General features: G+C 37.9%; 1 protein-coding gene across 5 annotated transcripts; it reads right to left on the bottom strand.

The window, feature by feature from the left end:
- Positions 1 to 33285: 33285 nt before the first annotated feature.
- On the bottom strand, positions 33286 to 231808 carry CSRNP3 (cysteine and serine rich nuclear protein 3). 5 transcript variants are annotated; one of them, XM_041723371.1, is made up of 6 exons: positions 231766 to 231808; positions 187395 to 187483; positions 113719 to 113889; positions 62180 to 62439; positions 46211 to 46507; positions 33286 to 43975 (listed from the first exon to the last, which is right to left on the bottom strand). In XM_041723371.1, the coding sequence occupies exons 2-6, from the start codon at positions 187405 to 187407 to the stop codon at positions 42884 to 42886; spliced, it is 1833 nt and encodes a 610-aa protein (XP_041579305.1). In that variant the 5' UTR covers positions 187408 to 187483; positions 231766 to 231808; the 3' UTR covers positions 33286 to 42883. The 5 variants fall into 5 exon arrangements, with proteins under 5 accessions (XP_041579305.1, XP_041579303.1, XP_041579304.1 ...); XM_041723369.1 differs by lacking the exon at positions 187395 to 187483 and adding an exon at positions 214783 to 214953 and having other exon boundaries at positions 231766 to 231803; XM_041723370.1 differs by lacking the exon at positions 231766 to 231808 and adding an exon at positions 214783 to 214866.
- Positions 231809 to 237712: the final 5904 nt, after the last annotated feature.

The raw sequence follows: 237712 nt of genomic DNA, 5'->3' as shown, positions 1-237712 counted from the left end.
TCATGATCTCCAATTGTGAGGCTGAGCCCAGCGTTGAGCTCCAGCATCAGCCTTCACACTCTGTGCAGAGTCTGCTGAAGATTCTTTGCCCTCCCTCTCTTTTCCTCTCTGCTCTTCCCCAACTCACATGCACCACCCCCTTCTCTCAAATAAATAAATGAAATCTTAAAAAAAAAAAAGACCTGCATTCTTTATTACAATGCCAACATTTATTTCAATACAACTAACATTTATTATATGTCTGGCTTATGCCAAAGTTATGATAGGCAGGATAAGTCTTATATTGCCTCTGGGCTTAGGTCTTATGGAACAGAAAGACAAATAGTTTTGAAATAGTGTAGGAACATCTGGGTGGTTCGGTCAATTAAGCAGCTGCTGTAGGCTCAGATCATGATCTCAGGGTCCTGGGATCGAGTCCTGCATTGGGCTTCCTGTTCAGTGGGGAGTCTGCTACTTCCTTTCCCTCTGTCTGTCCCCCCATCATGGGGTCTCTCTCTCTCTCTCAAATAAATAAAAATAAAATCTCTAAAAGTTTTCTTTTGAAATAGCATAGTGAATGACATTATGATTTATATTTCACGATATGACAGCCTCTTCATATTTGATATTTCTTTACTAAGATATTTTTATTACTATAACTAAATACTAATATGTATTGTGAAATATGCACTGATGCCCACTTACATGCACAATTTCTGTTTCTCAAGTTGTTACTCTAAACATCCAGGAGCAAATGCTGCTCTTAGAGTTCACTATATCTAACAAAACAAATCCTCAAAGATATTTGGTAATGAAAATGTATAAAAGCATATTTTAAAAAAATTCAGAGTGCCTCTGTGTATTAGTCATGTGTTGTCATGTCAAGACTCAACCCAAACCTGTTTAGATTAGTTGGTTTTATTATGGCTGTATTAAATGCATCAAAGGTAGAGGCCTTCTTACCTGATTTGGGAGCCTCAGGCCTGTTCAAGTGTCACAGAACTGACTTCATTAGGGACTTACCCTTCAGGGTAGAGGTAGTATCTTTTGAAAGTCTGAGTTTTGAAACAATGCTCACAGGAATCTATGAAGTCTGGTTGCCACCTACCTGAGAGATTTGAATACACGTAAGTGTGAAATTGTGGAGCTCTTGCTCAATTTCAAGCGACCATGGCAAATAGTCTAATTGCTTCACAAGACCCGGCATGTTGCTTTCATTCCAGAGGACTGAGTCCCCAGAGCTCTAGATTAGTAAGCTAGCTACACTGCCAAACCCGCTAGGGTTAACCTGATGGCTGGGTTTACTTAAAGCCACATGTGACTAGTCACAAGAGAAAATAAGCAATATACTAAAATTGTTTATTACTATAACCAATGATGATAAACTTTGAAGTCCATATATTGCCAGATAATTGGCTTTACTGTTGTTAGACAATGGTTGTTTATTTTTAAATTTTTTAAATTTTTTTATTTATTCATGAGAGACACACAGAGAGGGGCAGAGACACAGAGGGAGAAGCAGGCTCCACGCAGGGAGCCCGACATGGGACTCAATCCTGGGTCTCCAGGATCACGCCCAGGGCTGACGACTGCGCCAAACCGCTGAGCCACTCGGGCTGCCTGTTTTGTTTTGTTTTGTTTTGTTATTTAGGAGATATCATTCAGGCATAATGATACACAAAATGGCCCTCATCTTAAAGAACTCCACAGTCCAGCAATGAGGTATTGTAACGATATTTTGGAGAGAAACAGTCCATGAGGAGTCAACACCTTCAGCCTTCAGTGAGTCCATTGCCAGGAGCAAGAGGAGAAAAAACAGTGCCTTGTATTTTAGGGGTAAGTAGGTAGAGTCATGCTTCTCAGACTTTATTGTGCACACCTGGAGATCTTATTAAAATGCAGATTCTGATTCATTGCGTCTGAGTAGAACCTAGGATTCTGTATTTCTTTTTCTTTTTCTGTATTTCTCATAAAGCTCATAGATGAGGCCAAGGCTTCTGGTCCTGGAACCACACTTCGAGTAGAAAGACTACTCCCTGGACCAATGTCTAGGATTCTTTGACACTATCACAAGACTTCCATTATGTTTTACATCCCTGGTTCCTTCAGGCATCACCATACAACAGTGCTCTCTGTTGTTCTTTGCTGCCATTATGGTTCTCTGGCGATTCCCACATCTTTTGTATATCCCTAGCTTGGCCAACTCCTCCACCCATCACCTACTCTGTCCATCGCCTTCTACTCCGGTTCTTTGATCAGAAAACTCCCTTGTGTCAACAACCTGAAAAACAACAAATTCTATTCTTTGTCTTACCTTAACTTAAGCTGGACATCTATGGACACTTCTTATTCCTATCTAAGGGCTGTTGTTTTTTGTTTTCTATCATTTTTCTTGTGCTTCAAACTGAGGATTTGAAGTAGGTGCATCCTTTCTTCAAAAATGTCCCATGAAGACCATGCCATGTGGATATATTATCCGCCCTTTCTAGCTGTCGTCAGTTATAAATCTATAGATCATTTCTCTTGATTCATTCTTTTCATTCATTACTTTAGAACTTTTTTGACTTTCTTTCTTTCTTTTCTTTTCTTTTCTTTTCTTTTCTTTTCTTTTCTTTTCTTTTCTTTTCTTTTTTTCTTTCTCTTTCTTCTTTTTACTTCTTTATACCCCTACTTCTGTCATGTTCATGGGTGACTTCAATATCCATGCAAACAACTCCAGCATCTGTGCTCTAATTACTTGACCACCATATTTCTTCCCTTCAGCCACCCTGTCAGCATCACTAATAACCATTTTTTTCTCTGATAGTTTGATCATTCATAAACTCTCTCACTACCACTTCTTGTCCTTCTGATTCATTCATGCTAGTCCTTCCTCTTAAAGAATGTCCCCTATGTCTTTGAGACCTCCAAACCATTGATCTTGTTATTCACTATCAACAACTTAGTCCACACCTAACTGCTGATCCAGAATGGTTTGTTTTTCATCATTATAATAGTCATAATGAGAATTGCCACTCTCAATTCACATGTTCTTTTTTTTTTTTTTTTAAGATTTTATGTATTCATGAGACATACAGAGAGAGTGGCAGAGACACAGGCAAAGGAGAAGCAGGCTTCCTGCAGGGGGCCCAGTGTGATACTGGGTCCTGGGTCTCTGGGATCACACCCTGAGCCAAAGGCAGATGCTCAACCACTGAGCCACTCAGGCATCCCTCAATTCACATGTTCTTTTCTCCATCATTCTTACTTGAAAAACTCCAAACCCTGGATAAATCCAAGTATTTACAAAATATTTGCATCCTTTACCCTTGTATCCTAGCAGTTGGCATCCTGGGATAACACCCTTATTACCATCAATCTGGGAATACTCCTCTCTTTTTCTCTTGTGTGGATTTTATGCCTTCCTTCTTTTTGGTTCGCTTCCTCATTTGGGAGTACACCATTTGGCAATTTTTTGTGGAAGGGTTCAGGATGCATACCTTTTTTGAGAGCTTTATACCCGAAAATACCTTCATTCTACCCTTAGATTTAATATATTCTCTGAGTATAGATTTCTTGGTTAAAAATCATTTCTTTAATTGATATTTTGAATTTTCTTCTAAATTCCCATACTGAAAAATCCAATGCATATTTTATTTTTTGATCCTTTGTTAGTGATCTTATTTTTTTTCCTCTCTGAAAATTTATGGGTCGTCTTTTTACCCTAATGTTCTGAAACTTCATAATGAATGTTATGTCGCTTTACATTTTTCTGTGCTCCTTAAATACTCATGCCTTTAAATTCTGAGAAATTTTCTAAATATTTCTTAATTTTATCTTTTATATTCCTAGTTTCTTTCTGGAAATCTTATTACATCAGACATCTAATATATTGACCTTCTAATATATTTGGAAGGGACTTTTGCTCGCTTTATCCCATGTCTTTGCGTATGCTATTTTCTAGGAGATATTCTGAATGTATTGTTCTAAGCCTTCTATTGAGTTTTTAAATTTCTATCGCAATTCCCATGAGCACATTCTTGTTCTCTGAATGCTTTTTGTATAAGATTTTGTTATATTATGTGAATGCAATTTTTTCCCCTTTATCTTGTAGGACTATTCATGGTAGTTTTTTTTTTTTTTAAGTTTTTATCTATTTGCATGGACTGTTTCCTCTGACCCGCAGTATTTTTCCTATTTTTTTTTTTTTTTTACTCTCTTCATTTCATAATAAATAGTTTCCTCAAATGTCTGGTGATACTTGCCTGTTTAACAGAGGAGTATTGAATGCTTATTAGAAATGTTTGTAGTGTGGGGAGGACTTGTTGACTGTTGTCTATCTTGTAGGGTGACCTGATGGTGCCCTTATACTGGAAAACAAAATGACTAGTTAGATCCACAGAGAAGAATCTTCCAATTGCTTTTCTGGAGAATGTAAACCTAACTGCCATTGGAAGAAGAAGGCTTTAGTATGAGACTCCTGTCCTAAACTGTGCTGGATGTTCCCTGTTCTAGAGACATTTTGGTTTTACACTTTCCAGTGGATGACTCTCACTTTCCAGTGGATGACTCTCTAGGTTTCTTCTTGGGTATCAGAGAGGATCTTGGGATCAGACTGGTAGAGTTGTAGCTAGTCTTCCTCTCCCAACTCCATTTTCTCCTCACTTCCAGAGTCACCTGGTACCACCAGCTCTTGAACCTTTTAGTGGTCTTGCAATGCAAAATGGATTGATTACTGCCCTGCTTCCTCCACTACTAGCTTTGGATGAATCTTTCTTCATTCTGTTGACATTCACTACTAATTGATTTGTTTTTCAAATTCAGAAATTTGTCCTTGAAACTCCCTTGCTCTTTCTCCCTATGGATTTGTGATTTTTCATTTTATCTTTATTGTCATTTTCATGGAACTTTGGAAGGGACCAGAAGAAAATAAGGGTTGAATCTGGCATTCTGAATAAAACAAAAAACAAACAAAAAAACCCCTCCATTCATTCTTCAGTGACCTCCAATCTATCTTCTGTCACTAACAACTTCCAAGTTGCCAAATCCAATATTTCTTTTCCTGTCCTCAAATATCTAAGCTCTGCAGCATTTGAAATGATTGACTACAGTTTCACTTTTGAAGTTTTTGAAACTCCCTCCTCTCTGGGCTTCTATGGCACCACAAGCTTCTATCTCCAGTCCTACTGCTCTTCTCCAAACCCTCATATCTCACATGGACCAGGATGATCTCTTAACTAATTCCCCTGCTTTTTTCTCATTCCATTAGCTGATTTTTTTTCACAGCAACTAAAGTTTGTTCTTTAAATAAAAAAACACATTGCTCCCTTGCCACTGTAATCTTCCAAGGCTTTCTAAGCTGTTCTTAGAATGAAAATTGTGCTCCTTGCTTCAGCCTGCAAGACCCTAGATCACCCAGTCCTTGCCTATTTCTCCTGCTTCATCTATGAGCACTTCTTCTCTGGCTCATTGTGCTCCAGACACGGCAATTGTCTCTTCTATTTGTCTCATAGTTCAAGTTTTTTCTTCTGTAGAGCCTATGTTTTCTTTGCCTGGATGCTCTTCATAACAGTATTTTTATGTTTCAGGTCTCAGCTCAATGATATTCTTAGAAGAAACCACCCTTCATAGGGTAACTCAATCACTACTCCACTACCCTGTGTATTTCCTTTGTTAAATTTGCCACAACCTGAAATTATTGTCTTAATTTATGTGTAAACTTGTCTTTTATCTCCACTAAAATGGGCTTCATGAGGGCAACATAAGGAGCAATGAAACTCATGTCACATTAAAATGTAGGTAATTCAGTATACTTATATATGAAACAACTCTATTTTTCAAGGATAGTTATATTAAACACAGTATGTGTACCAATGAGGAAAGGCTGTAAACAAAGGAATGGAAGATGAAGAGGAAAAATGGATTAAAAAAGGGGGGATAGGATTTTGCTTGGACTGATAAAGATAGATCCAAGTTTTTAAAAATCTTAATGGAAAAACTTCTCTGAATTTATATATTATTTCTTCAAAACATGTGTTACAGAGTCATAGATTTATTTATAAAATCCTATAGTATAAGAATAATGGAGCCAAAAAAATAAAAGTACTAATTCACATAGGAAAGAGTAAGTCCATGAAATCCTTTACCTAAAGAGTTTATGTAGGTGGAAAGTTTGAGTAGATATAAAGTAGACTCAGCAAATTGGTGGCTGATAAATTCACAATTGATAAGGACAGGTAGGATGCTTAGCATGTCCCAAAGCTCTTAGAGTGACACAAAAGACAACAACATCTTCCCAAACATATCTCCTGAGCATGACAGCACATATTCTATACTCCCTGGAATATTAGCAGTGTATGTGTTTCTATTTAAGAATTTTTTTTTAATTTTAAGATTTTCCTTTAGAATCTCAGTCATCCACTGTGTAAATTATTATGGGAGAAGTTTAATTTTTTGCCAGTGGATATTTTGAAAATGTCTTCTTTTTAAAAACATCACATTAATTGTGAAAGATACTTTGAAAGCATGAACTGAAATGACTGATTCCGGTGAAAAAAGGAATTTTTTGAAAGGGTATTGAGTAGTTATAGAATCATTTGGAACACTGGAAAAAAGGCTAGAAAAATGGGCAGGATAAAGCAGAGCACACAGCTTTGAAGTGAACATTAAGCTGTAGAACTCATCTGGTGAGTGAGGATACAGCTCCCACTGTCACCAAAAACCAGATGAATGGTTTGCTCCTCATCTCCCTTGGCGTTGGCATTGCCCACTGCAGACGCTGGCTGCTGGATGACCCCCTGCTCTGTAGCTGGACTGTATCCTCGAGGCTACTGCCCCTGCTGCTGCTAGAGTGGTTTCCCACAGTCAGCTTCTTTTCTCAACAGCTCCCAAATTCATATCCAGGGGAATGCAGACTGAGCCTGTTCACGTGCCCTCTCCTCAAAAGCATGGAGCCTCTGAAATCCAGTATCTGGCTTTGGGGCTTCTGCAGCAGAGGGCAGACATTTCTCAAACTTAGGAAAGGAATTCAGATGCCAGGAAGCTTTAAAAAAATGCAAATGACTTTAGTACAAATCCTAGGCTTTGTAAACTATAACATGATTTGCATTCCTTCCTTACTATCTTTCCCTTTAAAATGTAAAGCAAACACATTTAAATGGCTATGCCTGTAGTATATGTGAACATGCTTCTGTTAAGCCATCATATTGTGATCATTCTCACTGTTTTTTGCCTTTCAATTAGGTCAAAATATTTTTAATTTCTGTATTGCACTTAGTTGGCTATCATATTCATGTTTTCCTGTAGCAACAAGTTTTGGCTTGTTTTAGAAAATTACCTTTTTATCAAGATGTAATTTTATATACAATAAATTATGCAAATCTTAAGGGTTTATTTTGATGAGTTTTGACTTCTACATATCCTTGTAACCACCACCCAAAATTGGATATAGAATATTCCCATCACAACAGAAAGTGCTCTTGTGTCCCCTTCTACTCAAACTTTCAACCCAGGAAACGACCAATTTCTGATCTCTATCTGCATGAATTAATTTTGATTTTTTCCCATTTTATATAAATGGGATCATACATTATATATCCTTTTGTGTCTGTTTTTTGTTGTTCATCATGATATTTTTGAGCTAGTCCATAAAGTTTTGTGTGTCTTTTAATCACTGAGTAATGTTCCATGCATGGATACAGCACAATTTTTTAATTCATCTTTCACTGATGTATATTTGAGTTCCAAGTTTTGGGCTACTTTGAACAAGAGTGCTATAAACAGTCAATGTAAGTCTTTCTGTAAAGATGTGGTTTTAATGTTCTTAAATAGACACCTAGGAATGGGTTCTTAGAATTGATGAGTGTTTGAAAGATACTGCCCAATGTAGTTTTTCTTTCTTTCTTTTTTTTAATCATTTTGATATTTTGTATTTCCACCAGCAGCACATGAGAGTTCCCAGTGGCTCTGCAACCTCACCATTTGGTATTTTCAGTCTATGATTTTAGGCATTCTAGTGAGTGTGGAATGGCATCTTATGGTGATTTTTATTCTTATTTCTCTGATGAGTAATGAACATCTTTTCATGTTCATATTGGACAGGCATATATCTTTTTTCTTCCAATCTGAAGTTTATTTTTTTAATGATGTGTTTTAATGTATAGAACTCCTTATTTTTGATGAAATGTAATTTATTACATTTTATTTTATGTTTAATGCTGTCTACATATTGAGAAATCTTTGCCTGCTCCAAGGATGTGAAGCTATATTTCCATATTTTTTTCTTAACTTTACTGTTCTTGATTTTATTTTAGGTGAACCTTGAAATAATTCTTACCTTGAAATGATTTTGGAGTGACATGGAGGTTGAGATTTATTTAATTTTCCATAAAGTTATCTAGTTCTTCCAATATAATTTGTGAACTTTCCCAAAAGACGTGCACTGGTGTCCTCATTGAAAATTAATGGACTCTGTGTGTATGTGTCTATTTCTAGACTCTATTTTATTGGCACATCTTTCTTGGCAATACAATGCTGTCTGGATTATTATAGTTCTATAGCAGGTTTTGAAATCCTGTGGAATAAATTGCTCAACTTAATTATTCTTTTTCAAGATTGTTTTGACTATTCTAGATTCTTTGCATTTTGATCTTGTACCCTGTATTTGCATTGGCATTTACATTGTATCCTGCACACTTGCTGGATTTTTTTCTTTGTTTTCTTTGAAAGATTTAACTGGCCAATATTTTGTTAGGGATTTTGTATCTGTGTTCAGGAAAGCTATTGGTTTGGAATTTTTTTGTAATGACTTTGTTAGATTTTGTTATCTGGACTATGCTGGTCTCATGAAACTGGGAAGTTGTTTTCTCTTCCTTTATTTTCTGAAAGACATATTAAGGACCCATTGCATTTAGTTTTCATATTTCTTTAGTCTCCTTTAGACTGAAGCAGCTCCATAGTCTTTCCCTGACTGCCATGTAGTTCACAGTTTTAGAGTATTAAGAATGTCAATCAACCCGAGACCTTCTGGTATTTCCAAATGGCCAGACTCAAGCCATTCTTTCTTATCAGGAATAGCACAAAGATGGTATTACCCTTACAGGATTTCATCAAGAGTCCTTCAATGTTGATCCTTCCTACCACTGGAAACGTTAACCTTGATAACCCATTCAAGTTGGTAACTGCCAGATTCCTAAACCATAAGGCCATCATTTCCCCCTTCGTGGGTGGTCTTTGTTGAGATATTCCAAGACTATGCAAACCTATAATTCTTCATGAAGCTACTACCCACTGGCTTTAGCATCTACTGATGACTGCACTGTGACAAATGACATCATCCCTTCTCCATTAATTTGTTGGCATTGTACTGAAAGAAAAAGCTTTCCTTTCTTATTCATTCCTTTATTCTGGCCTGATGGATTTATGCTTCATTCAATGAGTTATAATCTGATTACTGTCATTATTTATTTTGATGCTCTGATTGTCCCAGATTTGGCCATTGAAGCCTCTTCAAGCTAACTACAGTGATTTTTTTCAGCATGTTCCCATCATTCTTTGAGCACTTCTGTGCTTTCTGACTCATTTTGTACTTTTTGTCCCACCCTTGGAATTGACCATTTCTCCATGGAACTTGATTCCTTTTGGTGAATGCTCATTACCGGTAGGGTATTATGACTTCTTGCCCTCTTGGCAGACAGAGGTATGTTTATATATCTATGTTATTTAACTATCTGTACACACATCTTTATCTCTTACCATGTATCTCTCTCTCTCTCAGTTGCAGTCCAATACCTTAGCCTTCTCCAGTTCCATTTTTGTAAATTCTTTCTATGACCATAAGAAACCTGGCTCCCATTATCTTCAGTGTATTTACTTATTAGCTCAGTCTCCCTGAAAGCAAGCAGCCTCCTGACTATGCCATCACCCTTCTCAGCTGCCACTCCCACCATCATCTCGTCAGCCCTAGCAATGCTATTTCCTCCTTTCAACCTCCTCAGCCCCCAGCCACCTCCATGAGAAGGAAAAGGAACAAGGGAGGAGGGAAACAAGAGGAAACAATCTCTTGTTTCTCAAAATAGAAAAAAAAAATATATTTGAAGCCAAACTAGACAATTTGTGGGTTGTTGTTGTTGTTGTTTTTTTTTAAGATTTTATTTATTTATTTGTGAGAGACACAGAGAGAGAGGCAGAGACAGGGCAGAGGGAGAAGCAGGCTTCCTTCAGGGAGCCCGATGCGGGACTTGATCCTGGGACCCCAGGGCCACGACCTGAACCAAAGACAGACAGTCAACCACTGAGCCAGCAGGTGCCCCTACTACTTGTGTTTTTGATCAAATTTTGTCTGTTTCACTGTAGTGGAGAATAGGAAAAATACAGTGAATGCATTTTAAAAAGCACAGTTTGATAGCTTTGTAGATTCTGTGTACAAAAAATTGGAAAAACATTTGCAACATCTGTAGCTGTTTCCTGTTGCTGCTATAACAAATTACCACACATTTGGTGGTTTAAAACAACACAGACTTATTACCTTACAGTTCAAGAAATCAGAAATCTGAAATGGGTCTCACTAGGCAAAAATCAAGCTGTTGGCTGGGCTGTGTTTCTTCTGGAAGCTCTGGGAAAAGAATCTATTTCCTTGCCTTCTCCAGCCTCTAGAGGCCACCCACATTCTTTGGTTCGTGGCTCTATCCCTTCGTCATCAAAGGCAGCAGTGTGGCATCTTCAAATCTAACTCTGACTCTGATCCCGCCTTTGTCTCTCTCTTCCACTTTTACGATGCCTTATGATTACATTATGAGTCCACTGGATAATCCAGGATAATCTCCCTGTTTTAAGGGCAGTTGATTAGCAAACTTAGTTCTACCCATAACCTTAATTCCTTTTTTGACACAACATATTCAGAGGTTCTAGGATACCAGGAGGTGAACATTTTGGGGAGGCTATTATTCTGTCAACCACAATATAAGATGGACAAAATGTTGACATTTTTATATAAGTAACTTTTAGAAATCAATTAGAATAACAATGTTCTACCAGAAAAAGTCAGCAAAAAATATTCACAAGTAATTAATACAGGAAAAAGTAGAAATGACTCCAAACTTATCAAATGCTTACACCAGTAATTAAAGAAATGCAAATTAAAAAAAATTTAGAAGACAAATTTTCACTCATCAAATTGGCAGAGATTTTGGTTTTTGTTTTTTGTTTTCATGATTATGGTCAGTATCAGTGAGGACAGAGAGAGAGAAAGACATTCACACACTGCTGGTGAGGATTCAAACTGGCAAAACCAAAAAAAAAAAAACAAAACCCAAAAAACCCAAAACAAACAAACAAAAAAACTGGCAAAACCTTTTTGGATGGCAGTTCCGCAATATATATTAATGGCCTTGAGATTTTGCAAACCATTTGACTCAGCAATTTTATTTCAAGGAATGTGTCCTAAGATAACTATAAAGGTATTTGTCATATGCTTTAGCATAAGAATATTCATCAGTTTTGTTTAGTGAAAGATTGGAGAAGTGTAAATGCTTACTGGAAGGAGGTTGCTCGAATGAATTTTGATGCATCTAATTATAAAATAGTCTATTTGTGTATGTTTTAGAAATAATATATATGGTATAAAAATAATGAAAAATATTCATGTCTTTAAAATCATGGTTAGTATCTTCTCCAATCCAATAGTCTTTCAATAAACATACCCACTTTTCTGAATTTTGTGCTTATTTTCCCTTGTCTTTTATTATCATTTTACTGCACATGTACAGATTCATATACAGACATTAAATATTATTGCTTTAGAAGTGCATTTAGTGAGATGAGAAGAAACCCAGGGTATATTGAACAAAAAAGACCAGGTTAAAAAACAGCATATTCAGGATGATCTAAGTTTTTTGTGAAAAAAAGATACTAAATATGGAAGGATATATAGCAATGTAACATGGTTAACTCTAGGTCGTAGGAAATACCTGATAATTTGGATATATTCATTTCTACTAATCTTTTATTTTATTTATTTATTTTTTTAAACGGATGAGCCACCCAGGGATCTCCCGCCCTAAGTGACTCTTTTTTTTTTTAAATTTTTATTTATTTATGATAGTCACACAGTGAGAGAAAGAGAGGCAGAGACACAGGCAGAGGGAGAAGCAGGCTCCATGCACCGGGAGCCCGACGTGGGATTCGATCCCGGGTCTCCAGGATCGCACCCTGGGCCAAAGGCAGGCGCCAAACTGCTGCGCCACCCAGGGATCCCCTCTACTAATCTTTTATAGCTTAGTTAATATTTTTTAGCTTTTTTTTAGCTTAGTTAATATTGTAAGGTGCTTATCATCATAGAAAACTATAGTTAGAAAAGATTATTTAAAAGGTAGTAGCGTTCTTAATATTTTGATCACCCACTGTTCGCCACTTAATTATGGAAGTAAAACACCTTTTAGCTGTGCTATAAAAAGTAGAAGGAAATGAAAACTCCTATTTTAACCTATTTAGTATTCAATACACATGTGTTTGGTTTTAGGGGTAAATGAAGGTGAAAATGTTTTTTACCATCTTTATTTCACATGCATCACTGTGGAAAGGTCTCCTTACCTGTGCTAATGATGCAGTAACTGAAGTATCTGCCTAGAATGTGACATGCTGGAAGTCAGGAGGAGTCAAGGAGAATTCACGGTGGGGATGTCAAGGAAGCTTTATTGGAAGGCAAGACCGTGAGCTGTGCTTGGAAGGACAACTTCGGGGACACCTGGATGGCTCAGTGGTTGAGCGTCTGCCTTTGGCTCAGGTCGGTCATGATCCCGGAGTCCCGGGATCAAGTCTTGCATCGGGCTCCCTGGGAGGAGCCTGCTTCTCCCTCTGCCTGTGTCTTTGCCTCTCTCTCTGTGTCTCTCATGTATAAATAATAGTGAAAGGGAATATAAAGGAAGGGAGAAGAAATGTTGGGAAATATCAGGAAGGGAGACAGAACATAAAGACTCGTAACTCGGGGAAACGAACTAGGGGTGGTGGAAGGGGGGAGGAGGGCGGGTGTTGGAGGGGAATGGGTGACGGGCACTGAGGTGGACACTTGATGGGATGAGCACTGGGTGTTTTTCTGTATGTTGGTAAATTGAACACCAATAAAAATTAATTAAAAAAAAAAAGGACAACTTAGACATAACCAGGTTGACTGCCCTTTAGCTTCCCACCAGTAATCTGGAGTTTACTCTTTGGATGGGGTAAAAGAGGGTGATCTTTCATCTACTCTTGAGAGCAGGAAGTGGGATGGTAAACTTAGAAGCAGAGAAAGCAGAGCTGGCCACTGTCCTGTCCTATCACTGCCAGACCTCCAACACCAGACTCACACTCCAGATGCCTTAAGTTTGGCAGGCCCACTTTCCCGTCTATTTGCCTCTGCTTCCCTATTAATGACTTTGTAAACTCCCCGTTACCAAACCTCAGTCTTGTAAACTAAAGCCATGCTATGATGGAAAGGTCTTGGTCAGCTTATTTTCTTCCAGGAAAGGTCTTCTCTCAGTGGCAATATTGATTTTTTTTTTTTTCTTACACATATGGGCTTGTGATTGCTACTGAGTTTTTTTTTTTTTTTTAAGATTTTATTTATTTATTCATGAGAGACACAGAGAGAGAGAGGCAGAGATATAAGCATAGGAGAAACAGGTTCCCCAGGTGGGGCCTGATGTGGGGCTAGGTCCCAGGACCCCGAGATCACGACCTGAGCCAAAGGCAGACGCTCAACCACTGAGCCACCTAGACATCCCTGCTACTGAATTTTTGAAAGCTAAATGATGTATTGTTAGAGAGAAAGAAGAGCAGAAGTCTGGGTTAATGCAGAAGTCAGTGATTAACACGAAAGTTGGGATTGTGGTTACTTTGGAATGTGGAAGAACAGGGGTGTGGTTGGGAAGGGACACACAAGGAATGTCTAGACACATTCTGTTTCTTAAGGGGGTGCACGGGTGTTTATTTTATTATTATTCTTGAAAATGAAGATTCATGTTTTATGTGGCCTTATGTGTATATAAAGCATTTCATAATTAATAGAAAAAAGCTTAGGTGAAATAAGCAGGAGCTTAAAGATGGTGAGGAAGTAGGGGGTGTGGAAGGAGGCATACCCATCACTTACAAGGGTGGTTGGCTTTGCTGACCATTAGTTTATTCTCATTTTCTCTAAAATGGCCTTGTCTCTAATTTATCATCAAGCATTCATTAAAAATATTTGTTTATCTGTATAAGAGATTTCACTAAGTAAAATGCTCTAAGAATTAGATGTGGAGGGCAGCCTGGTGGCTCAGTGGCCTACCTGCAGCCCACGGCATGACCCTGGAGACCCAGGATTGAGTCCCGCATCGGGCTCCCTGCATGGAGCCTGCTTCTCCTTCTGCCCATGACTCTGCCTCTCTCTCTCTCTCCCTCTCTCTCTCTCTCTGTGTGTGTGTCTCTCATGAATAAATAAAATTAAATATTTAAAAAAAAAAAAGAATTAGATGTGGAACTTCCAATGCTGTAGAAGAGCCTGCCCACTATGACGGCTGAAAAGCCAAAGCAATGGGCACTGAACAAATGCAGCATAAAAGCATCTGCATCATGTTGCAACCAGAGGGCAAGTGCATTTAATGGGGCTGTGAGGGAACCATGGGAATCGGGTGTTTATCCAGAGTTCAAAGGGAGTTTTCACCGTTTCAGTTAGGGAAGGCATTGTGGAGGGGGCAGGATTGCTGGAGCCATTTGATAGAAGCAGGAGAGGTTGAACAGGAGGGAAGAAAATGTCTCAGGCTTTGAATTATTTGTGGTCCTGTTGCTATTTTGACTCCTCTGGAGCAGGCGCTGCCTGCATGGTGATCACCCCGGGCCCACAGCAGACTGTCCAGGAATGCTCCATGCGGCCTCCACCTCCTCTCTGGCGCTCCTCTTCGCCAACCACAAAACCCAAATGAATGTGTTTTTCTTCTAAATGGGCATGGCTTTGAATATGAAACCAAAATTTCTGGTTTGAGAAGAGTCAACATTTTGATGGCATTTAGATTTCTGGTCTTTATATTTCAAGCATAGCAGCAAAGATGAACTCTCTCCCTCCATCTGTGCTTGCGGCTTTTTATGGTTAACTGAAAAGTGGGCACCACGGTGCTTATCATGTTTGTCACCCATCCGTGTCCGTTTGTTCCTTATTTTTAGATCTGTGTCCCTCAACAATGGAAGTGTGCCTGCCCCCTTGGCATTTGAGTTCACTTTGTGACGGGAGAAGAGAAAACGTTAGGGAAGGCCTTGGGAGTCAAGGTCCGGAAAACAACGATTCCAGCGTCCTCTCCCCAGCTCTGTTTTCTGCTCTTCCCTCTTTTCGTTGTCCTTCATCCCCCCCAATCTCCCCCCTTGTCCCAAGTTCCTCTTGTCCTTCCACCCTCACCCTGGCCAAGGTTCCACATTTGGAAAGACGCTGCTAAGTTCCTCACCCCCACCCTGTTACTTATTACGCACCAGTTTTGCCTGCACCATCCACAGGATGAAGGACACAGTTATAAAGAGAAGTTTAAGCCATTGCTTAAAATTGGCTGCAATAAAGGAGCCAACTTAATTATTTTATTTATTTTTGATAGAAATTTTATCCAATCATGGTAGAGGTAAGAGGGAATTATTATTATTTTTTAAAAGATATTTATTTATTTGTTTATTTATTTATGAGAGGGAGAGAGGGGACGTGGCAGGGGAGCAGAGGGGGAGAGAGAGGGAGGGGGAAAGAACCTCAAGCTAGCTAACCCCCCCCCCCCCCCCACTGAGCATGGAGCCAGAGTCATGGGCCTCCACCTCACAACCCCCTAGACCATGACCTGAGCTAAAACCAAGAGCCAGTCACTTAACCGACTGAGCCACTTGGGCGCCCCAAGAGGTAATTATTTTTATATTCTCCATGGAGAAAATGACATTACAAAATCATATGAACAGAGCATGTAGCCGAAAATTGCAAGGGAAGTATTATAAGGCCGTGTTAATCAACATACTTAGTAGGTTATTTCTTTTGATTTTGTGATATTTATGATATTTGTCAGCCCCTCAAAATTTGCTTATTTGCTGAGATTTAAATTCTCTTTATAGATATACTTACGTTGGGACTCTATGTTCATAACTTTATGTTTTAGTTTCATAACGAGAAACCCCTAAATTGTAAAAGTGTCAGCATCCACAACATTTAGACCTGCCCTTGGTGCTCCAGAAAATGAGCAATTGCACATCTGAAAGACAAATGATAAATGAAGGAAGATTATTCCCTTATCAACGCAGGAAGAGACGTAGCTTCTCCTATGCTGTACTTCTGCTGTTTCTGGTTCTGCTTTTTAACCTAGCTCTTTCTATTTCCTGCCTTTGTGCAGAACCATTTTTCCAAATAGTCAAGTGCATGTTACACTTACTCTTCTCAGAGCGTCAGCCACTCTCCTAATTCAGAACTGTGCTTTTGGATTTACTGGAAACCTGCCCAGTGGGCATTGCCTCTGTGTACCCATTTGATATAGTGCTTCCACGAACTGATGTTTAGTAAATATTTAATAGGGTGTGTTCAGCAGAATTAGGTCAGCAGCTAAGGTGGGAGGGGAACAGTATTTTTTTTTAAATACTGGAGCAGCTCTGGATGTCGAAAAGCATTAGAAAGCAGAGGCCCTGAGAGGAAAGACAATAGTTACTGCTCTTTTTTTTTTTTTTCATGAGACTCCAGAAGCTGCTCCAAATTTCTGAGGAGATGTTCCAGTCAATAGAAGCTTGGGTCTAATATTGATCGGAAAGCCTTGGGAGAGAGGCATTATCACCCCCCAGCCTGTGTGCCTCGGAGGGCCCACCCAGCAAGCAGAGTGGATCCAAATCACTGTAAAATGTTGAAGGATTTAGTGAGACATCATTTCTGCAACTTACGCTCAGATTTTTGGGGGCCGTGGGATGGGGAATGTTTGAGAGATACAGCAAAGACTGTAAAATTGAACATTTGGGGGATCTGGGCAAAGGGAATATGGAAATTTTTTGTAGCACTCTTGAAACTTTTCTATACATGTGAAATTATGGACAAATTAAAACTACTACAATGTTCTAAAAGGAGAACGAAATGAAAAAATAACAGTGAATCTCCATTTTGATTCTACTTTTCTTCTTAGCATGATGAAAACACTGACACAAACAATTTAAGTAAAAGATTATCTCTGCATCTCTTTGCCTGGTGTATTATGAAAAGCTGGGTGGGGTGCCTGGATGGCTCGGTCAGTTAAGAGCCAGACTCTTGCTTTCCACTCAGGTCGTGATTTCATCATGGTGGATTGAGGTCCACATGGGCTCCACGCTCAGTGGGAGTCTGCTTGCGATTCTCTCCCCCTGCCCCTCCCTCTTCTCACTTGCTCATGCTCTAAAATAAATAAAATAAATATAATTTATATATTTATATAAAGAAAAGCTGAATATTACTGAGATTTTGGTAACTTAATTTCAAGCACTGCCTATTTAAGAGAATTGGGACTATCCATGAATGAGAGAAATTTGAGGCTTTGAAGACTCCATAGACAATTTTCACATTTCCAACAGCACAGATACTGCAATAAACAGTACCCTTCATGGTTTTGTTTGTTTGTTTGTTTGTTTTAATACTAGGTTAAAACTAGAGGCCTTTGTGTTCCTGCCACTAGTTTACCTTCATTGTTGTTATTATCATTGTCCCTCACTGCTTCGTGTTCCTGGATATTCCTTAAGTTCTATATATGATGTATATCTTGGAGGACAGCCTCCATAAAACACTGTAGGTTCCATAGAGATGATAAAAAGGTTAGGTATGAGATCAAGGTTTTCCTGCTGAACCTGGAGAGATTTTTGCACTTACTGGAGGTACAAGGCATGTGTGCACTAAGTAGAGGAGAACCTTGCTTGGGTTAGGGTTGGCCCTCCTGTGGTTTAACTCTGAGGACACTGCACACCAGTGGAGGCAGGTGCCAAAAAGGCAACGAAAGAGGAAAAAACATTTTCGTTATGGTAAATCCCACATTCAGACAAGAAGAAGAGACATGCTTTCCCTTCATTTGCCCTTTTCTCACCTCTTTGTGTTTGCTTCATTCTCTCCATGACCTTCTATTTCCAGAACTTAAAATAGGTCTCTTCGAACTGTTCTTCTATTGTGTTATTTCAAATAGATATTTAATATGCTGCAAAAATCTAAAAGTAAATAAACCATTTGCACCATTTACTATAGCTTTGAAAAGATATTTATGTGCTTCTAAGCAACTAATTTAGAGCTAACTTGGGAACAAAGACTATAAACTAAGAAATGTATTATGCATTTTTACTTTTGAATTAAAACAACTTTCAGTTTTGCACATATTCCATTAGATGCAGCTACAGAAGAGGAAAACTGATCTTGGCTGGGAATCGGGAGTCTTGAGTTTCATGGCCCATAGGCACCAGCACGTGACTGACGTGTCTCCAGCAAATCTTCGCCTTCCCTGTGCTGGGTACAATAGGTCTTTAGCAGCCCATTCTTACAGTCCTAACAAAAGTTTCTAATAATTTATTTATCATCATTTCTATCCCAATAATTAAGCCAACTGCACTCTGGCTATCTTTAATGTTCAACTTTGAGCTTTATTAGTTATTCAGGGAAAGAAATAAAAGATACAGCATCCACTTCCTATATTTTTAAAAGATTTATTTATTATCTGAGAGGCAGAGAGAGAGAGAGCATAAGCATGGGGGGGAAGAGGCAGAGAAAGGAGAGGGAGAGGATTTCAAGCAGATTCCCCGCTGAGCTTGGAGCCCAAGCTAGGGTTCAATCTCAGGACCCTCAGATCAGGACCTGAGCTGAAACCAAGAGTTGGATGCTTACCCAACTGTGCCACCCAGGCACTCCCAATATTCTATCTTAGCCAATCACCAAGATCCTTGAGGAACTTGTTAAGACACAGATCACTGGGTTCCTACCTGAAGGTCTGGAGTGGACCTTCATTAGCTGGTATCTAAAGACATAATGAGCCTTATCTTGTTTTCCCTAGTGTCCTTTCTTTTTATTATATTACTTTTACCTAATTTCTCTCTCTCTCCCACCCACCATAACAAAGTTGTAGATAAAACAAACATTTAAAGAAAGGAAAGCAGCTAACATTTACAGATCACCTATTATAAGAAATGCAATACTAGATACAATATTGTTTTCAATCCTCAAAACTCTTCTATAATATTGTACTATTATCCTCATTTTCCTTAAAAAAAAAAAAAGGGGAGAGGGCCTCAGATAAGTTCACCATCTTGGACAAGTTTCTACTGATGGTGAGTGGCAGAACTAGGATTTGAATTTAGATGTATGTGACTACTGGTAAGTGCTGCTATAATGCTGTTTTCTGGGGAGTGATGTACTTTCACACCTTCTTTTCTGTCTCTGGTAGCAATAAAACAAATGCATATGATAAGCTTAAAATTATGCAAGAACTGAACATGGATTATTCACTATGCTTTATTTACCGGAGTGGGAAGAATGAAGGCATCTTAGTTTTTTTTTTTTTTTTTTTTCTGATTAACTTTAAACTAGCTCACCACATTCATTGAGTTAAATTAGTTTCTAGAATGCAGAATTACTTCTGATAATTGCTATTGAATATGAGTACACTTGTGGTTTGCCAGATTTTCTTAAAAACAGAAAATAGAATAGAATAAAATAAAAAATAAAATAAATAAAATAAAATAAAATAAAGAGGTTATTTAGGAGCTCTGCTTCTAGATGACCTAACAATCCCTCTGGAAAGTTCTTAGGTAGTTCTTTTCATATTTCACAAAAAGTATGAAACAAAGTAATGTAACTAGAAAGTGAGTGCTGTGGGTTGGATGGTCAAAGACTTTGAGAGATCTGAGTTGCAAGGAGAGAGCCATGCAATCATCCCTCCGAACTTCTTTGGAGCTTGAAGGGTGGTTTCTCCCCTCATTTCCTGGTCCTGAGTTTGATTGCTGTGGGAGAGGGGATGCTTAGTGGGGCTGGTGCCCTGAAACACACAAATGAATCTATGAAAAGGAGAAGGATGCCGACTAATTCCTGGCAGGTGTACTCCAAATTCGGGACTCTTACATTAATCTAAGAGACTGTGTGATCTTTACAATAAAGAAGATAAATAACTAAAAACAGGCAAAACATTTGAGAGACATTTCTCTAAAGATATATAAATGGTCAGTAAAGCATAAGAAAAGACGTTTCTGCATCATTATCTATTAGGGAAGGGAAATGTGAATAAAAACCACAGTGAGATACTATTGCATGCCCAATAGAAAGGCTATAATTAAAATAAAAAAGGAAAATAACAAGTGTTGGCAAAGATATGGAGAAATTGTAATCTTTATATATTGCTGGTGAGAATAGAAAAGGTGTAGTCACAAAAACGGTGGGAAACAGTTTAGTAATAAGTCAAAAAGTGATATGTAGGTTTTCATATGATCTAACAATTCTACTGCTAGGTATATACCAAATATATTTGAAAACATATTTTCACACACCGAAAAAAAAAAAAGCCTGATGCACAGATGTTTATAGCATTATTCATATCACCTAATAAGTGGAAACTACCCAAATATCTGTCAACTGATGAATGGATTTTTAAAAATGTGGTATATCCATACAGGAGACTATTATTCAATCATGACAAGAAATGGGATTCTGTTACTTATGGTTGAACCTTAAAAACATGAAGCTTAGTAAAACAAGCCAGCCGCAAAGACCTCTTATTGGATGATTTAATTTACATGGGCCAGGAAAATCCATAGAGAGAGAAAACTGATTAGTGGTTGTCAGGGGCTAGGGCATGGCTGGGAAGAAGGGAGAAATAATGGTTAAAGGATTTTTTGGGGAGAGAGAGTAGTGAAAAGCATCCTGGAATGAGTGGTGATGGTTGCACAACTCTGTAAATGTATTAAAAACAACTTTAAATGGTGAAGTTTATGGTTGTGAATTATGTCTCAATAAGGAATATGCTTTAAAAAGCCTGTGTTACTCTACTGAGATGTAAATATTGAGGTTGCCATCTATAAATCAAGTAACCGAGAAGAAGTGTTTTTTGTTTTTTTGTTTTTTTTTATTTGGGTTTTTCTAGAGAGGAAGAGTGTGGGGAGAGAGGCAGAGAGCGAAGAAGAGAGAGGATCCCAGGCAGGCTCTACGCCCAGAGCAGAGCCCAACATGGGGCTCAATCTCACAACCCTGAGATCATGACCTGAGCCAAAACCAAGAGTCAGATGCTTAATGGACTGAGCACCCTAAGCACCCCAAGAATTTAATTGTTAAACAAGGAAGGTATCTATCTACACTAACAAAGCAGGTCATTCACATTTATTATTTATTACTTAAAAGTTGTTGAAATAAATTAAAGGAAATTCATAAGGAGTTAGCACTTGAAACTCGAGGCACCTGACTTGGATTACAGGTCTTTAGTCATCTATTCCTGCCTTGCTATTACTTTAGGGAGTATCAGCAAGCCCCGGGCTAATCAGATGGTCACACTGAGGAATAAATAGATGAACTGGGGATTCTTCATTCGATCTCTAAGGAGCAGTTGTATTGACACCCGAGAGGCCAGAGGTCAGTGCTCCTCTGATGGTGGCAAGCTCAGGGAGAGGCAGGCCTGAGCCTGAAGGAACCCCAGTGTCCAAGAATACAAGGACTTAGGGGAAGTATATATACTAAGGCAGTGAAACGCAAATTATATGGCTTATTCGGGGCGGGGCGGGGGAGGGAAATGTGTCTACTAGTTTGCTTTGTCCATAGGAGTAGGATAGAGGAACAGGCGGGGGAGGCTGGCCTAGATGGAGAAGGATACCTTGAACGTCAGGATAAAGTAGAAAGAACCAAACTAAGAGAGAATGCCACTTTTATCCTGGGCTTTCCCCAAGTCTGAATGAAGTTGGATAGTGTACTTCACTCTCCCTGTTCTAGGTTCCTTGTCATTACAGCTTAGAGAGGCACTGACGTCGAGTTCTATACAAAATCCTCTTTAGGTTACTGCTGTATTTCAGGGATCACTGTATTCGTTTACTATTTCTGCTCTAACAGATGACCACGAACTTAGCGGCTTAAAGCAACATACATTTATTCTTTTACAGTTCTAGAGACCAGAAGTCTAATCAGAGCAGCATTTCTTCTGGAGGCTTCAGGAGACAATCTGAGACTCTGTTTCCTTGCCCTTTGCAGCTTCTAGAGAGTCTATATTCTTTGGCTCATGGCTCCTTCCTCCATCGTCAAAGCACATCACTGCAACCGCTGGTCCCAATGTCACATCTTCTGTTTTTTGCTTTTTTTTTTTTCCTTTGATCCTCCTGTCTCCCTCTGATTAGGGCCCTTGCTCAATGGGCCCCCAGAGATAGCCAGGATCACCTCATCTCAAGGCCTTTAACCCCATCATGTCTGCAAGGATCCTTTTGTCATTTAAGCTAATGTATTCACAGGTTACAAGAGGGACATCTTCAGAGGCCCATTATTGAGCCCATCACAGGCAGCTACTACAGTTTACTGGACTCCCTAAAATACACAGATTTCGAATGAGTCCCTTTCCAGATCTCCAGGAGTAGGGTCCAGAATATGCATTTTAAACAAGACTGTCCAAGTTTTCAGATCTCTGCTGCTGAGACAGGCATGTTGCTTAAGATTTTTGAGGATGAGTAGAGGAGTTAAATTAGTAAAACAGTATTTTAACATAAATTTGGAACTCTTTAAAATCATGTGAGAGTACAGGGGCACCTGGGTGGCTCAGTGGTTGAGCATCTATCTGCCTTTGGCTCAGGGTGTGATCCTGGGGTCCTGGGATCGAGTCCCGTGTCGGGCTCCCTGCAGGGAGTCTGCTTCTCCCTCTGCCTATGTCTCTGCCTCTCTCTGTGTGTCTCTCATGAATAAATAAATAAAATCTTAAAAGATAAAATAAAGTAAAATAAAAATAAAAATGTGAGAGTTAAGCTGTGTTGAGGGCTCTTGAATGTTTGGTGTAGGGTTGCTTTGTGTGTGTGTGTGTGGTAAAGGATCGTTCTGCTTAGAACTCAGATCAAAGAAAGACAAAAGGTATTGGTTTAGATGTGACAGTATGAGCAAGCCTGCTTTTTTAGTCTATGAACCACCTTAGTTATTAAACTCCTTTGCTCCTTGGGAGAACCCTGCTTCAGAATGCCTGTATTCCTATGGTGTTACCTGCCAGCTGGGAAGCCTTTTTTAAAAAATTTATTATTTAAATTCAATTAGCCAACATACAGTACATCCTTAGTTTCAGATGTAGCATTCAATAATACTTAGACGTGGATGGAACTGGCGGGTATCATGCTAAGGGAAATAAGTCAAACAGAGAAAGACGATTATCATATGGTTTCACTCATATGTGGAATATAAGAAATAGCAGAGAGCATCACAGGGGAAGAGAGGGGAAAATTGAAGAGGAAGTCACCAGAGAAGGAGAAAACCCATGAGAGACTCATATAATAATACATAACTACAGGAAACAAACTGAGGGTTGGTGGAGGGGAGGTGGGAAAGGGGAAGGGGGAATTGGGTGATGGGCACTAAAGGCACAAAATGTGATGAGCACTAAGTGTTTTTGCATAACTGATGAGAAGCCTTTTAAGCCCTGTAGCAACCTGAACGCAGACACGCTTTACTACAGCACCCATGCACACGAAAAGGAATTCAGAACAAAGCTGGCATGTCCTTCCTTCTCCCGTCAGATAATTAATCTCTGCACTATGTTCCTTCTGGTTTTGCATGTGACAGGCTTCTGGGCCTTGAGGCTTAGAATGAAAAATTCTTCGTTTCATGGTTAGTCAAGGGTCAGAAGAAGCTTGTTTACGTGAGATGGTTTTCCCATCTTAACTTGATAGATTCCTCCAGCATGAGTCCACAGAATGAAACATATCCACCAAGATACCAAAGGGCTTTCTCCTGGAGGCAAATCCATGAAGACCTAGCAGGTGGCCCAAGAGAGCCAAGTTTCTGCCACTTACTTCCACATCTGACACATCGATTCTCAGCTCCACCCATACATTGGAATCACTTGAGGATCTGAAGTTATCCTTGGGATCTATTCCTCCTGGAGATTCTGATTTAACTGGTTTGAGAAGGATCTCTGGCGTCAGGATTGTTAATAACTCTCCAAGTAATTAAAAAAAAAAAAAAGAATTGGGAGTGATGTTAGACCTATTCTAAACGAGATTCTGGAAGCAGAGCTTGGGCTTTGGAGATAGACAGACTTGAGGTTGAATGACTTGGTTCTTCCAGTTACTAGCTAGGAAGTGTTGACCTCTTACCTCTCCTGAGCTTCAACTTCCTTCTCTGTGGAATGTCTGTAATAATCCCTCCTTTATTAATTTGTTAAAAGGAATAAATGAGATTCAAATAAAGCCTCCGGCATATTAGTAAACACACAGTGACTATTATTGTCTCCCTTTTCATACAGAAAAGGATTTTTAGGCCAAAACCCCCTCTGCTGTGTGTCTTTTCCAAGTAACACAGTTAACTAGCATAAAATCTGGAACTAGAACTGATGACTTCTAGTTAGGGGCTGGTTCTTTGGCAGAACCACAGTAACGTGGCTAATGTATTATTTAGAAACAGTAGCATCTTACCCCTTAAGGGTTGCTTCTAGATGATTATTACCTGTAATGGCCCAAATCATCACGTCTCCTTTCCCTCCTCTTTCTTTAGCTGCATAATTAAATTTACGAGAGGCGGTTAGTGCAGGCCAAGGCGTACCTTATGTGGCAATAACAATAATATGCTCTAGAGCAGATAATAAACATGCGATTCCAAATGAGAGCAAGCTGCTGAGGGTGATTCCTCCCTGACTAGCCATAGGCGGCACAAGTGACCGGGCTTGAATATGATTCTGCCCTGTTCAGTACAATAGTCCTAGCCACATGCAGCTATTTCAGTTAAAATTAAAAGGAATTAAATTAAAGAAATCTAAAACTTTATTACTCGGTTGGACTGTCTACGCTTAACGTGCTGAGTAGCCGTATATGTCCAGTGGCTGCTGCATTGAACAGTTCGGATCTGGAACATTTCTACCATCGCAGAAAGCTCCATCCGTCAATGCTGTGCGAAGGGGCCCTACTTGTTTCTTTGGATTTGTCATTGCATCGAAGTTTGTGAGTCGCTCTATGAATGACTGTTACCTCCACAGCAATCACGTGAGAAAAAAAAATGTTGGGGGCGTGATATGAAAGTAAGGTGGGAGGGAGAGTGCAGGAAGGAAGAGAAAACAGTTTGGCTTTCGAAATGGACATCTGGCGAGTGACAGACAGTTCAAGCGAGAATGAACTGTCCCCCGGGTGAGTCAGCAGAAAGGCCCTGGCGGAGGGGCTCAGGAGGTGATTCGGCAAGGCTGGGGGTGGGACACCGGGTGACTCAGGCTCTGGCCGCCAGGGTGCCCAAGGGGCTCCAGGCCGGCTCCCGGCGGCTGTCGCCATGGCAACGCCCAAGCCAGGCGGGGGCCCCCGCAGCCGCCCCGGGCGCCCTCGGCGCGGCCTCACTGACCCCTGCGCCCCCCCCCCCCCCCCCCGCTCCGTTGAAGCACCATTTATTGCAATAAAAATAGGAAGACGCGGAAGGGAAACCGGCCACAAACCTGAGAGCGAATAACGATGCGAGGCCTCGTCCGCGAAACAAACGAAAATCGGTGCATTTTAACTCTGCCGCCGTCCTGGGGCTGTACTTGAAGCTCGGCTGAGACGCCCTGTCCCCTAACTCCGCATCGAGGTAAAGGGGGGCCGCCCCCCCCCCCACCAGCGCCTGGTCCTCAAGCTCGTAGCAGGAGGCCCCTCCCGTTTTGCAATAATGCAAGTACCTTTGTTGGCAATCAGGTCGGACGGTAGGAAGTAAAATGCCCCCCTCTTTGTCCGTGCGATTGGTTTTGACCAATGCAGTGGCAGTGGGAGTGTCGTGTGTCACCTGCAGCTGGAGGTGGGAAGGGAGCCCGCCCGCAGGGGTTCGGACGGTGGAGGCCCCCCGCTAGATGGACCTGCGCCTTAGGATGGTGTCCTATCCTACCCCTGCAGGAGAGACCAAGGTGTAGACCGCTGAGATTTATTTATTTTTATTTTTATTTATTATTTATTTATTTATTTATTTATTTATTTATTTATTTATTTATTTTAATTTTTATTTATTTATGATAGTCACAGAGAGAGAGAGAGAGGCAGAGACATAGGCAGAGGGAGAAGCAGGCTCCATGCACCGGGAGCCTGATGTGGGATTCGATCCCGGGTCTCCAGGATCGCGCCCTGGGCCAAAGGCAAGCGCCAAACCACTGCGCCACCCAGGGATCCCTATTTTTATTTTTAAAAGATTTTATTTATTCACTCATGTGAGATAGAGAGAGAGACAGGCAGAGGCAGGCCCCACGCAGGGAGCCCGACATGGGACTCGATCCCGGGTCTCCAGGATCACGCCCTGGGCCGAAGGCGGTGCTAAACCACTGGGGCTGCCCGACCACTGAGATTCAGAGGCTTGTTTGTAAACACAGCATCATCTAGAGTCTTTTAACTCATACACTGGCTATGCTCAAGTAAAAGTGAATGAAAATCAAACGGAAAGAGTGGGAAATGTGGGGACAATGAACAATTCAATGTAAACTGGATTTCAAGAATATCTTGTCTATCGGAGGATCAGCTTAAATAAAATAATTAGTTTAAGGTGTTATTATTATTATTTTTTTCTATGCCGGTATTTTTATCTCGCAAGCAAGATTTATTGGTCAAAGCAAAAAATTAGCCCTGTACTACTGACTGAATTAGTCTTCTCAGACTTCTTGAGGACAAAATGTACATAAAAATATTAGAATAGGGGGTCTCTGGGTGGCTCAGTGGTTTGGCACCCTCCTTCAGCCCAGGGCATGATCCTGGAGTCCTGGGATCGAGTCCCACCGCAGGCTCCCTGCATGGAGCCTGCTTCTCCCTGGGCCTGGGTCTCTGCCTCTCTCTCTCTCTCTCTCTCTGTCTATCATAAATGAATAAATAAAATCTTTAAAAAAATTTGATGATGCCCACATGTAAAATTGTTTTTAAGAATTTTAATAAAAGGGACGCCTGGATGGCATGGTTGAGTGTCTGCCTTTGGTTGGGGCTGACCTGGAGTCTTGGGAGTGGAGTCCCATGTGGGACTCCGTGCAGGGACCCTGCTTCTCCCTTTGACTCTGTCTCTGCCTCTCTCTCTCTGTGTCTCTCATGAATAAATAAATAAAATTAAAAATGTTTTAAATAAAATATTCCAGTTCTTATATTCAAATATATAGCCACATACAAAATCTGTTAAAAGATGAATGGATATATACTTAGTATGTTATCTGATATTTTTAATATAATTTGGGGGGGAGTCCTGGGGAACAATTTAGAAGACATATATTTTATTTTTATTATTTTATTTTATTTAAGTAGGTTCCACACCCAGCATGGAGCCTAACATGGGGCTTGAACTCATGACCCTGAGATTCAGACCCGAGCTGAAATCACAAGTCAGATGCATAACTGACTGAGCCACCTAGGTGCACCTACTTTTATTATTTTAGATAAATAGTTCAACTTTACTAGTTCATCAGGGTTTCAACATAACGGATTCTGAATGACACGGATATTTTAAAAAGCCAAATAGATTGTTAAGGTAGTAAGATTTGTCATAATTAAAGCTGTATTCCAATTCTTAAAAGTGAAATCCAAGATAGCTTCGAGCAATGGCAGCCTCTCTACTGTCTCCTCAAAAAAAGCAGCTTATTTAGATATATCGGTCCTGATGTGGGTGCGTGTGTGCGTGTGTCTGTGTGCTCGGTTTTAAAACTTAGATGTGGTATAAAATATTAAAAAATTAAAAAGCATAAAGCAATCCTGTTATTTGGTAATCACAAATCCTAACACCAAATCCTTTAAACATCCCCTAAAGACAAATAAATATAGAAATCAGAAAATAATTTCTGCTGGATTTTAGAAATTCCGTGGCTGAGATTTCCCTTCGGTTACCTTGATACTCAGCAAATAAAATCTACTTTAGCAACTTTATTTTTTTTCCTTTTTAAATGCAGGCAACTTAGAAGTGAAGTAGGATGTCTCAGGGCATGTCTTCCCACCCATCTTCAGGATCTAAGACGATCTGCCAGTTGGCCAGTAAGGGGAGCCATCGCAAAGTAATTGCAGACACATGCCACCCATTTCTCCTAGATTTCAAGTTTGTGAGGGTTTTTCTAATGTGTACCTCGTTCTTCAGTGAATTTTCTAGGTCATTGCTGACCATGCTGCCGAAACGGCAGGCCACCAGTAGTAAATGCTGCAGAGAAGCTCAGATGCTGTGCTGTTTCTTTGGAATCTCTCCCCGTGTCCCATGCTGTTAGAAAAAGCTTCTATTACACAGGATCCAGGCCAAAGGCTGTGATCTGAGTCCTGCTGCTGCTCTAATGTCTGCCCCTACTCAGGTCTCTTTATTAACTCCTCTCACCCTTCCAATAATACATGGAAATTACATGTTTCTTTCAAGTCCACCTACCCACTCCTTTCAGGAAAAGCCATTTGTTCCCAAGCACCTGGAGCTAATTCTCACTTCCTGCATCTTATCCACTGAGCCAACCCCCTGCCCTGCCACCTCCTCCCAGACCCCCCTAGATGCCATTTTCCCCCTTCTGGAGGTCTGAGCTGGTGTGTTTTGGGACTTGCCCAAAATGAAAGAATTCAAGCGTTGAGTTTTTCCAGGTATGGTATTATTGTGTATTGTTTCATGAGGGCAAGCGTTTGAGTGTGGCAACTAGCCAAGCATAGTTATTTCAAGAAAAGTCAATAATGCATATTACAAACATGTTTTGGTGACCAAACACAGCCTCCAAGCTATAGGTCTCCCCTAGAAAAGTGAGGCAATTATCTCAATCAGTCAAGTGAAAAGGTCTATTTATGCTTCAATTCTCTGGCTAATTCAGGCAAAAGTAAAATTTTCATCTGAATGATCTCAGTAATTGGCTTGCTGCTTTGCTTTACCAGTGAAAACTTGACAAAGAAGCACAGGCTGTTCCATACCGACAGGGTGGTGGTAATCATAGGGAACATGTGCATGGAAAACATCTATGAAGAAGTACATTAGTGGAGGTGTGGTTGAGAGATTCCAGCAAAGATAGCTCCTTAACCATAGTGCTGGTAAATACATGTATTCATTTTTTAAAATCTAAGTCCAAAACTTTACGTTGATCTCTTTTACTGTCACGTGTCTTTTCTTCTTTTTTTCATGTGATGGATATGGAGATCTACCAGCCAAATTCATATCAGGGCAAACTTATCTCGCTTTTGGGAATGACCTCAGCTGCAGAGAGATGTCTTGCTCAAAAGCATGACCTACCTGGGATACTCACATCCAATGACTGCTCATGGCAGGGACATAAAGATCTGACATTTCTGGCTCACTAGGGGACATCTCCAGTGGGCCATATCGACTTGTGAGTTGGCCTGAGGCCTTGTTAGATCCGCGTCACAGTTGAACCTGTCCCTGTGTTCAAATGCTTTTTCTCCTTGCTTCCACAGGTGTTGGTACCTAATAAATATCCTACTCTAAAAATTCCATTTTAGAGTCTGCCTCTAGAAAACCCAATCTGATATTTGGTACGAGGGATGGCCCAAAATATCAGTTGATAGCATGGAGTTTTGGAGCTGTACTTACCACTTGCCTAGTAATGTGGATTCTCTTACTGATGGTATATGGAGCATAGACATTCCCTGACCCAAAGTAGTAGGCCAACGGGGACGATAGAACAATAGAGGACAGGTGGGGACACATCAGTACTAAAAACAAGGAGGATGCAGTTATAATGAGCAGCAGAGTTAGAGTGGCAGCCAAGGCGTCTTGACCCACAGAAAGTTATGGAAACAGTTAATAGAAACTGGTATATCTAGAGATAAAGTAGATGGGCAGCCAACCTGGGTACTTTTCAGTTATTACCAAGGTATAGCTTCCTTCCATGGGGGAAAAGCAGAAGTGGACTCATTTAACATGACCCGCTGGGGAAAACTGTGCTTGCTACCCCACAACTCCACCGGATTAAAGGTCCTGGTTCTCAGGGCAACTCTATCAGGGGGCTAAAGATTCCCATAGAACTTCAGCTCCTGCTGCTGCCTGGGCATTTGGGGCAGGGAGAAGAGAGTCACCGTCCCGGTAGAAATACTTGACCTTGATCATCAGGACGAGATAGAGCTGATATTATACGATGGGAGCAGGAAGGAATAACTACCTCGATGCCTCTTAGGTCTGGGTCATACCACCAAGTAGGCCACCGAGACTAGCAGGGGTGGCTGCTGAAGCTGCAGAGATTATAGAATTTATAGTGAAAGAGAGAGATGATGAGTATCAGTTGTGGTTCAAGACCAGCTGGAGTGGCAGGGGCTGTAATTTATTCTACTAACCAAAACCTTCTAAGTTTTCCAGAATCCTGCAAGGCCTGCTCCCTGAAATTTAAATGAAGAAGTGGGTCCCAGGGATGGAATGTGGAACACACGGGGCTGTGCCAGCTTCAATGGTTTCTCTTCATGGAGGATTTTCCCAGCTCCTGAGAGTGTTCCTCTACTACTGAGTGCCACGGCACCCCCGGGGACTCCCTTCCTGAGGTGGACTACACCCAGAGGCTGGTGGTGGCCGGCTAGAAAGGCCCATTTTCAGCCCGCCAAGGTCAGAGGAGCCATTTATGTTCTGGGCACCCCCGTGGGGGTGGCCCAGCTGGGGCTTTGTGGGGTCTGCATCAGAGCTTGCTTCTTCCCTCTACCTGATATGCTTCCTCCCCCAGCTCCCACAAGGACTGAGCCCTAATGGAAACACGGCTTGCTCAACTCCATCTCAGCATCCGCTTCTGGGGAACACAGCCTGCAAGGCCAGCCTCGCAAGTGCTCAGTGCTCCCCATCCTACTCCTCTTTTTCGCTCTGTCCAGGTTTTTCCCACTCTCTGAAAGTTCCTTAATGTCAGGCCACCTGGTTTTGTGAAAGGCCTAGCGTATCTGTTTTCGATAACAAAAGAACTCTGCAGAGGATATTCGATTTTGTGGAATGGTAATTGCTTCTTCACCCTCTGCCATTCTGGCTTATGAAAGGTTTCACGGGAACGCTCTACTTTCAGGTAGTAGGGGAACCTGTGTTCCCTCTGAGAGAACACTCCACCCCAGTCTTACATCTACATCGAAGTTTGAGACTCCGGTTTCCTTCCATCGTTTGTTATTTTCCTGAAGTATTCCAGCATCAAGTCAATGTCCAAAATGAACACATCTTCCTTCTAACCTGCTAACGTCTGATAATGACATATGTATTCCCTTAAATCCTTTCCCACCTACAGTATTTTAAGCTCATAATCTTGCTGTTACTCTTAATCTCTCACACCTCTGTAGGGCTTCAAATAGCTGACCGTTTTTTTGCCATAATCCCTCAGGCCCCTACCCTCACTTGTCTGGAGGGAGCCTGCCTGTCTTGTGCACGGCTGCCCCCTCATCCTCCAGCACATGCTCTAAACAGAGTAGGCCCTCAGCAATTGTTTTTTGGAAAGGATAGTGATTGCAAGAGCTCCAGAGCAGAGTTTTATGCTGGCATTCTCGTCTTCCCAAACTGTCTGTTTGCGGCGACCACTCTGATTCCGTGATGTCTTGGGGATTTCCCTATTTCCCTAAGGATAAGAGTCAGATTCCTTGGATGGGGTCCAAGCTTCTCAGAGCTTTGCAGTATCTGAATTGATTCTCCCCTGATTGCTCATTTGTTCCAAAGGCAAATCATCTGCTCTTAGCAGCGTCCCTCTGCTCAGTACAGAAAGGGGTGACTTGGTCCTGACTCAGACTCTCCTCAAGCTGACCCATAAAGTCCCCCTACCAGCTGAAACTCTTCCTCCCCTTGAATCTGACTCCTCCTCCTCTCTTTCAGCCAGCCACCTTTTCCCCATCTGAACTCCTGTAAATGCACCCTTCATTATCATATCGCAAATATATCAGCAAACATTTTCAGTGTCTACTATGTTCCAGGCACTAAGCTGGATACCAAGGATATGGAAAAGAGACACATTTTTCTGTTCTCAGGGAGTCCTGTAGAGGGAGTAGGTGCATAAATGAGGGCAGTGGAACTTGAAGGGAAATATCTGCACCGGGTATAAAACAGGTAATCCAGTTTCAGGAGAATCAGAAAGACAATGCAAAGGAAGAGACATTTGAGTTTTCTCTTGAAAAAACAAGCAGATGGTCATTAGAATTGTGCTGGTAGGACAGGGTTGTGGGGTGTGTGTTCTGGACAGAAGGGGCATGCTCCATAGAGGCGGTGAAAAATGGAGTAGCAGACTGTCCTGTGGGCGAAGGAGGACATGAAAAGCAGAGTCCGATGAGCAAAAAGGTTGGAAATGTTTGTTGCGCCCAGATCTTGGGCGATCTCGTGGGGCATTCCAAAGAATCTGGATTTTATCTTGTGGGCAGTGAGGAAGGACTATCACAGAAGATATTTTAAGTAAGCGAGCAACATGATCGAATCTGAGTTGTAGGATGTTCACACAATAGCATATTAGGATTTCACTTTCAAAAATATAAATCTAGGGGCACCTGGGTGGTTCAGCGGTTGAGCGACTGCCTTGGGCTCAGTGCATGATCTCGGGGTCCTGGGACCAAGTTCACCTTGCGCTCTCTGCAGGGAGCCTGCTTCTCCCTCTGCCTGTGGCTCTGCCTCTATCTCCACGTCTCTCATGAATAAATAAATAAATTCTTAAAAAAAAAAAAATCTAGGGTCCAGAAGTGAGAAAACCAGTTGTTTGAGGACAGCGACTTGCATATAATAGGGGATGAAAAAGGATTTGTTTTCTGTTTGTTCTATTGCCAGTAAAAGGTTGCCTTAATTCAGCATTATCAGACAGGTAAGCATGTATCTGCTCTATGTGTACACAAATATTCTAAACAGCAAATCACACAGAGTCTGCTTTAAGCAAAGCAAAACAAAAATACTACTAATCAGGTGTACTACAGGATACTACTTGCAAGAGATTGGATTTGTCTTTGTCAAAACATCCTCCCAAATTTCATTTGAATAGGGAGTTCCTCTCTGGCCCTCATATTTGTTTACATATCATTTTTTGATGAAGGAGTTGAATAGTTGAAGAAGAAAAATGTTAGCAGCGGCTCCACTTAGGGATCAAGCATAATAAAGTTAACACATCTTTGAGATGATAATGTAAGAAGCCGTTCACAGGAACTGGTTTCACAGAGTTTCGGGACTCTGTTACACAGAGGGAGGGAGGTATTCCTGCATGTTTTGTGACAGCTCAGTATATAAGAACAAAGGATTTACACAAAATGCGAAAGAATGCAACAGTAAATACAACTTAGAAACCGGTTTTACTCTGCTGCAAACAAATGGACAAGATATTGTACAATATATAATAAAAAGTACAGCATAATACAAGTGCCACTAATAAAAGAAACTTAAGGATAAGACTTAAAAATGCTTATTTGTGATATATATATATATACACACTGCAATAAAAAGCCACAATAAATACACGAATTTCCATGTCATTCATAATAAATACTGAAAATATAAATACAGAAGACTACATCTAATATGAATAAATTATTACAACATAAGGTCCAGGTTAAGTTCTGTTGAATATTATTGTAGCTTATTTTATATACCCTTTGGCATCTTTGATGTTATAACTTATACACAAGAGAAATCAATCTAGAAACTGTGTGACACACAATATGACGTTTTAGTGTAAAGTGATTGTATGTATGAACTGTTGTTTGATTTTCTTCCCTTTCAACCTTTCTGAGTGATTAAATTGAACATAACAGTAAGAAAATGTCTACTGAAATACTGTTGAAATTGAGTAAAAGTAATAACAGAGCTAAAAGATAAAACCAATCACAATGTCAAAAAAATGTTAGTGAGTTTATATCACTAAGGTTTTAAATTACTTTTTTTTTTTTTTGCCAGCAAAAAGGCAAACAAAAAACCAAACCAAACTAAACAAAAAACACTCTCAAAAGACTTCCCTTGTGTAAAGACCATTCCCAATGTCTGAATGGTTCAACATAGACTGAACGATAACACTCAAGTCCTTTGGATTATTTGATCTACCATTACATTCAGCTCACTCGATTTCACCAGAATTTGCAAATGCTCCAAATTTCTATGGCAGCTGGAAAGTGGAGACACAGTTGACATCTAAGACTATGATCAAGATAAAGATACTGCGAAAGGTGCCATTTGTCTATGCAACCGATTATACATATATATTTTAAATGGGGAAAATGCATTTTTGACCAATGTCAAATGACCTTTTCCTATCAAATTGATATACCCTGTGACATTGAGGGAAACACATTGAAATAACAAAGTGCCATTTTCTGCATTAACAGGCATTAACCAGTACATATGTATTAATAGTTCTATCTTAAGAGGCTATTACACCAGAAATGCAATAAACTAAAATGAAAGCAGATCAACTTTACTAAGACACAATAAAGGCTGAGGTTCTTAGGAACAGAGTTGTAATCTACAGGTTTTAAAAATTTTTTAACTATGTCTGTACTGTAAATGTCTAGCATTTATTTTACATCAAACACTTTTGAAACATGTTTCACAAACTACGCCTCAGACTTATTTCCATAGAGGTGTCTAGAGTCAATTAAAACATGGGCCAAATTATTCAACATTCTTTACATAAACATTCTATAGTTTTTTTTTTCTTAAAGCAAAAAGGGTTACTTCCCCTCGTGTTGTTTGTGGGAGACAACCACACTGAGGTGGCTGTCATTTCACAAGAGCATCCGAGTTGGGGAGATAAGCAGCCATATTGAGATTGAAAAAAATCCCATAGAGAAAGGAAACATTGATTTCAGGAGTGCTCCTCATCTTCCAGTTACTTCTGACTCTGAGTTGGAAGCAACTCTGAGCAAACAGAAAATGCTCTGAAAGCTGCAGGGGGTGCTTGGGTCAAGTGATATACTCAGAAAAAAAAAAAAAAAAAAAGTCACCATCCTCCCAGACTCCTCCCTTCGATTTCAGGCCTTGTCAAGATGACAAATTTTTAAATCATTCTGCTGATCCCTGAGAAGGCAGGCAGCCATTGTTTAAATAACATGGGGACAAAGACTGGGATCAAATGGTGGCTGAGTAATTCTCTGGAGTCATTTTGTTCCACAGCAGACTCTCCAAAGCTAGTCACATCTTCCCCCAGCAGGAGTGGAAAAGCTTGAGATTCTCATTTTTCATTTTAGAGTAAAGAAAGATTAATGAGAAGGTACTTATTTAGAAGGAAGAAGATAGAAAATGCTCACTTTATGTAATTATAACTTCTCAGAAAACTGAGCAAATCAAGTCACTTGATCCTAACTCTGATGTCTTTCACTGGGGATCTGCAACAGTCACTTCTCTTGACATTAACTCCTGACATTACAGCAGCAGTGAACACAAACAAAAAAAATAAAAATGAAAACGAAAACGAAAACCACCGTCATATTTATTGAAAGCAGGTTATGTTATTGAGCATGATCTCAATACTCACACCTTTCTACAAAGTCTGATTTCTTAGGAGACTTATGGAGTCATCAGATACAATAAGCATCAAAGAAAGGGGAAACCCAATGTCCTTTGAGTCTGCCAGGACAATGGTCCAAATCACCATAACTGTTGCCAGGTGCCTGGCCCACAAAGACTGGCCAAGATATTTTCTTATTGTGAGAAAAACCTAAGAGAGCTGGATTGTGTTGCCAAGGAAACCTCTTTCCCTAGAGATGTTAAGAATAGATGGGTATCTATCCTGTTGGGCATGCCTGAATGACAGTCCTCCCTGGAGATAGATGGATGAGCCAGATGACCTCTGGAGATCTCTTCTAGTCTCAGGACTATAAAATTTGAAGAATACACAAGAATCTCAAACTTTTCATTATTCACACACAGTTGGCCATTGTGAGTATCCTTGAAAAGATTAAACTAGTCTAAGATATCCGTTTGGCATGACTAGCGTCTAATGAATCAAGATTCAGAGCATAACCTTTGGCAGAGGACCCTATTTGATTGTGGTACAAAGGAAATAACTGTGCCAACTACTAAAATTTAAAGTCTATCAAGTTCAGATATTATTTGGGTATCGTTAAAGCATCCAAGGACCAACACTTAATTAAAAAAACCCAATAGCCTCAGGCAAATTATTTCTTAAGCTTAGATATTTAGGCTTCTCCTTTTTAGGAGAATTCAGGTTTTGATTTTATTTCCTTCCTTCCTTTTCTTTTATATTTAAATAAAATTTCAAAAAATAAATAAATTTCAAATTCCTTTGAATTTGTTTTAAAGATGGGTGGCTTTCTTTAGGGCTAAGGGGAAAAGCCTACTGACAAACATAAAAAAACTGGATAAACAAAACTGGATAAATTATGTTACAAAGTTTAACATTTTTATCTAATTTTAATAGGTTTCCTATGTAGAGACAACAACAAAACCATATTTGTAGGACACATCCCTGACAATGGGGTTTCTGGTCTTACACAGCCTGGCAGTAACACTTTATAAAGATCTCTGGTGATAGAAGCTCCTAGATAATTTTTAAAGAGATATTTTCTAAATCAATTTCCTTCCAAATACTTATTTTTAAATAACTTTTAAGATATCCCCAAGCAGATAAAGATATTAGGAGAAAGCCAAAGTAGAAGAAAAGGCAAACCTTATAAAACAGATATTCTAAAATTGCAATTAAAACCATTCAATCAGGCCACATAAATCACGTAGACAAAGGCAAGGCTAATTTCTACCATAAATTTATCTTCTCCTAAATCCTTCAAATCAATATACATTATCTTAAAATATTGAAATGGCCTCATACATGTCACTAAAATGAAAGTTATTGAACTGACTTGATTATCACCATGGTAATGAGTAACAAGAAGAAAGGAATGTCATCATTAGCACATGAAATGCAAATATTGCCCAAAATAAATTCTTTCATATTCTCTTGACTTGAAACTTTAGTTCTGCCAACAACTTATGAGATAAAATAAAATGACACACTAAAGTTGGCTTTTCTTGACTTATAAGCAAGTGTAAAGTAGCCAATAAGAAACAATTACCCTGTATAGTGATATATTTATCACAAGTGAAAGAAAGCAGTCAACAACATGACTTAAATCTTTGAAATTACTTCATTTTCCATGAACGTAACATGTACCTGCGTTTACTCAAATCCTAGGCTATGTGTTAATTAGGTTACAATAATTGCCTATAAAGGATGAACTGGTTTAGGCTTTGAATCTGGTTGTATTCATTCGCCTTCCTGCTTCCAATAATCCTATCTGAATCACTACTGTCAGAGATCAATACCCAAGGCATTCCATTTATTCTCCAGACAGCGCAGGGTTGGACTAACTGCAGGACAACTCACCAGGTAAAACCCAGGACATATCAAGCTTTTGAGTTTGAATTTCTGATAAGAAAGAAAATAAACCAAAACCCCCCCCCACCTGCACTGGTTGGTCGGAAGGGGGTCTCATAGTCTAGTTTGAAAGCTGAAAGGAGTTGAAGTAAAACTTAGAAGTGACTATTTTAAAAAGTCACATTAAATATGCAGATTTGACAGGTAAAATATTAAAGAGCTCTTTTATTTCCATATTCATCACTTTTGACAATAGTCTGTCAGTCACTTTAATATAAAATGTGTCTAAATCTTAAAAATAGTTTCTTTAACATGTTGTAGCTCAGTGTTTTTTTATTTCTTAAAGCAAGCATCAAATGATTTTTAGAGAGTTAGACATAATCGATGTGGATAGTGGGCAGCAGATGTGAACACCAACTGGACTCTGAGTTTCCACATTGTCACCGCCCCTTCTAGGTTTCAGGCTGCCATTTGTGAATCTGGTTTTCCTGGTGAAAATTCTAGTCGTTCAGCTCGGCTGAAACTTTATGGTTCCCAGGAGACACTACCACTTATTACGCTTATATTCCATCCTCACTCCACCCTGACACTTCCATAATTTTAGTGGGCTCTTAAATTGCTGATATTCAGTTAAATTAAGTCAATTAGATTCTTTAATGCTACAGAAAACATCTGTTGAGCTGTGCTATTTGTGCAAAGCTGTGGTATTTGGCTTAGGCATTTAAGTTACTCGAGCACAAGTTAGCAGATCTCAGAAAGAATAATGTAATCAGAAGTTGCAAATTTGTGTTAGAACTGAGAGTGATTAAGGCTTTAAACTTTCCAAGTCCATTGTGGTAAGAATACACAGATAGTCGTGGTTTTCAAGTGACACTCAAGCCTTGCCAAAGCAAGAAGGTACTTTCCACTTAAGGTTGGTATTTTATATACTGACAACAGTAATAACAGTCTAAACTCTCTGAAAGAGAATAAGGAGCAGATGTCATTTTTAATGAGAAAGGTGAAGTCATTTTTGGAGAAATAGAAGGCTTCCTGGCACCTTTTAAAAAAGCAGTCTCTATCTGACTTCTGAGAATGTCCATCTTCCACCTGCTAATTTGGTGGCTTTGTGACCCCATCGAAAAGTGAGGTGGCCAGAATGACCTCTGTTTTCTATAGGCTACAAGGCGATGCCTTTGGAACTTGGAACTATGGTTTTGCTGATTTTTTTTAGGCTGTTTATAAATAGAAGTAAGAGTGATTATGTTGCACATCATTGTTTTAAAGTTTTCCTGAAATGTTTCCTGGTTTATATATGAGTCAACCAGCTTTTGAAACTATCTGGTAGGAGTTTGCTAGTATAAATTTAGCATCACTTATATAGATCTAATGCTGCAGAAGCAAGTAGCTGAAAATCTCTTTTTCATTCGATTCAGTTCCTCTAGCTGAGTCTAGATTTAATTCAGAGATTTTGGATAGGGGGAGAGGGAAAAAAGAGCATCCAGTTAATCCCATTGATTTGGGAAAAGGAAGTATCTTTTTAGTTATAGTTTGCATACAATTAGAAATAATTATATCACTTTTTCTAATATCATGTTACAAAATCGCCAGTTAAAAGAATTAGAGTGAGGCTTGATTATTTCATGCTGCTCCTCTACATCATCACAATCCCTTAGAATATATAGTGTTTTATCTCTTTCTATCGCTTAGACCACTTCCTCTAATAGAGTAGGTGTTTCATAAATATTTGTTGATAGAGTTGATACTTCGTAAATTCTTAATATCAAGACCAAAGAAATATAAACTTGTGCAATATCAGAGGTTCAATCAAAGAAACAATGAGATATCAATTTATAGGCAATAAATCATGATGTATTTCCCTATTTAATGATAACCAAACCAGAATTTTGCCTAAATGACAGCTACTAGAATGTAAAAATATAAAGAACATAATCACTTACAATCTCTTTGCTTCTTGATTATTTTGTGGCCAAGGTTTCTGTATTCCATAGAGGTTTTTAAAGGAGGGGCCATATATCATTGTGAAGATCTTCCGACTCTAATAATATTAATTTCACATTTTATATGTGGCTGGCACACTGAGGAAAATAGTTTTATCACAAAGAAAAGGTTGACTTTTCAAAAGTAACCATATTATTCAGTTAACAAAAGACATGAGTTGAACACATTTTACTAATGTCTTAATAACCAATGATTAAATGATGGGGGGGGGGGGACTTAAGTAAATCTCTTTTGTTTTTCTTTCTCCCAAAGGAAACCTAGAATGACAAAGGAAATGCAAGCTGCCCCAGCCTCTTTAATTGCAAATCAATCTGGCCTAGATTATAACTGGGAATCGAGTCCCAATAAAAAGTATAGGGTTGGTGCTAAAACAACAGAGACCAGGGCATGAAGCTTTGCCATTGACAGTGAATGATGAAAAAGCTGTGTGTCAGAAAAAGACAATAATTTGGTTAGATATACTGTGGGGGCAATACAACAGCTACAGGTCAGGTGTCACTGTGTCTCAGTATAAAGATCTTAAGTATCCCAACTGGCTGCATCTAGCTTGATCCCCATTTCAAAAAGCTCAGAAAAACTGTAGAGCTCTCCTGGCATGTGGGCAGTTTCTGTTGAATAGAAGGGCTATTAATGGGGGGAAAAAAAAGTCAGATGGAACACTGTGCTCTCTTAGCTTTTCTGGGAAAGGAAGTAACAATGAAATGAATCCATCATTAATATTATTTGCAACTTTGACCCAACATTTTTAAACTATAGCTTTACAAGTTATCATCTCCTTTTCTCAACCTGATTTTTTGATCATAAAACCCAGTCAAATCCTAGGGTGGGGAAAAAACACAGTGTTCATTATTGGCCACTGCCTAAAATCTGTCATCCTCCAGTGTGTGACATGCATCGTGTTTGTGTGTGTGTGTGTGTGTGTGTGTGTGTGTGTGTGTGTTACAGTGGTGTTTTAATAGGTAATTTGTGCATATAGTTTGTGGGAGATGCTAGGGGTTAGGTTATCTATACGAAAATTTGGTCTGGAATTCATGCTTGGCAGGTTAATCCTTCTGTGCACAGTGACTTTCAACCCCAATTGCACAAATAGTGGAAAAAGCTCTGATCTTTCTGTTTGCCTGTTTCTAGGCGCAGCATCCTTTTGGAAATGAAGCTACAAAACAGAGACCTTGCCAAACAAAGAAGTAGGCGCCAACCTCCTTGTGAATGTAAAGCTGAACCAAATTAAATATCTCTCCTTTCAGAAACTGGACTGACATTCTATCCTTCAACGTCGCCCCAGCCAGAGTCGCCTCTTCCCCACTCTGCCACAGTCCGTGTTCCGAGAATATGCTGACCGCTTCACAAGTGAATACGTCGAGGGCTTGTAATGGTCCAGCCAATATGGCACATGTGATCTTTTCACATGCCTACATGGAGGAACAGAAGCCTCTTGTCATTTTTCTTTGGGCCTCTGCTCTTTAGATTGTATTGGTAAGGGAAACAATTTTGGAAATCCAGCACTAAAAAGTGTAACTTAGTAAACAATATGAGCTACACTACCTAGATCTGAGCAAAACCCCAATTGGGTTAACCCAAAGGGCTTATCATTCAAAAGTAACATCCCTGCCCTCATCACTGGGACTTCCATAAGGACAAACCCAAAGCTCCTTTAATGTTAATATTCACGGTTAGAAATTTGGCCCCGGGGAGCGGGGTAGAGACAGGGCAGGAACCAACTGCACAGTGGAAGAGCTGCCGAGTGAACATGTTTTCCCCAAATCAAGTTTTAGTAGAAACTTTTCCACTGGAGGACTTTCTCTAGATCAAACATTTTTTAGTTCAATTAAATAAAATAGTATTTTTTTAAGGAATCGAGATCTACAATATATTTATATCCATATTTCTAAACAATCTAAGTCTAAAAGACATAAAAATTAGCGATGCAGTCACTGAATAGCAAGGCATGTCCACATTTCAAAGAGGCATAAAGTGTGAAATGATATAACAACGGAAGGTCAAAAATATGAAACGGACTCAGCGTAGTCATATCGCGTGGGTGGGGGGAGGGGGAAGAAGATAGAACATACCATTGAGTCACCTAAATTAATTTACAGGAAAACGGGATCTTAGAAGTCCTCCGAGGAACCAAGTACAGATAATCTAAAGGTGGGGAGTGCATGTTTTATTTCTATCTGTCCCCTTTGACAAGAGAACATGAGGTAATTCGAAAAGTATTCAATGCATTCTGGACTGTTCTGCTAATTGTCCCAGGCAAGAGAAATCAAAATGCTTCAGAAAAGTAAGGCCTAGTTGAGTATTTGGGTAGAGGCCCCCCCTTCAATCAATCAGCTAGTCACTAAAAGGAAATCTCCTTCTATACTCGTTTTGTAGAGATGGATTGATCACGCTGTAGAAAAGGCTGGTAGCTGAGGATGTGTCTCTTCCACGTTTCCTCTGCCTCTGCTTTTACCGAGTTAGGTCTTCAGAGTGGCGAAGGAAAAAAAAAAAAGGTCATTTTTCCTTCATAAAGTATCATTGGATGATTCCTCTATAGTAATTATATGAACCTTATAATAGTTACAGATTTAAAAAATTTTTTTCTTTTCTTTTTTTTTTTTTTTTTTAAATTTTTCATCTCAAAGAGTTCTCAGTCCCCACCCCTCACAAGGTACCACGAAGGGGCACTAAAGTGCATTTGGATGTAGGGGAGTAGAGTTTAAAGGTGCTGTCCGAGCTAAGAACCAAGATGATGCTGTTTAAAAAAGAAAGGCAATTCCTTCTACCTCCATCTCTGGAGTCAACTGAGGGAGGGCAGTGACTGGACCCTCACCGGAGGATTGTCCTAACTCTTAACTTTAGAGAAAACTGTGTAAGGACCTGCACATATAGACTCATTTATTTGTCCAAAATAGCAAAAATAGGCCTATTTCACCCTTAAGAAAGTATTTGCAAATCTGATCAGTCATGATCATAAAAACGTGAATGGATTCCAGAGGCAATCCATGTGGGCATGCTCGGTGGTACTAACTATGCATCTTCAGCTTAAAAGAACATGCTGCTGTTCATTTTCATCAAAACGTGACTTCTAACTACCATAAATAAAATACACATGGAACGATTAAATCTTTTTTTTTTCTTACAATAGGTACTTTTACATTTAAAAAGTCACCATCATCTTCAGATTTATCGAAAATTAGGACTCTACATCTTATTATTTCCCAGTCTTAAGTTAACAATCTTGCACAGGCCCGATAATCCAAAACTTGGAGCTCTGATCTACACAGCTTGGCAGGTTTCACACAGTTTGACAGGTAGGCAACTGTGAGATAGGCTTTTTTTTTTTTTTAAATTAGCATTTTTCTATCAAAAGGGTCTGAAATCTTTTAAAATCCTCATAGAGACTGTATTTGTGCAAAGCCACCGACACGTAGCTAGAAAGGAGAGAACAAAATACAGTCTGGAAGATTCGCCGCGGTCCGGGGGCTTCTTGGTCCTCAGCTTGCAGAACCGCGGGCCCAGGAGATGCAAGGGGGTGGGGCGCCTCGCAGGAGGGCTGGGGGGGGGGGCGGGGTCGGGGCCGCCTACACCGGGACCGTCTCCACCACGGGGGACGTGATGCACTCGTCGTGCAGTCTGCTCTTGTCGGCCAGACTCAAAGGCTTCTCCGCGGGGTGCTCGGGGAGGTGGCCGTCCCCGTGCAGCGGGGACACGAACCCTTCCGGGGGGGGCCCCTTCAAGTACGAGTGGAATTCCACCTGCGGGTGGCTGGGCCTGCGGTCGGGGTACAGGCTGGTGCAGGGCACGCCGCCGTCGTCGGCCGACGAGCAGCACACGATGACCGAGGGGCTGGCGGCCGGGTAGTGCGGGGGCCCGTAGGCCTCCTCGGCCTGCCGGGCGTAGTCGGCGAACTGCTCGGGCGTCATGCTGTAAGGCACCAGCGAGAGGGCCCCGGCCTTCCCGGGCTCCCGGGCGGAGTAGCCGTCGGCGGCCGGGCCGGGCGGCCCCGGGACGTGGCTGTCTATTTGGTAGTAGAGGGTGGAGGAGCTGGCGTAGAAGGACGCGCCCTTGGCCGGGCCCTCGTGCACCGCGCCGCCGTCGGAGTAGCACAGGACCGACGGCAGAGGCACGACCTCGGCGTGCGCGCCCAAGCCGTCCACGAAGCTGTCCCCCTTGTCGTCGTCGTCCTCGTCCTCCTCCTCCTCCTCGTCCTCGTCCTCCTCCTCCTCCTCCTCCTCCGACTCACTGGGCGCCAGGCTCTGGGTGCTCGAGTCGGTGACTCCGCTGCAGAAGCTGCTGCCGTCCTCCTCCTCCTCCTCCTCCTCTTCCTCCTCCTCCTCTTCCTCCTCGTCCTCCTCCTCTCCTTGGCAGTCCAGCTCCTCGGCGGACTGCAGGTGCAGCACGGCGGCCTGCGGCTCGGCTTCGATCTCGAAATTGTCCGCGATGGAATACTCCACCGAGTGCGCCACGGGGCCCACGGCGCTGCCGTGCGTGCTCACCTCCGCGTGGCAGCCGTTCAGCGCCGGGATCTGCTGCTCCCGGCTCTTCTCCAGTTCAAGTTTCATTATCGTGTGCAAAAAGTGAGTCCGGACACGGATAGGATTAAATTCAATTCTACCTGCTGTGTTACTGCATCCTTCTTTAGTGCAGCCGCACGGGAAAGACATTCGGTCCACCTTGGAGGGAAGAACACAGTTAGCCCCGTGCCACGCCCCCCGGCCGACCCGGCCCGCACCGCCCCCCGCGCCCCGGATCCTGGGCTCGCCGGACCCCAGCTGCGCCACAACCAGCGACAGTCACCCGGCAAAGGAGCCCGGACGGGAAGGGGAGCCTGCCAGCCCGAGAGTCAACCTGGCTGTAAAATCTGTACTCAGAAGAAAGAGGAGCTAGGGCTGTGGGCGTGGCGTTCGAGTTCAGGGACCTCCTCCCCCGCTTTCTTCTTTCTGCGTCCCCCCCCCCCCCCATCCTGGTACTTTCCCTCCCGCCTTTTGAAAGCGTCTCCATTCCCCAAGCCCGGCTCACTTCTGCTGCACGCCAGCTCACACGCGCAGGTTTTTTTTTTTAGATTCTTTATTTATTCATGAGAGACACACACAGAGAGAGAGAGAGGCAGAGACACAGGCAGAGGGACAAGCAGGCTCCGTGCAGGAGCCCCATGTGGGTCTGGATCCCAGGACCCCGGGATCACGCCCTGAGCTGAAGACAGACACTCAACCATGAGTCACCCAGGCGTCCCTCATGCCCAATTTTAAACTACACACACTTACTGCCCCCATCCCTACCTACTATTTTTAATCAAAGTTATTTGACATTTTGCCTACCAGACACACCCCCCGCTTCTTGGCTTACTCTAACATGAATTTTTCTGCCTGACGTGTCCAGATGGACACCGCTTAAGATCATGCGGCCTGACAATTCGTCCTCGTTGTGTTTTCTTCTCATTTGTTTGGATCCTTGATCCGGGGCGCCTGTGGGTGTCCTGCAGGACTGTGACGGTTGCGCACATTTATGACTCTGACCAATGGACCCATGCATTTGGGGGGCCTGGCTCTCCCTTGCCCTTCTCCACTCCAGTAGGCCATAGGCTTCTTGAGGGAAAGGGATGTTCCCTTAATCAGTCTCCCAGAATCAGAGCGACTGGGCTCTGCTGACAGAGTGTCTGGGTTCACCAAGTGTCATGGGACTGAACTGGTCACTCAGGTGATAGGTGGTATTCCCAGCCATCCAAGGGCACCCCTTAGACATTTGCTAATTGCTGACTGCTACCGATTACCCTGCATGCACACCAGAGCACAGGCACCCACAAAGAGCCGCTTGCCACCTTATCCAGGCGCAGGGAATTTCCTCTGCTCCAGAGAAGACGGCAGACTCCAGCAGTCATCCTGGTTTCAGGAAAAAGCAGGGACAAGGGGCAGAACCAGAATCTATAGCTGTTTTCTTACTCATGGATCCCTTTTCTAGAACTGTCCTCTCTTTCTGCCTGCCCGAGGGGCTGTCCTTGTCAAAAAAGGGCAAGTTTCCTCATAAAATAATAACACCTAACTAATCATGGAGTGTAAATCATAGAGATGTACGGGGGCTTGAGAATCACCTAGTCTGGGGGTTGGTAAACTCTCTTTCTCTTTTTTCTTTTTCTTCTTCCCTTTTCCTTTTCCTTCTTTTTCTTGGTAAAGGGCCAGAGAATAAATATTTTAGGCTTTGTGGGCCATACAGTGTCTCTGGCAACTATTCATTGCTGTTGTAAAAGCATGAAAGCAGTCATGGGCAACACCAAACACCACAACAGGCAAACAAAGAGACACAAAGTGGCTGGGCCTCACTAACGTGTTACTTACGGAAACAGGTGGCAGGCCAGGTTTGTCCTGTGAGCTATAGCTTGCCAACCTCTGATCTAGTCCAGCCCTTTCATTTTTGGGATAAGCACACCGTGCCCAGAAAGTTGACCTGACTTGCCTATTTCACGTACCTGGCGGAAAGCAGAGCCAGGGGTCGAACTCCATTTTCTGAAGTCCCAGTCGCGTAATTTTTCCACCAGTAGTGCCACCTCTAACCTCTCACCATCGTGTCCCCCACGGATGGACCAGAAGACACAATCTCACACGTCAGGGATGTCATCATCCCTCTGAGTGCTTGTAAAAACCCACCAGAAGCGAGCACAATAAAGCAATCCAAGGGGAAATCCTTCTGATGGCTTAGCTGCAGCTTGGGCTGCCTCTCACATCATATCGTGTGTGTGTCAGCCTGTGAGGCACACCCGCAAACGTCCTCGACTTACTATTTCTCCCTGCTGGAACCACAGGCCTGGCCTTGCTCCAGAGTGCCTTCCTGTGTGTGAGAAGCTTCTGTATCTGCCGCAGGCGGGGTGCTGTAGGAGGTCCCACCTCCGGAGTCCTCGACATGCAAAACCTTACCTGACACTTGATGCCCGCCAGGCTGCAGGTACACGTTTCTGGATCACAGAACACTCGGCAGTCGCAGCCACAGTCCTCCCTCGACAGGCGGATGGCGCGCAGCTCATGCTTTTCTTCCACGTCAATCTTCTTCACCCCAGAGGCCCGCAGCAGCGCTCTCCTTTTCTTCGTGGGCAGGGGTTGCAGGAAGAAGTACTCGTCTACCTCGGTGTTGTCTAAATCAATATCATCATCCGAAATGTCATCCACGGTAAGGGTGCTAGCTTCTTCAGATTCCACTGTGCCATTCTTGGTCATCTGGAAACACAAAGCGGCCAACAGACTTAGCGTCGGCGGGGCCCTCAAATCCCTACCCTTACCCTTGGCAGAACAAAACGGAGTCATACAACACCACGTCCCCATAATCCATAGGGTTTGTGGGTCACTTTATTTCCTTTTCTTTTTCTCTTTGGAGAAGTCATGAGAAAGGGGGATCCCTGGGTGGCTCAGCGGTTTAGCGCCCGCCTTTGGCCCAGGGTGTGATCCTGGAGTCCCGGGATCGAGTCCCACGCTGGGCTCCTGGCATGGAGCCTGCCTCTCCCACTGCCTCTCTCTCTCTCTCTCTATCATAAATAAATAAAATATTAAAAAAAAAAGTCACCAGAAAGAAAAAGGAAGACATCGAAATGAGAGGCTTTTAAATGTAATTGGGACTCTTAACCTCCTAATGTAAGGAGCCAGAGTCGTTAGAGTTGGTAGCCAGCACGATGTGAGAAAAGGCCAAAGGTTACAGCTGCCCATCAGTGAAAGCTATCTTTAGACTCAGTTCGCCATGGGCGGCTCTGATGGTGGAGTCGACGTGTCCTTGTTCCGAGGCGACAGCATCCTAGCAGAAGCCACTGCCACCTAAATCAGCAAACGTGTCCTTGAAATAACCACTCTGTCTCTTGGGCGCCAGCAAAGCCATGAACGAGGAAATAACATCGTGCTGCGCTGTGCTTTGGGGTCACAAACCTGGTTACCCTGCAGAACATTCCAAGAACGAGGCCTTGATGTGGAGTAACCCGTCAGGTCAGGGTGCTATCAGAAAGGCAAGGAGGAGAGGGCAGGGCCGGCAGGCTCTTGCCAACCGGCAACCCAAACAATAAACTCAGCCCCCAAAGGACTCACGTGAACCTGTGCCCAAAGCACCGGCTCCTGCGTCATAGCTCATGTGGCTCGTCCATGGCTATGGCTCGTCTACTCCTAACTATTCTGCATCTACTGATATTTCTTTTCTAAATTAATTTCATCCATCAGTAAACCCTGAATCAGTATTTTACTTCTGTTGTACCAGCACTTTATTATGCTTCCTGCATAGAAAAGCACTTGGAAAAGAGACATTTTCTCTATCAGCGAGAAATGTATCTGGAGAAGCAGCACACGAATAAATGCAGAAACTCCGTGCGGGCTTACTCCAAATACAGAAGCTATTTTGATTCTTTAATTTTAAATGTGTTACTTCACAAACTTTATTAATTGTAATTATTACCATGCGATTTTTTAAAATTTACTTATTTGAGAGGGAAAGAGAGAGAGTCCATGGGCGAAAGTAAGAGTAGGGAAGCAGATTCCCGTTTTGCAGGAGCCCGATGCCGGCCTGGATCCCTGAGATCGTGACCTGAGCTGAAGGCACACACTTAAGTGACTGAGCCACCCAGGTGCCCCCATGCTGTTTTTCATCTTAATACCAGTTCAGTTATTACACAGTTAAAATACTCTGATGACATCAGACACCATTCTTTTATCTTAGGAGAAGAAAGTCCAGTATATAGACAAAAATACTTTATATTGACCAAACCCCACAAACTCTGAATATGTTGGAAAACAAATAGATCACTGGTCCTTACCCTCAAGAAGAGGAAACAACACAGTAGCAAGTGTATATTTAAATATTTTACAGATGGGCTCTGAACTTCATGTTCAAAAGCTACTAAATTATATATTTTTTTTAATATTTCAGAGCTTAGATCTGTGTTCAGGCAACAATGGGCCTTCCCCTTTATTGGGTTTTGCTTCTCAGTGTGATCTGCAGCGCATTTTCCTTGTTGGCATTTCTTTATGCTGTATTGGCTAAGCTGCTACCATGTTTCTGTGATGTACAACTACTAGGATGTTACTTTGATTGCTTGCTGTTATCATTTTTGTTAAGAATTAATTTGCTGATAGAAGCATCTATCCGTGAAGATCTGATTTCCTAAGAAATTCAAGTGTGCGATTGCCTAGCACATACTCAATCCTCCTTGATGGGTAAAGCTGCATTAACAAATAGGAGGCATTACCTTTCCCAGCTTGTCACTTCTGTGGCATTTAGATTGGTTTTCATTAATTCCTGGCCTGTCTATGTGAACCTTGTCTGACTCCACAGCTCACGTAGAACACCTAGGACTTGGTGAGCACGATTCATTTTAGTATTTCCCTTCCTACTTAATCTCCATGTTCTATACTTATGCTCCTTCATGTAACTGGTAACATCACAAAACGACGAAAAGCCCTCCATTTTATATCAATAGGGTTTGATTTTTTAAAAAAAAAAGACTGCTGTCTAACATATCAGTGCAAATTGTTAGGGGAATATGAATTACCAGTTGGCATCTAAAAATTTTAAAAGAAGCTTTCTCAAATAAGTTAACAGAGATGATGCTTATTCCAAATATAAGCGCTCTTAAAAATACAATCTTAGTCTCTTATTCCCACATATTTAAATTACAACAAACAATTTCATTTCAAGATAAAAATTCAATTGAGAATCTAAAAGCTCTTCACTCAGAGCTACATACTGTTTTCACTCTTGTTTAGGAACCTGCAGGGGCCCTAATCTAGATTTCAAAATCTCACGTTAACATTGAAGAGATCTGGCAAGGTTTTCTCCTCACCTCTCCACTATAATCCTTGCCATTTTTTTTAAAAAAAGTTTTATTTATTTATTTTACTTGAGAGAGAGAGAGAGTATGTGCATAAGCAGTGGAGGTGGGCAGGCAGAGGCAGAGGGAGAGAGACTCTCAAGCAGATACCCTGCTGAGCACCCCACTTGGGGCTCGATCTCATGACCCTGAGATCATGAAACCAAGAGTCAGATGCTTAGTGGACCGAGCCACCCAGGAGCTCCTTATCTCTGCCATTTTTAATGAAGATTAGAAATATTTGAGTTCATCCTGGTCAGTTGCCTTTTCTTCCCTTCCTCAGTTTCTGGTGTGGTAAGCAGCCATTGAGAGATACTCTCTGCCTCCCCAGGCCCTCCTGTGGTCTGTGCCCATTTGCTTCTTTAAAACCAAGTCACATACTATATGTTGGCAAATCGAACTCCAATAAAAAAATATACAAAAAAAAAAAAAAAAAACAACCCAGGCCAAACCTACTGAGTTTAAATGCTCTCTAAAATCGCTGCATTACAGGAACACCTGGGTGGCTCAGATGGTTGCATGCCTGCCTTTGCCTCAGGTCCTGGGATAGAGCCCCATGTCACGTCGGGCTCCCTGCTCAGTGGGGCGTCTGCCTCTCTCTCTCCCTCTGTCTCTTCCCCCCTTGCTCATGTGTACGCTCTCTTTCCCTCAAATGAATAAATACAATCTTTAAAATAAAATAAAAATGATGAATTGCATAGATTATTTTCAAAAGCATCTTCTCATATTAGAGCAATAGGGAACAAAGTCAGTGAGCTCCCTATTTCGGGGCACAACTCCTGTCCATCATGCTCTCAAGACCTGGTGCGGAGAAGCCAGGGAGTCTTCAAGATTGCCTCGCCTACTTTTCCGGACCTATCACCCAGCTTCACAGGGGTATTCACTTTGTACATTTCTTTCCCCCCCAACCCCAACATTATTGAGACATAATTGACATATGACATTGTGTAAGCTTAAGAGGTGTGTTTTGATTTAATGCCCTTGGATATTGCATCATGATTACCACTGTAGCGTTAGCTGACATCTCCGTCATAGCACATAATTCCCACTTTTTTTTGTGTGTGTGTGATGGGAACATTTCAGATGGACTCTCTTGGCAACGGCCAAGTGTGAAACACAGAATTGTGAGCCACAATCACCGTGCTGTACATTAGATCTCCAGAACTTATTCATTTTACAACTGGAAATTTATAACCTTTGACCAACGTCTCCCCATTTCCCTTATTTTCCAGCTCCTGGCAACCACTGTTCTACTCTCTATTTCTGTGAGTTCTGCTCTTTTAGGTTCCACACAGAAGTGCTATCATACCGCATTCATCTTTATCTGTCTGACTTACTCCACTTAGCGTAATGCCCTCACGGTCCATCCATTTGTCGCAAACGGCAGGATATCCTTCCTTCTCACGGCTGGAGACGATTCCATTGCATATATAGAACATTTCTCTCTGTCAACAGGAGTGTTACCTTTAAATGTCTTTTCTCTATCTCAAAATAGATCCATCGAATTTTCAGGCTTTAGTTTATCGGATGCAGCCTCCTTATTTTATGCAGTAATGAGGCCCAGATTAACTGTGACCTCTCCAAAACACACTTCTAGAACCTAATTCCCTGACCCCTATGCTTTTCCCTGTATCTCAAAGTTCCAGGTTTCTGATGGCAGGCAATGTCATGCTGGAATCCTTCTGTGGAATTAAACACGATGTATCTAAAAACCTCTTCTGTTTATTAAAAAAAATGCATACAGAGTAATGAGCACGTTCAAAGGAATGCTTCTTTTTGAGACAGAGACAAGACAATCTGTGACATGGACCATTTCTAGTTCTGCGCTCTTTCCCCAATGTAATGTTGCCTTCCCAAGAGCTAAGAAAAAACTTGCCAAAATGTGGCTTAATTACACTGTGGTAAACTACCGAATAATGCTGGCCCTGACCCCTGCTTTTGTTTCGGTGCACGTATGTGTGTAAAGAGAGAGATTGGAGGTGAGGATGAAAGAGAAGTGGGAGAGAAGTGAGAGGAGATTAACAATACGAATAAGAGCAATTTTTGCTCGGTGTCCAGTGCTACTCTAAGCACTTTACCTACATTAACTCATTAAGCATCACAAAAATCTCATTAGGTAGATATTAGCATTATACTCATTTAACTGATGATGAAACAGAGGCACTGGGTGGTAAATAACTTGTCCAAGATCACAAGCAGTAAGGGTGGGCACCAAGTCACGGCCTTAGATATCTGACTCTGCAGCCTGTGCTCTTAATTGCCATGATATTACATATATATATATATATGGCTTTTATATATTAAAATATGTTGAATAGCCTTTGTGTTTACTTTGTATACAAGTATTAGGTATGTCAGTGCACAAGATACAGGTGCTGATCTCAATGGATTAAAGAGGTGAGGAATCTAGTCATTTTAATTCAGTTCAAAGGGCTTTCCAAGCTGAGAATGAGCACAGGGCACCTAGAGGGGATGCTGGTGGTGGGGTGATGAAGAAGACTTCCACATGTAAACTTAACTCTGAAGACTGAGTAGCAGTGAGATGAACAAGTGCAGACAGAAGGATTTCACACTCAGCAACAATACAATTTCAAAGGTCTGACATGGAACAGAGCCTGGTGCTTTTACTGGCCTACAATTTATTCAGAGGACTGGACTTGTGCAGGATCCCTTCCTGTCTTGGTCCATAAGCAAGGAACAAAAAGTAAATAAATAGTAGACCTCTAGGGAGTAACTCCTCTGTTCCTCTGCCTTAGTCACCTTAGAGGTGATAAGTAATGACCTAACTCATGATTTGATTAAATAATCTTTATCTTATTTTAGATTTATCCCAAATTTGTGTACATTGGTTTATATTATATTGGAAGGGTCTCAAGGTCAAGGACTCTAGAGTGTGTGTGTGTGTGTGTGTTTGCATGTGTGTGCACATGTACATGTATTTGCTAGCTTTGTTCCAAGAATAATTAAGATGAGACTTAGTTCTTAAGTCACTGGGTAAGCTTGTCTAGACTCATTCTACAATTGAAAGGATTTTAACTTTCTTTAGGTAGACAGAATTCAAACATCTTAATTTTGCAAATCTGTCTGATTCGTGCTAAGTATGAACAAATAGTTCCCAAGCCCAATTTACCCATCTAAATACACTTGAAGGATAGGATACATTAGAGGAATGATTCTCAGACTGCTCTAGGTCAAGTCTTAAGCAAGGGGGGTTCAAATGAAAGTCAGCATTCAATCCCCTGCCTTTTTTTTTTCGCCATGTCATGTGGGGATGAATTCCAAACAGATGAAATTTTGGGTGAATTAAGTACCTGAAAGGACTATTTCAATGCCAAGTGATTATAGAGAGGGAAACACGACTGAAAATGTAGATTCAAAGTGCCAAAAGACAAGACAAAAACCCACAAAAACAAAAACACTCCCATTTGGGAGTTAAAAGGTACTCTTAGTAATAATGTCTCCTGGTTATTACCAAGTTATTAGCATATGTAAAAATAATAATGGAAAGAAATAAGGATGTGAATAATCCAATTCCACAAACAATGATTACTGCCTATTGCAGTGATGATAATGACGTTAAGAAAGACCCAAGCTACCGTATATTGAAAACAAGTCAGTGGGCTCCATACTTTGTATAAATTATCCCATCTAATTTGTACAATAGTCTTATGAAGTATGTTTTAATAGTTGAGAAAATTGGAGCCTTGAGAAGATAATTTACCAAAGTCTAGCTAGTGTTTGTACTGAGAATCAAACTCAGGTCTATTTGACCTCAAAGCTAAAGCCAGGTTCTTGAGACCAGTTTAGAGTAAGAATTCTTAGAGGAACCCTGTACATAAGAAAAAAAGGATATGGTTGCAGCCACATTCCAAGAGCTGATCTCAGTGCTATAGGGTAGCAGACAAAAGAGCAGTACAAGCTTCCTTAGACTTAGCTCATTCAGAAATGAAAAATATGATTCAGACACAGAGAACAAAAGCTCAGAAAAGAAGAAAAGAGGAAGCAAGCTAAAGATACAGGACATTTCTTTGGAACCTAATCTGTGAGCGTGTGGTGGCGGACTTTCTAATGGAGATGCCAGTAGAAGAAGCTAGTCTAAGCGATAGCTACCACTGTTAAACTTTCTCAGATGACTTTTGACTCATTTACCCTGGCCTGCAGTTAATTAGCAGACTATGCTGCCTAAGTTTGTGATAATATATTAGTTTTGGAGATTAGCTTCATGTATATTTCCCCCAACATAATGTGCACACACTGAGAAGGAGACCAAGTCAGGCTTGTTCACCACTTTATCCCCAGGCACTTTGTTAATTGCAGTCTGACAGCAATTGCTTAATAAATATTTTTGAATAAATGAATGAGTAAATGAATGAATGAATGAATGCTTAAGCACTATGCTATACTGCCAGCCATTGTACTAGGTGTCAGGATTTACAGATGTATAACAATTCATCATCTAAAGAGCTTCCAGCCTGGTGGAGAGATGATCACGCAATAAATATGATACAATGCAGTAAGGGAACAAAATATACATGCAAGTTATAGAAGTGGCAGGGAAGAGGAAATGATAGGCCAGTGAAATGGAAGGACAGATACCAAGACACAGAGAAGGATTATTTAGTTCCTATTCTGATTCTACAGTCTCTCTGAAGGAGAAAACCTTCAAACCAGAAATGGGAGAATGGATATGTTAGTAAGGATTTTTAAAAATTAATTAATTTATTTATTCATGAGAAACACACACACACACACACACACACAGAGAGGCAGGCAGAGACACAGGCAAGCTCCACGCAAGGAGCCCGACGTGGGACTCGATCCCGGTCTCCAGGATCACACCCTGGGCTGCAGGCGGCGCTAAACCGCTGCGCCACCGGGGCCGCCCTGCTAGTAAGGATTTAACACACAACAAAAGGTGGGGAAAGAGTGAGATAGTACTCAGCTGCTTCATGTGAGAATCTCCAGGTCCAGGCCATTCATGCTCTCGAGCAAAGACAAAGTGTGAAGCTACAGTTGTTCAGTCTAACATGTGTGAAGCACTATGGGGAAAGGAATCAAAAGATGATCAACATGGGAGTGAATTGTTGAAAAAGGAAAACTAATTGTAGGTAATATTCTAGAAAAGATGATTTAAACAAATGGTCTTTGTACATTTGAAGAAAGAGAGTAGTGACTACTGGAGTTATCGCTTGAGTTCACTAAAGAGAGAATGTCCACTTTTCATATTGAACCCTGTGCAGAACCTCAAGCTATAAAATAGATACAAGTGGAAGTAAGGTATAGAGAGCTCCGACCCCATGGAACACAACTAGAAAACCACTATAGTCCTAAGATGCTCAGACAAAATTTTGTATGTTCTTTCCATGGAAGGGCAAAATGCAAGCTCATTAATAAGAGTATGGTTGGATATGTGGATTTTTAGTTATTTGAACAGTTGAAAATGTCTCTAATAACAGTGATACTCAGCTCTTTTGCACACCAGTGAGCCTGGGAAGAGGGGTGTGGCACAAATACCAACAAGTATCAGCAGAGGTCATGGTGGGATGGTAAAGAGGAAAGTCCCCCTGTCCCCCTGAGGATCACTACTCTGAGAGGATATCCTGAACTTGATCCTGTCTTGTTAAATATAGTTTTTAAATCAAAGCATGGATGAAGACTGAGAGGTGGGATTATCACATTGGAGGATGACAAGATCAGGTTTATTTAAATTAAAGAACAAACTTTATTGATTGCTCTGTATGTCATGTCCCACACTAAAGAGGATTCGCCTAGAGATGTACAAAGTTTTGATGATGCTGACCTGACTTACTGGGCTTTGTTTGTTTGCCTGCTTTTTGTTGTTTCTCTTTTACTTACTTAATATGAACAAACAAACTCATCAAGATCCAAAAAGCTCCCGTACCTTTAGTATGCACTCAGGGATAGAGCATCTGCAACTTAAGGCAGGGGGGGTGAGGAGGATAACGTAACATATTCCTGTATACCGTGGATACATCCCCTCTAGAGTACAACGTCCAGATCAAATACCATGTTTCGAGGTAGACATTAACAAACAGCATTGTATCCAGGGAATGTAACTGGAGTGAAAATGTCCGAAAACCACACCCTGGGAGGATTAGTGGGAAGAACTAAGGATGTCTAATCCCATAGAACAGCAACACATGTGGACAGCCACATGCAGAAGAATGAAACTAGACCACTCTCTTTCACCATACACAAAGATAAACTCAAAATGGGTGAAAGATCTAAATGTGAGACAAGAATCCATCAAAATCCTAGAGGAGAACACAGGCAACACCCTTTTTGAACATGGCCACAGCCACTTCTTGCGAGATACATCTATGAAGGCAGGGGAAACAAAAGCAAAAATGAATTATTGGGACTTAAGATAAAAAGCTTCTGCACAGCAAAAGAAACAGTCAACAAAACCAAAAGACAACCTACAGAATGGGAGAAGATATTTGCAAATGACCTATCAGATAAAGGGCTAGTATCCAAGATCCATAAAGAACTTATGAAACTCAACAGCAAAGAAACACACAATCCAATCATGAAATGGGCAAAGGACATGAAGAGAAACCTCACAGAGGAAGACATGGACATGGCCAACATGCACATGAGAAAATGCTCCACATCACTGGCCATCAGGGAAATACAATCAAAACCACAATGAGATCCCACCTCACACCAGTGAGAATGGGGAAAATTAACAAGACGGGAAACAACAAATGTTGGAGAGGATGTGGAGAAAGGGAACCCTCCTGCACTGTTGGTGGGAATGTGAACTGGTGCAGCCACTCTGGGAAACTGTGTGGAGGTTCCTCAAAGAGTTAAAAATAGACCTGCCCTATGACCCAGCAATTGCACTGCTGGGGATTTACCCCAAAGATTCAGATGCAATGAAACGCCGGGACACCTGCACCCCAATGTTTCTAGCAGCAATGTCCACAGTGGCCAAACTGTGGAAGGAGCCTCAGTGTCCATCGACAGATGAATGGATAAAGAGGCTGTGGGCTATGTATACAATGGAATATTCCTCAGCCATTAGAAATGACAAATACCCACCATTTGCTTCAACGTGGAGGGAACTGGAGGGTATTATGCTCAGTGAAGTAAGTCAATTGGAGAAGGACAAACATTATATGGTCTCATTCATTTGGGGAATATAAAAAATAGTGAAAAGGATTAAAGGGGAAAGGAGGGAAAATGAGTGGGAAATATCAGTGAAGGAGACAGAACATGAGAGACACCTAACTCTGGGAAAGGAACAAGGGAAAGTGGAAGGGGAGGTGGGCAGGGGGATGGGATGACTGGGTGATGGGCACTGAGGGGGGCACTTGACGGGATGAGCACTGGGTGTTATGCTATATGTTGGCAAATCAAACTCCAATAAAAAATAATTTTAAAAAAAGAACAGCAACACATGGAGCCCACATAACCCGCTTGTCAAATATTGGCATATCCATCACCATTGCTTTCAAACACTTGGAGTTTGGAGAACAGGAGCAGGATTTATTCTGTTTGCCTCGAAGGCAGGACTAGGGTCAAAAGATATAAAGGACAAAAAGATACAAGGAACAGGGCTAGAGGTTAAGGTGGAGAATTATGTCGTATGGGTGAGTCACTAAGCGAATAAAGCACAACCATAAGGGTAAGATTTCAGGTGAAGAAAATTTAGGTAGAGATTTTTAAAGGGTTGATCATTAAAGGAAGAGTTACCACCTGGCAATTTTTTTTTTTTTTAATAAAGAGAGAGTGCAAACAACCAAGCATTACTCAAGGAACATGTGACTGAAGGATTGAGAAAACTAATTCTGGGAAGTAATTGGAAGTGGTACCAGAGTGCAGACAGTCCTTTGATCTCAGAAAGGAGAAAAAGAACAATCAAGATTGAAAAAACATTGAGAAGGAAAGCCAGTCAAAGCTGTGAAAGCTAAATTAAATTTCTTAGAACAAGGTAGTAGAATCCAGTAAGATACAACCCAGAGGCAATTGGAATGCCAAGGCTCTTTGAAACATAAATGGCTGCCTAATGCGTTTTACAGATACATGAGAAATGGGAATAAAGGCTAATGTAATTGTTCAACAATGTGGTGCAGATGATGAAATCTAAGCACTTAATTTGGAAAAGAGTACAGTATTAAGATGACCGCCTTGATTACTGTGAAGAGTATGACATGTTTGAATGGGCTTGACAGGCAAAACGGATACTCTCTGTAATTCAGAAATCTAAAGCTAGTTATTTCTTCTAGGAACAAGCATTTTATTCATTTAGCTTTCTCTATTGATTGTTTTTTGACATTGTTTGGAGCACCAACACCATCAACAAAAAAGACACCTGAGTGCCCAAATAGAATTGGATTTTTTTTTTCCTACACCTCTAATCGGATATATTATTTCCCAATGTGGCTAGCTCATAATTTGATTAAGAGATGGATTTCAAAATAAGAAGCTATTTTACAGTGAAAAACTAAATTCCTATTCTTACTTGTTTCCAAAGTGTGTAGTGTGTGTGTAGTTTGATTCAAGAAGTGTGTGGTGTATGTTTCTGTCTACAAATCTTTCCCGAAAGGCAGCATCAGAAGGGGTGCCATTACAGAGGCAGGTTCTCTATTTGGAACCTAGTGAAATGCCCTGGGAAGACTTGGAGGCACAGTGGAAAGAGGAACTTCTCCTTACTGTTCTGGGCTGTTGGTTCTCAAATAAGGAAAAGGGAAATGACTCGGTTCCACATCCAGTGGGTTTCCTGTGGTGTTGCGGCTGGTCTCCATGGGGAGGGCTTTGGAAAGTGTTTGTCTTGTCAGAAGTTGTCTTCTCTCTCTTACTCCATAGCAAGCTCACTGCCACTCAGGGAGGACCACCTCCAGCCAAAGCCAAAGTGGAGAAGTTTGTACAATCCTTGCTTTCCTCTTTTGAGCCTGTTCTGTGCCAGCAAACCTCCTGCTGCCCCAGTCAAAATAATGGAATCAATTTAGCTACATTTATTTTATTACTTACTCCAGAGGTATTAGTATTTCAAGACAAATGTTACATTAAAAGTCAAATTTTTAAGTATCAGAGTGATATTTTTGGATAGCGAATGTTTTTGGAAGCTAATTTTAGATTTTGGATAACTAAACCCTAGATAAGTATAGTCAATGATATTTTAAAAATCATAAAAGTTAATATACTAGAGGAATTATAATTAAAATATACAACTGTTGGGGATCCCCCTGGGTGGCTCAGCAGTTTAGCGCCTGCCTTTGGCCCAGGGTGTGATCCTGGAGTCCCGGGATCAAGTCCCACGTTGGGGTCCTGGCATGGAGCCTGCTTCTCCCTCTGCCTGTGTCTCTGCCCCCCCCCCCCCCCCCCCCCGTCTATCATGAATATGTAAATTTTAAAAAATCTTTTAAAAAATATACAACTGTTTCTTCATTTGGTCTTCTCAGATTTTTTTTAAAGCAAACTGGTCCGCATTGCTATGATCTTTTATTAGGTTTGTGTGACATGTTTCTGAGTTTCTAAATATTTTCAACACAGAGAGGCTAAAATCAGACACCTTAGAATCCCATTATCTTTTTGCTTGGTATTCATTTGAAAGGAGCAATGATATCCAAATGTCTTCTGTTTACATCTTCACCAAAAAGGGAAGTTGCGTGTTTTCACTTATCAATGACAAACCGAGCCATGACTGCCTCTCCAACTTCCAATACTAAGTACGATTAAAAATAAAAGAAGAATCAATAGGAGAATGCTTGCTTTCTTTTTTTCTTTCTTTCTTTCTTTCTTTCTTTCTTTCTTTCTTTCTTTCTTATTTCTTTCTTTCTGGTTCTTCTTTTCTTCTTCAGCTTATTAAAGAAAAAGCATAAAAGTCGCTGAATACAAATTACAGTATCAGAATATATTACTGCCTGTTATGGAAGGTTCCTGTAGGTGTGTGGCTCTCCCAACATTCATCACATGTATAATGTGCCTCAAAGTTCGCCACAATAAATCTTTTGGTTCTCAGATAGAATTATAGTCTCCCAGCTGCTAAAAACCACTGTATACACAGTCCAAACCCCAGAAAGGTATGACTCCCTATAGGTACAGAGATTGGCTTTCCCAATGCCTAGGGGGGATAATCAATTAATTTTAGAATAAGAAGTAACAGGATAATATAACCAGTTTTCTATTGAGTGAGTCAGTGTTTAACATCATTGAGTTCTTTTTCTTCAGCACACATGGTCCAATAATTTACTTATCCCACTGGGTCTTTGTTAAGATTAAATTGAATGATGTTTACCGAATGCCTGGCAAATAAAAATCACTTAATGAATGGCAGCCATTACTATTGTTTTGCTAATATTTGATTGGGAATGACTTTGTTCTTTGAGTAGGGCATAGAGTTGGTTTACAGTGGTTTAGAAAGGTAGAGGGCAGATTTCAAAAGCAAATCTAAGAGTTATTATTAAAATAAGCTATATGCAAAGCAATCAGGAAAAACAATAATAACAGTGGGCTGCTACCAAAAAAATCTTAAGAGACTTCCAATGAAATTTGTCAAAAATATCACCAAAGGAAATATGAGATAAGCTCTAGGCTAGATTGTGCCTCGCTTAATTTAAGCAATGGCCTTCTTATACAATTGGGAGCAAGGCAGATACATAAATTGCAAAATACATAAAAACAAGGTATTGTAAAACACACGGCACACCTCTGCTGTCTGACTTTGTACTGGGAACTAGAGTTACACGTAACACAGGTGTGCTCATTGGTGCTTCAGCGATTTAATAAGAGGCTCTTTATGTTAAGTATCCTGGATTACCTAAAAAACATTTCCTTTGTCCCATAATAGTGGGAGAGCATTCCTATATTTTGATAGGCTGATGGATCAGTACATGTTTAAAGATTGTCTTTGGTTGATGAAAGATGTTTTCTGAGCTGTGTTTCTCTCCACTTAATCTCTAATATGGCCTGGACACATCTCTGACATCTCTTTACTAATTCAAAAGCCTCTCCAAAATCAGTATGTTCAAAAATAATCTCATTATCTATCCCTTCCCTTCCGATCCCAGGCCCAACCTACTCCTCTTCCTGGATTCCTTGCTATATCCTCATAGAGAAAGCTACTATTACCCACAACCTGTTCATTTGTGTAAGCCAGAAATCCAGGAATCATTCTTGACTCCTCCTTTTTTTTTCCCTCTAAGTATCACAATGTTCATTGATAGATACAAGTAAATAAGATCAGGGCAAGAACATGATTTGATAAATTATGTAGACTTAACTCCAATACTATAATAAGAGGGACCAATTCAAATCATTACCATTTGTTTCACACCCACAAAACCACGTCAAGGGCAGGAATGGTCTCTCAAAATTGATCAGTTTGTGCAAGTAAACCATGTTTCTTTTAAAAAGACTTATGTGCTAGCCCAGGTTCAAGGATATTAAAATCTAGCACATAAATCCTATTACGGGAGGTAGAAATACAGACAATATACTACTACAGCAACAAGTAACCACAGTTAAGAATTTTTCTGTAACAACCAAATGGATAATCAAATATTGCAACAACACAATATTACTGAGAAAAGTGCATTTCTACAGTATCCAGTATTGCTGTTCAATCTTCTAACTTCGAAAAGCCTACAGTAACCAGCAGCAAAGACGGTCCTTGCCTGCTGAAAGATTTAGGATGTAATTATCACATGCTACTAAAATACTATCTAAACATTAAAGATACTCCTAAAGTATTTGATGGTAGACTATGATTAAGACATTACACTACAAAAAAATCCTTATGCGAAGGGAAACACTAACTGATGTGCTTCTGCTTTAAATATTGTGAAAACATTACAGCGGAATGACTTTTTGCAGTGGTTAGGTCAAATGCAGTTTGGTCATAGCAACGGTATGTTTTGCACAATTCGAGGCTTTGGCTGGTTCTTTAGTCAGCTTCTTCCTCAGACACTTCTTCTTCAGCAGTTTCTAGCCAGGTTAGCCACTGATTCACCTGGAATGAAGCCTTGCCTTTCCCGGCAATCTCTTGAGTTGTATCTTTCCAAGCCCAGCCCTCTTTTCCTTTCAAAACCAGCCTGTCACCAAGAGCTGTTGACTTTACTCTCGAAACTTCTTCCTCTGTCTATTTCTCTTCATCTCTCGTATCATCAGTCTATCTAACTCACCATCATCCTTCTCCTGGACTACTGCGATAGCCTCTTAACTGGTTAATCCTGTAAGCTCCCCCACCCTTAAGCATGGCAGCCCTTACCCCAAAACTATTCTCACAGCATAGGATGAACCCGATCATATTATTCTACTACCCTGACCCCAATGCCCAAAACTCTCAGATGACTTTTGGTGGTCTTAGATGAAGAGAAAAAAAGGTGCCCTAACATGATCTACAAAGTCTCGTCCTGCCTCCTCCATGTATAGTCTACTTCACGAAGTAGACTCTGTTCCAGCCACACTAGTACTCACTATGCTTCCTCCTCCAGCACAAGGCAGTTCTGGCTCTTCCTGTTGCCTGAACCACTCTTGCCAACCCTTTGGTCTAGTTAGTTGTTCGGATTTCCATTCAGTCGTCACTTCCTTGAAGATGCCTTCCTTGGCCTCTGGACCACACCAATGCCCTGTTACATACTTTCACAGCCTTTGCAAATCTCCTTTATAGCACTTAATGAAGCTATGATTCTATTTTGTCTACATGATTGATATTTTTCTTTCCTATTAATATAAAAGTTCCAGAAGAGAATGGACCACATATATTTTTGATAGCAGTTGGCCCCAGCCCATGCATAGGCTCTATGACCTGGTGGTACTCAATAACAAATATTTATTGAATGAATAACTAAATGATGTCAGATAGGCTTTCCACATAGCTTTCCGTGAAGACACTACTGTTTTCGCTTAAAAGAAAAAAAAAGCCTCAGCAGGCAGGTAGTCTGTTGTGTAAAATGTCCAGCTTGGTCCACGAAGTATGAAAAGTATGAAAGTATGTAACAAGTATGAAAACGGATAATTCAACCAAATCAAGGTAAGGATACAAGGTTTTGCAAAAAGTGAGTTCCTAATGCTTTTTTACCTTTAGTTTTAAAGAGTTCAGTTTTTCCTCCCTGAGGTGTTCTCTCAACATCTCCCGGTGGAGCCTCTCTTGCTCTCTTGCAAATTCACCAAGAGTGTACTGGCGCACGCTGTTATGGCGGCTGGACATGCCCAGGGTGCTGCCCCCTTGACTGGGCACGCTCGTGAAGCCTTGCCTCCTGGTGAAGTAGTACACGGTGACACAACTGAAATGCACATTCTTTGTCCTTAGCCGCTTCTCTCTTTTGAGGATGGAGGAGGCTGGAAGAGAAAGAAACCATTCAGTGAACACCTAGGGCAGCAGGTTTCAGATGAGGTGAAGAATTAGAAAGTGCCATTTGATGATATTGAATCTACAGTCAACCCTTTTTGGCTAGGAGACACTAAAAATGTTGTATATGAGAGCTGGCATAGATTTCTATTTCCTTTCTTGAATTTTCTTCTAACTGTAGTAGAGTAGACTTTTAAGCCCTCTGTAATGGTAGTCTAAGCAAACTTTCAGGAAAGTTGCCAACAGTCTATGAGTCAGTGGCAGGATTTAATTTTATTTTCCCTAACGTCTTAAGTTTTGGTTTTATGGTTTTCACGAGAGTGGCATCATAGTCTAATCAGAAAAGACACACTACACTACAAACTCTTATATTCTGGATCTTATTTTGATATCAGGGGCATTTGGCATAGAAAAATGTCTATTTACAAATTTTAGAAAATTTCACGAAGCAATAAAAACTCACATAAAAAGGCTCAGTGGCACTATTTAGACAGTTTTACAACCTAGATCTAACAAAGCTTTGATTTGATAAGAACCCCACTAAAGCATTGCAGACAGTGGGATTTTAATACAAGTATATACTGAGATGATTGACAATGGTCATGAAATACATCAGAACCTTTATTATTAGTTACAAGGCCACCAAGATGCATTGAACATCGTGTAAGTTTGAGATACACGCTGTGGTTGAGAAAGAGAGCCACACATTATAAACATGACCTTTTGGAGATGGAAGACATGCTAGACACCATCTAACCCGGTCCTTCTATTTTATAAAGTAGCCCAGACTTGCAGAATTTGAGTATTTTCAATGAAGGTAGTTAGTGGCAAGGCTACACTCAAACTTAAAAGCTCCCACTCTGGTGCCATATTATAGACCCTTCTCCAATGGGGAAGGAAGTACACTGAATTGAGGAGGAAAATATAGAATCATGCTCATATGGGTCATTTCCTTCCCACTGCTACCAATTTGTTGAGGTTCTAGCCCTCGATACCCCAGGATGTAAGTTTATTTGGGAACGAGGTCCTTATACAGGTGATCAAGTTGAGGTGAGATCATCAGGGTGGGTGCTAATCCAGTACAAATGGTGTCCATATAAAAAGGGAAAATATAAACTCACATGCAGAGAGGGATGATGTAAAGAGACAAAGGGAGAAATCTGTGTGAAGATGGGTAACAGAGATTAGGAGTATGCTGCAGAAAGCTAAGGGATGCCTAGGGCTACCAGGAGCTGGAAATGCAAGGAAAGCCACTGCTTTCATAGAAAGCACCGTTCTGCTAACATGTTGACTTCAATCTTGTCTCCAGAACTGTTGAGACAAGAAATTTTCGTTGTTCTAAGTCACTGAGTTAGTAGTACTTTGTTTCTAGACTAATATGCACATTCAAGTAGAAAAATAGGCAGAAACAATAAATGAGGCAAAAATCCTTGGATAGCAACGAGTAATATAAGCTAACGTTTATGGAGCTTATGGAGTACTTCCCAAGTGCTGGACCATGCAAAGAATTTTACATGAATTATCTCATTTTATCCTTACATCTCCTTGGGTTGATATTACCCATGTCTCCATTTGAGGAAACCAAGTCACTAAAGGTTAAATAACATTGCTAAAGTCATATAACCAGTAGTGAAGCTGGGGTTCATTATTTCAAGGTCCAGGCTCTTAACCGCCATTTCACAGAGAGAACTGAAGCCACCCTGAGGGAACCGAACAAGGCTGAAACTTGCTGTCATACTACTTCTGGTAGATGTCAACTGCTGCTGCCTTCAGAGATGATTTTGATTTGGAAGGCTACACAATGAGAGAAAAGGGACTACACTATCACTTCAAATTTATATAAGAATCTTCTAACAAGGGGGTTCAAGTTCCTTAGTCTCCTATGTCTTCCACCTCATAAAGCATTCAACCCAAATACAGAGAGGCTGTTATGATTAATCTCATTTCATGAATTGGTTTATTCAGTAAATATAAATCAAGGGCCTGCCATGTGCCAGGCACTTTCTGGATGATTGGATATATTGGTGAAAAAACCAGATGGTGATTCCTGCCCACATGGAACTTCCATTTCCAGCGATGAGAAACTCAGGCAGAATGAACAGACTCAAAAGTTTACGGAGTAAGAGAAATATGACATTTGGGCAAGGATTTCATTTTCCCAACTTCTTTTTTCTACTGTTTTACCTCTCCAGAGGAGATTGCCAGAAAGCAAAGGCTTTCAAACGTGCACATAATTTCCCCATTTATTTATGTACATGTTCACTACACATACTTGTACTCCTGGCAGCAGAGACAGTTTTCAACTTTGATTTAAAAGCTCTGATCTGCTTCATAACGGTATGTTTAAATCATCTCAAAACAGGGAAGAATTTGTCAAAATGTGAAAGATTACCGTAGAAAGAAAAATTCAACAACCTGCCTACGAATCTGCCACCCTGACAGCCTCATCTGTCACCGTCTTACAGCAGGCGAGAGCTTCTGGTTTTGGGGTGATAACCTTCAACCTTTTTCACTCTTATTATCATAAAATGATGCCCTTCAGACATCATCTTTCAAGGCCATGAATTTATAAATTAAAAAAATATTTTAATGAACCGATTTAAGATAATTCTTATAAACATCTCTGATGATTTTATTACTTATTTTTTAGACAATTCATGGTAGTAGTCTAGACAAATTTTCTTTCTTTTCTTTTAAGATTTTATTTATTTTTTTTTTCACGAGAGACACAGAGAGACAGAGAGAGGCAGAGACACAGGCAGAGGGAGAAGCAGGCTCCATGCAGGAAGCCCGACGTGGGACTCGATCCCGGGTCTCCAGGATCACGCCCTGGGCCAAAGGCAGGCGCCAAACCACTGAGCCACCCAGGGATCCCAACAGATTTTCTTTTTAACACTTATTTAGACTTGTACCTGCACTTTTAGATTATAAAAATTCTTAAATATTCTGGATAAATCTATTGTGATATGAATCTACTATTTCCTAAAAAGTCAGATTATATTTTCCCCAAAAGATAGAGTTTAGAGACAATTTTCTAAGGCTTTGAGGATAACGATAGTGGCAGACTATAGAGTCCCTTCAGCTGGACTCTTGGCATTGCTAACATGGTCAAAGTGTGTTAGGATTGGATTGGTGTCAGTTCCTATCCACAGGGGTTTATAATTCAAACCTGTGCTTATCCTTGTCCTAGAATTTGCATATTATAAATAGCACCGTAAAAACAAAGTTCGAAATGCCTATGGAATATGTTTAAAAGGAAGGCTTTGAAATACTATAAGATCAGCCTTATGGGAGATACTTTAAATGTGGCTTTCCTGAATATAGGAGCCACCCACGTCTCTCTTCTGATGATTGAATTGGAGCGCTAGAATGGGCCTTTATGGGCTATCTCCTGCCTCCAGGCCCCAATTTGACTAACATCACAAAATGAAGCCATAAAAAAGAGTCTGTGTTCTTCAAGCCTGGGAAAAACAGGCCAAATTCACTCAGCACAGCTGCCTTAGGGAATCGGAAACCTCCCTCATATGCCTACCTACTAATTTGTGCCATTTGCAGAGGGATTGAACTCTACTTTGTGCCTCTATAGAGTTCAGAATTCATTTCACCACTGTGAGGTCAAGAGCAAGTAAAAAAAAGGGTGGAGGTGTCTTTCATTACCGCTTTGAAAATAATTAGTCTGTTTTCATACATGATACAAATTTTTTTGTGTGTCTTTCAACCCGTTTTCTTTGATCTCATTCATAGTTACCACCCGGAGGTGGAAGTGCGTAAATGCGACAGTACTTTGTACACTGCCCAGGACAGCTCTGGAGAACACCATTATGGCTCCCATCAGGGTACACTGCTGTTACTGTCAAATGATCACATTTTATGGAGATAGTATTGATCTTTGTAAACTACAGGAATAAATAGCACAGAGCAACTGATGTTAGTTGTCTGCAGAATATAGCTTTCTTAAAATAATGCTTAAAAAGTGAATGAAGAAGACAATTGAGAAATTGTCTAGTTCACAATGCCAGGGTAAGAATATAAGTAGACAAAATAATCCGTGCCATAAATTATATAGAGTTCATGCACAGAGTGGATTAAAAATGGAAGCCAAAACTAAGAACTGGACAGTGTGTTTCCGAGACCATCCAGGGAAGCCAATGCTGTGATGACATGAATATTTGATCCAACAGAGGAGATGAATATATCAAAGTATCACAGTTGAATCAAATTAAACTCTAAGAAAATGCTTCTGACTTGGCTCCACTTCCACACTCCTAAACCAACCTGTTCATACAAATTGGAATACATCTTCAGATCAACAAGACTATCTACTTGATACATTAATTTTTTTCTTTTGCTGAAAATAATCAAATCTGTTTCAGATGTTTAAGTTATTTCTGAATATGCATACTATGTGTCATTACACTGGAGATTGTCTTGTCTGCATGCAAAAGACCATGATGTGTCTGGGCCTATAAAATTGAAGACCAGATCTTAGACCATTGGCTCCACCACAGTACAGCCACTCTGGAGCTAACTATGCTTGAGCAGCACGCTAGTTACCCTCTCAAGGCGCTTGTTCTTTTTAATGTCAACAATCATCAGCAAAGCACCGTGAAAGCCAGAAAGGCAGAAAGCAGTAAGAGCTATGTTTTTTGGCACTAAATTTGGCACATGCAGGTTGAGAGTTTGTGGTCCAGTCTGATGTTAAACAAGAGGGAAATTATGGAAAATATTAATTCTACCATTTGGGTCTAAAGTCAATGATACACTTCTCTCTCCTATGCACTATGCTCAAAAGGAAAATACCAGATGATTTTTTTTTCAAAGATTTGATTTCTTAATTCATGAGAGAGAGAGAGAGAGAGAGAGAGAGAGAGGCAGAGAGAGAAGCAGGCAGGGAGCCCCATGTAGGACTCGATCCTGGAACTCCAGGATCATGTCCTGGGCCAAAGGCAGGTGCCAAACCACTGAGCCACCCAGGCATTCCAATACCACATGATTTGTAAGTCTATATTTTGAGTTTATTTTTCATTTATTTGGGGGGAAGTTAGTCTAAGCAAAATGAGATTACTGAAATTAACTTATCTGGTAAATCTTGGGCAATAAAAACTCTTATTTTTTTTAAAACATACACCCCGAATTAATCAGGGGCTCTCAAAGCGTGCATGTTCTTCTTTGAAAAACAAATGAAGATCAAATCAGTTATGAAGTCATGAAGCCTACCTAGCTTATAAACAAAAAAATCTGGTTTCATCAGAAAATATTTTGTATAAAAACTAGCCTAATAATAGCTCAGATATTAAGTCGATTTCCAATGGTTAAAGTTATTCAGATAAAAAAAAAGTCCCTAATCTTTACAAGTGACTTCTGTAAATGTCCAGTGATCATATTTTTATGTGTCCTCCAGCTTGCCATGGCAGTCCAGGTTGGCCCCTCTTGATTAGGTGTCAACTTCATGGTCTCAAATCCTAACCACCGAGTGAAAATGGATCCAGCAACCAAGAAATATAGGAGTAGTTTCTTTGAAAATGAAGTCTAGTTTGCTACTAAAAGCAATCCTTCCCCCCTTTCCTTGTTCTAGTTTTCCCCTTTTATTCTTTTAAGTTACATCCTCAAGCTTCCTGAAGATACTTGCCCCAGTCACGCCATTTATTATTTTGCTCAAGTGAGGTATTTAGGACACGAGTGAATCATTCAGGTGGGAGAAACTCCACAGGATTGATAATAAGGAAATGTCTGGGACATGAGTGAATGAGAGGCAAGACAAAAATAAGAACTAATTGAGGATGTTTTCTTTCCGACCCATGAACAAAATCCAAATTATCTTAAATGTGGGATGTAAAGTGATCTATCATCTATGGCTAAATCCATGTTACGTTGTTGTGTACTCAGTATGTTGTTTTATACTTGGTTATGAAGGGTAGAAAAACACATACAGACAGTCACAAACAAAAGAAAAAGAATCTCCCAAACAATTGGACGGGCACTACTGGGGTATACTCAATGTTTTGGAATTGAAGTGCTTTGCATTTCCAAAAAAGTAATCAGAACTAAGACAGAACCAGGAAATGTAAGAAAATGTCAGAATCCTCCAAATAGTAAGTCAGGATTTTTTCCCCTTTGTATTACTGCCCTTTTACTACGAAATAGCATTCAAAAACAAAAATCAAAGAAAAATAGCTCCCACTTACAGGGATGCCTGAGATGTCAAACCCAAGTTTGTATTTGGCTCCCTACAGTGTGAATGATAGCTCCAAATGCTTTTAAAATTGTAGCACATCTCTCTCCCGAGGCTCTAAATGTCACTCTTCCCCATCTCAAACCAACCAAACAACTCGTGTGCTAGTAAAGGGGCAAGCAGACTTGCACCACATAAAATATGATAAACATACATAAGAACCAGTCATCATTGTGATTTCAGTCCTTCTGTAGGGGAGGAATAGTTTTATAATTCTCAGGCAAGATGAGGTAGTTTAATCATTTAGCTACACGTTATTTTCCATTCTAATACTAAGTTGAAAATATTCACAATGGATTTCCCTCAAGACTAATAATGTCTTTTGTGAATTGCAGCTTCTAAGTGAAAAAAATTCAAGATGACACCCTTTTGTTTAAGTCACCAGTTTGCAAAAACAAAACCAAACAAAAACCTTCTCATACAAGACTGTGTGAAGTCAGTTTTCCATCAAGATACGTCCACATGCTGCACATGCAATTCAACAATGACAACAACAAACCAGCAAAAATAGAAATAATATAAAAAGATGACCCTTGAGTCTGGATGACTAAAGCTTTGTTTTGGATCATGAACATGCATGTCACGTCGTCATCCATTCAGTCTGTCGGCTACGTCCATACAAGCAAGCGAGAGAACCGCACAGAGGGGACAGGCTCTCTCCTGAGTCTCTCCAGACAGCTACAGCCCATGCTGCTCAGATGCTGCAAGCTGGTTTTGACATTATCGGGGTGCTTTCACAGCATAATCGTCTATTTGCAGTTCTCAGCTTAAAAAAATAAGATTTACCACCCAAGATTTTGATGTAAATTCAGAAAGCTGCATATAAAAAATTATGTCTAAGTGTAAACTTGGACCTCCCTCCCAGCTTTGATGTCATAAATAATTAAAATGACTAACTCACAAACAGTGATAATTTTTCAGAACTAGCTATTTTTTATCCACACATTTCTATTTTATTCAAGATGTCCCCTGCACTCTCCCCCTAATTCTTATGAATAAAAAAAAAGGGAAGGAATCACTTGCTCTCATATGTGTTAAGACAGAAGGGATACATATTATATTTTAAAGTTATAAAATTGAAATTGAAAAATTGAAGCATCAAAAATTTTAGAAAGAAATCATGTTCTCCTTTATAGATAATTGACTTAACACTAACCTTGAGCCCCTTTGCATTAATTTGACGTTCTACTGCAAGTGTGCTCTGACCGCAGAGTGCCCTAGCCATCAATAGAAAATGCGATTGATATTGGGGATGGTGAATTGCCAAACTAAAATAAATTCAGATCAAACTATAGATTAAATAATACCACTCACTGAGTGATCTACTCATTTTCATTCTAATTTTCATTTCTTATCAATCCATCCATCAAATTTACAGGGACTCGTATCATCAATTTTGTTGTTCCAATTCTATGTGACGTGCAGTCTTCCTTCCGATTCAGTTTTGTCTTTTTGTAATACATTACTTAAGTGAAATTTATAAATTCAAATCCTTGCATAAAATATTTGAAACACAATGTTATGTGAAATGGTTTTGCTAAATCTGCTCAGTTTTGCCCAAAGTAGACTGGAAATTGGGAATTTTCTCCATCTGGTCCACGTACTCCTCTAACCACCTGACATTGTTACTGGTAGGAGCTATTTTTATAGGATTTTGATCAAGTCAATTCTTTTCTCTTTTCACACTATATACATCTCTTTAGATAACACTAAACTTTTCCAAGGAATCTGGAGGATTCAATGTTAACATTTACACATGGAACATATGGCACATACATTGTTATGGAGGTGTTTATTTGTCTTCTTATTCGTAAAGGACATTTCTTTATTGTAAGCATGTAATATTACTAATGAATTAGAGAAAACATGATCCTGTCCTGGGACCCAGAAAATAATAAATTGTTAAATAATGTAATCAATCAAAACTCTGAATTCTAATAATTGCTACGATCCATTGTACAAATTACTTTCATGAGCATCCGCATGTCTCAGTTCCTCCATTAATATTTTCAGAATTATGTTTATCTACCTCATAGGAATATTACCAGGAATAATTACCTTTGTAAAAAGCCTTAAGAATCACAGATGGAAAGCATTACATATACAGAGTATATGTATCTTGGTGATGCTGTTAAAACCAAATAAAAAGTACTCCTCTATTATCAGTGAGAAAATAAGGACCACCTACTTCCCAGTTTATTTCCTTAATTTCTCATACGTGCAATTAAGCCCTAAAACCTCCTGCTTAAGAAACACATTTCGCTACTACTAGAGAAACAGCCATTTGCAAAATATATAAATTTATACTCTTATTTTATTAGAATCTCAACATGGATACCATCTTAAGACCATACTGTTTCTTACTGGGGGAAAAAGGTGGTTGTTACTACACATAAATAATCGTAGCTCTGGCTGCAGTCCAAGATGTAAGCACTTTCCTGTGCTGTCTCAGCAATTCTCCTGATGTCAAAGACACATTAAAATAAATGGGAACCATATGGCTCCGCAGCAGAGTACCCGCACTCTTACAACCGAGAGGGCAATGCGATTCATTACCACCATCGGAGAAATATTTTGGGGACATGGAATATCTCTCAATGCAAAATAAAGCTGCGTGAGGCAGGCCATTTGATTAAAATCTGCACACAATGACAGAGGAGACATCTGCTGTTCTCCGGCTCTACTAACCTGTTCTGCTGCTTTTTACATTTTCTCCATACCACCGTGAGCCTCTCCTGCTAGAAGAATTAAACAGCACTTTCCACCTGCTCGATGACTTTCCCACACAGTATTTCATCTGGTCCCACAATACAGCCCCATCAAGCCTAATATATCATGATAATCCAGGTCAGAACATCACTTAACAATAACCACGACCAAACCAAATCCAAAGCTTCAAAAACAAGAGCAACAAGACGTTTCTAAGATCCAGCCATTCTGGAGAGCAACACAGAGTCAAAGATTATATGTTGAACTTTGACCTTTGCCAGGAAGGATGAAATCTGGAAGCATTTTTTTTAAATATGAAAGCCTAAAAGGCCTTTACTATATTTATCCCAAATAGAAATCCAAATCATTGAGAAACATAAAAGGAAGAAATTCATCAATGCTGTATTACTGGCTCCATATGTCAGAAATCTAGGTTTAAAAAAGAGACACGGCTGCAGAGTTGGGATGAAAGATGAGGCTGGGAAGGCAGCCAGCGGGAGGGGGCGGCTGGGGTTACTGAGGTGCTGTCAGTGAGTGATTTGGGAGGACTGTAAACATCAAAAGCAAAAAGAAAAACTTTTAACTATGACTTTTTCTCTAATGCACATATTTTTTGATTGAGCATATGCTTCAATTTTTAATATTGCCCTGATTGTCTGTTTTAATGTTTTTTTTTTAAGACTATGAATCGCTTCAGCACCATGTCTGGCATAATAGCATTATCACCCAACATCTACTAGAAAAGTAAAATCAAGACTCATCCCAAACGTCAACTCCAGAAAGCCTTTCATAGACTGCCTAAGAATGAGGTGAGCGCTCTTTTTACGATTTTCTGGATCATCCTTGCCTTGGCACTGATAATCTGAGTGTGCGTTTCTTTTCTTTTCTTTTTTAAGATTTTATTTATTTATTCATGAGGGACACAGAGAGAGAGAGGCAGAGACATAGGCAGAGGGAGAAGCAGACTCCCTGCGGGGTGCCTGATGCAGGACTTGACCCCAGGACCTGGGCCAAAGGCAGATGCTCAACCACTGAGCCACCCAGGCGTCCCTGAGTGTACGTTTCTACTCTACTATGAGCTTCGGACCTCAGGCACAAGGACCCTATCTTACCCTCTGGGGAAACTCTCGGCATAGGATTCCTTGATTAGTGTCTGTTTAACTAAATTAGATGAATGAATAACTGAACTCTGGGCTAAGCACATATTTACATTTCCTAAATATGTTTTCCCTAATCTTAAATGGTAAGGTGACATTTAACAGCTTTTCCCTGAAGCTTCAGGCTCAACACGTCTTCCTTCCTCCCTTCCTTGCTGTTAGTCATTTTATTTCCCCGCCGGGGTCCTTTTCAGTGAAAAATAAAAATGTATGTATTGGAGAGAGGACACATCGCCCTCATGCCTTGAGGGTACACGTAACATTTGTATTAGGAACCATTTGAAATATGCTATATTTTACATATCAGAAGATCTAACATAGCAAGCCAACTCTGGCATCATAAGAGACCTCTAAACCATCCATCAGTAATGAGCTTGTAAATCCAACTCTAAAAAGCAAGTAGCAGGGAGGAGGAAGAGTTACCTGAGAATTACAAAATAATTTTGAAAGAGAAATCCCGCTGACAAAATATCACTAATTAGTGTTGACCTCCAGCAAAAAACATGACTGAAATTCCTGCCTTCAGCGGTCCATTAGTGATAGATCTACAAAATGATTCTCTCTCTTAGTATTGAAATTGTCATCTTTGCCTCAGAGCAGGAACTGTCCTGTGAAAATAAAAATCATATTGCTCAAGATTTATTAATTTCCCATGAAACTTTATCATATATTGTCATGTTATAGGACAATGTTTATCTTTTTGGTGGTAGTGGCAAAGAGACACAAGTAAAAGGCCCAGATGACATCCTGAGACAAGGAGCAGAAATAAGCCAGGAGAATTCTAAATTTTTGTTAAAATATAAAAGCAGGACAGAACCGAAACAATATGGGCTAGAATAGAAGTGGAATGAGGGCAGAAACCTGTCATGCATGGGACTGGTTTTACCCTAAAGCTACAGAGTCATCCTGTGGATGTTTCACAGATGGAGGCAAAAGGCATGCGACTCTTGAGTCCAAATAAAACTTTACTGTTCGTGGCACAGCAAAAGGCACGGGCATCCTATTTCTGTTGTATTTTTTGTCCTCCAAACTGTCCACGGCGGCAGAGAAATGCTACACATGGCAGGTCTGCATTGTACCAAAGGCCTAACGAGCTTGAGAACCCAGGGGTTCTCAAAAAGAATCGCAAAAAGAATCCCATTCTGTGTCCCCAGAGGAGACATAACCTCATCCCTCAAGGTTGCTTCCTACCAACCCAACACTGCATTCTTGACATCCTCAGAAAGACACGTAGGAATGCAAAAATCCATGGAAGTTTTTTAATTTATTTATTTTGTTCATTCATATATCCCAAGCACCTGGAATAGGGTCTGGCATAATATTCAGTACATCACTGTTTAATGAACGAGTGGGATTTATTGATGGGCTTCTACTCTTATTAAATCTTGTAATTCTTGTGAAATTATCATTTCACAGGCATGTTTAATGTAACTATCCCTTAGTACGGGAAAGCAATATTCATAACACACGAAGAAACAACGTTTCCTGCAAAATGTCTATGAACTAAAGAGTTTCTTGAAGAATGTTTAGTGAGGTATTTTTATTCCTATGAAGTAAATCATTTTTTTTCTCTAGGTCTCTTCATAGTTCATGGATACTTCCTATCTTGTCAAAGGAGACAATCAGTCCACAGATCTGTAGCACAATTTTGGCAGCTCCCAAGACTGGTGTCAGCTACTATCACATCTAACGATGCGTAGGAAAAAAAAAAAATATATATATATATATATATATTTAAGAATATATATTATAGGTATCTCCTGGATGCAGAGCAATCCCAAAGGATCCATGTTTGCCCTTTTCTATGCTATTATGACATGTGGGTTATTTGCTACAAGAAAGGTTTGTTTTTTTTTTTTTCCCCCAAAGCCAAATGTAATCTCAGGTTTGGACTATATAAGGAAGAAGGGAAAAAATAAAGAGGTTTCTTTTTCTTCTACATTGTAAGTGTTTGTATTTCTTGGGATGGAAATAAAAACTGAGCAGAGTAATGAGTATACTGCATTTTATAAAAGCAGGATTCATCCTCTCCTACCTTTAAAGAGCATCACTCTTCAATGACTTCTGATTGTTTTGTCATCTGGAGCAAACTCAAATTCCAAAACCTGGTTCTCAGCATTCCTTACTAATCACTTCCTCTGACTTTGTTCTCACATGCCTATGGTCTTCAATGCCTTTGAGTCTAGTTTTTAAGTGATTTACACTAGCATAATATTCATCACTAACCCTGCTAGAGAACCATGGCACTCACCAAACAGGCTCTTGGAGTTTGAAGTTGGAGAAGGAAAAAGTAAGAAGTAGAATCAATTTAAGGCCGACCCTACCTTGGCCCCCAGACTTCTAGTCTTTGGTGAAGGATTCAGTAAGGATAACACAGGATGTTTTTTTTGTTTTTGTTTTTGTTTTTGTTTTGTTTTTTTGGTTTTTTTTTGAGTGTGTGAATAATCTTGGAAGAGCTGAGGGACTACGATGACTACTATTATTCCCAGATGGTAGTGGATATAATTACTTTCCTTCAACAGCTACCCCTTTTTCTTTAGTAAGTCATTGGAATTGAGAAGGACTGGAGGAGGCCATAGGCAGCTTTGAACAAAGAATTCTTTGGGGAAGAGAGGCGCAACAATCCAGGGGTGCCCCAGGACAGCTTGAGGGTATTGGGGCAAGATGAATGAGGACCTGGTGAGCCTGTGGTCTAGCTTAAAATTTCATGAAATCCATTACTACAGCAATGTAATTTCCATCATTTATACATAAAATAAGGATATACATGTCAATTGCACCAACAGAGGTGTGTGATCACAACAATGTGGGAAACTACTAGTACACGAGACGTGACACTGTCTAAAAGACAAACTGGGCTACTTTCAAAGTATTGCATCTATCAGTGAAATTTTATTCGTGTGTTTACCAAGTGCCAAAGACCTTTCTCAGTGCTTTATAGGTATTAATTCACTGAATCCTCGAGTCAGTGCAATCATGGTTTGAATGGGTAAAACTGTACCGATTTTATAAATGAAAGTGAGGTCCAGAGAGGTGAGGCAATTTACCAAAACTTCACAGCTGGTAGCAGAGCAGCCTGATTTGAATGCAGACAGTGTCAGTCCATAGCTCAAGCTGTTATCTTGACAACATACTGCCTTCCTTTCTTAGTTCTAGAATGGGCTAAAACTCTTTCTTATATTCCATGAACACCTGCTCCCACAACCCACAGAATCCAAAATCATGGCAATGATAATCTAGCTGCATTATTAAGAAAACAGGAAGAGAGAAAGCAAGTTGCCTGTGCCTTGGAAGCAGTTAGAAGCAGCATTAGCAGCAAATCATTGTGAACCTCTGTTGTTTTATTACCAGACCACTAGTAGCCTGGAGCCATAAATCCTAAAGACACAGGCTTTGGAATCAGACGCACCAGTGGGTTCATTGCCACCTTGGGTCAGTTGCTTAACTCCTGTTTCCTTGTTTGGAACCTCCGGCTACAGTGAAGAAGCAGAGGTTATAAACATGAACTCTGCAGCCACAGCACTTAGTTCAGATCCTGGGTCTGCCATTTACTTGTTATGTGACCTTGGGCAAGTTACTTACTCTTTCTACGCCTTATGTTATAAAATGCTTTTAATAATAATACCTACTGCATAGTGTTGTTACAAGGATCATAAATTAATATTTATAAAGGGTTAAACAATGCCTGGTGCATAGTACTGTATAAGTGTTTGTTAAATAAAAATAAAGAAATCAATAAATCATTCATATAATTTGGATTCACATAAATCATTTATATAAAGCAGTAGAGTGTCTAAATAGAACGATCAATAAGTGTAAACTATTTATTGGCAGGGATTGGTCCCACATGACAAGGGCTTTACAATAAAAATGTTTTATTCTGTACAAAATAAGTGTTTTATTGTTGTACTTTAAACGTACAACATTCTGTACTTTAAAAACGTTTTGGGAGGTTTCTTGCATTCATTTTGTTACATTTTGGACATTGAGTATCTGGCATATCTGACAGAGAATTGATATATGTGTGTGTATGTGTGTATATATATGTCTATACATATATACTGCAAATATATACTGCTATATATATATATATTTGGAATTTTGCAAAATCCTAGGATTGTATCTGTGACTAAGAGAGAAAATGTACCCTTAGGAGACATTTAGTCTAAGGGGGATATGTTAATATTGATTTTGTGGAGAAGAAAAATAGAGGCTCCAAGTGGTTTTCACCAAGGTCACAAGCTGGGAAATGAGGCTCACATTCGTCTCTGTCTGCCTTCATGTGGGAGCCCTTTGCATCTCCCCGTGGGGTGTTTCCCCTCAGGTGTCAACATATTGATTTTGCCAGTCTCAGCTTCGCACTTTCCTTGCTGTGGGTATGGTACTTCCTGTCTGTATTTCAAAATTACAGGATTTAAAGGGCACTGATTTTTACTCATTCCCTTTAAAATGATTTGTATTTATCTGTCCATTCATTCAGTTCTTTACTTACCTACATTTTTCACCATTCAACTGTGGCCAGGCTACTAAAATATGAAGATAGAGTAGGGGCACCTGAGTGGCTCAGTGGTTGGGCATCTGCCTGTGGCTCAAGGTATGATCCCGGGGTCCTGGGATCGAGTCCCACACCACGCTCCCTGCAGAGCACCTGCTTCTCTCTCTGCCTATGTCTCTGCCTCTCTCTCTCTGTGTGTCTCTCATGAATAAATTAATAAAATCTTTAAAAAAATAAAATAAAATATGAAGATAGAGTCAATCCTTGTTATTCATGGATTTTATATTTGTAAATTTCCCTACTCACTAAACCTTATATGTAACCCCCAAATCAATATTCGTGGCACTTTCATGGTCATTCACAGGCCCAGAGCAGTGAAAAATTTAAGTAGCCTTACATTCCCAGCTGAGGCCAAACATGGTAACTGTCCACCTTCTTGTTTTCACTTTAGGTCATATGTTTAGAGCCACATCATTTGCACTTTTGGGCTCTTCTTTGGTCATTTTGCTGTTTAAAATGGCCCCACCATGTAGTGCTGAAGAGCTGCCTTGTGTTCCCAAGTGTGAGAAGGCAGTGATGTGTCTTCTTGAGAAAATAGATGTGTTGGAGGAGCTTGGTTCAAGCGTGAGTCACAGTGCTGTAGGCCACGAGTATAATGTTAATCAAGCAACAATATATACTCAGTAAGTTGTCTTCAAGATAGAAATACACTAAACAAAGTATGTATTGATCAGTGGATGAAAACATTATGACCGGAAGCTCCCAGAAACCTGACCCTCTGTTTCCCCTACGAGCAGGGGTTCAGTATCTGCTAATTTAGTATTCGCTGTAACCTGACAGAACATAACCACCTTGATAATGAGAATCAGCTGTATGTACTTTTCTTCTCTGTGGGCCATTTTCCCAACAACTGATTGATGAGTGAAGCTAATAAATAGAAAGGTGACATAAAACGATATTCAAATGTTTAGCATATATAAAGTGTTCAACCTCACTAATAAATAAAAATAAAAACAATAATAAAGATCAAGCTTCTCTCATCCACTTAGTAAATAATACAAAATTATAATAATCCTAAATTGTGGCAATAGTACGAAGAGATGAATACTTTTCCATACCATTATACAACATTTTCAAAACGCAATTTCTCAATATATACCAAGAGCCTTAGAAAAATCTTCATCTTTTTTGAATAAAAATAATTCTGAATCTAGGACTAAGCCTTCAGGATATAATCAGAGCTTTAGAAAATTATTTATATCCAAGCATGCCCATCGTTAAGTTATGCGTAATAATGACAAATCAAAAACCACCTAAATGCTCGACACTATAGAAAAGGTTAAGTAAGATGAGGTTCTATCTGTATGAAGAGATATTCTTATAGCTAGTAAAATTAATAAGATCTTGCAGATGGTTTTTAACAATACTAGATAACAATACTAGATAACAATACTAGATAAGTCTGTTATAATGTCCAGTGAAAAAAATAGTAGATTAGAAAAAAATTGCTAAACAATATATAGCAACTATAATAATATACAAAGGAAATATTAGGACAGTACACTAAAATGCAAATATTGTTATTCAGAATGATAGGATTATATATGTATTTTTTATGTCTGTTTTATACTGTTTTGAATTTTCCAACTTTTATACAATTAACATCACAAAGAGTTAAAAGTTTTCAGACTTTAAACTCTCCCTTTTGCATTTTAAGAAACACTTCTCGGGTGGCCCAGGTGGCTCAGCTGTTTAGCGCCGCCTTCAGCCCAGGGCGTGATCCTGGAGACCCAGGATCGAGTCCCACGTCGGGCTCCCTGCATGGAGCCTGCTTCTCCCTCTGCCTGTGTCTCTGCCTCTCTTTTTCTGTGTGTCTCTCATGAATAAATAAATAAAATCTTTTTTTTTTTTTAAGAAACCCTTCTCTATAGCTTTCTGAACATAAGACAATAAAATTGTTTAATATATTCATGAAGTGGCATTACTCTAAATGAGTCATCTTATACCCTAGCACTTATGACCATATGTTTCCCATTTTCAAAATTCCGTTAAACATAGGTACAAGTACCAATATATAGAATTCCATAAAGTATATTCAAGAGCCTAAACCAGTCTATAATGGCTATGAATGTATCATTCCTTGACTGTCCTATCACGACCAACTGTAAGTACTAACTCTGAGCCAATGCGAATGGGCCTGGAAATGCATTAATAGCTCCGTCTCCATTGCCATGCCAGGTACACACTTAGTCTGTCCTTTTTCTCAGGGCATACTCATATGCACTGGATAGTAGCATTCCTGCCAAATCGGTATATAAAGACCCAGATAGTTCGAAGAGGGTAAGAGCTCTAGTCTCTATTACCCCTTTTGTCCTACTCAGGATTTGGTCTTTGTTCCTTTAATTGCAAGCTATTTTACGAGTTCCTGCTATAGCTTTGTCAAATCATCCTAAAAGCATAGCATTGTGACCTGCCTATTTCTCTGATCCAGCCATACTTCTTTCCACCATATCAGACATTTTACCTAAAAATAAAAAACAAAACCTAGAAAATTGGCCTAGATTAGAACTGAGTATTCCATAACACCTGCAGCATTGTGACTAGGACTGCTGGTTGTCTCACACAGGGGTAAAACATACTGTCCAGTGACTGCCCTCAGTCCCGATCCACCGAAATCTCTGGGCTCTGCTCCAGCACTGATAAAAGCCCCCAAAGCCTTCTTTGGCCCCAAAGGCTAATAAATAGCTAATGCTTAATACTCTAAAAAAAAAAAAAAAAAAGAAAAATAGTATTAGCCTGATGGAATTTTGGAATGGGTGGGAATGTATCCATAAAGTCTAAGCTTTCTAGAATTTAAATATGCACATGACTTATATATACAGATAACACATATTTATGTTTTACAGTCATATATCCATTTATGATAAGTATATCTGATTGATTTGCTAATTTGGTTCTTGTGAAGCCAAGGTTATACATGGTGATAGTGGTCACATGCCACATGTTTTGCACATCAATGCTATTAGTTACGAGAACTTAATGGGAGAGAAGTATGTGAATAACACAAAAACATCAACATTACTGGGAAAACACCTCAAGACACGTGTCTTACTGGTGGAATTAGAAAAATTTCCTCATACACAGATCTCTAAAAACACACCAATTATCTTCCTATGTTATTCACTCTTTCAAATAGCTCCTCACCTACGCACTCCTAATTTATGCATCCAATTATGAGCGCATACATTGATATTTATTCATTCACTGAATAAATATCTATTAAGTACCTATAACCCATGCAATTTCTAAGTGGGTTCTGCATAAATTGTCATTTTGCCTATATATGAGTTTGTCATTGGCCATAGCTGATGAGAACAAGGAAGTTCATTCGATCCAACAGAAGACATTGTTGCTCTCAATGTTAATGGGAATTCTATTGAAACAATGATAAGAACAAGAAAGTTCATTTGATCCAACAGAAGACATTGTTGCTTTTAATGTTAATGGGAATTCTATTAAAACAATGTCATGTGTTTACACAGATTCGGGAAACAGAGGAACAACAAAAACCAGTTATTTTTTTACCCCTAAGTCAGCTACTCCCCATGTTGTGTTTGGATATGTGAGTTAGGGAGCAGAAGCTAGAGGGATCAAAGGGCTTTGCATGATGGAAGGAAGTGAGTTGCAGCTCTCAGGGCAGCACTTTGGGAGGGAAAAGAGAATGAGTGTGGAGTGAGGAACAGTAGAGTCACAGAGATGAAGGAAGGTTGCATGTTTTACCAAGCAATGATTACCCATGACTCTGAAGTCAATTTTCAGTTCTTTTTTTTTTTTTTTTCCAATTTTCAGTTCTACAGAATCATGTAATTCTGGCTCGCAATCCTGGTGAATTGCACTGGGCCATGACCAGAACAACTAGATGACTACTATCATCTAACACAAAACCTAGACCAGCCTAGACTAGTCTTACCACTAGGTAAGATACTGTATGTAACCAAGATAATATTGTCTCACATGTAAATAATATATGAATAAGACTAGGGATTTAAAATAGCCTTTGTCCTGTGTATACGAACATTCTATGATGCCATGTTCTTACTGGAGTGCAAATTACTCACTTGCCCTTTGTCACTCGCTGTTTCTTTCTGCCTCACCAAACACCAGGCCCTTTCTCAAAGCAGCTGATTATCCCAGAGAGTCAAGTCTCAAATGTGCCTCTGAAAATGAGTTTCTGAAGACTTTGGAATTTACAGTTTCCACTTAAAATCTCCTCTTTTCCTGGGGGGGGAATAGAGGCAGATTTTTGTCAACCAAGATGAATTAAAATGTCTTCTGTGGCACTGGGGTACATTTTTAATATATATGGAGGCAAAAGAATGAGTTTCTCCAGGTTCTGCCCTCTGATCTCCACTATGATCACAGTAAGCTTTTCAAACAGAAGAGGATGACCTCATGGGCACCCCGGGGGCCCCGCCTGGCTGCACTGCTTTGGCAGCTCTCCCACTGATCAGATGTGCTGCCACAGGGCTTCTCAGTGTGTACAGTAATTCACAGGGGGAGAGCATTCAGCTCCCTCTGCTGAGAACACCAAGACAGGAGGTCCAGGTGCCTCCTCCCCCAGCTCCAGCTTAAGTGCTGGGAAGGCTCTCCTCAGGATGCAGGGGCTGAATCCACAGCCTGCTGGGTCTAGAGCACATGGGGACTGTAAGCACTCCGGGGCCTAGCAAGATGAACAGCACACGGCTCCAGACGAGATTACAATATAGACCACAGAAGCACATAAAATAGCAAGGCCGGCTTTCCTCCCCAGGTCGGGTTAGCATTCTGAAGTGTAATCACCATCACCTAACAGGTAGGTCTCTTCACGACATTGTGAGCAAGGGACATGCTTCACCAGTCTCTATATTCTTGTCACCTAGCACAAGACCTAGCATACTTCCTCGTGAAATCTATGTCTTTATTCACAGAGGCCATCTCTAAGCTCCCTGCGTGGGAGAGCCACCTGCCCATCTTTCCCTCCATTCCTTGCCCTCTTCTATTTTTTGTCAGAGTCTGTATCCCCTGCCTGATGTTACGTATCAGTCTACTACGCACCTTGACCATCAACACATATGCTTTGTTAAGAACGGGGCCTTTGTCAATCTTACTCACCATTGTATCTTTGGTGGGTGCTGACAGGGGAGGGTCTGTTTATACTTCACTTACTAGCTCAATGCACCCATATGTACTGAGCACCTACTATGTGTCAGACACTGTTCTCAGCACCGAGGAAATGAACAAAGGCATAAGACACAAGACCTGGTATTCAGCAGGAAAGAGGTAACAGGCTATTTTAACAGTTTGGTTTTATGTTTAAATCTTGCAATCAGGAGGCTGGATTTTTATTCTGTACTCAGTGGGAAGTCTTGGGAAGCTAGTGAGCTGGGGGATTGAAGTTATTATGTGGAAAACAAAGAAAGGCATTAGAAAGTTGAATAAAGCAAGACTGAGGATGCTGCGAATCTCAGAAGGGATTGCTTTCTTTTTTTTTTAATTAAAAAATATCTGAACATTTCCCATGCAGGTTCATAAGAAATCCTGGAAAAAATAACAAGATCAAAATGTTATTAATGGCAGCACTGGAGGCTCCGTGATAGGCTGGTACGTTCTTTCTTAAAGATAGAGACTCAAAACCTGCTGGCTGCAGGAGGTTAACGCTCCTATTCCAACACAGTTATGGGTGATTTAAATGATAGAAAGAAACAATAAAGGACAGTCCTGGCTGCCTTCCTTTGAACAATACAATTGCATTGTCAGTCCTCCGGAGCAGGGCGTCCCTAAGTTTAAATCACTTGATGGTATTATCTAGTAATGACTGGGATGAATGCTTAAGAGACGTTAAATAAGCTTAACCCCATAATCAATGTCTGGCTCACTCAGGTGGTCCTTTTCCTAAGTTTAAAGTGACAGGAACATTTGCATTAAATATGATATAAAAATGTTCAAAAATTCCAGAATATATCAAAAAAGGGAAGGTAACTAACATTTCTCACATGTTTACCACAGTGCAAAGCATGTCTCATGTTTTATCTCATTAATTCTCAGCACGGCCCTACAGATGAGATAAAGGAGCTCTATTTTGCAGGTATGAAGTGAAAATTGACAGCTGGTTAGTCGCTTAGTTTAGCTGTTGTTCAACCCACCTCTAGAGTGCAAAGTTCTGATAACAACAGTAGCAAAATAAAGATGTGGGTGAACCATGGGGCACAGCATAATTATACTTGTTGGAAATATCCCATGAAAAAAATAATCATTTAATTCAAGATTTTTCTTTATGAATCAAAATGAGATATTCTGATGAGAAATTTGTTAAAATTTAAATGATTTAAATTTGTTGATTTTTAGATACAGATTTTTTAAATGTAGATGTAAGGCTCTAACGTCCCATTGCAAGGACAATGAAGAGAGAAACAACAACATTTGGTTTATTTCACTTTTTTTTTCTTAAAAGGATGACACATTTGTCACAGTGACAATAAAAAAGAACATTTCCTCACTAAATTCAGAATTAATATCTAGGCTGTATTCTAAGCACTCGTGAGATATTTGATGGTTTTCTATTATCATTAGTGTGATGACGGTCATATCTCATTTTGTTTCTAGGCCGGGCCATGCAAGCAAGTCTTGAGGCGGTGCTTTAAATGCCAATAGTATTTGAGCCCATTCTTTTGAAACAGGTTCATACATATTTTATTGAAGGGGTCAACAAACTCTTTTCTATAAAGGGCCAGATGGTAAGCATTTTGGTTTTGTGGGCCATTCGGTCTCTTGCAACTATTCGACTCTGCTATTATAGTGCAAGAGCAGCCACAGACCATATGTGCAATATGTAAATGAACGAGAGTAGCTGCATTCTAATAAAACTTTACTTACAAAATAGGATGACAGGACGGGTTTGGCCTACAAGGGTTGTAGTCTTGCTGAAATCTATAAAATAGATTATCGCTATAAAAATATAATGCAAATACAATGACATATTCTGGTGCCTAATTGCTAATTTGTGTCATTTGTCTGCTTCCTCCTCTGCTAGACCGTGGTCTTTGGGAGGGTGGAGTGCATTTTGCTTTTCTTTAATATCTCTAACCCATTCAGAGCAGGATATCTGGGCAGTGGCAAAGAGCTTCTGTAGGGGCATCCATCATGGGTTATAGAAATATCACTGGAATAAATAAAAGATATGTGCCAGGAAGACTGGATTTCCACAGAAAACTGGCAACTTATAAATTGGTCTTGTTCCCACCAGAGTCAACAGCTCCCATGAGTGAGAATATAAAAAGACTTCACTGGCATCACTAATCTCTGTTGAGGATACACATGGCGTGCACACCATGCTGCTCCTTGCAACGACAGGCAGAAGCACCACGTTCCTGCACATATGCTGCCCCCAGCCCGAGTCAGCTGCCTGAAGGCGCAGTCACTGGGAGCTGAGATTCTGATAGTGCACGATGCATAACTGCTGTTTACTGGGAACATGTGATTTATTTTATCATTTAAATTTAAAACCCTCTTATATGCCTCCTCAGAAGTTATCTGGTTCAGAAAATTGCAATAGCAAGGCAATTACAATTAAGTTATAATGTTACATAATGTTTAGTGCAGGTAATAAATCTCTCATTTTGAACATAATGAAAAAGGTACACAAATAATTGAAAACCCTGGCCCTAATAAGAAAACGTTGAACAAATAATTAGCTTCCCTGGGGCATTCACATGTCCTGGTATGTCCCTGGGTAGGCTTTTAATAAACGTTTGTTGAGTGAATGAGTGCAATAGGCCTATGCTCCACAAGCTCCGAAGAACTGAAGGGCTGGCTTGGAACATGTTGAATGTAAGCAATTTTATGATATGAGACATAAAAGAATTTCTGATAAAATCCCCACTAGGAGAGCTGTCCAAGGTCGGTATTTCCTCAAATGGTATTAAAGTTTACAACAAGTGAGAGATACTTTCATGTACAGAGTAAACATGAAGTGCCTATTTTATATCTGGGAGAGGAGGAGATACAATGAGAGGCCCTGGAGTCCCAAGCTGGAGAGCTGTTGGTGTCCAGCTGAAAAAGCAAAGTTCCAGGACATGCTGCCATGGGCACCCAAAATGTGTCCACCACTCACTGGAGTTAATGCCCTGTGGAGGCCAGAGGGGCAGGGAACAGTCAGGAAAAAAAATATGGTGGATTTCAAAGTGATTAAGGAGAGGGCAGGAAAGTCAATAAAGCAGGGTGAATAAACAGTTGGAGGAAGGGAGTCAGGTTTCGGTGCAGAAGAAATCAGAATGGCAATTATAAATGCTGTCTTAGATGAAAAGACCAATTCAAAATATATATGCATGCTTTTCGGATTAATACTTTGTTCACTAAGAATACTAGAATTTAATTTTTTCCGGCAGAAGAGGAGACAAAAAGGAGCTTTTATATTTCTTCAAAAATCAAAGAACAGGCACCCTTGGGTGGTGTGCCCTGGGTCTTATTTTAGTCTGCACACAGAAACGATGATTAAGCTTTTGTAGAGTCTGGTGAGATTCTTTGAAAGCAAGCTTGTTTTAAACAATCAAATTCACCTGACTACAAAAGGAAAAGCTGCAACCTTTCTTTCAAGTGGCTGAGAACTGAGCCACAGGAAATCAGCTTGGGGTCCTCTAGATCTGAGAGAGGGAATGGCTTGCTGAATGCTGCAGGCAGGGCATCCAGGGATAAAAGAGGAAATCAATGAAAGGTAGAATGCAAAATGAAGATAAATAAAGGCGAAACTTTTAAAGGGAAGAAAAGAGGGTGATCGAATAGGATTAATGCTGGGCCACCGCTTCAGGTTTTCACAAGCAGTAATTTGATGGTCCTGGAATTTAATGTTTACTAATCGGAAACGAACATGTCTGGAGATATCTTCATTTGTCACATGGTTGAATATTTTATGAGCGACGCTGAAGGGAGAAGATGACACTCTGACATTCTGGCCTGTCTCCTGACTTGACAAGTAACCGAGTGACCTTGGACAAGTCACGTATCTGCGGGTGCTTCAGCAGCTCTCCAGACATGGGGAGATAATACGTGCACTCTGGAAGTCATAGCATTTTGAAGAAAAATCACAGGAGCTCTCGTTATCTTTGTGAATGAGCTGCAAGAGCCAGGAGCTGGTAAGTATAGAAAGAAATTGGTACATGGTGGCACGTTGATAAAGCCAAGAGGACGAGAGAAATGGAATAGGGGGTAAAGGATATAAAATGGTGTCTCAAGAATACAGGAGACCAGAAAGTAGAGTATGTTTGTGGTTCGGGGTAGGGACATACCTGGAGCACGTCCCCCAGGGCTGATTGGTGATGTGAGAAGAGGAGTAACCACACGGAAATCTAAGGGTAAGGCTGACTAATAAAGTGATACCAGAGTAGAGTAGCAGGAAACGTTTTGAGACGATTCCATGGAACAGGCTGAGACTAAGAACTATCCATTCTCTTTAGGAACCCAACAATGGCTCCAAGAGAATCTGTTAATTGGTTTTAGCAAGTGTTGTAAGGCATCAACAGCTCCGGTGCAGTTTGCTGGGGCAAGTGTAAGAGGGTGCTGGAGGGGGAGGGTCTACAGAAGACAGGGTCCAAGTGGCAGCTCTTTATTGGCTGTGAACTTGGGGGGCAGGGAGTAGGACTGCATAACCTCTCAGATCACAGGTTTTCTTTTTTTTTTAATCTAAGATTTTATTTATTTGTTCATGAGAGACACACAAAGAGAGGCAGAGACAGAGGCAGAGGGGGGAGAACGCTCCCCATGAGGAGCCTGATGTAGGACTTGATCCCAGGACGCCAGGGACGGCGACTTGAGCCAAAGGCAGACACTCAACCACCCAGGTGCCCCCAGATGACAGTTTTTTATCCATGGAAGAACGAGTGTCCTACCCTGACCCTGTCCCTGGGTGGCGAAGATAAAAATAAAATAAATGCAATTGACTCAATTGCATTTACCCGTGGTCGGGACAATATTTGTGAAAACTAAGGTCATGTGACAAGAGGAAGAAAGGGTTACTTACTGGAAAGTTTTCTTTTTAGGTAGAAGTGCTTAGAACTAAACCAGGAGGGCACAAAAACATGGTTTGCATGTGGCTCAAGTCATCATTGCGATGTGAAGGAGAAGTGGGGTTTCCAAGGAGAGAGGATGTCAGTGCACTCTTTAACAAAAAAAAAAAGGCAGAAAAAGCTATTTCAAACAGAGTGGCACAAATCACTTCACATTAAAGCTAGGCTATGCCTCCTCCTTCGAGGGGCAGCCTGAAAGAGAGCAGAACTCAGGAAGCTACCTGTGGCCTGGTGCAAAGGGCAGCTAGTGCAAAGGGCAGCTAGTGCAGTGGGGCTTTGGGGGGGGGGGGCGGCGGCAAAGGACTTCGGGTGGCGGGAGGAAAAACAAACTAGCTCAGAGCACACAACGGGGAAATCAAGGGAATGAAAGGAAGATGATCACACCCGCGGAAGAGAGGCGATTGTGGGCTGGTGTCAGAGGGAAAGGCGTGGAAGGAGACTGTGGAGGGGGGCCCAGGGAAGTGGGTCCCCCAAGATCTCAGGGTGGCCCAGCCCTGGGCAGGCGAAGGCCCAGTAGCAGAAGCCCTGGGGTGACCAGCAGGGCTGGCAGGGCACAGAGGGATGGGAGGCCCTGGAGAAACCACCTTCTCTAAAGTGCACGAAAGCCCAAAGCCACAAAAAGCCACAGGTATGGCAGGAGGACGAAGGAGGCTGGCGACAGGCCTGCGCGATGGTGAAGGAAGTGCAGCTAGAGAAGGGAAAGGAAGCGGCCACTGTGTTGGTGGGGTGTGGAGTGGGCCTTTTCTCCAGTTTGAGACTAACAGAGGTAACCCTGGGCCAACCAGCAAGGGAGAAGCAAGTGCTTTCCCCCGTGGGGGAGGTTGGTTGACACTGCGGTGAAGCCACTTGGTCACTGGTACAGAGGAGAGAGGGGATGGGAGGCAGTGGGACATGGGTGGCAGCAGCGGCCCTGAGCCCACCCGCAGGAGGGCGGGAAGATGCCCAGCGGGTCACAGCAATGAGCCAAGACAGTAGGTTTTTTATTTTTTTTAAGATAGATTTTTTATTTATTTATTTATTATTTATTTATTTATTTATGATAGACATAGAGAGAGAGAGAGGCAGCGGAGACACAGGAGGAGGGAGAAGCAGGCTCCATGCCAGGAGCCCGACTTGGGACTCGATCCCGGGTCTCCAGGATCGCACTCTGGGCCAAAGGCAGGCGCTAAATGGCTGAGCCACCCAGGGATCCCCAAGACAGTAGGTTTTTAAATGTGGTCAGCTCTCAAAAATGCTTTGAGCAAGGACACAGTGTTAGCAACACACGGAAAATTTGAAGAAAGAAGGAAGACATTACTGTGGCTGGAAGAGACCAATTATACGGCCTGTAAACATTAACTTAATTATTACAAGCTTTTGAGCTAGTTCTTATTAAATGCAGCCTTTAGGTTTTTGCACTTTTCCTTTTGCCTAGAATATTCTTATCCCAGATGTCCATGTGGCTCCTCCCTTACTTACTTTGCATCTCTGCTTAAGTTTCACCTTCTTGGAAAAGCCTTTTCTTCCCCTTTCTTTCCTTATTTTTCTTTCGAGCACCTACAACTACACAGTATATATATATATATATACCTACTATCTGTCTTCCCACTAACACCTTGGTTCTTCGAGAACAGAAGCATCGGTCTTACTCACTGCCATACTCTAAATGCCTACGACAGTGGCTGGCACGAAAGAGGTGCTCCATAAATGTTTACTGAAGGAAAGAATGGATCACTGGCCCCATTTTGCTGGTGAGGAACTCAGAAGTGTAGTGATTTGCCTAGGATCACAACCCAAATGGCGGAGTCAGGATTTGAAATCGGATCTTTTGGACTGTCACATTGTTTCAATTATTCTGCATGACCTCTCTGAAAACGTGACGTGACAAATGTGTCTGAAGGGCAGTGTGACACGGTGTTGGCCCCAGGGTCACAGTGGGATTTCAATCCTGGCTCAGCCACTATTTCGTTTCCCACCTTCCTGAGACTTCGTAACCTCTCTAGGCCGATTTCCTCTTTGTAAAATGAGAATATCTCCCCCACCGGGTCGTGGAGATTAACAAGTATAACATCTGGCACCTACGAGAATCCTAGTGAATGGGAGGTGACACCACTGGAGTGGACAAAATAAATAATAGAATGAGGTGTTAGGAAAAAGAAGGGGAGAGGCAGGGGAAGGAAAGGTGAGAACTCTGGCTTTCCAAAGTGTATTTGGCCTTCCTTGAGGGGTGTAGGGGAACAGAAGGCTTCTTAGTTAGGAGAAGAAAACCCAGGCAGCTTTTGTGAAGAGAAAGGTCCTCTAAGGGAAAATTTATGAGGTGCCAGCTTAACAATGGATGGGGGCAGCTGGCCCGCAAGGGACTCTGCAGGTACCATGGTACCTCAAAGTGGACGAACCCTTAAAAGTTGTAGTCATACAGGATGAATAAGTCTAGGGAGCTAATACAACCTGACGACTCTAATAATACTCTAACACTAATAATAATACTGTATCATTAACTGGAACTTTACTAAGAGAGTAGATTTCAGGTGCTCTCACCACTACCCTCCCCCAACACACACACACACACACACACACACACACACACACACAATCACAAATGGTAACGATATGGAGTTGGGTGTTAATCAGCTTGACTATAGTAATCATTATACACCTTAAATATATACATTTTTGTTAAAAAACAATGATGAAACATGTATCTTGATCCTTCATGATATATGACAGAAATCAAGGTTAATTTAAAAAAGTATATCCTTTGAAATATATGTATATTGAAAGCTGGACATTTTTTGCAATGTGAATTTTATGTGCATTTTGCCTCAAAGACAAAAATTCAAGGAGAAAAAAAAATGGGTGAAACCACAGAACACTTGTAGTAATTTGAATCCCCGAAAGTGAGGAAATTGTAAGCTTACATCAAAGAGAAAAAAAAAAAAAAGACTGACTTTGGAGAAGGTTTTAGGAAGAAAAAAGGACCAGTCTGACGGAAGCTCTCCGTGGCTATTCTATAGAGAGGGCACTGGAGCTTTTCTTTCTTCCTTCCCCCAGGAGGCTCCATGGAACCAGGCTAGGGCGTACATATTCAGGATCCAAACCTGGGCCTGTGTTTTGATAAAGATTATTTTACCCTTTAGCTTCTGAATACATATGGAAGAGCTCAAGAGAGATAAAAATAATAAAATTCCTTTATTAAAAATTCAAAATTAGGTAAATTAAGGGCTAATTGCCTCCTCTCCCCCCCAAAATTCCAGGATAGTTTTCCTGAATCTTCTTTATGGTCCAGGATGAAAGCAGACACAAGGTAACTGAGCGGTACAGGGTAGCTGGGACTCTTGTTACTGCATGTATGGATCGGGGGTGGCAAGAGGAAAACCCAGAGACAAATGGAAAATTGAAGCTGACAGATGTCTCGTGCTGCAGGGACAAGGAGCCAATTGCCTTTGTTGGAAATGAGGAGACATACAAGAGTCATCCCACTTGAGGTTGCTCGAAAAAGGGAAGAGAAGAGCATTAGGAAAGTGATGGAAGGGGAGGAAAAGCTTCCAAGATAGCCACCTAGAAGTAGAAACCAAGTCACAAAAGCGGGAATTTAGGGGTAAGGGAAAGAGCCCATTCATGACTGCGCATCCTCAACATACTGGAGGGCCGAGGACTCTGCTGCACAGGGACATGAGAGAACCAAGAAATGGAAACGTAGTACAAAAGCCTATTCTATCAGAAGGCAGGAAGACTCTTCAGAGAGGCGGAGTACCAATGGCTTTAAAGACAGGAGGTTAGAGTTGGAGAAGAAAGTAGAATGCATGAGTGTCCACTGGCATAGAGACCGGTGGTCCTTTCTCCAATATCTTGACTTCTTCTCTAGTCATGCTATTGTAAGCTAATCACCCCGCCTCCCTGGCACTTCAGTGGGGTCATGAAATGACTAGATTCTGATCAGTATGTATGAGTAAGAACAGCATGTGCAACTTCTGGATCTTGTTTTTAAGGGAAATGTCTTTTCCCTCATTTTTTTTCCCCCTTACCCTCTACTCACTGGCAGGAATGTGAACATGGTGGCGGGGGACCAAACAGCAGCCTTGAACACAAGACGGAAGCTGTGCATGGAGCATGGTAGCTCAATAGGACAGACGTAACCTGAGTTCCCCAACCCAGGGAGCCGCTACATCATACGGCAGTGGGCTGTTCGTGATCAGACCCTTATGTTTAGAGAGAAGTGAACTTCCATTTTGTTTAAGCTAATAATAACCTTGAGCATCAGCTATATTCTACGACGCCACTAAAACTACTATTATTCTGTTACAGCAGCCAAACTAATACATAAAAAGCTATTTAGACATATGCCTCTCTTTAACATATTATTTTTTTTTAAGTACTTATTTTGACTCACAAAAAAGTGCAGCCCCAGAACTAATCCGTCAAGGGATCTATAAAGCCAGATGCGAATTCGGGAGGCTTTGCTGCACAGTAACGTAGTGGAAAAATACACATAGGAAAAAGGGAAATGGGCTGCTGGACTTGCAAATATTTATTTGTAAGGAAGAGCTTTTTTTTTTTTTTTTTTTTTTTTTTTTTTTTTTTTTTTAAGAAGAGCTTTTTAAGTTCGATTTGAGACATTCTCTTTTCTGACTGCCACAGTAACTTCAGAAGTCATTTCTTTTTTTCTTTTTTTTTTTAAAGATTTTACTTATTTATTCATGAGAGACAGAGAGAGAGAGAGAGAGAGGCAGAGACTCAGGCAGAGGGAGAAGCAGGCTCCATGCAGGGAGCCCGACATGGGACTCGATCCCAGGACCCCAGGATCATGCCCTGGACCAAAGGCAGGTGCTAAACCGCTGAGCCACCCAGAGATCCCCAGAAGTCATTTTCTTAATGTGGAAAACCAGGGCAGAAAGACAGTAAGAATGGGGACACTTCCAAGTAGAAAGGAAAGACCCACACAAAGAGGGAAGCCCTGCCTGCCTTTGAGGGTGGTAAGAGAAGGGGAACATGTTAAATGACCCGTAGAAAATTCTCTAAGTAGTAAAGCTGAAGGCTCTGAAGGATAAAGTAAACATTCTCATCTGTAGAAACATTCACTATCACACATGAGTAGGAATATCAAGTGGGAAGGCAAGGAACAAATGAGGCCAAAATAGGGAAGCAAGACAAAGTGTGCGTGAGGTGTCTTTGGAGACTCTTTAAAACAGATTGATTTTTTTTTCCAATGCTGCAAACTGTATTAAGACCAAGAAAAAGGGCACCTGGGTGGCTCAGTGGTTGAGCTTCTGCCTTTGGCTCAGGTCATGATCGCAGGGTCCTGGGATCGAGTCCCTCATCGGGCTCCCTGCTCAGCGGGGAGTCGGCTTCTCTCTGCCTGTGTCTCTGCCTCTTGCTCTCAAAGACCAAGAAAAGGCAGAGAGGCGCAATGAGGAGGCCTTCACTCTAAATCCACTTGAACGCAGAAATGATAGGATTTGCAATTAAATAATGCCAGAAAGTTCCAACACCCCCTCCTCTGGAAGACCTTCTCGGTCCCCATCCCTTTACACAGTAACACATCCTGCTTCTGTGCTGCTCCACAGATTTTCCCTCATCTTCACTGACTCATTTTTGTGCTCTGCTGAAAACTGTTCGCGTCTTCTTTTCCCCTCAGTGACACTAGGAGTTCCTAAAAGGCCTGGCCATGTTTTATTTCTTCGTGTCTTCCATTCTTAGCCTAATCGGATAGAAGAATACTTGAGGGAACTTGTGTCTGCTGGAAGGAAAGTGAGATGAAAAGCCAGGACAGAAAGCCAGAGTTGGCGTCAATGGTATTTCAAAAAGAAGGATCGAAGGAGGTGGGCCAAACACAAATGATAATACTTTGGTAGGGCGCTGGCAGTCAGAGCTGCCAGGAGCAGCTGTGGTGGGACAGGACTCAGCATAACACCCAGGACTGCAAGGACCCAAGGCTGCTTCCCAAGAACTGCTATTTCTTTAGTTGGGCTTCTGGTTTCCAATGGAAGAGGTAGCACACGGTGGTGGTAGCTTTATGATCATTTTCAATGAGGAAAGAAATTAAAATAAGGTAAGAAGGGGGGTTAATGTGGTGGTCATTCCTCTTATAAAGCATAAAGGTGATGGGGCACCTGGGTGGCTCAGTGTTGAGCGTCTGCCTTCAGCCCAGGATGTAATCCTGGAGTCCTGGGATCGAGGCCCACATCGGGCTCCCTGCTTGGAGCCTGCTTCTCCCTCTGCCTGTGTCTCTGCCTCTCTCTGTGTGTCTCTCATGAATAAAGAAATAAATTCTTTAAAAAAAAAAGTGTAAAAGTGAAGAAAAGCAGGCTAGAAGAAGGTCAGTTAAAGAACTGATCATTATAGGGGCCCCTGGGTGGCCCCGTGGTTGAGCATCTGCCTTCAGCTGAGGATGTGATCCCTGGGCTTGGAGATCGAGTCCCACACTGGGCTCCCTATATGGAGCCTGCTTCTCCCTCTGCCTGTGTCTCTGCCTCTCTCTCTCTCTCTCTCTGTCTCTCATGAATAAATAAATACAATCTTTAAAAGAAAAGAACTGATTATATATGTTATAATATATGTTTATTATATTATGCATATTTACCATAATAAATAATGCCTTTATTATATATTATCATATCTCATGTACACACAAGGAAGGGGTAAAATTGGGGGATAGTAAACAAAATTTGAGGCCATTTAATCCATAGGTAACATTGACATTTCGGTTGTGGAAAGGGAACTATAGTGTAATATCCTTCAGGTAAATTCCTCCTATGTATGTATGTGAGCATCCATTGAATGAGGAAGACCTTATAAAACCAAATATAAGATTTCAGTCACTGGAATTATGCCTACCTACTACCCACTACGGGCTTATTTTACAGAATATAATAGAAAAGCAGTCACAATCTATCAAGGGCCTGCTTAAAATATTTTACAAATCCTATAGTAATATTTAAAAACTTTTCTGCTTTATTAACCTGCACAATTCTTAAAGGAAGCTTTTATGTAGTGTTAATTTGAACAAAGTAATCTTCTAGGATGTGATAGAGACATCCGCGACAAACTAGTAAATGCTGAATGGTCTACCTGGTGGACCACATTGGACATAACCTTATTTCTGAATAAATCATATTTTAATATCTAGAACAATGGTTTTTCAATGTTTTCAAGGCTGGGGTTCCCTTTTACTATCAAAGTTACCATTCCCCACATTATCTTTTAATTGATAAATACATGAAAAGAGAAGCCACTTTGGACTTGTAATTATTTTAACTGAATATAACAGCATCTGCATAGACTTCCAAAACAAAAAAGAAAATTCAAAATATTTATTCACTTTGCAGATGATGTTTCATTTCTTTTCTTTTCTTTTTTTTTTTTTTTTTTGAACAGCAGATGATCAGACATCTTAAATAATTGTTGGGAGGTTTATTCAGGCATGAACTCTGGCTGGATCAAATTGATCAAAAAAGAAAAACCGTAAAGATTTAAATTGTTTATATGCTTTATCGTGTAACATTTCTAGAAAGCCATGTTATCAGTAAGGATTAACTCCAAAGCTGCTGTTAATTCAACTTTTTAAAAGCTTTTGCAATAAAATATTCTTGCTTATGTTATTTACAGTTGACCTTTAAACAACACAGTTTTGAAGAGCACAGATCCACTTACACATGGATTTTTCTTATAAATACAGTACATACTGTAAATGTATTTTCTCTTCCTTATAATTTTAATAACTTCTCCATTTTATTGTAATACAGTACATAATGCATCTAACAAAAAATATGTGCTAATCAACTGTGTTATCAGTAAAGCTTCTGGTCAATAGTAGGCTATTAGTAATTAAGTTTTTGAGGAGTCAACAGCTTTATGTGGAGCTTTGACTGACAGAGGGGTCAGCACCCCTAACTAATCTTCATATTGTTCGAGGGTCCACCGAATAAAATCTCAAGAAATAAGAAAAAAGGTTGCATTTCCTTTGAATGCCCACTTCAGATATATGCCCTTCATTTGAGAATTTTTCTTTGATTTCTAATCCTTACTCTTAGGAAGAAGCTATTCCTCCAGCCAGAGTAATAAGTTTAGCCTAATTAATAATTAAATGAATGACTTCACTATTAAGTTTGAAAGAACTCTTTAAACTCTTTATCTATGGAATTTCTAAGTCCTCCTGACTTCAGTGGTTGCATAGCAATGCAATATCTTTATCAGATTGAGCTAGAAGGGAAATTCCCAAGGTAAAAATGACCTATAGTAGGATCTGTCAGCAAATAAATTCTAGGATACAAGGCAAGAATTTCTGAACCTCCAACTCTTTTCTTTTTGCTAGTGCTTTGCATGTTGTGTGTGCAGAACTTTATAATTGACTTAAAAAGGCATGTTCTCTCTCTGTCTCTCTATCTCTCTCTGACATGTTCTCTCTTGATATTTCTGTCACTTTCTTGATTTTGCCAGCAGCCATGAGGTACAATATGGGTGTATGGGTGGAGGCGATCACACGTGGCTGTCAACAATCCAACTCACCAAGAAGCATTGTTTGCTTCCTAGGCTCACTATTAAACTGTAATGAAATTATTGTGGTACCAAAAAGAGTCAATGTGATTCCATCCCTATAATCTGCAGATTACGATTTGAGTAAAAAAAAAAAAAAATTAGATAAGAAAAAAATACCTTGTGATTTTTAATTTCACAACTCAACACATAGAAAATTAGGATATAGGAGAGAGGATTTTTGTATAATAAATCTCATCTACTCTGTATTCTCGTAGGAACAATTTCAGGTAAAATTATGAATTAGAAGACATTTGACTTTAGTTCTCTTTTTTTGTTGTTCTTTTTCTTGATTTTATTGTAATTCTTCTATTATTCCGATACACAGAACACTACTGGGACCCCATAAACCCTCTATTAGAAACAAAGTCACTCATACTACCTTGGGTGTGCTTGATAGTTTTGTGACTTTAGAGTCCTAATACTGAGGCACTTGGGTGAGTCAGAGGCTGAGCGTCTACCTTCAGCTCAGGTCGTGTTCCTGGGTCCTGGCCTGGAATCAAGTCCCGCATTAGGCTTCCTGTTGCAAGCCTGCTTCTCCCTCCACCTATGTCTCTGCCTCTCTCTCTGTCTCTCATGAATAAATAAATTAAATATTAAAAAAATAAAGTCCTAATATTACAATCCCAAAAGAATGAAAAAAGTGAGTCTAAATGAAAAGGAATGTGTTCTTAACATGTTATAGCATTTTTGAATAGCCTCCCAAACTCACATCATATAAATAATAATATTCATAATGATAATCTAGCATAATCCCTAGCAAAAAACTTCTTTTTCTAACTTCTAATACATTACCACATAATTCTTTAAGCTGAACTCAAAACTTGGTTCTCCTAATAAACCCTTTATTAAGAAAAAAAAAAAAGCAACAACAACAACAACAAAACAAAACTTCAGAGGATTTCCCATCACTATGATGGATGTTATCTCTAGCACTCCATAATCCTTCCACATATATAATTTGCTCTGTTTGGGCTGTGGATGGAGGGAAGAGGTGAATGAATAGCAAAGATTTCTTATTTTTGTTGTGTTTAAGATTTTATTTATTTATTTATTCACGAGAGACATGGAGAGAGAGAGGCAGAGACACAGGCAGAGGGAGAAGCAGGCTCCATGCAGGGAGCCCGAGGTGGGACTCGATCCCGGGACTCCAGGATCATTCCCTGAGCTAAAGGCAGACGCTCAACCGCTGAGCCACTCAGGCGTCCCAATAGCAAAGATTTCTTAATGCCAGTTAAGAAATTATATATAATATATAAAATATAAATGGTATAATCTGTGTAAATGGCAAGTTGTTTAGTTCTTGGTTCATACTGTCTCCCTGTTACTATTGCTCCTCGATAGCAAGGTTGTCTAACTTTGTGAATTTTATAGAGTCCAATTAAATAACAGTACCATTTGAGTGTTAATGTTAGTTAATGCTAATGACAATGACCGCTATGTTAATAAGATAACACTTCAATTTCCAAGAGGGGGAAAAATACTCATAGTTTTTCAAGCAACTGCTTGAAGATGACACAGTAAAAACACCTGCCTCAACTGTGTGACATTAAAACATCACAGATGGAATATTTTTGTTGATCCTTTGGGACTATGGTCTGTATACAAAGATCATGGAGCATCACACATTTTGAATTGTGTTTTTCTGGTACCATGATGCATTTTCACTTACTTATTTATCTTCTAGCCCGTTTCTATAGTATTGAAGATAGATATCAGAGCTATCTGATCAAAATTAGGGTTAACCTATATCAGTGGAAGAAAATGAAGCTGAGCTAGCAGTCAGTCTGGGATTAAGTTTGATATTAACATTCAAATTCTAACTAGCTGAGATAACTATCATAAATCAGCAAAAGAGGACCAGAAATAGTTGAGAAACATAAAAGCAAAGCTGGATTTTTTTGAATACTAAAATGAAAAATACCTACAAATTATCACCCGAATTCTCTTTTTTCATTTCATTGTAATGAATGGCATGTAATACTCCCCCCCCCCAAATTCTTATAGTTTTAAGATTTTGTGATGAGTTAGTATTTACAAAAGTTGACAAAATATTTTGTCAGTTAAAAAAACACTAAAATTTTACACCCAGGGCATTGAAAAGAATAAAAGAGAAGTGCAGAAAAACATAAAAAAACTGGTGAGTTTAAATATAATTATAGAGTGAACCCAGTGGTGTTCTGGTAGATGTTTAACAGCTGGCTCCTCACAAAAAATGCATATATTTATTACAAATTTTACTTATATAAAGAAGCGTAGCCCATGATTTACAAATAATAATAAAATATAAATTCTCTTTATTGTAATTCCATTTAATCAATTGGTTCTCATGGAATCAACTGTCAATTGATTTTTGCTTAATTTATGTATCCATCACCAACCTCTAGTTGCAACCGACAGATAAAGGTTGTTTAGATATAAATACTGGTTGACATTTTCATTTAAGTAAATGAGACAATAAAGCATTGAAGACATGTTGAGACAACTCATTCATTGATGACATGAATGACTTCTTTGTTAGGTAGGATAATTTTTGACTATTAAAAGACTTTTCATCTTTATATGCTAAGTACAATGCAAAAGCTACAGAAATTACATAATTTTAATTTGTATTCACATTTTCTCATTGCTTTCTTAAGTCTACACAATCTATAAAACAATAAATTCATGATTCTGATATGTGTTGTCTGCCAATCTCCATGATGCAAATACCCACACCATAGCTGAAAAATTCAGTTAATATAATTTTATGTTAATATAATTTTTTGTGGGAATGATTCAAAGTACAAAATAAGCATAAAGACAAAAACTAAAGAGCTATTTGATCAGAAAAACAATCTTTTTGGAATTTCACTGTTTTGATGGTTATAACTGATATTCTTACTCATATATCCTTAAAACTTTGAAAACAATGAATCCAAGTCATATAGTATTCCCACTCTCCTTTACATATGCATAGTTCTATTATTCAGCAATTCTAAGGTAATTAATTATGCTGCTGTATACAAAATATAATTGTGAATATTGGAGAACAAATTGATTGCCAAGAAAAACAATAAAAATAATGTTTGTAAGAAGTGCAAATGGCATTTAACACTTTGGCAAGCATCTTGTGGTTTTATAAACATTTCCTAGACAATGTGAAGGTGAGCATTATAAAAAAAGAGTTAAAGGCAAGAGCAAATATATTGAATTATAGATGTCTTTACTTTTTAGGCAATACAAATCAAAGCTGCATAACAAAGACTTTTTAAATGAAGTCATTTGACAGTGATTTCGTTTTCTACGTAGAAAGTAGAAAGATTTCTACAAAGCCTAGACTAAGCCTAGACTAAGAACTGCATATCAAAGATAAAGAGAAGTTTTCATTGAGCAGGTCCTTTGAGGCTTCCATAAGGCGTACATTGAAGAGGTCAAACACCACAGTGAGGCTGGCCAGGGCTTGAATCTGGTTCTACCCCTTACTAACAGTAGGACTCTGGAAAAGTCACTAACCTTCTCTGAACTCCCGTTTTATCATCTGTATGATTAGGATTAAAAGTAATACGCTATTCCTAGGATTTCTGTAACAACTGCATGTGTTAATGCATGTAAAGTGTAGTAGCAAATATTTTTTAAAACCTCACATTTTTTTTTTTTTACCATTTCAAAAGAAGCCCACCTTTCTCAGGAGGTAGCAATAGATTTTGTCTCGTAACTGGAAACTTTGAGAGATGCTAACTGGAACAGTAACAACTGGTATTATAATGCATATGTTTATTTACCACCCATGTGTTTGCTAAGTGTGCCAGGTGCTTGAGCAAGCACAGCCCTCCATCCTGCAATGGTTTTCCTGTTCACATGCCTTTCTCTTCCCTAATCCCATATTCTGAGTATATAAGTACACATCTTCAGTCCAATCGACCACATTATCTTCCCTCCCCGCTCTGTCTCCCTCCCTCCTTTCTTCCCTCTGCTTGACTTTTAAGTCTCAAGTTACTATCCATTTGTTCTAGTAAATTGTCCTTGATAACTGTTATAGAAAAATTTCCAGAAATACCTGCGCCAACACTTATTTCTCTCCTGATATTTACACAAAAGTCATGCTTTATTGATGTCCTGATGGTGCCTAGAGTTTAGGAGCCTAAGTCCAAAAGACATCGAACACTTGCTGTGACTGTTTCCCATAAATCCTATCTTGGAGTACACTCATAAAAGCTCTCACGTGTTTCCATTAAGATGGTCTACAGAAGAGCTCCACAAATGGCTGATGCTAATGAACTCATAGATGTTTTTAAAGCCTGATGTGGTCAATCAAAGGGGGGGGGGGGCAGCTGCCAAAATGCCCCCTCTCTGCAGCTCTGAAACACTTCCCACAGGGAAGGGGGCCTGGCTGGGAGGTCCCAGAATGCCCAGACTTACCCTCTCAGTCATAACAATGTCAGCATCTCTTCCTCCCTGCGTTTTTTTCTTGGGAAAGAAAACACTGCTCAGAAAGAGACAAATTCAGCCTCAAAAAATTCTAACAGGGCCAAGTTCTATCAACCACAGCATTTGAATACAAAGGTTTATGATATCAGTGCAAAAAGTTGTATGTGTGCAAGAATTAGCAAGCAAATGGAGCTTTGAACTCAATCCATGCACTCTTTATCGAGCTTCTCTCATTTTTTTTTAAAGGTTTTTTATTTCTTTATTCGTGATAGACAGAGAGAGGCAGAGACACAGGCAGAGGGAGAAGCAGGCTCCATGCCCGGGAGCCCGATGTGGGATTCGATCCCGGGTCTCCAGGATCGCGCCCTGGGCCAAAGGCAGGCGCTAAACCGCTGCGCCACCCAGGGATCCCGAGCTTCTCTCATTTAAAATGGAATCTGTGTGCAATTGGAGTAATTAGCAGTAGACTTTACTATATTTTCTAAATTGGAAACTGTCAGGAGATGTTTTCAGAAGTTTGAAAAGTGATGCCAGCATGAGAAAGATTGATAATGCTGTTTTCAACATTAATTACAGAAAGCAATAGTATAAAAAAAAGAAAACAATAGTATAACATACAGGATTCAGAGTCAGAATGATGCAAAGATCACAAGCTTATTAGCTTTGTGATTCTGGGCACCTACTTAAAATCAGCATCAGATGCTTCATACGTTGAGCTAATTAAGTAAGAGACCAATGTGAGTGCAGTTCCTAGCACTGAACATTTAATGAAAATTCAATAAATGCTAGTTATTACTGCTATGATTATTATTCTTAATCCTTAGAATTTTTTAGGACTAATGCTGGCAAGAATGATAAGTATATGCTGGAAAGTCTTCCTTCTGCAGCAGCCAGGATTGAATATTGTGATGTCTTCTAAGTAATGCTCCACTGCCTAGACTAGGAATAGCAAACAGGTAAGATAGTAAACTGAAAATAGCTTTAAGAAGAATTTCCCTGGATTAGATAGGTTTATCATTATTATTACTATTTTTAAATATAAAGCCTTTAGGAAGATATAGTCTAGGGCCACCATGCCCTCTTGTCATACACCTGGCTGCTTTCTCACAGTTATATCACTTCCTTGGATCTGAAGATCCAGGATTTACATCTGTTACCTAGATCTTTCCAGACTTCTCTCCCACTCTATCAAAAACATAACTGAAATATGTCTCTTTCCTTTGGTGACGTACTGTCCACATAGGCTGTTTTCTAGGATAACTATTAATAAAATTTGAGTTGTCCCTCATTGGAATCACCATCAGCACAGCTAATACTGTTTGGACCTTACTAAATAGCAAGTACAGTATAAAGCAATTTGCCTTTATTCACTCATTTAAGCTACCATCAAACTTACAACGTAGGTAGTATTTTTTTTCTATCGGCATTCAAAGGTGAGGAAGCCAAATATTAGAGATATTACATTATTTGCCTCTGAGTTGAAAATCTTTGATGAGAATCTAGGCGATTTCAGTCCAGACATCGTATTTTAGAATACTAGATAGGCCACGTATATGTAGATTTTAATAGTCATCCCAAAGGGATTACATTCATGATGAAACTTTCAGTCATGTGGTAGAAGATATTTCAGGACAGAAATGCCTCTTAAAATATACTGTCTAACCGCCTGCACAATCTGTTCACAAGCAGGGTTGACCTCACCGATATTAAAACACAATTAGCACATAGATGAGACGAACGCAGAAATTCAGTTATAAATAACATTTTATGATATCAAATGACCATGAACTTAAAAAATGGACCAGATAAAAAATTTCTGCAATTCTTTCATTCTTTTGTGACTTTCTTTAGAAATTTTCAGTTAGAATATTCCTTTGTGGTAATGAGATGTTCCAGAGTGTTTACTTACACATTTTAGCTAAGGATAGCCTTGAAAATAATTTTTAAAAATCATTTAAGTATCTGAATATTCTACTTATTTCTCCAATAGTTCTCTGCCAACAGACCAACATATATCATCATTTATTTTTACTCAGTCCTATATTATTAAACTGTCTTTTTTTATAGTTCTAATATACTATGTTTTGAGTATTTTATCTACTTAATCAAGACATCCTAAAGCAAATCAATTAAAATAATTCACGTGATTTTCACTTATTTATGTGGAAATCACAAGGTAAAATCACCAAATGGAATAATCTGTTGGACTTGTATATAGATATTCCAACTGTACACAAGCATAAACATTGAAAGATATCCTCAAATACGATATAAATAACTCAAGCATAAAGGGTTTTCAGTAGCATATTATATTCAGAGGGAAGAAGGATTACCTGAAACTCATGCAAATTACCATACCTTGAAAACCAATCTATTCTTGCATTTTCCAAATGAAGAAGCAGGTTAAATGATTTAACTACAGTCAGAGCTGCTTGTAACAGAACTAAGACTATATTGGGGATCTTGTGGCTCCTTGGTTGTGGATTTTCCAATTATAACAAACTGAAGAAATTTGCAATAGAGTCTCATTTTCACAAATTCAACTGATGCATGAGGGAAAGAAAAATCACAGCAAACCTAAACATTTTTCTCTCACAATGGCTCCCAAACACAAGCAACTCCTTCGCTGAAGATCAACTAAAGAAACAATATCCTACCTTAACATCACAGGAGGGGAAAGGTCATGTGGGACTAGCTGTATATATAGTGTAACAGTGGATAGTGCACTATATAAGCACAAGAAGCAATTTCTAACGATAATTTTTCTAAATGTCACTGTACATCCTAGAGCCTAACACCTGGGGAGGATACAGCTCTCTACATTTTAGGATTTAGGCAATGAATGTGTGTGAAGGGATTTCAGGGAAACATTTGGCAATATCACTTGGCTATCACTGTGGACAGGATGAAGACTCTCAATGAATATATTAAATTTAGTTCTACTTACTGACCTCATTTGGCCTGGAAGTTTCTAATGTGCTACAGGGCTCTTCAGCCTTTTCCTATTAGGAATACAATGCTAAGCAAAACAGGCACACAAATATAAACAAATATATAAAAATATACAAGTATAAACAAATATACTTAGGCACCTGCGTGGTTCAGTTGGTTGAGCATCTGACTCCTGATTTTGGCTCAGGTCATGATCTCAGGATCACAAGATTTGAGCTTCTTGCTGAGCATGGAGCCTGCTTGGGATTCTCTTTTCCTCTGCACCCTCACCCCCTACTTGTGCTTGCTTGCGCGTGCTCTCACGTGAATGTGTGAGCGCTCTCTCTCTCTCTCCTTGACTCTCAAAGAACCAAACCAAAACAAATACCCTATAAAATAGTTCAAATTGTGCTATGTACTGTGAAGGGAAAAAAAAAGGATGCTGAGAAAGTGAATGGTGGGATAATCTATAGACTTTGATCTCTAGCAAAAGTTATGTAGAACTTGCTAAAAATGATAAAATATCCAAACTTCCAGAAATAATATGTACTTACTATCCATATTTTTTAAAAAAGATTTTATTTATGTATTCATGAGAAACACAGAGAGAGAGGCAGAGATATAGTCAGAGGGAGAAGCAGGCCCCATGCAAGGAGCCTGATAATGGGATTCGATTCTGGAACCGTGGGATCATGCCCTGAGCCCAAGGCTGATTCCCAACTGCTGGGCCACCAGGCATCCCTTACTATCCATATTTAACGGATGTTAGTATTTTACCATATTTACTTCAGGTTGCTAATTTAAAATATAAACAAAATGAGGAAGTACAGGTAAGCACCTACCACCCATTCTTACACTCTTCATCTCACAGGTACTGATCCTTACATTGCTGTGTATCATTCATTCCTATACATATTTTTACTTCTATAAAATATAGTATTGTTCTGTGTGTTTTCATTACTTAAGTGTATCACATAGAGTTTTGCAACTTGCATATGTCACTTAGCAGTACATACATGTAAACTTGACTATTCAGTTCAATATGTTATTCGATTTATGATTATATGAGCAAACTACAGTTATCCAATCCTATACTGATGCACAGTTAATCTTTCTTTTAACTTTCATTATGGGGTTTGCTAGGTGATTGAACCATCTGACACTCACACTGGCATTGTGGGAGTTCCCGCATCCGCACATGCTTGTCAATATGTGATATTGTGAAACATTAAAATCTGATGATTTGATACATGTAATATGGTGTCTTCTTTCAATTTTAATTTCCCTTATTATTAACCGAACTGAACATCTGTTCAGAATTGTATTAGTTCTTTTTTTTTGTGTCTTATCTATTCATGTTCTCTTTTTTTTATTGCATTGGCTCTTCTTTATTTTTGTAGGAGTTCCTTTTATATTCAAATACTAATTTCTTATCAGTTAGTGAATTGCAAATATTTTTCCAGTCTGCAGCTCATCTTTTTCTACAGTGTTCATAGTATAGTTTGTTTTTTTACTTTTAGGTTTTTAGTTCATTGGGGATTAATTTTCATGTATGGTATGAGGTAGGGATCTAATTTTATCTTTTTCTTTTAGAGAGAGAGAGAGAGAGCACATGTGCTCAAGAGCTCGGGGGGAAAAAAGACAGAGGGGGAGGGAGAGAGAGAATCTTCAGCAAGCTCCCCTCTGAGCACAGAGCCTGAAGAGGGGCTGGATCTCACAACTCTGAGATCATGACCTGAGCCAAAATCAAGAGTCAGATGCTCGACAGACTGAGCCACCCAGACAGACGCCCCACTAATTTTATCTTTTTTAATGTGACTGGCCAGTTGTTAAAAGGTCATTTATTAGAACAATCTCTCCTTTTCCAACTCATCTTCAGTGTCCTCCGTCACATACCAAACTGCCATTTAAATGTGGTTTTGTTTCTAAGCTCTCTATTTATTCCATGTGCAGTCTGAGCTAATTTTATGTGCTTTAACTATTGTAGCATTTGAGGTATTGAAATCTCTAAAGGTTAGCATGCTTTCCTTTTTCCTTATTCTTTTTCAAAATTTTACTTGGTCATTTTTTAAGCCCTTGACCCTTTCACAGGAATTTAAGGATAAGTTGGACCTACATGCTTTTAAAATGTATTATGTAAAATGTTAATTATATAAAAATATAGAGTAATATATATATATATATTCAATCTCATTTTCTCTCTCTCACTCTTCTTTTTTTTTTTTCTGGGTTATTTAAAAGTAAGTCCAAGATAGCATTTTTCACTGTAAAATTTAATCTCTAAGAGATGAAATATACATCTCTAAGAGATGAGAACTTTGGGCCTGCCTTCCTTGGATGGGTGATCAGGGACAGCTCCAGGAAAGAGCTGATATTTAAGCTGAACCTGAAGTATAAAGCGACAGTCATGCAAAGACTGTCCCAGGCAGGACCTTAGGGCAAGAAGAGTTTGTTAGGTTACACTTAAAACTAATATTACACTGTATGTTAACTAATTAGAATCTAAATAAAAACATTAAAAAACAAACTGACTCGGGACTCTTGGGTGGCTCAGCGGTTGAGCGTCTGCCTTCAGCTCAGGGCGTGATCCTGGGATCCCGGATCGAATCCCACATCGGGCTTCCTGTGGGCCCTGCTTCTCTCTCTCTCTCTCTCTCTCTCTTTCTCTCTCTCTCTCATGTCTCTCATGAATAAATGGATAAATCTTTTAAAAAAATAACCTGACTCATGATCAGTGTGACTGAATTTTAGAGATGAAGGGAAGACTGAGAAGGGAGGTTGGGGAGGAATGCATGGGCTCAATCATGGGGCTGGATAGGGTTTTGGAGGCCTCAGTAATGAGAACATCCGAAAGCAACTTAAGGATTTAAGTAGGGAAGTGATGAGAGCCAATGTACTCCTGCAGAGAGATAACACTGAAGCTCCCACATGAGAGGAAGCAGAAAACAGCTGGAAAGCTCCTACAGGAGTCCAGGAGAGAGACAAAAGTCAGATGTCCTTGGGTGGCAACACAAATGGAGGTAAGTGGACAGATCAGAGGCATATTTATAGAACACATGACTGGGGGAGGAAAAGCAAAGAAGGAAACAATAACAGAATTTCTGATCATCTGGAATAAAGAGCTAAGTCTGACGTTACCATTTATTAAGGCTAAATCTGAGGTCTTGATGCTGAATTTAAACCAAATCAAACAACAACTAAAGGAACTGTATTTATATAATGTTAGGATCTGACTTGGTAATGCCTTTTTTTTTCTTAGCCGAATCAAAGGATGGTGAAGGTGAAAGCAACTCGGACTCCCTCAAGTGTGTTATACAGCTACTGCATAAAGAGCTGCACGGCATCCAATTAAACAGTGATGTTTCTGCCTGGGAAAGCTATATATAAGCAAATGAAACCAGAAAGGTACATGTTAGGAATACATAATTACAGTCAGACCCTATTTAAAACACGGTTCACCATTACATGTATTTGGATATAATAACTGCTAAATCAAGATCCTGATATATCACAATGACACCCATCAAAATCATAAATTACAGAGTTAGCTTGTAAATTGGTATTTATTTCCACTAATGCCCATGCCCTTATAAAGTCCTACAATAAATGCATTATTTTTTTTCCTCTGTATGGTTTAGTTGTACTGAAAAAAAAAAAAAAAGACCACTCTTTAGCTAACTGTTATTTATCAAGCCTTTAACAGTAATTGAACTTGCACCAGTCAGCACTGAGAAGAACACAAGCGTAAGCTCTGTAAATCTCCAGAAAAGATAAGGTGTGTGCACCAATAACTACCTTGTGAAACAGAATTCGGGCAGTGGTGGATACGTGCTTTAGTGCTATTAGGCTGTGAGTTTCTACGGAAGCTGAATCATGTCTCATTGACTTTTATATTTCTAGCTCCTACTACTTGTGAAGTGAATGGCAAACAGCACATGTTTAATAAGCATCCATTCATTCACCCATTTATGGAAATATTTATTAAGTGTTTACTAGAAGCTGGGCATACAAAGACCTATTTCCTGCCTTTGATGAGCTTATACTCATTCCTTCAAAACTCATTTTGAGTGCCCTGCTTAAAGGGAGAAGGACAATTATTGAAGGCAGGGTCTACAATGATGAGAAGGAAAGGTCTGCTGCGGATGAGGTAGCAGGTGGAGTGACACGAGTCTGACACACTCTGCGCTGTGAAGTGGGAGAGAAAGCCGACTGGGGGCACCTAGCAGGATGGCAGTGAGGCAGTCCTGAGCAGCTGAGTCTGAAATGCACAGTGTTTTTTTTTTTGTTTTTTTTTTTTGCCATTTTCTTTAAAACTTCTTTCAAGTTTTCAGATATTTGAATAAAAAGGGAATATGGAATGAAGAATATAGGAAGAAAATGATTAAAACCTCTGGCCTCCAAATTAAAAAACAAAACCCCCAAAAAACCCAGAAATAATGGAGCACATGGTAAAAGGTAGGAAGATAGGTAAAAACAAGAGGTGGGGAAAATAAGATGAGGTAAAAAAAAAAAAGTGGTCAGGGAGGAAGCACATGGAAGGAAAAGGAGTTGTGGTCTGAGTTCAGAATACTGGAATGTGATATTTTGGTGGTAGAGCTGTTGCAGTTTGTAACAATATGCTGGGTAAGGCTGTGCACACGGGCAATTGAATGGAGTGGAGGTAAAGGACATAAATAGGATAGAAATAAAGACTTCAGAATAGAGGTGGTCAGGGAAACATGAGGCTAATGGTTCAGTGAGCCCTCACGTGGCTACTGACATGATGGTTTGGGGGGAAATCCTGGGATGGAAAGAAGACACAAAAGCACAGTCAAAATTTGTGAATGTTGGCAAAATACCAAAAGATTCAGGTAAAGAGCAGAGTAAAATGAGAGACTTGGTAAAGTTTTTATGGAGAAAAAAATATTTGATGTGAATCTTAAAGCAGATACAGAACTTCATAGACACTGGGAGGCAGACAAGACATTTCAACCCGAAGGATGGTCTCAATAAGGCCAGAGGAGGCAGCAATGGTTAACCATCTCTGATTCATCATACGGGCTCTCTCAGATCTCTCAGATGAAATGATCTGAAAACAATTCCATTGCATTGGAATTGGACTTTATGGTGCAGTCAAATGAGTATTTTCTAAATGGACCACTGACTCATATCTATCATCCTCCACTCCAAATTATATCCCATATTCCCATTTCCCCAACCAACTAAATACCTGAAGATTCAACTGGCCATGTCTGGTGTTCAGATAGGGACACTGACCTAGTATAAGTACATCTGCAACCGGTTCCAGGTCTGATCTGACAAGGGCCATCCTAACTGGTCTTCAACGCAGGGGATGCAGACGATCTGGAAATTTCTTAATAGTACATTTTCTTGACTTACGCTGCTTACCTCTTCTTACTTGGTCTCAGATCTAACTTAAAATACTTTTTGATCCTCATTCTTAGAATCATATTATCACAGAACTGAAAAGAGATTTTGAGGGTCATGTGACCCCACCTCCTGCTTAATCAAAGACTTCCCTTAAAACTCCTGTGTTGGGTTCCTGCTTGAACATTCCTCCATGGTTTGAAAAATCAAAGGTTCAGAGGTAGATTGCTACGTTTATCTTTGGCATAGGAAGTTCCCAAAGTAAACCACAGTGCTGGGTAGACATGACCTGCCCCCGCATATTTAAGTTGTATTTACCACTTGTATTCTATCATTTTGTCACATCTGAAAGCACCGACCTCAGAACCTGGAATATAAGATACACTCTATTCATTGGAACTGAATCTAAATCTTCAGTGCATTTTAACTGCTTGCGTAAGAGAATAGGTATGTTTTAGTCAAACTTCCAGTACAAAGTTTCGTGGCAAAATCTGTTTTCTGTGGATTCTTGATCTCTAATCCCATTAAGAAATGTGCAGTCAGTGGGAGGGAAATGACATTGGAGAAACAGTCTGACTCGGTTGCACATGGTAGCATATTTTTGCCCTGTGTGGGCTCAGAGAGGAAAGGGAGGGAAATAAAGAAAAGAAAGAGGAGGGAGGGGAAACACAATCTTAGCCTTCAGGTAAATTAAGAATACATCTCTGAATGGTAATTTCTACTTTTAAAAAATGGTTACAATAATAGCTTCTAGTCACACAACAATTTTGGGATATCAAATGAACCCAAGAATGTGAAAGTGATTTGTCCATTAGAAAATAGTATCCCTCTCTATAAAAGACATCTACTACCTGCTTCCACGTGCAGTTTAGAACTATCCTTTTACTTCTTGATATTTTTACTTCCTGAATTCTCTACACTTATTTGTAGAAACAGTGTTTCAGGAAAAATAATGTGTTGCTTTTGGGGCGATGTTTCATCACACAGCTTCTCATTACTTGTGCGAAGCGCCAAGAACCTTGAGAGGGCAGGAAAAAAATCCTTCCTCTCTAGCTTCACTGCAGCTTTCCTTTCGACAGTGCTCCAGTACAGGCTGATTGGCTATAGAACCACAGGGATTTGATGAAACAAAGCGTTCCACAGCAATACAGAATCCAGATGCTTCTATCTCAAGGGAAGTACAAGATATGACCTTGGTTGATCGTTGGTAAGCATGCTAGTTGCCTACCAAAACTCAGAAGTCCGTGGAAAAAAGGCATAATTCCCTTATTGATTTATATTTTGAAGCTTTCACAATGTGATGCGCTGCAAGTGGAGTATCCTTACAGAAAGCTTAGAATAGCATGGAATTTTTTACTACCACAGCTGCTGACACGTACCAAACAATCTTATCAATGCCTGTATCTGTAATGACAACAAAATGTTATGCTACACAATATGTCTATGCCTATAAAGCACTGAGGACGTGGGATATTTTTAATTTGAAAGATGAGCTCATGATGGGTGAGATTTAAATAACCATGTTTAAAAAAATCTCAATGTGAAACTAAATTTGGTTTCCTAATGCTACACAAATTTGATAAGTCATCAAAAATCCTTTACTCTAAGACAGTTTTTTTTTGAAAGTAGAGATAAATGCTAAAGAAACAGAATTCACCAATAATAACATTCCTAAAAATTTATATCCATAGATTCACATGCAGATAAGACCACTGCGGCTAAGTACATACTTTAATTGAGATGAAAACAACCCCAAACATTTTCTAAAAACCTGTACATAAATTTTTGGACAAGTGAATAATCTGAAATGCATTTCTAGAAACAAGAAACCCTTTCAACTACTCTTCTCACATCAGTTAACATCCTCAGGTCTTTCACACAAAAAAATATTCTAGGTAGAATTTTTATCTCTTGATTCTGTGCTTTTCCCTCCTATTTTTTCTCCCTCTCCATAACATGAATACAGTGAACTAAGCAGACTATTTATTGAAAAAGGTACTTTTAAATTAACAATTTAATTATCTCTAAAAATTATGAAAAATCTGTCAGATTTCACTTAATACAGTTAAATCAGCAATTTAGTAAACTAACACACTGCCAACTACCACTGATAATAAGTGATGAGCTGAAAGATTTTGAGAACTTTTTTTTAATACGTATTTTAATTTTTTTAAGATTTTATTTTTAAGCAATCTCTATACCCAGTGTGGGGCTTAAACTCATAACCCGAGATCAAGAGTCAGGCACTCACATTTTGATGACTTGTTGAACATCATAAAATATGTCTACTTTCTTTAATAAGAAAAATCATTCTGTTAGACATAACTTATAAAAGTTTTTACTAGTTAGCTGCAGTATTGCATGATTTAGCTGATTATGCCATTTCAAACTGCTGTCCACATACATAAACACAATTTGAACCAAAGTCATCATTTTAGTTTAAATTTAAAGCTTTTTTTGTTGTGGGAGACATAAAATATCAATAGAGATGAAAATTAATAAGTATTGAAATTCATCTATCTTTTTTTTTAATACCTCAGAAAAATCAAATCATTATCAGTGCTTAGGCGGTTATACCATTCCTCGCTTTTACACATACATCAGTTTTCCCTGATGGTATAGGTGAAATTTTATATTCGTTTTCCTTAACATTATCTTATGAACATTTTACATAATTGTCATAAGGTCTTCAGAACTATCATGAAAATCAATTGTGTAAGTCACTATAACTTAATGGAGCATTTCCCTGCTCCTAAACATCTTATCTTTCTCTTCCCCACCTCCAACCCCCATTTTTTACTATCATTAATCACCAACATTTTCACTTCTGCAGTTTTTTTCTTGTTTTCGATGTTTCATCCTTTAGGTAAACTATCTAAAGTACAGATTTATGAATAATATTGTGGCTCTTGTATTAACCAAGTGCTTTGTAAATTTCACTGTCATTAGTTACAACGTACGTACATGTGATTTATACTGTGACTTTCACTGACACTCAGGTCTTAGTAGTTTTTATTGGAGAGAAGAGCTCTAATTTCAGAGATGAAATTTCTGTGACTTCATACTAATGGAAGCCCATTAGTATTGTTTTAATCTGCATTGTTATTATTATTGTTAAATGCTTTAAAATGTTTGCTAATCATATTTCCTATTGTGTGGATCGTCTTTGGGGGTTATCTAAAAATTCATGTGTTTTTTTATTAAATTAAATATAATAAATAGTACATTTAATATATCATAAATATTTTGCAATGTGACTTTGTTACTTCAAAGCTCAGATAATGATCCTACCAAAGACAAATAAGCGATATCCCCATAATTTGATTTAAAAAATTATTTAATCCATCTGGAGTGTATTTTGGCTTATGTTGTGAGATGTGTATCTAAATTACTTCTTTCTCAAACTCCAACACCACAACCATTTATTAAATATTTTTTCCTTTGTCATTGCTCTGTAGTGCTCTATTCTTATATATTAAACATATATTAAACATGTTGAGATTTTTCTATATTTTCCTAGATCTAACACAGTATCAAAAAAGATAAATTATTTCATTTTCTATTATGATTTGAGGTCTGGAATGACTTTTCAACCTTTATAGCTTCTTTTAAAAATAAACCTACATTCTCATTAGCTTATTTTCCCAAATAGATTTTTGTCATTCTATTGCCTTCTAAGAAAACGCAGCTGAGAACTTTATTGACATTATGCTTATATGTATAGATTAATGTGGAAAGCTTTAATAATGATTTTTATATCCAGAAACATAACTTATCTCTTTACTAATTCATCTAATTCTTTTATAATTCACATTAAACATTTTAGAGATATGTCCAATATTACACACGTAAGGAGCAGCATGAGGTAATGGAAAAAAGCAAAGACTATGAAGTGAAACACACACACATATATATATGTATCTAGGCTCAAATCGTGTGTGATCTTGGGCAAGGTGCTTAGCCTCTCTGAGCCTCGGGTATTTCCTCTTAAACTGAAGGTAATGGTACCTCCAGAACTGATAAAAAGAGTAGGGATAATGAATATAAAGCTTTTGGAGCATTTATGTATCCAATAAATGTTAGCTATGATCATAATTTTCAATATAACATGTTCTTAGTACTTAGCATTTTACAAAGTTGTTTCATGTATATTATCTCATTTGCTCTGTTGATTCTCATGAAACTCCATGTTGTTGCTATTATCACTCTTCATATAAGACCAAATAGGTACACATGTATCTTCTTTTAAATCAAAAACACAAGCTCACCTCATATCATCATTACATATATAAATGTATTTGTAGATCTCCCACATTACACAATAACCATGTCCCTGAATATTTTATGTTTTGTTTTATCTGCTATGATCATTGTAATTGCCCTTTCATTATATTTTCTATTAGTTTTGCCTGTTTAAAGGAATGCTTCTGGTTTTAGTATGTTTGTTTCATACTCATCAGTTTTATTGAGATCCTTATTACCCTTTAAAACTATTGCTAATTCTTTTGGTTTTCTGGGTGGTCACATTTCCAAAATCAATCCTATGTTACAGAATCATATATTAATAAAATCAGCCACTTAATTGAAAAATGGAGAAACGAAGACTCGTTATCTACTATGGTATCAAGATATAGTAAAATCTTCTTGTGGGAAACATAAATTTAAGAAGATCTTTTAGCTATTACTAATCTACTCCTTTTAGCTTGTGGATTGTATTACTTTAAGAATTTTTCTCATCAGTCCTGCAAAACTCATAATACCTTTCTTGACAGGAAAGGCTACCATTAGAGTGTGGCAGAAAAAGGAATCAATGAGAAGGCATACATCTCTTTTTTATCTTTGTGGGCTTTAAATATTATTCTTGAGGATAAAGGATAAAAGAATGAGCAGAAAGAAGTATCAACTGCATGCACTTGCATACTTGGAAGAGTTTCGCAGCTTCCTCGTCTCTTCATGCATGGTTGGCAAGCTCTTTCTCATCATAACCTTGACCTTCCACTCCCAAATACATCCATTTTCTTCCTCTTCCCCCCCAATATGTTTTCAGCTATGAGGGGATACATTTTTGTGCCTAGACTTGTCTATCCCCATCTACTCTCAGTAGGATTCTTCCTTTAAAAATTATTAATAATAAAATACTATTTTTTCATTGAGTCAGTCGGTTAACACCATCAAATAATCCATTGCCAAAAGCAGTCCAAATAAATCTACTGATGCCTCTTAATCATGTTTTGTTTTTATATCAATTACAAAAACAAAACAGAACTAGTAATAAAGGTTTAAAAAAATGATCAAGATGACATTTATTTTCACTGCCGCATTAGATGACAACCAGCTTCTGGTATGGTTTCAGTACTCACGGGGAAAATGATTAGAAGTGGATGGATTGACACTGTCCCCACTGTCAGCACTTTCACTGCTGGAAACTTCATCATCTGATTCCCGCACAGAGGAGCAGGGTGAGGAGCCGTCAACTTCTTCAAACTTCCTCTTTAAAATTCCACTCATAGCTGCGGCGCTGTCACATGTACCTGTAACAGGAACGGGAGCAACGAAGCATTGAAATATTTGACCGCTAGATGTGTAGCCAAGGTCTCCAGAGTCGTTTTTGTGTGTGTGTGTGTGTGTGTGTGTGTGTGTGTGTGTGTGTTTAATATATGAGCTGAACCTTTCCTTGAAAAGATCACTAAGCAGTTTTTTGAAAAATATTTTCAAATTAACAAAAACTAAATTAAATTAAATACGAGCAACTATTTGGTTACCAAAATGTGCTTTTTAAAAAGATGAAGTTCATTTTAGTGTAATGTCTCTATTCTTTTTTTTGTTGGCAAATTGAGAAAATCCACCTGAACCCATGAAATTCTGTAACGAAAAAAATGCCAATATTTCCTCAAAGTCCTAAATGTTTCTTGCCTTATACAAAATTCCTCTGAAAGAAACACAGATAAGTATGCAAAAACTTCATAGTCTGAGTTTTAAAATGCAAGAACCTAATTAGCTGAACACAACAAAGCCTATGAAATCAGTTCTAAATTTTAGGGTGTTTCCATTTCAGTACTGCAATAAGATGAGATGTGTTCCCAGGACATCTGGTTACTGAAGCCCTTGCCACGGTTTCAGAAACTTCCTAAGGCTATTTACCTGAGAGATGGTGTTGAGTGGGAAGAGGGATGGGTGGGAGTGGTTTCTCCTAAATGCTTTCTCTAGGATGAATGGGCTTTCCTCTCTCCTTGGGCTGCCCTTTCTTCACCTTCCCCATTTACCTTGACGTATGCATAGTCAGCTAAAGAGCATAAACTTTCCTTGCAGTGTAAGGATATTTCAGGGAATTACCTATATATAAATTAGCTTAAATATATATATATATGTATATATATATGCACATGCTCTTACATTGCTAAATTAGGTTAACTTCCATCTCATTTATGTCAGCTGATTTTAACTCTCATTTGAGTTCGTGAAACCATTCTCTCGTTTTCCTGCCAGAGTGTAGCCATCAGTCTTGTTGATTGAGAGGAAGCAAGACTTAAAACTATTCTAGATACTGCCCTCAGACGTCTCTGAAATCGCCCCACCCTCCTCTGTGCAGATCACACAGCAAGCAGTCTGCCCCGGTCCTTCAGCTGAGCCAGCTCTCCAAGGTCTAATTCTGTAGTTTTTAAGTGGGCTACTTGGATTAGCAGCATCAGCATCACCTGGGGGGGGGGGGGGGGATTGTGAGAAACGCAAATTCTTGGGCCCCACTTCAGATCTACTGAATCAGAAACTCCCAGGAGGCAGTGCCTAGCACTCTGCATACTCAAATTGGAGGACCACTTGTCTCGTTTCCAGTCTGCTCTTCAGCAGCTCCCTTCCTGGGCTCTTCCTTCCTTTGGGGTGTCCGCATACCAGCCCTAGAGTGACAGAACTCAGTACTGAAAACCTGGCCAAAATCTCTTCTTTTGCCATCCCCTGTGTGATTTCTCATAAAATTAAGTAGAGTACCAGATGCCTCATAAGTATTTATCATTAATTTCAATCTACTCATCTAAGTACATGTTGAGTAAGTGGTATGTATATGCTTGACTCCTTGAGTGGAGTAGATGATACAAAAGGGAGTAGAACACGTTACCTGCCCTCAAGGAGCAAATATCCACTACGCTGTTTCATCCCACTGAGAGTACTCCCAAATTCATGTTCTACTGCCTTGTGTTACAAATCCACATCTTTTGCATGACTTATATTAACAATGCAGGTAACTGATAGCCATATGAAGATATTGCAATGTCCACTCTCTGAGAATAAAATCTCTATTCTGACTCTGATTTTTACCACTATTCAAATTAGCATATTATTTTCTCTATCTTAAAGAGTGTGAAATGCATAAAATGTTCATGCATATCTGAGCAGGGTAAGAGAAAAAAAAGATATTTTAAGTAAAGTTCTTGAAATAAAAGTAGGACAGGATATAAATTTTAAAATGGTTCACTTCAAACAAGATGCAAAGTAATTCATGAGGGAGAGACTCCAAGACACAAAGTAATACAAGATGGAAACCCATGTTTAAAAAGTACATTTTTATAATAAGACATTGCAACGAGGACAGTTAAAAACCATACCGTTAAGCTCTATTTCCCCATTCCATCACTCCCAGCATCTTTAGGAAAGGCAGATTTCTCAAGAACCAAGGACATTCAATTGGACCACAGAGAACCATGTTCCAATATTGTAAAAAGTGGTACTCAGTACTCTTCTTCTCAGGAATAAGAAGGGAAAGTTTTGGAGGGATGATAAGGAAAGTGAAAAATCTCTCTTTCTTTTTGTTATCACATTTGGGACTGGGAAGCAAGGAAGTTGCAGGTTAGATACAATTTCTGTCTTCATCTTTGAGATTGAAAGAGCCTGAGCTAGACACAGCTCTAAAGAAAGAAGGGACATCTGACCACTTAGTTTGGGATTAGTATGTAAGCTGGAAATCAAAAATTCAAATCATTACAGAGGGGCATAGCCTTAACATATACCCATGATATTGGTTAAGTGCTGAATTTAACCAGTATTATTAAATGCAGCAAGGAAACATAGCACTTGTTTAGTTCCATTGACTTTAAAAAGTACTTATGTGAGTGCAACAAGATGTCACAACAGATTATGAGAGTCAAACGACCCATTGTTTATAGGAATATAACCACTCATCTAAATCCAAAGGTGGAGTGGTAAAATGAGCATGTGGTTTTCTTCTACATCATCTACACTATCTCACTAGGGAGGAAAGAATACAAGAACTCAGGGGGAAGGCCCTGTTAAGAAAGGAGTTGTATATACCTGGTTTGTTTGCATCATGTATTGGTTTTCCTAGAATTTCAGGATGACAGTATGTGGCTAGTTAGGTACAGATGCAAGTGAGTAGAATGAATCCCTGTCTTATGGCTGCCACAGCTCCTTAAATATACACTTACCATATTTTTGTTCCTAAAGATGAGACATAATGAAACTTCTTGGATATGAAGCCAATGAAAAAGTGGTCAACATTTCAAATTGGCTTTATATAGCATCAAAGCCCAGAGAACAGAAGATAAATCTGGACAGGCATTAATTTGTTCTAAATATGAGAAGCCGAAAGTCTAAGCCTCAATAACAGCCATTTTAACACAGCTACTGTTTTCCAATTCATGAAACATATGCTAGTCAAGAGCGTCACCATTTCTCATTTGGACTAGGACAAGAGCTTCCTAATTATTCTCTCCTATCTACTACTGTTTGCTTTCGATGTGTTTTCCAGGTTGCAAGCAGAATGATAAATCTAAAATGCAAATCTTATCATGTCAGTCTACAGCTTAAAACTCTTAAGTGGCTTTGGATTGTCTTAGGATGAGTTCAAAATCCTTAAAATGGCTTATAAAGTCCTTAGCAATCTACTTTGGCTAACCTTTTCAGCGTCGTTTTGAGCCATTGCCTTGTCGTCACTATTTTAGCTCTCATAATCTTTCAGTTTCTCCAACCTGCCATTTCTCCCTGGCCTACAGGCCTTTTGATATACATTCCTTCCAATCTCCTTTTTAATTTATTTTCCCATAGCACTTACCACCTTCCAAATCCATGTTACTTATTTATATATTTGATGTTTATTGCTGACCATTTTCATCCCTCGCTAAGAGATACAAGGGCAAGGATCTTTGTCTTATTTACTATTGTACCAATGGTCTAGAAACAGTACCTTATATATTATAGGTGTTCAATAAATATCTGTTGATGAATGAATGAAACCCTTCTATACTTTAATTACTTTATCAATCTTTTTTACTCTGCTAGACTGAAACTCCACAAAACAAAAAGCATGCTAATCTCATTGACCATTCTATCCCTCCTAACAAAATATCTGGCATTTTTGATTGAATGAGAATCAAAAGGAAAGATGAAATTGACCTCGAAACGTCATACAATTTTTTTTTTTTTTTGCTTGCAAGTAACCCAAAAGCAAATTCTAGCTAACTTAAGCACACAGACATCTGTTGGAAAAATACTGAACTAGTTCATGCCATCTAAGATCGAGCTGAAATCCAAAATTAAAGAAAGGCAGGAATAAGGATAGCTTCTAGGATTATGACTGTAGATATTCCTTGATCTTTCCTCTAGAGCACCACCATCACCATCAGCAAGTTTGAGCCCAGCAACTTCTGTGTCTCACAGTTTAAAGTTTCAAGGGGTAAGAAACATTTTAGCCCATCTTGGGTCAGGGGTCAGCTCTTTGATCACTCAGCTGCATGGCCAGAAGGCAAAGAGCCACTCAATTAGGTACTACTCCAGAGAATCTCACTTGGAGGCCTGAATAAGTTCAGTTGCATTTCAAAGCCAATGTTCTCTCCTTGTCTAAGAGACACTGATTTATCTTCTTTTTTCATTTATTAGTATAGTCTATGAATTCTCCACTTGGACAGCTTCCCCTTTCCCTGCACCCTCATGCCCTTTCTGTTGCAAAATTTAATTAATAACCACTTCATTATAAAACTCCAACAAGCATCTTGTGATCTTGGATAGCCACTATTCTTGACTAACATATACTATCGTTCTTAAATTTTTATTAGATGTAACCATTGCTCAGAAGCCTCTGAGCACATTTAATGAAAAAGTAATAGAAAAGTAATGTTTTCAAATCTCTACACACACAAAAAAAATACCAATGAACTACACTAGATGTTTTACGGTTATAAGTGCGTTTCTTTTGTTTCGTGTATTTCTGGAAAAAATTATCAGAAGCCAGAAGGATGCAGACTGAAGTAACTGGGAGAGCTTCGCTAAGAATGCCAAAACAAGAAGCTGGATAGAAATGTACATTTTAATGCATTTGGAAGAATGACTGAAACTAACTTTGGGTATTTGTTGGGATCTTCTGACAGTGTAAAAATCTCATAGATTTCATAGGTGGCTCATTGAGTTCTTGTCACCCCACTTATATTCATCTAATGTTTAACCCCATTTTCTTCTTTTACTCTGTCCTTATTTAATAATTCTTTGCTCTGTATTGTAAGGAAATTATCACAGAAATATGCCTTAAGAATATCATCAATCCCCAAATTCTGAGGAGTGAGTTATCTGATTTGTAGAACCACTCTATGGCTACCAGGTTTAGCAAATAAAAATACAGAGCACCCAGTTAAATTAGAATTTTAGATTAAAAAAATCACCTTCAAGATATATTTGTACTTACTATTTTTTGTTTATCTGAAATTCAAATGTAACTAGGCATCCTGCAATTCTGCTGACAACCCTAAGGGGAGCACTTGCCTCTTGAGAAGAAAGAAGAATGACTATGAAATGAACAAAACCATCCAAATAAGAAATGCCACTTATCAACTGGAGCTACCAAACATGAATATTTCTGGGCTTTACCAATCAGATGAAACTCAGCAAGTAAAACTTGAAAGGTTATTAGGATGAATCATGAGTTTATCAAACAAATGAAAAAAGGTGGGGAGGTGGTAGTGGTTAATAGGTTAAGAACAGGCTTGGCCTATCACTGGTCAGGAAGAAGTGAATTTAAAAGGAAGTAATTCTGGCATGGCAAGAATTTCCTTCTATGAGAACGAGGAGGTCTTTTAGTGAGATGCTGTCTCTTCTCTGGCCAGGTGGAAATAAAAAAAAAAAAAAAAGAGTGGTGAGCTCTGAGTTCCCAGTTCATCTGACCTGGTAGGCCCTTATTCCATGGAAGCTGCTGAGACCATAAGCCTTACATGGTACTCTCTGAGGTAAAAAAGGGTTGCATCTGGAATCCCAACGTTCACTTTCTCCCTGGGGCCTGGGTTTATCCTTCGCATTACTTCCCTGCTAGTTTTGTAGTTAACAGAAGTGAGGCTCATCTTTAACTGCAAGGGTCATTCACAGGGACATGTGGTGTCTTGGTGATGTGCCATACATCAAGGGGCACGTTACCTTGTATTACAACATGACAGGGAGGACATTTCTTCATGATTAATCAAAGAACTAAATCACTTATTTTATGATCTCATCAAATTCTTCCAACAGGCACTCAAAGCTAAAAAACTATGATAAAATTCTACTGCAAAGACTTCGATAAGATAAGCTTGCTTGCTTCAAACAGTGATGGGCCTGGGGCCCAGGAAACACCAATGTTAGGATTAAATTGCATAGAAAAAACAAACCTACTTTTCTTTACTTTCTCTCAGAATGGAAAGCAGTTTTGATGTTTCTTGTGGTTGCCTCACCAGATTAATGATGAGCTGAGCAGCACTGCAAACAGGTTGACGAAAATACCGGTGTGTGGCTCATCTGTGATAGCAGGTGGGAAAAGCCTAGCTGGCAAAAGCAAGATTATTCACAATGTCACACTTCATCAGCCAGATTGTTACTGGGCCAGATAGAGGATGAAGAGGACAGTTGCTCAATTAATGGTGTATAGGTTTTATTCCAATATTTAAGAAAGCAGAGATTAGCTAAGAAAAATCATACTGTGTTATTTTGAATTCTTTGGCCTGATACCTTTAGTTATCCAGATGTGTTCCTACCGGGATATGATCTTAATCATATTAAATGTATTAAATCCTTTTCACCCCCAATTTTTTTTTAAGCCGTGAGTTTGAGTAATCTGTGATTTTCTGCCCTAATACTGACATTACTACTGCCTTGACACTAACTAGTCTGTTAATCAAACACTGATTGTGGACTAAAGTCTCTGCGAAATAAGAAAAGTCATTACTTTAAGAAGCTGGCATCAGATGCTATGCCTTGAACACTTATCACTCAACATGTTCTCAGAACTGTGCAGCTCTTTTATTAAAAAAAAAAGAGGGGATATCTTCTTCCACAATATTAGGACCATTTCTGATTTAACCCATTTGGCAAGACATGCACATATCTGCTGCCAAGAGGATAGGGATTTGGCAGCCATCTCACAAGGTAGCATCCTGCAAGGTGTTTCCATGGGGCACCTCCAATGTGAAAAATGCTGCTGGTGGCTTGCCAACAGGAGAAGCGCAAGTTGGCCAAATACACCTCTCTTGCCCAGGTGCCTGCTTTGGCCAAGAACCCCAGGGGCACGCCTGTCTAATGAATATTTTTGTTGGAGGAATGATTGCAGGGTTCCCCAATTATGTATGAATTCCTTGTGCCAGAGTTGCCCGTGACCTTGAGTTAAAGGTCTGAGTCACTTTATGTGCTTGGGATCTCAACATTTTTGCAGCTTGCAGATTTGCAGCTTGAGAATTTGATGAAAGAAATGAATGCTTTCCATAGGGGAAAAATAGGGCACATAAGCACAACTGCATGCCATCCATCTGTGGACTCCGTGGTTAAGAACCTCTGCTCTGGTGATTTACACCATTCCCCTAGCTTTGGTTGATCTCCAGAAACTGGAGAAGTGATTCATTGTGAATATTAGTTAAACGTATCAAAGAAGTTTGAGAGTCTGTTGCCTCCTATTCCTTTTACCAACAGGGCCATCCACTTCCTAGGGCAAGGGTCCTTCCAGCTCTCGGTTCCTTCTGCTGTCGCACCAAGGGCCCTCCTTGGCCTAATCTCAAGGGCCCAAAGGCCTAATCTCAAGGCAGACATTCCATACCAATTTTAGGACTTGCTTTCTTCATTCTTCTCTTGGCTGCCACCTACTTCTCTAAGACAACCACTGTAAACTGACCTCCTCTGGAACTTTGTGGCTTGGTAAATGGTTCTAGGTTGCAGTATAATCTCCTCAAAATAGCATCTGTCTTGGGGAAATTGTAGTTAAGATTGCCTTGTTCCATTTATATAAGACCAGTCAGCTTTTAGTGAGCACCTACTATGGGCTAGATCCTTTGTGCCTATTCTCTGTATGCAATTGTTTTCCAAATTTTGCAAGGCAATCTTAACAAGGGAAACTAAGATTTCAGGAATCTAGATAATTTTCCCAAGATGTCTGACCCAACCTTTCTCTGAAAAGTATTCCATGACCAGCACCACAGTGTAGGTTAAGGGACCTCTCTGCACTGACAGCATGTGGTACTTATCAAACTCTACCATAATTGCTTGCTTACCTGCCATTCTCTCACACTTGACTGTATGGTTCCTCATGGACTGAATATGTACTGCAGTGCTTGCTCAGTAAATGAATGGTCATCAATTTGGAGTCTAATCCTGGATCAGCTACTAACAAATGGTCTAATTTTAAGTAAGAGGATTACCTCCTTGGGTCTCGATTTCTACTTGTATCAAAATAAGGGGCAGACATAACTGGTAAGAATAGGCTCTGATGCAATATATTCCCCATACCTGGTAGTGAATGATAAAAGCCATGGCCTCCATCAAAGGCAGGTGCCTCTTAATTCTCCATACCCTCTTCCCTCACTATATGCAAATGACAAGGGCCTAAATTGACTCAGGCCCTGCTGATAAAGGCCTTGCTGATCAATGGCTCATCTACCTACTAGTGGTAAAAGTGCTCTTTATGACTCTCTGGCTGGGGGACCCCAAGAAGCTTCCCACGTTACCTGCCTTTAAGATTAGTACCAATGTAAGAAAGACAGAACTTGATTTTTAATGCCTCTTCACCCTAAACATTGATCACTAGTTAGTATTTGACAAGATGGCACCAGAATACATGTGAACTAGAAGCCAAAGTCCTCTCCTAAAGTTCACCTCCAGGTTAACTCTTTTACTTAGCAGGAAGAGAGAAAACAAACCAAGAAAATGATAAAGCTTTTAAAACTGTTGAAAATTGATCAAGTGCCCATTGTAAGCCTATTTTTCCTACTCTAAGAAAAGTGCCAATGAAAAATTTATTTTATGTGCTTGCTATTAAGACTAAAGAACAGTACTTAGCCTGATTTCTTGGGCGAATAGCAAGACTTACTGCGTTAAGGAGAAAAAAAAAGACCTCACATACGTAGAGGAATTTACAATTATTACTGCAAGACTAAAAGACAACATCTTTTTTTTTCTCCTTAGCACTTAAGAAGTTTCTCTTCAGTCTTTTAGAAAGCTTCTGATTAAATAATAAAGTAGACAAGCCAGTGTAGATCAAATGGTATTTAAGGGGTAGGGATGTGATACCCTTTTCCACAAAAGAATCAGCAGAACAGTCTGAAGGGAAAAGAACTTTGAAAACATTTTCTTCATAAAGTAGTCTAAAGTGGACATCAGGGTAATATATGGCCATGCTTTAAGACTATACCCATCCAAGCACTGGGATCCTGCCAGAGATACTGTGCAAAAAATAAAGGAGATTTTAAAAATTATAATAAATTGAAAAAAGTACTTTGAACATTCTTTAAAATGAATCCCCACCTTAGGCAAGATATAGATTTTTACTACCTCAGGCACAGAACAAATTTTTCAACTATGCAGCTAACATTGCATTAAGGAGCAATTAGTTCAAATGATATAGAGTATAAGATTAAATATCTGGGTTCTAAAATCTGGTGAAGGTTTGACTGGCACTGATTAAAACTGGCTCATAACAGAAGTCCCATCAAACTCCTGCAATCTTCTAAAAGTTGGAAACTCACTACTTAGAGATGTTCCACCAAGTCTTACAAAAGCAGAGAGCTGTGACCCTCCTCCCCTTCAATTTATTCAACATTTGTTACCCATGTATATTTATCAAAAAGCACTTCTAGGAATGCTACTGAATTTCTTTTGGAAAACCTTATGACTACATCAGTTGATACAATATTTCTAAACATCATTCTGGTCTACAGGAACTTTAAAACAGCAAACCTGTGACAGAGAGATTGTTTCATGAATCAGAGAAATTAGCACTTTTAACTCATTAGTTAGAATCAGACTCTTTATGCTGCATAACACCATTGGATCAGCAAACATTTCTTGGGTATCTAATATGCGCCAGGTGCTCTCCGTAATTGAAAAGTCCATAGTCTATGGATGAGACAGAAATTCTGGATGGAGCTGAGGTGAATGACTAATATCTCAGTTGTAGGCAACATGGAAATTTGGAAAAGAAAAGTAGAGCAAAGGCACATAGATGAACATTTTTAAAGCAATAAAGGATATAAAATGAGAGCTCATAAAAGTACATATTGCCACAACATATGTGAGGATTTTTGTGGAGACTGTGCTTCCAGTTGGAAAGATTCAAGGTATCTATGAAGCCACATATAGCTTGAACTTTGATGACTGGTGCCTGCCTTCTCTACTTGCTGCATCTGAATAGAAAACGGTACTAGGGGGGTATAATCTCTGATAAACTGCTCATGGATTTCTGTTTTTGGAAAACAAGTCTCTTCCTCATCTGCTGAAATCGAAGATGTTTCATCAGGAGTCTTTGTAACTACAGGCTTAAGCTGAACTTGCCTTATCAGCAGCACCAGGGGATCAACTCCTATGATTGATAGGAATATCATTTATAAGGTTCTTATTATGTGCCGGGCATGCATCATGTCATTTCATTTTCATAAAAGAACATAGAGATGATGTACCCCACTGTGCAGATGACGATGAGGCTTACAGATTTCAAGTATCATGTCTAAGGCCACATGGATTTGAGGGGCAGACCATGTCTTGGAAGTGACACAGGGTTGGAATTTAAACCTTAGCTCCTAAGCACTATCCTCTTCAGTTTCTTCACACTCTTCAAACTTTGAACTCACCTACCCAAGAAACTACATAATAAAGACATTTACCCATCAAGAAAACAACACACTATTTTCCTGGTTGTTTAGTTGTTCATGAATTCCCTTAATTTATAAATCACTATTGGATTGAACAAAATTACCCAGGTTTGTTGAAGTAGTTCTCAGGCTCTTTAAAATGCTAATGGGAAAAAGAAGACCAGAATAGGAAGCTTCTCCCACCCTCTACACCCCACCTCAGTACTTTGGACTAGCTCTCATTCTTACAGAGCATCTTTGACACTAAGTTCATGGAATCAACATTCCTTCACATCTTCAGAGTATATGAGAAGACCTATTCACCTAGTGGAAATGGGAAGGATGACAGTAACTCCAAAGTGTCTGAGAACAGTTAACATTAAAAAAAATCTTGTTTCATATGCACCAAAAGATGGACCATATAAAAATATAAAGCCTCTTGTCATCAATGGCTGTGACCCCTTTAGAGTGAACCAATGCATTGCATGCTAAAGTGGCACTGTTGGTCAAGGAACCAGTTTCTGGCAGAGCACTACTTGTAGTTACTTTTGCTTTCTCTGAGAGACTGCAGATAATTAGATGTAAACACGAACACCTCATGAATGCACTTGAACTTCCATTTAGCTATAGCTTTACTCAGCATGACTATCGATAAAGATGGCAATGAACAGTTATTGGGGCTTAATGAACGTTTTAAACAATAGTCCCCTTTACTTGTGAGTTTTAAAATCATCTGTGTTTTAAAATCATTGTTATTTTCAGGGATACCATTTACTTTAATTGTATGATTTTTTTTGTCCCTATTGGACAAAACAGGTTCAAATTCCTGCTGATGGTATAATATTCCAGATTCTCATTGTAGTAACAAGAACTGGAGTTCAAACATGATTTTCAATATCCTGAATATAAGACAAACTAAGATTTTTTTAAATGTTTCTGTGCTTACTATACCATGTATGTGCACGTGTTGTAAGTTCAGTATATAGGAAAAGTATGGAGGGATGTTTATCTCCCTCCCTTTGCCTGAGAAAGCCTAAAAGACTTAGAATTTAATGTAAAACACAGTGTATACACTTCATTTTTAAATTGCTCTCAGATGAAGAGCAATTACTATTAAAAAATAATAAGTAGAAATATGAGAAAACAGTAAAATTATAAAAAGTGTATAAATATGTAAAAAGCCTGTACAATTGTATACCAAAAACATCCAATAGCAACACCATTTGATGTTGGGGAACATTTGGGAAGCAGTTTTATCTTTTCCAATAAGTCCAACGTAATGGTGGGAATAATGATTCTTATGCCATGAAGAAAAGCCTAAACTGATTTCCACTTGCTCAATGAAGCAGAATGATAGTTCTATATTTTGCTTCCATGAAAGTAATTAAGATTTTAAAAAGCTGGCCATTAAAGTTACAAACTTCACCTATTTGGAAAATTGGTTTATTTAGTGCAGATTCTTTCCCAACTGTCCTAGACAAAGTATTACTATAGCACTGCCACATGTCTAATAATATGGAATAAACGTAAGTCTTTAAAAAACTATAATCTTATTGTACTTTTCGATAAAAATAATACAATTCTATTTAAATTCTAGAATAGGTGACTAAAAATGCAACCATTTATTTTGATTGTTTCCTAAGAAATGCCAGGTTAAAAGAAAGAAAGAATGCGATTGTTTTGAATACTCAATTATTTTGAGCATTTTCCTTTTATACATTATAAGTCATTTTGCTCTCATTTTTATTTTATAGGCACCAGAAGCTCAGGAGAATGACATATATAGTGATAATACAACGTAAAACCTACACATGTGATTTTAAGATAACAACAGTTATTTGTAGGTTTTAGACGATGTTCCATACTGCTAGACTGAGTAAAACATATTTGCCCTAAAATCCTTTCCAAGCTTACAATATGGTCTCTAGTTTTGAGTGATGACAAAGACAGACTGGTAATCAGAAAGCAGGAAATTAATTTTTGAAAAATCATTAAAGATTCCTTTGAAATCTGATATAACACTCTTTCTTCAAGTACACTAACTGCATATCCTTCAATGATTTGTTTTTATATTACTCTTTTACTTTACAAATTTGATTAGAACTGCACTTACACAAATACATTTTTCTATATACATTTAAATATCCAGCCTGTGAACCTACTATGTACATGGCTGCTGAGATTTGTATGGAAGTAGTGTGGCTCAAGCTAATGCAAAAAAGACTTCAAAGTTTTGACTGAATTTGCATAGAGACATAAATTATCCAGGATATTCAAAGCCATAAATTTGCTGCAGGACATATATAGCTCTCTTGTGGCTTACGGAAGCACAATTCTCTTTATTTCACATTTGTCTATTACCAAGTTTTCTCCAAGAACCTTCACAGAGTCTCCTTTTTGGCCTGTAGTGTTTTTATTTCTATATTCAGAATGTGCTAAGTGGTAGTGATTGCATTTAAAAGTTAACAGTATTGGATTGCCTAAATGAATTTTAAATTGGGCTCTTTCCTCATCACTGCGCTCTGCTTAGAAAACACACAGAGGTTAGTAGACCCAAACTATGGGCATGACCTGAGGTAGAAGTAAAATAAAAAATTTCTGTGTTTCAAAATTGTTCAATTAAAAATTATTGACCACAAGAAAGATTTTATTTGGTTGCATATGTATATAATATATATCATATATATTGTAATATTAACATATGTAAAATGTATCTATACATATTTATACACACACATATACACATACACACACATTTATATATACGTAAAACAAAAGTCTACAAATATGGTGTTTGGACCAAAAGACAGCATATTCCATTCAACACACACAAGAAGGAAATTATTTAAAATATACCCCTTTAGCTGCAGTCATTATTGGAAGTTTCAAAAGAGAGTTTAGAAGAAAAGGGCAGTTTTTGCATTTTTAAAAAATTCACACAAGACATGAATTCCTTTTCCCAAATTGATCTCAGGATCCGGGATAAATGTCATAATGTCCCCACGAAGTGATAAAGGTTAAGAATCTGGCCCTAAATGACTACCACAAAGGGATTTCATAAATATTTGAAATAACTGTCCTTCACTGTTTTAAACGGCTAGACTCTTGTTTTGCTCCATCCTCTACCCACCCCACCTCCCCATTTTTAAATAAAAGATATTGTTGCCAAACTACCAAGTCTTAATCATTATAATAAAATTAATGCCCTCTTTTCAGTGCAAAGAAAGTAATTAAGTTTATCTAAATATGTATTAGCTCTTTGTATGTAAGCTTCATAGAATTCATTTTAAGATCTTATGCAAATAAAAAAGCATAAAGCAGTAATTTCATGACTAAACATTATTTTGTCTCTTCATCTTTCCAACATAAATTTTCATACACATACAACCTGTAATATAGACAGATGCACACTTGATGCAAATTAGACAACATTTTTCCCCATCAACATTTTAACTGCTGAATTGATATATTTAAAATTTTTAATGATATGGATAAACGTAGTCTGATCATGCTGCTTTAATTAAGTTTATTTAAAAATATGTTTTGGAAATAAAGCAATATGAACAATAAAAGTGAGTACACGTTTGTTTGGTACAGGTCAGACTTTACTATGATGTAATCACACATTTTACCAAAGTGTGATATTTTGTGCATGGAAAAGGAAGACTTTCTGCCCTGCCTGTGACATTTATGAGAATCACTTTACAATCCAGACTTAACTGAAGGGAAAAGTCATAGGAAGTTGAACATGTGGAGTTCAAAATGGCATTGTCTAAAAAAAATCCCAAAGAAAATTAGTAACAACTGGAAAAATTAAAGAAGCATTTAAAAAAATCTAACCCCCAAATAATAAACCCTTTCTTTGATACAGTGCTTAGCAATAAAATATAGAATGAACACTATCAAAACCGAAACCCTCTCTTAAAATGAAATGAAAATACAACTTATTACAACTGTCCTTATGAGGTCTTGTGGGATATGAACAAAAGAATTCCATTATTTTATTCCAGATACCTCACAAGAGTCTTAGGCTGTGAACCCAGTTCTAATTTAAAATACAGTTCTTAGAAATGTGGAAAATCCTGTAAAAGTTGCAAGTCTTGATATTTATTTATCTAGATGTCTCAACCCAGGCTTCTCTGTGCCATGAGAAACTTTCCAAAAAAATAGGATGATTTAGAGGCCCCCCAATTTCAATTTCGTCCTAACATGAAATTATGCCATTGGAACAAAACACCCATGTTTCAAACTGAAAACAAAACAAAACAATAAGAAGCTTTAATAAACTAGTTAAGGGAAACTGAGAGCTGAGAACACCCTGCCCATTTCCACAATGAATTAAAATAGCCAGTCCTCCTCCAGGCCTTTCCCAGGGACAGAGTCAGCGCATCATGAGATCTGTCACCGTACCTGCGTGCACTTTCAACCACTATGGCCCACACGCTGTAAAATCTTCACTCTGAGAAATAAAGCACACTTCATTTAACTGCTGCAAAAACACTGCTGCAGAGAAGCTCAGTGCATTTTTTTTTTCCAGGCAACTGCTCCAGCCTTCCACCAGCCCTGTGACCTTTGAACTCCCTTCTTGCCCCCCTCAACCCCCCTCGCTTCTGCAGTCAAAGCTTCAGGAGCTGGTCTCATTTGCATAAGGTTCAGGCAGCCCTCCAGCAGCTGAAACGGAATGCTGGGTAAGGGAGCCTGGAACTGCAGTCGGGCCCCAATACCTGAATCACCCGAGGGGGGCAGCAGGCCATGGGGAGTGGGCACCGGCTTCCCTGGGCTGCCAGCAGCCAGAGCCCGGGTCTATTAACGGATAAGTGTTTTTAACTCTTTGTTTTAGAGTCCTGCATCAGCCCGCCCCCCCCCCCCCCCCACCTCCCCACCAAAAGAAGCTGTCAGCAGCAACTCTGGTAACCAAGGAAACCCAAATAGTCAAATACTTCATTTAAATACATGTGGAAAACCAATTTAAAAATTTCATTAACTTCCCTTGTTTTTGAGACCTAGCTATTTTCTTTCCCACTGGCGTACATATTGCATGCATAATCAGGGACAGAGGGTATTTTGTGTTGTCGTGGTGGTGGTTTAAAGAGCATTTTACAAGCATAGATGTGTTTTAGTTACTATGCAAATATAGGAAGTCACGATAGTAATTCTATAAAATGTTAAATGTGCCCTCGTGTTTTAAAGACGAACGTCTCCTAAATGGTGTCCAAGACATTAATTGTTAAGAATTTAGGTCCCAAGATGCCTTTCAAACAATACAGCAGTAAAAATGTAGAGCAAAGTTAAACTGTGCATTGAAATTTAAAGATCCATGTAGCAGTAATGCTTGTCTGTCTTTGGCAAAGATGTTCAGTGTTGTGCTATTATTTGCTAGAGTTATTTCTTCCCTTGTCTTCCTACACACAGCAATCTCTCTATTTAAAACATAAACTTCTCTATTGCTCATAAACCTAAGAAGTGGTTATTTTCTAGATACAGAAGGTCATGTGTGTACATATTTTTCTACATAGACATGAAGGCACACATTCTTTTCTAAATGGTGAGTCGATGGAAATATGCATCATCACAAAATTAATCCATTCTTCTTTTGAAAATTAAGCTAATTTGTTTTTCTCCATTAGTGAGGGAATGATGTCTATAAAATAAAAGGTTTTAGGAAGTATTTATTTTCCACCTATCAAATGAAACATAAGATGAAAAATAAAAGGCACACAACAAATTAATATAGGTATATATTACGGTAGTTAAATATAAAATGCATTGTTCTAATAGTAGCATTATTAACGTTTCAAAATTTTCTTACTTAGAAATTTTTCATTTAAATCATTAAATATGCCAAACCTTCCTCTTGCTGTGTACGGAAAGACATCAATAAAATCTGAATGATACATCATCAATTTATAGGACATGTAAACTATTGCAATACAGGATTTTTTAACACTGGAAAAATAAATCTGGAGCTTTTTATTTGAGCTATTTATTAGTAGTATTCTGACTTCTATTATTTCTGCATATAGAGAAGCTTAGAAATCACCGGATGAATTTTTTCTTACCCATAAATTTTTAAATAGGATAAATAACTTTTCAGTTTACTAGATTCAAACAAACATTTCTCTATCACATCTGACTACAGCAACAATTTAATCACATTGGGTCAATTCAAGTGCATCCTTCATATTACACACTGCGAATATCTTGCAAAGTTTTTGTTTAAGGGAAAACACATATTAGCCCATCCTCATTTAAATCCAATCAAACACAAGGAAGTGTTGGAGTAATTTATAAAATCACTGACCTGTTCAAATAGCTGTAGTCTTAGTCCTTGCACTCTTTATTCATTAGAATCCAAAATAAATTGATTATCATTTTATAATATGTGTCAGCATCACCGAAGGCACTGTTCTTCCTGGTTCAGCGGAATCTTCTTAAATTTGCCAGCCCTGTGTTTTATTGCTGGTACCGTATGCTTTATTGTTCAGCGACAAGAGCTTCACTCTGCACAAAGACTCATTACCTACTGCTTGCTGCACGGCATCAGCCTCACTGAGGCTGCCTATATGTGATCACATGGGAGTTTTGTCTGAGAAAGCCAGGCATGCCACTGACTTCACTGTGTCTATGGATATTTTTATCAGCTGAGGTCTGCTAGGAGGAAGGAATAACAGATTATGAAGCTGCTCTAAGTCATTAATGCAGCCCGACTTATGGAAATCCTTTCACAAGATTTTTTTTATTATTATTATTATGGAAAACGTTTGAACAGGCATTCAAAAGAAGTTAACTAGATTTTATTTTAATAAGAGGCTGAATAATAATTTAAGGAAAGGGAACTAGCAAAAAGCGGTTTTCTACCTTCTGCTTTCTGCAAGTACTTTTGTACAAATGTTATTAAAGAGCCTTGCTCAACTGAATGATTTGACGGTATGTTTTTAACCTTTAGATTGCTGGTGTTTCTTTTTCTTAGAGGAGGTTATTCTCTAAAAGGACAAGTGGCTGTTTCTCTGAAAATCTCCTCAATGAAAATTTCAATCACTGAGAGATACTACATATGAATAAAAATAGAGTTATTCTAATTACTTTTGATAAAGTAGATAAGAGGGCGAGTCTCTTATTGATGTATATAAATGAGGTAGGTGATTAATTTATCTTCTCAAAAGATGACACATTCCTAGAACAGCTGACTTAAAAGAACAATGAAGATTTCAATTTAAAGATCTAAAGGACATGTGGTTCATATTAATTCTTAAAATCGCAGTAACTTATTCTAGACAGCTAACCTCAATAAAGCATATGGTTTACCTTATCTGATTTCAGTGTTAACAAGTAGTTTCAGAGCTGACTACTTAACATTCACAGGAATTTTCTGCTCTATAGATATTGAATTAATATATACACACATATGTGCATATGTACATGTGTGTATGTACACACATGCATACGTATGTACATACACATGTATAGGCAGATTATCTAAAAAATTTTTTTTAATAATTAAGTAATTGCTTAAAATTATTTCCTCCCATTCAAAAATGGATTGTGGATTTCCAAATGAAAAAGCTATTTAGTTATCGGAAGTTGATGAAAAAATCAATTTCTTATCTCTTTAATAATCTACGTACATTGAATTGGTAATTGAAAGCTTGTTGCTTGCTAATCTCAGTTGAAATTTTATGACAGATACATGCAAAGTGCAACAAAGAGCACAGAAGGAAAGGATGGAAGCACCATAAATGAAGACCAGAAAATAAATTTTCTGTATAGTTAGACGTACAGTGCATTTTAATAGTGTTTGTAAATAATACAGTAATCTTAAAATGAGTAAACGTATATACCTGCTTAAGCCTTCCATTAATAAATTATTTTCTGGAACCAACTCCCACTTAAAATTTTTGTTGTCAACTGAAATTTTTTAAAAATAATTTTAAGCCAGACTAGGCAAGTGTAGCTAAATAGCCTAGTCCCTGTACAATGACCTAACATCGTTCTAACAATATTTGTTTGTTGGGTTAACACTGATTTAGAATGTTTTGTGACGTAAGTAAATGCCTTTTGGTGGGCCTTTCTTAACATTGAAAACTATTTAGCTATGTTTTAAGTGCCACCATTTTAATGTATTTGTTCCAAAATGCTCATGTTCATTTTTTCCTCTGCACACAAGAGCTACGCTAAAGCCACAAAACCTTGGGGCATTAAAAGAAAAAGGGAAACGGTGCTCTTATATTATGATGTGCTTCTAGGTTTTTAAAGATATGTACATTCTAGCTAATATCTTTGATGATGTCATCATGTTAATGTACAAGGAAATAAACAAAAGGCAGCCATTTTTCCTTTACTGCATCACTTCAAAAACAGTGAAATAAAATGGTTGCCAAATGGAAGGAAAGAATCAGCAGAAAACTAAATTACTTCCAAATTCTTAGGAGAGGGAGGGCACGGGGTGTGAAATTGGAAATAAAAACTACATGTATGTGAAGTTTGAATGAATGCATGTGAATAAATAATTTACAATAAGGAGAATAAATAATCAAACACAAAGAATATAGAAATAACTAGCAATTAAAACAAATGCCGGCAAAATAATAAGTCTCCCATGGAAAGACCATAGTCTATAAACTTAACATATTAAATGTAAAAGCCTATTTAGTCCAATAATATTTTATAAAAGGTATTTAAAGGTGGACAACAGAACTAGAAAGATCTAGAAAAGGACAGAATGATCATGAAATAGTAGTAATCTTTCCAGGTCTGCTATTGTCTTAAATGACCTTGGTCATTTGGTGAATTATTCTAGCATCTCGTGCTTTAATTTTTAAGTCTGCAAACAGGAACAGAACGGTCTTTGGGAAGCATGTCATGTTAATACATAGCAATATTTTTATAGTTTAGTTCTCTAAATTGGCCTTAACCAAGCATTGTCAACGAATATTAGTAAAATAAGAAAAGATGATGTAAAATCCTAATGATTGTTGAAAAGAATTTTTAAACACATTATCCTACTAGCAGAGACAAACAGAAGCAAGAGGTGATTTTATTCTATTACATGCAGAAAAAAATAGAAATAAAGTAGTAACTAATTTGAGAACAACTCATTAAATTATCTTAGGATTAAAACAAATTACAAAATATACCCATCTTTCCAAAAAAAAAGATAAATAAATTCTGGAACTCTCTGTCAGTGACATGACAAGAGAATTACAGCAGAGCATCTGATTCTCACATTACACAATGAACAATGGTGCCTCTGCTTATATAACAGTTTCATCAGCCAAGAATTCTTAAAATTTGAAATTAACAGAGAAACACAAGATCACAACTTAAAGGAGCAAATTCCATCCCAGATTAAAAGGATGTTTTAATTTACTTTGTTACACTAAAAACTGTGAATTGAAAAAAGATATTTGATTCTTACAATTGACTCTTATTGACTTGGTTTTTCTCTAATGAGAAAGAAGCATCATAGAATCATTTCATTTGCCCCCTCCCTTTTCTACAAAATAACCAAAGCTTATTGTATAACTCAAATGTGACCCAAAATGTGTGCTATTGAGCTCATGCAGTAATTTGGGCAGAGATATGCTAAATGAATGATCTTTTGAACATTCAATTGCATGAAGGAAGATGGAGGAGAGGTACTTATACCATCACTTGTGTTTCCTGGAACTGTATTAATTGGCATATATACCAGCACCTCCTGTTGGATTTACTCTTGACCAGGCAGGATTTTCTTGATACATTTCATCCTCCTTTACAACAAATTCAGAGAAGTCAATAAGTTGCCCATGTCAGCATCAAAATCCAGGGCTAATTCAATTCAATTCAACAAACCCCTATTGAGAGGTTACCATGTACCAAGCTCTGAAACAGTTGCTAGGGATATAAAAAATGAAATATACATTGTTCCTAGGAAGATTTTAATTTCTCTAGCAAATAAATAGAAAGAAAGAAAGAAAGAAAGAAAGAAAGAAAGAAAGAAAGAAAGAAAGAAGTTGCTGAACATGTTATAGGAGGGTAGTAAAGTATGGACATGTTTTTTCAAGTTTGAATATATTATTGACTTAACATGCATTTTATGTACAATCAATACAATTTCTACATTTTAAGTATTGTTTACTAAAATCAGAAAATCATTACGGTAATTAAGAATCGTTTATCAAATACACACACACATATGATAGCTGCAAATTCTGTGCTATATTTCTCATCAAGAGGTTGAATCTAATTTCCCCCACCTTTATTCTAAGGTAGTCTTAATGATTTGCTTAACCAACAGAGGCTGCGAAGTTGATGTCTTGGAAATTTCAGTGCAGTGCTAAGAAATGTTGCCATTTATACTTGAACCTCTTGGAACACTCTTCAGGAGCCTGACTGCCACAGAAAAGATCTGACTACCCTAAGACTGCCAGGGTGAAGCCACATATAAACTCTCTGGTCAACAATTGCAACTGAGCCCAACATCTTAGCCATTCCTGATGCTTGACACATGTATAAAGTGCTATCTTGGCCCCTCAAAACCTACCCATCCACCGAATAGACACCAAAAAATGATTCTAGTTGCCACTATGTGGAAAAGAATCACCTAGCTCAATCACCTAGCTTGAGACAAATTCTTGTCTGTTGGAATTCGTAAGATATAATAAAATGGTTGCTACTTTAAGCCACTAAGCCTTGTGGTAGTTACTCGGCAATGACTAACTGGAACATATGACAGAGACAATATAATAAACCTAAAGTACACAAAACTACAATCTGATACACATATTCAGTGAAGTCCAGGAATTTCATTCGATAAAATGAAGGCACTGAATGGGTGTATTAAAAAGGAACTACAACTTGGAAGCTTGAAAAAAAGAGAAGCAAAAATATCCAAGGAGGGTTCAAAATAAGAAGCACTGAGTTATCTGAGAAGATTGTACTGCAGGAAGGGGGTTTCTGAACGAATAGAAAAGAAACTGCATAAGTAGCTGAGAGACAAAGTAACTCCCATTTGCAAAATGGTGCTTTGGGAAAAGCCCAGAACCAATGTAAGAGCTTTATTATGAGAGGAACTCTGAGGAAATTGGGATGACAGGCAAGTGATGGGAGGATGAAAGGGAAAAGAGAAATCTGATGATCTTTCTAGGAGTGCTCTGAAGCTTGAGATGAGGAGATTTTTGCAACATTGATGTTGAAAAGTCACCAACACATAAGCAAAGAGGTGTGGTCAAAGTAGTAAAGAAGGCAGCTCTGACACTTAGGAAGTGGCTAGACCATGGGGAGCTGAGGCAGCAGCAGGGAGGCTGATGAAGAGGAGATAGGAAGAAATGATGAGCATCTGAACTAAAGATACTGAGTGAGGAATGAGAAGAAAAGAATTAGTCATGAAGAAAGAAGGTTGGACGAGCCAGTCTCTGATCTTTTACAGCTTTAAAAGTCAATGGTTCTATGAGTCAGTTACCAAAGATATGACAAGCAGAGAGCATTAAGCTGGTTTTGTTAGACAGATTTAGTCATGTCACCAGTATTTTCATTCGTATTGGCCTCAGTTTGTCAACATTCAGGTATTGTGAAAAATTGTCCCTATCAGATATGCTGTGTTTGGGAGGCTGCGAAAGACAAAAGCAACAGGACCTTCCCTAAATAACGTACGTTGGGGAGAGTACTTATATTTCTTCCTGTTGACTGATTCCTAAGTTAGGAAAACATGTAGGGAAATGACAAATATGCCCTCGTTCTGTAAAGATAAAAAAAATAGGTAATTTTGAATAACACGAAGTGAAACAACACACACACATACACACCTTTACCTACCAAAGTAAACAAGCCTGTTGGGATTTTTATCCTTTTGCATCTTCTTTCTATCTGGATATGAGGCTACCAAGGTAGCAGATGTTAAGTGGCCAGTGAATGGCCACTCAGAATGATGCAGGTTAAATGGTAGGAAGAGCTCTATAATTGCTGTACTGCACATACAATTATGTACATAAATCATGGGAACATGGCTGTAAGAAGTCTTTATGCAAAGTGACCCAGAGAAGAAAGTATCCAGATTTCCCCGCTACCCTTCAGTCTCTTTATCACCACAAAGGCATTAGAAAACAGCATTTATCAAGAGAATAGAGTAAATGAAGCAAACCTCCTCCCTGAGAACACAAAGAATACATTTATTTCTCAGTAACCATCAAAGTTAATTACAATGATTTCTTCTTATGCTGAATTAGATGTCTAACCTGGGACAAAAAATACGGAGTCAAACAGCATATCAGCAAAAATCAAACATAAACTGAGCAGGTAAAAAAAAAAAAAAGAATAATTTAATAGGATTGGTGGCTTTTCCTTGTCAATGGGAAGGTTGCACCATAACTAAAGGGGTGCTATTGGGGTAAGGCACGCACAAAAGTTTCCTATATTTTATCTCATCCATGTAAGTCTGTAAATACTTGGCTGACAGGCTGAGTCTACTTTGGCTTATATAATAGAATTATACAGAAACAGCTTTGGCATATTATTTACCTGAGTTCATTCATTTGTTCATTCATTCATTCATTCATACATTTTTTCATTTCACACTCACTGAGTACTATATGCTCAGAACCTGGTTCAGTGCTCTGATAGTTTATCTATTTATTTTTAAAGATTTTATTTATTTATTCATGATAGACCTAGAGAGAGAGACAGAGACAGAGACACAGGCAAGGGAGAAGCAGGCTCCATGCCGGGAGCCTGACACGGGACTCGATCCCAGGACTCCAGGATCATGCCCTGGGCCAAAGGCAGGCGCCAAACTGCTGAGCCACCCAGGGATCCCCATTGCTCTGATAGCTTAAAGTGATGAATAAATCACAGTCTACAAACTAAGTGGCTGTCCATCTAGAGGTAGAAACAGATATAAAGAGTTACAGCATAATGGGGTAGGTTTTATAATTGAAGAGTATATAAGAACATCAGGACAGGAGTGAATAATACTATATAAAAATAGCTAATAGTTATCAAGCACTTACTAAGACTGAAGTGCTTTACTCTATATGTATGAATTAACTCATGTAACCATTGCAAAAGCCTATGAAATAGCTACTTTCACCATCTCTACTTCATGGATAAGATGATTGAGGCCCAGATTGGTTAAGTGACTTGCCAATGTGACAATCAGTATCCAAACCCAGGCAGTATGGCTTTAATGCAGTGCGGCTCTACTAGGAGCATGTAACCTAAAGCAGTCATGTCAGTCTTTACAGAAGGGGTGACATGGGAAATAAATCTCAAGGGACGAGTAGGAGTTCTTTTCTGGAAAAGAAGAAGTGTATTCTAGGCAGAGGGCTGGAATATATAGATTCCGAGGCATGACTAATATATGTGTGAAGGAAACTAAAAATTTCACTGTGAGAATGGTAGGGTTATTTGATCTTCATGGGATGGTGCATTTGGGATGCTGGGATGTTTGGAACTCACCTTGGCATCAGTTTGTACCCCTAGGGGTATTTAAGTGGCTTCTTGTGATTTATTAGGTAACTCTGGAGAATGAATTGGATAGGGTCTAGAAGAAGGGATACCAAATGGGACTGTTGAAATATCCCAGAAAATTTACAAAGCTCTGAACGAAGACAGTGGCACCCCAGGGAACTGAGAGGAAACATATTGAGAGAGTAAATCAACAGATATTTAGTCTGGAAGTGAACAAAACCCCTGAATCCAAGAATTTTAATTTGGGAGACAGCAAGGATGAGGACACCACTAGCCATGGTTAGAAACAGCGAAAGAAGCTTAGATGTAGAGCCATTCAGTAGTAAACACGGAAGGCCCACCATGTATCAGGCAAGAGTATAAGGTCTTAAGGATACAAAGATGCCATCTGGGCCCCTTGTGTGCTCAATGCCTGCCAGAGGAGCTCACAGACAGAACCTATTACCCAGATAGGCAATTCCCTCCATCACAGATAACTTGTAAGAGTATAGGATTTCTCTCAGTGGCCTGATTAAAGGTTAAAAAAGAACAAAGGTGACTTGTCCATAATAAAACTTCAAATCTGGAATACCGTCAATTGAACTTAATTGTGGTGGTCATATATATATATATAAATATATATAATATATATATTATATATAAGTGTTCTGTGCAGATTAAAATCATGATCCAGATCATAAAATCCACATCCATGCTTTCTAATAATCATACAAATGAAGAAATACAAGAAATAAATTAGATTTCTCCTTTAGGCAAATATTTTAATGAGCTTAATCCTGTGGCTTGCTATTAATGCTAGTGACTGGCTTCTTTGAAATGAGGCATGCATTTTCTTTCTTGTTCATATAGTCAGCTTCCTATTTAGTATTCATTATTCATGTCTATTTTTATCAAAGAGCACGATTACATGAAACCATGATCCAAGCATGTTTGGCTCTAATTTTTATCTGTAGAGAGAAGAAAATTATACACCCTTACTATACTGGAATATGATTGTTCTGTACATGTGTGATCATAGTATATACGTGTCCCCTTCATATTAGAATGTGGTGCTATTTAGTTTGGGTGGTCAGGCTAAAGGATAGATAGTCTTTTCATACCTGTTTTAGTTTAGAATTAAAACTGTGCCATTGAAATAAAAAGCCATTAGCCTCATAAATAAACTAGTGAAAACAAGTTTTGATCATAGTCTCAATAAAATCTATCTGGATATCCTGAGAATTTCTTGTGTCAATAGCAAACCATGTGGGATTAAGAATAGAGAAAAGTGTAAACACGTTTTATTTGAGTATTATGATCTCAGATAACTTTAGTTGACAACCATGGATACTGCAGCAATTGCCACTCTTCGGAGGCCAGAGCATAACTGGGATCTTTGATACTGATAGTCATCTGTGGAACATGCAATTATGAAGGCTGAGAAAAAAATTGAGCATCATATTGTTACTGTTTTCCATTCCATTCACAGTGGAGTGACTTTCACCTTGTCTGTATATGTTTGTTACGTTGTATTTACATAGTGTTCCTCTGACCCAGGAAGCTGATGGGGACATCGCCCCACTTGTAGCATACTCTAACTTACTATGTTCTGTGGCCACTACAGAACCAGGTACCAGCAATAAATTTATGATTTCATGGACTACAGAAAGAAAAAGGCTTTTAAATACAAAGATATTTCAAGAAACCACACTTAGAATAATTAAAACTTGAAATCATCTAAATATACTTACTACATGTTTATTAATGTAGTTCAATATGAGACAGCCATTAGAATCAGAATCATTCTGACTATATAAAAAAAAAAAAAGTTTGCAAAATTAGTGAAAAAATTCACCAGAAATACTAACAAATACTATTATGATTAAGATGCATGGAAAAAGATTAGAGAGGAACTAAAGGCCTTACGGGAGTATGTGAGTCTATAAAGCAATATGCACACGTTGATCTCAATATTTTAAATATATAAAAGCATAAAATGATTGGAAAAATAGCATAAAAATCATAAAAATAATTATCTCCTGGATATTTGGTAATAGGTGATTTTGATTTTCAATTTTAGCTTTTTATGTATTTCACAGGTGTTCTTTTTCCTGTTACTAATAACACAATGTAAAATTTAATGATATTTGAATTGTTAGGTTGAAATTAACTATGCTAGAATTAGTTTAATAATAAGAAAAGCATTTCAAAATAAGAATATTGTTCAAATGATTTCACCTGCTGTAAGTTTAAGCTTTTAGATGTCAGGGAAATTGAACTCTGTCTCCATATTCTATCCTCAGGCTGGATTTGGTGCTTGATGCCATCCTGTCTACAAGGCTCCCTTAAGACATGATTGCTTTTGATTGATGAACAGAAATCTTTCCAACGCTTTCTTCAGGAAACCATACACTATGTTGTTTCCCTAAATTCACTACTGAGGCACTACAAGGAGGTTCATTTATCTACTCCCACCCCCTGTCTCAGTGGCAATGGACCCAAATGGGTGATTGCAGGTGACACAGTAAGGTGTGAGTGAGGAACCTTCCTTCTTACCCCCACATTGTAGTGAATTATTTCACTTGCCCGGAGGAAAGAGATTGTATTATAACAAAACTAGTTAGGACACTAGAGGGACATGTTACATGTTTAAAATGGAGAAAGAGCTTGAGAATTAAAAAAAAAAAAATCTGTAGCTGGGCTAATGTAGTTCCAGTAGAAATTTAACAACAGAAAAAGTGGAAGGCCTGGAGTGAAATGCTGAATTGGGAAAATATTAGTGTCTTCATACTAAGTCTCCCTTATGCTTGGAGAGTGCTTGCCATACAAAAGTCCAGCAACTGAACTCTTGCTTTCTTGCTCTCCCAGACAGGCATGATGTTGAGACATCCAAACCCAAACACACTGTCAGTGAATTTGGGTACAGATATTAATTGTACATAGGTAAGAACCAACCATAATAGAGTTTGAAAGTGTTTCCCAGGCAACAAAGTGAGGGGCAACGTTTAATCTGCATTGACCAATAAATCTTTGGCTGTAAGTGGGAGAGTTTGGAATAGAAGCCCACTCACAGTCCGTAGCACAGTGTGAATTGTAAGATGCCCCTCTGATTTCTTATCAGGTGAACTCTGAGTCCCTTTAAAGACTCGGCTCAAAAGTGCTGTCCCTTTAAAGCCTATCTCCATATCCTCTGCACATGGGAAGAAAGAAACCATTCCTTTCTCTCTCTTTCATCTTTATTACTTGACTATACATTTTACAACATCATACTGTATTAATGTGTTTGCATTCTAGAAAGATAACAATAAACTGGGATCTCAAAGATAAAGGCTCTGTCATGTGCATATTTATATCCTTAGAGCCTACCTCAAGGCTTTCACATTAGAGATGCTCACTGCTGTTGAACAAGTTCTTGTGAGTGTGTTTTTAGAACATAAAGTATACACGGGCCTTTAGAAAGCTGTCCTTAGAATGTTTGATGATGCTGGTAACCTGCAGGCTGTTATTCAGAGGACAGAATTACTGTTTCACACCAGTTTCCAGTTTGTGTTTTTGGAGCTTGTCTTAAAAAAAAAAAAAAAGACATAAAAAGCTGGAGATCTTGCATACCCTTCCCCTCCACGTCCCCCACAATAGTTAGGAAAATTGGATCAGATAGGATATCTTGCAATTTACCTCCTCTTATAGCCATTCCACAGTTGGCAACACATTTACACCTTTGTTGAAAATTTCTCCTACTGATAAAATTTTTAAGCCTGTTTCTCAAATATGAATCATTATTACTACACCTCTTGCCAATAATTTTTTCCCTTCCCTTCTTTTCCTTCAAATGCAGAAAAGATGTGCTTCACAGTTACTTTGCACACATTTATTTACCTAACACAGGCTCTCTGAAGTCATAGGTAGAGTTCTTTGAAAATACAGACACTTGCACAGCAAGAGGTATCAAGGCTTTGCTAATGAGCCTTTACAAACATTTTCATATTTTGGATCAACACATCTGCCAATAAGTAAGACATTTTAAGAGGACTATTTCTGTCCATAGAGGCTCTCTGTCAACTCATATTGTCAAAACTTTATAAGGTAGACAAAAATGTCCATGTGTTGATATTAGATGTAGAGGAGCTTTTCATTTGTATTCATTTAGCATTAATTTCACTGGACTTCAATAGTCATTAACATAAGAAATACTTCTTCAGACATTGATTGATAATGAGAAACCCCTATCCCCCATCAAACCTACAACAGATGGACCAGAAAGAAAAAGGGTTTACAAAGTAGAAATTCCTTCCTAAGTTTTTGTTATCACGACTGCCTATTTCCTCTTCAGGAAAGGGGCATACTGTGCTGTGGAAAATAGTAAAATTTCAATTTCGTAATGAAGAATTTCACAGGACCAACGAGCTTTTAATGTGGCCTATATTGCACCAATTTTATAAACATTGGCATCAAATTTGTAGAAGAGAGAGTAAATGTAATTTTATAATATTTGCAGAGAAAATAAAATTCAAATGAACAGTCCATTTTGGGATTCAGTGACTATATTGCCAAAATTGCAATGACTTTTTGTACAATATCAAAAGAACACAGAACAAACAGAAGAATTATTACTGAATAGAAAAAGTAAGAAATTATTCTTGGAGAGGAAGAAAAAAGATCTCAACCATTCTGTCTTTATAAGTCCAAATTCACGTGGCTTTTTAGGGAGTTTGTGCTGCCAAACTTGAATTTGTTCAACCTTTGGAAGGACTTGAATTTTCTCCTGAGATGTTTTAGACAATTTTTTCCCTCATAAGTTACCATGCAAAGTAGAAAGATCACTTGTAACTTTATCCTGTTTTACCGACAGGAAAAGTAAGGCATAAATACTTCAAGGATTTTTTTTTTTCACTCAAGTACTCTGGCTTTTTATTATTTAACTGCAGGAATATATTTGACAAGCGGTAGTCCTTAGTAACTAATATAAGGAATTAAAGTATTTCCTTTTATATGTTAGATGAATGGATAGGGTTTAAAAGGATGTTTCTTGGCCTTAAACACACAAAGTGGACAGCTAACTAAATATAAAAATAATAGCATTTTTTGGTCTCTTGAATGTTTAGGCTTCAGTGAACCAAACCACATCATACACACTAATGAAAAAAATGGTTTAGAGATTAAAGACAGATCACTAAAAAACTAGATCGACAAGCCCAGTACATAAAGGGACAACATCTGGTTTCCCATACGGACCTGCATTTCGTATCGGATTGAGTAGTTCACCAAATTATACATAAATATTTTGAGCTTTGCTTTTAGGTAATACTTTATCACCTGATTACCACAGTGATTTCTTTACTGTGAAAAACAGAATGATTTGAGTAACTCGAGCTCAGTTTGGTAGCAAATGCGACAATATAGCAGCCAGACTTCTGGTGGTTTGGTGGACACTCAGAGAAGATGGGAAAGCTTTGGAGCAGTCAGAAACATTCATCAAGAACCACGAGGAAAAAGATAGCATACGTCTCAGGCTGGCTATAGAGTAACATGACAGAAGAGGATGCAGGAAAAGAGATAGATAAACATCGTCCACAGTTGGTTATGGAAAGTGTGGTCGAGGGGAGTGCTAACAAAGGGTGGAAACCATTGGTCATCTTCAAAATGGCTTTACAAAAAAAAATGGCTTTACAGAGAAGTCACTGAACAATTTCCTTTGCCTCTAGAAGGAGTATATCTATACTATTTAAGTTTGATATTCCCATTCAAAAAAATATTTTAGAAAAAATTCTATTCCCTCCATCATTTAAAAAGGAAGAGACTTCCAGGTAAAACAATTAAAGGGTTTTTGAGCTTCCTAACTGTAACCGCTGGTCCTTGGACTAAGGATAAATAAAAAAGTCTGTGCATTTTTTAAAAGTCTGATATAGAGAGTAATTCCATAATATAGAACAAATAGGATTGTAGAAAGATGACTTAAAAACACAAATTTAATATTTTTCCTATTCATTCTTACAGATCTCTTAATTTAGTTATATTCCCTTAAATTCTAATGTGTCAAAGCTAAATGGTGGCAACAGAACCTGATTTTTCTCATTAGTACAACTATTAGTTCCATTTTATATCCCTTTTCTTTACTTCATGAATGACTCTGGGACACCTTCCAATGAACAGTCTGCTAATAAGTTATGTTTAGTTCATTTTTTTTATTAAAGTCAGCTTTCCAACATTTATCTTGGTCTAATGCGTTTAAAGTTGTTCAGTTAGAAAGCCTAAATAAGACATTTGGAAAAAAGCATGTACAACTGATGGATGAGCATATCCTGTTTTCCCTAGCCTTTATTTATGAGGAGTTTAATACCACTTAGAACAAGAAATCTTAGTGGTACACCTTTATTGGTAGAAATCAACAGTTGACAGACCATATTTTTATTGCTGTTTCTCTCACCTTCACAGACCAAACACTGCTTTTTTTTTTTCTGGTATCAGCGTTATTTATTGAAGAAAGTAGCAAAGAAATAACATTTTGTATATGTTGAAAATAATGCAATCAGAAAGAAGAAACTATATTCCTATATTCCAATTCCCATATGAATTAACAGGCAGCCTATTGTGTTTCCTTTTTCTTTCCACATCTTCTTCATTCTCTCTCACTTAACAGTTTCTGACACATCACTTTCCTAGAAGTTGGTACTATACTACAGAAGAGTTAGTCTGTAGATTAGAGGCTATGGTATGAGAGTATGAAAATGTGCTCGTGACTATGAGGTTGCACGCGTAGATACATTCTGTGTCCAAGCACTACAGTTCTATCAGTCACTTTAGAGTATTCTTTTCAGCAATCTCTGTCTTACTAGATAGAAGATTAGTGATAAGGACGATCATGGCAAGATGAATAGCATTATAGGTCATCACATGTTTAACTCCCTTTGGAGATGTGAAGATTTATTGAAGAGACTAAAGAACATTAGATAACTGAATGCCTGAAAAATTAATTTTTCCATTCATAATAGATTAGTAGGTAAAATCACAGAGACTTTCACATAGATGCTGTTATTGTTTTAATTTGGTGTTTATTAATTTATTGACATGTAATTGACATATAACATTGTGTAAGTTGAAGGTGTATAATCGTGTTGATATATCTACATATTGCAATATGATTACCACTATCATGCTGCTACTTCTTAGGTAAACAAGAGAGATCTGGTGATTTGGGTGATTGGGGTGAACATAAATGTGTGTGTGTGTGTGTGTGTGTGTGTAGGTTATAATAAAATTAAACTCAAGCTGGTCATCTGGACTGTTCTTATGCTTTCAGATAACTCTTCATTAGCAAATTTAAGCACTTCTCAGGTCCAGGCTGGCAGTATATTTGTATGAGCAGGTGTGAGACTGTGAATTGTGAGTGAGTACTATATAGCCAAGGGTGTTAAAATTCAAACTCTTAAAAGCTGGCTAAATAAAATAAGTAAGGGTTGCCATATATTGTACTCTGTAATAATTTTTCCCCCTTAACTTTCTCAACTATCCGGCGGTTTTTTTTTTGTTTTGTTTTTTTACATTGTTAGTAGCTTAATAAATGCTATTTGTATAGTTTTAGTCGCAGAACCCATTAGTGTTTTATGGAACTATTCAGGCTGAAAAAGGGGGAAAACAGGTCAATTTGAATAAGAATATTAACTCTCTGCTATATTGCCTCCATTTAGTGAACTGGAAATTAACTAAATAGGAAGCCAGCTTCCATGCTTTTCACACCTCTAAACATAACATCAAACTTTAATAAATGTGAGCCCAGATAGTAAGAGAATTAAATGCAAGGCCCTAAGGGCAGAGGTTTCTAGGAATGTGCTTATAATAGAGTTTCACCTGGGATTCAATTAAATATTTAGTGAGAGTGGCTGAAAGGAAAGCACTGTGCTGAACACTGTGGGGGAGACAGATGAACACGACACAGTTTTTGTCCTCCAGAATGTCATGGTCGATGGCAGCCAGCGCATTTAACTGAGAGCATGGGGTGGATGTGATGCAGGGCTCCGAACTCTTTCTCCTCTAGCTACAAACTTGTTTGTATTTGCACAATCCGCTCACCCTTTCCCAACTTCATAGGATCAAGTATCCATTTTCCCGTTCAAGGCCAATACCCCTTTCTGTACCTTGATCCCATCTTCCTTTATCTTCTTGGAAATTGTACTATAAATCAGTAGTCAACAAGTCTTCTCTGTAATAGACCAGATAGTAAATATTTTAGATTTTTGCAAGACATATGGTGGCTGTCACAACTACTCAACTCTGTTGCTCTAATGCAAGAGCAGCTGTAGACAATACAGAAACATATGGATGTGTCCATGTTCTAATAAAACTTTATATATGGACACCAAAATTTGAATTTCATAAAATTGTTATGTGCTGTGAAATGTTCCTTTTATTTTTGTTTTTTTTTTTTTCAATCACCTAAGAGCCCTTCTTTGTTTGAGGGACTCTAAAAAGACGTAGTGGTCAAATTTGGCCCTCAGCCTTAGTTTGCTGACCTCTGCTATAAAAGATTGCCATTCCTCTTCTCTGCTTTCTTCCCCTCAGCATATAATTGAGAGAATATCAAAAATATTTAAAAAGAGAATGTTAAAGATATTTAGCAGGGACTCTGGGCATTAACTAATGACTCTGAGTTCTGACCATTCAGAATAGATAAAACAGCCAACCAGATTGGTACCAGCCATAAAAAACTAGTAGGTAGGGGCACCTGGGTGCTGCAGTTGCTCAATCATCCAACTCTTGGTTTTGGCTCAGGTTGTGATCTCAGGGTTGTGGGATAGAGCCTCGCAATGGGCTCCATGCTCAGCACAGAGTCTGCTTGGATTCTCTCTCCCTTTCCCTCTGTCCCTTCCTGCCATCCCCCCACCCTCAGCATTCCCTCTCCCCCCCCCCCCTTAGACAGATAGATAGATAGATCTTTAAGGAAAAAATAGAGGGTAATCTTGCTGTAACTAATAGCCTAGATCACGGTTTTCTTATCTCACCCAAAGAACAAAACAAAACTCTTCTTGTACTGCCATCTTGATATTGCCCCCTTCTCTCCTCTTTATTGCCAGTATTTTTGAGAATTGTCCTAATTCTTCATCCGTTCTTTAATAAGGTATGTGCTCCCACCATTCCTTTAAAACTGAACTTTCCAGAAGAAACTTTCCCCTTACCTTTTCCCCTTTTGAAAATATTCTAATACCATTACTTGCATTAAATTCCTCTAGTTATCTTCTACCTCTCTGACTTTTGATTCTTGACTTCCATGGCAGTTCCTCTCCAGCCAACGCTCTTTTCTGCAACCCTTCCCACTAGGTATTCCCCAGCATTCCTGACCCCCCGTTTTGTGTACCCTGTCCTTGCCTTGCCCGTCTGATCTATTCTTAGGGTTTGCCTTTTCACTTCTACGCAGGTGCCCTTCCTGTCTGTGTCTCTGATCTTCACATCTCACTAGACAGTCAGACTCATTCACCACTTGGATTTCCCTGAGGTGTCTCAAAGTCAGTGTGTCCAACAATGAACCTCTACTGTTACCACCAGACATTTTTCTCTGACATCCTGTGTCTTAGTCCAGCAACACCACCCTGCTGCTACAGTCAAGAAACTTGGAATCACCCTCAATGCTTCCCTGCTGTCACTCCTGGTTCTACTTAGGTACTAACAATAACTGGCTTTCCTTCCAAAAGTTTCTTTCTTCTGCCTCTTCAGCAGCATCCTGACTGCCACAGTCCAAGGCCAGGGCTTCTTTGCTGAACTGGACTATGGCATCAAGTCTAGTTACTGGTTTCTCGTTCATGCTGCCACCAGGTGGGCAATTTAAAACAGCTGTAATCAAGAAACTTCTCTAATGAACACCTGAGTGACTCACTGTCAGTATTCTTAGCTTGGCACCAAGACTCTTCACCACTTGGACTCTGCTTCCTGCCTCAGTCTTATGTTCTATCAAATCCCGTGTGTGTGTGTATGTGTGTGTGTGTGTGTGTGTGTTCATTATTATTATCTCCCAGGAATAGGGAACTGAACATATAATGCAACTACATACCTTACGTCTTTGTAGACGCTATTCCTATCACTTAAAATATCTCCTCTTTTCTTCATCTAGCTAATGCCTACTCATCTATTAAGATTCAGCCTCTGAAATTGTAAAACTAGTCAAAAGGCTTTCCTCATTGTTTCCATTTGATTTGCCAAATTGTATTGAAAGTACAACTTCTGTCTTCCGTAACTGTCTCAGCTTCACCATTATTGAGTAATCAAGGTATGACTTATTGCCTCTCCAGCTCCTCCTTCAGTACCTGGTAATCAGGCCTGGGTGAAGAACACTTGGCAAGCCACGAGAGTCAGACTGCCTGGGTTCCAATCCTAGCAGCAAGCAAATTTGCTCTATGGTTTTGGGCTTATACGTTCTAAGCTTCATCTTTAAACTGGAAATGAAATTCATTCTTGAAAAAAATACTTATTAAGCATATACTATGTTTCAGGTATTCTTCTAGACACAAACTTTTTCTCACCTTCAAGGAACGTTCATTCCAGTGGAAGTAGGTGATGAAAGAGACAAAATAAGTAGGTAAAAAGAAAACAACTACATAAAATATACAGTGTGTTATATAGTGGTAAGTGCACAAGGGATGGAGAGTAAAGTGAAACATGGGAAGTGGTTGGCAAATTTTAAATAAAGTGATTAGAATAGGCCTCGCTCGGAAGTGATATTTGAGCGCAGACCTGAAGGAAGTGAGGAAATGAGCCATAAGAATAGCTGGGTGAAGAAAATTCCAGAAAGAGATAGTAAGTACAAAGGCTCTGGCATGTTCCAGGAATAACATGGAAGCAAAATATTGGAGAATAGTAAGCAAGGGAGGGAGGAAGAGGAGATAAGACCAGAGATTTGGGCAAGGTGGTCAGGGAGTAAGAAGAGCTGGAGATAGTGCTATCACTTGTAGCCTATGCTAAGGACTTTGATTTTTATTCCATGTGAAATAAAGAGTCACTGGAGGACCTTGAGCAGAGGAATGAATGATCTGATTAAGGTCAAAGATGATTTTGGCTGGGGTGTTGAAAATACACTGTAGCAGAGCAGGGGTTCAAAGAAGGACAAGTTAGGAGGCTGCTACTCTAATCTGGATGAAAGATGATGGTGTTTTGGATCAGGTGAAGATGGTCAAACAATGGTTTGTTATGAATATATTTTAGAGTAGAATCAAAATCAAATTGCTGGATATTGAGTGAGAGAAAAGAGGAGACAACCCGACTCCAAGGATTCTCACTTGTGCAGTTTCAAGGCGGGTGTTAGCACTTTGTGCTGGGAAAGCCTGCAAAAGTTTTCCAAAGGATGGGTAAGAACAGGAGTTCAGGTTCAGCCAAATTAACTTTGAGATGACTACTATATATTCAGGTGGAGAAGTCAAATAGGTAGCTCTATCTAACTATTCATATGAGATGAAGTCCATAGAAGGATTCTAGCTAAAGATAAAAATTTTCCATTGAGCAAATATTTAAAGCCTCCAGACCATAAACAGAGAAGAGAGGCAGTCTGAGGACTAAGCCCTGTGCACGCCAATGTGTAGTGACTGAGGAAATGAGGAAGAACCAGCAAAGGAAACTGCGAAGAGACAGCAAACCAGGTAAGAGGAAACCAGGAAAGTGTGATTTTTCTGACAGCAAAGTAAAGAAGGTTTTAAAAACGTGGGGAGTTAGGTGAAGGAGGGAGTGATCCTTTCTCTCAAAAGCTGCTGATAGGTCAAGTAAGTGGAAGACTGTGGATTTACAATTAGATTTAGAAACGTGGAAAACAATGTGACCTTGACAAGCAGTTTTGATAAAGCAGGAGGGGCATTGCCTGACCAGAGAATGCAAACAGCTCTTTCAAGATGTTTTACTAAGTGAGTGGATAGAAATGAGGAAGTTAGTGGAAGCTAATGTAGGAGAAAAGATACTTTTCACTTTTAAGGAAAAAATATACTCATATGCTGATAGAGACGATATAGAAGAGGGAGATACTGATAATATATAGAGTAGAGAGGGTATCTAGTGGAGAAATATATTTGAGTAAGCGGCAAGGAATGAGATCCAGTACACAAGCTGAGCATCTGGTCTTAAATAGAAACATCAACAGTTCATCCATAATGACAAATAGGAAGTAGAGATATGGGTAGGCCAGGAGAGAACCTAAGAAAATTCTCTTCTTTTTCCAGTGAAAGAGAAAATAAGATCATAAGCTGATCTTGAAGATGGTGGGGATAGTGTTAAAGTTTTGCTGTAAGAAGAGAGACTCTGGAAAGAACTGGGTGGATCTGGAAAATAAGATAGGATTGGTGACTACCAACACAGCTCAGTCGAATTGGCAGTTATTAATTTAAATATTTTAATAAATAGTTGCACATTTTTTCCCAGCCATGTTCAGCTAGAAATAGGTATGAAATAGGCAGAGTATGAACCTAGACTGGGATCATGCCAGCAAAAGAGGTAGGGAGTCAGGGGTAAATTAAAGAAAGCAATTACAATCATGGACCACGGAATCTCATTTATTTCAGGAAGATATGAATGGAAAGGTGGTGGGATCAATGCATGGTAGGTCCTAATGAGGCTGAAGAATTTTAAGAATCAGATTACTAGAGCGGCCCAGGTGGCTCAGAGGTTTAGTGCCGCCTTCAGCCTAGGGTGTGATCCTGGAGACCTGGGATCGAGTCCCGTGTTGGGCTCCCTGCATGGAGCCTGCTTCTCCCTCTGCTTGTGTCTCTGTCTCTTTCTCTGTGTGTATCTCTCATGGATAAATAAACAAAAAAAAAAGTGTTTTTTTTTTTTTTAAAGAATCAGATTACTAGAGGGAAGGAGCTAGAAAGATAGGAATTAGTGGTTGGAGAATGGGCTCCTTAAGATTGAGATCATGAAAGGACTGCAATTATTGATTATAAAAAGTTGTATGGTTTGTACACAGAAGGAAAGTAAAAGATAACACTATTGGAGAAGGTAATCATAAAGCTACTACTGGATATCATCTACACGGATATTCATCTGATCCAAGAATTACGAAGGTGTGGTGTTAGGGATAGTATTGGTGAGACAAGCGCTGCAATCTTCAGGGAAGGAGGGAGTGATATGGGGCCTGTAAATAACTGTATAGGAAGGTAATGATAGTCTGTACCTTTCAGGTTGCTGCAGATTACAGGAGATATGAATATTAAGCAATTGACCGAGTAACTAATCCATGTGAACTCAATAAATACCGCCTTGTATTATCCCATCTTGTCCATAGCTGACAACTATGTTGTCAACACCAAAGCATGACTCACCTTAATACTGTCAGGATGAGCTTTGTGTTGCAACTACTGTTTGGTTTCCTAACCAGATTACTGATCTAGATGGCTGCAGGGGTCTGTAGTAGGGGTGGGCTTGAAGAGCACCAAGAAGCAGAGCACCAAGAAGTGGAATTCCTGTGATGAGGCTATTACAGTATATCATCTTATATTAACAAGGAATTCCATGTAATTACGGTTTCCCTATTTAGACAAACTAATAGCCTTTTTTTCTTTTAATTAAATTTTCCTTGAGTGATCCCGCTCGACATGCTTATAAATGAAAGTGATCAGAGATTTTACATGAGAACACTAGCCTTCCCAGTAGAGTGAACTTTCCATACTTTGGAGGCCAGTATTCTTTATAAAGTCTTCATAAACCGAGGATGGAGGCCCCCTTATTGATTTATCATCATGTCATGAGAATTAATAAGCTAGACTCTTCACTGGAAATAAACATGATTGCTTTTTCACATTTTTTTTTTGTATTTATCGAATTTCTGTGACTGTTAAAATACTCTTGAAGATTTCCTTCGCTGTATCTGGCTCATTTGAAGACAGGTTGACATTATAGCTTAAACTTGTAGGGAGTTCTGAGCTAATCTTTTTGGAATTATCTACATTTTCCTGTTTTACTAGTGGATCCAAAGAGGTAACCCAGGATTTTATGATATAGTCATAGTTTATAAACCAGCACTTTAGTAAGCATAATTTCTACTTTGTTACAAAGTGCTACCAGTTATATTCCTCTGGAAATATGACTTTGTTCTGCTCCTGGCTTTCTATTTTAACAACGAACAGCTAGAATTAGAAAGAAATAGTTATTATCAAGATCTGCAGGGGCTTTTGAAACTGACTTCTGCCATTGCTGGGTACACAGGAGAGTTTTTAATGTGTAATTTCCCCATCTCCTCTTGTGATTTAGCACTTAGGGACAACAGAGAAGGAGAAAGATGAGGGGCAAACAGAGAGACAGCAGGAGTTCCCACTATCCTCTTGGGTATTGGAGGAGACTAAAAGATTTGGGGAGGAATAAACAAGGCACTCTGGAAATAAGGTGTGAAGGATACTTCATTTTCTCTTGGTGGGATCTTTCAAAATGTCTGTTTCAATATTCTTTTATAGAGTTTGTACTGGGTGGGGACAGCGCGTAACAGTATGTCTATCCTAGATCTCGGAGTGGAGCTGAACTGACTCCACTTTTTCCCAATTCCAGGGGTATTAGCTTGATCCAATAAGTGTGAAACAAGAGCTTTAACACTCCCTGTGGGAATGACCTTGGGTTTATGTTTAGTCTCAGGCAGATCTGGAATCACAGAGTGGTAGCCCAGGAAGGGACTGTAAAAGCTATCTAGCTCTGAAAACAGATGATGGAGAATGTCAAGAGGAAGTAGACCTGAAAGAGTGACCTTAGAGGTAAAGGAAAATAAGTCTTCAGGAGGTGAGATGGAACAAGTAAGATGATGTGATCACAGTAAAAATGCAAAAAAACAAAAACAAAAACAAAAAAACTTGTGTTTGAAGAAAAGCTGACCTCCACTGTTTTTATCGAACAGTTGCTCTTGTCAGAGCCCTGAACCCAGTGCAGAACAAGTGATGAAAAAACCTTATTTACCTACAAAGTGATGGTGGCCTCCTAAGACAGCCCGCCAGGGAACAAGTGCTGGAGGAAGAAAGTAGGACAGGTAGGAATGGGGGGAGATTCAGAATAGACTGGGCCAAATTTCTCCCATCCAAAATGCATCTATATTAATCTAAGTGCAGAAACATAAAAGAACTTGTGCCTTGACAGTGAGCTAGGAAACAAGGGTGGATGAGTCTTCATTTCTACTTGGCAGAAGAAGGCTTTTTTTTTTTTTTTTTTTTTTTTGGTTTGTTCTGTTATCAACAGTACAATGTAAGCACATTTTAGTTCACATTTATGTGAAACATAAAACAAGTTATATCAGCTAGAATTTATCTGTCCCAGGAAGACAATGACTCTTAGCTAATTCTAAACTGCTGGCACTTAATTGAGCTGTTAATACCATCCCTACTCTACTCAAAATAAATTGTCCACTCTGTTCCCCTTGATTTTCCTTCCCCCACAGGACCACATCATAATTCATCCACAGGCTCACTGATATAGTAAATTGCTCTAAAACAGGGTCTTATTTACAGTAGCATTCTACAATATCAGAATAACATTTTGCCTTCTTTCAGTTGGCCTGCATTTCTTCCTTTCTCTTTTCTGTTTTTGTTCATGCATTTCCAGTGACACTTGAAAATTTGGTAGTTTTTTTTTTATTAATGTCCTTGTTTTTGCCCTCAAATCATTAACAAGGATCAGCATAGTCTGGGAAAAATGTTTATATCTTACTACATGTAGAATTCTTTGCTAAGGCTAAGGTTATTTGGCCAGATCTTAGAATACTCACCGTCTTACACATGTAATAACAATTTTATTGTTAAATATTTGATTATGTTTCCCACTCTAAAATGTTAGAATACTTCAGTGAGGAGCCACAGAGTATATAGGAAAACCATGGGCTGGGCTGATTTTTTTTTTTCCTCTGCTCATTTCCAAGGTCATTTTGATGATTATCTCTAGACATCAATACAAATGTGGAAAGACACATCATCTGTACCATATGGACTACAGAAAAACTGAAAGCTCCTTCAGGCGGCCATAACAATGAATCTTCATTGTACTCTAGAGCCTGTGTGGCCTTGTAGGGGGTTTTAATGGATAGAGAAAAATAGGGTCTCTATCTAGCATTGTCACGCTAGACCGTATCATATTCCCCACCCCTTCGATTCTTCCCAAATTGAGTGCTAGTAAAGAGATGGGTCTTTGAGAAATTTTGTGAAGATTTACACGGAATAACACAGAAGAAAAATGTAACAGCTCATCGAGAACAATAATGTTTATGTAACTGAGAGGACCACAGTTAAGCTTAAATTAAGGTTGAGTAAGTAACTAGGGTATATTTCTTAAGTAAATAATTGACTGAACCCCAGCACTACCAATGTTAGAGAGGCCAAGTTCTCTATTAGCCTAGTTTCATAAGCAGCAATTGCTGTTACCTTAGGTTAGTAGATGTAGATATAAACTTTCAAATTGGTCACACAAGTATAAATTCACATTTACTACCTTGACTTCCAACTCTCCCAATTAAAGGAAACAATATCATATTTTCACGCTGAAAAAAATGACAACCATGTCTCGTCCTTACCAGATTTAGTAGGGTTCTGAGACGGAGACTTCATAACAATGCAGTCTCTATTAGCGCAGATTATAAATAGAAACATCTTCACAATAGGAAACACCAGCTCAAAATTATTCCTTCAAGGCCTTTCAGGCAACCTCAATATAACTAAGATTAGATTAAGTAGCTAGATTCAAAAAAATCCAGAATGCAAAAGTGTTTCCCTTAAGTAAGCCATAAAAGTCATTTTACAACTTACCAAAAAAAAAAAAATCATAGACATTACCTCAGTAAAACAATTTTTAAAAAGTTAAAAGGATAGGAAAGTAAGTAGTGGGAAAATATTTTTAAAAGCTAATTCTCATTTTATTTAGACTGGAACAGAAATTCCTAAAGGAGTAGTTCTGAAAAATGCCAGATATGGATTATATTAATTGTTGACATCATTCTGGCTAAACCATTTATTTAGAGACTACTCCTGTCCACAATAGATTCTTCACAGAAATATTAAGATATCATGATTTAATATATCACTCTCATGTCAATAAAAACAAGATCAACAAAACCAGGGACTACTTGTAGGTTTTATGTGCTTGTTCATATTTATGTATCTCTTAATTTTGAGGACGTAAATGATTTCAAACAGTTTAGACTCCCTTTGCTTGAAAATAATAAATGTTATGACCTGGTGAAGCTCTTAAGTTTTATGACACAGTACTTAAAAAGAAATCTTCTCTGCCATCTTTGTGATAAGACAGACTTTGGGTTATGAATAAATGAGGTGAAAATAACATCATTTCCTGTAAAAATCTAGTTATAAGATAAATACAGTTATATAGAGTAGTTTGGATAATTCAAAGTCAAATCAAATTTATTGGGCACTTTCCCATGTGTCAGGCAGTATTGTCATTTAATTCACAGAATATCTTGGAGAAGTATGTGTTACTAATCTCATTTTACAACCAAGAAGGAATGAAGCAGTTTTTAATGTTTTAAATGGCAGAAATGGGACTCCGATCATGTCTTCAAACCCCAAGGCTATGTATGCCACTTCAGGGAAAGCAAAATTCTGGATTAGTTATTGTCAGTGCATATTTTGAGGGAATTTCTACCTCACTCTTATTTAAGTAGGCTTCCCATATGGGTCTGAACGCCAAAATAATAAGGCAGGTTTTAAGGAAGTAATTTAATAAACCAAAAAATTAACCAGGGCAGGGTGCCGCAGAAACTTCTTAGTTCCACAGCACACTTCTCTGTGTATTTGCATGCTTTACCATGAGTGTGCATTATTTTCACAATAAAAGCAAAATAAGTTAAAATTTAAAATAATACTGCAGGTTTCAAAATGTGTAATCTTTTGTCACTTTTGTAAAATGGTGTATTACAAAACCACATTAACCACATATATATCTTAACCCAAATGTTACTAGTGGCTACCCCTGTTGTTATTGTATGTGGTTTTAACATTTTTCTTAATGGTTTCTTAATAGTTTTTTTAAATAGTTTTCTACACACCTGGATCTTCTGCAACTTACTTTTATAGTCAAGAAAAGATTCCACGAAAATAAATACTTTGTATTTTGAAAATAACGACCTGGACATAAACACTATTATTTTCTGGGTGAAATTCAGGTACCCTCTGGAATATTTCAGTAAAAACTAAAAGGAGAAATCTTTGAGAAGCTGAGCATATTTTGAATTCTATTCAGGTACCTCACAGAGAAAAGAAATACCAACTGCCAATACATATATGAAAGGATGCTCATCTTCTCCAATAATCAGAAAACTGCAAATTAAAATCCAGACACCCAAAACAGCAACAACAAACCTCAGACACCAATAAAACACACATGCACGTGCGCGCGCACGCACACACACCCCAGATTGGCAGATTTTAAGACTGATAATATCCAGTGTTGGCAAAGGGCTTTGATAGCAGGCTTCTGCCTACATTGTTGAGGACACAGTTCTTTTGTTCCGCAATTTGGCATAATTTGTCAAAAATTTCAAATGGCCAAAACTTTCGATTAGTAATTTTATGTCTAGGAACATATTCTTTGGAAATACATAGATGCTTGTTGCAGCACTATCCGTACTAGTGAAACTCTGAAGAGACTCTCAAATGTCCTTCCGTATAGAAATAGTTGCATGAGTAATGACACATTCGCAGTATGAAATACTCTGCAAGTGTTAACATGAATGTGGGTCATCGGTAGATTCCAGAGAAGAAAACACTAAGATAGTGGGTTTTTTTACTGTATACAGAAAAAGGCTTCAGAGGACACCTGGCCAGTGTGGACTGTGCTTATCAGTTATGAGGGGGGTAAATCAGAGGGAGATACGGAGGAAGCGTTCACCTTTTGCTTAGTAGATTTCATGTTGTTTGAAATGATTTTTTACACCGCTTACTAATGCACCACAAGTTCTTAAAAGATCCGAACAAAGCTAACGTTGACTTAAGTTCTCTACTTTTCCCTCAGTCAGTTGGCATTCCACTTTTGAAAAAAGCACAAGTAATTCACTTTCTGCTTTGTAGTTTTCTAGGGTCCCAGATTAGGATGGCTTTCAATATGGGAAGGGGCGTCTCTCCCCCCACCACCCCTTGGGTACTAGATAGGTATCTACCATCAAACACATCCTGGCTGTACATTATGTTGTTGGGGGACAATCTGACCTCATTCAAATGTGCTTCTAGAGATCCTAAGAGGCTAATAGATGACAGTTCTGAATTTTTGTGGTGAAGAAACTGCTCAGAAGGAGTCTGATTCGAAGAAAGCTTTGCACCGGGCATTTGGGTAAGATTTTTGTGCAGGGTGCTGGCATTGCAATAGACAGCTTTGTGAAAGGAGCGGAGAGTCAGACGGATCCAGAATGGGTCCAGGTCTTTCACTTCTCATTGTGGTTTCAGACAAGTTACCTAATATCTGTGAGCCTCAGTTTTAAAACTGTAAATGGAGCTGATTTTCATATTTTACTAGATAAATGTGAAGCCTTACCAAATTATTGGCATCCAGTGCACATTATTTTAGTTCACAGGGACGCCTGGGTGGCTCAGCAGTTGAGCATCTGCCTTCAGACCAGGGCGTGATCCTGGGGTCCTGGGATTGAGTCCCACATTGGGCTCCCTGCAGGGGGCCTGCTTCTCCCTCTGCCTGTGTCTCTGCCTCTCTCTCTCTCTGTGTCCCTCATGAATAAATAAATTCTTTAATTTTGGTTCAAAATTACACAGTATTTAGCAATCACCCAAGGTAGACTGTTTCAAATGTTGCACTTCACTTGAAATCATCAATCATAGATTCCTGAATCCAGGAATCTCTTTAAGATTAATAATGTTCATTCTTGGGGCATCTGGGTGGCTCAGTGGTTGAGAGCCTGCCTTCAGCCCACGGCGTGATCCTAGAGGCCCCTGATAGAGTCCCACGTCGGGCTCCCTGCATGGAGCCTGCTTCTTCCTCTGCCTGGGTCTCTGCTTTTCTCTCTGTGTCTCTCATGAATAAATAAATAACGTCTTTTACAAAAAAAAAGATTAATAATGTTCATTCTTTAATTTAAAAAGCAATAAATGTTAAGTTAATTTTAAGAAATACAGGTAAAGGAGAAGAAAATAAAATATCTCCTTCATCTAATCAGCCAATTGGAAAATATTTATTAAATACCTATTTAATGTGCCAGGATCCATGTGAGGCACCAGACACACAGAGTAGATCAAATATATTTGGCTGCTATCCTCATGGCCACTGTTTAAGAGCTAAAAAATGAATAACATGGAAAAAAAGTGACAACAACCCCAGACACCTATCAATGCGCTCCCAACCTCCACTCTGAATCTTGGACTCCTTGAACTATTTTTAAAATGACCCCTTGACATTATACAGGGTCAAAGTATATTTAAAAATCTCTCCACTATCTTCCTTTTCTCTATGCACTAGATCCCATCCCATCTTGCTTGGTCAAGGACACTGAAGAAGTAATTCTTTCCTTCTCCCATGTCATTAATCCCTCACTCTCCATTGGATTATTTTCCTATAAATCTGCTATTATCTCTTTGATTAAAAAAATAACAACCTTCTCCTGATGCCATCTCCCCTCTGGTTACTGTTGCTTTCTTTGCTCCCTTTTGTGGAGAAACTCCTTGAAATAATTATCTATGCACACTAAATCTTCTTCATCCATTCTCTCTTAAACCTCCCTAAATCAGATTTTAATCTCACCAGCACACTAAATAAAACTGCTCTCAAGGCCATCAGTGGTCTCCATGATGTTAAACGCAATGGCTAATTCTCAATCTGCCTTTTGCTTGACCCATCAGAAGCAACTGACAGAACCAATCATTCCCTTCTCATTGATGCACATTCTTCACTGTGACCCATGGAGCCACATCTTTGGGGTACAATCCTACTTTACTGGTTAGTCTTTCTCAGTTTCCTCTGGTGGTACTGCTCTCCTCTCCCAAATATTAATTAAATTGGAGAGGGTCAGATTTCAAGACTTGGCTCTTGTTTTAATTTATATTTACTGCCTTTGTGATCTTGTGCTGCCTCATGGTTTTACCTATCATCTATAGTCTGAAGACTCCCAAACCTGTATGTTCTATAAAGATCTTTCTTTTTTTAAACTTTTAAAAAAAAGATTTTATTTATTTATTCATGAGAGACACAGAGAGAGAGACAGAGACACAGGCAGAGGTAGAAGCAGGCTGTATGCAGGGAGGCCGACGTGGGACTCAATTCCAGGACCCCAGGATCATGGCCTGAGCCAAAGGCAGATGCCCAACTGCTGAACCACTTGGTGTCCTTGTCAAGACTGTTCTGAACTCCATGCCTGATATTTAGCTGCCCCTCTCAATATCTCCACTTCAATGTATAACTTATTTATTTATTTATTTATTTATTTATTTATTTATTTATAGACCAGTGGGAGAGGCAGAAGGAGAAGGAGAGAAAATCCCAAGCAGGCTCCACATCCAGTGCGTGGCCCTGAAATCATGGCCTGAGTCAAAATCAAGAGTCTAACATTTAACTCTCTGAACCACCCTGGCACCCTGGACGCCAATAATTTTAAACTTACTATGTTCTCACCTGAACTTCTGATTTTCTGCTCAATCCTGCTGTCACCTTCTCTATGTCTACTGATCATATTTGACTCCCAGTTGCTCCATTATTTTGGTTTCTTTTTCTATTCTAGCACATGAAAACTGTCAATAGACCCCATTGGAACTGTCTTCAAAACAGAACCAGAATTTAGACCCTATTTTTTTGAGTGTCTCCACAGCTTTCACCCAGCCTAACCAAGCCTCCTGAAAGGTCTCCATGTTTTGCCTTTTTTTCTCTTGGACAGTAAATTTTTTAACATGGCAGCCTAGTGGATCCTTTCAAATCTCTGAGTCAGATGATGCCACATTCTTCTCAAAACCCTTCAAGGGCTCTCTCATTTACTCAGAGTAATAAAGTCTTTTATTAGCCAAAAGGCCTCTATAAACAAAGCCCTTCCACTCCTCTGACTCTCCCACCTACAAGTCTTCCTTTACTCAGTCTTCATCACCTGAGCCACTTATAGCCTCCCTGCTGTACTGTGGTCATGAGAGCTTCCTCCAACCAAGGGCTTTCATTCCGGCTGTCCCCTCTGCCTGGAACACTAACGTCCCAGGTAAGCCTGGGCCACCTCCGCCACTTCCTTCCATTTTTCCCCTTTCGGTAAACCCTAAACTCACAATCTGCTTCCTACTTTGTATTTCAGATCCCATTTCCCCAGTTCTATTTTTCTTTTTTTCATATCACTTTCTAACATGCTACATGTTTTTATATAATATGTGTACATGATATTTTATATAATATGTATACACGATATGTATACATAATATAGAAATATAACATAATATTGTATTAGTTTCTAATTTCTGTCCTCTTTCACTGGAAAATAAACTCCTGGAAGGCAGTATTTCGATCTCTTTCGAAATGAGATCAACATTCATTGATGTGTTCAAGGCCCTAGAATAAGACTTCATGAGTATTTATTGAATGTATTTATTGAATGTATTTATTTATTGAATGTATTTATTGAATGTATGATTTAAAATCACTGATGTTATTGCAAGTTTAAAATAAGGTAAATCCTACTATTTTGATCAACTTCTACCTTCAGTAGAAGAATCAACACAATCCTGAATAGAATGAAAATAACTGATTTCCATGACTGAGAAATCTGTCCTTCCTCAGGGTAGATCAGATTTTTTTTTTAATTAACAGAAAATAATATACTTAACCTTTTTAATCTAGAACTAGATGATACTGAAAATGTGGTAATAATTGCATATGCAGGGGTGACTGGCTGGTTCAGTTGAGAGAACACGTGACCTTGATCTTGGGGTCATGAGTTCAAGCCTCACACTGGGTGTAGAGTTTACTAAAAATAATAATAATAATAATAATAATTGCACATCCAGTTTCACATTCTGTTTAAAATATAATTTAAGGGGATCCCTGGGTGGCTCAGCGGTTTAGTGCCTGCCTTCGGCCCAGGTTGTGGTCCCGGAGTCCTGGGATCAAGTCCCACATCGGGCTCCCTACGTGAAGCGTGCTTCTTTCTTTCTCTGCCTGTGTCTCTGCGCCTCTCTCTCTCTCTCTCTCTCTCTCTCTGTGTCTCTCAGGAATTAAAAAAAAAAAATCTTAAAAAAATATATAATTTAAATGTTCACAAGATTTTAGGTAAATCATCTCAACTAATTTTTATTTCTATCTTTACTAGCTAAGTATAATTTAAGTTGCAGGCTTCTTGTGACAAGCGTTTTATTCTATTAATTAAAAAAACTGACCAATTAGATATACATTTCATTAACGAAAGGTTAACAAATATAAGAATCTAGAAAGAACTTAGGGGGATGCCTGGGTGGCTCAGTGGTTTAGCACCTGCCTTCAGCCCAGGGCGTGATCCTAGAGTCCTGAGATCAAATCCCATGTCAGGCTCCCTGCCTGGAGCCTGCTTCTCCCTCTGCCTGTGTCTCTGCCTCTCTCTCTGTGTCTCTCATGAATAAATAAATAAAATCTTAAAAAAAAAAAATAGAAAGAACTTAGGGACAAGAGCCACCGGAGCTTTGCAGTCCAGGTAGATGTCTGGCATAGTTAGGGAAGATCGATGAGATAGCCTGGTCTGGTTCAGGTAGAAAAAAATCCCAAGGCCTCAAATTAAATGTGAGTCAGCTGATGTTTCAGCCATTCCAAGAAGCCAGATATCTGTCCCCTCAGCCTATTCAGGAAAGGACACAGCCACACAGCATATCTCAACTACTAATAAGAGCCCACTGGTTGTTCAATCTGATTCGGCAGAGTTTGAGAGTCCACCGCTACATATTAAAGCACAGATTCCTGATAAATTCAGAAAACTATCATTCAGATTTACTTTTGAATACTCCATAAAAACTTATCATCAGAGATCTTAATAGGTATGACTATTCTAAATAATCATGTCTATTCCAACATAATAGTCTATTACTAAGAGAGGTTATCACGATCATTTGCAATTAGAACTATGTAAGATAAATGTCTATTGATTTGATATTGCTTATCAAAAGTCTTAAAATTCATTTCTAGGAATTTATGCACAGAAAACAATCATATATGTATTCAAAGATTTAACTCTAAGGTTCATTAGGAAGAGTGGGAAACTATAAACAACCTCATTGTTTAGAACATAGTATATGTCTTAGCATAGTATAATATGATATACCCATACAGGGTGATATAACTCAGCATTAAAATTGTGAGATCATTGAATATTTGCTGATATGAAAAAAGGTTCATAATATACTGACAACTGAAAAAAGCAACTAATGTTACACTATAAATTGAGTCTTTTGGTTTAAATATTAGATGTTTATATACATACACATGTCTATCGTGTATCACTATATTTATTTCATAGCATGTATCATATTTTTTTTTCACAAATGCTGACAGCATCAGTACCAAGTAGTAATAATGAGTTTTAAGAATTTCATGAGTTCTAGGAATCATATATAAACATTTTGGGGTATGGGGTTTTGTTGTTGTTGTTATTGTTAAGAAAGTTCATCTGATTCTCAAAGGCCTGGTTTTCAACACGTCTAGTTTTTTCATGCCATTCATTCACACAGAATAATCCCATCAGGGATACTCTGAAATAAGCAAACTAATTTTCCAAAGGAGGAAGTAGAATGTCAGAAGTGTTAGGGTGAAGTATTAAAAGTTCTAGAAGGGAATGAGCAATTTGAAAAATAGTCTTTGACAATTTTAACCACTGCTCCAAGGCTGTGATAGCTATATTTCAAAACTGCCTGCAAGGACACTACAGTAGTAAACAGATTTCCAGGTTCTAGACCTGGCCAAGACTTTGGACAAATCACTTGACCCCACATAGTCTGAGTTTCCTCAGTGGTAAGAAGACAGTTTTGCCCTGTACCTATGTGACCTTGATTTTCTGATACTATATAAACATCTTGAAAAAAAAATAAAATCTGTGGAAGGAATTAATTGACTGTCTACCCCACTAGTTTGGCAAATGTGAGCATTTACCCTAAACCTGAGGTTTATGGAGATTTGTCCCTGCATGGAGTACACAATGGAGGAATGGAAACAATAGCTTAGGTTATGACTTATGTACTTAGAGTAGAAAGAGGGGCATGACATTTGTCACGGCCATGTGTGAGCTCAGTAGCTATTGTGTCCATATCCATGGTTTCTGTAGGCATAGATGACCTAATTCATCTTTGTATCTCATGGTATGTGTCAGTGGGGCTGGATGCCCTGCAGTGCTCTAGATGTGTGAGAAGAATCTGTGCTATAAAATGAGCAGAAAAAAAAAAAAAGAAAAGAAATGAGCAGAAAATTTCAGAGGAAGGTACCACCCATTATATGGTAGGCAGACCTCCAATTTTAAAGTTAGGTTGAAGACACTAAAGACAAAGGAGAGAGGCCTTAGGACAATCTCTATAATGCTCATCAGTCACGAGAGCCCAATTTCTAGAAGCTATGTGAAAAGCCATTGGGTAGAGAACAAAGCAAAAGGATTTTTCCTTCATAAACTACAGTCTCCAATAGTGAGTAACACAATAAATAAAAGAACCCCACAGTCCTTTCTCACTGTCTAAAAAATCCAAGTGATAGAAAGCATTTGATTACCTACCAGGCCATGGGGTAGAGAGAGGCCAGAAGCTCCAGATTACGGATTGGACTAGAATTTGAACTCTGAACAGCAACTGACTGTTCAGCTGGTATTCAAGCAAAAGAAGTTGATCGATGGAATATTAAATACTCCAAATTCAAGAAGTCAGGGCAATATGTGATGTTGTTATCTGACAGTTTTTTTTTTTTTTGGAAAGGTGCACTTTCAGTGAAAACCCTGCCATATAAAAATATTTGGCCTTTTAAAATATATGCAAAATGTTCCTGGGATGCTATTTCTAGATGCATAAATTACACAAATATCTGGAAACCATGTTAAAGAAAAATACAGAAGGACTATTAAACTACCGCGCCCAGAAAATGGACTGTCTCTTCTAGTCAGAACCGGACAGCTAAGTTCTCCCTCTGAGTTGCAGAACTCAGAGTTCAGGTTTAGAGACTTAGACTAATGAGGTAATTCAGAATATAGCAAGAATCCTGTAGGTACAAGCCAGCAGGGATTCCTGTGGAAAACAAAGAACTGGTACAATAAAACTGGAAAGATCAATGAGGTGTCTTGTGAAATAGAGGGGGACATCTGTATGTCTCTAGAGCTTAGTGAGTAAAGAACAGTAGGGAGAAACTGACTTCACCATTAAGCATTCAAAGGAGATAAGGAAGAGAATGTCTTGCCTAGCAGCAGAGCAGAGGATAAAATTATAGGTATTAATTATGGTTCCCATAAAATTAAGATACTTTTAAATGCAAAAAATAAAGGCTTTCTACATATTGAGTAAAAGACTTCCAAATAGAGGACCAGATAAAATTTATGAACTTCTATCTCAGAGAGAATATTAACTTATCCAATATTGTTTACGCTAGTGGAAACGTTAAACACTAGGCTACAAACTAAAATTAAAACACTACCAGAACACTGAATTTAACAATAAAGACAGGGAGCAATTTGCCAAGGCAAGCCACTGAAGCAAATAATATAAACAAGTTCAACAGCCTAGTCAATGCATTTTAGAGCAAAAAGAGAAGGAGCTCTGGTTGCCTGCCGACACCTTGCCTCAGTGAAACAGTGCACTCTTCTCTCCAGGAATAGTAATAGGTTAGAGGTTTGGGCTGCAGAAGATTGTAATTTCATGTTGTTTTATTGGGGATGGACTATAGGTCAATTACTTCTGGCATTTCATCTTTTGGGTTTATTGGCATATTACCAACAACTCTGGAGATCTCTCTAGTTCAAGGATGAGGCTTCACCTGCAGATTTATTCTGATCTCTAGCACCTTTTGTTTTAAGTCAAGAGAGTATTTTTATAATTTGTCCCAAAAATAGTCACTAACAGACGTCCTCAGCCAAGAACTAGTCTCAAATAAAAATAAAATCTCTTATACATTAATTTTAAAAACGTATGCCATTTTGATATCAACAATTGCTGCTGTTATTGCCTAACTTCTTTCTTATTGTTAACCATGTCTCTGACACGGAACCACCTGCAGTGCAATATAAATCCACATTAGTTCAAGCGAGAAGGTTATATAAAGAAAGCTGTGGAAAATAAATTTTAAAATCATCATCAAGATGCCTTTATTAAACATCCTGTTACACATTAGCTGTGCAGGTCACAATGTAAATTATAGAAAAGAACAAAGCATTTGTCCCCTTGGAGTTCTTAATCAAAGACATCTAGAAACAGCTATAAAAAATGCTCAAAATATATAAGTATTGGGAAAAATAATTACATATTGGACAAATAGGTGAGGCTTTTATATAATGTCAGGTGAAATGTCAGTTTACTTAAGAGTGAGGGAAAAAGTACATGACTGGAAGAAAATCAAGTAGGTTAGCTACAAAAATTCTATCCTAGTTGAGCAGGATGAAGGAAAAAGCAAATTCTTGTCTTTCGCTGCCTATCAAGTGAGGCAAGTTGGACATAATATGAAACCACAGAGTAAAAACAGGGCATATTGATCTTTTGGTTTTACTGAAAACATTTTGGAGAAAATGCCTTAAGCAATCAAAACATCCCATTCTTTTATAATACATGTAAGTATGCCATGAAGCTGAATACAGAGAGTTGCATGAATTTTAAAGAAAAAGAATAAGACTCAAAGAAAACTTAAGCCTATCATGGTTGCTTAAATAGCATTTTACTTTCTCAACCTGCTACCCTATGATAGCTCATGTTTGCTATAGTCCATCATGAAGAATAGTTCTTTAACAAATGTGGGGGAAATCCTAAATATATTTGGGGTGATTTTAAAGTAAGAGGTGTTAGAAATGTTACCCATAGCAGGTTTTGCTATTTGAGAATTTGCTAAGGCAGGTACTTAGCAATGGTGACAGATGCTAGATCCTTCATAAATGAGGAGTATATCCCTAAAATAGTATTCACAAATGTATTGTCACATTCCAGAAAATATGTCAAGACTCAGAGTAAAGAGAAGCCATTTCATTATTATTTAATTAAGGGGAAAGGGACACTTCAACTGAAGCAAAGGAATAGAATATCTGTTTCTATTCCTGGAGACTATTATGAAAAGCACAGAAGAAATGTTAAGCCAAGATGCTAAGGAGGAATGCCATTGAAAAAGGCAATGATCCATTTCAAAAGCAATTCCAGAAAAATGGTTCTTAAAGTTACCTGGAAATAATGAAAGACTGGACATATTCCTCCTTTCTTAGAGTTATAGAGAAACAGGTGGAATGGAAGTGTGGCCAGTGAGTAAGTGGTAGAGAACACAAGGATAATGACTTTATGAAGAATATGGAAAAGTAGAGGGAGCTAATATGATCTCCAAAGAAGAGAGAATGCTAGTGAGTGGGAAAAGGTATCACTGGAAATTGGAATCCCAGAGTCTCAAAATGGCCTGCCCCACTTTTCTCCTACTGGTTGGGGGGAAATAGCACAATTAGAGGCAAAGTGGTATATAATAATAATAATAATAATAATAATAATAAAATAAATTAAACAATGCACCATGGGAATCCCAAATAGGGAGAGATTAACTAGATTTCTCTTAGGGGTATTTGTATTTATAGACACTGCTATAGCATCAAGTGGAAGATTTTGCCCCTTTGAGGAACTGTAGCCACTGCTGAACTACTGGGGTTACTGCTGGCGTGGTGGTCCTCGCTAGGAATACTAAAGATCAAGGCTGACTCTGTCTTCTTCCTCTATCCTCAAGCGTTCTAGTTTTGCTTTTCTCACCCCTCCTTAGGAGCCAAAGGGAAAAAAGCTCCCTAGTTTCCTATTTCTTCTTCACTTACGATGCTCAGTGCTTGCACACATGGTAGATAATAAATGCTTTCTGAATTGAACGAATCAAAAAGAAAAATGGAAGGCAAGCAGCAGCTCTGGGTCGTACATGTAATCAAGGCAGAGGGAAGGAAACTCAAAGATCAATAAGAGAAGAAAATGGAAAGGGGGGAGGGGAAGGTGGGGAAAAGGAAGAGCAAGAGGGCACAGAGAAGGAAATTCCGAGTAAGAAGTATAATGATGCTCCTTTGAGGTACCAGAAATGAGATGTAAAAATATATATATTTATATATATAATTATATAAATATATATTTATATTTATGAATATATATTTATATTTTATAAATATATTTATATTTATGAATATATATTTATATTTTTATAAATATTTATATTATATTATATTATATTATATTATATTATATTATAATATTATATTATATTAAATATTTATATTTATAAATATATTTATATATGAGCTTTGTTGAGAGGCTGTGTTACATTCTGTGTAATTGCTAATAATCCATATGAAGTGAGGCTGAAGTTAGTAATAACTTTTCCCCTTTTATACACAATATTGACAGAAGATAGGGATGGCAAAAACTCTTTCAGGTACTCATAATACAACACTGATATAAGAGAGCAGATAAATATGATTCATCATATATCTAGGAGCCAAAGATAATCCCTTTTGCAAAATTCAAGGCAAAGTTTCTGGCATTAGGGGTCTTTGGGTGCCCTGTTGTTCAGTGTCTGAATGTCTTTACTGGATGGCCAACAAATTGCTGAGGCTCAGTATTCACCAAGTCAGAATCTGTAAAACACTGGCACTCAGCAAGTGGTTACTCCCACCCCCCCACCCCCCCACCCCCAGTGCTTTGTCCCTTTGCCACAAATACAAAAAAAGCAGCATGGAGTTGAATGTGTCAGTAATAGTCAAGTTGGTTATCCACTGTCCTTCTTTCCTGACATTTGAAGGAGCTGATTTATCTTCTGTGCTGGGCAGCAGAGACAATAGAGCGATGCGAAAATAGATGTACGAACTGCAGTGGGTAGTTCTTTTGGAAGGTCCACTGAGACGGGAGAGGGAAGGCAGTTTCCTGTTCAATTGTTCACTTTAAGTGTCCTGTTTTCAGTGTCCCTTTGGGGACTGCCATACACACAATATGGAGACAATAGCTGTACCCAGGGCAACGACATACAGTCTTGCAGCAGATCTTAATTAATACATATCAATGAATATGAATGCATATTACTTATTCATCTGTATAATCGAAAACATAATTTAAACTCTTGTTCTCCTGTAACACCTAATGTGTCCAATAACTAACAAATGTGAAAGAAGTACTTATAGCGGATCACGATTAAATATCACTTTTGGAAGGATGAGCAGATTTTGCCAGAATCTGTTTGTATCAGCATCTCTGTGGCAGAGTCAGAGCTCAAACAATCTTTTTTTTTTTTTTTTTTAAAGATCTCATTTATTTGAGAGAGAGCGAGAGAACACATGCGTGAGTAGGAGCTGGATGAGCAGCAGAGGGAAGGGGAGAAGCAGACTCCCCGTTGAGTAGGGAGCCTGAGGCGGGGCTTGATCTCAGGACCCCAGGATCGTGACCAGAGCCTAAGGCAGCCACTTAACCGACTGAGCCACCCGGGAGCCCCAGAGTTCAAACAATCTTATACACATTCCTGATAGCTATATTGATTTGTAGGGCTTGACATATATTTGATGTTACATACTCCAGAAATTTTAAGAGTAATTTCATAAAGGTGAGGTCGATAAACACCTAGAAAAATACCTACGTCTTAAAGACAGTTGTTATCTATTTGTCACTTGACGGAACCAATACTTTCAATGATAAAGTATAGTTTTCCTGTGGTCATGGGATATTGGCATGTTCTTTAATGAGTAGAATTGTGGGAAAAGTATATTCAGCTTTAATTTATGGCGACACTGTAGAAACTTTAGTCATCGACTCTTAGGAAAGGAGTAAAAAGCATACCAGATGCACTTTGAAGCAACCCATTTCAGCATGATTAATAATAAATAGATAAGAGTTATTTGAGGTCAAATCAATCTGCATTTTAAGCCTAGAGGCTGCGTATTCCGAACTAACATTAAGGCAGCAACAACAACAACAATCATTTGACAAGCAACTAGGATATATGACATTTTCTATTTAAACTGACGAATGTTCAGAAAGGTTGTGTTGACATATTTGGTCAATATTTAATTAAAATAAATTTTGAAAGCTTATTATTGGCACACAAATGTACATACACCCTGGTTTTCAAATCCAGATTGTCTTTTCCATCTCTAGTGTTAACCTAAAAAGCTCATTTTAAAGTAAAGCCAGGGATATATGGAGGAACAAACTTCCAATTTTACATGCAAACTTCTGTGTGCATTTTTCGCCAGAGAGGAGACTTGGTGTCATGGAGACAGAAATGTTCAAATGTTACCAATTCTGATGATGTCCACAATAACTAAATACACTAGTAAATCAACTGTGTAAATATATATCATTCTGTCAGCTTCTCATGTGGGTTTTATAACATCAGGCTCACCACCCTTAATTCAGTGCCTTTCATCTGGTGGGTTCTCGGTATATGTTTGCTATTGATAATGATGACAATAGTCCAAGCCATGATCTCATTTTCCAGAGTGTGATCCCCTCTTTATTTTAAGGCTTCTCTCTAGGCCAGGAAGGTTTTAATTCTCTCTCATCATGGCAATAAACCTGTCACTGAGATCAGGTCAGACATAAAATTTTCCAAGGCTAGCACACAAATTCCTTCTCCTGCATGCAAGCTTGCCTCACTCTTGATCCTATCCTTGATGACAGGAAGGTCATACTGTAAATCATCTGTCCATTTGTAGACCAAGTGGTTTACAAGGACAGGGCATCTAAATTTTGCCCAGTTTACTTTGTAACTTACTGCCTAGTTCATGATTAAGTCAGAGATGACAAATTTTTCTTCTCAACAGTAGGAGGATTACACTTTTTCTTTCCTTTCCTTCCAAAACAGGTTATTACAGAATTTTTAAAAAGTGTGAGTCAGAAGAAGAGATATCTAAAGCGTTTGGAATAGACCTGATCCTCAGCATAACACTATTCATGAAGCTCCAAACATGTTCTTCTTCTTATGTCTATGAAAAAGATATTCCTAAATATTTAAGTGTTCTTCTATCAAAGAATGAGTTAGAATTTGACAATTTTCTTATATATCTAAAAATGCATTTTATTCATTTAAATAGGAAAACAAAAAAGTAACAAAAGGCTAGTAAACATAACCCAAGGATTGTTTATAATTTGAACCATATTATATACCATTATTCTTACTGTCAATAGCCATTTTCTTAAATATAGGAAAATGTATTTTTTATCTGATTTTTTAATAGAAAGTTTTGGTGTTTTAGATTTTATAGCTTAGATTTTTATTATGTGTCATATATGCTTGTCTACCAATTTAAATATTACAGGAATATGGGTTTAGAATACAAGAAATATGTCATAATTCCACCCACCCCATCAGAGATAGCTACTAATACCAGTTTATATTTGGTTTATATTAGCAATATACTATTGTATTATTATATTAATGAAATATTTTTTCACAGAAACATGAAATTTCCACTTTCTTTTTTTACTTAATATTTCTTTTTTCATGTCAGTGTTTATTAGAATTACCTTATTCTTTTATTAAAGAGCTATATAATATTTCATTATATGGATTGACTATAATTTATTAAATTAATACCTTATTGACAAGTATTTGGAAGGTTTCCATTTTTTAATTGCATCAATGTATCACTGAACAACCTTTATGTGCCTGTATGAGTGTTTCTGTAGAATAACTTCCAAAAGATAGAAGAGTTGAAGGAATTAATGTTTTGGTAAATATTGCCAAATACTCTCAAAAACATTGTAAAGAATTTACATATCTACCGATAATATGTAAGAGGATCTGTTCTACACACTTGTCAATGTTTTTGAAAACATGCAATTACTTTTTAAAGCTGAGGTTACAAATTCAGGCGACTTCAGGGCCAGACAGACCAAAAAAAAAAATATGTGAAACAGCAGAAGGTAAGAAATGGGGAAGTAGTGGAAATTCAGCAATTTGACTGGTGGGGGGTAGTCTATGATGGCTGCACAAAATAAAACTTTAGTTCTCAGACTGCCAGTTTTTTCAGCCCTCATCTTACTGGAATACACCACATTTTGATTCTTAATTTAATTTTCCTTTAAAGATTGTATTTATTTATTCATGACACACAGAGAGAAGCAGAGAGACATAAACAGAGGGAGAAGCGGACTCCCTTCAGGGAGCCCCATGTGGGACTCGATCCCCAGACCTGGGTTCATGCCCTGATCCAAAGGCAGACGCTCAACAGCTGAGCCATCCAGGCGTGATCCTGATTCTTTAATTTTAAAGCAAGATCTTCCTTTACTAGAGAAAGTAGCATAATCTTTGATGAATTAATTTCAGTACACACATTTTATTTTAGCCTTATTTTCTTTCTTTATATTTTTTCTCAAATTTTATTCTTATGGGAAGAATTCATTCTTTTCTAGATTTCGGATTTATTATATGTTGTATTGATTTTATCAACACAAACTTTTTATGGTATGTTGGAAACCATAAAAAATTATATTTTGTTCTTGCATACACAAAATTTTCTAACTTTTGTCAAGTAGTGTAAAACCTTTAAATTTAAATATAAGATCATTTTAATACTCATATTATTCACATATCAGTAATAGAGGAAAAGAAATGGAAACACACTGCTTGTTCCAAATATAAGCCATATCCTGCTAAGATTGATATTTAACCTAGTAAAACATCCTTGAGAAGAAAAAAGAAATCCCATTATTTTAGCTTGACAAAAAACAGAAGAGGAAAATTCTAGTTTCCTTTTGATAACAGCGGTTATCTTGTGGTCTATGAGAAAGGGTGAAGGCCATGGAGAAAATTGGTTCTGTTCTCATTTTTCTAGTCCCACTGCATCAATAAACCTCTGGAAGTTTCAACACAGAGCACACAATGTGAGCATGAGGCAGCTTGGCCTCTTTTAGCAGTTTGTTATGCCCTTTACCCTTATGAGATTGTCGAGTTGAGAGAGCCCAGTAAAGGATTCCCATTGCAATAGGATGCATCAAAAAATGGATTTCAAAGCAGGACAGTTCCTCAATCAGTCTGAGATGAGGGTGATGATAATTAAGGAGAGTTTGGGAATGAGTCAGTGTATAATTCTAAATGCACTTTTGTATTTTGGGCTGTTACTTAGGCCATATTTCTTTCTTTAGACCTGAAAAAGAAAATACCTCGAGATAAAATAATGCACAAAAATTACAGCCATTTTCCCCCCAACACTTCCATTTTTTTATTGAAGAAAATGGTAAAGCTGCCACCTCTGCTGGGTGTAAAAGAAATAGTTATATGGTACTGACAACTGGAAATCATACCTGTGTTGAAAACAATTCCTTAACTGATTGTGCTCAAACTATATCATATTATTCTGTTTTGAAAAACCATTTTGGAAAACAAAAGAACTTTAATACTAAGGGATTTTTTTTTTAGGTGTTCTGAAATAGGTTCCGTCTGTTGGTTTTATTTTTTTTCTAATATATGAGGCCATATGAGAACTATCTCATACTGTGTATTCATTTCTTTTGATTCTTAAAGGTAATCATGAGTGGTATAAAAATAACATTGTTTCAGAAAATGTATGCCTTAGAATAGAACAAAATTTTCAAAGGGTAATACTAAGTTTTAGATGCTTATTTTGGGCTTGATGTTAAAAACTTAAAAACAATTATATTAGAACCAGCTCTGCTTAAAATAAAGGAGAGAGCAGGAAAAACATAGAGCTATAATATTGTGTAGAAAACGAAAATCCAAAAGGATCTCCAAATTCATCATGTTCAGAAAATGTTTCTTAAAAACTAATTAGATGAGAAAAATTCCTCTCCAATATCTGATGTTATATTTAGATATATACTTTCAACTTTACCCTGAAAACAAAATTAAAACATGGCTTGTAAATATTTTATTCATTCACTTATGTCTCTATGGCCTTATATAAAAGTTGACTTTTTTTTTTTTTTACATTTTTCCTATGCTTATTGCCTGGAATTATACAAAATTGGAACTATAATTTTACTAAAATTAAGAAAGTCATTTCCTGTAAGATAAACTTACTTGAACCGAACTCTCTGTGGTTTAGATTTCTAGTTCTTCTATGAGATTAGTATTGGAATTGATTGGCAGATAATCCCCCATGAGCATGTCAATACTGCATAAATTGGACAGCTCCTTGTAAAATTGTAAAGGACTTTTGAATTCTGACCTTGTAGAGTTGGGATCAACAAACATAGGCTATCCTCAAAATTTCATTTGCTTTAAAAATGTATACTCTTATAAATCTCTATAGAGCTAGTCTATAACACTGTTTATTTTAGCTACCTTTGAAAAACTATAAGCATGCATCTGTTAAAACTTTATATTCCTAAAAAAAAAACTTTTATATTCCTTGCAATTTAAAAACATTTGCAATCATGAAAATTACTCTAGCATGGACTTTTTCCTTTGTTGTTTTCTATTTTTCTCTTTTAAGTTCCCTCTAACTCTCATACACATTAGGTTTAGTAAATGAGACAGAGAATTTACCACCTTAATCCAAATTTTTAATGACTTCATTGCTAACTTCATAAATGTGGATAGTAGTTTGCTAAAATTTTAATTTCAGTAAAGTTCACATAGAATCTGTAAGTGCCCAACACTTTGCTGTATGATGTTCTGGATAAATAAAGTATATTCCTTGCTCTTGAGAAGCTTCAGAGCAATGGTCTTCAAGCATTTTAAATCATATATCCCCACCAGTAAAAAAAAGTTTCTGGATGTACTTCACTTATATATATATATATATATATATATATATATATATATATATATATATATATGATAGAATATATAACTACAAATATATTATCTAAATTATACGAATATTTAGATATAGAAGTTAGAAATGCTAAAAATCATAAATACAGATATTATTTTTTGATCAATTTGGTTGATTTCCTTATTTTTCAACAATTTTTTAGCATAATATTCATGTGAAAAATAAAAATAATAGGAATAACACAACTTCTCTTTTTTTTCAAATTTTCATTTAAATTCTAGATAGATGCTATTTTTCCTTTGCTTCTCAAAAGATCTTGCTCACCCCCACAGGTTATATGCATTAGACTTTAGAGCTCACTGGTCTTGAGGGGAGGGTAACATGTACATAGATAATTTGAATAAGGTGGCCAATTATCTGATAGACATAAATAAAAAGGTGCTAGGACACAGAGAGACTTTCTGGAAAAGTCATTAGATATAATAAACCTCTCTGTATAAAGAGGAGAGTGATGGGGCACCCGGCTGGCTCAGTGGTAGAGTTTGGATCCTGTCACTGTATGGGAAATCTTTGAAGAAATTTATGAGGGTGACTGAAGGTCATGGTCAGATGTTTGTTTCAGGTTGAGTCTCTGGGTAGCTGTACTGAGACTGGATGTGAAGAGACACAAATGGAATCTGTACTACTCATCAGAGGCTCTCACATTATCCAGGTGAGAGATGAAAAGCAACAGAATTAAAGCTGTGACAACGCAGCACTCAGGAGGAGATGAAAAGTAGCATGAGGAAGAAACTCCATAGAATTCAGTCATGATTTTCTGGAAGTGTCCAGTGAGTAAGAAGGAATAATCTTAGTTACTTTGTAGCTTTCTAACTTAGATGACTGGCTACTTTTTTTTTTTTTTTTAAGATTTTATTTATGTATTTGAGAGAGAGAGAAAGTATGTGTGAGCTGAAGGGAGAGAGAGAGAGAATCTGAAGCAGACTCCACACTGAGCACAGAGCCCGACATGGGGCTCATTCTCATGGGATCAGGCCCTGAGCTGAAACCAAGAGTTGATCCCTTACCTGACTGAGCCACCCAGGTGTCCCAATGATCAGCTACTTTTAACTGAGATAGTAAACACATTAGCAGGAAAAGATTTGGGCCAGAGAGGAGATAAGCAGATTCTTTTTGAAATTAAGATTTATATAACAATTATAAACATTTATGGGGTGCCTGAGTGGCTCAGTGGTTGAGCATCTGCCTTCAGCTCAGGTCGTGATCCCAGGATTCTGGGATCGAGTCCTACATCAGGCTCCCCTGGGAGCTTACGTCTCCCTCTGCCTATGTCTCTGCCTCTCTGTGTCCTTCATGAATAAATAAATTCTTTAAAAAAAAATTATAAACATTTATAAATGAATAAAAAAGACAAATCACTTGTCATTCTACTTTTGAAAGGAAAGTTCTGTATTTCAGACACTATTTATAATATTTACATTATTATAAACTATTGGCCAATCATTTGATTTAATTTCTCCCAGTCCTTTATTCACTTTAATGGTCCTTTGTGTATATATAATTTATATTATCTCCACTCTTTTTATGTCTATTTTTCTCACCTAACATAGTCTAATAAATTTCATATGAAATGACATTTCATGTCTTTGAAATTTCTTGTAAATGAAATTTTAGCAGCTATGTAATATTTTATCTTCTGGAGGTACCACAATATGTAAAACAATTCGCCTAATACAGGACAAGTGTGTTATTTTCAATATTTCAAACAAGGATAAAGAGCATTATAGACATAATATTATGATATATTTCCTTTTGTCTGGGAATCTACTGCTTGTTTAAGTTTAGAAAACATAAGCATATGAAAGTTTGACATATTTTGCTAATAACATATTTCCCTCAAGAGTATAGGACAGTGAAACATATTTGCAATAAAAAATCTTGTTCAGGGCAGCCCAGGTGGCTCAGGGGTTTAGCGTCACCTTCAGCCCAGGGCGTGATCCTGGAGTTCCGGGATCAAGTCCCACGTCAGGCTCCCTGCATGGAGCCTGCTCCTCCCTCTGCCTGTGTTTCTACCTCTCTCTCTCTCTCTCTCTCTCTCTGTGTGTGTGTGTCTCTCATGAATAAATAAATAAAATCTTAAAAAAAAATCTTATTCATTTGGTAGCCATAAAATTATAGCATTTTATTGCCATTTGAGTACTGTTGAAGATGAATTTTTCATTTGTTAATTAGCTATTTATATTTCTTTTTTATGTAAGTTGTTCTTTCATTTCTTTTACGCCATTTTTTAATGGAGTCTTATTGATGTTCTTATTAATTTGTGGATGTCCTTAAATAATAAGGATAATCACCCTTCGCTGTCACCTAAGAAATAATGTTTTAAGTAGTTGGCTATTTATCTTTTTATAGTTGATAGCAGTTTATGATTTTCTGTTCTTTCATATTTTATATTTTAAGTTATCTTTTCTTATAATAATAAGATGTATTTTGAGAAAATTTGGAGACTACTGAAAAACACCAAGACAATAAATTAAATGTATACTTAACTATGCAAATATAATCAGTTTTATTACATGTATATGTGTATGCATGCATATATGCATTTATGTAATGTATATATGCATGTAATATGCATTTATATAATCACCCTTTCTTTCGTGCATTACACATCATTTGAGAGCATTAATGGCATCATACGGTGAGTGCAGTTTTATAGCCTCCTTTTTTACTTATTAGTATATTTCAGAGAGGTGTCCAATAATAAAATATGTTGTGGAAAAAACTTATTTTAACTACCTCAGAATACTGCTTTGAGTGGATATTTAATAATTTATTCAATTAATTCGTTATTTCCAGACACGCAGAGGTTTCTAGTTTTCATTAATTTCAATATTATCTCAGTAAATATATTTGTACACATAGCTCTTTGTTCACAACTGACTATTCATTAAGGCTTTTAAAAATTTGGAATCCTGGGCGACACTTGGGTGGCTCAGCAGCTAAGCGCCTGCCTTCAGCCCAGGGTGTGATCCTGGAGACCCAGGATCGAGTCCCACTTCGGGCTCCCTGCATGGAGCCTGCTTCTCCCTCTGCCTGTCTCTCTCTCTCTCGCTCTCTCTGTGTCTCTCATGAATAAATAAATAAAATCTTTAAAAAAGAAGAATAAAGAAAAATTTGGAATCCCGGGGTGCCTGGATTGCCATTGGGCATTTGCTTTCAGCTCAGGGCCTGATCCCGGGTCAAGGATCAAGTCCCTTATCAGGATCCCTGCGAGGAGCCTGCTTCTCCCTTTCCCTAGGTCTCTGCCTCTCTCTCTGTCTCTCATGAATAAATAAAATCTTTAAAAAAAAAATTTGGAATCCCTCGGTCAAAGAGTATACAAAGAGTAAGATCATTTATATATAATGACAAATTGCTTTCTAGAAAAGTTGAATCAATTTACCTGTCCATCCCTATAGTGTGACATGGTTCATTTCTCCACATCTTCACCAATATTTGATATACTTACGATGATAATATATATGTGTGTTTACAATGCGCCAGATTCTATTATTATTTTACTGGTAAATTGTCTGAACATCAGAAAGTTTAAAGTTTGCCTAACTCCTGGAGCACCCGGGTGGTTCAGTCAGTCAAGCTTCTAACTCTTGATTTTGGCTTGTCAGGATAACTTGGGTTCAAGTCTTGCATCAGGCTCCACACTCAGGATGGAGACTGCTTTGGAATCTCTCTCTCTTCTTCCTTTGCCCTCCTCCTGCTCATGCATTCTCCCTTTCTCTCTCTCTCTAAAATAAATAAACAAATAAAATCTTAAAAAAAAAAAGTTTTCCTAAAACCTCATAGACAAGTAGAAAATGGACTCAAAGTTCAGTCTGACCTTAAAAATTATGCACTTTATCAGTATGCTACACTATTTCCCAAAGTTTTATATGTTTATGTGAGCATTATTTATCAAGTGTCTTTGATTACTGGCTATGTTGAACATTTTCTTTTTCAAGTTTAGAGGTCACCAGAACTTCTTTTGTAATAAAGTTTCCTCAAGGCCTTGCCAGTTACCCTAATGAAGTTTGGATTTTCTCAGTGGTTATGTTGAACATTTTCTTTTTCAAGTTTAGAGGTCACCAGAACTTCTTTTGTAAAAAAGTTTCCTCATGGCCTTGCCGGTTACCCTAATGAAGTTTGGATTTTCTCGGTGATATCTAACAACTCTCTGTATTTTAATAATATTGACCATTTGTGAGTACATATGCTGTGAATATTTTTTCTAGTGTCTTTTCTTATGTAAGTTGTATTTGGAGCATTTTCTAATATACATCAAGGGATTTTCCAATCAAAATCCCAGCAGGATTTTTTGCAGATATCAACAAGCTGATCCTAAAATTTATAGGTCAAAGCAAAGGAGTTAGAATACCAAAGCAATTTTTGAAAAAGAAGAGGATGCACACTATCTGATCTGAAGATTTACTATAAAGCTACAGTAATCAAGACAATGTGATAATGGAATAACATATAAATACATACATCAGTGGGAAAGAACATCAGAGGCCAGAAATAGACCTAAACAAATATGATTGATTTTTGACAAAGGTACAGAGGCAATTTAATCAAGATAAGATAGTCTTTTTAAAAAATGGTGATGGAACAGTTGGATGTCTGTATGCAAAATATTGAATCTCAATTTTTTCCATTATCAAAACTTTACTCAAAATTAATCATAAACCTAAATGTAAAACATGAAATTATAAAATACTTAGAAGAAGAACAAGTGAAAATCCTTGTGATCTTAGGTTAGGCAAAGAATTTATTGATACAAAACCAAAACCACAACCCATAAGAGAAAAGTAATTGGTAGATAAGACTTCAAAAAAGTAAAAAATGCTTACTCTGTGAACAGGTTAGGAATAAAAAAAAAAAGCCACAGAAAGGGAAAAGTTTACAAATTTCACATTTCCCAAAAGATTTTTATCCAAAATATTTATAAAGAGCTCTCACAACTCAACAATAGAAAGCAACTCAATAAAAAATTGAGCAAAATAAAATATACAAAGAATTCTTAAAACTTAATGAAAAGAAACAAAGCATTTAAAAAATGGCCAAAGACCTGCACAGACACCTTACCAAAAAAGATATACAGATGACAAATAAGCATATGGAAAGATGTTCCATATCTTATGTCATCAGGGAAATACAAATGAAAATAAAGTACTATTAACACCTATTAGATGGCCAAAATCCAGAACACTGATAGTACAAAATGCTGGAGAGGATGAGGAGCAAGAAAAATTCTCATTCATTGTTGGAAATGCAGAATGGTACAACACTTCTGACGACATTTTGGTGGGCTCTTGTTTATTTTTTGTTGTTGCTTTTTGTTTTTTTTTGGGGGGGGGGGTGAGAGAGAGAATGTGAGGGGCGGGGAGTATAGGGGGAGGCAAAGACAATCTTAAGCAGATTCCTTGCTGAGCATGAAGCCATACTTGGGGACCAATCCTATGACTCTGAAATAATGACTCGAGCCAAAATCAAGAGTCAAAGGCTCAAAAGACTGAGCCACCCAGGGGCCCTACTTTGGTGGGTTCTTATAAAACTAAACCTACTCTCACCATTTGACTTAGCAATTGTGCTCCTTGGTATTTACCCAAAGGAGTTGAATATTTATATCCAAGCAAAACTTCTGCACATGAATGTTTCTAGAAGCTTTATTCATCACTGCCAGAACTTAGAGGCTACCAAGATGTCCCTGGGTAGGTGAATAAAGTGTGATACACCCAGACAAGGGAATATTTTTCAGTGCTAAAAAGAAATTGGTTATCAAGCCACAAAAAAGACATGGAGAAAACTTAAATGCATATTACTAAGTGAAAAAAGCCAACCTGAGAAGTCTACATATTATATGATTCCAACTATACAACATTCTGAAAAGGACAAAACTGTGGAGACAGTAAAAACATTAGTGGTTGCCAGGGGATTATGGGGATGGGGAGGAAGGATAAATAGATGGAGTTACAAAAGATTTTTTGGATAGTGAAAACGCTCCCTATGACACAGTGATGGCATTATACATTTGTCCAAACCCACAGAATATACAACACCAAGGATGAAACCTAAAGTAAACTGTGAACTTTGAGTGATTATAATGTATTAAGGGAGGTTCATCAATTATGACCTATGTCTCACTCTGGTAGAGGCTGTCAATAATGGGGGAGATTGTGCACATGTGGGGGCAGAGAATATATGTGAAATTTTTATATTTTCCTCTCAATTTTGCTGTGAATCTAGGTAAAACGGGTCTAAAAATAGTCTTTTTGAAAAAGTTGGACAAAGTATTTCAAATGCTTGAATAAATACTTCACAAAGATATATAGGTGGTGAATATGCACAAGAAAATTTGCTCAATATTATTACTCTTTAAGAAGCTGAAAATTAAAAACCACAATGACAGTTAGAATGGCTGAAATAAAATAAAAACTGATAATACCAAATGCTGGTGGTGAAGGGGTGGAGCAACATGAATGCTTGTACATTGTTGATGGACATGCAAGACGGTATAAGCTATTCTGGAAAACAGTCTTTACAGTGTCTTAGAAAGGTAAACATATAGTTAACATGTGATACACAATCTCACTTGGGCATCTACCCATGATAAATGAAAACATAGTTTCTCACAAAAATTTCTACGTGGATGCTTATTGCAGCTCTATTCAAAAACATCAAGAACTAAACAACCCAAGTGTCCTTCAATGGGTGAATGGATAAACAAACTGCGGTACATGCGGACAATGGAATACTACTTAGTAATAATCTGTTTCCCAATAATGGGAAACAAACTACAGATACACGTAACAGCAAGAATGAATCTCAAATGCATTATGCTAACTGAAAAAGGCCAGATTTGAAAGACTACATTCTGTATGTTTCTATTCATATGATATTCTGGAAAAGGCAAAACTATAGTGACACAGAACAGATCAGTTGCCAGGGATTTCGTGGGGAGGGGAGAGTTGACAATGGGAAGCTCAAGGTTATTTTGGGGGTGATAGAACTGTTCCATATCTCGATTGTGGTAAAGGTTACAGAACTCTGTGCAATGATCAAATCACATGAAACTAAAACCAAGAAGAGTGAATTTTACTGTTTATAAATATAAAAATGAATAAATTATTTCTCATTTTTTGCACTATTTAAATGCTTTTCTAAACCAAAGGCACATAAATACCTGAAAGCTATTGAATTTAATGTTTAATAATATTTTAAATGTTGAAAAGTATATAATTTAAAATGTTTTAAAATAATATCTTAAATATTTATCTATATTTTACTTCACTATTGTATGATGTGTAGATCACACCTTATTTTTCCCCAAGTAGTTAAAGAATTGTTCTAATACCTTCTATTCAGTAAGCCGTCGTCCTTCTCTGCTTCATTCCCTCTCCCCCATTTGAAACACCCTCTTTAGCAGACACTAATTAATTATATGTGCTTGAGGTGTTAATAGCCTTTCATTGAGGGGCCTCTCCATTGACTTATGATCATTTCTTTGTTGCATTTTTGATTGCATGTGTATGGTGTCTATTTTTTGGACTTTCTATTCTGTTTCATTGCTCTGATGATTTGTTTGTGCATGTGTATTTGTAGGCATTGATATCCTATAGACATGTGTGTGTAAAATATAATTCTGTCCCCTAATCAAAGAAAAAAGCTGGAGTCATTGCCATTTAATTAATAAAGTCTTAAGAGTGGTTTGGCTGGATCAGGGTCAGCAAGGAAGGTAGATGAACAATAAGCTGAGGGTGGATCTCTGGGGAGCACTGTAATTTGAGCAAGGGTAAAATTTCAAGAACTTTTGTGGGCCTGGTATTTACCCTCTATGTTGTTTATTGTTTTAAATTAGCTGACTTCACTCATTTATATTACCTATGGCTTCATATCAGTATTTGAGTCTGTGATTCACAACTTTGTGAGAGAATAGAGAAAGCAGAACCTGTCAAAGGGGCCTTTACAAAAGGGTCTACAAGGTGTCAGGCAAACCAAGAGGGAGAGGTGTCACAACAGTCCTGGAAGTGGAAGAAGAAAAATGAAGTTAACAGTGTCGAATACCCCTGAGAGAGCCAGTCAAGATACAGGCTGCTAGGTCATCCGTGCCTTCAGAGAGAGCGTGCTCTGCTAAATGGGGTTAGAAATCAGATGGCATTGTGCTGCAGAGTGACTGGATCTTAGAAATCGGAGATAATGAATGTAGACTGCTGTATGGAGTGTTTGAATGGGCTGGAGAGGAGAGAAATTGGATGGTAGTGCCCATGAAATCTACTGAAGAGAGAGGTCAGTTTGTTTTTGTTTGTCAATTTACTTTTTAGGATGGAAGTTTGAAGAATGTATACAGGTTGAAGGAAAAGAGTGAGCAAAGGAGAAAAGGTTGAAGATAAAGGACAAAAACGAAATAACTACTGGCCAAAAGCCTCAGCATCAGTGAGAAGAAATACAATCAAACACAGGCTTTGCCTTGAATAGGAAGGATTCCTGATCATTTAAGATTGGAGGAAATAAAGAGTGTTGATAGATGTAGCTGTTTGATGCTGGAGGGAATTGCAAGGATGCACAAGTAGTTTCCACACAATGACCTCAATTTTCTTGTTAAAATAGCAGGTGCAACTGAGAATGAAGGGGAGAGATTGCATGGCTGGAGTGGGGTGATAAACTTTTGAAATAGTGGCTGACCATGGTCAGAGCGAAAGGATTAGTGGATGCTATCGAGGAGCTAACTTGGATTAGAAAACCATAAATCTGCAGAGTGGATCATTTCATCCTGCAGTACTTTTGGGCCTGGGCGTGAGAAAAGAGAAGGTTCCCTATCTACTGGATTGAAGATTGCAGGTACAGTGTAAGAAAGGACAGGCTGTAGAAATGTAGAGATTAAGCTCCTGGTGCCCAAGCTAAATTTCAAGCAAGACTTGGAGAACATGGAAAAATCCAGGTCTCCATGAATTCAAAGAAAAAGAAGTGAAACGAAAAAGGGTTTATGTCGTTTGTAACCTAGCACCACTCCTGACTTAAGCTTCTTCTTAGCTTATTTTTCCCTTTCCCTAATTTTCCTCACTTGTTTCATATCCATTCATTATGTCGTATGACACATTTTCGACACAAGGCCAGATAAAGGCAAATAAAAGAAAACTAAAACCACATAGATGGTCAGACAGAGGTGAGTTTCACAGTAATAAGAGAAGCTGTCAAGTGTTTTGGTTGAGTTTTAATTGAAAACAAGATACTGAAGGTGGCTAGGAGGCTTTGTGGTTGATATGGAGGGGATGTTTATTGAGGTTGTGGAGGTTAGGGTTTGATCAGTGGCTCTCATCTTGGGATAGTTTGTCCCAAGGGGCCTTTACAAAGGCAACGTCTAGAGACATTTTTGGTTTTCCCAATGGAAGGGGAGGAGTACTCCTGGTGTCTACTGCCAGAGATGCTACTGAACTTCCTACAATGCACAACATTGCCTACACAATAAAGAATTATCTGATCAAAATGTCAATATCGCTGAGGTTGAGAAAGTTGGATTAAACTATTTATAAGACTGATGAAAGAGTGAGGAAATCATCTGGAGAACCATCAAAGAAAGGTGGAGAAGGCCCCACCCAGGGCATGAGCATGCCACGTAATGTGATATTCAAAAATGTATATTTCTGGGTGGTGGTTTGCAAGAGGATGGAAGAGTCAGTCCATGGGGAACTGGATTTGTCATATGAATTTATAAATTATTTCTCAGTTTAACTTTTAGAAAGCGAATATAGGGAGGATGAAAGCAAGGGAATTTAAATTTTCTACTTGCTTTTGATAAGTCACATTTCAGTTACCCTTAAACAGAAGAGTTTCTAGCTTCCTTTGAAGCTTCCAGATGAATGCAAAAAAGATTAATATTGGTTTGGAAGGAATTTATCTCTGACACAGTGAAATTACATGAGAAGTCCTTGTTATTTGCATGTAATGAATCACTAAATTCCACCCCTGAAACTAAATAATATACTATATGTTAACTAAATTGAATTTAGTCATTGTTCTTTTTTTTTTAATTTTTATTTATTTATGATAGTCACACAGAGAGAGAGAGAGAGAGAGAGAGAGAGAGGCAGAGACATAGGCAGAGGGAGAAACAGGCTCCATGCATTGGGAGCCCGACGTGGGATTCAATCCCGGGTCTCCAGGATCGCGCCCTGGGCCAAAGGCAGGGCCAAACCGCTGCGCCACCCAGGGATCCCACTAAATTGAATTTAAATAAAAAATTTTAAGTTTAAAAAGCACATTTTAGAAAAACAAAATAAGTCTTTCTTTTCTTTATAACCTTCTACTAGTCTTCTGCATCTCTTATGTTTTCTTTTCTTTTGGTTTTCGAGAGTACCAGTTGCCTCTTTTTGGTCAAACTCATAGACTTGACTGTCTGTTCTGTTCATACTACATGTAATAAGTACTCTCTGGTTTGGTTTAATTAAAATAGACCTCCCAAATAATTGTCACCCCCACTGCATCGTTCTTGTAGTACTTCAATACTGGAATTTATTTCTTTTAGATGATATACTATTTACAATATCTGACTTTTGTAATATTGAAGAAGTTGCAATATTTGATAGGTTTTGAGACCTTCTAATCCAATTTTTGCTTATTTGGATGGTTAGATATTCCTTTCGCATTGACTTATTAACACAGAAAAAGAATTGATTTAACTTCTTTTTCTAAATATCAAGTTAGTGAAACCTTGCGACTCATTCATCTATAGTTTAGATGGGTTGCAAAAAATGCACAGGTCATCTGGGCCATACACACCTCCAGATTCCTGTGCTACTCTGTACTTAATGTTTCTTAACATCTCATAGAAAATTCCAACCAGGTTACCATTAAAAGAAACTTGATAACCCATTTGTTGATGATCACAAATAGATTAATATTTTAATTTCCAAATCTGCTGGGGGATCCCTGGGTGGCGCAGCGGTTTGGCACCTGCCTTTGGCCCAGGGCGCGATCCTGGAGACCCGGGATCGAATCCCACATCAGGCTCCCGCTGCATGGAGCCTGCTTCTCCCTCTGCCTGTGTCTCTGCCTCTCTCTCTCTCTCTCTGTGTGTCTCTCATGAACAAATAAATAAAATCTTTAAAAAAAAAAAGAAAGAGTAGACTTATAAAAAAAAAAAACAAATCTGCATATATCTTTTACTAAATGTACAAAGAAAGACATGTGTCCTTTAAAAAATTAGTACTATGGGAATGAGATGGTATTTAAATAACTCCCTTCTGTCTTTAGTCCCAGTAGTTAGGGCTCTCCTAAAATGATAACCAGACTGTTGATGAAGCAACAGAAAGACAATTATATAGAGCTTTTTAGCACCAAGTGTCATCTATATGTATTGTCATAGAGATCTATAACTACTTAGGGTCATAATATTTATTCAATTCAAAAAAATTGAATTAATTTTCTCCCCTACACAGATGAATAGTCATAGCCTTTACCCCTTTAGTAAGTGATTGGACTAATCCAACTGTGCCTCTATTGCAAACATTTTGACAACATTTTCTGTACATGTAGTAAGTGTGGTGTATTAAGTAGTAAGTATATTATCATTTTAAAAATACATCTTTTCCTTCTGGTGAAATTAAGGAAGACACATACTAGCTATTTTATATACATTAACAACATTTACTTTAACAAATGATGATTTAGAAATCTCACCAGCAGGCATAGTATTTCATCACATTCATTTTCAGTTGGCACTATTTGGGCAAAGGTAGTATCTATTTCTTTTGTATAAACTATGCAATACTAAGTCATTCAGCTTATTTTAACACTCCAACTCTACAGTCTATATTCCTTTTCCTATTTTCTTTTTCTTCATAGAACTCTAACCACCTAACATAATATATAATTATTTTTTTATTGCTTATATATTTTCACCCTCTAGAATGTAATTTCCACTGAGGCGAGAATACTGGTGTTTTATTCACTGCTGTTGCTCCCATGCACATAGTAGGCACTTGATAAATAAATATTTGTTGAATGATTGTGGCTCTTATGTAAATTAATCTAACCACTTATCTAATGGTGCAGTTAAGCAGGAGATGTCTTCACTGACTTTTCAAAAAAGTTTTACTATGTTTAATGACTTGATCTGTTTTCGCTTATTCAGATATCACCTTTTTAAAAGCTTTTCATGAGGAGCACAGTGGTATGCAATGCCATTTCAAGCAGTCTGGACTCCCAAACTACTGTAAATTTTTTACTCATCCAGCTACTATTTGTGTGGGGATCCCTTAGAGGTTTATAGCTTTCAATCCCTTTCAAACCTACATACATGCCTTTCTAGGTCATTGGGGAAATGATTTAATTCTCTGGTGAGCTTAATAATGAAGTTGAATATACTGGAAATAAAAAAAGAACACCAAGTAGGCAATGCTCATCTTTGTTCTTTTCATAGATGTTTGCATAACTACTTTCTACAACATTAAATTTGCAGTTGTGGCAAAAACAGAAGCTTCTTTTTTAAAATCTCATATTACTTGTGTTGTACTTGAAGAGTTACTTTATAAAATGTCAATTGGGTGTGGGTTGTAATAGATTACAACACTCCCATTGGTATAAACCCTCACTATGCTAGGCTAATAAAAGCCATAATGTGAAGATATGAACAATCCCCAAATAATTCTCTTTGCACTTTAGAATTCATTACATGCCCTTTTAAATCTGGATTGTCTATTTATCTGTTGCTTGTGTTAATAATAAAATTAATTTCTGAGTAACATATTGGTTGGGCAATTCTTGAGAACAAGAATCATATCTTATTCATTTTGAAACAACCAAAGCACTTAGCCCATTGCCATGTGTATGGTAAGTCCTAAATAAATTTTGAATGAATATATCCTTGCATGAGTGAGGAAAGATGTAGAAGATGTAGAAGACAAGCCTGACCAAGGCAATCAAAATAAAAGATCATCAATATTTTCTCATTTTAAATTATGAGTTTTTGATATTGGGTCCTACAAAATAAAGAAGGAAGAAATCATTCATTTTCTCCAGCTATCCCATGAGAATAAACTATTTCAACTTACACTATAATTCAAACTTCCAAATGAGTATTTTATATTAGGTTATTATTACAAGCTGTTTAATAAGCTGTTTTATTTTGCTTTTCTTTTCCAGACTTAGGACTATAAGCAACATAGAGAAGGTTCTCAAAAACCCTTCTGCTCATTCATATAAACAGTCATTTTATTGAGGCCACATTTTCCCACAAAAGCATAATTTCTTTGACTGTACTTAGGGAAAGTCAGGGAGTGAATTTTAAAGGATTGTAGAAGGTTGATGATCATCTATCCTTCTAAATTATTTGTGTATATGCATATGTTGCAGCCAAAGATATACAAATAAATGAAAACTGTGCAAAGTAGATTACATTTCTTAAACAGATCAGAAATAAAATTTTATAAGGACGCCTAATATTTATTTGTATTCTAACAGTGCTACCCATTATAAAGAACAAAGCAAATTTTAATAACCAAAGGTTTTCTACTGAAGCAATATTTCCTTTAAACATCCCCAATTGAATTAAACAATAGATTTCTGGTATAAATGAATTTTTAAAGATTTTGAAGAGATCTCATTAAAATATGTATTTTAAGTAAACATGTATTCTTAGTATTCAATTACACATCAGCAGGAACAACTTGGAACAGTTTATATCTCAGATCTGTAAAAGCCTGAAAATAATGTGTAGACTGCTAACCTTGAGATCTCATGAACTCCAGTATCTTCCTGAAGACTCTATGCTTCTGAAAACATCTTTTCAGTCTGTTGATATCTCCTTATTTTTTCCTTAAAAAAGAAAATATGTCAATATGTCATATAAAGTTATATTTGCAAAAAGAAAAGCTAACTACATGATGTAAATATAATGTGACACAGGAAAATCCTTAAGAATCTTGAAATACAAACAAGGCATTAAATATAGAACTAAATAATCACACCGTATATAATTTAGCAGAAAGAATATCCATCCTAGAAGAATGTAGCAAATTTCTAATCAATAAACAAATATTACTACGTGCAAGAAGCTAAAGACATTTCATCTTATTAATCAGCATTACACTAGATTACAATAACTTTCTGGTTTCCAGGAGATTCCTTGCTTCAAGACAAACAAAAATCCAGGAAACTCAACCAAAATATTATAGCTAAATAGTTGATGGTGATCACGATGAATATTTATTGTTTTCTGATTTGCTTAAAGGAAACTATTTAATAATAAAATTAACTCAAACAGTCACATGGCTTGGTTTTAAGATACCTTAGGCTTTAAGAAAATAATTTAGACAAATTATTTTTTAAAATAAACACATTTTAAGAAAAATCTTATATTTGAAATTACAGTGCCATAATTCAAAATTATTAATGCAATAATTTTAGAAGCTGATGAAATCCTCACAGTAATTATACACTTGTATTTTTCTCATACTAAAGTGTACATAATCATTTTCTCTAAAGAATTAATGAATTTTCCATTCTAACATGTTAAAGTAAATAATTTTGTCATATACAAATGTAAGTTTTCCTTAATGATGAGGTAGAGAAGTTTGTGAACAGTGGTTCATTTATTATTTCCACAATTGCTAGAAATGAACTATCATAGACCATGGTCAATAACAATAGGTAGTGTAGAAATACTATACATGAGTTGCTTGAATGAAGAAATAGCATGAGCAAACAACATAGGCTGAGGTTGTTCAAATAAGCTTAAAACATCAAAATCTTTAAGGAAAAAAGTTCTCAGGCACATTGTGTCTCTGGATGCCTCTTTCTTCTTTTAAACTTTATGTATATCTGTATGTATACATGGATTTAGAACAGACTAGAATATCCATAGTACTCACTCACAAGTGTTACCAAATTATGGTTAGAATTATAGAGATAACTAGACATTATTAGTCCAGTGTGGTTCTGAGGAAGTCCAGATTCAGCAGAAGAACTTAAGAAATTTTGGAGAGATTGATTCAAAATTCAGTTTTAAGTATAGTTTTAAATATCTTAAACTCCGTTGAAAACATTATATCCTAGAATATGGCATACTAAAGACCGCTGAAACAATTACTTGCATTGTCTGTTGCACTAATTTTGAGGAATATTTCAGAATATAACTTTTCCATCTTCTCTGTTAATGATATCTACATGTCCTGAAGATTGCAGTTCAAGCAATTAAAAACCAGTAACCAAGTATATTAACAGATCTCTCTACCTGCTCATAATATGTCCATTGAATAAAGACTTTGCAAATTATTTGCAATTAAAACAAAATATTAAAAATAAGTTAGATGCTGCATTGAGTATGTCTATAAATGTCATTTATAATCTCAATTTAAATTTTCTTGTTAATTACAATGAATTCCATATTATTTAAAATCATTTTTACCTATTGAGGTATTATTTAAGATTTTATCCTAAAAATAAAAAGGTTTTGCTTTTATTAAAAAAAATTAGGGGTGCCTGAGTGGCTCAGTCAGTTAGGCATCTGCCTTCCACTCAGGTCATGATCTTGGGGTCCTGGGATTGAGCCCCACATGGAGCTCTTTGCTCAGCAGGGGGTCTGTTTCTCCCTCTCCCTCTGCTATTTCCCCTGTGTATTCTGTCTCCCGTGCACTCTCTCTCTCAAATAAACAACTAAAATCTTTTTTAAAAAAAGGGGAAACTGCTATCTAATTCAGTCTCCCTATTTTATAAATACGAAAACTAACTGCTCTATATTTGACATGTAGCTAAATCTGAAGAAAGAGATTAAGTATTTTTGACCACTATTGTTAAAACTGGAATCGAAAACAGAATTGTATTTTACAACTAAATAAATAAAAGACTTTTTATAGGCATTTAAGGTAGTCTATTGAGAAAAACAAAAGTATCTAAATTTACATACCTGCAATTACCATGTAATTTAGATGAGGCCAAAGGACCCTTGGTAATGGAAAAAGGAACCCAAACTCTGACCTGTTTGAAAGTCAAATATATAAGCATATATTTAATGGACAGGATTAACCTTAGGCCAGTCAAGGCCCTGGAAGGAGCTCATCACAAAGGAAAAATAATTCTGGAAGAACATGTCATTTTCAATGCAAAGTTCCAAGATTGGGCATCTGAGGATCAGTGCTAGCTCTGGGCACAGGGTGCTGTAGTTTTTGCTGGAAACCATTCCAACTCAGCACCTTGGTTCTCTGGATGTGACTTGGGGACTTGGGCTGTATGAGACTGTGTGAGGAAGTGTGTGGACACATACATGACAGCATTTATAGAATTGTGCTAAGATCTATGGATCAAGAGCACTCATGCTGAGACCCAGGCAACTTTGTAAAGGAATAACCCATAGGTAGTGTATCTCAGAAAGGTCGAGGGGCTGGTATTCTTCCCCTGCAAGGCCTCTGGGCACATCAGTGGTGATGTATTATGCAAGATAAGTGGGGACTGACATTTTCCTGGAATCCCATGTCTATAAAGGAATCATGACCTAAAGTGGATACCCCTGGCATAGCCTGTTATACCAGTACTTGAAGGGGATCCCAGTCCTCCTATGGGTGGCCTTAGCAGTGACAAGGTGACATCTAAGACTGATTTGTGGACAAATATAACCATCCCGGGCACTAAGGAAAATATTCAAGGAGAGTGACATTTATGGAATATCAGAAACATGTATACTAATGTAAATGCAACATCACTGTCCTCATAAATTTTTTGTGGTGTTCATCTGAAGAAGCTCAGTTTATGATGATAAATTCTACGAAAATTAACATTAACATAAAACTACTATGTTATGATTTAGGAATGTGCATCTAACATTCATGGTTCCTATCTGGTCTTTTCTAAAATCTAGGATTTGATTAAGAAATTCCCTGAGCCCTAGTTTTTCACTTTTAGAAATTTCTGCAATCTTACAGAGCTAGAGGGAATAGTAAATATCACCTCTCATACTACCAAGATTCTTTGGTTTCCTGGTTGCCCATGGACCTTAGTGCAAACCATCCTACAAATCTCAGCAGCTGTTTGGAGCGGCAAGGGTAAAGGCACTCTCCCATGTTCAACATTTTCCCTAACCGGCACTTTTAGCAGGCCAATGAGGCACAAAGCTCCTCTTGGCATGTTTCGATCAATAACCTTGTGAGACTTCACTGAGGTTACTGAAGGTCACATTTCAGTTGTAGTCTTGACTGAGCATAAGATCATCTTGTATTATTCTGAATGAATGATTCATTGATTAACTATAAGGAAATATAACTTGCTTAAGATACTTTTATCTTGTTTCTGTCTTTTTTTTTTTTAATTTACGATAGTCATACAGAGAGAGAGAGAGAGGCAGAGACACAGGCAGAGGGAGAAGCAGGCTCCATGCACCGGGAGCCCGACGTGGAATTCGATCCCGGGTCTCCAGGATCGCACCCTGGGCCAAAGGCAGGCGCCAAACAGATGCGCCACCCAGGGATCCCTTGTTCCTATCTTTTAAAAAAAATCTCTTGCAAATCTCTTGCCACGTTTTTGAGAATAAACTTGTTCTTCTCAGGATCACAGAATTTAAGAACCCCAGGCTGACCATTTCTGCATGTCTGGAAGCCTGGCTCATACCAGTTTTAGTACGTCCGAAGGAAATGTCAATGTATGACCACGAGTGAAGAAAGGTGATTTTGCTGTTCACTATTTCTAAGGTGATAATAAGACTTAGAAGTTCAGTGCAAGAGTTAAATTGCATTTGCAACTGCATCTTAAAGTAGAGTATTGTATAATTAATATGCCTGCAACCAGTAAAAGCATCATTCTCTCTGAAGGACAGCTTCCTGACAGAAACAAAGGGCCTAGGGCAAAAGAATCTAGCAGGAAAGATGAATCTGCCATGTAAAGTTTGACTTCCTAAAAGAATAAAACCTCACTAACAGTCACATTGATTCTACTTAGAATTAATTCTTAAGTAACAACACCACTCTAATTTCCTACTCCACACACAGTTGACGTGCAGATATCAAAATACATGCAGCATCTACTCATTTACCAAACAACAAAAAATGAATTGTCATGTTTTCCTCACATGTGTTGAACTATAATAAAGTAGTATCACATGACCAAAAAAGTTTTCTAAAATGATAGCACTTAGTCGTTCCATTTCAGTAAAGTGGACAAGAGTTATCAAAACAAATTAAATCAGTCCTAATTACGTATTTATGTATCAGGTAGTCACCATGGGATTCCTCTACTCAATCAGCTGTGCTCAAAAGTTTACAAACATTTCTGTGGAATTGTTCAGATGGATCTCTATTTAACACATGGGAAAAGACCAAAATACAGGAAATTTGCAAGATTTATAAGAAAATCTAGGTGAAAACTTAGATAAAAATTTTAAAACCTGAAGAATTATATAATTCTCTAGAAAATTTTCAATTAGTGAAATTGACCCAAGAAGAGGTACAAACTTGATAAAACAGATTAGAAGAGATTAAAAAGATGTTTCAGGCTCTATGATCGCAAGGGCAGTTAGGATCAGCAGGTTACAAGGAAGCCTTAAAAAACCTTTATAACAAAATGTTGCAAGTTGTTTATAAATCTCACCAACAAAAGTGTTTCTTGACCTTTACACACTTTTCACTCCCTCCACTCATGTTAATACTTTCTACTCACCTAATTTAGGGTCTCTTATTCAATATGGTAGACTATCCTTGCATATAGTCTCACCTCCAAGACTTTTCTCTCTCCTTTTCAAATCAGCATGATTATTTAAAAAATCACTTGGCCAAAATCAGCTCTCTTCCTATGAAACTACTCATAGTTGCTGAACAGAAAATTATGACTAGAGAAAATGTAGGATATTGTATCACTGCCATAGCTCTTGATATATGACCACAGACTTCAACCCTATGATACTACTAATAGAAGCACCTCTGCTTCTTTGCAACTCTCCAACATTTCTTCTCATCTCCTTTCTCTCAGTTTATGATACTGCTTCTAGGAAAATTCAAAGAACAACTATTCAATTTCCTCTTTCTATCTATATCTTGTATACTCTTGATATTTATACTGATATAGTCAGTCTTCAATCCTGTTAGAATGAAGACACTTCTCTCGCCAACCTAAGATCAATCCCTTTTCTTGGATTCCATTTCCTCTTAACAATTTTAGGTCTTTGTTACTGCGATTATTTCATCTTGCTCTGGATCATTCTTCCCCCATTCCTTCCTTTTACTGGATTATTCCCAACTGTCTGCAAATACGTTGTGGTATCTCCCAACTTTAAAAAAGTACTGGAAGTACTATTCAACAAAGTACTGGAAGTACTGGAAGTCCTAGCTGCAGCAATCAATGAAAATAAATATAAGGTATCCAAATTGGTGAGGAAGAAGTAAAACTTTCACTATTTGCAGATGTATACAGAAAACTCAAAGGACTACCGAGAAACTAGCAGAACTGATAAGTGAATTTTGTAAAGCTGTAGGATATATAATCAATGCACATACTTCTCCATTTCTATATGCTAAAAATGAAGCAGCAGAAAAATAAGTTGCAAAAACAATATCATTTACAGGTGCACCAAAAATGAGAAAATGCTTAGGAATAAATAACCAAAGAGGTGAAAGACCTGCAATCTAAAACTATAAAACACTGATGAAAGAAATTGAAGATGACACAAGGAAATGGAAAGACATTCCATGTTTATGGTTGGAAGAATATATATTGTTAAAATGTCTATTCTACCCAAAGCAAGCCACACATTTTATGCAATCCCTATTAAATTACCAACATTGTTTTTCACAGAACCAGAACAAACAATCCTTAAATGTATATGGAGCCACAAAAGGCCCCATACAGGCAAAGCAATCTTGAAATAGAAAAACAAAACTGGAGGTATCACCATTTCAGGTTTCAAGCTATGTTGTTACAAAGCTGTAGTAATCAAAACAGTATGGTACTAGCACAAAAACAGACACATGGGTCTATGGAATAGAATAGAAAACCCAGAGATAAACCCACTTATTTGGTCAATTAATCTTCAACAGAGGAGGAAAAGAGCATACAATGGGAAAAAGTCTCTTCAACAAATGGTATTGGGAAACCTGGACAGCTACATGCAAAAGAAGGAAACTGTACAACTTCTTTACACTATACACACAAATAAACCTCAAAATGAATTAAATATTTAAATGTGAGACCTGAAACCATAAAAATCCTAGAAGAGGGCACAGGAAGTAATCTCTCTGGACATCAACTCTAGCACTATTTTTCTAGACACAAGCCAAAGAAAATAAAAGCAAAAATAAACTACTAGGACTACATCAAAATAAAAAGCACAGCAAAGAACACAATCAATAAAACTAAAAGGTACCCCACCAAATGGGAGGAGGTATTTGCAAGTGACATATCCAAAAAACAGTTAACATCCAAAATATATTTGTTTAAAAAAACTGATAAAATCAACACCCTAAAAGCAAAAATTCCAATTAAAAAAATGGGCAGAAAATATGAACAGACATTTCCTCAAAGACATACAGATGGCCAACAGACACATGAAAAGATACTCCACATCATTCATCACCAGGAAATTGCAAATGAAAACCACAATGAGATATGACCTCACACCTGTCAGAATGGCTAAAATAAAAATCCCAAGAAACAGCTAGGTTTGGTTAGGATGGGGAGAGAAAGGAACCCTCATGCACTGTTGGTGGGAATGCAAAGTAGTGCAGCCACTGTGGAAAACAGTATGACGTTCTTCAAAAAATTAAAAATAGGACTTTCCTACAATCCAGTAATTGCACTATTGGATATTTACCCCCCAAATTACAAAAAACACTAATTCGAAGGGAAACTTACACCCCGATGCTTGTTGCAGCATTATTTACAATGCCCAAATTATAGAAGCAGCCCATCAATAGATGAATGGATAAAGAAGATGTGGTATATATATACATAATAGAATATGATTCAACCATAAAAAGGGATGAAATCTTGCCATCTACAACAACATGGATGGAATTAAAGAGTATTATGCTAAATGAAATAAGTCAGAGACAAAGACAAATACCATATGTTTCACTCATACATGGAATTTAAGAAACAAAACAAACGAGCAAAGGAAAAGAGAGAGAGAGAAAGAGAGAGAGAGAGAGAGAAACCAAGAAACAGACTCTTAACTATACAGAACAGATGGTTACCAGAGGGAAGGTGGGTGGGGAGATGAGTGAAATAGATGGAGAGGATTAAAAGTACACTTATCTTGATGAGCACTGAGTAATGTATAGATTGTTGGATCACTATTTGTACATCTGAAACTAATATTACACTGTAGGTTACCTATTCTGGAATTAAAATTTAAAACTTAATTTAAAAATCCCTTTACAACAGTTTCCCATCTCATCATCTTATTTCTCAAGTCCATTTTATAGAAACTTCCCCAGAGAGGGCATTCTCCATTGCTTAGATGCAAATCTATATTGAACTCCTCCAAATTAGGCTTCGTTTTTACAACTCCACTGAAGTAGCACTTCCCAAGGTCAGCAGTGAACTTGGATTTTGACAAACCAAATCGCATATTGTCTCTCAAGAGAATTTGACTCAGATAATCTCTTTCCTTTTTTTTTCTTTTTCTTTTTTACTTGGCTTCTAGGACACCATGCACGAAGTAGGCTTATCTCCTACCTCATTTGCTGTCCTTTCTTAACCTCTTTGCCTAATTTCTTCTAATCTTCCTGACATCTAAATCCTTTAGTAGATTGAGGACTGAGATTTCCTCTCTCTGACTCTTTCTTACAAAAGCAGATCCAGTCTAGTGTCTTTAAATGTCGCCATTTATTTATGAATCCCAAAGTTAGCTCTTTAGCTTGAACCACTTCTCTGGGCTGTAGATTCTTTTATCTACTGCCTGTTCCACAGCTCCTCTTGAATGGCTAATATACTTTTGAAAGTTAACATGTTAATATAATAATAATAATAATAATAATAACAACAACAACAACAATAATAATATGAAAGAAAGAAACAAAGGAGAAAAGGAAGGAAGGAAAGATGGGAGAGAAAGAAAATAACATATCTAGGCTTCCTCGTCCTACTCTAGTCTTTCCAGTGAAGTAAATGATATCAGTATTTACCCAGTGACTCGTAATAAAAATGTAGCTCCTTGAGAAATGGCTGATTCTGGGACTGGGGCAGGGAAAACACAAAATGAACTTGAAGTATCCTAGAGTGTTGGAAAGTAAGGAAGGGAAAGGAAAAAAAAATAGGCACAAGCATATCAAAAGGATACAGGAACCAACCTGAAAGAACTCTCAATGATCAGAGTTAAAATAATTTAAGCAAAAATAAAAATGATGATGATAATGATGACAGTATTAGATTATAACCCAAAGAATGAAATAAATATCTATGAGTCAATTATGATGTAAATAAATGACTGAATAAATAAATAGGATAGAAGGAAGAAGTCTTTCTTATAAGTATTCCAAAAAATATATCTGGATGCTTCTCCCCTTCAGGAAGTGGAACTCTTTACCCACCCCCTATCTTTTGTGTGAGCCGTATTTAGTAAGTTACTTCCAGAGACTAGAATGCAGAAAGAAGAAAAAAGTAATGATAAATTGGAGAAACGTGGCAGATAGCATTTTATCCAAGTGGCTAACAGCATCACCAGTGATGCAGCCTGCTGGTTATCATCCAGCCCCTCATATAATCGGACAAGAAGAGCACTTCATCTCTGTGGCTTTCCTCTTCCAGAGCCACAATTCCCATGTAATCATGAGAAAACACCAGAGAAAACTAAAATCGAGGAACAGTCTAACTAAGCTCTTCAAAAACATAATGGTTATAAAAAGCAAGGAAAGATGGGGAAACCACCTCAGATCAAAGGAAAATAACAAGATATGATAACTAAATTTGACATGGGATCCTTGAGTAGATCTTATTAGAAAAGAAAAAGAATATCCATGAATAAATCTGAAAAGAGTCTGTAGTTTAGCTAATATAATAATAAACTATAACAATGTTAACTTCTTAGTCTGGACAACTGTACCATGGTTATGTAAGATGTTAACACTGCGGGAAGCTGAGCAAAGGGTTTAGCTAATTCTGTGCTATTTTTGCAACTTTGCCATGAATCTAAAATTATTTCAAAACCTTTAGAGTTTGGTTAAAAACCCTAGGAATTATTCATGTGTATCTCTTTTTCTTAAACTTCACATCTGACCATCAGCATCTCCCATCAGCTCTACCTTTAATATTTGTCGTGAATATTTGTCTGACCACTTCTCACCAAGTCCCAGAAATCTCTCCTCCACCATTCGACAACAGTCTTACACTTGGTCTTTGCCTGATCCCCACTAACTCCCCATTGCCCATCCATATAAGTGTCAAGCTCTTTGCTGACATCTTGCATTTCCTCTTCCTTCTTTCTAGAAACCTCCTTCCACTCCAGATATTACATGGCCCACTCCCTCACTTCATTAAATGTCTATCAAAATAGCATGTCCTTGGAGAAGCTTTTTATGACCAAATTATTTAAAATAGACATCCCTATTTCTACCCCAAACTTGCTTTATTTTTCTTCACAGTATATTTGTGTCATCATCATATTATTCACTTATTAGTTTTCTTGACTACTAATGTAAATAAATATCATAAGAGCAAGGATTTTATCTTTTTGAATAAATAAATAAACACATTTTATTGGGAATATGGAGAAAAATATAATCATATCCAAAGGTAGAAGTATGTGTTTTGCTGCCTTTTTGAAAAAGCAATATGCCAATATCTATTAGGTCAACGCTCCTACTATTAAGAATCTATCCTCAAAAAAATAAAGCACTTGGGGCACCTAGTCAGTCAGTTGGGCCTCTGACTAGTGGTTTTGGCTCAGGTCATGCATGATCTCAGGGTCGTGAGATCGAGCCCCATGACAGTTCCATGCTGGGTGTGGAGGCTGCTTGGGATTCTCTCTCCTCCTCTCTCTCTCTCTCCTTCCTTCTCTAAAAAAAAAAAAAGAAAAAGAAAAAAATAAAGTACCAGTATATAAGGAATTTTTCAAAAGAATGTGCATTACAGCCTTGCTCATAGTAGCATAAAAACTAAGCTGAAACATGGCAGCTTGGGTGGCTCAGCAGTTTAGCACCACCTTCAGCCCAAGGCATAATCCTGGAGACCTGGGATTGAGTCCCGTATCAGGTTCCCTGCCTGGAGCTTGTTTCTCCCTCTGCCTGTGTCTCTGCCTCTCTCTCTCTCTGTGTCTCTCATGAATAATTAAATAAAATCTTTTTTTTTTAAAGCTGAAACAAATGAACACTCATAAGGCAAAGATTGATAAAAACGTGATATACCCATAACTTGGAATATTTTGCAATCATCAAAAAGAATAAAATAGAGCCATGACAAGGATGTATTATTCAGGAAATTAATTTTGAAGCACAGAATGGTTTTTGGACATTGGGAGCTCAATTTTTTCAAGCAGAAACAAACTTTTAAATATAAAATTGATTGCAGGGCTCCTCAATCTCAGAGAGAAAATAGCGGATTGCTGCTTGAAATTGATCAGATTCCCAGGAAATGCATAAGTTCTTACAGATGGTCCTAGGAACACAGCTAAATTGCAGCCTATGTTAGATGGTGTACTTTCAATGTACTGTAGAAAATAGAAACCAAATCTAGAAAAAAAAAAAAAGAAAAAGCAATATCCATGGATAGGAATAAAAGAAGAATTTTCCAGAATTTGCTCACTCAACATTTAGTTGTTGAAGCAGCCTGTGGTGTGCACCTTAATTGCCATAGTGGGCAATTTCCTTGATGGAAACCACACAGTTACTGTCCCACAGGGTCGGAACACCCAAATAAAGTCTTAAATGGTTGCTGGGGCTGCCCTGGCAACTTGGGTTCTCTTAAAGAATAATGAGGAACAAATCAGAGACATTGTGTTATATGCTATGTTCTTATCTTCTCTGCCACCATAAGATGTAAGAAGCCTCACAACTATGTCCCTGTAGAAAATGCCCAGCACCTAGATTTCATAAATGATTATGTACTTTCTTCATATTTCAGAAACATTGCATGTTGTGGCAGGCAGAAATGGGGTGTATACAAGCATAGAATTAATTTGGTCACAAATTTGTCTGCTTGTAACACCATATTGTTAGACATTGTGCCAATATTAAGTATGAAGTGTGAATAAATGAGAGAGGGATTCACTCTGGATTTTATACGAGTGAATTTTGTTACAGAAGTCTGTTGATAGACTTTATGATAGATGAGTATACAATAAAGTGATCTTAGCAGAAGGTGAATATGAATGAATCCTGAGTGAAGATTTTTTTTAAACATGAGTAAGGAAATGCCAATTCAATACAGTTCAAGGGAGAAATATTAGTGGCATAATAATGTAATAGAAAGTGCTTAGGCTCTGGAATACCAAAAACACGGAGGATAACATCTTGCTGATGTTTTCATCTTACCTTTGTGCCTTTGGGCAAATTACTTAACATCATTTCTTCATCTGTTAAATGGGTATATAAACTCTGATTTTGTATTCTTTAGGAAAGAGAAATAAGGCATTTAAAACAACATGGGATTCACAGCAGATCTTCAATGTATTAGTTCTCTTAATCAGAAAAAGGGTAACCTAACACCACTCCCGACTTAATCTTGTTTTTACCCTATTTTCCCTTGCCCTTACTTTTCTCATTTATTTTGCATTTACTCATTATTTTGTAAGCAAAAAGGGCAGGATTTTAATAGGGTATTTATGAATTTTAAAAGCAAGTGACATGAAATATTTCCACTACTGACAATTTATTGTGTAGTGCTGTTTTTTAAAAAATCAATTTAGATCTTCATGTTTATTAACTAGGGTATCAAAATAAATTACTGATATGATAGCCATTAATATTGGTGGGCCAATGTATTTTTCTTTCTTCTATTTTTTTTTCTGGTAACATGCTCCACTTCTCCTTTCTTATTACCACAAGAATGGGTAAATGAACAACATCTAGCCAACTGCTTCAGCGAAGGGCTGGTGACCCATGCTAGGATTATCAGTCAGGATCCAGCTCAGGAAACAGAGGCAATGTCCGGTGGTCCAATGGAAGGAATTTCATATGGTAAACTGGTTATAAAGATTTTCTAAGCCCAGGATGCCAAACAAAGCAGAAAACAAAGGAACTCGGAATAGTAATAGTAAGAAGAAGCTAACACTCCTTCAGCTAGAGGCACAAAGGAAGGATTGATGTCACCAGAGCTCAAAACCTGGTGCTACTTCGTGGGAGCTAGATATGTGGGAAGGCTGCTGCATGAATCTGTGACTACAAAAGCAGGGTTATTACAGCAAGGGCCAGAACTATGGTGGAGATGCGGTGGCCAGTGGAAGTATCACCTGAAGCAAGGCTGAGTGGGTGGGAATGCTCTGGTTTATCCCTTTATCCTGCTCTCCATTGACCCACCAGTGCCTCTCATTTGTTGATTCCCCCTGGAAATCAGTGGGCAAAGTACAATATTCAGAGGAAGGGCAAACTAGATCTGAGCACAAAGGGGCATATAGTTGACATACTAAGATAATTCTCACCAAGACAAGAGATTTCACCATTTAAGCTGTTGGAGCCATGAGTAGGAGAGACTGTTCCTTACCTTCATGGTGCCAGGAAGATGTATATGTCTATGTGCAGGCAGGTACCTTCCACAGATTAGGGAAGCCGATAATCCCATATGTAGTAGAAGAAAATGAGGCCTTCTCATGAGAAGAGAACCAAGTCATAGGGGGCGGGGAAAGCACCAAGGCTGCCGTGTGAGCCCCAAATTCGTTTTGCCTGATACGACTTCACCCCTGTCTTTCTGGATTACATAAATTAAGAGGTTTCTTTTTGGTTTAAACTTAATTATGTAGGGCTTCTTTCTCTTGCAATAAAAAGTCTTGACTAATATAACCGTGACCATTAACTGAATATTTTAAAGAGGGTCAAGGACAAATGCCAAGTATTATCAGTAAAAAAAAAAAAAAAAAAGAAATTAAAGAATGCATATAGTTATGTGTTACCAGTAAAAGAAATTAAATGAACGTGGTTATGTTGACAGGTCTTGGTTGACATAATACTGAATGAATTCTCTCTCTCTCTCTTTTATCTTAAATAAGGAATTTAAATACAAAAAAAAAGGAATCTAAAAAGGTAATTTCCCCCAGCTTCTTAAAACAGAGGAACCGATTGATTTCTTTGATTCATGCCTGGTAATCAGACTACAAAAGGAATGCAGATCAATGCCAGATGGAGGCTATCAAAACAAAAATTGGCCACAAAGAAACAAAAATGTATTTAAAGTTAATCTGAAGCTATAATATATAAGACGCTAAACAGAGCAGTTTCATTCTCTTTTATCCTACCTCAACAATTCAAGAGAGAATTTTTTAATAATGTGAGTGAATGATTTATCCTTTAACCCATTAACAGAAAGGTAAAGGAGGCCCAATCGACCACTGGATCTGTTTGCTGAACACTATTGTTTCTATCTTTTCCATCTTGCACATCAAGCAATATCTGTACTTTATATTTTTATTACTCCTCAGTTAAGTGAAAAATAGAAATTAATGGGTTTTGCTTTTTGCTTTATAGAATAGAAATCCTCAGAATCCTAAAGGTAGTTAGCAGTTTGTTTGCTATGACTACCTAGAACTAAGTCAGATCTTACTCGCCAATAAATATTTTTGAAGAATGAACTTACAACAAACCACCCCCTACCCCCAAAGTCTGTTTCCATTCAATGATGTACTCTCTTCTAGTTAAAGTTTCCTGGACATCAGAGTTCATTTTTCTCCATTTTACATAATTTACCAGACAGAAACTGATATTTATCATTATGGTTTCATGTCTATTACTCTGGACTACTTATCTAGAGAGAATATTCCCCGGGATAGGAGCATGCTTTTACTCTGCCTGTATTTTGTAATACATAGCCAGTATTGTCTTCCATACACAGTGTTCTCCATTAATTCTCTTGGGAATAGAATCTTTTTCTTTTTTATAAGATTTTATTTATTTATTCATGAGACACACACAGAGAGAGAGAGAGAGAGAGAGAGACGCAGAGACACAGGCAGAGGGAGAAGCAGGCTCCATGCAGGGAGCCCGACGTGGGACTTGATCCTGGGTCTCCAGGATCATGCCCTGGGTTGAAGGCAGGTGCAAAACCATTGAGCCACCCAGGCTGCCCAGGAATAGCATCTTAATAGACTCTTCAGATGTGGGAAGAATTTATACTCCTTCAGTCATGGAGGTACTACAGGCAGGAACACGAGAGTCTTGGCAGGTAACGAAACTAACTTTAGCAACAATCAGCATAGATGGGGTTAAAATTGATCGGAATCTCAATCTCTATCCCTTCCAGGGATATTTCATTTTATTCTCAGTAGTCTTAATGTAAATGAGGACTGAAGAACCACTTGTCTATAATGTAGAAAGTTCTTCAAAAAATTAAGGATTTTGAAACATAATATTTATTACATGGCATGGAAATAGAATGATTATTTTTATTTTCTTATGGATTTTAGAACACATACCAGAGTGCAGTGGTTAGCAATGCTGGCTCTGGCATTTGAGCTGTTTTTAATTCCAGTGCAAGCATGTACAAGCTGTGTGAATTTAGGTGTGTTTATCCTATCTTCTCAGTTTCCTCATCTATAGCATGGGAATAATCCCACCAAGCTCATCATCCTCATTCATCTCATAGGTTGTCTTGTGAGGAATAAATGAGATAATGTTTCCAAGGCATTTAAAATTAAAATGAAAGATCAAACCTACAAAGGTTATTGGTAGTGGCTTTTTTTTTTTTTTTGGACCATTAGCTTCTTATCATTTGCGTTGTGTCTGAATTTGAAATATATTCTGAAATATTTTATTTATTTGTATATATTTTATTTAAATTCAATTTGCTACCATATATTATAACACTCTGTGCAATAGCTTTTGACCAACATCTCCCCGTTCCTCCCCATCCTCCAGCATCTGGTAACCACGAATGAGTTGTGTTTTTTAAAGATTTCACATATAAGGGGAATCACACAGTTTTTCTCTCACTTATTTCACTTAGCATAATACCCTCAAGCTCCATCCATGCTGTTGCAAATGGCAGGATTTTCTCTCTTACGGCTGAGTTATATTTTATTTTATATTTTGATAGAGATATCTCACATTTTCTTTATTCATTCATTCATTCATTCATTCATCAGTGAACACTTACATTTTTCCATGTCATGGCTATTATAATTAATGGTTTAATGAACATGGGATTCTGGACCTCTCTTTGAGACACTGATTTCATTTCCTTTTGATATTTACCCAGAAGTGAGATTGCTAGATCATGTGGTACTTCTATTTTTAATTTTTTGAGGGACTTCCATTCTGTTTTTATAGGGGCTATACCAGTTTACATTTCCAGCAACAGTGCATGAACATTCCCTCTTCTCTACATCCTCATCAATATTTATTATCTTGGTACATTTGAGTGGGCTCAGGGGTTGAGCATCTGCCTTTGACTCAGGGCATGATCCTAGAGTCCTGGGCTCAAGTGCCACATCAGGCTCCCTGCATGAAGCCTGCTTCTCCCTCTGCCTATGTCTCTGTCTCTCTCTGTCTCTCTCTCTCTCTCTCAATGTATGTGTCTCTCATGAATAAATAAAATCTTTAAAAAAATTATCTTTTGCCTTTTTTATTATAGCCATTCTAACAAGATTGAGGTGATGTTTCATTATTATTTCAATTTGCATTTCCCTGACGATTAGAAATTTTATCACCTTTTCATGTATTTTTGGCCATCATATCTTCTTTGGAAAATTCTATCCAGGTCCCTTGTCTATTTTTTTGTTGGATTGTTTTGTTGTTGTTGTTGAGTTGCCTTAGTTCCTTCTGTATTTTGGATGTTAATACCTTATCAGATAAATGGCTTGCAAATATTGCCTCAATTCCATAAGATGCCTCTTAATTTTGTGCATTGTTTCATTTGTTATGCAGAACCTTTTAGTGCAATATAGTCCTAGTTGTTGATTTTTGCTTTTGTTGCTTGTGCTTTTCATGTCATGTCTAAAAACTTATTGCCAAGTCTGCTAAGTCAAAGCTATTTCACCTACGTTTTTCCTAGGAGTTTTATGGTTTCAGGTCCTTAATCCATTTAAGTCCTTACTCTGTTTCAAGTTAATTTTTGTAAATGACATATGACAGAGGTCCCCTTTTATTCTTTTGTATGTGAATATCCAGTTTTTAAAACACCGTTTACTGAAGAGAATAACCTTTCTCCATTGAATGTTTTGGTTCCCTTGTGAATTATTAGTTGGCCATATATGCATAAGTTTATTTTGGGGTCTCTATTCTGTGTCATTGATCCATGTATCTGTTTTTATGTCAGTATCATACCGCTTTAATTACTGTAGTTTTTTAATATGGTTTGAAATCAGGAAGCGTGTTGCCTTCAGCTTTTCATAATGAAACACATTTTAAAATGGATTTTAAATTAACCTTGAACATTTCTAAGGGCCCTTTAATGCACATATATTACCAGACTAAATTTGATCCTCATGTGGGATTAAATTACCTTCTGATGTAACAGAGTGAAAGGTAATAATAGTTTTATATTTGAAAAAAAATATTTTTCAGTTCATACTATTAACAGGTCAAAGAAAAAAATTAGATTATTTTGGTATATACTAATGAGGAATTTGATGTAACTTTATAGTGATTATTAATTAAAAACTCTTAATGGAAGGATACCTCCTTCATGTACGATAAAGACTATCCTATGGCCAAATAAAATATAACCATGGAAATATTTCCATTAAAAAAAGAAAAACAATGTCTCTTTAGTGCCAAAAATAATCTGTTACAACATATTTAAAAAATCTCATTCCTAATAGGGACAAAAATATTTTAAAAACTTAGGGACTCAGAAAGGAAAATGCACAGCAAGAAGAAAACCACAAAACTCTACTGTGGGCAAAATAACAGTTAAATATGAAAGGACACTGGCATTCCTAAAATGGAAAAGCATTATGGTGAAGATGTTAATCTTCCTTGTGAATCAAATTCATCTATACATTTAATGTAATTTCCATGACATAGCAATGGTTTGTTTGGTAGCTTGACAGTATTCTTTTAAAATTCAAATAATGATCATGTGAAATAGCTTATGAGGCCTTTAGAGTATGGTAGGATGTGGTTTTTCTGTTCTGGTAAAGGAAAATTGGGAACTCTTATGTGAGATAGAAAAACTCACTATAGAGTCATTATATAACATTATTCTTGGTTTTAGAATAACCATCCAGATCATGAAACAGAGAAGAGACCACAGACACTGATCCTATTGTGTGTAAGAATTTGGTTCAACAAAAGAATACAATTTCATATTAATAGAATATATACTATTCAGTATATGACCTTAGGAAAACTGGAAAATCATCTTTCTACTTCACGTAATATGCCAACATAATTTTCAATTTGCCTAAAGACTTAAATATAAAATAGAAAGTTATGAAAGTTCTAGAAGAAATTATTTGTGCACAGTTAATCTTGGGAGCAGAGTTCTGCCTATGTACTTTCTAAAAGCCGAATCCATGATACATCTGACCACATAATCATATATCCACGGCAAACATAAACAGAGTTAAAAGACAAATGGTAAAATAGAAAAGACACCATTGTGTATGTGTTCATCAAATAATTCTTAATATTATAAAATGATGAAAGAGAAATCATCATAATAATAAAAAAAGAGCCAGAATAGACCGCTGATATATATAGGGAAAAAAAGGCAAATAAATACATTTGTAAATAGTTAGCTTCCTAGTATTCAAAGAAATTCAAATTAAACTACCATCAATGGAATCAGTTTTAAACCAAATTCGGGGGGGCGGGGGGTGGGGGGAGATGGTGTGGGGCAACTTGCAAAATGTTGGGGCGATGCGCATTCAATTACTTAAAGCAAGCACATAAATTAATAAAGCTTTCCAGAAGGCAATTAAAATGATACCCTTTGGAGACGCCTGGGTGGCTCATCCGATTGAGCTTCTGCCTTCAGCTCAGAGTGTGATTGATCCCAGGGTTCTGGGATGGAGTTCCACATCAGGCTCCCTGCAGGGAACCTACTGCTCCCTCTGCCTATGTCTCTGCCTCTCTCTATGTGTCTCTCATGGAAAAAAAAAAATCTTAAAATGATACCCTTTGAACCATGATTTCTATTTTTAGGGATTTATTCTAAAATTTATCTACAAGCATGCAGTAACAGCAGGAATAATATTACTGAAAAATCTAGAAAGCTATTATAATGAATGAACACAAGTCTTATTAGGCTAAAAATACATAAAAATAAATTGAGAAAATATTTAGATATTGTGAAAACTGAGAAATATATAAATAACAAAACCTACCATCCAGAGAAAATGTGTCTTAAGGCTTTCTATATTTCTGCAGAAAACATGTTTCTCTTTTTACTTCTAGATCTTATTCTATATATACCTCATACATATATGATTTTACAAATGGCATGAAAATGTAGTATAATTTTACAAACTTATTTATTAATGTGAAGATATTTTACATCAATAGAGACATTTGCTCAACTGTTTTTATTGACCACATAGTAATAGATTCTAGGGGTTTTCCACTGATTATTTAACCATATAGAGTCTGTGCAATTTTTCACCGTAAGAAAAAAATACTGCAAAAATCATCCTTAAAGCTGTAAGTTTTATACATTTAGCTTCTGAAAGTAATAAGTAAATGTAAAATATATTGATTCAAAATATTTCAATGTTCTAATTTTAGAATATTCTGACTTAATGAATAAACTTTTTTTAAGGTTTATATTTATTTATTTGTCAGAGACAAATATTTACAAATGTAATATTTGTAATACAGAGACAAATATTTACAAATGTAAAATATATTGATTCAAAATATTTCAATGTTCTAATTTTAGAATATTCTGACTTAATGAATAAACTTTTTTTAAGGTTTATATTTATTTATTTGTCAGAGACACAGAGAGAGTCAGAGACCTAGGCAGACAGAGAAGCAGGCTCCTCGCAGAGTCCAATGTAGGACTCGATCCCCAGACTCGGGATCACGTCTGGAGCCAAAGGCAGATGCTCAACCCCTGAGTCACCCAGGTGTCCCAGACTTAATGAATAAATTTAAAGGTTGGTAAAACTATGCAGGGGGAGTTGGAGATTGATTTCACTTTACTGGCAATAGTGTGTGCATAAATTGGAAATTTCATGAACATTTGATTTAAAAACATTTTTTCCTATGAGTCTGCACCTGTTGAAGGTAACCCCAATTGTAGCCCCAAATCTTAATTTCTCTACAGTTAATCTATTTCAGTTGACTCTCATCATGTTCAAGTTGACAATCATTTGATCAATTAAGTATATCCTTTTTCAAGAAAAAGAATGAATATGCCAATCAAAAGTAAATTTAAGATCTACTAGGATTTGTTCAAATACATATTCTGGCCCTCTGTCCCTTTCCGCGCCCTCGGGAACCCCAATTAAACGTAGGTTTTTCTTCCTCAGGCTATCATTTATTTCCCTTAATCTATCCTCATGGTCTTTTAATTGCCTGTCTCTTTTTTCCTCAGTTTCCCTCTTTGCCATCAACTTGTCTTCTATGTCACTCACTCGTTCTTCCACCTCGTCAAGCCTCGTCGTTAGGACTTCTAGCTTGGATTGCATCTCATTTAATTGCTGAGTGAAATAAGTCAATCGGAGAAGGACAAACAGTGTATGTTCTCATTCATTTGGGGAATATGAATAATAGTGAAAGGGAATATAAAGGAAGGGAAAAGAAATGTTGGGAAATATCAGGAAGGGAGACAGAACATAAAGACTCCTAACTCGGGGAAACGAACTAGGGGTGGTGGAAGGGGAGGAGGGCGGGTGTTGGAGGGGAATGGGTGACGGGCACTGAGGTGGACACTTGACGGGATGAGCACTGGGTGTTTTTCTGTATGTTGGTAAATTAAACACCAATAAAAAAAAAAAAAAAATTTAAGATCTAGCATGAGAATGAAATAAAACAATTTTTTTAAAGCATCTAGCATAGCACAGCATCTGGCAAATTAAAGCTTGTTGTGATAATTACCATTAAGCAATGTGGGGCAAATATAGGATGCAGCCCTTACCACCAAGGAGTTTAAAATAATTGTAATGATAAATTTCAACCATTTTTCATATTCTGGCTACAAAGCTAGTGAATTTTTTTTTTTTTTTTAAGTCATGGGGCACCTGGGTGGCTCAGGGGTTGAGCATCTGCCTTTGGCTCAGTGCATGACCCTGGGGTCCCGGAATTGAGTCCCACATTGGGCTTCCTACATGAAGCCTGCTTCTCCCTCTGCCTGTGTATCTCTGCCTCTCTCTCAGTCTGTGACTCTCATGAATGAATAAATAAACTCTTTTTTAAAAAATGTCATTTAAAATATAACAATACTTACTTAGGCTGCATTTACCCTTTTTGGATTCCATTCATCTTAAAATTTTTCATCAAACTTTTACTTACCTCATATTGAGGGGAATTTCTAGGTATATACACTTCTTTATTAGTATCCATAAATTACTTAAGTCAAGATTACTTCTTAGATTTTCTTTTGCAGTCTCTCTAGCTTTATGCATATATTTTTTAAAAATCTAGTTCAAATGTAAGATATATACGTCTTAATGTAGCCAAGATCTTAGTTAGCATAACATTTAAAAGGTATTGATTAATGACCATGGCAATTGCCAGCTTAATGATCAATTATTTCGGTAAGTAAAAAATTCTTAAAACATGTGTGTGTATGTGTTTCTGAAAACGTAAATATATCTAAAATAGGTACTACTCTCTCCAAGCTAAAATGACAGTTGTCATAGAAACAGTAAACAGCAGAAAGTCAGATCTGACAAAATAAGAAAATAGTGGGCAACGTCTCTGGAGAAATTGTGAAATAGGACAGGCTATATTAGAAAAATTAACAATGTTTAAAATTAAGAGTCATTATTTCTTCCAAAGTTTCTCAGGGATGGAATTAAGTACCGCAAACCCTGGCATTGTTAAGATTTAAAGTATATATGGTTTTTTAAATGTAGAAGTTGTAAGCATTAGCGCAATTTTAAGATGAAATATGCTAAATATTCTTTGATCATGAATATTTTAAAGTAATTTTATTAACGTAATTTAATACTAAATATGTACATTTTTCATCTTACAATCTATCCACTAACATTATCATCCAATCATGGCATAAAAATATGTAGCATTACATGCATTTCAGGTCTTCACAATATCACAACTAATGGGGCTCACTCTTGCATTGCAGTCAGAAATATCTAATGCTTTTAGCACTCTGGCTAGCAATCTTCACTAGCTTTCATGTTGCTTTGTAAATTGTTCTAATAGAGTTTGCTTTTTTGGTCATGCTAATTAAGACCACTGCAGCTATCCATTAAGGATCTTCAAGTGATTTAATAGTTCATTATGTAAATCAAGTTTCATAACATTTCATTCAAAGTCCTAGAATTCGAAATTACATAAATCAATCTTTATTACTATTCTATTACTATACTTGTGAGATAAGATAAAACCAAACGCAGCAAACTGAGCTTCCATTTCAATTTTAATTCAGTATACTTTCCAACCTAAACATTAAATAGCATTTTTAAAAATGTCTTTCCAGTTTTGATGTGCTGACCTTTGACTAAAAATCAAATATTTATCTTTTGTTATATTTATTATTTGATTTTTTCATTACATGTAAAAACTATACTTTTTAACCTTAATCCCACTGTCAAATTAATTCAGTAAACTTGAAATATTTAACTATTCTAGTTCAAGCCAGATCACTGCAGCTGAACAGATAAGACATATGCTACAACAATTCTGTGGCCCTAAAACATTCCCAGTTTACTCCCAAATTCCTCAGACCAAAAAAAAAAAAAAAAAAGGAACATTTTCAGAGTACAAACATGTACTTTCCAGAGTGAAATGGTTAAATATCGCAGCCAATTTAGAAATAGCACCAACTGGCTTTTTTTTTTTAAGCAGGACCAGATTTAATTCTTTTCTGCATTCACATGCACACAAATATACTTCCCTCGAGCTGTCAGAAAGCATCAGATTGCCTAATCTGCATGATGAATTTTAAAATCTTTTGAGAAACACAAGGACATTTGCTTCAGGCACTATGATTTCATCGTCATCATCATAAACAAGTATAAAGCCAGTCAACCTCTGGTATTCAAACCAAAGCCAAAAGATTATGGGGCTTTGAAAATGGTTAGTAGAATTTTAATCACATAAATTTCATTTGGATCCATTTTTGACGCTACAGTATTTTGCAGTTGGGCGATCATCTATTTATTGCCTGTGACTATTCCTAGGTGACCCCAAAATAAGGATGTGATTCTTATCAAGAGGTTTATAAAACATGCAAATACTCTATGAAATATTTGTAAAGAAATTACATCAGATGAAAATTTTCTGATCACTAATGTGAAGATGGTGTCTTTAATATTTAATAGCAACTCTAATTCTTGTACTCTTATGAAATACAGCTACCCTATCAGTTCCACCTATAGACATCCTGAGTAAATAATAGATGTGGGAAATCGAAAGATTTTCTGTGATATATTTTGGATCCCATCCTACTAGGGCTTTATCACTTGAATGATGTGAGAAATAGTACCATTAACACCATGAGGACTACATTTACATTCAGTTTTTTATGGTTGCTAACAGAGAGTTAAAACCACAAGCAAAAAGCGTGGTTTTTCTGGATTCACTATGACAGTGATATATAAAAAATTATTTGAAATTCAGACCAATTGTGCTTTTAAGTTTAAAGCCAAATTTAAGTTTTTCAGGGCTTAAAACAAACAAGCAAATATAAAAGCCAATTCTGTACCTAGGCAGCAAAATGGAATATAATTACTGCATTCAGCCAGAAGCTGTGACTAAGTGAGTCTAATCGAAATGCAAGGTAAGTGGGTTTCTGAAGTCTTGAATTATTGAACAAGTAATGTAGGGTCCTGGAGTTCAAGGGATGGAAAGATATCATTATCTTTTTTTCTTCCAGAGAGTCTAGGATGCCCGTTCACCCCTCTGGCAAAAGTAGAACATACAAAGGTTTTACTTTTAAGGTAAATGAAATAACCCTCTGTTTGTTAGCTGCTGTTAAAGATGCACACTGCGTACTTCATCTCATCTTCTTTTCATTGTAACATTTTCACATTATCACAAGTAGCATTATGTCACCAAGACAAACCAATTTCCTTCGTGTAAATGTAAAACAACATGTTTGCTGTAAGATATTTCCATCAATGTCAGTGACATACAAGGAAAGTCTTAACAGTCTGCCCTGTCACTTACTTACTGAAAGGGGAAGGGAAAGTGTTCGTTCACACTCAAATTGAATTCTCTGTCCACTATTTCTTTAGCTCATTGAATTTATTCATAAACTCATCACTGGCACTATATTACATCCAGAAGATACAAGCGCTTTCACTAGAAACCAATTGGAAAAAAAAAAAAAAAAAAGGACAAGAGATGAGATGCCAATTGCCCTTTTACCAAAGGACAGACTCTTTTGATTTCTAAGAGGAACTGGCACAAAAGATATAGGCAATGTCTCTCTTTTGATGATTTGGGTCCTACTTCATAGTCAATGATATAACAGACCCAGAAAGCAGCACCTTTAGTCTAGTAGAAAGTCTAGTAGAAGTCTAGTAGATCCTAAGGATCTACACTAAAGTCCTCTGCCAGGAGCTGACATTTGGATTCCTCTCTAGTTACTCTCACTGGACCTCAATCTCCAAATCTGCAAAAATAAGAAATAGTCTACATGTTCTGAAAGGCCCTACTAGTCCTAACACTCTTTTCATTCAAAATGAGGGTTGACTCTTTACTATTGTTTTTATCTTATCCTGTTATACAGTGTTGTATTCTCTCAAGAATTAAAAGGAGTTTTCTTCTTCCATTTGCCCAACATTATGAAATAATCAGTAAGATTTTATTTTGGTGGTTAAGCTAAGAATATCTCACAATAACAGGAAACCATTCATAGGTCACATTTTCCATCCATTCCTCCTTACCCTCCTTCCCATTGTTTATCTCAAATCATGGTTCTGATCACACATTCAATTACAACTTGTTCAATAATACATATCATTTCCTTGCAGAGTCGCATCAGCAAATGTTTCCCTCAAAACCCTTTGAAAATGCAGTAAGAAAATTATATTAACAACAGTGCTAGAAGAAAGCTAATGAGACTTTGAAGCTACTTTCTTTATCAGTCTGACTTCTCCTCTGTGCACCTTGGAGCCTCCTCTTCCACAGACCATCACAATGATGATGAAACAGAAAAGTTGTGAACAGATATCAAAATAGTTATCAAGCAGTTTGTTTTATCCAAATAAAACCACTCTCCACTCAGACTTTTTCTTTTCCAGGGTGTTCAGGCACTCATAACAAGTGCCTGACCTATAATTTTTCAAACTACTCTAAGCTACCAGAACATCACTTTCATCTGGAAAGCATCTTGAGCCACAATTGTAAGACCTGATGGTGTTTAAATGAACATTATAGGTACTTTGTGAACTCACAAGCTATAGAAATCAATAGGTATCTTGCATAGAGAGTCCTACAATTGATTTTTCCAGGAGAGAGTCAATTTGTAACTTTAGGAGAGACATAGACACCAGGGAGGTTGAAAGCATGCTGAAGGTTTAAAAAAAAAAATCAACACGGGCATGTGAAAATTGCTGCACTGGATGAAGACTCAAAGAGATAGAGTCTAGATTGATGATGTTTTTCAGGAGTGGCTAAAAGGAAAAAGTTGAAAAATTCTAGGCAGCTCCTGCAGTGTTCTGGGGTTTGGAGGAGGAGAGCTCTCCAAGGTACACAGGCAAGGTATTTAATAGTGTCCCTGAGGGTCTTGAATTTAAATATACACTAAGGATTAAGACATCCAGTAGATTCATCCTCTCTGGCTCTTAAAAATTGTCTGAAATTATAAAAATAATGTATTGTATACTTGAAATTTGCCAGGATGGTAGATCTCAAGTGTTCTGCCCACCACCAATGAAAACTGTTAACTATGTGAGGTGATGGAAATACGAATTAGCTTGATTGTGCATTTCACAATGCATACACATATCACAACATCATGCTGTACACCTCAAATATGTACAATGTTTATTGTCAAAAAAAGAGAGAACTATTATAAAAAGAAAAAAAAAGAATTATCTAAATGTAATCCATTCACTCAATAAAGAAGTCTAAGCATCATCCAAAGCTCAGTACTCTTCAGCACCGTGAGTAACAGCAAAGTATGTGCCCTCCACAGGGCTACAGTCACCTACGGGGAGGGGTGAAAGGCTGTATAGATAAATCTCAAACAAACCTATCCCCCCAAACCCACTGACTGACAGTAACTTTTCTGTGTAACTAGGAAATCCCATTCTCAAAACAGCTGTTGCTTTCTCCCTTCCTTCTCCTAAGGGTTCCTTTATCTCCTCCTCACTTTGTATACTTCCCATAAGACTGTAAAAGTAAGTTTGGCTTTGGTCAAGAGGTAAATGACACAGAGGCTAAATAAACATTCTTATAAAATTATTCCTATATTTATTCTAAATGCTCCTAACAGAGACGAAGGAGAATTCATGAATATCAAACAAACTTTTGAATTCTTGGGAGTGGAGGAAAGACTGTTAAAAATGGAATTTCAGGGGTTGCAGAGCCACACTGCATGAACATCAGTGTGAATTTAAAAGGTTGTTTCGAAAAATTAAAAAAAAAAAAAAAGGTTGTTTCGGTAAGTTAAAAATCCCCAAACACAAATGCCTCAGAAAAATATTACAGGAAAAAAACCATGATGGAAAAGTAAAATACAAGACCTCTCTTTTGTGTTGGATGATTTTTACCTTTATTTATGAATTGGAGTTGCAGAAAGAAGTAGATATCCATCATCCCATGGACATTTCTTTGACCTTATTTAGTTTTGCTTTGTATGATTAACTTCTAAAACTGATTTAGAGGGGCACCCGGGTGGCTCAGGGGCACCCCCGTGATCCTGGGGTCCCGGGATTGAGTCCCGCATTAGGCTCCCTGCAGAGAGGCTCCTTCTCCCTCAGCCTGTGTCTCTGCCTCTCTCTGTGTGTCTCTCATGAATAAATAAGTAAAATAATTTAAAAAAGAATATCTTAAAATATATAAATAAATAAAAATAATTTAGAGGTCCCTCTTTCCCTAATGATGGATTGAATAGACACAGAGATGTTGGGAAAGATTCACCTATTCCAAAATCAGTTACATGTGCATCAGTTACAGGGAAGGTGGTTTGGAATGGCTGGAATTTTAAGTTAGAACATCCCACACTAATGCTGTTCACATTAACTTCTTAGGAAAGGCATATACATGCGGAAAGCTGCACTTAATCCGCTGCATGAACCGGGCCTCAAGTCTGAGGGTTAGCAGTGTTCAAACAATGATAGAAGCTGAGGGCTTTCAAGGCTTTGATTTCAGAGCAGCATTCTTTTAAAAGTAAACATCAGGGATCCCTGGGTGGCGCAGCGGTTTGGCGCCTGCCTTTGGCCCAGGGCACGATCCTGGAGACCCGGGATCGAATCCCACGTTGGGCTCCTGGTGCATGGAGCCTGCTTCTCCCTCTGCCTGTGTCTCTGCCTCTCTCTCTCTCTCTCTGTGTGACTATCATAAATTAAAAAAAAAAAAAAGTAAACATCATTTTCTCACCTTGGAAATAAATGTGTTGTGCCGAGCACTGCTAATTCCATAACGCATTGACCAGTATCATTAGAAGTTTGAAAAAGCTCAATTGATCAGGTTTTGAAAAGATGGATTTCAGAGAGCTGAAGGCACATATGAAATCATTTTCAATTGCTTACCTTCAGTTGGACTGATTTCTGCCTCTCACACTCCATAGAGATGAACAGAAGAATGCTACTGAGATTTAATTAACCAAAATGATATCACGTTTTGCAAATATGTCTGATATGATGAAAAACTTGGAGCAGATACAAGGTAGTGGATAAAGATAGCAACTCCAGGAATCGACCATACAACCCAATTTAGAGTAGAGCCTGAAATATAGCTTCAGACACTCACCAGTGAAAAGATTACAAGTGGACAGATTGACACTATCAACACTGTCAGCACCGTCACAGCTAAAAACTTCATCATCTGATTCCTGCACAGAGGAGCAGGGTGAGGAGCCGTCAACTTCTTCAAACTTCCTCTTTAAAATTCCACTCATAGCTGCGGCGCTGTCACATGTACCTGTAACAGGAACGGGAGCAACGAAGCACTGAAACATTTGACCATGGCATAGTCCAAGTCTCCAAATCGTTTTTTTGAGGCTGTGATTTTTTGAGCCACATCTACCACATTATCATACCCATGCAGAAATTATTCTTCCCATAATGCTTTAAAGCATTGAAAATCACTCTACCCTGATTCACTTTTATTTGCATTCTCATTTCTGACAATAGCATTTTAGAAGAAAGAGCCAGAATTAAGAATGTGGAATCAGAGCCCTGCATAAGGAAATATGGTTCAATGTTTTGAAACGTCAAAACAGGAGTCCATTACACTTATTTGATTTGTTCTAGTAAATCGTGTACTGTCATTGACAGAGCTAGAGTTCAGAACAAAATAGATCACTCACTTGCATGCTGTCATACCCAGAGCATACTGATTAGGGCATGTCTATCTTGCTTGGGATTTCTTTTTTTCTCGGGTACAAAGGCATCTACTTTCCTGGGGCTCTTTGTCCGTCAAAAATCAAACTGGTTGCTAGGAATGGCTGGCTATACCTGCAGAATTTAGATGCTTTATCATGTTTCTAGTCAATTCAGCAGAGCTACAGGGGATACTTGAGTCCTATGCCAAGGAGGTTGGCTGAATAGATTTTATGCAGGGTAAACCACAGTCCCTAAATCTTTTACTGGATAAAATGTTAATCTCACTCTCTGTATCAGCATGGTCAGTGAAAGCCAGTCAGAGGTAGCCTGATGTATTTAAAAAATTTGTTCATGTCAATTTAGATGAATCATTAAACCTCTGAGAGTAATAATTTCTTCATAGCTCCAGAGTAACTGTTACAATGATTAGTGGTTCCTCCAGTGGCAGGTAACCTCAATGAGTGAAGAAGGTCAGATGTAATAAACTCATAAAGTCATCTCAGTCTTCTTTTTTGTCTACTGTTATTTGTAACAAAGGTATCAAGAAAGACTCCTTTACCCTACTAAGATAGGAAAATGAAAGAGAATCCAAGAAAAACTCCTTTCTTTGCTCCTTTTCCCGCTTCCATTCCAGCTAGGATATATACCTCCACATGCCTTATAGAACAGATCATGTATGTATTCCTTGCAAAGGTCAAAGAGTTAATGACTTCTCTGGAGTCTTCCAGCACAGTAGATAACATCTAAGGAGTGACCGGGCAGGGTTTTCCAAGACCCCTGGCTCTGGGGCATAAGTGACCCATGGAGGACACCCAAACACTTGTCTTTGTTCCAGGATGCCGAGAAGACATGTGCACCAGACCACAATCCTCAATAACACCCCCAGACCCCAAGCAATGATGAGATTCACTCTTCTTTCCTTTTCAAGTCTCCCAGATGCTCTCCCTGTTATCTGCTCTCTCTCTACATAAACTCTGCTCTCTCTTCCTCTCGGTGCATGTTTGATTTCTATCCTGTGCAAAGCCAAGGACCCACACGGCTGGTCCTTCAGGACCCCCTGGGTCCTCAAACCTCACACAGCCAGCTCACATCACTAGGATAGCATAGACACTATAAGAAATGGTTTCACAACCAAAGAGCCGGTAGTAAGCAGCATGAACTGTGGTGAAGTAGAGATACACACCCAGCCAGAGTGGGGATGCTGCTACTCAGGTCCAGGTCATTTTAGCCCGGGGTTTCCACAAGCTGAAGTTGCTCTAACACTTGGCCAATGTCCCACTCACGTTCAGAAGCAGGCTTTTACACTGTTACATTTTCCATTCCCCATCCCCCTTTCCCTTATTAATCTTGTTTATAACATTAAAGGGTCAGTTTTTAGATTACACTGTAATTTGAAGCCCAGCTTGGACTGGCTCTACAAGAAAGACGAAGAATGGTTCAGATATGTGACTCAGAGGGGCTAACAGAGTGAGAAATCAAAACAGTGTCTTCTCTAGTCACCCACCACAATACCTGAATTGCCTTTGCTAGAAAATATCAGCCGGAGGAACAAACTGATTTTACAGAAGACATTGCACAATACAAGCAACCAAGGAAAGGTAACATCTTAAGCCATTATATCTCAGTATGGCAGGCCTATCTATGCCTTTTGGTAATATGGAACAAGTCTAACTAGAGTGACTTTCGTAGAAAGGTATGGACTTTGGGACTGGTTACCCTCCTTGTGCCTCTCATTGACTTCATAGTCTCCTTCTGTTGCGGCAGCTACATTTCCTTGGAATATATTTGGTCCAAGTCTTTCTGCTGACTGGCTTCCTCTGCCTGTGTTTTCTGATTTCTTGTATCCCCGACTGACACATGGCTTTGGCTTTTGACTGATCTGCCTCCACTTCATTGTATCTTACAAGTCTCAACTCTGAACAGTAGTTGGCTCATTCTTTCTGTATACCTCAGTTCGAATTGTTAAGAAAGTGAATCCTCATTTAGTCATTTATGCCATTCTATAGAAATGAGATTTGTTTGTTTGTTGCCCTTAGTTTAGAGGTTATTCATTATTTGTTTATTTAGAACATCTCAATAGATGCTTCTATCAGGAACTAGTGACTGTCATTTAGGATCATAAAATAACAGCTCAGGAAAAATATTCCTTTCTCCTATGGTGCTTATTTACTGGGTATTGCTAGAGCAAGAGATAAACAAATAATAAACAGATAAAATAAATACAATATGTCATATGGAGATCAATGTTATGGAGAAAAACAAGCAGTTAAATGGTATAGTGACTACAAGGTTGGCTGATAGAGAACATTCCATTTTTAATTGATGGGAGAGCTAATGTCACAGTGAGGAAGGATAGAATGAAGACATGGAGGAGGGAAGGGGGCCAGCAATTTTGACATCTGGGGGAAAAGCATTCCAGGCCAAAAACAATGGTGTGGGCCAAGGTCTTGGGCAGGGCACAGTGGGTAATCAGGTTAGACAGATATGAGGGCTAGCTTGTGTAGCACCTGGGAGGACTTTGGCCATTACTCAATAGGAGATGGAAACCACCACAGAGCTTAAATTGTGGAGTGATAAAATCTAACTTACATTTTTAAAGTTGTTCCCATTAGCCTATTATTTCACAAGAAAACACAGGGCATATGGTAAAAGAATGACAGATTTCATGGGAAAAAGGAAAGGTCTAGAATTAAGGAACATACCTAGAGAGGACTTAGTGACTCAGATGAGCAGTTAAAGTTAGAAAACCTGACTGGTCAGAGGCCTGGAGAGGTCATAGTTTCTTTTCAGGGGAAAGAATTTAGAAGGAGGTTAAAAGGGGGAGGGAATCAAAGTGATTCCCAAAACAATATGATTTACTTAATTTTATCTAGAACCATCTCTGTCTTGAGATTTACCAATTATTTTATGACAGTGGCCATCTTATCTGCTAGGTTTCAAATAGGACCAATTCAGATACAATGGTACCACTTTATGATCTTGCTTGGGCGAATAAAATTAACAATAAAAAAGTAAGCTCTCTTTTATCACTCTAAAGGAATATATTAGTTTGACAGAAAAGAGGGAATAAATGGACAATGACCATTATTCATGGAAAAATAGAGGCAAAGAGTTAACTATTTTATTCATCATCCTTTCTAAAGTTATTTATTTAAGACTTTAAAAGTCAAACATACAACCACCACCTGCTACTGCAGGGATTATAGGACTCTGGATATCTTTAAAAGTCAGACAGTCTCCAGCTCAAAAAGCCACTTGGTGACCTAATATAACCATTCAGTATTTGGCTGAAGAGACTGTCTTATCTTCAAGTGATGTACAGAGGTATTAGAAGAATTACAGAAAAACTCCTAAAGACTGAAAGCTGTTGATGCATTTTTTTTAATGTTGATAAAACTGAAGTTTATTAGTTATAGGAAACTATTTGGAAGTTTTTCCTTGACTGATATGAAATCAATAGAAATAATTTATATGGATTTACTCATGTTTGTGCTTTTGAGTTTGGTGCTTTTGGATTTGGTGGGTTGGAGGCCCTAGAATCTTGGACAAAGTCATTGAAGAGAGATTGGACTGTATACCTAGACAGCAGAAGAAATACACACAGAAAAAGAGATAGTTGGAAAAAATGTCCCAAAGTATAACAGACACTTGTTGAAAGAGAGAGATTTCATCCCACAGATTGTGTCTGCCAATCTGATTCCACTGGAGTGTGCTCTGGTTGTAGTACTAAAATTGCAATACTACAATTATTTCCATGGCAACAGACATGAGATCATGCAGGAGAAGCTAAATTGTGAGAGATTAAAGATATTCCTCCATTCAGATTTCTGCAGTAAGAAGTGGGAAGGAAGACCAAAGAAAGTTATAAATGTCCTTGCATGAGTCTTTCCCATCTACATAGCCAAGTGGAAGTACTCTTAAACAATATTAAGTCACCCCATGACAGAATACCGACTTGAGAGTATGTGGCTGGATGAAAATGTTAGCAAATAGGACATACAGATGACTTAATTAAAATTTACAAGCATCCAAAAGATTGCGCTATCTTTTGTGTATTTTTTACAAGTCAAGTATTTTTTATAATTCTACTTCAGGGTCCCCTAAAAAGGTCTTGTGTTTCCAAGGTTCAAAAAAACAAAGTTTTCTTAGGCTGGCTAGTTTCCTTTCTTCCTTTCTTCCTTTCTTTCTTTCCCTTGGTTTTCTTGATCTGCCTAATGGGAATGCTATGTTATTACTGACCCTATATCCAATAATTCCTTTTGAGAAGTATATAAAATAATATAATTTTCTTGATACTGCTTCTAATATGAAAATAGTTACAATTTGCATACCTGTCAAATAGAATAGTCAGATTTTTAAAATATTTGAAACAACAGCTTAATACTTTTAAACAAATCCAGATGCTCAAAAGGCAAGAGATTTTTAGCATTTAAGAGAATAAAATTGTAAGTTATTTTTATGTTCAACTTATGATGTAATGAGAAGTAACAGTCAAGACACATCACTAAAAAAAATGTAAAGGTAAAAATATAATTTGCCATTTTGAGGTTAGAACTACTAGGAATGTTGGGTACACTGACCTTTCTACAAATGGAAATTTTTTTAACATAATAGTTTAGAACTTACATGGATCTCCCTTAAAATGTAAGTATTTGTTGTTATTAGGCAAGTTTTACAGAACAAAATACCTAATGGTTGGTTTTTTGATTAGATAACTCTAATATCAGACAGCCCAAATATCTAAATAGTAAAACTCCACAACCATTTAAATGCATTTTTATGTTCTTTTTACTTCCCCTACAATAAGGACAGTTCCTACAGAGCTAGGATACAACTATAGGCTTTGGTTAATTACTGAGGTTAACTGGGAAAAAAACAGAATAAGAGTGGGATAGATCGCTGGAGCTTGAGATGGAGGCAGAATAAAGGTGACTAGAAATGAATGAATGATCCTGGGAATATGGAGGCAAAGTAGGGCAAAAGAGAAGATGCTGGGAAGGAGAGAGGGAAATCCCCAAAGGAGAAATGGACAATGCAGTGACTTGAGACATCTGGGTATTGATTTTTGTCAAGGATTTAGTCGTAGAGAGCACAAGGTAGGAGAAACTACCTTGGCCTGTAGAGTCTAGTAAATGCTAGTTCCAAAGATTATGGAACCTTTGTGCTGAGAGGGAACAGAGAAGAATTTCTTTAATCTGAATTTGTGGTGATAATCTGGATCCCCAATGAAAAACACATCTGTTACTTTGAAATTTAAGATCTGAGAGGCTGAAGCTGGAAAAAGCTTAGGAGAAAAAAAAAAGCACTCTGCGCTGTTACTGTCACCACTAATTTGCCTCCAGGTACGGGAAAGCAGTGATACGTCCTGCAGAGGATTTAAACTAGGCTAATCATTGACATTTCCAGAGGATATCTTTAAAAATATAGAGTCCCAAGAACCATTAAGAATCATGGTATGATGAAAAGAGGGAAGCCAGTTGCTTAAAAATTTGGTGCTTTCCTCATAATCGTTAACTTCTACCTCTGCCATTGGTATGCATTATGTATTGCAGATGTCTTGCATTATAGCTAAAACAAAACAAAACCATTCTCTAAAATCTTGGCTGAGAGTGTAATTGAGCCATGAGCGACCAGACCACATTATTTGCATTTTGAGACGTTGAATGAACGTCAACAGCACATGCGCACACACACACAAAATGGAGAAGAGATGATGTAAAGTCTTCTTATGAGGATGCCCTTGTTGTTTTGATTGATGGACATGGCCATATGGACATGTGAGTATGTGCCCTTCCTTGTTAAGTGACCCCATCTTGCCAAAAGCCTACCTTCAAACTCTAGGAAGGATGCTGAGACTCTCGAAGAAGTCTCTAGAAACCTACTCTTACCTACAGCAATCAGAGGAGGCTTGTCAGGGTATGTTGCCTTCCTTGTCAAGTGACCATGTCTAGCCAAAAGGCACCTAACATTCCAGGAAAAAGTGTGAGTTGATTAACACCAATATGCAATTGTGTAACCTATAATTTTCTGCCTATATCATGAAGATCTTCTCATTCAATATTTTTCAAAACCTATGTGTTTTTGTTTTATTTGATTTTTACTTTTGTGCTTAAGGCTAGCTAATAGCATTTCCCTGAATAGCTATGCCATAAAATTTAACCAAAATTCTAAAGGGAAATGCTTGGCTTCTTTTTAAATGTTTATTATTATAAATCAAGGATAATTAACATTTCTTTCACATACCTTGGTCTATATCTCTGATTATATCTTTACAACAAAGCCCTAGAAGAGGAAGTAGTGAGCTTTCAATACACATCGTTAAATTACCTGGCAGAGAGCTTTCACCAATCTTTTTCTTCAATGGTGCATTGGGGTATCATTTTTCCACACCCTTGCCATCGCTGTGGCATTGCTATTTTTTATTTTTTACTTATTTTTATTTTTTTAAGATTTATTTATTCATTTATTCATGAGAGACAGAGAGAGAGAGAGAGAGAGAGAGAGAAGCAGAGACACAGGCAGAGGGAGGAGCAGGCTCTACACAGGGAGCCCGACTTGGGACTCGATCCCAGGTCTCCAGGATCACTCCCTGGGCTGAAGGCAGCACTAAACCACTGAGCCACCCAGGGATCCCCCACGTTGTTATTTTTTTTTAAATATCCATGAGTTTTGGGGTGCCTGGGTGGTTCAGTCAAACATCTGACTCCTGGTTTAGGCTCAGGTTCTGACCTTGTTGTGGGTCATGAGATTGAGCCCCGTGTCAGGCTCCAGTCCCGTGTTGGGCTCTGTACTCAGAAGGGTTTGCTTAGATATTCTCCCCCTTTGCCTTCCTCCACTTGAGTGAGTACTCTCTCTCTCTCTCTCTCCCTAATAAATAAATGTTTAAAAAAAATTTTTAAATCTGAGTTTTTCAGATATTCTAAGAATAAGAGCTACACACCTAGAGTAATTACTGTATGTATCTTAGCATCTCACATATATATTAGACTGGATTCTAAGGTGGCATCTCTATCCCCTAGTGTGCATACCGTGTATATCCCCAGGATTGCAAATATAGTGAGATACCACTCCTGTGACTACGTTCACATTATAGGGCAAGGGGATTTTGCGTACATACTTAAGGTCTCATTTCAGTGACCTGATAAGAGATTATCTAGTTGGGCCTGATCTGATCACATGAACCCTTTAAATCTACAGGTGAGAAATAAAGGGTGAGAAGGATTCAAAATAAGATTTCCTATAGTTGACTTTGAAGATAGAAGGGGTCCTTGTGACATGGGATGTGCCTCCAGGAGCTCTGAAAGCAGCTCCAGCCACAGCAAGCAGCAAACAGGGATCCCAGTCTTATAACCAAAAGGAGCTGATTCTGCCAAAAAGGAGGAGCTGGGAAGTAGATTTCCACCTCCCACAGTTATCAGGCAAGAACTCAGCCAAACTGACACTTTGGTTTTCAGTTTGAGAGATCCTGAGCAAAGAACTGAGCCGCACAGTGCAGGACTTCTGACCTGTACGCTAATAAATGAGCTTTGTTTTAAGTTGCTAAATTTGTGGTAATTTGTTACAGAGTAATAAAAAACTAATATAACATCATCTGATTTAATCCTCAGTGCACATATATGAAGTAGACATTATTATTAATAACATTTTCCAAAGAAAAACCAAAGCATATAGAAAGGAGGTGACTAGGCGAAGGTCATAGAGTTAATTAGTCTTGGAGGAAGCATTCGAACCCAAGCATTTTGGCACTTGTAATCATAGTTTTAATCACCACACTCTTTTTTGACTTTTGATGTTATCTTACTGCTTGAAATTGGTTTTCTCTGAATATTTGTTAGTTAGGACTATTTTTTCCCATAGGCTTTCCTTCCATTCTTAATGGTTGCTGTGTGTTTGCATGTTGTGTGCATTTGTCTAAATTACTTAACATCCTTTTTCCCCAGTAAAGTGTTCATCGGGTTTGTGTTTAGAGACATTTTATTATAGATATAAGGAGCACACTCCAGTTTGTGATTCTGGTATTTTTACATTACCTTTACAGAAGAAATAGGTCATGAACACTTTTTACATCCAAGTGTCTTCTTAGAATTTAAATCAGAATTCCTAGGGATTTCTTCATACTGTCCATTATGTTCTGTTTTTTTTTCTTAATTAATAAATTGCTTTTCTTTTAAATAAGTAGATCATAATAATGTTACTGAGTCCCTACTTGGTGCCAGAAATTAAATTCTGTGAATGTGTTATCTCATTTGCACCTATAATGACTCTGAAATGAGTATTATTGTTTCCTTGTTATCACTGAGCAACATGAAGCTTAGAATGTACATTACTTATGTATTTTGGACATAAGGCTCCTTTGTGACAGCAAATATTTTGAAACATAAGTGCACATGCTACTTTGTAGAAATTTAAAAACAAACTATGGGGGGAAAGAGAATATACACTTTGAATATATTACTAGTATGAAGAATATGCATTTCATGGAGTAATTTCAGAAATGTTTTTATATTGAAAACATTGGAACTATTTTCATATTGAAAAAATTGTTAAAACATATACCATGCTTTAACCTTTGAGTTATAGATTCTTCAGGAGATTATAGATGTACGTCTGTCTTAAAAATGATTAATGTAGCATATACCAAACTTGGCTCACAGAATTTTAATGGATGAAGTTTCGTGTTGGAAAGGGGGGGTCTATGATCAAATAAGTCTTGAAAATTCTTAATACTATAAACCCTTTTTGAAGAATCTCACTGCATTAGTATAATAAAAGCTATACAGAAATTGGTGTTGTTTAAATTTTTTCCAGATTCGTGCAAATGTAACACAGAATTCTTTTCTTCATGGGATATTCAATAACATTTTTCCGAACTTTGAAAATGTTTTACCAGTTTGATATTTTGAAAGTCCTACCATTGCTAATTGTCACTGATTCTAGGATTTGGTTTCACCATTATGAAAATATGGAAAAAATACCATCTCCTACTATACTAACTTGACTAAATGATATCCAATGATTTAATTGCAGTTAATATGGAAAAGTAGAAAAACTTGCCAATCAAGGGGAATTTTATGAGTTTTCTAATCCTTTAATAAAGAATAATACTTAGGAGGCCATTAAAAGCCCTGGGGATTGTTTGGCTCCTTTCTGCCATTCCTGCTTTCCATTCTTAGCTTCTAAACAGAAAAGGATGACTAATGGGGCAGCCCGGGGGGCTCAGCAGTTTAGCCGCCTGCAGCCCAGGGTGTGATCCTGGAGACCTGGGATCAAGTCCCATGTCAGGCTCCCTGCATGGAGCCTGCTTCTCCCTCTGCCTGTGTCTCTGCCTCTCTCTCTCTCTGTGTCTCAAATGAATGAATGAATGAATGAATGAATGAATAAATCTTTAAAAAAAAAAAGGAAAAGAAAAGGATGACTAGCAATAACAAATGAAAATTACATACAATTCCATATTATGTTCCGAATTCTGTGGAGAGAAGTGTATCTATCAGTCTTTACAATATCACCCAGGTTGATAAGCAAATTTTACGGAAAGGGAAACAGAAGCTCAGATAGCTTAAGTCACTTGTCCAAATTTACAGAGGCAGTAAGATGGTATCTGTAAGAGATAAACTACAGTTGGCCTGACTGCAAAGTTCATTATGCATCCTATCAATTATTATGCTGTACTAGCTAAAAACTAATAGGCAAGCCAAAGTTAAAGTACCCTGTAAGCTCAAAGAAACAGGCATGTTGACTGGCTGACTAAATCATCCATTTAAGGGGTATATATGTACACCACAGTACAGTTCTCACATAAATGAGCACATATATGTATATTAGGAACCACTATTTCTCTTTAAACTCCTAGACATCACATCAGGGCATTTTTTTTTTCTTTTTGGTCAGTTCTACCTTGCTGTGGTAGACTATAGGACTTCTACTAATGTTATATTATCTGCCAATCTTTACCTCGAGACATATTAAACCCCAGTAAAATGGATATATCGGGATCCCTGGGTGGCGCAGCGGTTTGGCGCCTGCCTTTGGCCCAGGGCGCGATTCTGGAGACCCGGGATCGAATCCCACATCGGGCTCCCCGTGCATGGAGCCTGCTTCTCCCTCTGCCTGTGTCTCTGCCTCGCTCTCTCTCTGTGGCTATCATAAATAAATAAAAAAAAAATGGATATATCAACTCTCAGCATGCAACCTCGATTTCTTCGTAGCTAAGTCAACATTGTCACTTGTCAAGCATTATGGCTTAGACTTGTTCACCAGAACACAACATAAATGGCAGAAAGACAGTCCAGAGCAGAAGAAAAATATTGCTGAGTAATTCTATTTTTAATCAGATGTTGCTGAACAATTTAACTCAAGAGAGTGAAGAATAATTGAATGAGTATACATATGAGAACACTCAGAGATTGGTAAAATACATGTCACTACATTTTCTTATGTGAATATTATTTAATGTTTATTGCATATTAATACAAAAGTATAATTAATTGTGTTAATTTACATTTAATCCATTCCCTTAATATATGATGATGTTGACGACGTGTATGTGTGCGTATCAAAAACAGTAACAGATAATGAACAGCACAGTGCAGGGAGTCGTGAGATACAGAACGTATGCAGATGAAATCCCCTGTTAGAGTAGGTGAGCTCAAATGGAGTTTGCACAATAAACTGTCTGCAGTACATAATTTTTCATGACTTAACGACATTTACAGGACATGGACATTGTTACATTCAAAAGCATTAACGGAGAAGCCCATGGAAGGAAGGTACTATCTCAGAATGGAATGCATGTCTGTCGCTGGGAGGATACAAGAAAAGGTAAGATGACTATCTGACACGATTATTCCCTTAGGCAGTCGGCAAAACAATTTAGGGGCACATAGTATGTATCAGACATCGTATTAGATGTTGTTGCTAGAGACAAAGGACACCCCAACCGCCAAGAATTGTAGTTAAGATAATTGAATAAAAATGTATGGAGAGATCAAAAAAGTGGCTGTCGTGACCACATCAAGAAGCCAGGAAGTGCAGGACAAGCCCAAGGTAGTTCTGGGTTGTTTTCATTGGCTCTGCACAGAAGTTGTATGGAGATCTCTGAACAATAAGCTGAAGAGGGGAGTCCCCAAGTTCAGTTTCCCATCTGACACTGAGCCCTAGAGGACTTCATTGTGAGCATGGGAGAGTCCACTTGGGGTCCTTACTGATTTAGGTATAACAGTAGGTTAACCATCCCAAGCTTTAATTATGAGTTTTATGAGTGACCAGAAAGGAATTTTGAGAAAGCAAAACAAGAATTTTTTTTTTCTAAATAATGTCTGAAAACCTTTTCTAGACTCTTTCTGGCTTAATATGCTGACAGCATCACAACCAGGAGTACCAGAGTCATACCTGATGACAGATATTGATTTTCTGTGGCTAGCTTAACCTGGGATAGAAAAGGAAATCTTTGTAAATGCATTCAGGAGTCCTGTTTGGGAAATTATTTGTTTCACTTATTAAATATATTGTGATGTATCCACAACATGACAGCAACTAACTGTATCAACACTTACTAGAAAACAAAACTAAAATGCATTTTTACCATGACAGCAAGCTCACAAAAAGTCAAGGAGACTGTGACAGTAAGTCAAAGAGAGCAGTAAAAGGATACCAGGGGCAGGTCTAAAGTGGAGAGTTCTGTGCAACTCTAAAATTCCTGTGCCATAATGCTTTGTGGACCATCTGGCCACACCGTGCTTTTTTGCCTTTTCCAAAGTTCTAAACTGGATGCTTTTCTTGCATCCAGTATTTAATGCATTATATCCAATATTTAATACAAACACACAGTGTTTGGCTGTTGTTATTTTGCATAAGCAAATGCTCAGTTTCTTACTAAAAAATCACTGTGGGAATCCCCCTCTGTGCCTTTCTTTCTTCATAGGTAAAACGAGCAATCCAGGAAGAAACTATCTCTACAGGCCAGTCCCATGTTTCTAAGGTAACGGAAGACTAAAATATCCAAAGAGAATATATGAAAATCAAATGAGTATTTGCTAAAGGATTTTATAGTCAATATTCTTTAAAGATACATAAATTCACATAAGAACTACTTTTACCTGGTGATTTGTGGTTTATGTACAAAGGTGCATGTGAGTCAGGAGAAATATTGAAACGTGTATATCACCTTTTGTTGTTGTATTGCAAGTTAGTGCATTAAGCACTTGATCTAACTAAAGTAGAATGTCTTTGGAAATAAATCACATAGGTTCTATTCATCTCTTAGCCATAAGATTAAAAGGAATGTCAAAGTTGAGCTCCTGTCAAGTGGTTTTCTTGCTAGTGTTATTCTTAGAATTAGCACTGACATTTATCAAGGTCATCATAATCTTGAACTAAATGCTTGAAAAGTTACGTTGAGTCTGTATTCTCAGAATATGCACATCCAGCAATTTTCAGGTCAAACTATTTCATCCATTATAACAACTGAGATCTGAACAACTGACTGATAAAATCAGATGGTCTGCCCAACTGATTCACTGAGTATGCGAAACATCCAAATGTGATCATTAGTTTATCAAATCCAGTTCTTACTTTTTGATGTTCAAAGTGGTAATTAAAGAGTAATGATGCTGCTTTGGATCAACCCCCTTTCCGTACCTAAATAAGCCCTATGTTATATTATCAGGCATTAAATATATACTAAGTCAAAACTAACTTCTGATCAATATTTTTGGGTTATGGATTACCATAGTACAAAGGTGGAAGCAATTGCTCACCTGCTTGAATTACCTGAGTACCTAGCACAATTTGAATGTTGAAACTGGACCAAGCTTTCTCATCCCCGTGGAACTTCCATTTCTTTTCAATCCCACCCTTCCATTCCCAAACTAGCATGTTTCCATGACAGGTATAAAGTTGTCTACCTACATTATAGGGGCAGCTATTGATATTTCATCTTTCTGAAGACATTTTGTGAGACTTCAGAGATTCAAGTAAACTTACCTATGAATCTGGCAAGCTTCTTTCTGTAGATAATGAACCACAGAGCAGTAGAGGCATTACTAACAAATGGAATTTTAAAATTATCTGTAACTGAGAGTGAGCCTATGCAATGCGTTATTTTCAGCAACCTGAAATGCACTTCATAACTTCGATCGTGCCTGAAATAAGGGTTATCTGCATAGGTTGCATGACCCATCTCCTCATCCATCTGCTTTGTCAGTGTGCTCGTTAATGTCTTCTGTCTTTACGCTGAACGTGTTGCCTCTGAAGTGCTTTGCTCGTGTTAACTGATGAAAACTAAACACCTCCCATTATCCTCTTTGTGAAAAATAATGTTCTGACATACCAAATTAATTTAAGTAATGTAGTGGCTAAATATTAAATATATTAAAATATATTTCAAGCATGTGGTACTTTATTTACTGTATGACTAATGAATCTAATAGACTAAGGTTAATATTATGAAAACTAAGTATTATATGTCAAAAACATTTAAATGAGAAATAAAAGAGAAAATGGGAATCTTACCTGAATTATAATAAAATAATAGGAAAGATATAACAGCTTTTTGATGATTTTTCCCTCTCAACAATTAGCCGGGAGAAAAAAAAATTATAATGACAATGTTTTAATTTAGGAAATTGCCTAGGGCAAAATATGATAATTCTGATTTTTACTTCTTATTAAAAAAAGGTCACATAGAATGAAATTTTATTTCCAAGTAATGCAAAAGGCTTCAAATAAAACAAAAAGAATATATGTATATTTATAATAATTCCTTTTAAATTTCAGATACATATGTTAATATTTAAATGGTTTTTAGGTTGTTATGATGTTTAATTTTTTATATATTAGACTACAAAAGTAAGGAAATTACTGTATTACAGAAACAGTAAGAACACTAAGTTTAAAAGTCTTCATCTGTCTAAATATAAATTTGATCCTCTTCACTGCCCATAGCCTGAGCATAGATCTCAAGCTTTCTATGATTGAAATGACTGATGCATCAAAATATGTTTCTTAATTTTATTGTCTCATTCAGTATACTACTAACCACTACAAACATAAAGAGAAAAAGGAAAGTATTATGCAACAGGAACATACATAACATATAAACACATAACATATAAAAACCTATATTTGAATCTAAGAAATGCTCTAAAGGAAAAAACAAATGGTATTGCATTTGCCATCTCCCACAGAACAGCCTTACATGGTTTTCATTTGCTTTATTTCCATCCTTCACTTGGACAGGAAGCTCTTAACTGTTTTCTTTCATGCTTCTTTTTTTTTTCTCTTGCCTCCACTCCAGTGTGCGCGCGCACACATACACTGCCCCCCAACACACACACTCCCCCCACCCCAACACACAGCCACCCCCCACCCAAACACACACTCTCTTTTTCCTGTAGTCTCTGCAGTAAAAGCTACCATAGTTATCTACTGGAGACGTCTCATGCAGACGCCTCATGCAGACGTCTGCCAGTGGATGATAGGAAATGCTGATTGAGAAAGGGTTTATCTACTTTTCATCCAAAATATGTGAACCATTAAGGAAATTATAAAAAGCAGCAACAATATACTCTGGTTTTATTCAGAACCTTTTCCTTTGCGATTATTAAAAGGATGATATTTTTAGCCAAAGAAAGCAAAATGCATCTGCAGCAGCTGGTTTCCAAGGAAACAGAATAATTTAAAACCATGTGGAACTCTGCTCTCTAATTTTCATCAATTCCCCTTCATTCCTGGAGGTAGCTTTACTCGGAATTTATAATTTCCAAAAAATACAACTGCCTTGATTTATTTTTTCTAATACATTTCAGGAGGTGACTATCTGGTCGTATATATCACCTTAAATTCCAATCTAGGGAGAGATAAATTTGTAGCATCATTTTGTTTTTAAAACCAAGATCAGAAGATTCTATCAATAATTAGAAACATGGCAATACTTCAGTATCATAAACTAATTTTTGAAAACCAGAGAGTTCAAAATAAACCATGCAAGTGTATTTGCTTGGATCAATAGGACGTAAGGTAAGCATGTAAACATATTATTAGCTATATTCAGTGTGTGTAGGAAATTTAAAATAGTTCTCCATTCATTTAGATGATCTTTTCCCAACATCCAGTAGTTTTTCTCCCCCTTTATTTTTAATTTTTCAAGAACTGTTGTGCTTTTGTCATTAAAAAAACAAAATCCATTTCTCAGATTAAAAAAAGCAAAAACCAGATCAAAAAAATTCTCATATATTATACATATTCATTGTTAGTTTGTGATTCATTCAAAGGAAGTATTTTAAAAGTACTTGAACATATAATTTAAATCAGTGAAAGACTTTTATTTTATTATAATCAACAAGTCTTAATTGATCGCCAATGTGCCTAAGTCAAGAGCAATATCTCTTAAAAGAAGCTTGATCTTAATGAGGTCCTTCCTCCCTTAACCACCCAATATTTCTGACTTAGACTAACTATATAATTAAATGACTTGTAATAAAATTATTTTTCTTCTTTTTCCTGTGTGTCATGTAGTCTACACATTTAGAACTCTTGCCTAAAAAAAGACAATATTAAGAGATACAAGCAGCTGGTAAAGTAAAATCTGAACTTCTGAGCTGTTAAAGAAAAAATTATTACCCTAGGTATCTTACCAACAATATAAATGCTGCGAAGGAACCCTTATCTAGATATATTTGATTGATAAATGAAACCGCCAATGAAATTTCCTATTAAGATGCTATTTTTTACAGCAATGTTTAATCCTTCATAAACAGGTTTCTGAGCTTTTAAATGAAAACAACCCTATGCATGTTGCTAAATATAGTTGTTTCATCATCACATAAGTTTACAATTTACAAAATGAAATGATACAACTACTCAATAGCATGAGATTTATCAAGAGGAGTAAGTTAAATAAAAGACCTTAAATGCATACGAACCATTCCTTCTAATTCAGCACTGGAAGAGCCTACAACCGGCAAAAATTATTTTCCTAAACCATTTACTGTATTGTAAACATTAAAAGACACCACATGAAATTTTATGTCGTCTATTCAGAGAAAGCTCCATTTTCTCAGAACCTGTGGAATTTCCTAGGCTTTCCTCATCTTTCCTTTCATTCCCAATCACGTAAACTTGAATGGAAACAAAAAAAGACACACGGTGACTCATTTTATCTATTAATTTTGCTTCAATCACACTTTCCTAGAAAGTTATCCGGGGTAAGACATGCCTCTGGTGTTTTTATCAGCTAATGGTGTGGCAGGGAGAAAAACCCCAGCTCATTGCAAAGCCTCCTTAAGCAATGAATGGGACACACTTGCAGGAAAGGTCTTCAGAATAATTTTCGCATCATAAAATTGTCTCAATAGGCACTGAGAAGCATTCTGTTTTGAAGAAAAAGATTTTTTTTCTTTTTTGCTCTTACCTGTAAATATGGTTTCTGTACTTCGGCTCCGTCAGAACAGACTGAAGACTTCACTCCTCCCTCGTCTATCCATCAGGCAGCAGCCAACCAATCCCGAAGCCGGATCCTGGCATTCTCCGGCTCATGCTCCCTGCTTTGCCTCCATCCCGTGTTTCCTCCCACCCCCACTCTCTTAGAGGGCAAATCCTTGCAGCTGGGAGAGAGGGAGTGGAGAACAGGAACATGAAGAGGAAAGGAATAAAGAGATGAAAGATATTTCAAAAAATAGCTCCAAACCATAAACAAAATCTGCAGGTGAACTCAGCTGAAGCACAGTGTCTTGCTTTGAATTTAGGAAAAGAGGGTTAATCAGCGCCTCAACCACCTGAAATTAGAGCCAAATATTCAGGATAAGACCTAGGTAAATTGCCTGTCTTTTCAGCTCCCACTGATTTTCCTCGGGGGGGAAAAAGAAATTCTCTCTCCGTTGTATATTTTGATATGTAGATAGAGGAGGTTAAGACTGAACAGCAAGATGACATTATGCATATGCAGCTTGCAAAGAGAGAAAATTAAAATGAATCAAGACCCTTTACGTTGATGTAAATGCAATGCATTTGCATTTCAACCTCTGTTTGGCACAGTTTCCATTTAAAACCAGTTTCAGAGTCTAATCAGTATGAAAAAGATATTTCATCCTGAGAATTAGAATATTTAAATATTTCAAAGCTGTGTGGTTTGCATTGCTTCAGATTCCTTAAAAGCTGGCATCAATTTGCCTTTGTGAATAATGGAGCCTGTTAAAGATTAAAAAGGGATCAGCCACTTAGTTGCCATGTCTCAAAGTGACTAATTGAACTCCAATTTTATTCTAATAACCTTGGGCAAAAGCATTTCACTTTTGAACTAAGAACGAAACATGTATAAAAGGACAACTGAGGAAAGCATCCAGTTAGAATACTTTAAGGCAACAAAGCATACCCATCTACAGCTTTAAGGAGGCTAGGTTGGGACTAACAAAGAATTTAAACTATACACAGATTTTTTTTCTTGATTTTAAAAATAGAATGCAAACCATGGCCCTTTAAGATTAAAAAGGTATTAATTGAGCTTCAGCTAGTGGAGGTGGTCCGAAAAAGTTTCCTTGGGGAGATATAAATTAATAGATATTTTCTCCCCCTTAGGGGTATATACTGTCTACCTGAGATATTACAGGTTTTGGTATTCAATTTCTCAAATCAGTAATGTATCCTCATGGAAATAAGACCACAAAGAGGAAAAAAATGCTAAGAAAATATTCCTTATCTCCAAGAGTAACGTGGGAGCAAATCATTGGTAGTCTAGAAATAACTGTACGGAAAGGGTTTAGGGGTATCAATCTTTTTAGCAGAGTGCTAGTAACTTGACCTGAAGCTGACTTTAGATAGAAGTGCACTGATTTCACTTTGTGTGTGCAGTTATTTGGAGTAGTTCTGGGAGACCCTACTAGATACAAGGGGAAAGTTAAACTATCCTTTATTCCCACCAAACCCCTCTACTATGGAAAATGCTTTCAAAGCCTCTGTCCTCTGCTTGGAATTGCTGGAGGAAGCCCGAGGACAGCATTTTTTGAAGTGGGGGCTGGGGGCTATCTATATCAGAATCATTGGCGGAAGCCTTGTTAAAAAGTCAGATCTGTGAACCTCACTCCAGATTTAAGGAATCAACATTTCAGGAGTTAGCAACTCAGCATTTTTAGCAAACTCTCCTGGGTGATTTTTCTGCCAACTGTGCTATAGGTAGCAATATCCAGTAGACAAGTATTCCTTGGGCACAAACTCTAACCAAATTTCATCATGATTTTAGAGGAAGAAAAAGAGGATGGGTGGCGGAGGGAGGTTAACAAATTTAGCTTGAAGATTTTGAATTTTTTGAATATCCAGACTGAAATATTAAGTAGTTAGTTGATATGAAGTACAGGTCTGGAGTGTAGATGTGATTTAGAGATCATCTAGAGTATGGCTACAGCACTGAGAATAGATGAGTTTCCTTAGGCCAGTGCTTCTCAAAATTGTGGCCCAAAATATTCTTTTAACGGAATTAAAAATGCAGACTAATGGACTCTACCCAAACCTCCTGAATCAGAATCTCTGGAGTGAAGTTCAGGAAGCTCCATTTCTAATAAATTTCCCAGCCAACCCTCTATTGTATACTGAAGTTTGAGAATCATCATTCTAGAAAGGGAAGTAGGTTGAGAATGAAACTCTGGGGTATATTTACATTTAAGAACAAACAGAAGTGGAATGAAGAAAAGATTATGAGAGGAACAGTTAGCCAGTAGGAGGCAAACCAAGAGAGTGGTCTACCAAAATCCAAAGTAGTAAAGAATTTTGGAAAGATGCCCTTTGGAAAGATGCTCAAGGGCTTATGTCAGGGTCTAATGCCTTGTTATACAAAGTGCAATTCACTAAAGTCAGTTCAGGCATCCCCTGGAGTTTCCTTTAATGCAGAATCACTGGTCCCATTCCAGTAAACTGAATCACAATCTGCATTTTATTTTATTTTTTTAATATTTTATTTATTTGAGAGAGCATGTGAGCATGAGTGGGGGGAAGGACAGAGAGAGAGGGAGAAGCAGACTCCCCACTGAGCAGGAAGCCTGATGTGGGGCTCCATCCCAGGACCCCCCTGAGATCATGATCCCAGTCAAAGGCAGACACTTAACCCACTGAGCCACCCAGGCACCCATGTGCCCCGACAATCTGCATTTTATTTTAATAAGATCTTCAGGTGAGTTGTACGTACATTTAAGTTTTATTCTTTATTCATTTTTCTTTTCTTTTTTTTTTTTAGCATGAGACTCTTTTTTTTATTTTTATTTATTTATGATAGTCACAGAGAGAGAGAGAGAGAGAGAGAGAGAGAGAGGCAGAGACATAGGCAGAGGGAGAAGCAGGCTCCATGCACCGGGAGCCCGACGTGGGATTCAATCCCGGGTCTCCAGGATCGCGCCATGGGCCAAAGGCAGGCGCCAAACCCAGGGATCCCCTCTTTATTCATTTTTCTTAATTGAAATATATTTGACATGTAATATTGTGTAAATTTAAGGTATACAGCATGTTAATTTGATACCTTTATATCATTGTGGTGATAATTGGTACCTCTATCACTATCAGGATATATAATTATCCTTTCTTTTTAGTAGTTGGAATAATTAAGTTTTAGTCTCTTAGCAAGCCTGATGTTTATAATATGTATTGTTGTCTATATTCACTGTACTGTACATTATATTTCTAGGACTTATTTACTACTTGTTGTAAGTTTGTACCCTTAAACAACATCTGTCTTGTCCCCAACCCACAGGCCCTGGTAACCACCATTCTCTCTGTTTTTACAAGTTTGGCTTTTTAAAAACTTCCACATATAAGTGATGTCATACAGTACTTGTCTTTCTCTGACTTGAGTTTTAGAAACACTGTTGCCACCCATTGAATATGACTTAGTTCTTGGTGAACTGAAAGTCAGCAGTTTCAGTGGAGTGGCTGAGGCAAGAGGCAGATTAAAGTGGTTTTAAGAATGAATGGGAAATTAAAAAATGAAGACAAGTTCAGTGCTTACGTACACCCAGAACAAGGATCTTCTAGCACACTGATCACCAGGCTGTCTCAATTCAAAGGAGCTGAATACGAACAGTGGTGTAAAGTGGCCTAGTTTGCTGATGCAGGTCTCTGCCTTGTCCACTCCTCTGACAGAGGTGATAAGAGTAACAGAGGCTGGTAGTGAGAGACGAGACACTTTCCTATGGAATAATGACAGTTAGACCCTTGATCACCACAGGAGCTCAGCCACATATTGCCAAGAGCAAAGGTAATAGACCTTCTGAGAGTGGTCTGAGTAACTTTAAAAATCCTTCATGACAAGGCAATATTACAAAATTTTCTAAAAGTCAAATACCATTATTAAATCATTTAAGTATTCTTAAAAACCTGGAAAATAAAGATAACCCAAAAGAATAAAAGAATTGCCGGTATTTAAGGAAGTCTCAGAATTAGAGCTGGTTGTAATAGGAAGGGACTTCAATATTTTATGCACTAACTGGGTGAAGCTTCCTCCAGTGGAGCTGTGGAGGTAAGGCTTCAGAATAATACAAATGACCACTAAGGAAATAGATGATGCTTAGCACTCCAAATGATTAAATAAAAATTATTCGTGCTTAACTGGCTAAAGAGATTATTTTAATAAAACTTGTATTTTTGGAAGTCAAGGACTTGCCAAGTGAATGGAATTGGGACCATCTTGAGGAGTGATAGTCCAGATGCGTCCAAAATTATGTAGTTCAGAAGCAGGAAGACCTTTGCAAGGATCCAAACTATCAAAGTTAAAAGACCCTTAAAAATATTAATTCAAGCTGAAGAATAATGAACTATTTCATGTTTCTGATCTCATAAGCATTTCAAGGGTTAAAAAGTATATAGAAAATTATTTTTTTTCCAACTTCACAGAGGAAGTCATTAAAGGATTCCTAATTTGCCTTTTGAAATTGGGATTCGGAACTATCAAATCAAAAGGTGTTAAAAAAAATACTAAGATTCAAAAAACAACAACAAAAAAAGGTACTAAGACTCTTTAGTAAACAGACCAGCATGACTTGTTGGCAACCACCCAAATGTTTGTAAGAATTCAAGGATAAAATTTGGTGCAACAGGCCAAAGTATTTTGCATGTTGCTGTAAGTTGCCTGGGTGCCAGGAGACTAGTAGACCATCAATTAGTGTGGCTTCTTCCCATGTGAGAAGACCATGATAACCATCAGAGAGTAAGAGATGCTCGATGATATTTAATAAAATCACTTAGGGTTCAATGTAGTTTAATAAGAATCTATTCATTAGTTGCTTATAGGAAAGTAACTATGTACTCCTAAAAGTATAAATTCACAAATGTGTATTAAGCATTTTATGTGAAAGGTACTGTCTTTGGTATTAAAATACTACAATAAACAAAAGCAAGTCTCTGATTTTATGGAGTTTCCATTCTAATGGAGGGAAATTATATCTTACATTACATATATGATCTATATTATGGAAGTGGAGTGCCGAATTAAGCAGTGTGTAGAGACCCAAAGTAAACAGCAGATACACTTCCTACCCTCAGGATGCATCCCAACAGAATGCATAACAAAGAGGATTTTGAACTATAGCAATAATTGGAATAACTATAGGAGCAAAGGTGACGATGTATTTTTGCAAGAAAAAAAATGTGTCTTATAATCTCTTGGTTAAAGAGGTATAAGAGCGTACAGCCATTAGAAATGACAAATACCCACCATTTGCTTCAACGTGGATGGAACTGGAGGGTATGATGCTGAGTGAAATAAGTCAATCAGAGAAGGACAAACATTATATGGTCTCATTCATTTGGGGAATATAAATAATAGTGAAAGGGAATAGAAGGGAAGGGAGAAGAAATGGGTAGGAAATATCAGAAAGGGAGATAGAACATAAAGACTCCTAACTCTGGGAAACGAACTAGGGGTGGTGGAAGGGGAGGAGGGCGGGGGGTGGGGGTGAATGGGTGACGGGCACTGAGGGGGGCACTTGACGGGATGAGCACTGGGTGTTATTCTGTATGTTGGCAAATTGAACACCAATAAAAAATAAATTTATTATTAAAAAATAGGTATAAGAGTATAAATTTTTATGTGGGTAAGGGTAATTTTTAAAAAATTGCTTCCAAAACAGTCACAAAATATGACACTTCAGCTAGGAGAGGATTATGGAAAACAGTGTGTCAAAAATAAAGAATTTTCTTAGTGAGGAGATGTTCTGGATAAAAAATAAAATTGAAAACATAGTTTCCCAAGGGATTCATACTGAAAACAGCTGCAAATATAGTAGTTAATCTTGCAATAATTAAGCAATATTAATAAAATGTTCTTAAAGAGCAGTAAAACAGCCAAGTGTTCTGATTCTACTTCTATTTTCTGGAGGGTG

The sequence above is a fragment of the Vulpes lagopus genome, chromosome 11 (genome assembly GCF_018345385.1).
Source record: "Vulpes lagopus strain Blue_001 chromosome 11, ASM1834538v1, whole genome shotgun sequence".
NCBI classification, from domain to species: Eukaryota; Metazoa; Chordata; class Mammalia; order Carnivora; family Canidae; genus Vulpes; species Vulpes lagopus.
Note: the sequence above shows the minus strand (reverse complement) of the source record. Positions and strands in the feature narration are given on the sequence as shown.

What these genes read in the sequence shown, in the direction of transcription:
- CSRNP3 (XM_041723369.1), bottom strand. Translation starts at nt 214,930, where the DNA reads ATGAGTGGAATTTTAAAGAGGAAGTTTGAAGAAGTTGACGGCTCCTCA. An exon ending in CACTTGTAATCTTTTCACTG is followed by an intron (nt 113,890 to 214,782) that starts GTGAGTGTCTGA and finishes TTCCTGTTACAG; the next exon opens with GTACATGTGACAGCGCCGCA. An exon ending in TGAACTCTTTAAAACTAAAG is followed by an intron (nt 46,508 to 62,179) that starts GTAAAAAAGCAT and finishes TTGTGTTTCCAG; the next exon opens with ATGACCAAGAATGGCACAGT.